Source organism: Ictidomys tridecemlineatus, chromosome 1 (assembly GCF_052094955.1).
Source record: "Ictidomys tridecemlineatus isolate mIctTri1 chromosome 1, mIctTri1.hap1, whole genome shotgun sequence".
NCBI lineage: Eukaryota > Metazoa > Chordata > Mammalia > Rodentia > Sciuridae > Ictidomys > Ictidomys tridecemlineatus.
In genome coordinates, this window is record NC_135477.1 from 245921571 (window position 1) to 246154487 (window position 232917).

General features: G+C 35.8%; 2 protein-coding genes across 6 annotated transcripts; one reads left to right on the top strand and one right to left on the bottom strand.

The window, feature by feature from the left end:
- Positions 1-22744: 22744 nt before the first annotated feature.
- Osmr (oncostatin M receptor) lies at positions 22745-89677 on the top strand. Of its 2 annotated transcripts, none has more exons than XM_040272705.2 (18): positions 22745-22878; positions 37369-37454; positions 44155-44327; positions 49327-49498; positions 50197-50472; positions 51706-51841; positions 52507-52658; positions 66646-66788; positions 67101-67254; positions 70111-70187; positions 71334-71556; positions 74540-74725; positions 75753-75857; positions 77548-77721; positions 78230-78397; positions 81276-81357; positions 82071-82143; positions 82575-89677. In XM_040272705.2, exons 2-18 carry the CDS (start codon positions 37382-37384, stop codon positions 83088-83090), a joined length of 2883 nt encoding a protein of 960 aa, XP_040128639.2. In that variant the 5' UTR covers positions 22745-22878; positions 37369-37381; the 3' UTR covers positions 83091-89677. The 2 variants fall into 2 exon arrangements, with proteins under 2 accessions (XP_040128639.2, XP_005325677.3); XM_005325620.5 differs by having other exon boundaries at positions 67104-67254.
- Position 89678: 1 nt separating this feature from the next.
- On the bottom strand, positions 89679-205708 carry Rictor (RPTOR independent companion of MTOR complex 2). Of its 4 annotated transcripts, XM_078017782.1 has the most exons (39): positions 205588-205708; positions 205368-205415; positions 164404-164501; positions 150724-150788; positions 149533-149664; positions 143549-143612; positions 138704-138830; positions 135226-135395; positions 130869-130936; positions 129808-129875; positions 125670-125752; positions 124430-124517; positions 123814-123904; positions 123646-123712; positions 123428-123508; positions 121586-121686; positions 119184-119349; positions 118809-118910; positions 118648-118694; positions 117492-117627; positions 116905-117104; positions 116087-116213; positions 115615-115779; positions 115374-115450; positions 114855-114933; positions 110604-110713; positions 110186-110273; positions 108920-109012; positions 108449-108555; positions 107724-107953; positions 106007-107015; positions 105659-105730; positions 103391-103568; positions 102534-102618; positions 101018-101251; positions 96405-96560; positions 96016-96139; positions 94259-94397; positions 89679-94141 (listed from the first exon to the last, which is right to left on the bottom strand). In XM_078017782.1, exons 1-39 carry the CDS (start codon positions 205634-205636, stop codon positions 94067-94069), a joined length of 5199 nt encoding a protein of 1732 aa, XP_077873908.1. In that variant the 5' UTR covers positions 205637-205708; the 3' UTR covers positions 89679-94066. The 4 variants fall into 4 exon arrangements, with proteins under 4 accessions (XP_077873908.1, XP_077873914.1, XP_077873911.1 ...); XM_078017788.1 differs by lacking the exon at positions 105659-105730; XM_078017785.1 differs by lacking the exon at positions 205368-205415 and having other exon boundaries at positions 205588-205656.
- Between the last annotated feature and the right edge of the window lie 27209 nt (positions 205709-232917).

The following is a 232917-nucleotide window of genomic DNA, read 5'->3' on the forward strand; positions in this document are numbered from 1 at the left end:
AATATGCATCTCTGAGAAATGGAGAAACTCCTAGAAAAATACAACCTACCAGGACTGATTCATGAAGAAAGAGAAAAAAATCTGACAGACCAATAATGATTAAGAAGATTGAATTTGTAGTCATAAGCCTCTCAACAAAGATAAACCAGGGGCAGATGGCTTCACCGTTGAATTCTACCAAACATTTGAAGAAGGATTAATATCAACCCACACTCCTCCCAAAATTTGAAGAGGAGGAAATACTTCCAAACTTATTTTAAGAGGTCACTAGTGCCTGATGTCAAAGCCAGCCAAAGACATTACCAAAAAAAAAAAAAAAAAATAGAGAGAGAGAGAGAGAGAGAGAGAGAGAGAGAGAGAGAGAGAGACCAATATTCCTGGTGAACACAGATGTAAAAATCCTCAATGAAGCACACAAGCAAACTGTATTCAACAGCACGTTAAAATGATCTGACACCACAACCAAGGAGGAGCAAAAATAGTTCCATGTATGAAAATTTATAATTGTGATATACTACAGTAACATGATGAAGGATAAAAATCATATAATCATCTCAATCAATGCAGAAAAGCATTCAATAAAATTCAAAATTCTTTCTTTTTCATAATGAAAAAAATTTCAAACTCAACAAATTAGGTACAGATGGAAGGTACCTCGGCTTACTAAAGGCCACGGATGACTAGCTCACAGTGGTGAAGGGCTGAACCCTTTCCTCTAAGATCACAAACAAGACAAGGATTTCTACTCTCGCCACTTGTATTTAACAGAGTACTAAAAGTCCTAGCGGGGCAATTAAGCAAGAGGGGGAAAAAAGGAAGAAATGAAATGTCCTATGTGCATACTTGAAATTGGGTATACTTAAAATTTACTAAGAGAATAGCTCACAAAAAAAGAAAAGTAAACATGAGATGACAGGTAAGTTAATTAGCTTTATTTGGGTAGTAATTTTACAATATGTATCAAAACACTACAATGTATATCTTAAATATATACAATGTTTGTCAATTGTATATATTTAAGATATAAATTTAAACCTCAATTTAAAATGAACAGATAAATATTGACTAGTTAATAAATAAAAACCAAAATAAAAAGGGGCAAATAATAGAGGAAAAGCAAGAAAGAAATATCATGTGTCAGGGAAAATGATGATTTCACAGTGATGATTTTTTCAAATAGTAGGCAAGCCACCAACGCTCAGAGTTAAAATGGGAATGGCATTCATTACACAGGAACACTGGAACCACCACCACCTCACTATCAATAAGCTACTTGGGAAATACTGATGATATCACTATTAAATGCCTCAGAATTTAAACATTTGAACTTGGTGCAGAGGCAATGATAGAAAGCAGCAGCCCTTGATTTTTGGCAATGAGCTAATCAACCTGTGAAAAATGTAGGTTTTCACAAGTAAAACAGAAAGTCAGTTTGCAGGAAAAGGCAAAGGTTAAGGTCCTGGGAACATTTTAAACAAGTAATTGGATACAATTTTGTAAAAATTCCTCAAGAGCAGTATTAGGAGTAATTTGACAAACTGGTAGCTAAGCAGAATGTGGAAACCTCTTGTTTTGAATTTATTTAAAATAAACTCTTCCAATTAAAGCGAGCAGTTAAAGTGACATGTTCAGCATCAAGTTTTATAAACGGATGCCTCTGTGATTTACACATTCTGATATCCATAGAAGGTGATTTGTTGTGATGATTTCAAATTGCAAATTCTCTCACCAAGAAACAGGTAAATTCTCTCTCCGTCCCCCACCCCTCTCATATTAGGTTGAACCCAGGGGCACTTAACCACTGAGCTATATCCCCAGACCTTTTTTATTTTTTATTGAGACAGGGTCTTTCTAAGTTGCTGAAGCTGCTTTTAAACTTGCAATCTTCCAGTATCAGCCTCCCAAGTTGCTGAAATTAGAGGCATGCGCCACCACACCTGGCCTAAATAGCAATTGATGTGCCACATTTATAGGCTGATATATAAGGTTGATCCTGATGATTATGTTGACTTCTTTTTAGGTGTTATTGAAATACTTTTAGTATTATAATTTTTTAATTTGTTCTAATTAGTTGTACATGACAGTAGAATGCACTTTGACACACTATACATAAATGAAGTATAACTTCTCATTTGCCTGGTTATACATGATGTAGAATCACACCAGTTGTGTAATCATTTATGAACGTAGGGTAATAATGTCCAATCTATTTTACTATCCTTCCTACTCCCATATCCCCCTCCCCTCCTTTCACTCCTTCTGCCTAATGCAGAATATCTCTAGTCTTTCCTCACCCCCCACTGTTTACTGGGAATTAGCATCCACATATTAGGGAAAATATTTGGCCTTTATTTTTTGGGGGGGAATGGATGGGGGGTTGGCTTATTTAGCTTAGCATGATATTCTCCAAGTCCATCCATTTACCAGCAAATGCCATCATGTCATTCTTCTTTAAGGCTGAATGATATTCCATTGTGTATATATACCATATTTTCTTTATCCATTCATCTGTTGAAGGACACCTAGGTTGGTTCCATAATTTAGCTATTGTGAGTTGAGCTGCTACAAACATTAATGTGTCTGCATAACTGTAGTTTGCTGATTTAAAAAAATATATATTTATTAGTTTATATAAATGTATATTTATATAAACATATATAAACATATGTTTATATCCATATCTATATATCTATATCTATATCTATCTATCTATCTATATATATATATATATATATATATATTAGTTGTTGGTAGACTGTATTTATTTATATGTGGTTCTGAGAACCAAACCCAGTGCCTCACACATGCCAGGCAAGTGCACTACCCCTGAGCCCCAGCCCCAGCCAATGTAGTATGCTGATTTTAAGTCCTTTGGTACAAACCAAGGAGTGGGATAGCTGTGTCAAATGGTGGTTTCATTCCAAGTTTTCTGAGGACTCTCCATACAGCTTTCCATAATGGTTGCACCAATTTGATTGACTTTTTAAAGGAATATTTATCTTTTAGAAAAGTAAACTGAAATATTTCTAAATAAAATGATAGGAAGCTTTGCATTTGCTTCCTAATCATGCAGAGGAATGGAAGAAAATGGATAGATATTCAGAGAGAATAAGTGTAGCCAGGAGCAAATAATTATTTAAGCTGAATGATAAGAACACGGAGTATCTTATGCTACTTTTCATTACTTATGTATATGTTTGAAATTTTCCACAATAAAATGTTTTTCAAAAATAAGACCAGGGCCAGGTGCAGTGGTGCAGGTTTGGTGGTGCACGCCTGTAATCCCAGTGGCTCAAGAGGCTGAGGCAGGAGGATAGCAAGTTCAAAACCAGCCTCAGCAACTTAGCGAGGCCTAAGCCATTCAGTGAGACCCTGTCTCTAAATACAGTATACAAAAGGGCTTAGGATGTGGCTCAGTGGGTAAGCACCCCTGAGTTCAATCCCCAGTATAATAATAATAATAATAATAATAATAATAATAATAATAATAATAATATCATCTCTGAGATAAAAAGATGGTGAAGCTGAGATGGTTTGTTTTGATTGTTGTAGTGTCAAAAGAACTGAATAAAATTCATCCTTCTGGGATGTGACACAATAAATCTCTTTAAAAAATGAAGGAATCACATTTGGGCACCGAATGAAGGGCCTTCAACCTTCCCTGCAACTTTATCCTCTGCTCCAGGTGACTCTTAGGATGGCAGGCTGCCCCAGGGACAGAGCCTGGTCGGCGCTGGCTGTGCTCACCTGAGTCAGGTGTTGTTTCACTAACTGTGATGGTGAGACCCACTTGAGAGAAGTCAACGGGGTCTAGAAGGAATCCATTCAGTGTCTTCAAAAAAGAGTTTCTCCCAGAGCATTTGTGTTTTTGTCTGAATCAGTTATGTACTTCAGCAGGAGCCTAAAGTGAGGTTGGTGGAAGGCTCCGAGACTCATTGATCTCCGCTTTACAAAATGAGCAAAATCAGATACATTTCCTGGTGAAAAATTAATGCAAATATTGGTACTTTTGACATGTAATTTGGGAAATTATTTTGAAGCTTTGTTAATATAATAAAAGTAGTCCCAGCTTGTGTATTAATTTTACGTCTTTTTAAATGGCAAAAGAATTTATCTTTTTGTGCTGGGAAATGTCAGTCTTCAAACAAGATCTTTCTTTCCTTTTTTTTTTTCCTAATAGATTTTGTGTTTGTTTATTGTTATTTGGGTAGTGAACAAGTTTTGGGGACAGAAGGGAAGGTTATCAAAGGAAAAAATCTGAAAAATTCAACAGAGATTAGACAGAAGGATTTCAATGGTAAATTTCCATCTGTATTTGAAGGAATCTTGAGTCACCCACACACGGGTGTGCCCTGTCCCTTTCTCGTGTGTCCTGTTTAGCAGAAGCCAACTCAATCTTTGTTAACTTTCCCTACCTCATTTTGTGAGGTGGTAGTTATTAAATATTGTTCACACCCCCCGCCCTGCTGTAGGAAGGTCATGAACCATCTTTGCAGACAGCCTGAGAATCAGGACCAGCATAAGAAAGGAGTCCCATAGGCAGGAAATAGCCTCATCTTGAGATTTATATTAGAAGCTGGAACTGATTTCATTGATTTGGGGACAATGTTCATTTCCCCTCTTCCCTAGAGGACAAGCACACTTCCTTACCCCACTGAATTGAATTGACCTTTGTCTCACTTTGACCTCTCAGGAGCAGGCCTCGGAGGAACAGAAGTTTTGTATGTGGTCCTGTGATCTGACTTTTCTCTTGGGCTTCCTTGATCTGCCACATTAAGAAGATGCCCTACACGACTCTCAATCCAGGGGAATATGAAGACACGTTGAGCGGATCTAAGCCCAGCCTGAAGCTTAAAGTCAGCCCCCATAACCTGCAGCCTGAAGCAATGTTGTCCTAAATGGTACTTAGAACTGTGAGGATAAAAATACAAAATCTTGCTTTGAGCTAGCGACTTTGCGATGGTATTATGGTGTGAATGTTTTTGTACCCTCCAAAATTCCTGTGTTGGAAACTTAATTCTCAATGCAACAGTGTTGAGAGGTGGGGACTTCGGCGCAGTGTTTCAGACTAATGCCCTACAAAAAGGGCCTGTGGGAGTGGGCTCACTCTCTCCCTCTTTCCGTCTTCACCATAGGACCTCACAACGTTCCTCTTCTCTGGTGGATAAAGCAATAAGGCACATCTTGGAACCAGAGACCAAACCCTACAGTGCCTTGATCCTGGACTTCCCAGCCTCCAGAGCTACAACAGCTAGAAGAAGACATACAGTAACACCCCGACACATAGATTCAGGCATCAATACCCCCAGAAAGACTCCTGCAACTCAGGAAACGAAGCATAGAGTTAACAAATGGAATGGCATTAGATGAAAAAGCTTCTGCACAGCAAAGGAAATAATTATGAGCTTGAGGAGAAAGCCCACATAATGGGAGAAATTCTTCCAACAGAAGATTAATATCCATAATATAGAAAAAAAACCCAAAAACATAATAATAATAATACCCAATCAATAAATGGGTAAATGGATTAAACTGGCATTCCCCAAAAGAAGAACTATAAATGTCCAAAAATACTTGATAAAAAAACATTTGACATCCTTAGCAATAGGGAAATGCAAATCAAAACTGATATTTCATTTTACTTCAATTAGGACAACATTGCTTCAGGCTGCAGGTTACCGGGGCTTGCTTTAAACTTACAGTGGAGTTTAACTTGGCCCAAAAGAATGAAATTATGGCATTTTTAAGAAACTGGATGGAACTGGAGAACATTATGGAGGAAATAATGCCAGACTCAGAGAGCCAAAGGCTAAATGTTTTCTCTCATCTGTAGAAGCTAGAGAGAAAAAAAAAGGGAAAACACGGAGTAGGGAAAGTGTTTATAAAAATAAAAGGAGAATCAATAGAGCAGAGATATAGAGGATGGGGTCAGGGGAAGGGGAGAGGAGGAATAGGAGTAGCACTGGGGAATGAAATCATTTTATGCGCATGTATGAACATATCACAATGAATCACAATGTCATGCATAAATGTAATGCTCTAATAAAAATCTGTTTAGTTTTTATGCATCATTATTGCATCAATAGCTGACAAACGTAGAAGACATTTGCAGACATAAAGAAACTGAAACATTGGAGCAACTGCATTTTCTAGGAAGACTGTATGATACAATGACTCACCTTTAGTCAGTTGTGGACTAAATGTTTTCTCACTTTGTATGTTGAAATCCTAACTCCCAAGGTGCTGGTGTTAGGATATGGGTCCTTAGAGGTTATTAGGTCATAAGAGTGGAGCCCTCATGAATGGGATTAGTGTCCTTATTAAGAGAAAGCTTTCTCCTCCTTCCTTCTATCATGGGAGGTCACAGCAAGAAGACCGCCTTCTATGAACCAGGAAGCTGGCCCTATCACCAAATCTGCCAGTACGTGTATCTTAGACCTTCCTGCCTCCAGAACTCTAAGAAATAAATGTTTACTGTTTAAGCCACTTAGACAGGCTGCATTTTGTTATCCTGAATGGACCAAACATGGACTTTTGTTGTTGTTGTTGTTAGTGGGGATTGAACTTAGGGGCACTTTACCACTGAGTTATATCCCCAGTCCTTTTTAGTTTTATTTTGTAACAGGGTCTCTCTAAATACCAAGGCTGGCCTTGAACTTCTGATCCTCTTGCCTCAGCCCCCTGAGTTGCTGGGATCATATGTGCGTGTCACCAGGCCTGGATGACATGGACTTAAAAGTCCAGTGAATACCTTGGTAAGTACCTCTCCAAAACGTCTTCCTTTCATCCCCCATTTCTTCCTCGGGTCTCAATGTGAATCCACCTCATCAGCAGAATATAGCTGAAGCCCTAGATGCAAGGAAATTGGGGTAGTGATTTTTTAGCTTTCCAACCTCTGATACCTTGAGTGGGCCAATCTACTCTTCCTCACAGAGTACTGTGTGAGTAGAAGTGGAGGGATTTAGGGGGATAGGAGAAAACAAAGATGGGTATAATGACAATAAAGAAGAAGCTAGTGACTAATGTTAAAATCCAAAGAAACAGAAGAATGCCAAGAATATAAATCACCTGCTGAACTGAGTACTAATGATGTCCCTGGAGACCAGAACAGGAGCTGCTTCACTGGAAAGAAGAACAGATGAGAAAGTGGAGATCATGAATCCAAAGCATTCTTTCCAGAATCTTGGTTAAGAAAGGAGGGCGAAGGACGTGGTTGCCATCCATGTGCCTCAGTGTAGTGATGAATCACTCCTCCATGAGGGGTTGGCAAGCGCTAGCTGAGGGAAACTGACTAGGACAGATTCAACTTCTCCGCTCTTTGACTTACCTTTTCATTATCCTCTCCTCATACACTGAACCAAAGTGGTTTTCTTCTTGGGTCTCCCAAATCTTTCTGTGAGTGGACAGAAATAGCTCTCAGCTTCTCTTTGCCTTTTCTCGCTGTTGGATTATCACAACCCACGGCTTGCAAAACTTCCCTGAACTGCTGTCTCACTGACTCCACTTTTCTCCTTGTCCACGCAACCTGTATCTCATTACCCACTGGCTAGATCTGATTTATTGCTTACCTTGTTGTTGTGATTGATGTTACTTCTCACATTATACTAACATTTAGCAGTTTTCACAGTTTTCTAGGTCAAACCATCCTGACATTGGTAGATACTGCAAGGAATCTCTCAATATTCATCTTTCTTTCTACCATTCGGTAAAATTTCCCCCCCAGGTTTACCTGAGTCCACCTACATATTAATAGCTTGGCTTCTGTTATTCTATTTTCTATTTCTATAACAAAATGTCTGAGGCTGGATAATTTATAAAAGAGGTTGACTCAGCTCACAATCACGGAGGGTGCAAGTCCGAGACTGGGCCTCCCCACCTGTCCAGCCTCTGGTGAAAGCCTTCTGACTACATCACAATATAGCAGATGGCATCATGGTGGAAGGTCATGCAGAAAGGAAAGAGCAGCTACATGGCAAAATAGGAAGCAAAAGAAATTCAGGGAACAAACTTGGTCTTTTTATAACAACCACCCTTCCGAGAACTACCCAAGGTTCCCTGAGATCGACATTCAACTCTTGCAAGGATCATAGCTCCATGACCTAATTTAATTACCTTGCACTTGGCTCCACCTAGTAAAGGTTCCACCAACTCCCAATACAGCCTGGGGCCTGTTTCCAGCTCTACAATTGTTGGTAGATACACTCAAACCACATCCAAACCCTAGCGGCTTCTCCTGCAGCCAGAAATGACCATATGACTAGGTTTGAACCCCAAAGACTCTCACTTCCCCATACCTCTCACCTGGCTGGAGAAAGGAGATGACTGGCTGGAGCAATCCTGAAGCCGAATGCTGAATGTATTGGAGATGCTCTACCTATGCAGGCCAGTCACCTGGAGACTATGAAAATAGGAGAGAGGCAGATTTAGATTTGGGGGAAGTTATAGTGTTTTGTTTTAAACTTGAAGAAGATTAGAATATGCCATCTCGAAATATGACAATTTTATAAGAATTTGGGTTTTTTTTCAGTCCTGGAGACCAAACCCAGGGCCTTGTACCTGCTAAGCAAAAGGATTATGTTGAACTGAAGGCAAATAAAAATCCATAGATGCAGGAAGCGTTCTCTGACTCCCTTTATCTGCTTAAAAGCAAGGCATAAATTTCCCTTTGTAAATGTGTCCCATGTCCTTCCACAGGAAGAGGAGATCCACTCTTATCACCAGACATGGAGAGTTGGCACTGGCATGAATCTACACAAATAAACCTTATAAAAATAACTCTCATCTTCCATAAGCGTCCCCCATTTATCTCCTAGTCACTTCCCATTATTTATCACTCCTGAAAGCCCAAACTTTACTTTGTTAAAATGATGTATAAACTCCTGAGTCTAACCATTTCTTTGAGTTTCACTTCTTTTCTGTGAACTCCTGCATGTGTAAATTCTAATTTAAATGTGCTTGCCTTTTCTCCCATTGATGTGTCTTTCTCTAGTTTAATTCATGGGTCTCCAAATATTGAAGCTAAGGAGGCAGAGGGAAAGTTCTTCCTCCTCAACAGACTTAAATAATACAGTGGTCCTGGGATTGTCTTTGGTAACAATGTCTGTATCGTTCAGCTGCCACACACCACCCAGGAAAGGCTTCACAGTGTCCACTTCATTCTGGCATGACATCCACAATTTGTCCTCTAGCTATTACAGTGTCCCTTGACTAGAACTTCTAAAGATGTTTCTCACCTTTGTCTTGTGACATTTGGAGACTTTAAGGCAAGAATGTCTAGAACTTGGAGGACACTCTGGGAGTCTGGTTCCTTAGAAACAATGTATATCTTCTCCATGATCTTCCAACTCTGGAGTCTGCAACAAATCCAGTAAAAGCTGCTTAGCTTTTCTGTGGCTCAGTTATGAGAACTGGGAAAGTAACTGCACATGTCTTCACAAGCTGCTATCACAGTAAATAGTTGTAAGTGAATTTACAATACAGGTTTACAGTATTATAATGACACAGTTAAATAAATATCCCACTTTTGCAATTTTTAGGATAAAATATAACCATGTGACCCAGTCCTTGGGCCTCTCCCTGGATCTTGGAAAAATCTGTGTCATTAGCTTAACAGTAAATCCACCTCTGCCTACCTGACAGAGTCCTTAGGAGATGACAACATACACTCAGGATCACTAGCACTTAAAGCGCCTTTGAGCTTCTGACACAAAGATATGTGTCATCTTCCAGACATGGGACTCTGAGGTTGGTCAAAGGAGCAAGGGCTGCATTTGGGCTTTTATGCTTCCCCCTTGCTGGTTGCCTGAGGCATCAGGAAACTCAGGGCTGCTCTACATCTGTGTGGTTGGTACATGCCATTATTTATCATTCCTGAAAGCCCGAACTTTACTTTGTTAAAATGATATATAAACTCCTGAGTCTAACCATTTCTTTGAATTTCACTTCTTTTTCTGCATACTCCTGCCAACAGGGTGGAGGCGAGTGGAAACCAGACCCAAGTCTAATTTTCTTGTCAAGTGTGTGTCTCAGCATGCAGCTACATATATGCAAGAACAGGGCTTCCAATGGAATCTCTCTGCCAAGCCCTGCACCCACTTTTGACTGACGTGCAGGGGGACTTTGGAGTTGGTGGGTGGTTGGTCCTGTACTTGATACCAGTGCATACAGCAGCTCTGGCTCCTGGCATACGATAAGCACTTTGTAAATACAAATGTTCCTTTTTGTCCACCTCCACCATTATTTCCTATCTGTGTACACTTCTTTTTTTTTTTTTTTTTAGAGAGAGAGAGAGAGAATTTTTTTTTAAATATTTATTTTTTAGTTTTCAGTGGACACAACATCTTTATTTTTATGTGGTGCTGAGGAATGAACCGAGCACCCCGCGCATGACAGGCGAGTGCGTTACCGCTTGAGCCACATCCCCAGCCCTGTGTACACTTCTTACTTGCTCAATCTGGTATAACTAGAGGCCACTTGGAAAGTTAATTTGCATACTTTCAAGGATGCTATTGGAAACCTAATTGCCATACCCAGTGTGTCCCCTGTGTTTAACAGGGAAGAGGGTATGTAGGGTTGGTTCACATAAGATACCATGTGTGAGGATTCCACCAGTTCTTCAGCTGTCTGCATTGGTACAGAGTGATGAAGATCCCTTGATTGGCCAACCCAGACAGACTCCCGACCTTCTCTCACTTCATCTTTGTACTCCCTTGTAAAGTCATTTTAGCAAAGTAACTTGCTACGTTAGTTTAGCAAAATGTCCTGCCCTTGATGTCTGATCATCCTGGATCTCTGATCAGCTTTCTCATCCTACACCATCCCCAAAGTGGTCTGATCACCTAGACCTGTGTTCAGCAAGAATCTGGTCAGGTCCCTTTCTCCATAATCCTCCTTGTCACGCATGTTGCCTCTTGGTAGGTTTTCCATCCACTGACCCTCACCCTGAATCTTGGCTATAAATTTCCACTTTCCCATGTTGTCTGTATTTGGAGTTGACCCCAGTCACTCTCCCCTACTTGTAAAACACATGGCCCTGGTCCCTTTACCTTTTTCTCAGGGGTCGTGAATAAAACCTTTACCATGCCTTAGCAAATATTTATTTAAATAATGGATGGGAAGGAATTTGGGATTGCACGACCGTGAGAATGTACATTTTAGGCAAAGTCTGTGCCTGGCCTGTCTCAGACCCTGGAGGTGGAAGTGGGTGGCCCTCTAATGTCAGGTTTGTAGCTAATTCCTTAAATGGCTTATTTTCTAAAAAGCAGCCACTAGAGGGCTCTTTAGAGTTCGTGGTGTGTGTGTGTGTGTGTGTATGTGTGTATGTGTCTCTCTCTCTCTTTCTCTCTCTCTTCCTCTACCGTCTATAAACCCAGACAGAGTATTCCTGAGCTACTTTACACTTTCCTAGGCCAGATGAGTAAGCACTGTTATGTTCTGCAGACAAGGTATGCAGCTGGACAGCAGAAACCACCGCCCCCACTCCAGCATTAGCTCTGCTTAGTGGGTTGCCTCAGGGCAAAGAATGCATACTTTCTCCATCAAAGTAGATACACCTGGAAATTGATAATACAAAGGCTGATTAATTTATACTTCCACCAACAGCATTTGAAACTTGACTGTTGACCCACACCCTCATCAGCTTTTGACATGATCAATTTTGTAAATTTTTCCAGCATAATGAATTAAAAATACAACTTAAACCCATTTTTTCTGTTTTTAATTAGCTGGTTATATTTTGTCAGTTCACATTCTCTTGATATTCTTTGCCCTGTATGGGCTTTCAAAATGATATTTTTTAATCCATGAAGTTTTTCTCTGCAAAGGAAACAAGGTTTCTGGGTAACCGTTTCCCACCAGAATATCCAGCCACCTTGGCTTGGTCCTCAGTTCTCTTCCAAACAAAATGTAGTTGCTTCTTGTTCGGAGAATGTCCATGTGTTGTGTGACAGCTCAGCGTTTTCATAGTTTTGTGGCTGAACCTGAAGATATGTTAGTTCTGTCTGTTTTCAATTAAAACCTCCTGAATGGGCAGACCTGGTTTGCTAATTTGCTTTGTTCAGCAAAACATACACTGTTCAATAAGTCTTCCACTGACAAGGACATATTTTGAACTTTCCCAAGGAATAAATTTCATACGTTATTCTGACCACAGCTAATGTGTAAAACAGGGAGTCTGGCTAAGGGTTATGTTATGCAGAAAAATAAGCACTAAAACCACGAGCTTGCCCTCCACTGATTAAAAAAGCTTACTAGCATAACTTCAGATTCATAGTCTGTAGCAACTTTTATCTTCCACTTAAGGAATTTTAAGTATCAGCTGTGGTTTCAGATGAGCTGAGGATTTCACTTTAAAAAACTTGTTTTTCAGGTTAAGCATAATTATTTTCAAAGAAATATGTGATTACTTATGAAAATTTAGCAATTTCTTATCAAATATAAAAAATGGCTTATTACCTTACCCTTAAGAGATAACCTAAATAACACATTTTGTCTCCTTCTAATCTGTTTTCATAAGCATTTTTACACATGTATGATAGTTCTTTTTCCAAAAATTAACATCATCACATCCTATAGCTTGCACTTATCACTGGCATTTTCCTATCATTAAATTGCTCTACTTAAAAATTTTTAAGACTAAATGGTGTTCCATCATAAAGGCATGTCATAACTTATTAGCAGTGTTTCTGTGTGTCTGGACAATGCCTTAACTCATGCTACCTGCTGTTTCCCTTTCTTAAGCACATAGGAAGCTCACCTTTCCCAGCCTGCCTAGCAGCTCAGTCAAGGTCACGTGACTGGGTTTTAGCCAATGGAATATAAGTAATGGTGACAGATCATCAGGTCATGACCCCAGAGAGAAACAAATCTCTGTCCTGCCCAGTGGTGCCTCCAGTTAATCCACCTCCTGCAAGTTGTTTCCAATCTTCCATTATTGTAAGTAAAGGCAAGATTTTGGTACTTTCCAGTTATAATAAATCAGAAGTGTTTGGATAACCTTTTCCTATGTCAAATAAACAAAAGTGATATTTACTATTTTCTTCTTATACCACTTTGTTGTTTTCTACCAAGAGCTCTTCTTTAATAAGAAAAGAAGAAAATGGAGGAGAAGAGAAAGCAGTAGCACTAAGATAACTGTCTGTGGAATGGCCTCTGATATTTCCAGCAATAGGTTGACTTGCAACAAAGGTTCTCTCTTCCCCATGGCAGCGTCTGTGGCCCTCCTTTGGGTGCAGGGCTCTCTTTCTTCCCACTCTGTGAATTTAATTTCCTAAACTGTGTTAAGGATCAGCATTGTCAGACAACTGCATCTGCATCCACGCTGTGGCACGTATCTGTCTGTCACATGAAACTTACTTGATGATATATCAGCCCATTCAACCAATGGTTTAAATCAGACTCTCTCTGTTTGCTAATCATCATTTTTTAAATTATAATTTTAAAATAAATAATACATTTTAATAAAAGAGGTTGTCACTTAGTCATCCAAGGACTTCTCTAGAAGAAATTAAGTTTGTTTCTTCTATGCCCTTGGACAGATGTTTTAATCTTTTCTACCCTCTTTTTTTTTTTCTTCAAAATGGTACCATGCATGAACTGCCATACTTCTGTATGCTGCCTATAAAATTTAATGCAAAATCATCAGGCAGCATTCAATATCTGTCATTATATCTGGCTCCAACCCTTCCTTATGAAGAATGTCCTATTTCCTTGCAACAGGCACTTCTTCATCTATTCTATCAGGCTTAAGAACTGCCTCTCCAGTAACCTCTGTATTTTCCTTCATGCAGATCTCTCCCCTAGCCTAGAACACCCGCTTTTCTACCTAGTAACTAACTGGTCCTGCTTGGCTCCTATCTTCAATATAGCACGCACGCTCTTGAACTAGGAAGTACCACCTTCCTTCAGCCTCTGACAAGATTTTGCTGTGTGCATCATGAATCTCCCTTCAGTTCCTCTGCAGCTCAGACACCCACTCAGAGGTTAATCACACCAGTACTCTTCCCAGAGACACGCAGAGTTGGATGATACTGACCAAGGATTGGCTGTGTCCAGCAAGGCCTTCTAGCAAAGGAGATTTCTGTTCCCTTGAGAGAAATCAGCCCCTTGCCCACCCCACCCCCTGAAATACCATCAGGGGTCCTTTGTGAGGTATATCCTCTTGCTGAGTTTATATAACTTTTAGCTACCTCTATTATCTCTTTAATGTGCTTACTTTTTTCTTTCCCACAGCTCTTAACCCTACCCCTACAGCCGGAAGCCACCCCTCCTCTGAACTCCTATAAAGCCTATTGCCTGTGCTCCTCATGTGGCACTTACTATACATGCCGTTTACTGTCACCATTGACAGCTGGACAGTAAACTCCTTCAGGAGGGAGGCCAAGGTTCAAGTTGTTCCCTGAATTTCCCCAAGGACCTGGCCTATTGCCTTATATATAAGGGTTCATAATATTTATTAACAATAAATCAGTCATATCATCCAAACTCAAAAACAAATGAGGCCACCTCTCTAGCAGGACATTCTTGGATTTCCAAAATTATTGTTTTACAAGGTAAATATGCCCATGTTAAAAGCCAATCTGCACAGAGAGATCTTAAATGAAAAGTTCAAATCCCTCTCTCCTTATTCTTAGCTACTCCACAAGAATAACCCTGGTTACCAATTTCTCCTCATCTACTCAGGATAGATATCTCATAAAGAAAGATGAAAAAGATATGCTATATATGCAGTTCTAACTCTTACTTTTCTTCATTAAATTGTTTTCAGTTTTTTGCTATTACCACATTTCTTCTAATGAGCCTCTGTGGACAGAAGTGTGTTATAATTTTTCAAGTATGAATATTATGACACCTAAATTCCCAGCTAGGTGAAATATCAATATCCCTCACCTTTCTTTTTAAAAACAAAGCAGTTTTCAGAAGAAAATGCCTAACATTTCTTTTTCAAAACATTTACATCTTCAAGTATCCTATTGCAATAATTTAGGAAGACAAATACTTATTGCTTTTGCTACAAGAGCTAAGAAAATTGATCTCATAATGTTCCTTTCTTTCCTGGGTGTGCCATCTTTTTCTCCCTTAGTTCAGTAGTTTCACACTGAATGGAATCAACATTTCTCCCTGGTCTGGTCCCATTGTAGTTCCCTGGGGAGTATGGAAGTTACCTACTATTCCAAAGTGACTAAGCATCATGTAACAATATTTTAGGATAGACAAAACAATTGCTGTTGAGTTAGGACTGGATAACAGAGGCTACTCTTAGGAAGCTGATAAGACTGACTAGTATGAGTGACTTTTCATTTCAATCTAAATGGAGCTAATTTAAGCATCAATGGAATCAGGAAGATAGATATGTAGCTTACAGTAACTCCCTCAAATGAATCTTGTGTTTAGCATTGGAATAAAGTTCAGAGGAAATTCAAGTTTAACCACTCCTTTTTACTGTTAACAATTTCTTCCCTTGTAGTATAGTGTTATTAAAGCCTGTAAGCAGTCTTCATTCTAAAGTGATATTTACTCTTAATAGCTTAGCCTTACATAACTTCAACAGGTTTTTTTGTTCTTATTAATTTCTACAGTAAGGTATAAGGCAATCTTTCAAAGCAGTGGGTTGTATCCTGCTATAATTTGGATCTTAAATGTTCCCGTCTGATCTGTGTAGTGAAAGTTTAATTCCCAGAGTGTCACATATTGGAAAGTGGTGGAAACTCCACGAGACAGGACCTGGTGGGACGTCTTTGGGTCATTGGGCCGTGGTGTCTTTGGAGGACATAGTGAGTGGGACCGTAACCCCTTCCTCTCTTTTTCTTTTGCTTCCTAGTCATGATGTGAGCAGGTTTTCTGACACATATTCCTGCCATGTTATGGCTTCGACAAGGCCCCCAAAACAATCACATCAACCAGCCAAGGAGCAGAATCTCCAAAACAAAGCTGAGAGCCAAAATAAATCTTTTCTCTTTATAAGTTAATTATCTCAAGTTATTATTATAATAACACTTAACACATGTCCAAAAGAATGTTCTGTTGGAGAGGAATCTAACCTAGCAGAGGAAAGAGTTCACACTATTTCCTCCTGATAACATATTTACTTAGTAGATCTGATGTAGGCAGTGCCACTTCCAGTCACAGCTGAGTACTTCTAAACTTACCTTCCTGCATATAACAATATAAAAAGCTAGAGAAATATTTGAAGAAGAGAAAGATTTAAAGTGACCTGCATCAGGAAGTCTGGAGGGGAGTCAGCACTTGGCATGCAGTGAGCTGCCCACTTTTTATAACCCTTTGTCTGACACTAGTTTGAGTTTGTACAGGGGTAATTAAAATTGTTAGAAAATACACAGCATTTCTGGCTTAAAAAAGCAGAGGTCAGAGTTTGGGGCAACCACAGACTCTGGAATGTGAGGGGGAATCACAGAAAGGAGAGAGCTAGTGAGGAAGAAGTTGAATTCTGTGTTTAAAGTCTATACCAATTACTGGCAAATGTCTGAACCATGCTCATGCGAGCCAATTCAAAGTAGTTCTGTTGAGGCTAGAAATCTGAACTCAGATTTAGCTGCTACTTACTATAAGCAGTTTGACTCTGACCACACCAATTACCCACTTAAAAAGGACATCAGTGTCCTTGCAGGAATAGAACAGAATCAGCAGGATGTGATGACACCTGACACTTATAATTCCAGTCACTTGGGAAGCTAAGGCAGGAGGATCACAAGTTCAAGGCTGGCCTTAGAAACTTAGCAAGACTCTGTCTCATAAAAATAAATAAATAAAATGGCTGAATATGAAGCTCAGTGGGAAAATACCCCTTGGTTCAATCCAAGTACTCCCTCCCCAAATATAAGAAAACAAAAAGGAACAGAACAGAAAGAATCCACAATCTTCATTGCATTATATTTATCCTGTCCAGGTTGCACTGCAAAATTTCTTGAAAATCCAAAGGCAGATAAATAAATAACCAGGAAAAATGTAATCCATCACATTATCTCTCATAAGAAAAGCAATCAATGGAGACTAACCCCCAAATGATCTAAATACTGGAATAATAGCTATTCTCAATGTTTTAAAGGAAAACTTGCCCATAATGATTGAAAAAAGAGGGACTATCAGTAGAGAAATAAACAATATATTTTTAAAAAACTGAATCTCTAGAACCAAAATACACTACCTATGACACAAAATTCAGTACATGTTTTTAATTACAAAACGAAGATGACGGGAAGAATCAGTGAACTTTAATCGTTTTATAGAAATTATCTAATCCTGAAGAGCATAGAGAAATGATGGAACACAACAAAGTTTCATGGACACTGAGGACATTGGAACATAGACTGGCTGAAATTTTCTCAAAATTGGTAAAAAGACATAAATTTACGGATTTAAGAAGATCAGCAAATGTCAGTATAATTAATAGTAATATATTGAAATCTCTAAGCATAACACTGATAAACTATTGACAAACAAAGGTAAAGAGAAAATACTGAAAGGTATCAGAGAAAACATGACACATTTTATGAACAGGGAAAGTAGATTCAAATCATGGCTAACTTCTCTTCAGAACCAATAGAAGCCAGAAAACAACATCTTTATATAGTTGAAAGAAAAACAAACAAACTGTCAACTTAGAATTTTATATCCAGCAAATATATCACTCAAAGATGAAATAAAAACACTTTCAAGTTGAAGAATATTAAAAGTACGTGTCTGCAATAGACCTTCACTACACAAAAGCTAAGGTAAATTCTTGAAGCTTAGGTAAAGGACACCAGAATAAAACTAGGATCTTTGGGAAGAATTAAAAAACATTGGGAAAGATAAATATGTGGATTTAAAATATAAGTTTTTCTCTTAATTTCTTTAATTTGTGGGTTTTATCCTGTCTATTGATGTAACACATTTTACAACTGGGATGGATGTGTGGTTTAAATGGACATATTAGGTAAAAAGATATATATCAAATAAAAAGTAAAAATTAAGAATGTATAACATAATCCACAGAGGAAACACTAAAACATTGTGCAAAGAGAAATAACACAAATTAGAATGGAATTCTTAAAAAAATATTCAAAATAATCCAAAGAAGGAAAAATAGAAAAAAACCAAACCAGAAAGAACAGAAAAAGGAAATATAAAGTAAAATCATAGGCTAGGCACAAGTGTATCAGTTGCCTTAAAGTGTACTAAACACCCCTTATCAGATTAAATTAGAGATCATCAGAATGGGTTTTCTTTTCAGCCCCAACTATCCTCTGAAACATATGCAACTTATAAATACAGTTATAAATCTTTTTTGGATCAACTTTAAGCAAACAGTTTTCCAAAGTCTCCAAGGTTCCCATCTAATTCTTCCCAAAGTACTTCCTCCTTCATTATATTAATGTTCCATCCTTTAGCATCTACTGCTGCACTCAGATTTATTAAGTTCCATAACCAGAGGCCCAGCGAATAAGAGCAGCCATCTAAACAAAAGCACATTCCACATTTTCCTAAAATCCCATGGGGGGAAAAAAGATGCAAAGGGTTCTCCTCATTGTCTGGTTTCTGATTTCTATAACAAGATGTGAGCCCCATTACAACATCCAGGAAAGGATGGAACACACAAAAGCAATTAGCCAACTTTTAAAACAATATCCACTTCTGAGGAGACAAACCATGCAGGAAACAAAGTAGTTTTGATCACTCCATCTGGATTTCGATTAGTCCCGTGTTTACGATAGATCTGCTTTAACATTTTACTGTATTGATAAGTGAGCGCTTTGTTTTGCAGGAAAAAATAATCCACTTCAGAATTTTGAAATGATGTTATTCCTCAATTAAATTCACTTTATAAATGCTGAAAGAAAAAGCAAGAAAGTTCCAGGTGGCCCTGTTACACTCAACATGTTGCCTTGTCATTGCTGAGTTTCTGTTTTCGATGTATAGAAGTGATAGGTGACTCTTAACTTTAAGTTTTATGATATATTTCAGATTAGAAAATTTGCAGAAGACCTATTTAGTTTTTCACCATAGAAGGACACATTTGCAAAAATAGAATCTTTGTTTCCATTAAGTTTTATTAATATGATATCAAGATTACCACCAATTATGATCACAGAAGCAGCCTTTAAGGATTTAAAGTGAAAATATGATGTAATAAGCCAGATAAATAGGGAATTCTTAAAGTGGTGTGCAGTGGTATAGCCTTAATACCAGGGCCAGCCTCAGAAATTTAGCAAGATCCTGTCTCAAGATAAAAATGAAAGTGGCAGAGAGGTGGCCTCTGGGATTGTAACTCAGGAGTAGATCACCCCTGGATTAAACATACATAAACACACACACACACACACACACACACATTGATAAAATTCTTATAGATTAGGGTGATTTTCAACAATCATTCATTGCTTAGTTGATAAAGTCATTTTCTTCACAAAACTCCCAATTTCTTCAAATTTCATCAGTTTGGTAACTAAATACTGCCTGATACGTAATTATGGATACTTGCAGTCATTAAACAAATAGAATCATTTGTATTTCATAATTTAGATAGCTGATTTCATATGATGTGCATATCTTTATGTTGCATATAAGAGATATATAATAAATGATGTTTTTGACAGTTATGAAGCTAATTTTCCTCTGACAAATTGGTTGAGGATTCCACTCATGACTCCCCTACAATAGCTATACATATGAAATTTTCTTAGCCAATCCCCAAAAAACAAATGCTGAATGTTTTCTTTGATATAAGGAGGACGATTCATAGTGGGATAGGGAGAGGGATCATGAGAGAAATAGATGAACTCTAGATAGGGCAGATGGGTGGGAACAGAAGCGGGACATGGGGTAATTAATGATGGTGGAATGTGGTGATCATTATTATCCAAAGTACATGTATGAAGACACAGATTGGTGTGAATATACTATGTATACAACCAGAGATATGAAAAATTATACTCTATATATGTAATAAGAATTGTAATGCATTTTGTTGTTATATATAAAAATAAATAAAAGAAAAATAAAAGAAAAAAGTAAATGATGATGGAAGATGGATGAAGGATCATTCTCAGGGTTTTGGATTTGAATAAATCCCAGGTTTGGGACTCCATTGTCCATCAAATACATATTTAAGGTTGGACCATTCACTTAATATAAGAGAATCAAGTGAAGAAAACTGAGGAATGGACATGCTGAATTTGAAGTACAAATAAATTGTTTTGAAACTGGGATGAAATAATTGCAATGAAAAGGACAATTTGAGGGCCATTAAAGTGCAATGATCATTGAAACCATGGATATGGATGGGTTCATTCAGGAGATTCTGAAATCACAGAAGAATGTTGAGGATGGAACCCCAGGACACATCAACCTCTTAAAGGCAAGGAGAACAAGAAGTCCTAAGTGATGGCGAAGAAAGTCAGGGACATGGTGAGTGAAGAGAGTTTTGCTATTGAAATCAAAAGGCGAAGAGAGTGTCAGGGAGGAGGGCAAATTATGCAGAATATGTGACTTTGCAACATCTTATTAATGCTATGCAAGAATGAGTGTTTCAACTCCTAGCTAAATAAGCCATTGGAATTTTTCATTTTATCTGTTTTCAGGAAAACTTTTTAATTTAACCTTTGGAACATAACCTATGTATCAGTTTCCTAGGGTAGTTGTAACAAACTACCACAAATTTGGTGGCTTAAAACACTCATTTTCTCACAGTTCTGGAGGCTAGAAGTCTGAAATCAGCTTTGTCAGAACTGGTTCCTTCTTAGAGGGTCAGAAGAAGACTCTGTTCTACCTTTATCCCAGCTTCTGTTGGTTGTGTAATCTTTGCCACTCCTTGGATTCAGGCAGAATAACTCCAGTCTGTGTTTCTACTATTACATGGTGTGTACCAGGGTGTCTATGACCAAATTTCCCTCTTCTTATAAACACAGCAGTCACTGGACTTACCCAGTATGAACTCATCTTAGTTTAATTAAATCTGTAAAAATACTATTTCCAAATAAGGTCATGTTCTGAGGCTTGGAGGGATATGAATTTGGGGAGGACACTACTCAACTCCATACACCCACCTTAGAGATAAGATCACAAATATACAGGTGCTATAGCAAGAGAACTCTAGAACAAAGGGAAACGTAAGAAATTGGAAGAGTACAAAAATGGATAAATTTTATGTGAGGATCAAATTTTTACAGTTTAGTCTCAATTGTAAGAGAAGCCCAATTTGAGTCATTTTGTAGAAATTCCACATATTTATTAGCCATAAGAAACACCTATGTCACTGTTTATTTAAAAAAAAAGTCAGCACATCATTCATTCTTTCCTCTTTCCCCTCTCTCTCTCTCTCTCTCTCTCTCTCTCTCTCTCTCTCTCTCTCTCTCTCTCTCTCTCTCTCTCTCTCTCTCTCTCTCTCTCTCTCTCCCCTCATTGAAATAACAAAATCAGAAAGCCTTCCTAGTCCTTAAGGACCTAAGGACCTGTGTTGACAGAATTTCCATAGCCAGGCAGGTGGCTAAACTAATGGACTCTCACACTCTTTAAGTAATGAAAGGTGTGGCCAGGGACCATACATTGACTCACTAAGCAAAAGTTACCTTTTCTTCATTATCATCAAATATTTATTATGCACCATGGTCTGTGGTATCATTAAGTATTAAATATATTAGAGTCTAAAAATCTCCTTTCCTAGGATGACATCAGGGAGGAGGGAAAAAATGGGCACAAACATTAAAAGTAGATTTTGTAATAATTTATAATTCTGAGGTTCCTTTGAGCCATACTGTCAATTCAAGAAGTGATTCTAAGACATGATTCAGGGTTAATCCTTCCGGATCACACTTTTCTCTCCATCTTCTTTCCACATACGACACTTTTTCAGGGTCCCCAAATCTGAACCAAATCAGATTTAGTTCAGATTTAGTTGTGAGCTGACCAAGAGCGAGGTCCCCTGAGAGCAAGCCTGCAGAGCCATCAGGCAGAGGAAGAGCAAGACTTCCGTTCTGAGGCTGCCACAGAAGAGACAGGCTGTTATTAAGGATGGTTTTCGTACCAGTTCTGAAGGTCGACTGGCTTTCAGTTGTTCTCTCATGTAACAATAAAGAATCAGTCTAATAGGTCTTTCAAAGGCCTGGACGGTAAAGATTGGGTGGTATTTTTAAAAAGGAAAAGTAAACTACCCTATTGTGGCACCCGGGAGCTTTCAGAAATCAAACGTGGGGCCAGCGCAGCAGGAGAAACCGCCAGGGAGTTGGTGGACAGGCCCTGGTCACGGAGCAATGCGGATCCTAGAAACATGCTCCCACACGTTTTTATTGCTCCGAACTCCAGAGGGAAGCGAGATCACTAGTTTGGACGGAGAACTTGTCTTTTCTCGGAAGATTTTCTGCCGGGGAGCCCAGAACTTGGGTCTCGGGCTTGGGATAACTAGTGGCCCATGGCGCACTCTGGGCCCAGACCCCACCAGTCCCCGGTTCTCGGCGGGAGGAGCGGCGCGCGCGGGGCTGGAAGCCTTGGCCGCGGAGTTTTCGGTTTCCCCTTGTCCTTCCCAAGCCTCTCCCACTTCCTTTTCCCACCGGTCCCCTCCCGCCCGCTCAGTCCCGGTCCCGGGGACGCGCCTCCCGCAGGGTCCCGTCCGCCTTCCCCCGGGACCAGAAGGAGGCGAATTCCTGCGGGTCCCAGGAGTGCCAAGAGTGAGGCGCAAGACGGGAAATTGCAAAACTCCTCGCCCCTCTGCCCTCCCCCGCGCCTTTCCCGTAACTCCCGCCCCTCGGCGCTCGCCCCGCAGCTGATTCATAGCCCGGGTGCGGGGGTGTCCCAGCGCGTCCGTCCCGCGTCCACTCTGGCGTCCGCGCGGGCGCCCCCGGCGCCTCTGAGGACTCGGCCCGGCTCGCGGAGCCCGTTGCCCGCGGGGTGAGTACCCCCGATCCGCCCACTCAGCTCCGCTCCGCGCCCCCACGGAGAGCTCAGCTCCGGGTCTGCGCGCCCCGCCTCCCTCCGTGACTTGTTCGAAGGGCGAACCCCGCGCGGTGCTGGGAAGAATCCACATCTCGGTAGCCTTTCCCGCTGGACGTGCTACGGCACGGTCTCCTGGCTCTGGGCTCCGCGCTGCCTGGGACCCGGGTTTGCTTGGGCTTGAGCTTCAACCTTTGCGCTAATGGTGCTCCAAGGGGTCTGAGTCTCTGGTGCGTCAACCGGGCAGGTAACACTAAAAAAAAAGACGGTGTCCTTAGTGCAGATGGCCAGGGCACCACATTTCCCAGCCTGGTTTTGAGTTCATCTCCCATCGACTCTTTCTAAAGTGGAAGGGAAATGTTTGAGTTAAAATTCCCTTTTGCCTCTCTTCTAACATAACTTGTGGAGTTAATTTCTGTCTCCAGCTCCTCCTGACCTTACCTCCCACCTGACAGGGCCCTATCTCTGGGAATCCCTGTCTCTCTCGCCACCAGGTCTCTGTTGAGATAGACAAGTGGGAAGCAGGGCGGTCACTCACTCACGTACAGGTGGAGAAAGGAAATCCCAGTGACTAAGGTGGTGGCAGGGGCAGGCAGTAATTTACCTCTTCTCCAGCCACGTGAATGGAAGCAGTACCTTTTTTATAGACTAGGAACCTTAGGCGTAGGGTCAGTAACTTGTGAGGGTGCTGATATCAGAACCCAGGTCTCACAAGCCAGAGCTCTTCGCCAACACTTTGTTTCCCTTCTTGATAGTTCTTCTCCTGACATTCATCCACCCACCCCGCCATCCATCCATCCATCCATCCATCCATCCGTCCATCCATCCATCCATCCATCCATCCATCCATCCATCCTCCTGTTGCATGGCACGCACAATACTAGAAACTGCCGAGAACTGCCACTTGTTATTGGACCTGCCTTGAACAACTTGTGGAAAACTTTGAGAACAAGCTTATTACCGATTCAGGAGGACTAAAGGTGAGCTTAGACGTAGGCAGGGGAAAGATGGACTTGAATTTGAACTAGGAGGAACTCTGGTGGAGAAAAGTTCTCCCCAGTCTAAACTGACTTTGGAACTTGAGTCAAGTTACTTTTCCCCTACTGGTTTTAGTTTCCTTGTTGGTTAAATAAATAATGGTTCATTCTGTAGACCAGGTATTATATTAAATATGCGTTTTACGTGTGTTTGCTCATTTAAACTTCACCAGTAAATAAATAAGGTATTAATATTATTATCCTCATTTTATCAATGAGGAAAATGAAAACCAGAGAGGTTGAGTAACTGGATTATGGCCACACAACTAGCAGGTGACTGTGTCAGGACTGGCCTTGGAGTTTTCTCAAAACCACTATGCTGACCCTCAAACTCTAGAAGATTTGGAGTGGGCCTGCGGTGTTTGGTTTTTTGTTTGTTTGTTTGTTTTGGGTTTTGTTTAGTATCCTGCTTTGTCTCTGTTCTGTACTACTTTAAAGTATATTCCAAGACCCTGGACATTGAAATCCTCAAACAGTGGCCAGGCATTCCCAAACTGAACTGTGTCTGAGAATCATTCCTGAAAATTTTCAATCACTGCTACTTATTCAGAATCTTCAGGGGATGCACAGTTGAATATCTCTGGCAGCATTTCAGTACTGCTAGAATGCCTCTAGGGGCAGAAAGCTCACCACCTAGCATTTCATTGTTGGACAGGGCTTATTCTCAGTAGCCATTTGTCTCATTGGGACTACAACCTAGCCCCTGTTCTGCCTCCTGTTGTCTGAGCTTTTTAGATCAAAAGCAGCTTTGAGACAACAGAGCTGGTGCTGGGTGTCCAGAAGGGACCTGAGCCTCTGGGGGAGGACGCTTGAGCTCTGGGTCACCTTTCCTCTTCACATGTCTTTATCTGGATAGAAACATCTACAGCAGAATACAGAGGGGGCAGGTCTCTGTAACCCTTTGTCCTGAGAAAGGAACCAAGTCAGGAAAACTATTGTGGTTTTCAAAGAGGAACCAGTGATATTGTATTTGACAAGAGGAAGGAGCATGTTTTCCTTGTGGGAACTGGGTTGGGGCGGGTGTTGGCTCTAGTAGAAAGACTCCTGGTGAATTTCATCTCGATCACTTACAATAACAGGGAGCCTTGGCCTCCTTTCCCTGGGAGAGGACGTCTTTCTTAGTTTTAAAATAATATGTGAAATGGAAAAAAAAGTAGGGTATTACAAGAGAAAGCCTCTCTAAGGAAGGCAAGCTTCCTCAGAGCTACAGAAGGAGAGTTTCTTTTCCAAGGGCTTTGTCCTGGGCTTCATCTCTTCTACCCCTCCTCATTTTCGTTCTACTGGTTTCTCAGCATCTGCTCTAGATTATATTTGGTTTGTATGTTTGTAAAGTAACACAAGAATGACAATACATTATCAAATAATGTGGAAGTATATGCTATGATATCTAGGCATATCATCATCATCATCATCATCATCATCATCATCATCATCATCATCATCTAGGGATACCTGGCTCCACTTGGAAGAGCAGAGGTTAAGTTTGTCATTCTTTTTCCTTTCTAAAGACTTGCAGAATGTGGATAGATACACACACTTTTTAGTTTGTTTAAGCATGCAAATTTACTATTCTTAGTTTTCAGCTTCCTTTTTCACTTACCAACTCTTAAGAGAGCTTTCCAGATCTATACATTATACCTTTGGTTAATGGCTCCACGTACTTCAAAGAAGAAATACTATATAATTTACCCATCCCCTTTATCAATGCACATATGTGTTCTTTAAAATAATTTGGCATTATTGACTGCTTTAGGGAAGATTGTGCATCTGTCTTTGGGCTCTAGTGTTAGTACTTCTATGGACTAGAATCCCAGGAGAGTTTTAATTAATTAATTAATTAATAATTAATGTTCTTTTTAGATATACATGACCGTAGAGTGTATTTTGACATACATACAAAATACAATTAGAGTATAACGTATTTTAATTAGGACCCCATTCTTGTGGTTGTACATGATGTGGAATTAGACTGGTCACGAGAGCTTTCCTTGAGCCCATGTTTCTACTTGGCAAACACAATCCTTCAAATTGCGCGTCCTCCTGTTGTACTAATTTAAACTCAGCACATGATAATCTGTTACCCCTCATCCCTTCTAACACCAGCTGTTATCTTTTCTTTTCTATTTTTAAATCTGGTAAGAGAATGGAATCCAATACAGTACTTTAATTTGCATTTTGCTAATTATTACTATGATTTAATTACCTGTATATATTATGGATCACTTATGAACTATAAATTAACTGTTCATGTCCTTTGACAGTTTCTGTTGAGTTGGGTTTTCTCATCCCTATTTATTGCCCAAACTCTGTACCTATCTGTTTATTAACTGCGTCTCTTGTAGATGATGCAAATATTTTTTGTAGCATAATGATCTCTTTTATCATTTTTTTACTATGGCCAACTACATATAATATTTAACATCTTAACAATTTTAAGGATATAGTTCAGTGCTGTTAAATATATTCACATTGTTGTTCACTATCCCTACCATCTATCTCTAGAACACTTTTTAGCTAGCATAACTGAAATTCTGAACCCACTAAATAATAACTCACCATTTCTCTCTTTCCTTAACCCTTGGCAAACTCCACTCTACTTTTATATAAATGAAATAGTTATTCTTCCTTTCATGATTACTTCACTTAATATCATGTCCTCCAACTTCATGTCGTACCAAGTGCCATATTTTTTTTCATTTTTAAGACTGATTTCTATTCCATCATATGTATCTTTCACATTTTGCTTATTAATTCATACTATTTTTGTCTTTAACTATCTTTGTTGCACAGAAATTTTAAACACAGCAATCTCTTGATTTATGTGCTTTGTCTCGCTTAGGAAAGTCTTTTTCACTTAAAAATTAAATGATCTTATTTTCTTGTAATATCTTTATTTTTTAGTTTTTACATTAGATCTTTAAAACATCAGATTTTTTTTAAATAAAATGAAAGGTAAGAATGTGATTTATTTTTTCTTTAATTTTTAGACAGTCAATCCAACACCATTTTCTTTAATAGTCCATCTTTTAACTCATTTGAAATTTGATTTTATTATAAAATAAATTCCTGTTTATACAATGGTCTGTTTCAGGACTCTATTCTGTTTCTCATATCAATATCACCCTGCTAATACTAGAGCTTTAATAATGATTTTATGTCTAATAGTATATATTTCACACAATCTTTAAGTGGTTCTCATACATGTTCTTTGTTATATAAACTTTATAGCTAGTTTGTCAAGTTTAATAAATTTCTCTTGGACTTCCTTGGAATTTTGTTGAGTTCATAATCATTAGCAGTCTTTTCTTCCTTATTGCTCATTTTAATATAACTCCAGGCATTGAGGAAGCGATGCTTTACAGTAAAGGGTTGGGCTTTGGTAAGCGACTCACCTGGCTTCAAGTTCTGTCTTCACAGTAGATTAACTGTGTCAACATGGACAAGTTACTGTTCACCTGTTTTACCCTTGATTTCCTCATTTATATATGGGGATAATAAAAGAATCTCTTCCATGGAACAGTTGTGAAGATTCAACTAATAATGCCTATAAGTAGCTTAGGGAAGTACCATCTGGAGAATTAATCTCTGCTACATGGTAGCTGTGATCATTTATTTTTTTGTTTTTATATCCTTTTATTTATTTTTATATGATTCTCTGTCATTTTTGGAGAATTGTTGAGAGTAGGAACTAGCCAATTATTTATTGTTAGTATCCTAGGAGAAAAAATATGTAATAAATCTCCAATGTAGTAGTGCTTCTCAAATTTCAGTGTACACACGGATCACTTGGGGACCTTGCTTGAATGAAGACTTTTTTGTTCAATAAGTCTGAAATGTGGCCTGGGAGGTTGCATTCTTGCAAGCTACCAGATGATATCAAAGCTACTTGTCCTTTGTCCACAATTTGTGTGTATAGTCTTTTACTACCATTTAAAATTATGCTGCTGGTGACAATATTTCCTGTTTGTAACACATGTGATTACTAGGACTTAGAAATTGCTTTCTCTAAATACCCTGTGCTAAAGAACTAAGTTATACTTGTTTTCCTTTCTTCTTTGTCTTTTTCTCCCTCCTTTCCTTGTTTAAGTCCTTTTTAAAATAACAGCATTTAATGAAAGCACTAAATTATAATACTTAGTCCTATTCTTAGATATGAAATAATTAAGACACTTGACTATCTTTTTTTAATATTTTCTTTAGTTGTTAATTTAGTTGTCAAGCCTTTATCTTTATTTTTTTATGTATGTGATGTGCGGTGCTGAGAATCAAATCCAGGGCCTCACACATGCTAGGCAAGGGCGCTACCACTGAGCCACAACCCCAGCCCCTGACTATCTTGATTATTTGAAAATGTCGATTAAAATGAAAAAAATCATATAACATATATCCAATCTGAGTATAAAACCTAAAGTCATGGAAAGAAAAGCCACAATTGCAAGTGGTTTTGCAAGCAGAAAAAATTAAGTAAGTTGTACAGAACACTTGGAAAAATGTAAACCAGAAATAGTACTTGGCAAACACAGAATGAAGTTTCACTATTTGTATGGGCACCAACTTTTTGAGAAGTAAATCAACAGAAACTGCTTGTGAGTAAACCTTTCCACTATTGTTGTCTTGGTCACCTCTCTTTACTTCCAATCTTCCTATTACTTTCTTAGGAAAGTATTTCACACACACACACACACACACACACACCAATTTAAAGAATGTTTTGTGTTACAGAATCACATAATTTGAAAGAGTTATTTGTAATTTCCCTCATCCTGTCCACCTGCCCTTTCCTATCCCAGCTCTATGTTTATAACTATGAGTAAATGTGTATGTGTTTGGGGGCCAGTTGGGATCCCTCAGGTAGAGGACAGCAAGACAGAAAAAGGTACACAGAGATGTATTGAGGGAAGCACTTGGGAGGGAGGGAGAGAGGGAGGAAAAGGATGAAGGTATGGGCAGAGGGAGCCTCCAGACCAGTGTGGGTCTGAGACCTGGGAAAGTGGTCCAGGAGATGAAGGTGGGAAGGAGTTGCTTCCGGCTGTGGTATAGTTCTAGGAGAGTTGTGGCCAAGCAAGACGCACAGCCTGAACAGAGTTGCTCATTGGAGGAGTCTGAGTCTTGTGATCCCTGGCTGGGAGCAGCATCAGGGTGTGAGTGTGTGGAGGGTGGCTATCAGCTGTGCCCTTGTGAGTGCACACTCCAGCGAGGAGGTTCTTCTGGAGCCAGCTGCATAGTTGCCACACTTCGATTCCAGAGATGTTCCTGTGCACACGCTATTCTGCAACTTGCCTTTTCACTTTATTTTTGGGACATTTTTCCATGCCCACATGGATGTAGTTCATTCTTTTCAAAAATTGCATCGTTTTCCTTTGTAGAAAAGTACCATTATTATATTTTCCTTTTCCAGTTCCTTTTGAGGGACTTTTGCACTGTTTTTATTTTTTTTCTCTTAAATATACACAAAGTTTTGGTGTTATCAGTGACTTCATGATAGCTATACATATATACACATATGAATCTATACTATCTGTAGGACAAAATTCCAGTGACAGAATTATTTCTGAATCAGAAGGAAATGCACACTAAAATTTTCATAGATATGTTCATATAGACCTCTATAAAGTTGTCCTCTTTGTTCACTAATGAAGATGCTTATTTCTCAAAACTCTTGCCAATGAGAGGCATTAGTATTTTTTAGCTTAGCCAAATGGATACTACATAGACATTCATATTCATACAGACACACGATTGCTGTTTTAACTTTCATTTCTTTCTTAGTGATCTTGCCTTGTTTTTCACTGTTCTTTTGGATATTGTATTTTCTTCTTTTCATGAAATACATAATCATGTATTTTACATAGTTGTTCCCCCCGCTTTTTTTAACTTATCTTAAGCACTCTTTGTATATTAGTGATAGTAGCTCTTTGCTAAATATAGAGAAGTTATCATTTCCAGTTATAGCACTGAAATTTTTAAATGTTTATGTAATCAGCATAGTGCTCTTTATCTTTATGCTTCTGAGTTTCATGTCATGTCTGCCAGATTATAAAAGTGTTCATCCATGTTTTATTCTAGTACCTTTAATGTTTTTATTTCTTGCATGTATATCTTTATCTGGAATTTATCTTGCTGAAGAGAGTGAAGCAACAGCAATACTGGTTTAAATTGACATTAACTGGATATTGAATGTGGAGGGTCTCTTAATGTTATCTAATCCTCATGCCCATACTATGAAGTAGGTTCTTTTATTCTCATTTACAGAAAATAAAATTTAAATCCTAGAGAAGTTAAATAACATGGATTCAGGAATACATATATTAAGTGCCAGAGTTTTTTGACCCTAGTTTTTGACCCTAGTTAGCGTGACCCATGTACTTAACTATATTACACCTTCATTTCTTCCATAAATGTCCAGGTTATTGTTCCCATGTCATTTGGGAGAATAATATATCTTTCTCGAATTATTTGAAATATCACCTTTAGTAAATACTAAATTCCTACATATTTGTTTCATCAAGACTGCTCCATAGATTTGGGTTTTCTGTTTCTTTATTCGGCTTCACTCACCACTTAGAGACTCAGCTTTAAACCTAGCTGATGTCACAAATTCCAGAAATCTTTAACTCAACATTGTTTTAAAAACAACCATTTGTGGGGGCTGGGGTTGTGGCTCAGTTATAGAGCACTTGCTTCACATGTGTGAGGCACTGGGTTCAATTCTCAGCACTACATATAAATAATGAATAAAATAAAGTCCATCAACAACTAAAGAATTTTTTTTTAAAAATTCAGTTGTGTATGAGGTAACTCAATCCCATAAATCAGGATATACTTTATAAACCTGGTAGAAGCACTTAACATTTATCCACTGGATGGGTTCAAGGTGGAGAGGGGAGAAGCACTTGAACTCTGTGGGTGGAAGTCCTGGTGGTGGAGCTTGGAAGAGGAAGGAATTGGAGTGAAACTTTGTAGCTAGTTAAACCTGTGCTGTAATGATGGAGGCCGCTTCAAAGGGATTCCCTGGTGCAAATGTAGTGCTATTTAAAAATAAATGAAGGTAACTGAATGTGAGAATGATAGGCAACCGCCAAGATATGGCAAGCAGCTCTTTGTACAGAGCTCTTGTTATTGATTCCAAGAAAAATTGGAAAATCTCTTAATATGATTTTGGTTTTTAACAATTTGTTGAGGCTTTTTTCCATGGCCTACAATATGATCTCTCCTGGAGAGTGTTCAGTGTGCCATGGAGAAAAGAGAACGCTTTCACATGTGCACACACCCAGGCACGTGCCCTCCATGAACAGTTTCTTTTTTAAAATAGCATTTGCATGTGACGCCATCAGGTCACCCAGCCAGTTTTGAAGAATTTGGCAACACACCCAAGTTCTTGGGAAGCAACTGACTGTTAATCACACTGCACCACATGGGGATTATTTGTGATGGGGCAATGCCCCGGGATTAAATGTCTCAGTTGTGGCAGGACAAGAAGTGCTGGTGAGGAAGTCACTTGGAGAATTCACACGGAGGGACATTCATGGGCATCTTCCCTTAGAACGAGATTTGGCAAAGAGACAAAATTTGAGTAGGAAGTTCTACCAAAAGAATAGGCTGCGTTTCTTATCTTTCCTTCCTGTTTTGCCTCCCTGACCCCAGAAAAGGAATGTCTGTGAAATACTATGAATTAAGCAATATTTGGCAAGAGGAGAAGTGGAGAGGCCTGAAAAGCAATCTGTTTTCGTGACAATAGGGTTGAAACCATGCAAGAGAGAAGATGAGAAAATGGAAATCAATTTGCATTCATTTTCCAGCTATTTCCTGGTTGGCACCTGTGTTCTGAGACTGACAGATGGTGGGGCAGAAGATCCAGGCCTGTCCACCACTGGCTCATCATCTTTTGGGGAACGATGGAGAGCTTAGAACAGGGAGAGACAAAGATTTAGGGAAGGGACCAAGTAGCACCATTGAGGCAGGAAATAGTTTGGACTTGCTTCTGAAGTCTGCTGCTTCTCACTTCCCTGACTTGGTTTGTTTCACTGGAAATTGGAAGTGGTGGTGTTCTCACTGATAGTTGCAGACGGAGCAAGCCTACTGGATGGATGAGAGGGCTGGGTGGCCTTTTCTGTGTTAGCCGCAGGGCTGTGGAGGAAAACCAGCCTGAGTTTGGTGTGCCCTGAGTAGCAATGAGAACAGGAGACGGTGGGCAGCAGCCAGTGGCATCTGGCAGCCCCACAGGTTGGTACTTGCCCACCAGCCCATTCAAACACACAGCCCTCATCCTTAAAAAAAAAAAAAATTATGATTATTTTTTGCAGTGCTGAGGATAGAACCCAAGGCCTCACATGTGCTGGGCAGGAGCTCTACCATTGAGTCACAGCCCCAGCCATAAACCCTCATCCTTGACTTTGCAGAAAAGCCTGGCTTAAGCTTAGATTTTTATTTTGATGGACATGGTGTGTGGGTAGGCGTGTGCACGCGCGAGTGCATGTGCATTTGCACATGTGTGGGTTAGTGTGAGTTGTGAAGAGGCCCAGAGTATTGATCTGAACTTTTTTTCTATGTTTATCCCATCTTGATAATCTAGTCTTATGGCTTTAAAAACAATACATATGCCCCAAGAATATCTGAATTATACCCTGGCCAGGAACTCTTCAGAGTATATATCAGACTGGCTACTTGCTGTCTTCCCTTGGCAATAAGAAAATCATGTCAAACTCATGTCATAAATTGATTTCTCACTGTAGACCACCCAGCCTGTTCCTCCCACAGCCTTCTGCCTCTACACCAATGGTGATTCCGTTCTTCAAGGGCTCGGGCTGAAATAGCCATTCATGGTGTCTCATTGCTCGCCATCTCATGTCTTGTCAGCTCTGTTGTTGAACCTCGTCCAAATCCCACAACCCCCACTGACCCCACCCAGCCCAGGCTCTCCCGTTCTCACCTGGGCTCTATCTGTGACGACCCAGCTTCTCTTCCTCCTTCCACTCTTGCTCCTTCTCTTTTCTCTTTTCAGGATTTTCTTCTGTGTCAGCCCAGGTTACATTTCTGCTGAAAATCCTGCAGTGGTTCCCATGTTCCTGAGTTAAAGCCCAAGGTGTGCCCGTGCTGAGCCTGCCCCCTCTCCTCTCTACTTGCCCTAGCCACACTGACTCTGAGCTGTTCTTTGAATCTGTCACGCACTGTCCCACCTTGGGGTCTCTGCACAATTGCTTCATCACCTGCCGGTTTTCACTGCATTTATTCAGGGTCCCGTATGGACGCTGGTGGCACACTGAGAACAGGATGGCTTGAGCAGGATTTACTATAAACTATTTACAGTTGGGCTGTTCCCTAACTTGGAAGCAACTGGCTGGAGCCATTAGTGTCTCACATAGCCTCAGCCCCTGGGCTATCCAGACAACTGTCCCTGTGGTAATTCCAAAAGAGGGCTTCATGGTATCTCTAGGGTGTTCTTCCAGTTGTCACCTCCACATTCTGCAAGTTTTGAGGGACTTGATAGATCTTGCCAGGTTTTCAGAGAGCAGCTACGACTCGTATTCCTGCTACCTGTGGTCCTTAGGTGCTCTGGGGCCTGAAACATGGAAAATGGCGGTTGACCAGTCAAATTGATGGAAATAATACAGTTTTCCTGGTTATCTGCAGGGAACACATTCCAGGACTCCCAGGGATACCCCTGAACAACCAGTGATAGTACCAAACTCTGTATCTACAGTGTTTTCATGTACTGTGTATACATATCTGTTATTGCAGGGTGACTAGCACCCCACCAGGGTAAGTTCCTTCTCAGAAGATGTGAACCGCCTGAGAAATGAAAAGTCTGAAATAATTAGTAAGAAATAGAGACAGAGCCAGAAATCAGATAGAAAGGGGAGCACCTGATAGGTCCTCCAGTCCTGATAGGAGATGGAAATGGACAACTTAAAAATGGCCCTGATTCTTTATTTAATGGGGAGTAAGTACATCAAAGGCAGGGGTAAGGTTTCAGTGGGAGGAGTCTTGGCTTGGTGCTTGCTTGGTGCTTGCTTCTCCACGTGGCAGAGGTCTTGCAGTAAACAGGTTGATTGGCATTTTGGCAAGCCAGATCCATCTCCAAGAGGCTGTGTGGCTCCAGCAGGTCACCCCATCTCCCTTGCTGTGTTGAACTTGCGATGGAGCTTGGTCAGAAGCCACATGAACCAAGTGTTCTGCTGGGATTTCCCCATACCAGACTTTCCTGCCTAATGGCTTTAATAGTGTTTTAGTTCACACGCAGTTCACATATGGGTCATGGGTGGCCTCTGGCAACCCACGAGAAACTTTAATTTGTATATTAAAACTTGTAAGACATTAACACCAGCAATAATGGAACAGAACAACTGTAACACAAACCATAATCAAAGGCAAAGAATAGAGTTACCTTAGATTAGGTATAGAGGGAAGTGAAGGGAGGGGAGGGGAAGAGACATGGGCATAGGAAGGATAGTACAATGAAACAGATATCATTACTGTATGTATACATGTGACTACATGACCAATGTGATTCTACAACATGTACACTCAGAAAAATGAGAAATTATATCTCATCTATGTATGATATATCAAAGTGCATAAATGCATTCTACTGTCATGTATAACTAATTAAAACATATAAAAATTTTTAAAAGGTATTTAAAACATAAATTATTTATTTCTGGGATTTTCCCTTTCATGTCTTCATACCGTGGTTGACTGTGGGTGACTAAAACTCAGGGACGAGAAACTGCACATAAGGGGGACTACTGTGGGCACTTTGCTCATGGGCAGTGTCTACTGCATCACAGGTGCCACCTGCCCAGTGCATGTCAGGATGGATGATAGAGAGAGCAGGGAATGTGAGTGGCTGCTGCAGCCAGCCTGGATTCACAGCCCAAAGAGTATGAGAGAGAGTGGGCATGGTGCAATGGACAAGACTACCCCGAAGATTCCTAGACTCTCCTGTGACACCCAAACCACAGTCATCCATGAATACTCATATTATGCAGGTCTTACATGACAACTTTTATTCATTAATATCTGCTTACCTTTAAATGGTAGGTGGCTGAATTGTACTGTTGAGCATTTCTGCTCCTATAACTGGTTTAATTTTTGTGACATGTGAGATATTTGATTTAATGGGGAAAGTTCAAGCTTTGGGAAATATTTAAAATAATACTTTCCAAAAGAGAACATCTGTCAATGTGCACCTCACCCTCCGAATCATTTGATTTGAAAAGCATGAGCTGCGATTTCCTCCCACGGTGGCCCCTGTGCTCCTCAGATGGTGTGTATGTGAGGAGGATGGGACGGTGGGATGGGGGAGAGGTGAAAATGAACTGCTCAGTGGGTTCCAGGGTCTTTACTCTGAGCATTTACCTTTGCTTTCCCCTTGATTTTGAGCAGAAATTATGTCCTCCTGAATTGATCTGGACTCTGACTTTGATATTTGTTTATACCATGAACTATTCAAAATTTTAAGTAGAGATTTGGGGGAGGTAGGAATTGATGTGTTTGCCAAAATTAAAAGGTAGCAGGAGGTAGTGCTAAAGGAACATGAGCAAGTCCTGTGCTTTACAGGCCTTTGCTACTGTGTCAGATGGACTCACCCCTAAGAAGTTTGATCACTTTGGGGTAATTTATTGGGGTGGTTTACCCTATTTCCTGCCATTATTTTTTGCATTTACCTCTAAAATACTAATTTAAAGAAAGAGAGAGAGTGGGCAGTAAAAATTGATGCTCTAGCTCACTGTGTTTCTAGCTTTTGATGAAATCCAGGTGGCTGGACAGAGGTAAAGATTGGATTACAATGATTTGTTTCATGCTACTCTGCTGAGTCAGTTTGCAGAAGAAAAGTGAAATTTAGTGCTTCCCCTGACTAATACATTTATTATAAAATTAAGACCAGATTAGCCTTTTTGAGGTCATCCAGGCTCATTCTTCATGCCCTCAGTTTGTCCTGTGATCAAAGTGCCTGATGAATCAGTGAAGCTCAGTGGCCTGTAATTTACAGCCCTCTTCTAAGGCAGGAAGAACCGGAAATTATGTTGAACAATGAAACACTGACTGTCTCCTGATAGAATGTGCTAACTTTTCCTGGGTTGAATTTTAACAAGGGGGATAGGGAAGAATGGAAATGCTCGTCTGCAGAGAAATAATTTAAATTCAGCTCCTTTGAAACTGTGGTGTTTGTTCTCTTCCTAATCAGAGGCTGTTATTCATATTTAACTCCTGTTTTTTCTTCTTTACCCTTCTTTTAAAAATTATTTATTGGTCTTTTAAAAAATTTATTGGCTATTTTTAGTTATACAAAACATTAGGATTCGTTCTGAAACATGGAATATAATTTGTTCTAATTCAGTCTCTGAGACTTCTCCTTTCCCTCCTGTCTTCCCCCCTCCTGTTCCCTTCCCTTGAGTCTACTGATCTTTCTGCTATTTACTTAGAGTGTGTTTTTAAAATTAGTGCCTAAAGGTGAGATTCACTGTGGTGTAGTCATATATGTACATAGGAAAATTAGGTCAGATTCATTCCACTGTATCCAAAAATCTAAAATCAGCATACTACAATAATGCAGCCACATCAATGTTTACAGCAGCACAATTCACAATAGCCAAGCTATGTAACCAATTGAGGTGTCCTTCAACAAATGATAGATAAAGAAAATGTTTATACACACACACACACACACACACACACACACACACAGTGGTGTATTACACACACACACACACACACACACACACACAGTGGAGTATTACTCACCATAAGAAGGATGAATCATGGCATTTGCTGATAAATGGATAGAACTGGAAACCATCGTGCTAAGAGAAATAAGCCAGACCTAGGATATCAAAGGTTGAATGCTTTATCCTTTTTATCAACCTTTGCTTGATTTGAGTGAATTGAAGAAACTGACTGATCAGTTATCCATTGCCACTAAGCCTCAGTGGCACACAACAATAAGTTTTCATGGCTGTTACACCTGGGGTCACTGGCTCTGGGCTGGGAATGACCAGCTTCAGGCTGTGTAGGCTGGCCTTCGCTGGAGCAGCTGGGAGGACTCTGCTCCGCTTCCGTCATCGCTCATTCTCCTGGCTTCATTAGAGCACAGAAATGCTCTCTTCGTGTCAAAGTAGAAACACGGAGCAAGCAGAAACACACCAGGGCTCTGGAGGCCCAGCCGCCTAAGAGGCACGCTATCAATTGTGCCTTATGTACAGGCAAAAAAAAAAAAAAAGTTTAATGAGATGGGGGCATGTGTGTTCTTCCTCTGTTGAGGGGGCTCCAACGTCATCTGACAAGAAATGTGGATCCAAGGTGGGGGAAAAATGGGAGCCTTTAATGCCACCATCTACCACAATGGGCTCTAAGAGACCTCTTGTTGTTAAAGTAACTAAAATCTCCCTTCTTGGTAATTTATCTTTTTCAGGATACCTGGACCTATGGCTCTCTTTGCCATCTTTCAGAAAACATTCCTCTTGGCATTGCTGTCCTGGAGAACTTACCAGAGTGAAGGTAAGAAGTGGAAAGAACAGTAAGGAAACAGGTCACTTAGAAAAGATGAGGTCACTGGTGTTTTGGAGAAAAGCAGTTCCCCCCCCTCACACACACACCTTTAGGAATTACCTGCAGATGATGTGTAGTTCACAAGAAGTGATGCGTCGGTATCTCACAGCAACAGTTGCCTTGGTCTTCCTTCCTCTTCCTGTGGCTCATTGCAATGCCTTAATCCTGACTTCCTGATCAATGCCTTGGTCACTAGCACAGTTGTGACCAGACCCAATCTGGGTGAAGTTCATGATCAATGTATTTAACCAAGGCCATTGCCAAAGTAGTTCCTTCTCACCTTACTGGGCACGGAAATGGAGTACTGCCTGCTGAGTCAGAACATGCTGTGGTCCTTCAGCTATATTTATTCAGAAGCTGTCAGCTTTGAAAAATATAGGTGAAAGCAACAAAATCTCATGAATCAAAGGAACCCAGTCAAATCTCTGGAAGATATTAAACTTAGTGCTGAAAAGCTGTTTATAGATAAAGAAATAAAATTTGTCCATTTGCTACTTGCCAATAGAGGGTATTTTGAGATAAATCGATTTTGTAAATCAGGTCAAGAAGAATTCAACAGTTCTCAAAAGTTTATGGACTTTGAACTTGTTTAAAAGGAGATCGACTTGAGTTTCTGTTGGTTCCTAAGTTTCCACTGCCTTCATCCCTATTTTACGAGACTTTACATTTCCTCTTCCTCTGTTTATTCTGTGCTGGCTTTGTAACAGACAGTACAGCTCTCTCCTTTTAGGAATTACCCACCCAATTCCTATCTGTGGATCCTGGAAAATGATACTTTTAAGGAATGTGCACAGAATTTCTCATCATTTCTTAAAACTTCCAAATTAAAAGCTGTTTGGGGAAAGCAGATTTTGTTCTGATAATAAATAGCTCAGTTCTCTGCCTGATATGCTTCAGATCTCATTTGTGTTCAGTCCACGACACAAGGGGAGATACTACTTCATATGACTTCCTAAAAATGATTATCTGTTGATTTCTCCTGTGATCTGGGCTATGAGGTGGCAAGAGGATTTCTCATTTGGAGCACCTTGACCTCTCTCTCGAGAGCAGGCTGAGATTTGCCAGCTGAGTGGGGAGCCTGCCCAGTGAGAATGCTTTGTCCTCCGTGCTCCTGATTCTGAGACAGTCCCACCACCCCAATTCCAGGCTTTCCAGGCCACTCACGCCATCAGCCCCAGGTTTTTGGCACAGCTTTTTTCTCTAGAGAAGTCTCCCTACCTGATTCACTATTGACGCTGGGCCTTCCGCTCAGACCCTGCTGCCCACTCTTCCAGCTTCTTTTGTTAGATCAGTCCTGCATTTCCCTATATTCCTACTGGTCAGGCTTTGCTTTGACTGCCCGCTCTGTCTGCCAAGCAGGACTTCTGTGGTCAGCTGGTCTTGTCTTTGTCCTCACCTGTATGGTTTGGATTTCTTGTTTTGATTTCTGCGACATTTGCCCAAGTACCTACTAAACCTTCCCACAAATGAGTGGGGTTCCCACTCAACCATCCAGATGCAGGTCTGAGAATCTCCTTCAGATAACCTGGCCAAGCTACTCCCAGTGAGACAGCACAGAGACTCTCTTCAGTTAAGCCTGGGCACATGTTTCCATCCACCAGAGATTAGGACTGCAGCATTTTGGTGTATTTTCCTCCACTTCTGTGTCTATATTCCGTAGAGATGCACATATGTAGTTTATAAAATAAAAGTTACATAGATTAACATGTTTGTATATATATGTGTACACACACACACACACACACACACACACACACACACATATATATACACATATATATCTTGGGGGTGTTTTGGTTAGTTACACAATGAATACAGGTTGGGTGAGTGCTTCACTCTGATACTAAATTGCCATCTAGAAATAACACTCTATTTCAGTGCTACGTGGCATCCCACCTTGTGAATGGATCGCAGCTTCTTTCCTCAAGCAGTTTCAGGCCAGCCAGGGAAGTAGTGGGAAAGCAGGAGGAGAATCAAGTCCAGGTCTGAGTCACAAGTCTGGCCACATTCCAGTATGATGCAATGAGAGCTGGAGCTGGGAACCAGGAGCCCTGGGTCTGGCCTGGTGTTTGACCTTGGCAAAGTCACTTCCTGATTTTTAACCTCACCTCCCTCATCTGAAAAACCAGTAGGATTGGATTTAATAATTTTTATGATTCTTTTAGCTCTCAGACTTTAACCTGGCATTTTATTTCTTTTGACCAAATTATTTCTGATTGACGTTACTGAACAATCTGAGTACTGCTGGTTGCATAATTTAAATTATGAAGCTTCCCGTATGTCAAAAGCAACATGTCAGAATTTTCTAGAGCCTTTGGAAATAAAGTCTGTAATGGTAATTGACCCACTTATTCTGCAGCCAATCACAGAATGTCTATACTAGTATGGTATTAGTCTCTGTTTCCCTGAGCTGATTAAGCCTTAGTCACACCCTTATTTATGTCACAGCCTACTGAAGACAAACACAGAGGGTAGCCTATTATGGCATGCTGGTTATCAGTGCTCCAAACAAGGCGTGAGAAAAACCATGGCAGAATGATGTATTCTGAAGTACCATTATAACAGAGCAAACCTGGTGTTTTAAAACAATATTTATTTTCAAATATAACATATTATTGTGATTCTTAAACTAATACATATTTCCAAACAACATTTGCTAAAACATTTGAAGAAATGTGTAAAGAAGAAAATTAAAATCACTCAACCTCATCATTTAGAAATAATGACTGTTAACATTTTAGTTTTACTTTCCTTTTTAAGTTAAAAAATAACTTATCTATTTTTTTAAAAATTCAAGATGGGATGCCTAATCCAATTTTTTTAGAAGTATATGTGTATTAGTCCATTTCTGTTGATAAAAGAAAATACCTGAGACCGGGTACTTTTTTTAAGAAAAGAGGTTTAATTAGTTTACAGTTTGGAAGCTAAAAAGTCCAAGATCAGGAAGACCCATGATGTGGATGTGGAGAGAGAGAGAGATTATATAGTATGACAGAAAACCAAAGAGATTCAGGGAAAAGGCTCACTCTTTTATAGTGAACCACTCTAACTAGGGTCCCAATGAACTACATTAAAGCCCTCCAAGAGTAGGGCCCCCAATTACCTAACCTCCTCCCACAAGGCCACACCTCTTCAAGGTTTCACCACTTCTTAACATTACCAACCTGGATATCAAGCTTTCAATACAAGACCCTTTGCTAGACATCCTCAAACCATAGCAGTATAGAAAAGTTTGAGAAAAACATATGATTTAAACTTGGCGACAGAGTGAGAATGGAGTTGGTGGGATTATAGGGAAGGGGCTCAACTTCTATAGCGTCTCAACATTTTTATCATGATTATGTGTATTTAACATTTTTGAGGTTATATCATATAACATAAAATTAACCATTTAATAATTAAAGTGAGTAAATTATTGACATTTAATATATTCACAATATTATATAAACATAACATTTAGTTTCAACACAAATCCGTTACCTGAAAAGGAAACCCTATGAAACAGTTACTGACTCCTCTCTCCCCAGCCCTTGGAAACTACCAGTTTTCTTTCTTCTCTGTGGATTTACATATTCTGGATATTGCATATAAGTGGAATCATACAATCTGTAACCTTTTGTGACTGGCTTCCTACACTTAGCATGTTTTTGAATTCCATCTAATTTGAATTCCATCTAATTTATTCCTTTTCCTTCTTATGAATGAGAGTCCTTTGTATGGACATGACCCAGTTTATTCATTCATCCATCCACTGATGCACCTTTGATTGATTTCTACCTTTTGGCTGTTATTAATGATGCTACTACAAACATCCACAGACAAGTATTTGTTTGAATCCTTACTTTTAATTCTTTGGAATATAGTCCTAAGATTGGAATTGCTGAATCATACTATAATTCTCTTTTAATTTTCTGAAGAGCTGGCAAAAAGCTTTCCCATAATGATGAGCCATTTTACATTCCCATCAGCAATGTACAAGGGTTGCAAGTTTCTCCATATTTTCTGCCAACAATTGTTATTTCCACTTTCTTCTTCTTCAAACCATTCTGTGGGTGTGAAATGGTATTTCCCTGTGGTTTTGATCTACATTGCCTTCATGACTAATGATGCTGAGCATATTTTCATGAGCTTGTTGGCAATTTGTGTATCTTCTTTGGAGAACTGACCATTCATGTCTTATGCCCATTTTTGAACTGAATTCTTAATCTTTTTGTTGCTGATTTCTAAGGGTTGTTTATATTATATAGATGCTAGAACCTAAGCAAATATGTTATTTGCAATTATTTTCTCCCATGTGTAAGTCACCCCTTTACTTTCTTGATAATGCCCTTCGATGCACAATTTTTTTTTTAAATTTGAAGGTAGGTCAATTTATATGCTTTTCTTCTGTTGTTCGTGCTTTTAATATCACTTCTAGGACTCACTGCCAAATCCAGGATTGCGGAGTCCACCTTGAGCACTCCCACCCTCCCCATCTCCTCACCTTTACAAAATGTCGCAAGGGATGGGTTACTTTCTGTGAAAGTAGCTGTTGATGGCTAGTGTCCTTCGTTTTATGGTTATTCTTATTAATTTTACTTCCCTAGAATCTCTTGTCTGGAGTTTTCTTCCACATTCTGGTGGTAATTCCTTGTCTGGATCTGAAGCTTTGTGCCAAGTGGACCAGTCGATGAAGGAGCTTCCTTCTTGTCTCAGCTCCTCAGCTTATCTGGCTCCATCCAGAGCCCTATCCTGTCATCTGTTTCCTGAGTGTGGGAGTGTGGCAGGACATTGGTGGAGCCATGAAGTGTCCCTCTCAGACATCCCAAGCCCTGAGACCTTTGATTGGACAAATTTTTCCTGTCTTGACTGTTGGGGGACAGTAGAGCAAAGGGCAGCACAGTTTTCGGCATTAAACTGACCACGGTTTAAATTCCATATAATTTTTTTAAAGTTGTTCAACCTCATGGAGCTTCAGTTTTCTTAGTATTGTCAGCTGGGTGCAGGGGCACATGCCAGTAATCCGAGTGACTTGGGAGGCTGAGGCAAGAGGATCACAAGTTCAAGGCCAGCCTGCATGACTTAGCAAAACCCTGTCTCAAAAAAAAAATAAATAAATAAATAAAAAGTGCTGGAGGTGTAATTCAATTACCAGTACCTCAAAACAAAAACAAAATTTTAAAAAAGTTCCTGCCTTACAGTTTTACAGTATTACATGAGACCACATAATATAAAGCAGTAGCGCTCTGCCTGGCAAATAGTACATGTTCAATCGTGTTGTTATGTTTGCTTTCCAGTTTTTTTTTTTTAAAAAGCATATCACAAAAATTTGGGGACTCTCTTCAGTATTGGAGATAGTGTCCATTTTTGTTGTACAAAGAGACACTCTCCTCAGTTTTTTTTTTTAAGGGAGCGGATGCTGAGAATTAAACCCAGAGCCTTCCTCATGCTGAGCACATACTCAGCCTCTGAGCTATCCCCTCCCAGTCCCTCTCTTGCCTTTTAAACTATATGCCAGAGGCGTTTCATTCCACTAGAGCAAATTCTTAAGGTTCTAGAAAAATGAATGCCTAGCAGGTGGTACCTGTTATACATCGGTGATTAGACACCAGCTGATTTTGATCTTTTCAATTCCTTCCCACCATTCCCAGCTTACCTCAGATCCTTTCAGTCCAACAATGGAAATAGTTGAACCAGCAACACACAATTCTTTCCAAATCTATATGGCATGCCCTCCTCCTGAGTGGAAAGCCATGTTTTGCTGCTCTAAGAATGAGCAGCAACTTAACTCACTCAGGGCACATCTTCTCTCTGCTACCAGAGTGGTCACTGGCAGTGGTGCCAATAATGGTTTAAAGACAGTCAGTTTGAGAACTATTGGGCCGCTTCCCAAGATTAATGACCTCCAAAAATCCATTCAAATTTGATTTTTTTTTTAAATTCTATGCTGGGGATCAAACCCAGGGCCTCACAAATAGTAGGCAAGCACTATACCACTAGGTTATATCCCCAGGCCTAAATTTCCTACTTTTTTTTTTTTTACAAACTCTATCATACCACCAACTACCCTAAACTATAGTGTCTAATCTTTCATGTGAATTTGTCTTTTCTTTCCACCTAAGTTCTTCCTGTAAGCTAGGAACCATATCATAAGTATTTTGTTTCATACCAAGTGCCTCATATACTGCTGGTCTCATCCAAAGAGTTCAGTAAATTCTTTCTAGAGGGCTTTTAAGTTCAATACACCAAAATGCAAGGGTCCATGTCTAGAGATAGGCTATGCATCCACTTTATAGCTTTTTTGTAAACATTTTAATTCTGGAAATATGAAGTTTATAGCAACATATTCTCTTTCTTTATTTAGCCCTGTTATGAATTTCAAACCAATTTGATTGTCCAATTTAGATTCTCTTGTTTTGTCTGTTTACTAGTTTATTAACTTGCTGTGTACAGCTAAGCAAGTAATTTCATTCGTCGAAATCTTAATTTCTTCCTCTGCTAAGTGGTTTCTAAATTTCTTCCCAACTTTCCAAGGTACTTGATTCTAGGATGCGCAAGTGAGGAATATTTTTCAAGACCAAACAATGGTGATATGGAACAGTTTAACTATCTATGATTATTCACCATGCTGCTGTTAAATGTCATTTTGTACCTTTCTTTGTACTTTCAGTCTTGGCTGAATATTTATCATTGACTCCTGAATCACTTAAAGTCTTCACCAATTCTGCATGTCAGTGTTTGCAGTTACAATGGAATGTCCACGGACTTCCTTATCATCAGGAATTGAAAATGGTATTTCAGATGGAGATCAGTAGAATTAGACCATCCAATGTCATCTGGGTGGTAAGTATTTTTCTTGGGGGCTCAATATTTTTAATATCCTTCCATGATTTATCCTTATAACATCTACAAAGTCTGCAAACACAATAACAGCTCCAAACAGTTTTTCTAAACAGTTGCATTTCTGTGTTTTTGGTTCAGAGAATATCCAGGACGAAGTAACAATGGCCACTTTGGTTTGATGGGATGTTTTATGAAAACAGATTATTTTCCCAGTTCTGTTCTTTCCTGTAAGAAGGCTATTAGGCCCATTCTTGTGAGTACTAGATTCCTAAGATCCACGAAGATCATTCATCTCTCTTCCATTTTTTCTTCTCTGTCCACCACAGATTTTCATGAATGTTTTATTTTGGTAACATTTTTCTTGCCAGCGTGGCTTCCTGTCACTTTCGTTGCTTATACCATGTTGAAATGCAAGGAAAAGTAAGTAGCAGTGCTTCATGTTCGAGCCAGCAAAGAGGTTCTCCATGGGCCCAGTTGGAAAATAACTTAGTGTTCTTTGTCTCCTTCCGTGTGGATTTTCTACCAAAAAATTAAGTTAAGAAAATCTTAATTTCACTCCTTTTCTCTTTGGATTATTTGGAGTAGATTTTCACTCATCGTGGTTCAAATTAGGGTCATGTCTGTTGTGCCTGACACTTCTAGTGCCTTGAGACACATGGGTGGTTTCTTCCCACTCCCATTTCTGCACTGGGAAACCTTAATAACAGAAGGGTCTGCTATTATCATGGGAGGTTTAAGGACAGTGGGATGTTCTCTTGTTGAAGCAACCTGAGATCTTCCCTGGAAGCACAAGACTGCTTGGGACCTTCCTTAGTCCAGTAGAGGTCCACCTTCTCTCAGGCAGAGGAAACCTTGGGTGCAGGGATCCAGGATGTTAGTTCCTTTAATATAAGCCCAGAGGTTACCACTGCTTCAGCTGCTTTCTTTCTCCATTATTGTATTTGACATCCAAGCAAGTAGCTTATGATCAGTAAAATCCACAAGGGACTCATACCACGTCTATAACCGACCACTCCAAAGTCAATTACCTCCAATGAGAGTTGTGTAGTGTGCTGATTTAAACAATGGTAATGCTGTGTAGCTGTCCACTTCCACCATCAGCAAGGGTCTTATTTAGGCTAAAAATGGTCCAAGAAAAAGAAATCTAGGGGGAGTCCTGGAGGAATTTTTAAAAACTAGCCCTTATTGCTATTAACAATAATAACATTAACCCTAAAGCAAGCGTATCTTATGCTGTACTTTTCTAAAGGACAGTTCCTATCTGTTGTCATGTCAGTTGTAGTGTCAGCCAACTGGATCCCCCCCTTTTCCCCCACAGCAGTTTTTCATGTCTGTTTTCACATTAGATTCATGCCGTAGTCTCTTTGCAAGGTAGGAGCAGCTTGTGGAACCAACTTCTCTAACTTATTAGGGTTCAAGATCTTTAAGAGTCAAGATTTTCCTGGTCTGTTGTGTGGTTCTCACAACACCCAGCCCAGCCTGATGACCACAGAGGAGAAAGTCACAGTCCAGAGAGATTTGCTGTGTTCCTCAAGGTGACAGAGACAGGGTGGTATCCTCCTGTGTCTACCCAACAGGGAGCGCAGCCACATCCCGGGGCCATCAGTGGATAACAGAATAGATGTGGCCATGAGAAGCTTTTGTCTGACTCTCTCATGCCTCAAGTTGAGGTAAGACATAGGATCCTTCCTCAGTTACAGAAGAGGAAGAAAGCCAACCGAGCGAGAGAGGCTGCCTCCGTGTGGACAGTATTCTCCTCCCCTTACGGCAGATTCCACAACGCGGGCCTGACAGAGCACCCTCACTCATGCTGAGAGGAGCACTGTTTCAGATCACGGTGTTCCCAGATGAGACAGAAGAAAGGCCTCTTGATCCAGGTGCTAGAGCAGGACCAGGGCCACCTCCTGGACAGTGCTGGCCATGCAGAGCCCTGCTGGCAGACTCACACATCACCCTGCCCTGGGCCAATGTTCTGCCCTTCCCTTGCAGCCAGTTGCCATGTGATTTTGTCAACAGCAGGAATAGGCAGAGTGACAGCTTACGCTTGGAAGGAGGCCCAGAGTGTGAGTCAGGGATAGAGCTCATGCTTCAGCAATGAATCAGGGACCTCAGTTAGACTTCTGTGTCAATGTGTGTCTACCCATTACTAATGGTACCCAGTGCCAAATTCAACTTGCCCCCTTCAATGAATAAAAGTGGCCCAAAGGCAGGTCATTATACCCAGTCTGCCCAGTTGTCCAGTCTGGTCTTCAACTTGTGATCCTCCTGCCTCAGCCTCTCAAGTCACTGGGAATTCACACATGCATCACCACATCCAGCCATCATATTTTTTACAAATCACTGCGTTGGGGCTGGGGATATAGGTCAGTGGTGGAACGCTTGCCTGGCATGTGTTTGATTCTCGGAACTGTGTTTGATTCCCAGCACTGCATATAAATAAATCAAATAAAGGTTCTTGACAATTTAAAAAAAAATCACTGAATTTCCATATCCAAGGATTGTTTTATCCTTTACTTACAAGTCTATAAAGACCACAAAGCACAAGTTGAGATGACAAACAATCCACACAAAGTCTCTTGGAGAAACACAACACTGAAAATTAATGATGTAACTAAATCACTCATTACACCGTATTTATAAACTCTGGGTCCAGGTAGAGCATTGTGCAAGGTGGAGCATATCGGTGCTGAGCATGCCAGCAGAGAAAAGGGGATGCACATACAAATAGGCTGTTGTAAATGTGGGGTGTGCATGCAGGTCATTGACAGGCACCATGGGATTGGGGTTGACCTCCTGCAACTTGGATGTAGCGTTGTTTGAGCCAAAATATGAAATAGATCTGGAAGTCATTTAGTGGGGAATGTGGAGAAAGACTCTCTGGGAAAAGCTGATGGGTGGGATCAGGGGCCTTAAAGTGGGATGGTGGCTGGAGAACTGCCAGGCCTGGGTTCAGGGTGCTGTGTGGGAGCTCTGACCATGTGGGGACAGGCCGGGGCAGGTGGGACTGGGGCCTCACTGCACAGAACCATGGGAGACACTCAGGTTTTGCTTCTTATCCAAGAGCAATAAAAATAAGGGCAGTGGCAGATCTGATTTGAGTTTTTTAAAAGCCCACTCAACCGCACAGTGGAGAACAACTAGGAGAACAGGAGAAGCAGGGGAAGTAGCTGGGAGGAGTGGGCTTCAGGGCTGGGCCAGAGACAAGAGAAGGGGCTGAATTTGAGGGAGTTGCAAGAGGTAAAATCCAGTCTGTGACTTGTTGACACTTAAAGGACTATTGTTATCATTAACATAATTCTTTAAAGTTCTTTTCTTTCTTCCTTTTTCTCTCTCTCTCTTTCTTCCTGTATTTGCTTGTATATTAAAAATGTGTCTTATGATCTAAGAATAAAATCATTCAATAAGGTGAAATAAGCATTTAAAAAATTACAGTTTGTTACAGAGTAAAAAAGGAAGAATACAATTCAGTGCCACTGAGTGGGCCAGGGTGTTTTGATTCCAGATAAAGTCCCAGAGAAAGATTCCAGAGAAAGTCCCAGCTGCTGCCTCCAGGTGGTTGTGAAATGCAGGTCACCCAGCCTGTCCATTGAGACTTATTTTCCTTTAGATATGTGGGTGTAGATGCAGATTCAGGTTCCTCAAGGAAGTGCAAAGTATGTATTGCTTCTATTCCCAGCTGTGGGAGCAGAAAGCAGAAGTCATGAGAGAGGTACACTGAGAAGAACGAGTGCTTAACGCTATGGGGGACACAAACAATAAGGAAGCATAGTCCCTGCTGTTTCAGGACCATCCTAGAGTCACCAATCAATACCAAGACCTAAACATCATATTCTTGAGAGCTTCAAGGAGGTGGAGGTTGGAGGAATTAAGAAGAAAAAGCAATAAAGGCTTCATGGGGGATCGGGGGTGTAACCCAGTAGTAGAGTGCTTGCTTAGCATGAGCAAGGCTCTGGGTTCCATGCCCAGCACCATTGGATAAAGAAAATCTCATCAAGGAGATAGGGCATGACCTGGAAGTCAAGAATGATACTGGTTCCTAATGCAGAGGGAAGTAGGGTAAACTAATCCAGAAACACTGCATGAACAAAGAGCAAGCAACGAAGTGTCAAGGAACAAAGCATATCCCAGATATGTTGGAATATGGTTCCAGAGAGAAGATTCTTGAGAGAGAGAGAGAGAGAGAGAGAGAGAGAGAGAGAGAGAGAGAGATTGGTGGATCCTGTTTGTAGACGACCTTGAATGACAGGATAAGATATAATGGAGCCATTGGAGCTCTTGAACTTGAGAATAGAGACGCCAATGTCTTGGAAAGATTAAGATCAGAGGCTGTGTGCCAAAAGGCCAAGTTAGAGTTCAACCTGGACAAGCTTCTCAAAGAACAGTGTAAGACATTCTATGTGATTGACATCTCTAGGAACAAAGATTCTGACAGATGAAGTTCATCTTGGGGTTATTGGTCCACACATCCACCATATCTGAAAAGACAGAGAAAATCAAGGGTGACATGGAGAGCTATCTGTTGACTTCTGGAGACAATGAAACTTCCAGCGTGCCATGAAGGACTGTTCTTTCTACTGAGATTTGGCCAATATAATCTAATCCTGGCTAAAAATGGATACTTAAAAACAACTCAATGACAAAAAATGACTCAATTCTCTAGTTTTCAGGAATCTTCTTTGCAGGTTCTCTAACTGGCTCTAAGAACCTTCTGTCACTGATCTTCTCCCCAAGACTTGAATGACTTCTCTTTCCTCTCCCCTGGTCCCCTGGAGTTGGAAAGCCATAGGAACTGAGAGCTGAGTTTTCAAGAGGCAGGAGGCCAGTTTCCCACTGCTGAAGTGTCAGAGTCAGGGAGATTGACGGATTGGGGATAGACTTTATTTGCACATGTGGTGGAGTTGTAATGGGGTATAAGTTTGTGCTTTGGGGTAAGTCAAGTTGAGCTCTTTTTTTCAGAACAGGATGGCTGTATGATTCCAAATATTTCCTTTACTTTCAGGGGAATTATAGCACCACAGTGAAGCGGGACCAAGTTCTGCACTGGAGCTGGGAATCCGAACTCCCTTTGGAATGTGCAACACATTTTGTAAGAATACAGAGTATGGTGGACGATGCCAAGTTCCCCAAACTGAGTATCTGGAGCAACTGGAGCTCATGGGAGGAAGTTCATGGTAAGAAGTGAGGTGGTTTCTGAGCTGGGCATAGTGGCGCATGCCTGTAATCCCAGAGGCTTGGGAGGCTCAGGCCATAGGATCATGAGTTCAAAGTCAGCTTCAGCAATGGTAGTCAGTAAGCAACTCAGTGAGACCCAAAATACAAAATAGGGCTAGGGAAATGGCTCAGTTGTCAAGTGCCCCTGATTCAATCCCTGGAACCAAAAAAATAAAAATAAAAAATAAAGCTAAAGCAACATCAACAAAAATCTCAGATATCTGTCTCTCCACAGCAAACTTTATAACCTTACTTTTAGTTCTAATATAAGCCAATCTTCCCACCCCGTTGTTTTAAGGTAGCAAGAATAGCATGAGGTAAGATGCAGATACACTCGACTCTGGGCCTCCCACATGGCTGCTCTCTATAGAGCTATTACGTTCACTTAAAAATGGCAATAATACAGGAGTTGGCAGTGGCACTGGTAATGGTGCCATCTTTGGCAATAAAGGGAACAATGGTGGTTTTAGTGTGACAATAGGAGCCATGGTGAAAGCATTGCCTTATATGAACCAAAGGATATTGGTTTGGTGTAGAAATTTAGACTTCTGTTTTCCCCAGGAAATGAAAATAGCTCAAGGCGTCTTCTGAAGGTGAGGTAGGAGGGGTTTGTCTCAAGTTCTAAATGAGATTCTAACCAAGCTTTTTTGTCTTGCAGTTCAAGATTATCCTGGACCAAGTACATTGTTAGTATTTCCTAAAAATAAACTGGTAGAAGAAGGCTCCAGTATCACGATCTGTTATATTTCTGGGATTAATCACAATAACATAACCTGCTACTTGCATAATGAACTGATTCATGGAGAACAACTTGACCCAAAGGCTTCTGCATTCAAGTTGAATAATGTTTCTTTTTTTAAGAGATCAGGGACAAATTTCTTTTGTAAAGTGAACCAAACAGACATTCAAAATGGCACCACTTTCTTTGTGTCAAGTAAGTGTACAAATTTTGTTTCCCCCTCTTCTCATTTTCTGTGGAGTGCACTGACTCTCCTTTACCAGAAGACAAGTAAACATTTCCGTAAATGATCTTAGTTTCCTTTTGTTTCCCAAGACTTCTAGGAGAGATTCTGAATATGGAATTCCAAAGCAATGTTTCCAGGATTTCCTGTTGTTTCCTTGCCCATATAAACAACTTTATTCCTAGAAACTGACAGGCCTAAAAGAGAGAAAGCTCAGGTCATGACCTGGGCTACTAAGGAAATAGCCGACTCTGCCTCAGCTGGAGTGGAACCACTTATCTCAGGACCATGCAGGGAGGAGGGGGCTGCAGATCATCTGACCACAACAACACAGTCAGGGTGGTGGCCCGGAAGACGTGTGTCCAAATCGTGCCCTGGCTGGGCCTGTGCTCTTGGCCAAGTTTTCTAGCCTTTCTGAGCCAGTATGGGGATGATGGTGGTTGGGGGTTTATGACCATGGGCAGTGCCAGGCCTCAACACACTTGTGGCATATACCAAAATTTTAACAAATGGTGGCCATTCTTGTTCTAAATTGTGGGGAAAGTTGATTCTGTGGGCTATATCAGTAGAGTGGGGACATGTTGACATTTCTGCAGGTCTCTGTGTGCCCACTCAGTGGCCTCCTGTGCTTGGTCTTAAGTGCCTCATTTCCTTGGACTGTAGGACAATATCTGTGACAGCTCTCTTCCTCCCTCTATTGTCAAAGTGGATAATTCCAGTCTCTTGGGATTATCTGTGTGCCTTAATGTGGACACTGCGGACAGCAGTGGCTCCAGCATCCAAGAGGTGCTTTGCCATTTCTTGGGACTCTCAGCTCCCAGCTGTTGAGTTTATCCAGGTCACAGAGTCTGACTTACTAGCATCTTCTGGGCTTTCTGTAAGTCACATCACCCAAAATGAAACACCAAACAGGCACTGGGAACACATCCTCTCAAATGGACATGGTGCCGACCTCTTGCATAACACTGACCACCCATTCCCATGATACTCCAGAAAAATCACCGAAGAGGGGGCTTCGGAATGATGAGGTGCCTGTGATGTGACTTTATTGGGCTATTGATATGTGGACTTCCACTCTGAGTTTTCTTCATTGTTCTGGGTAACCCTATGGCTTCAGATCCCGACCAGAGCTTTCCGTTTAATCTGTCTTTCAATAAAAGTGTTTCATTCGGTCTTTCATCTGTTTATTTTCTTTGTTCGGGTAGAAGTACTTGAGGAACCCAAGAACTTTTCTTGTGAAACTCAGGACTTCGAGACCTTGAAATGCACTTGGTATCCTGGGGTGGACACTGGCTTGGATTGGAATATACAACATTCCCAAAGCTACACTTTATTTGAATCGTAAGTTAGCTCTAGTTGTATTGACAGATTCTTCCTTGTTTGTGATGTAGGTGGCAACAAGCTACACTTAGATGTTATATACAAAATGTTAGAAAATTGATACAAATGTTTCCAAATTACCTGCCAGGGTCAGGAGAAAAATCTTTAAGTGATCACAGGTGTATTGTACTCTCTACCTGAGGGGTTTCTTTTTCTTCAAAAATATGTACCATAGAAATAAGAAAAATAGTTCATACTATATCATTATGTGAAAGTAATCTCATCTGATGATCTGTCTCTATCTCATTTTCCAACTTTTTAAGACTACTTAAATTTAATTGAGTTGTGCACGGTAGTGCACACCTATAACCCCAGCTACTCTGGAAGCCAAGGCAAGAGGATAAAAAAATGTAGCTCAGTGGCAGAGCATCTCTGGCTTAAATCACCAGTAGCACACACACAAAGCTGATTGATGTTCTCCCCTCTGAATGAATCAGCAATTCATTAATACATTTAATCAAATATAGCAAATACATAGAAACGGTGTTTTCATTACTGGTATCTTAGTGATGGATCAATGCCAATATGTGGAATATTGTTTGAAAGTCACTCCCAAGGGACAGGGAGAGACATCTGCTTTGACAAAGGAGTAAACCCTTTAATTGTTGTTTTGTTTTGTTTTGAAGATTTTCTGGGAAAAAACAAAGTTGCAAACACAAAGACTCGTGCGATTGGAAAATAACTCAAGATTCACAAGAAATGTATAATTTCACGCTCACAGCAGCAAATAACTTAAGGAAGAGAAGTGTTAATATTATTTTTAACCTGAGTCATCGAGGTGAGAACAGATTTGTTACAGCAACTGTGGTCACCAATATACCTGATATACTGTATGATCGAGTAAATGTGATGTAGGATTTTTGCCTAATTCACAGTCTAAGTGAAAGTCATAATTTTCTACCTGCTGCTCATGCCACACTTACCCTTGAAGATGCATGCAGCCCTATTAATTGTTTATTTGGATAATGTTTTAAGCACCTAGTAGCTTACTAACCAACTTAAAAACCAGGACTCTGACATGAACTTATTTCGTGATCTATTTCACTGCCTCCCTAGCGGTCTCCTTCCACCAAGATTATTTTTTGTTTAAATTGTGTATAAGTGTGTTTGTGTGTATTCTTATTTTTTATTTAATTCTAAAAATAATTCAATTTTGTTTGGTTTTAATGTTTATAAAGGATGTCAATCTGTGTGTAAGAATCTAGTAACTGCTTTTTATAGAATATTAAATGGCTAAGATTTGCTCATATTGTTGAGTGTTGCTAGTCCATCCGTTTACTACAATATAGCATTTCATGTAAATATACAATATTTTATTCACTTATTTCTTTGGACAGATTTCAAGTTGTCTCCAGGTTTTTACTTTTGAGTACCATTTTAGTTAATGAGCATTTAACACACACGTGTTTTAGTATACATATGCAATTGTTTTTCTTGAGTAATGTACCTAAGGATAGAATTGGCAGAGGTATAGAGTATCTGAATGTTCACCTTATATGAGATAATATCAAATTATTTCCAAAGAAATTGTCCCAGTGGAACCGTCTTAGGGATGCACATATCTCTTCACATTGGTTATTCTTGCTTTTCATTTTTGCCAACTGAATGGGTATAAAATAGTAGTGATGATGGTTTCAATCTACACATTCTTAGGGCTGAGTATCTCTTCCTATGTTTTGAACACATCTGCTTTCTCTTTTATAAAAATATTTATTCATGCTGTTTGTTACTTTTCTATACATTGTTTATGCTTTAATTGGCAAGTTAATCTGTATATTCTTGATGCTGATGCTTTTTGTTCCTATATATTACTAATATCTTCTCCAGTTTGTACCTTTTCAATATCTTATACATGCCTATTGATAGATAAAAGCTCTCAATTTTCACATAATTATCTCAAAATATTTTAAAGAAATCCTTTCCTGTCCTTTGATCAGAAGTCTAGTCACCTATAATGCTTTACTAAGAATTTTAAAATTGTTTTTTAAATTAAATCCCTGATTTTTTTCAATTAAATCCATGTGGAACTGATTTTTGTATATTAAATAAGGTAGAGATATAACATTGAATTTCTTAAGTTTCAGATGAGTCTCAACTTAAGGTAAATTCCTTCCCTCTTCTTGGCCAAATATATCCTCATGATTCTTGGTGCTGTATTCTTCTATATAAATCTGAGAATTGATACATCAAAGTCTATAAAAACCCTGTTGATTTTTTTTCATTAGTTTTATGATTAACTTACAAATGTAACCTGGATCACTCTCTTTATGTTATTACATCTTCCTATGCATGGAGATGGTATAGTTTTACATTTATTTTGGCCTTTGTTAATGTCTGTACATAAGGTTTAAAAATCTTCCCCCAAATTACATCCTGCATGGTTTTTGTGCTATGACCATGAAAACAATTTCTGAAAACAATTTAAACCGTTTTAAACATTTAATCTCCTCATTTTCTTTCCTATAATTTTGATTTTTTTTAAATTGGGAAACCCCTCCATTTTTAAAAAATAGTTGTTTATTTTCTTTAAAATCCAGTAATTTTACTCTACTCTATCTCCCCCATCAAAGCATCATAGATATTACATATTAGATCCATCTCTCTTCTAACCTTTACTGAATCTTCTTGGTCTATAAGTAACTATGTATTCTTAATGTTCCACCACCAGTTCTTATGCAAATGCTCATCTATTCAGTTTGGTTATTTGAAGTTCATGCTTGTGGGAGCAAGAGTCCATTGAATTTTTGAATGTCAGTCAAAGTTTGACTCTGGTCTTTGTATGTAAAAGTCAGTTTGAGTGAAGACAAAATCCTTTAGCTTGCATTTTCTCCCTTGAGTGTCATAAACTGCACTTCTCCATTTTCTCCTGCCTTATAGCAATGCAGACAAAGGCCGCATGGTCATGGCAATCTGTCTATTTTCCATTAGAAGCAAGTGATCTTGTTACCTAAATACCCAAAGGATTTTTTTTTTCTCTTTAAAATTCAGTAATTTCATTATGGTTTGTCTTGATGTTGGCTATTCTAGGTTGATATTTTTGGTAACATGATATGTTCCTTCTGTGCGTAGCTACAAATACGTTGAAAGTATTTGAATTATAGGGTTTTGTTGTTTTTGTTGTTGTTTTGTGTTTGCTGAACTATCTACCATGTTGACAGGCAATAAACGTCAGGCAAAGGGTAAAGGACAGACCCTAGTCAGTCAGTTTCCTTCTTTTGGTTTTCTTTCTCAGAAATTGCTAGCTTCCACTTATTAGGTCTTCTTTTCAATCTTCAGTATGTGCCACTCTCTCTTGAATTATTTTTTATCTCTTCATTTAATTTAGATTATTAAAAGTTGTCTTCTTTTACCTTCTCTCTACTCAAAGGAACGATTGGTTGTGTTCATTTGCTCTTGGGCCTTCTCCCAGTTTAGTTTTCGTTTCTAATTCATTTTTAAAATTTTTGTATTTATTTCTTTTTTGAGTTGTCCCTCGGTTATGACTTTTCTAAATCTGAGTTATATTGTTCTTTAAAATATTGCATCACTTTTTCCAAGTCTTTTGGTCTGTTTTGAAATAGTCTGTTATCTCACTGGCTCTTGCATTACCCATGGTTACATCCTCTTTTCCTTACAAGGTGGGGTTTGCTCTCATTTCCCAATCTGCTAGAAGTTTAAGTATTTGGGCTTTTTTCCCCAAAAAACAAACAAACAAATTTGGCTTTAAAATATTCTTTTAATTGTATCTTTCTTTGCTAATTGAATTTCTTTTTTCTTTTTTCTTTTTTTTTTAGAGAGAGAGAGAATTTTTTTAATATTTATTTTTTAGTTTTCGGTGGGCACAACATCTTTATTTTATTTTTATGTGGTACTGAGGATCAAACCCAGCGCCCTGCACCTGCGAGGTGAGCACGCTACCGCTTGAGCCACATTCCCAGCCCAGCTAATTGAATTTCTGCTTTTATTTTCATTATCTGTTTTATTTTGCTTCCTTGGATTTATTCTGATGTTCTTTTTATTTTCGTAAGTTGGATACTGGTTCACAAATACAATGCTTAAAGACATAAATCTCCATTGAAATATAAATTTTATCGTCTAAAATAATCCAGTAAATGTTGGCACTGAAATTCCTTTATTATAATGAGCTATATTTGATACGGTCTATAATCCATGAATTATGTGTTTTAAATTTTACTAATAGAAGAATGTTTGTCTCTTCATTATTAATTTCTAACAGATTTCACTGTAGTCAGTAAAGCTGTCTATGTAATGCAGGTTCATTGAACTGTTGAGCCTTGTTTTGTGGTCTTATACCTTGCCGTCAGCATTTGGTCTGTGGATTGAAGTGTCTGTCACCTGGGATCTTTGTGGAAGTGCAGAATTTCAGGCATCAATCTAGCATGCATGAATTGTAATTATTCTGTGGATCTATGAGATGTGTTAGTTGGGTTGTTCAGATCTTTTATATCCTTGAGTTTTGCTAATCAGTCTACCAATGATTGGGAAGTATTTACTAAAATTACCCACTGTTTATAGAATCATTTCTCCTTATAATAACGGTAAATTTTGTCTTAAGAATTTTGAGGATATTATCAAACTTATATTTTAAAATTGCTATACCATTTATATGAGACTTCCTATATCTTTAAAAAATATTTATGTTGCTTATTTAAAGTTCTCAGTCTATTTGTTCTAATGCCACTTGTCATGGTTTAGATCTGGAATGTCCCTAAAAGTCTCATATTTTGAAGGTATGGTCCCCAAAGAAGCAATGATCAGAGGTGAGGCTTTTAGGAATAGATCATGAGGGTTTTAACCTCCCTCAGTGGATTAATCCACTTGATGGATTAATAATTTGAATGGACCTCTGGGAGGTGGTGGAAACTATAGACAGGTAGAGCGTGTCTGGAGGAAAGAAGTCACTAGGGTCATGACCTTGGGGACTCTATCATCTCTCTGGATGCTCACCAACCCCTTCCCTTGGGGACTATCTTCCCTCTGGATGCTCACCAACCCTCTCCTTCCTAGCTGTCATGATTTGAACCACTTTTCTCTGCCATGTCCTTCTGCCACCATGTTCTGCCTCACTTCAGGTTCAAAGCAATGGAGCCAGCCCACGATGGACTAAAGCCTCTGTAACCAGGAGCCAAAATGGACTTTCATCCCTTACGTTTTTTATATCAAGTATTTTAATCACAGTGATGAAAAGCTGACTAACACTGTTGACTGTAGATCAGTTGGTTGTATTCCTGTTGCACAGATCTCTCGTTATTTTGGCATGTGAGCCTGACTTCTCCTACAAGTGGTGTCCAACAACTTGGACTTCTCCTACAAGTGGATGCCATGTTGTCAGGGCATACTTATCAGGGGAAGATGTAATAGCCTGGGCCAAGTCTTGTGGGCAGGTGATGAGCTGAGGATCAGGAGATAGAGGCCCTAGGAAACCAGAATTAAGCATTCCTCCCTGCACCAGACAGCCCTTCAGCTCAGGGTTTCATGCTCATCCCTCGAGTAGCAGCATCAGGAGGTTAGATGGCAATCCACCAGCCTGGGGGTTCAGGGAAGAGGAGGGGGGAAGAGACTCCGCAGATCCCTTGGCTCCATGGGTTTCCCTGGGCTGCTTTCAGTGTTCCTGCCTCCCCTAACCTTACTCCTAGGGATTCCTGCTCCAGTGGTCTGAGTTTCTGCCAGTGTGTGTGGGGGGGAGGGTGTACAGAATTCCTTAGTTTTCTCTGAATCTTCATCCAGTGTTTGGGGGAGGGAGCCATCATCCTGTCCTGGTTCAGTAATTCATTAGTAGGTCTTCTTTCCTTATCTCCCTTGTCATCTTCTGTCCAACTATTATAGGTTGGCATTTGTAGTGGCCAGACAGGATCTCTATTTGATATCATACCTGAAGGCTTTCAACTAAGGCAGAATCATCATAGCAACAATTTTGCTATGCTCTCTTAACTAGAATAAAAAACTGACTTTTTATTGAAGATCCCAAATCAGGTTGTCTTTTTAGGTAGAGATGCCCAAATCCTGTTTTTTTTTTTTTCTTTCCTCTCTAGTTCCCGCTTCTCTTCAGAGGCTTAGCCTTCTCTGCCAGACACCAATATCTGCAGTACCTCAAGTCTTGCCCATATGCTTTTTCTCTTACCTAGTGGATGATCTAACATGCTTGTGGCTTTAGTAACTTCTTGTACACAGATGAAGTTCTCTGTCATGATCTGAACCAATGTAATTCTGCATATCTGAGTATATTCCTGACACTTCAAACATGCCTTATACCCTAAGTTTAAAAACTGAACTCATGCTATTGCTTCCTTCTCATACTTGGTTCTATTCTAGCATGTTCTATCTCTGTGAATGACGTGGCCTATAATCTGATTTTCTGGAAGTCAATTATGGGAATCATCTTTGAACTTTTCTTTCTTTGACCACTCACATTTACTCCACCTACAATTACTATTTATTTTTTGCCTAAATATGTTTTACACCTACTCGCTTTTTTCCATCTGTACCATTACTCTTCATCCAGTCCACTACCCTGCTCACTTGAACCACAGCTACGGCTTCCTCCCAGGTCTAGAAGTATCTTAATGTTCTTCACACCTTGGCAAACTGGTCACCTCAAAACCGGATTTGATCATGTCACCCCTGCTGCCCCGCTTCAAACTCAATGAGGAATTTTTCTGATGATGAAGACGACATCACTTACTGTGACCTCGATGGCCTTACACAGAGCAGCTTCTACCTTTTCCTTTCCCTCTGCTCTCAATGTGAGGTCACGAGCCTTCTCTCTCCTGCAGGGGTCTCACAATCTCTTCTGATGTAGAATTTTTGTTTTCTTAGGATTTTTTTGGTACTGGGGATTGACCTCTGATATGCTTTACTGCTGAGCTATATCTCCAGTTCTATTTTTTTAAGGGTTTTGCTAAGTTGTTGAGGGTCTCACCAAGTTACTGAGGCTGGCCTCAAAGCTATCTGCCTCAGCCACCCAAGTCACTGGGATTGTAGGCGTTTGCCACTACTCCCAGCCTCATTTTACCTTCTGATCTCTTGCACATCTTGTAGCTCAGCTTATTCACCAGGCCACCTTGCAGTACCAAGGTGACCAAAACTGAGTAAGCTTCCCTAATAAGCTCAAATGCTAATGTATGTTAAGTGGACTGGTGGTCAGAGTGCGTTTGCTTATATAGGAAACCTATAAAAAAGAGAAATACTTTTAAGTATTGATAATTCCTATTGAGAAGATAAAATGCAAATAATGGTGTACAGAAGGCCCAAGATGCTGCTTCTTCAGGATAGTTGGGGGAAACTTCTCTGAAGGAGTGGAGTCCTGAAGGATGAGCAGGAGGGAGCTGTCCAAGGTAAAAGCATTTTATGCGAAATAGAACAGGATTTGAAAAGGTTGTGGAATGGAAAAAGCTTGGGGGTGTTTTGAGGAGCAGTGAGGATGTCCTTATGTCTTTACTCTAAGGGAAAAAGCAAGGAGACTGGAGTGGCAGGCAGTTATGGAACAACAGTTATGGAACTGCATGAGAACTTTGGATTGGAAGGTTTTCATCAGGAGAAAGACATGATGGCATTTATGTGTAGAAAAAAAAAATCCCTCCCACTGGACCATAAGGGTAGGGTGGTGGAAGGAGATGGTTAGGGGCTGTTGCAGTAATGGAGTTGGTGGAAAGAGAGCATCTTTTGAGTACAGTTTAGAATGGAATTGATAGGCTTCTGGAGGGAAATCATGTGGATTGAAAGGGAAAGAGAATTTAGGATGGACTCCTAGGATTTGGGCTTCAACAACCCGGCAAACAAGTTTTGGAAAACACCAGCCCACCACGGTTTTGTTGTGGTGGTTGTGATATCTTGCCACAGAGTCCTTGAGTTTAAACAGAGCACCTCCAGCTTCCTTCCAGGTAGTGGGAGCCAGATCCTCACCTGGTAAGGCACGGTTCCTGTTCTTTGGACAAACATTGTGCCATCAGGAATACTGCTGTAGTTTACCATGGGCAGGATGAGAGGGTGGCTCTGCTCTGAGACACACAAGGAGGAGGGTGGCAGATCCAGTGCTTCCTGGTTACCCACAGTGGCCATAGCTGTGGAGAGCCTGATGAAGTCATTGTTCTTCCAGGCCTCTGCTGCCATGTCCTTGTGGGGAAAGCGGATGGCAGGCTTGCGTCCTATTCCCCTCCCTCCTGGGGTCTTAGGTATTTCTTATCTGGGATTGGACCTGGTTGGTATAGTTGCCCAGTCTGTCTGTCCCTACTACCTCTGGGCAGCCATAGCCCTTGTTGCCTGACCCAGATCTCCTGGCCTCAACCAGTCCAGGGAGAAAGACGGTGTCCTATACAAACCTAGAATGTATGATAATGTCCATACAACTGGAAGGACTCTAACTCCTTAGTACTCCTTGGTCCTATTCTCCACCTGCTTGGGATTCCATGGGAATGGCATATTGGGGAAGTATCACCTCCACATTAGAGTTGGAGGGAAATTGTGGTAGTACTCTGGTGCCTGAACCACAGACCACTCCAGGACATGTGTACTAATGGGATAAAGGAGAAATAATGACTGGGAACTCTGAGATTAGGATTTTGTAGATGTAGCCTAATAGCAGCTGCCTGGTCCACCTCCACCCCTCCATGCTCAGTGTTTCCCAGCATGCACTGCAGAGCCATATTCCCCCCTTTTACTAGAGTGCTTTGTGCCCATATTGCCCTACTCAGATGAAGATGTCATCCAGTAGTAACTGTCTTGATGGATATTTTTTCTTCAGTGTTGTGTGAGTTGGCTTAATGGCTCAATCAGCCTATGGATAACAAATGGAAAGTCTGATGAGGTTGTTTCTTGGTCAGAGTAAAGTCTCAGGGTATCCTAAAAGATGCCATGAGTTCCTCTTAAGGGTCGCGTTGGTACTACCAGGTCCACATAAGCAACACACATTTCTCCCTTCTAGGCAGAAGGTGATTGCCATAGGTTTTGTCCCCACACAGTGGATTCTTTCATCACTCCATTGTATTTTATGGAGCAGATGGTGAGTCTCTTGGCAATGGCCCATGAGGTTGGTGCAAAGGTATCAAGATATGGTGGTGGGGGTGGCCAGTATGGCCATTGCCACTGTGTGAAGGTTGGCTTCTTGGGAAGAACATCCATATCCAGATTCAATCAAAAGATTGCCATTCACTGGCCAAATGGCAGCTACAGCTCACATACGGTTGCTTTTAGATTACAGAGTTATCGGTATACTATGCATAGGCATGGTTTTTGACTTTGGGTTCCACATAGTTATGGGAAGAGCCAAAACAGACCTTACAGGTCACTTGGTCCTGAAAGTTAGTTGTTTACCGCACCCACAGGTCTCTTGAGTTCCCAGTGGGGCTGGATCTTAAATGTTCCAGTTTTACTCTGTTGAACCTGCTCAATGTTATTGGTGGGATTTGCATGTACCCACATGAGAATGCACAGTTTGTGTTTTAGCTCCACAAGTAGCAACTCTGGCTATAAAATGCTAAGTCTCCCAAGAGGATTATCCAACAGCAAGTGAGGTTGGCTCACTCTGCTTGCAGTTTTCTCTTGCTACATTCTATAATCAGGAAGTCTGGAAGTTTGGGACATCTGTGATTCCATCCGACTAGTAGACTCCAAAGGTTTGAAAAGCAATGGCCAGATCCCACCTCACTGAATGGCTTTCCAAACTTCCTATTGCAAAGATCCTATTTGAAGACAATGGCCTTGTTGGTCACCTTGAATAAAGGGAGCAAAAGGACACCCAGGTTGGGTACATGCTGTGTCCATTACTCAAAGAAACCTATTAGCAGCTATTGGGCTTCCTTTTTATTAGTGGGTACAGTCAGGGCTAGCTATTTTTTGCTTGACTGTATCAGATATTTCTTTGGCTGTCAGCCCAGATGGCTTTGGCAATTAACCTCCAATAATCCCTGGTTAGTCTCTAAGCCCAGGAGATCTTTTTGTTCAATGAGACGAGGCTGTTACATGGCGACATTTCTGTTAGGTCCTACATTAACAAAGTACCTACCTCTCTTCTGCTGAGTACCAGTTTCAGAGAGCCACTTGATGGACAACTCCCTTGCCCTGAGCCCAAGGTAAGGCAGAGAGCCTCATGGCAGAAGAGCATGGCAGAGGAGCACAGCTCTGCTCTTGGGGCCAGGAAGCAGAGAGAGAGGGATGGGAAGGGGCTGTGGGGAAGATATACCCTTCCAGGACATACCCCAGTGATCCACCTTCTGTAATCACAGCCCACCAGGCTACAGTTACCACCCACTTATTCCACTCACAATCCAATCTTTTCACCTCTAAATGTTCTTTTATTAATGTAGGAGCTTTGGGGGGATATTTTATATCCAAACCATAACAGATGCCTGAGAGTCCATCTAAATATTTACTACCCAGGCTTTCCAGGGATGAAAGATCACATAAGTGCCTGATAGTCAGGGAATTGTGAATGGGCTTATCTATTCCCATTTTTTTTTCTGTCTCAATCCATGCAACACATGCTTGTGTGTGTGTGTGTGTGTGTGTGTGTGTGTGTGTGTGTGTGCATGTGCGTGTGCTAGAGAGAGAAACTTATGTCCCCCTCAGTATCCTTCTTCTTTCCTCATAAATCATTCAGCTGCCTGACCATCCCTTGCACCACCAGGCTGACATTTCTACCTGGGCCAGGTATGAGAGGGAATGTGGCTCCTCCCACTTAGCCAATAAACCATGTTTCTGACAGACTGTATCCTGCTCACTCTTTGGTTATATACTAGTTATGTGAAGTAGATTTGTTACTTAAAGACAAGCAGAAAAAAAGATAATGAGAGCCTTGGAATTCATGGCTAGTTAGTCCCCGCAGGGCTCAGGAAAGCTGCCTGGGGCAGCTGGAATATCATCTTTTGAGTTTTCTCACTTGCCTTACTGCCTGCAGGACCTCAGAAAGTAGCCCGCCCTGGGTTTTATACCCTGGGGACATATGAACTCACTTATCAGGACATCTTGTTTTTAGAAGGGACTGGAAAAGAGCCCACACTGTTCCAACCAGCACTCCCCCCCCCAGCTTCCTTATCTCAGAATTTTATATTCCCAGAATATTCTTCCCAGAATATTCTAGTTATTCTTGATAATTATAAACAAGAACCGGCAGCATAGGAGGTGGAGTATATGTCAGTCTATGTCTTCTAGAGAACTGATCTTCAACTTACTATTCCACTGTTTCGTGTGAAAATGTAGGACTTCTTATTAATTCCCTCTCAGATGCTGTGTTAGTCAGTTTTTCGTCACTCTGACAAAAATACCTTACAATAACAACTTAGAGGAGGAAAACTTTATTTTGGCTCATGGTTTCAGAGCTATCTATCTACTCCTTCATGCTCTTCTACTATGGCAGGGTATAGTTATCATATGTGTTACACTTACATACAGCGGAAACCCTACCAGACAGTGTTTCACTTTTTGCTTTAACATTCATACATACTTCAAAAAACTTAAGAGAAGAAAATAGTCTTCTATTGTATTTACCCAAATAGCTACAATTTCTGTTGTTATTCCTTCCTATCTGAAGGTGCACGTTTCCCTCTCATACCTTTACCATTCAACCTGAAGCTCTCCATTTAGCATTTCTGCATTCCATTTAGGGCAGTTCTGCTAGGAAAACATTCTTGGTCTTGCTTCTCTGAATCATGTCTATTTGCCTTCTTTCCTGAAGCTGACTGTTTCTGGGTATTGAATTCTAGGCCGAGACTTTTCTTCTGCAATTTAAAGATGTTCCACCATCTTCTGCCCTTCATGGTTTCTCATATAAAATGTGAAATCCCTTGAATGATTCTGTACATAATGTATGTTGTTTATCCAGATGCTTAATTTTTTTCTGTATCTTTGGTTTTCAAGAAAATTATTTTAGTTCTATAAAATTATTATTGGTCTAGGTGTAATTTTCCTTGAATATATCACTCTCCAAACTTCTTGAATAGGTAACTTTATGCAACTCACCAACCAACTTTGGGAGTTTTCCACCATTATTTATTCAATTATTACTTTGGACTTATCTCTTTGTTCTGTACTTCTGGTACTTTTGACATTGTTGTAACATTTCTTTTTTTAATTGGGCTGGGGATGTAGCTCAGTGGTAGAGTATATGCTTAGCATGTGTAGGGTCCTGAATTCAATCCCCAATGTGCACACATGCACACAAAAATCACTTAATTGTTTAAGGACATTGAGACCCTTCATTTTGTTTTTTCAGTCTTTTTTTCTGGCCTTTGAGTTGAATAATTTCTGTTGATATATCCTCAAAACTTTCTTGAGTCTAATGTGTTTAGGATAGACTTTAGTTTTACTCCATTTGTGGTTTTAATCCTGAACTTCTTGAATCTGTAGATTTATGTCTTGCACCAAATTTAGGGAGTTTTTAGCCATTATTTACTCAACATTGCATTTTTCTTTCTCCTCCCACTCTGAGTACTCTAATATTGGAGACTTGCTATTATAATCCCACATCTCCTGAGGCCTGGTTTACTTCTCCACAACTCTTTTTCTTTCCACTTGTTTGGTTGGGTCATTTCTACTGATCTACTTTCAGGTTCATGGACTTATCCATGTCTTCTCTCTTTGGCTACTGTTCCTCTAAAATGAGTTTTTTTTGTTTCTATGAATCTATTTTTCAGGTCTAAAATTTCCCTTTTATCTTTTACAGTTTTACTCAGGCTTTCTGTTTTTCTACTTGTTTTGAGAATGTTCATGATTGCTTGATGAACAGATTATAATTGTTTACAAGTGTTTAAACATTCCTGGCACATGCCTGGAACCCCAGTGGCTCAGAGAGGCTGAGGCAGAAGAATTATGACTTCAAGCCAGCCTCGGCAACGGTGAGGCCCTGAGCAATTCAGTGAGACTTGTCTCTAAATAAGATGCAAAATAAGGATGTGGCTCAGTGGTTGAGTGCCCGGAGTTCAATCCCTGGTAAATTCCACCCCCCCCCCCAAAAAAAAGTGTTTAGTAGAAAATTCCAACTCCTGGGTCACCTTTTTACTAGCATTGTTCAGCTGTATTTTCTCCTATGAGCTGAAATTTTCTTGGTTCTTTGCATACTGGATTATTTTGGATTTTATACTGGGCATTTTGACTATTATAAGACCCCAGATGTTTAGATCCTCTGGGGATTATTGGTAGTTTTTAGTTAACAGTTGACCTGGATGGGTTTGGGCTGCGTTTTTAACCAGCCCAATGTCAGTTCAGTTTTCAAGGGCTTTGCAGTGACTTAAAAATCTATTCCACCCATGTGTCTGTCTCCCAGTGACATCCGGGACCTAGACAGCGGTATGTTAACTAACACTCAGATCCTTTGGTATGCTGCATACGGTTAAAGCTAGGCATGTACATTAGAGGTAAGCATGGGAGCTCCTCAGCAATTTCATGAAATCACATTCTCCAGCACCTTCCCTTCCATGATTTCTCTGTGCTTTCTGGTTTCCTGGAACTCTCTGTTTTGATTCTCCAGTCAGAAATCTGGGACTTTAATTAGCCCACTCTGGTACTTCCTCTTCTGTGCCTTCATCTAAGGCCAAATATTATGAGGACTGATGGAAAAAAAAAAAGTGGAAAATAAAAAGAGGAAGCAGCCGATGAACCCCCTGCCAGTTCAAGCAGTACTTCCAATTCTGGTTTCCAGGATCTTTGCTGCTATTTGCCTTTCAAATTTCTCAGAGAGGACTGCGTGAATTATGCCCACTGCATTCAGTGGGATAGACAGGACAAAGATGCTTCCTTCCTTTTTTTCACAACTGAATTTCATCCAGTCTGTATTTTTATTTTAGATATTCTATTTTTCAGTCCTCTTTCTCCTCCTTCTCCTTCCTTCCTCCTCTTCTCCTGCAGTCCTCCTCCTTCTCCTCTTCCTCCTTTTCCTCCTCCTCATCCTCCTCCTCCTTCTCCCCTTCCTCCTTCTCCTCCTCCTCTTCCTTTTCCTTCTCCTTCTAGCTTCTCCTCCTCCTCCTCCTCCTTTTCTTCTTCTTCTCTCCCTCTCTCCTCCCTCTCATTTTCCTTTTCTTGGGTACTGGGGATTGAACTCAAGGGCACTCAACCACTGAGCCCCAGCCCCAGCCCTGTTTTGTGTTTTATTTAGAGACAGGTCTCACTGAGTTACTTAGCACCTTGCTGTTGCTGAGGCTGGCTTTGAGCTAGAGTTCCCTCCTGCCCCAGCCTCCCAAGCCACTGGGATTACAGCCCTGTGCCACCACACCCAGCCCCCACCGCTCATTTTAATATTTGCCATTATTTCCCAAGGGTTCTCACCTTTACCTCATGGAGCTCTTTTGAAATCTTTGTCTAACAGTTCCTCATATGGGTCATCTGGAAGTTGTCACCTCTTGCTTATCTTTTCTCTTGGGAATCGGTGACATTTTTCCAGAATATTGTTATACATTGACTGTTTGGGATTATATTCCTGACGTTGTTAATATTGTTTTTATTAGACTCTGAGTTCTGTTATAAAATTCTTCCATGGGCTTTCTTCTTTAAGTTTTAACTCCCCTCCACAATCTGCCTGATTATGTTTAATTTTAAGAATACTTAGTTTATTTCTTTTTATGTTTTTCAAGTGTCTAATACAGTCAATAAAAGAGAAAAGCTGTGTAGTTGGCAGACTATATTTTGTCAGTGAGTCCGGTTTTGTTGACCATGTTCTTAAACAAAAAAATGCTCTTTAAATGGAAAGATGAACTGCCAGTTTACTAAAGTTCTTTTGGATCTGTGCTTAAATTATTTTCTTTGTTTATTTTAAAAATTTTTTTTTCATTTTTTGGCAGTTCATCCAATGGCTCCCCATAGTGTCCACTTTGAAAACAGAGGTGCCACAACCGTCCTGATGAGCTGGAAGGTGCACGTCCTTGGGAACTACTTGACCCTTCAGTGTCAGGTTGAACTGGAAGGCAATGGGAAAGTGATACAAGTAAGAATCCTGCTTACCCTCCTGTTCTGCATATTTCTCTATGTTCTGAACAGAAGGTGGCTGAATAAAATCACTTCAAACTCTGATTCATCTGTGAGTTCAGTGATGTGGATCATCTGTTTAAAAAGGAACTTGACATTAATTGTAAATTTTTATTGGAGGGAAGGAAACTTTAGGGATTCTGTTTTTCCCCTGAAGAAGAGCTGGTCTTACTCCAAACCAGGACTGACTGTGTTCTGGTTTGGCTCTGCAGTCTGAGCTCACCAACACTTCTGCCTTGTCTCTTTTCCTTTCTTCTCTTTTTTGATCAAGCAGCACAGGGTTGACATGAAGGTGAATGGGGAGCACCTCTTTGGGGAGCTGGTGCCTGACACACAGTACGTGGCCCGCGTACGCTGTGCTAATGCCAAACACTTCTGGAAGTGGAGTGAATGGACGGTTGAAAACTTCACCACCCCTGAAGCTGGTATGTTCAGCTCCCTGGCATCTAACCCATGAAACTAAACCCCAGAGATGGGCTGGCTTCTCTAAGAGCTTTTAGTTGTAAAAGAGGCAAGTATGAAAACAGGATACCATCTTTTAAAATTGGGTCAATGCCTGATGAGAGGGAGATATCGATCTCAAACATGAGACATCAGTATTATTTCTAGTATACATTTTCTTTCTTACCTTTCATTTTTCTAAAATAGTTTCTAAGCCACTGCTGTTGCTGAATGCACATTGGATCCAGGCCTGCGTAAATTAGTATAGATCTTTAAATCAGGACTAGCATCAAGTAAAAGTATTAATGCCACGGAGAGCACTGGTCTCATACTGAACAGCTTCAGTTTGTTTTTGGAAATGTACTCTTGATATTTGGGACCTTAATATTTATTAGTAAGTCATTTGCTCCAGTGGTGGTACTCTGGGAGCCTCTGCATGCTCTAAGTGGCATGCAGAGGCTTTCTCCCCAGATAATTATGTCCCAGAGCTCAAATGGACCTGAAGAGATGAGCTGGCCTGGCCTTGCATCCAGCTCTTTCCAATTTATCACCATAAAGTATTACCTCAGCCCATTTTCCAGATGAGGGAACTTGCACCCATGGATTCAAGAGGCTTACCCAGTTTGCAACATTCGTGAATGGCAGACACAAGAATAACACAGCAGTTCACATCTATCCTGTGCCAGACCCTGCTCTGTGTGCCCACAGTTGTTCTCTTTTAATCCCCACTACATGTGCAAGTGCTATTAATGGGTAAGGACACTGAGGCACAGAGTGGTGAAGTGATCTCACTAGCCCAGCCAGTGAGTGACTGAGCTGTGACTCACACCCGGGCAGTCTGGCTGCAGAGCTCCACCCTGACCAGAACCAGGTTTCCTGTGTCCTCTCTTGGCATCGTGATCACAGCTTTGTGATCATGTCTATTCAAGCCCTGGCTGTTTACAGCCAAGGGAAGGATTACACTATGTGTTTCATCCCATCTTCTTGTTTGTGAGTAGCTTGGCAGAGATGTGCTGCTGCATTCTACAAGAGCCGTTTTAGAGCAGGGCTCTCATTTGGGCACAGTGAGGGCAGCTGGTCAGAATCTACCGATGGAGATGACCATTAGTGAGTTGCGCATCCTTCCCAACCCCTCCAGGGTTCTCGACCACCAAGACTCCAGTAATTCTTCCAAGGAGGCAAACTCTCCGTGAATCCTCCTGCTGTGGGAAGGCCTGTTCCTGACTGGATGGGGTGTATTTCTCAGCTGTGTTTCATTAAGGAATTTTTACTTCAGTGATACTGTTTTGCTTTTGGGGTTTTTATTTGCTGCAAATTGATTCTAACATTATAATTATAATTTTGCACAAAAGGAAAATGACAAAAGGGGAGAGGGTCTTTAGATTATGGTATAATAAACCGGAAAATACTTTGCTTTTGATAATGATAAACTGAGATGAATCTGTGACTCTGAATTCATCCAGAGTGACTCTATGGATATTTGCTTCTGATAGCACTTTGCTTAATCCTGGAAAGCTCAATGTTTGGTGGATTGCAAGCATAAGAAAAAACACAGTGATTACACACAGAGTTAATGACATTGCAGTGGAAACTGTCTTGCATATAAATGTATAGTGCTATCAACCATGTTACAGCACTTTTTGATTTTTGAGTAGTAATTTACAAGCCAGCTAAAGATTGTGCATTGAGCTTGGAGTCCAATATTATAAATATTAGCTGGAGTCCAATATTATATATATTTCCTTTTTCTGTAAGAATGAGATTCCCCTCAAATAACTTTATTCAGAGGTATCAGGCGTTGGTGTGGATTACAAGACTGATTCCTTCTCATGCTAAGTTGAATAAGCAATGATAAAGTCAATACAAAATGAACAACTAGTCAATCAACCAATTAGATGAGGGAGGGATGAGGACAAAAAAAAATATTGGGACATTAAGCAGGCTGTTTTCTGTGTTTCTTCTTAGTTTGTTTTTTTATTCATTCAAACTGTGCACGTAAAACTTTCATTAAGTACCAGGCCCTGATCCTGATACTAGGGTCTTTTTTTTTTTTAATTTTTAAATTTTGCAATGCCTTTATTTAAATTGTTTATTTTTTATGTGGTGCTGAGGATTAAACCCAGTGCCTCACACATGCTAGGCAAGTGCTCTAGGGTCTTAAAGTCAAATGAGCTAAGGCCCCTGGCCCCAAGGATCTCACAGTTTATTGATAGAGAGACAAGGAATCAAAGTATTCCCAAACAGTGTGGCAAGTCACGATAGAGGGACCAGGGCGGCAGGTGCCCTGCATGTCCTTAGGCAGCTGAATGGTGCTGGGGCTGCAGAGGGGAACAAGGAGGCATTTCCAGGCTGTGACTCCTCTGGTGAGGGCCCAGCCAGGTGGAATCAGGAAGGCAAAGAAGAGCTCTGAGCTTCCTGCCTCTAGGGGGCCGTCTGTGAGTGCTCCTCAACTGCAGCCTTTGCAAAAGGCACAAGGAAGTGGCCAGGATCCCTACCTGGAAAGTCAAAAACTGGCAAAATTTACCCAACCCACCTCCTAGAATTGATCTAGAAATGATTGCAGAAATCTTTGGCAGTTTCCAAAAAGCTTTGAGGCTTGATGTTTAAAAAGGCGTCTAGTTTGGTGTCACATTCAAGGCCAGCTGATGTTTTTTTAAAAGTCCCTACTGTGTGCACCTAGTGAGGAGTGAGCAGCGGGGTTGTGGATAATTGGGTAGAGGTCACAGGGACTGAAGAAGTGAGAGGCAGGCCTCAGGAGGGCGGGCGCTCATTATGGACTTAGAAAGCAGTTGGTCTACACACACATTATGACCTGGGAACTTTCCTTTGGTTAATTTCAGCTCCCTCTGAGGCTCCTGATGTCTGGAGAATAGTGAAGTCAGAGAAAGGAAGTCATATTGTGAGCTTATTCTGGAAGGTAAGATGTGCACCTTCAAAAAAGCCAGATTTGCTTGTACTGTGTCCTTCACCGTGAAATTGGTGCAGCCTCCCAACAGGGAGCCATCTCAGTACTGGTCCTAGGGAACTCTGTCCCCAGCCAAGGAATCCCGCTCTTCTTTCACTTCCTGACACTGGTACTAGTACTTTCCTGGCAGCCCATGCTACTGATGGCCCATCTTGATTGCTAGAACCTTCTTCTCTATAAGTTCCACTCAGGCCAACCCCTAACTTTGCAAAGCCCAGGGCAAGGGAACATGTGGAAAACCACACACCATATTTTTAAATTATGAATACTGAAATATTAATATTATCTGTGTTTAAAATTTATAAACAGGCTATAAAACTGTTATGTAAAATAGCATGGTAATGCTGAGAGGGTCGGCCCCGAGCCATGGCCCAGCCTGCCTTTCTTCTCACCTCTAGTTTCCATGTTCTGCAAGGACCTCTGTGTTCACACACATGGACCTGCCAGTCCTACCTCCAGGTGCTGCCCATATCCCAAGCAGAAAGCCACTTTCTTGTCTCAGGTCTAGGGATGCGCACACCCCCAGTCTGTCCTGGGGAGGATGAGCCCAAGGAACAGACCCTGGACCTTGGCCTGGGGCTGTGTTGGCCGATTCTCTGTAACCCGAAGGATCTTTTAGAAGCATGAATGCAGGCTCTGAGTAAGGGGACTGTGAACTGGACAAGGGATGGGACCAGAGCCCAGGCTCCTCTGCACAGGCTGCAGGGTACTACTATTTCTATTTATGGATCTTCTCCTCTCCACTGCTTTCCCACATCTCTCCCGCACCCAAGCTAAAGAATCTTCCTTTTCTCTTGATTGCTGACTTAGGACCTCCTCTCTGGACATATTACGTCTTGAGGATCAGATGCAAATGACTGCCTTCTCTGCTCATGTTATAGATTAGAACGTCTGATTCTAAGTTGGTGAAGACAATATTTTCTCTATTAAGCTGTTGGAATTTGCTGTGTGTGTGTGTGCATATGCATGTGTGTATGTGTGTGTTTTCTTGCACACATATGTGTCAGGCTATTGAGGGACCAGAAGAGAGGAAGAAAAATTATACAAAGTCCTTTCAAAATAAAGTTCATTTTAAAATAATCATCATTTTTTTTTCAGCCACTCTCAAAATTTCATGCCAATGGCAAGATCCTATTCTATAATGTGGTTGTAGAAAATCTAGACAAACCATCCACATCAGAGCTCTACCCCATTCCTGCATCCACCAGAGACGCAAATTTAACCCTTGACCTGTGTTCTTACCAAATCCACATCACAGCCAACAACAGTGTGGGCACTTCCCCAGCATCTGTGATTGTCATCTCTGGAGACTCTGGAAAAAGTGAGTTGTTTTTTGGTTGGTTTCATTTTCATTCCCTAGGAAAATATTGGTGATTTGATTAAGTATCATTGGATAGATTGAGAAGATATGAACTTGGAAAGACAAAACATCTAGTGGCAAGCTCTGTGAGTCATTTCCTTTGGGGCCAGTGTCTTCACATGCTTCAGTGGGGCACAGCCTCACACTAGCAAGTTCTCAGCCAAGGCCAGAGAAGCACATTCAGGAACTTATCCCAGATTTGTTCTAGTAGGTACCACCCCACAGACAGTCTTCCCCCAGAAGTGGGGTCGGCACTTCTGTGCCTTGTGACTTGTGAAATATGAGTTGCATTTATGGTGTTATTAAAAAAATGTGGTCAGTCTTTGTCACCTACCAAAAGCCCAGGAACATCTCAAGAGGTCATAAGGAGAATTAGCATCTTCTTTCCTAAGGCGCCTTGCCAGTTGCATAGAGTAAACGATGATAACTGGCCACTCCCTCAACCTGTGAAAGAGCAAACAAGGTAGAAATGACCTTGCATGCAGAGTCAATAGTGATATGAATCTCCTTCTTGGGACAGCTGCAGAAAAGGTTGGAAATAGTAAGCCATGGTGACGCAGCATGGCTCAATGCACATGGGGGTATAAGGCAATGGGTAGTTGACATCCTAAGGTCATTCATGAGCCTTGTAATAATAACATCCTTCAGTTCTTGCTGTTAAACTCTCCAGGCTGTGCTTATGAGGGTGTGGCAGTTTGTGTTGTACCAAAGATTCAAGTTTGTTGTAAATTTGGGTTAAGTGGACTGGATTACAGCGTGGTGTTGTTTCATTTTTTGACTTTTAAAGAACTATGCAGTATGTGTCAGATAAGAAAAAGAAACTAGTATTGGGCTCCAGAAGAGAAACTCTAGGAGCGTTCAGGGTAACTTTGCTTTGTGAAGAGCTTTGGAGAGGAGATGAATAGTTGCCTTCTGAGCTCATTAAGGCCAGAAGAGAAAAGTGGGCATTGGATGCAGCTGGTGGGAGCTGGTAGATAAAAGACTGTCTCACTTGCAGCCAGTTCAGGGGTCTTCTCTGTCTGGGGGTTCCTACCACAGCTTCCATTCCCATGCCCTGCCTTCAGGCTCTGGGACCCTCCATGTTAGGCTCCAACTAGCCTTCCTTAACTGGCCCATGCTCTTTCGTCACTAGAGTGTGTAAAGTCACGCATGTGCTTTGAGAAAACCCATCAATGTTAATCCAATTCACACCAGGGTGCGAGTGATTAAGAAAAGATTTCCTTTACCTCCTTCTCAAAACGTATTTGCAATTTTCAAGAAACACCTTGCTTAAGAGTTACAGCCCTAAGTTTGGATTCAGCTTCAGTCAGTATGAATAAGCAAAGTGAAAACTGTCAGCCTCGGGGTGAGAGCGATTTGCTTCTTTGGCGGAGAAGGGAAGGAAGCACTTGGGTAGGGTATTTAAAGCCACCTGGGGGAGGGGGTCTTACCTTATACCTATTCGTTCCTTTGGGTGAACTTACCGTTTGGTGGCCCAGAAGTCAATAGCACCATGCCTCCACACCACTGTTCAGTAATCAGGACTGCCCGATGACAGGCAGCAGGCCTAGTGAAATTTGAATTGTACATAGACAAATTCGATTTTAGAGGAAGTCAGTGGAAATAGGTGAAACCTTATGCCTCAAGGTCAAAGTGTGGCCTGCTTGAAATCTGTAGAACTGGTAGTTCCTTGAGGCCACATTACTCTTTCTCCAATTATCAGATGTTGGGAAAACTGACTGGATGTATAAAACATGTGGAGATGGCAGCCTTTGTCAGAAATGGAATGTTGATCCTTGCTTGGCCCAAGTCAGTACCTTATCTACCTGAGGGTTTTTTCTTTTTTATTTCTTTTCTCTTTTTTTCTTTCTTTCTTTTCTTTTTTTTTTTTGTCCTTTCCTCCATTTCTTCCACTAACAGCTCAGAAGCAGGAGTTTGTACAAGGATAGCTAAGATTTTTTTCAGTGGGTGGGGGGATCTGGGGGCAGGGATAAAGCTGCATTGCTTATTCATTCAACAGGTAGTTTTTGAAAACAGATTGAGTACCGGCTATGGGTGTAGGTCAAGGATCAGCAACCATTTTTAATTAATACTGGAATGGAACACAGGGCCTAGCTCGTGTTGACAATTGTTCTACCACTAAGCTACATCCTCAGCTCTCAGCAACTTTTTGTGGCTAAAGGAGAAGATAATAAGTATTTTAGACTTTGAAGGTCATACAGTGTCTGTCATACATTTTATACTCTTCTTTGTTGGTTTATTTGTCTTTAACTGAACCCTTCTTATCTCAAGGGTCATGGTAAAAATTGGCCTCAGAAGCCAGAATCATCCTCTTGGCAATAGTTTGCCAACCCCTGTTCTAGGTGCCAAAGGCTGGTTGGATCTGAGGGGGTCAAGTGTATGTGAGATACAGACGTATTTTCTGGGAAGTGAGAAGCCCCTGTGGACATTAAAGACCTAGGCTCCTACCTGTCATTTATTGTGTTAATCAGTTTTCTGCTACTGTGACAAAATACATGAGATAAGCAACTTATAAGGAGGGAAGTTTTATATTGGCTCACAGAGATTTTACTTTGTGGTCACTTGGCCCATTGTTTCGGGGCTATAGTGAGGCAGCATACCATGGTGGACAGTGTATGGTGGAGCAAAGTTGATCCCTCATGGTGGCCAGGAAGGAGGGAGAGAGAAAGGAGAGAGGAAAGGGCCAGGGTCCTAACAGCTCCTTCAAGGGGGCACCCTCCTAATGACTTAACTTCTTCCAGCTGTGACCCACCTTTTAAAGGTTCATCAGCTCTCAAGAGCAGCATGCTCTGGGGACCAAAAGCTTCAGAACACAGCCCTTTGGGGGATATTTTGGATCCAAATTATAGCAGATACATTTCACATGCATATTTATTTTCTTCTTTACTAACTTTTTAAACACTATAATTAATTAAATCAAAAGCACTGCTGTTTTTCTACACAGAAACCGAAGAGATTGAAGAAGAAAAAATTAACAGCACAGAGGATGGATTCTTCATGTCTTGGAAACCCCTCTCTGGAGATGTCGTAGGCTATGTTGTGGACTGGTGTGAGCATCGTCAGGACCTGTTTTGTAATTTGCAGTGGAAGAAACTGGGTCCTAATACCACAAGTACGCTCATCAGCTCAGGTGAGGAGAACTTCCACATTACCATCCTGTGTATCCACCTCGCAGCGAGTGCACCAGGATTTCTGGTCTACCACACAGATGCTTTGACTCTGCTAGGCTAATAGTTTTGAAATCACAAATCCAGCATGGGTGCTGGGAGTTCAGATTTTACAAGAGTATAATCTAAGCTTTGAGCTTTAAACCTGTTTTTGCAAAGTGTGGAGAGCTAAGGTTTGGATCAATTTTAGATTTGATGACCTGGTTCCTCTACATTAGCCCTCTCAAATGAGTGGAAGAGGGACAGAATGACAGTTGTCTGGACAGCATTTACAAAAGCAGAGAAGTATGTGGATTGGGGAGATGATGAAGATAGAGTTGATTTGGAGTCAATTATCAACTTTCAATATAAGTAAATGGGTTGAGGTGGAACTCTCATCTCCACATTGGATTTATAACTTGACAATTGCTACTTTATCAAAGTCAAAGGAGGAGCCCATTTATGGCTTCTGCAGGAGGGTGGGTGCACCATCTAGTAGGCTAAGGGACAATGTGGAAGTTGTCTGGGTTCCCTGCAAGTTTCAGTGCCGTAGCAGGTCTGGAAGCAGACTGCAGCGGTGCAGGTGTGAGGAGAAAGAAAGAAGTGGAAGCAAGCTTTCTAGGCATTGGGCATTCATGGGAAGAATGAAGGCAATAACTACAAGGAGATTCAAAGTTGAAGGAGAGTTTGAACTGGCTTTATATGTCTGGCTTGATCATCACCCAGTTTTATGCAGATGGATAAGGACATGTTTGAGAGTTGTTACTCAAGAGGACACCGTCCATGTCAATCCCTGCAGGCTTTGTGAGAGACAACACCATGGGGTCAAGGGTTGGCCATGCAGGGGACTCCAAGACTCAACAGAAGGAGGGAAGATGGTGGAGAAAAATGCAGAACTCCTGAGAAGAAAACTATTAGGAGAATACAAATTCATTTTTTATCCTTTTCCTTTTCAGAGTAAAAGAGATTGTCATTCTGTGTTATTGAAAGTTATTGGCTTTTCTTCTCTAGATACTTTTAGACCTGGGGTACGATATAACTTCAGAATTCATGGAATTTCTATGAAAAATATTGCATATTTACTAGAGAATAAAACAGGATACTTCCAGGAACTGGGTAAGTTTAAAGGATTTAATATGCCTTCTGTAAAGATTGGTTCAGAACCATACATAGATTCTTAGCTTTGGATTTAGGAAGTTTTTATCTCCTTAATTATCATGGTTCTATTTGTTCTGGAAATTGGATTTTTTAAATTATTTTTTAATCAAAGAAATGTAAGACATTTTCATTAAAGGTGATTTACAAATTATTTTACAAAATAAGATGAAATCATTGGTGATTTTAACACCCAGAGGCATAAAGCCAGAGTGAGTATTTTATGTATATCCTGGTACCCCTTTGTTTCTACAGATAGACACTTTTAAATACAAATGAGATCTTAATCTGCACAATTTGTAAATTACTTTATTGGGGGTGAGGTACCAGAGATTGAACTCAGGGGCACTCATACACTGAGCCATATCCCCAGCCCTATTTTGAATTCTTATTTAGAGACAGAGTCTCACTGAGTTACTTAGTGCCTCGCTTTTATTGAGGCTGGCTTTGAACTCGCCATTCTCCTGCCTCAACCTCCTGGGCTGCTGGGATTACAGGTATGCACTACTGCACCCAGCTGTAAATTACTTTTTTGAGTCATGTCACTCAACATTATTGAACCGCATCATTTTCATGACTGGAATGTGCCCCACTATATATATGACAATTTAGAAAGACTACAGTAATTTTCACAATAAACTGTAAAAATTCAATTTCAGTATCTTATAGCCCAAGTGCCAAGTCTTAACTCTCTTTCTTCCTTGGCACAGTCTCTTGTGCCCTTTCTGAATTAACATGATTTTGGCAAACCTCATTGGCCCATATCCAAGATAATGGTTTTAATGTGAAGCCCCAGAGGTGAAATACTTACATCTAAGGGTTTGAACTTCACAAATATTTTTTTCATCTTTTTTTATAATTTTTGAGACTTTTCAGACATTTTGTGAAATCACCACTGTCCCCCAGCACAGCAGGAAGTTGCTGTCCCCTGAGAGTGCTTATTCACCTCCTCTGGATCCAAGGTCTCACTCAGGCGGCCTGAAAGCTGCACAGGTGGTCCTCATGAGCATCAGACAGAGTCTCAGGCTCCTTCACTGGGGGTAGATGATCCACAGATCACATCTGGCTCTGAGGCCGCAGGTGTGCCCTCTGCCTGTGTGACCACATGTGTGGCTAAGTGTGCATAGACCCACGAAGGCTTCAGAATAAATGAGCCCAGGTTTTTTTGTTTTTCATTTTCCCTGTGACACTTGGGTAGTTTTTCATTGCCTCAAGCTGGGAGCCAGAGTTCTGCAGATTCCCGCTCTCTTTGAGCATAACCCTGCCTCTTCCTCCCGCTCCTCTTCCCTTCAGTCAGTTCTCTGGTTGGGTCTTCTCTCAAACACTACTTAGAATTCAAGGACAGAATCAAGTCTAAGAAAGAGATTTCATCTTTTTTGTTTTGTTTTGTTTTGTTCTTCTTGTGCAAGTTACTTGGTCTGTCTTCTCTCTTAGTCTTTTTGGGTATTTATTTCTCCATCTCTGAAAGGCAAAGCTTAAACAAGAATATTGCTCAACTCCTCATCCCTCACAAAGTGATATCCATGCATAAATCCTCTAGGGTAACAGGTAGAACTGTATAAGTTTTTACAGCCGCCACTGGCTGTAGTTTCTTTATGCTGAGACTATTTCCAAATCATGACTCCTTTCGTACTCCAACTTCCCTTCCTAGCTCCTTTGGATAGCCCTCAAGTGAACATTACTAACTTGACCTCCCGCTCCTTTGCTATGACTTGGAAGGATTATGCCACCGAGTCCCAGCCTGGTTTTATACAAGGGTACCGTGTCTATCTGAAAGCCAGGAACAGACAGTGCCACCCAGGATTTGAAAAGGAGGTCCTTTCAGGTAACATTTATTTTTATTCATTCTCTTAGACTTTTAAGATCTCATTATTCAAAAGCATTACAAAGGCTACCATCCCTGTGGCCAGCCTGAGTGCCTTTCCTTCAGGATTTAATGATCCAAAGGAGTATTTAGACCAATGAGTGGGCTGAACAAGAGGTTGGGGGCCTGGTCTTCAGCTCTTTAAGGAATTCTGCCACTCAGGAAACTTATTCACCCTTTTTCCTTCGTCAAACATTATTCCAACTTATTTTTAAGTCTTTGCGAGCTTCACTGTCTTGTCTGATTTGTATGCTCTACCTGGGTCACCAGTGAGGCCTGTTTAGTGATTGTTTTGCTTATTGTGCCATCTCTTAAAGATCTCGCACAGGGTGTGACTTTGGTTGATTTAAGAATGTCGACAGTGCAGAGGCAACAGGAGTCTATGTCCATCTCTGTTATGAGATCTCTACCCTGCTCATTAAAAAAAAATTAATTCTTATTTCTTGAAAAAAATTTCTGACAACCACAGATGATTTAATACGTTGCAAATTTGACATTGATGACCCAAGGAAAAAGACATTCATTATGGAAAACCTACAGCCGGAATCCTCCTATGAGTTTTTCGTCACTTCGTACACAGGAGTTGGTGAGGGCCCGAATGGTACTTTCACGGAGGTCACGACGTCAGATGAGCCCTGTGAGTTGTTTTCCAGATCAAAAGTCCCTCCTTGGGAGTTTCTGGGAAATTGCAAGTTACAGCCATGTTACCTTAGACTTCTAAATCAGGAATTTTCAGATTTTCTTCTCCAACCCTTTTTCTCTTCCTCTTTCTTCTTTTTTGTTTCACACCCACCCCCTTCCCCCCCCCACAAATTATTACACAGAATCCCACCCCAAAAATCAGGAAAGAGTTGGAGTTATTCTGACCAATTTTTGCTTGGAATCTTCCTCTTTCCCCTCTCAGTCAACGCTGAGGTCCTTCTCTGAATCAGTCTCAGAATCCATTGAAAATCACAGTATTTTAGTGTTGCTAGCCAGAGAGCCACCGGGAGCAGGCAGATACTGGTAGTTGGGGCAGAAATGCCAGTCTTCCTTCTGGCTGTTTTCCTGGTGGCAAACTGATTGCTTCCTGCTTCGCTAGGCCTCCATGGGCAATTAGACATCAGTGGGGCAGAGGCCAAGCAGGAGCACGTTCACTAGCTCTACATTTGTGTACTTTGGGTTGGGAAAGGGTGAGTTGAAGAGCTGGGCCTCTTCAAGATGCATTTGGCTAGAAGGATGGAGAAAGCAAGAAAGAGGAATGCAAAGAACTGGTTGATAGAAAAACGTATCCTTATGGGCAACCTAGATATCCCATGATCCAGTAGGGAGAGAAGACAGACACTGATAGAGGGAGGGGAGAAAAGAATGAACTTTCAATGAACTCAGAGGAAGTTCATCATTGGAAGGGACCTTGTAAAACAGACAGGCTCAAAAGTTTGGCCAGAAATCACCAACTCCTTGATGCTTGCAAGGTCTCTTTATTGAAAGCCAAACTGAAAGGAACTGCTGACCCCAGAGTGCTGACAGGTGATAAGGGCACACACAGCTGCAGTGGGAAGAAAGTGACTGGGAAATGAATTTTAAATGAACTTCAACATGACGAAAGTGCTCATATAATGTGAATCATTGGCTCAAATCTTAAACTGATTTGAATTCTGAACTTGGGTTTGGAGACAGAAGATTATGCGATGGTCTAGGAGTGAACCGGCAGGAACCACCACCTGCTTCTCTGTGGCTGTGTGTATCCCCGTGACCAGGCATGGCCCTCTAGGATCAGCAGTTCTATCTGACATGACATCCATCCTACAGCCTCGCCTCAGTGAAGTAACCTTGAGTCAAAGTACAAGTGCACTAAGAATATCGTGTAACATTACCTTCAGGCTACCAGGTGCACAGGAAACACAAATATCTCATTATGTGTATGCAGTATATAAAGAAATGCAAAAAAATAAAATAAAATTACACTTGAAATACAAAAAAAAAATCTGGTGCCAAGTATTTTAAGGAAGAGGTATTCTACCTATATTATGCCTCACTAAAAGATTTAGCAAACTAGTAGAGAATTTGGAAGCATTGTTAGGTCCAAGGTTTGCTCTAAACTATATTCATAATTTAACCAAATTTTAAATTAATTATAGTAGTTAAAAGGGCTGACCCAGAGAGCAAGGTGTTCTTAGTGAAAGAGTCAGGAAGAGAGCACCCCCGCTCCCCACCCTGGGGCCAGGTTAATTTGAGACCAGGTGTTGAGGTGCTTGCTTAGGCCTGTTATCTTTCTGGGTCCTTTTCTCCAGAACCCTGTGTTGCCTCATTGCTCTGTCTTGGGCATCTGCCCAGGCCAGCTCTTCTTTCCCAACTGCAACATCACCCACAATACTGCTGCCCTCAAACCAAGCTCCGCTTTTTCCAGGATAGCCTGGTATAGGGATAGAGTGGGAGTACAGAGGAAGTGAATGGATTGAACAGAATCCTAAGTACATGGAATAACTGTTAGATTCCAAACTCCTTGAGCTATTTGAATTATGAGTATTATTTACCAAGAATGGGAACAGGAAGATGGATTTTAGAAAAAAAAAAAAGCACACAGCTAGGCACTATGGCACCATGCCTACAATCCCAGCTACGTGGGAGACTGAGGCAGGAGGATCACAAGTTCAAGGCCAGCCTGGACAACTTAGTGAGCACCTGTCTCAAAATACAATAAAAAAGGATTGTGGATGTACCTCAGTGGTAGAGATCTTGCTTAGTATGTGTGAGGTCCTGGGTCTTATCCCCAGTACAAAAAAAAAAAAAAAAGGAAATGGAAATGGAATGATTCTCCGAGGTTAAGACATTTTCTGCTAATTTTATCTGAGACTAACTAGAAGAGTCGTACATCAGTTTTGGAACTGTATGGAACAGGTCTCGGTGGCAATACCACAACTATTTCTGTTCTGCTCATGGGTTACAGATCAGTTGTGGCCTGGCTGATCTAGGCTGGGCCAAGCTGGACTGCAGCTTCAGTTGGTTTCAAGTTTGTTTCACAGTAGGTCAACTCAGGCTCAGGCTGAATGGGCAGCAGCTGCCTGGGGTGGTTTCAGGAGCACAAGAAGACCAGGCAGACTCACTCTGTCAGCACGTCTTAAGCTTCTACTTCCTCACATCACAATTACCAACATCTCATTGGCCAAGTCAAGGCACATGTCTGAGTCCCCAGTCAAGGGGCAGAAAGGTACTCTCCACCTGCCAGGAAGCTTGGGGAAGAATGGGAAAAGTATAATTCTAACTCTGGGAGCAACTGAAGAAGTGGGAATCATGGTCCACTTTATCAGAGAGGTAATGAGTCTGCATCACAAAGTGTTGACTGATGGCAAAGGGCTCCCTGTGTGGGTTGATTGGTCAGTTACCCCCACCATCAGGTAAAACTCACATTGAAACATGCATAAATGAACATTTGAGGAATAATAAATGTGTAAACTATTCTGGCTCACAAATTTATTTTTATTCTTTTGAGGAGGTAGAAGTTCCCATTACAAATGTCTTTTTTCCTTCTCCAGACCATAAGCTGATCCGCATCATACTGCCCATGATTCTCTTTGTCTCGATCATCATAGTAGCATGCTACTGGAAAAGTGAGTGGTAAGTGTGTGAGGAAGCTTTATCTAGGAAAGTGAGAGAAAGCCTTAGGAGTTTAGTAAGATGGAAATAGCAGGGAATAATATGAGCAGAAGTTCTGAAAAGGAACCAGGCGTGGTAGCACACGCTTGTAATCCCAGAAGATCTGGAGGCTGAGACAGGAGGATCGCAAGTTCAAAGCCATCCTTGGCAGAAGCAGGGTGCTAAGCAATTCAGTGAGGCCCCATCTCTAAATAAAATACAAAAAAAAATTAGAGATGGGGATGTGGCTCAGTGGACAAGTGCCCCTGAGTTCAATTCTCGGTACCTTCCTATCAAAAAAAAAAAAAAAAAAAAACAGTTCTGAAAAGGGAAAGGATGAAGGAGGTGTATGTGAGAATATGTAATTTTTGAAGAGTTTTGCTTTCCAAGCCAATACACGAGGAAAATAATGACCACTTAAAATTAAGAGATTGCAAATGTTTTTATCAATAGCCATATTTATCCCTATGTGCTTGGTGGTGTTCCAAGTGCTTTATATAGATAACCCACTTCATCCTCACAACAGCCCTGTGAGCACTGCTATTACCTCCACTTACCCAACCAGGAGGAGCTAAGCAATTTGCTTAATAAGGGACAGGACAAGGATCAGAACCTAGGAATCTGACTTCAGAGTTCTCGATCATAATGGTTCCACTAAATCGTGAAATTCCATCTCTTTATCACTATTTTTCTAGGGTGAAGGAGAAGTGTTATCCTGACATCCCAGACCCTTACAAGAGCAGCATCCTGTCATTAATAAAATCCAAGGTAAGAACTTGTTGTGGATTGGGGCCATAACAATTACACTTTCCTAGACCTCTTCAGGAAAATATGACAAATTAGAGGCACCTAATAACCATTAAATAGGTGATTGAAGAGGTTGGGAGTGGAGCTCAATGTTAGAGCACTTGCCTAGAATATGTGCAGCCTCTGGTTCCATCCTAGCATTAGAAGAGAGTAGGGACTTAGGAATAATTATTGAGAAAGGGAAAGAAGAAGAAAGATAGAAGTGATTAGAGGTTTGATTTCTTCTGTTGAGGGAAATCCTTGGGTTTTTCAATACCACCTCCAGGTTAATTTGTGACCAGCAAGAGATGTAACAAAATTGAAGCTCAAAGTGCATTTCACATGCTTAATATACTTTGGTACACATCCCCTGACACACATTTATATTTACATATATTTTGCTTCCTTTCTAGGAGAACCCTCACTTAACAATAATGAATGTCAAAGACTGTATTCCAGATGCTATAGAAGTTATAAATAAACCAGAAGGGACCAAGACACAACTCCTGGAGTCTAGGAAGCCAGTCAGAGAAAGTCCATTAATTGAGCCTGTCTACCTTTACCTCCAAGATGAAAAGAAGTCCTCTCACCCTGGCTCTTTCATCTGTTTTGAGAACTTAACCTATAATCAGTCAGCTTCTGACTCTGGTTCCTGTGGCCATGTCCCAGTACCTCCTGAAGACTCGCCACGTCAGCTGGGATTATTGACCTCACCTGATAATTTACTAAAGACACTAGAAAAAAACTACATGAACTCCCTGGGAGAAATACCAGCTGAAGAAACCAGTTTGAATTATGTGTCCCAATTGGCTTCACCCATGACTGGAGACAAGGACAGTCTTCCAACAAATCCACCAGTGCCAGCACACTGTTCAGAGTATAAAATGCAAATAGCAGTGCCCCCCATGCCTTGCCTCCCCTCCCCTTAATGAGAATAGCAGCCACTCCTCAACAACCCTTTGAGGTCAAGGTGAACACTACCATTAACCAGCCCAGACCCAGTCCATACACTACACAAATGCTATAGGGAGCAGAGCTGGAACTATTCCTTAATCATCTGTCCTGGCCCTTAGTCCCAATGAACTGTCATTATTTACAGGCTTATTTTCATAAGACCACTACAGTATGGCTAAAGGCCAGAAGCTCTTTAACTTAGCAGGCTTATTTTTTTTTTTTTTTTTTTTTTTTTTTTTTACGTTTTTACTCCTTTCAGGCATAGTCTAGAAATGGCAGAATCACAGGGACATGCTGACCTTGTTGCTTTTTCTTCCAGGCTCACCTCTCTCACAGTAGACCTGAACTTGACATAGGGATAGGCGTTAACCACTCACTCCACAACCCCCTGCCCCCCGCCAGTATTTTACAGGGTGGCTATGGGCCTAGAAGTTCAGTGTTTAGTGAGAAAACATTTCATTAGTGTTTACCTCCATGTTTAATATCTTAAGGGTAAAGCGAATAGATTGAAGGCTTTGATAAAGGCCACAAAAAGGTTTAGCATTACAGCATAAATTGGGAATGTTAAGTTGCTGTGTTTAATAAAAGACTTTAGAGAAGTTTGAGATCAAATCACCTTTTAGATTTGACTTGAAATTGTAAGAATTTAGTTCACTGACCCAGTGAAATTAACTCTTTTGGGGACATAGACCTAACTTAATAGGTAAGATGTTTGAAGATCTTTACAACTCTTCCTCTGTCAAGTTTACTTAATACAGTGAAGGAATAGGATTAGTAAAGAACCCCTGACAAGGAAATAGTATTCCTGTTCACTAGACATCAGTCTTCTTCCTTAATTTTTGACTACCTCAAAATATAAAAATATCATTGAGTAATTTCACTCACATTATGGCTCCTCCTTTTCTTCTTCATTTTTCCCCCCAATTATTTGTAAATGATCTGTTTCTACTTAGCATCTTTTGGGCTTTATGATAGGTTCTCTGGGTCAAGAGAATTCTGTCTCATTTTAATTCCTATTATGCTAAAATATTAAATAAAAAGGAACTTCAATGTTGGCTATGAAAACATAACTGCAAAAAGTTCTACAAGGAGGAAATCTGGGTTGGCATCAGAGCAACTTTTTCACCTTTGAACCAATACAGTTGGCCCTCCATATCTCTGGGTTCTTCAAACAACCATGGATAGAAAATAGTCAGAAAAAAATTGCATCTATTCTGAACATATTACAGACATTTTCCTTGTCACTATTCCTTAAACAATATAGTTTAACAATTATTTACCTTGCGTTTACATCAAATTAGGCATTAGAGATGACAAAGTCTGTGGGAGGATACGTACAAATTATATGCAAATACTATAACCATTTTATATAAGGAACTTGTCATCCACTATTTGTCATCCCCAGGGATCCAGGAACCAATCCCACCAAGAACACCTCAGGATAAATGTATATGCAAAGCACCTCGTACCTAACAGGGGTTCAATACCTGGTAGTTCTTTTCTCTTTCCCCTGCCTGCCAACCAGCCCCATTTGTCATATTTCTAAACAAGTATAAAGAGGGGTTGCTTTAGTATTGTATTTAGTACTGCTGTCAGGTGGAAATGACTGCCAATGCACGACTCTGCCACTGAATGTCAACACTATAGGAAATATCCACATCTCATGTGGCTTTAAAATATACCTATACCAGTGCTGGGTCTGTAGCTCAGTGGCAGAGTGCTTGCCTAGCATGTGAAGCACTGAGTTCAATTCTTAGCACCATAAAAAAATAAAAATAAATAAATAAATACACACAAACACAAACCTATACCAGCCAGTTCTCTTGTGTTCAAGGGTTCCAACCTTTTCCTTACATATAACAAAGACTTTTGCTGGAAAAGTTGGTTATGTCCTAACAGAACAAAACAGTATTTTGATGAGTCTAACAGTTGTGAGAAGAATTTGGGGCCAGTATTGTCATCACTTACTCTATTTATGCTCCTTTGTTAATTATGCTTTTCATTTGAATCTTGTATACAGATTTGTCAACACTGGTTGAGTTGTAAATGTTACATTTTATTTACATTGTTTAAAACACAATCCATAAACCTTGAAGTTGCTTTTGCTGTTGCAAAAAGCTTTAATTAAAACATTTCATCATTTTTTTTTGTGTTTATATCCATGAAATAAGTCTGGAGGTTAGTATAGTCAATAAGCCACCTCATGAACTTACTAAAAGCATATATTTCTGATTACCACTTCAAACCTCCTAATCTGTCTCTTCAGCAAAAGACCTAGAGTCCATATTTCTCATCATTTCCCAGACATTCAGACTCACACTAAACTTTGACAATCACAGGCCTACGCTGAATGAAGTTTTTCTGAAGTATAGCAACAACCAATAGGAAATGCCTAGAAACATAACTTTGATTATAATACCACTATGACTTATAGTTACATCTGTAAACATTTCTTTTCAATGTTCATAACAACCAAATACATTGGTTTCTAAAAGCTTAGTTTTCAATACTATGTGCCATCTTAGCATTGGCTTAAGAAGTACTATTCAGAAACTTTGAAGTTTATATTTCATGTGTCAGTAGAAGTATCAGGATTAAATAAACACAATAGAGAATTTAAAATATAAACAAGGATAGAATAATGAACCTTATAAAGCATCATTAGCTCCAATAGGCACTGTCCATGGCTGTTCTAGCCTCATCCACACCCCACTTTACCCTCTTACATTATTTTTTAAAATTAATTTATTTGTTCTCATCAGTTATACATGACAGCAGAATACTCTTCAATTCATTATACACAAATGGAGCACAATTTTGGCCAATCCAAAGTTCCTCCACTCATCCCATGCCCTCCCCGTACATTGTGGATTAGCATTCAATTATCAGAGAAAACATTTGGCCTTTGGTTTTTGGGGACTGGCTAAATTCACTTAGCATGATATTCTTCAACTCCATCCATTTACCTGCAAATGCCATGATCTTATATATTGCTGAGTAATATTCCATTGTGTGTATACACCATAGTTTTTTTTATTCATTAGTCTATTGAAGGGCATCTAGGTTGCTTCCAGTTTGGCTATTGTGAATTGTGCTGCTATAAACATTGATGTGGCTGTGTCACTGCTGTTTTTAAGTCCTTTGGGCATAGATGGGATAGCTGGGTCAAACGGTGGTTCCATTCCAAGTTTTTTAAGGAATCTGCATACTACTTTCCAGATTGGATACACCAATTTGCAGTCTCACCAGCAATGTATAAGTGTGCCCTTTTCCCACTTCCTCACCAACACTTATGGTTCCTGTATTCTTGGTAACTGTCACTCTGACTGGAGATGAAATCTTAAGAGTAGTTTTGATTTACATTTCTCAAATTACTAGAGATGTTGAACATCTTTTCATATATTTGTTGATTGATTGTATACCTTCTTCTGAGAAGTGTCTGTTCAGTTCCTTAGTCCATTTATTGATGGGGTGTTTTTTTTTTTTTTTTTTTTTGGTGTTAAGTTTTTTGAGTTCTTTATATATTCTGGAGATTAATGCTCAAAATTTGCTCCCATACTGTAGGTTTTCTCTTCACCTTACTGATTGTTTCTTTTTCTGAGAGGCTTTTTAGTTTGAATCTATCCCATTTATTGATTCTTAATTTTACTTTTTGTGCTTTAGGAGTCTGTTAAGCAAGTCGGGGCCTAATCCAATATTATGAAGATTTGTGCCTGCTTTTTCTTTTATTAGGTGAAGGGTCTCTGGTCTAATTCCTAGGCCCTGGATCCACTTTGAGTTTTGTGCATGGAGAGAGACAGGGGCTTAATTTCCTCTAAACCTAAGGTCAATATCATTTTACATGGAGAAAATTTGAAAACATTCCCTCTAAAAACTGGAACAAGATAGGGATGCCCTCGTTCACCACTTCTTTTTAACACTGACCTTAAAACTCTAGACAGAGCAATTAGACAAAGAAATTAAAGGAAAAATAGAAAAGGAATAGGAAAATAGCTCAAATTATCACTATTTGCTGATGACATGACTCTATACTTAGAGGATCTGAAAAATTCCATTAGAAAACTTCTAGATTTAATAAATGAATTCAGCAAAGTAGCAGGATATAAAATCAATACCCATAAATCAAATGCAAATATCATTGAGGAATCCTCTGAAGAGAAATTAGGAAAAAAAAAAACCCTTGGGAATCAATTTAACAAAAAAGATGAGAGACATCTTCAAGGAAAACTACAAAACACTAAAGAAAGAAACTGAAGAAGATGGAAAGATCTCCCATGCTCTTGGATAGGCAGAATTAATATTGTTAAAATGGACATACTACCAAAAGTGCTATACAGATTCAATGCAATTCCTATTAAAATCCCAAAGTCATATTTATAGAAGTAGAAAAAGCAATCATGAAATTCATTTGGAAAAATAAGAGACCCAGAATAGCCAAAGCAATCCTTAGCAAAAAGAGTGAAGCAGGAGTCATCACAATACCAGACCTTTCACTACGGCTCTGTAGTATAGTTTAAGGTCTGTTCACAGATGCAGAACAATGGTACAGAATAAAAGACAAAGAGACAAACCAACATAAATACAGTTATCTCATACTAGTCAAAGGCACCCAAAACACATACTGGAGAAAAGATAGCCTTTTTAACAAATGGTGCTGGGAAAACTGCAAATCCTTCTTACTGTTTCACCCATAAATGTTTTTGTTTCTCTAAATACAGCTCTCTCTCCTAACATAGCCATAAAACCTTTTTATAAATTTGCAACTATAACCAAATGAGTAGTAATTCACTGAAAGTATCAGGATATTTTGGTTGTAGGCTAGACTGGCATTCATGACCTATAAATGCTGCATCAGCCTGGACAGCAAAAATCAATTGTGTGCAGGGAAACACAATGTACCTGACTGGGAGCAAGGACCTGTTCACACAATAGTCACACACGTGGTGAAATGCTTATATTAATCACAGTCAATCTGATTATACTGTAGAATGTATTTAAGAAAATCAAGTTGAATTAGATTAGGCAACATTGCTTCTAAGGGCTCTGTTGAAAGATACATTGGCTTCATCTCAAGTAATTTAGAAAACATGTTAATAACATCACATATGAAGTAGAACTTTTAAAATATGTAATAAGTATAACAGAAGACAAAATCTTCAGAATTAGCAGTTGAACAGTTACAAAAAAAAGTTGAACTTACAAAAAAAAAAACCTTATATTCAATTTGAAAGTCTAAGCACAGGTTGTTGGCTCAATTCTTTTAAGATAAGTATTTTAAGAAGCAAAGTTTTGAAAGAATTTTTTTTTAACAATACTGAAGTAGTATTTTACTTTTATATACAACTATTTTTTTTTTCAGAGAGAGAGAGAGAGAGAGAGAGAGAGAGAGAGAGAGAGAGAGAGAGAATTTTTAATATTTATTTTTTAGTTATTGGCGGACACAACAACTTTGTTTTTGTATGTGGTGCTGAGGATCGAACCCGGGCCGCACGCATGCCAGGCGCTACCGCTTGAGCCACATCCCCAGCCCTACAACTATTTTTTAAATAAAACTTTTTTCCTTTTTAGCATTTGGAATTGAAGCCAGAACTTTGTACATGCTAAGCATGTGCTCTACTACTGTACTACATTCCCAGCCTCGTGAACCAACATTTAAAATGTTCAGCTGTACTGTGACTATTCCTAAAGATCAGCAGAATGATGACAACATTGATTATTCTTTTAAAAGTGTGTTTTGGGACCAATTACATTTATGATACTCAGTGGAGGGCAAAGGGAAAATAATATGCAGAAACCTGCTTAAAAGCCAAACTACCTGGAATCTGTTTCTTAAAGATATGTTTTACTACACACACACACACACACACAATAAATATATATACAATAAAACTTTAAAAATATGTATATATATATATATACACATATATTTATATTTTATTGGTTCTTTCTAGTTATACATGACAGTAGAGTCCATTTTAATATAACAGCATGGCATATACTTATTCTAATTAGGACCCCAGTCTTGTGGATGTCCATGATGGTGAGCTTCACTGTGGTGTATTAATATATGTACATAGGAAAGTTATGCCAGATTCATTCCACTGTATTTTTCCATATATTAACAACTATAATAGACCTTAACTTTGACACTGAATTTTTGTTCTCCAGAATAATAAGAAGTTAGGCTATTTGATGATTCCAGTTAATGTGTGAGAGGTTTTCATACATACAAGTCAATATGTTCACATTATCATTATTTATATATAACTTCCTCAAAAAATTCAGAGCAGTTTCTAAAAATATTTGTTTCCCAACCCTTTATATTTACTTAAAACATAAAAAATTGCAAAGGTGCTTGTTTAAATTATGAAGGAAGTTTTAAAAAATGTAAACAGTTACTTTTAATTGTTTGGAAGAGACACTCTACCTGTTACCTGTTACACTCTACCAGCCTCCTGCCTGTGGTACAGAAAAGTCACTTTTACTGGGAATTCCATGTTTAAATCAAAGTTGTATGACCACAGATTGTTTTAAATTTTCAAATAAAACAATACAACCTCAAGTTTAAGAATTTTAAGTACATTTTATTAACAATGTATCCCTTTGATAAGATTATGCTTCAGGTGGCTTGTAATGCCCTTGACATAAACTGTACACATTATACAAAAACAAGAAAACCAGAACAACAAAAAAAATCAAGGTGAGCAAAACCATTTGGTGACAAATCTTATTTAAATTATACACAACTCAATGAAATATTCTTACGGAAAATATATAAATACTTTTCTTTCTATGTTACAGTTATACAATATAAATCAGATTTCAATGTCTGTTCAGTGACCTACAAACACCAGAACCTCCAAATATGTAGCAGCGTATTACTAAATTAAAAAAAAAAAAAGAAAGAAAATCATGTGGTTAGAGAGCATTAAGTCTGAAATTTTTTTTCACAATCCCTTACCACTTTTCAAAACATCATTTGTTTTATAATGCATCTTTAGGGTTTCTGAGAGAACAGTAATGAAACATTTTTCAACAATCATCTATAATTTTCACTTCCCTTCTCCTCCCCAAGACTTTGCATTTTGTGCTAAATCAACCTAGTTAAGTGGAAAAATTGTAAGATATACTTTTTTGGCATAAATTATATTTTTCAAATTAAGTATTTTATAAAGAAAGTCAAACAAAATGTGCAATTTATGCATGCTGTGGCATAGTTATTCACCTATATTACAAAAATACTCCAAAGGGGGTAAAATTCAACATTCTGGGAGTCATATAAATCTATAATGAATGAAAACTACCATGGGAACCTGGAACTTGAAACAAAAAAGAAAGAAAGAAAATGTTTCTAGAAAGATTCTTACAGATTTACCTGTTTCAATGTTCTATGACAAGCACTGCTATTGATTTCACTAAGTATGCTTTTAAGTGAAACTCTCTCTGTAGAGAAACTCTAGATGGTAACAAAGTATTTCATAAATGTAGAGAAAATGGATACCTTTCCCAACTTACGTTTTAGAAACTCTGAAATGTTCATTCATTCTAAGCAGTTCTTATTAAAGTCTCTCAATTAATTTTACCTTTTCTTTCTTCCCAAGTTTTAATGAATTGTGAGTTTGAGATGAAAGAGAAAGCAAAACACTATAGGGGGGAAAAATCTAACTTTCAAAGAACGTTTCCCAAAGTAGTTTACAAGTTCTTCTCACACAATAGCACCTCACTCTTACCATGCAAAAAATAACTGTAGTTATAATTTGAATGACAGACAATTTGGTTTTTATTGCTTAATGATCTGTGCTTTAATATGGGGATAAAAGGCATTCTCTGAATGGAATGAAATAAAATTTTATATAAATAGCAATAGACAAATCTAAATAAGCACTGACATCTCATTGTTGTACACTCTTGCCACTGTGACATGCCTTGAAACATTCAGCTTTAATGATCTCAAGCTCTAGACAAAAGAGCTGAAAACTACTAAAGCCACCATTTCTACAGGATTTGTATACATTATAATAATAATGTATGTACTTCTGAAAAGCCTCTTTTAATGTCACTGTCTTACAGAATGTCCTTATGTTTATAATCTTAGAAAAAAAATTAATTAGGGAGAACACAATTATCCTCCCTTCAAATAAACCTAAGCACAAATAGGAAACAAGAGTGTAAGAAATTTTAGAGCACATTTAATTATGAACACTAAATTTCTAATTTCTTTATTTATCCATATTTACTTAGTGAAGCAGAAATCTGTTCTTGAAAAAAAGTCAATTAGAAATGACAATTCACTTTACATAAGAAATTCACAGTTTACAACCAGTCTAACTGTTCAAATTCTTCCAAGTTATTCAATAATTACCAAGAATACAAATTTATGTGGACTAAGATTAATTCTAAAATCTTGAAAAACTACAGTGTTGATATTATTTTGGTATTCTATACTCTGGTAATATCTATTATTTATAGATGAATTTCTCATTTCTATTACCACTGACACCATTCCTAATCTTTTCTGCTATAATTTAATATTAACACCTATGTTAATCACTTGGCACTGCATGTATTTTTCATCATAAAAGTCTATTTTTATACAAACAAATACTCAAAAAAAATGTATTAGACCTGCCTGTCAGTAAAACCATGGATAAACCAAATAGCAATATAAATTTAAGTATAGACTTTTTTCTTAGTATACTGATAATCACAAAGCTCTGAGTGTCTTCCCAAAGTAAGTGCGATAGGCTGACATGATAATATACACAAACATGTCTTTCAAAGTAACAGTCAAAAAATCTGCTCAGGCTAATAGAAACAGCCTTAATTTCAGGATGGATGACTTAGATGGGCAAAGGGATGGTCTTGTGTATGTGACAAAAAAAAAAAAATTACTGTTAATTTTTTGAGGGATTAAACCACAGAGTTTATAGTCTAAATTAACTGAGGTAGTATTTAAAATGAATGTCTAAAATCTTATTCCCATTTTTAACAAGATTACTACACTATTTCCTTTGGAGTTTTTAACCATTATTTGGTTAAGTATCTCTGACATCTGGTTCTCTGGAAAGGCAGTTTAATAATCCAGGACCAAAGACCAAGGTGACAGGCAACTCTCTTAGAAGTACTATTGACATTTAAATAAACATTTGGGTTCAGTGAAGTTAAATTTTTTTTTTTGTTGTTTTACCTTCATAGAATTTTATGAGAGAAAATTTGAAGAACCACTTTTTAATACAAGCAGCAGCTTACAGCCCTTATCTGCTTTGTTATAATGTAAAGTTGCTACACAGTGCACATAAGAACAATTCACTGAAGTGCAGTTGAAGAGGTTTAGGAAGGAAGTGAGATGAAATGCTTCATCCCAATGGGAACTTTCAGTGCCAGTAAATTAAAAAAAACAAAAAAACAAAAAAACAAATCCAAACAAACAAACAAACAATCTGTGAATTATGTCTTCTAGTTCACAGGAATCTTTAACAGAGATCTCAAAGAATAGACACATTACAAAAAGGATCTGCAACTTGGGAAAATATTAACCAATGTTCTATGACTGTGTCAAAGCTGATGTGTAATTGTAAAAATGGTCTACACAAAAAAGGGTCCTAATCAGTCCAGCTGGATTTTTTTTTCTATTTCCATTTATATACAGATTTCAAAAAAGATAATCCTTTCATTTACAAGCATTCTAACGATGATGGCCATGCTATTTTTATATACAAATTTGCATATATGTTTAATTCCTGTAAAGATTTCCAAATATCTTTATACATATAGAAATTAGACAAACAAATACAACCTTGCCCTCATCAACTTAACAACTTCACAAATGTGATAAAGGCAAAATCACTGCATTTATTTAGTTTGTGCAAAACAAGAACACTGATATAAAAATTAAGTTACTGCTGCTTTAAAATTTAGGACTTAAGGCTTTTCACTACAAGTTTTAATCTTAATAATGAGTTTTGTTAACAATTTTTTTAAAAAGGAAATATGGCTCTTCTTTTCCCATGGAATGTGTAAATTGCAGGCAAACTTAACTTCTACAGGAGATCCAAAGTATTATTTAATGCTTTCCTTTGCTCTGGGTCTAAAGTAATAGTGCTTGCTCATGTTCCTGTTTAAAATGATGATACAGAAGTTGATGAAAATGGGAGTCCACTGGAAATATATGCATTCTATACATGGGAAATATTTTCAATTGACCTATCAAATGATTTTTAAATTTTAATCAGGAACTGTAGTGAAAAACCTTAACGGGTTCAAATAGCCTATAATAACACATTGCAACAAAAGAGGTGGAAAACAAATAAGAATCTTTATGTAGTCTAATAACATAAAAATAACTTACAAGTCCTGGGTTGTTGAGGCTCTTCATTTGCTTTGAGGATATAAACCTCTGAAGTAGTGTTACAAATATTAAGAAAATGTGGAAGGGCTAAAGTTCCCCTCTAATACCAGCAGTTACAGCACACCCCATTGTGGTAACAGGATGCAGACTTAGAGACACTGATTCCTGGTTTCCACGAATTAGTTAACAAACAAGGCATCTTTATATTTACTCTAAAAACAAAAAAATTCAGAAATAACATGTGAAGGGTGCTTCTGCATATCCTATTATTATTCCACTGTCATTATGCTTTTAAAATGAAAAAATAGAAAACCTATGTAGGTATTCAGTGCTTGGCTCTTGCATATGATGGTAACTGAAATTTTCAAAATTGTGTAATGAATCAAGAACCCTTCAAAGGGCTCAACAGGGGAGAGAAGGAAGTTGTTTTGGTTAAGGAAGTCAGCAGTTCCAACTGTTCATGTACCAGTAATTGCTGGAACAGTGTGCAGAAGATACTCCTGTCTTTGCTGCCCAGTCAGTCAGTATTTTCTGAGGCTTTCAGGAAATCCACAAATATGAATATATATAGTATATAAATCTATATACATCATAAATATGAGGTCAGGATTCAGCAGATGTATCAATTATAGGTTGCTTTGGTGGTATTGCCAACACAGCCTCTGCTTCTTCATGCATCTAGAGAAACATGATAAATTGTTAATGACTTTCACACAAATTGTCCATAATGTAGCTATATTAATTCAACAGAATTATTCTTGGAAGACAAATTTCAACAGTACAGATATTACTTACTTGTAAAAACTGTACATCTTGAAATAATTCTTGTATAAATCTCCGACAAGGAAGTCTAAATGTGCAGTGTGACAGCAAATGAGAAACCTCAGAGTAAAGGCATATGTCATCAAACGTTTGAGGATATTTCTCCTTGATTCTGAAAAAAAAGAAAAGACTGTGGTGTGATAAAAACTATAATCAATATTTAACTCTTTACCTCCAAAGTATCATTGACTTTTAAAATAGTTTTTTCTCCCGATATTGATTAGATGTCATATTTGGGGTGACAGTTTGAAGACTAGTCAATATTCCTTTCTAACACTTACATTAGATACTCTGAATTTTAGATTTGTTTTGAAGCTAGGTTTATTTATTTGTGTTTTCAGTCAGGTCTATGTTGCCTAGGCTGGCCTGCAACTTGCCATTCTCCTGCTTCAGCCTCTGAGTAGCTGATTTTTGTTTTAGTTTTTAAGATTATCAAAACCTGAAAGGATCCTGTAAAATTAGAAATAGTTTTTTTCACTAACATGAGAAATTGCAGTATTCATTTATCAGCCTAGGATGACTTAAATATTTTAAAAATCAAATTTTAAAATAGAGATTTGGGGCTGGGGCTCAGTAGTAGAGCGCTCGCCTAGCATGTGTGAGGCCCTTGGTTTGATCCTCAGCACCACATAAAAATAAAAAAACAAATAAAATAAAGGCATTTCTGTCCATCTAAAACTACAAAAAAAAATTTAAAAAAATATATATAGCTTTATAAAAAAGAAATTTTATTAGATTCAAGTTTATTAACATCTTTGACTGGGTTGTTTATATCTTCTAACACTTCAAACAGTGGCTTTTAGCTGGAACACTCAGAATCAGCTGAGGGATGGGGCAGGAGATACATACTCCTAGAGTGCTCAGTTCAGGGATCCATAGGGGACACTGGAACCTGTATTGACTTTTTAAAAGCCCTGGAAGAAACCCTGAGATACATTTCTTTTGAGAACCACTATTTAAAATAGTTCAAATAAAGATGCTGAAGAGTTTCAATTTGAATTTTCTTTTACTGTGCTGTTGTAATTGTAATTTAGAAAAACAACAAAACCCTGTAACTTTTTATTAAGAGAAAAAGTAGAAAAAAATTAAATCAAGAATATAGGTTTTTTTTTTTTTTAAACTTTCTGATCATAAGACTTCCTCATCTTCTTAAAAATTACTGAGGACCCACAAAAGCTTATCTATTTTTTTGTGGGGTATAGCTATCAATAACTACCACATCAGAGGTTCAAAAATATTAACTCATTTAGAAAAACCTTTACATGGTATCATAAATATATTTCAATAGAAAATCTAAGTTTTTCTACAATTAAAAAAAAAGAAGAATAGCATTGTTTTCTATAAATATTTTTTTTAAATAGTTGATATTTGTCTGGATATTTATTTATTTATGGTGCTGAGAATCAAACACAGTTCCTCACACAGACCAGGCAAGTGTTTTATCACTGAGCCACAATTCCAGCATTGTTTTTATGGTTTTACATTTTTGCAGATCTTTTATAAAGTATGGCTTAACAAAACAGTGCAATTCTCATGCTGCCTTTTGCATTCTCTGCTACAATACATTGTTGTGAGGAGCACATAAAGAAATAAGTATAAGAAAATCCACCGTTGGATATGCAATGTAGTTTATAACTTATTAATGTTAATCTGTCTAACTTATGAAGTACTTCAAGCGTCTTTTCTGACCTTAAAAAGCAGAATAACATTCATGAACATAATTTACTCACGTTAAAAGTCCAGTTTCATGACATTTAGTTGAAACTGAACTACTCAAATTAACGACTAGTCTTAGAACCTCTTTTCGAAGGAGTATGCGGCACATTGGTGTATCATCTGGAATTGTTTTGACACCTGAAAAGATAATTTCAGTGTGAAGTTATTTTATCATAATATAAAATGATTACAATACTGTTTTTGAACTTAATACTTGAAATCTAAAACTGAAATTAATTGCACTTGATCTGCAGACATGTAAGTGGTAGATACAGGAACAATATTTAAGTCTGTTAAATTACATAACTACAACTGACTCCCTACAGTTTTGAAACAAAGTATTTACAAAAGACAAAATCAAAAGTTTTATTAATAATGCTTGGAAGCGAATCTAAAAACTTACCTAGTAATAATTCTGTGCTTTTGGTGCTGCTAGCTGAGCCTTCTTGAGACACCCCATCACTGCACCCAGAAATCCCTGAAAACTTAGAGGGAACCACTTCTAAAGGATTGTGGATAGTTTGCTCACACCAATCAGAATATGGAATATCTTGAAGGTCTGAAGAAAAAAATGGTTTCAATGAAAGCATCATGGTGGCTTAATTCCTGTGTTTATACCGTACATTCTAAAAGAGAGGAATCTTTGTAATTTCTTTTGTTTTCAATAATTATTCTTCATAGTATTTTCAGTGAATCTATATTGCTCAGAATAGTGATTACACAGGGAACTCTGTTGAAGTCTAGAGAGATTTATAAATAAGGATTTATTTTCCCAAAATAAATACTGGAGCAATATGTGATTATTTAAAAAATTCAAGTAAAGATGTATATAGACTTAAAACTCAAAGTACCTTCTGGACCTTCCACACTCTTCCACCCTTCCTACCCTTATCTAAAAGCCCTTCTCTACAGTAAATGCCATTAAAAGTTTTGATGTATATAATTCCAGATCTTTTTATTCTTAGGTTATATTAGTAGGCTAATACTAACACATTAGTATTCTATGGCTTTCTCCCTCAACATTTATTATTCGATGGCTTGATCCTGCTACATCTTAATAATATAATTATCACACTTTTCTCGCTTATCTAAAATTCAGTTTATACTTGAGGTTTACATTTACTGTACTACCCATCCATAGTGAAGGTACGCTAACAAGGGATTTTTAAAGTCAACCACACATCCTAGTTCAAATGCTTTTATTTTAAAATTTTCTTGGGGGAATTACACTAAATGATTAGAGCAAACAGAAATCAGGACATCTTTAGTTATTCTTTTACAAAGTAATACTGGGCAATAAACAATTACACAACCTTAGTGCTATAAGAAATGTTGAGGCTATTATGAATGGGGTAGTTTTCTTAATTTCTCTTTCAGTAGATTCATCACTGATGTATAGGAATGCACTTGATTTATAAGTGTTGATTTTATATCCTGCTACTTTGCTGAATTCATTTATTAAATCTAGAAGCTGTCTGGTGAAATTTCTTGGATCCTCTAAATACAGAATCCTGCGTCAGCAAATAGTGATAGTTTTGAGTTCTGTTCCTATTTGTATCCCTTTAATTTCTTTCTCCTGTATAATCGTTCTGGCTAGAGTTTCAAGGACAATGTTGAATAGAAGTGGTAAAACAACATCCTTGTCTTTTTTAGAAATGCTTTCAATTTTTCTCAGTTTAGAATGTTGGGCTTGGGTTTAGCATATGTAGCTTTCACAATGTTGAGGTAATGTTCCACTATCCCTAGTTTTTCTAGTGTTTTGAACATGAAGGGGTACTGTATTTTGTCAAATGCTTTTTGTGCATCTATTGAGATGATCATATGATTCTTGTATTTAAGTCTACTGATGTGATGAATTATGTTCATTGATTTCTGTATGTTGAATCAACTTTGCATCCCTGGGATGAATCCCACTTGATCATGGTCTCTTTTTAATGTTTTTGAATGTAATTTGCAGAATTTTATTGAGAATTTTTGCATCTATATTCATCAGGTATATTGGTCTGAAGTTTTCTTTCTTTGATGTGTTTTTGGTTTTCCTATCAGCCGCATAGAATGAATTTGGAAGGGGGTTCCCTTCTTTTCTATTTATGAAATAATCTGGCGGACACAACATCTTTGTTTTGTATGTGGTGCTGAGGATCGAACCCTGTCCGAACGCACGCCAGGCGAGCGCGCTACCACTTGAGCCACATCCCCAGCTTATTTATGAAATAATCTGAAAAGTACTGGTGTTAATTCTTTTTTAAAGGTCTTACAGGCTGAGAATCCATCTGGTCCTGGGCTTTTCTCAGTTGATAGGCTTTTGATGTTTTCTATTTCATTGTTTGAAATCCATCTGTTTAAATCATATACGTCCTCCTGACTCAGTCTGAGTAGTTGTCTCTAGAAATTTGTTGATGTCTTCAAGACTGCCTATTTTATTGGAGTATAAATTTTCAAAATAGTTTCTAATTATCTCCTGTATTTCAGCAGTGTCTGTTGTGATACTATACTATTGTTTATTTTCATCAGCATGTGTTTTAGTGATTTTTCATCATGTATTTTAGTAATTTGAGTTTTCTTTCTTTTCATTAGTGTGGCTAGGGTTTTATCAAGTTTATTTATTTTTTCAAAGAAACAACTTTTTGTTTTGTCAATTTTTTGAATTGTTTCTTTAGTTTCAATTTCACTGATTTCAGCTCTGATTTTAATTATTTCCTGTCTTCTACTGCTATTACTGCTGTTTTGTTCTTCTTTTTATAGGGCTTTGAGATGTAATGTTATGTCATTTGTTTGTTGACTTTTATTTTTTTAATGAATGAGTTCAATTCAATGAACTTTCCTTAGTACTGCCTTCATAGTGTCCCAGAGATTTTGATATGTTGTATCAGTATTCTCATTTACTTCTAAGTATTTTTTTTACTTCATCCTTGATTTAGTCTGCTGTCCATTCATCACTCAATAGTGTATTATTTAATCTCCAGGTGTTACAGTAGCTTCTATTTTTTATTTTATTGTTGGTTTCTGATTTCTAGTTTCCTTCCATTATGATCTGATATAATGCAAGGTATTATTTCCATTTTCTTTGTATTTAGTAAGAGTAGCTTTGTAGCATAAGATAGGATCTGTGTGCTGCTGAGAAGAAAGCATATTACTTGATGGATGAAATATTTAATAAAAAAATTAAATCAAGAATATAGCACTTGTTTAATATAAGCCTTTTTTTTCTTAAACTTTCTGGTCTTAGGACTTCCTCACCTTCTTAAAAATTATTGAGGACCTACACAAGCTTATCTATTTATTTATTTATTTTTTTTGTGGAGTATAGCCCTCAATAACTACCACTTCAGAGGTTCAAAAAATTAACTCATTTAGAAACCCTTTATCTGTTATTATCAATATACTTCATTAAAAAAACCTAAATTTTTCTAAAACTCAAAAAACTGAGAAGAATAGCATGTCTTTTGATTGTAGCAAGGCTTTTGCCAGATCTAAACTTTAGAACATTCTGCTTATTTCCTCTACCTGTTTATCACAATCACAACAGATTAGAATTAGCTGTGACTGCCCTGTGGACTGGGCAATCAGGGGGCTAGTCCTTCTATTCAGTGAGTAAAACAGTATAGCAAAGCTCCATATAGTAAGAGTTTTATATGTATTTGTTGAACAAGTATGTGAAAAGAGAATTTGCATGAATAAAATCATAAACAATACAGCTAAATGATTATAGCCTTTTCTATTGTGCATTACAACTGACAAAGTTTCCCAAACTTATGGAAAATAATTACAAATAAGTAATAACAAAATAATTATAGCATATTAGGAAGTTGGACAGGGCTGTTCATATTGTGAAGGCCAAAGTCCAGGAATCTGTAAAATGCGGGCCCCACTGGGACATGAAACCAATTGAGGGTATCAATAACCCAGCACAATCTTATCCTTTTGTGCCACATTGGTGTGTCACCCTTAATCAGTTGGGAAGCTCTAAATTAGAGGAGAAATTTGGAAGACAACGACAGAGAACTATAGTCATCACTTGGTTTCTCTAAGGTTGGTTAAAGTAATATTCACTTAAAAAAGACATATATAGGTCATAATTTAAACGCATATATACTAATTTGAAATTGCTAATATATATCACCTGTTGATTCACATTAAAAATGTTCAATATGGGTCTATTTTATTTAAATACACATCAAGGGTGTCCAGTTACACAAAGCTAGGTATTAGAAATATATAAATGAGGGGCTGGGGCTAAAGTTCAGTGGTAGAGCATCTGCCTCACACTGGGCTCAATGCTCAGCACCACATTAAAAACAAATAAATAAATGAAGATATTGTGTCCATCTGAAACTAAAAAAATATATATAAAAAAAGAAATATAAAAATGAAAAAACATATAAAAATGAAAAGACATAACAGATTGTGTGCCTGGATGGAACTTACTGAGTAGAAGAGAAATAAATACCAAGTAACAATTACCAGAAGAGATCTGTGTGCAAAGGGCAATAAGAGCAAAAGTGGAGTGCAACACCTGACTTCAGAGAGTCAGAGAACAATTTGTAGACATGGTACTGCTCACAAGCAGGATGAGGACCTGCCAGATAGACCAAGTGTGACTGTGTGTGCTTGCATCTGTGTGGGAAGGGGAAGACGAAGAGACAAAGAGAAGACAACAGGGAAAACATGTTTTAAAGGCCCAGGAGTTGTTCAGAACTTCAAGTCAGTCAGTAATGGCATGTCAACTTTAAGAGACAATGATGAAAACCACTAGACAGATCAGAATCCTGTGTGTAGGGCATGAGTAGCCAGTAAAGTATTATAAACAAATTAATCATAGGCAATAGCATGAGTGATGAATGGGAGGGGATCAAAATTAGCATGTCCTAAGGAACAGGCTGAGCGAATGGCCTAAGTTTGTAGCAGTAAGAATGGAGTAAGAGGAGGTGATTGACAAGGTTGGTAAATGACTTCTGACTGGAACAGATTCAAATTCAGGTGGATTCACCTCAAAAGACATAATTACTCACTCACCTGAATGACTACATATTGCACTTAGTTGGTTACTGGGCTGGAAACCCAGAATTTCAATACAGACACAATAAAGGCAATTATCATCTGTATGCTCCTGTAGTCCAGTATCTTCTGTACTTTCTAAAAACAAAGAAGCATCTGAATGGATTGAATTCATTATTTCCGTAAGACTCATCTGCTGTCGTAGCAAGTGAAAAGAGTTTTTTACAAGACCTCCAGTTCCAGATGGAAGACCTGTATATAAGTAAATATAAAACAATCTTATAAAGATAGTATTAACAAGGTACCTTTTTTCAAGGTTCCTTAAACCATGTGAAATTTTCAAAGAAAGGAATCTAGGGATGACAACCAGAACTCTTTTATGACTCAACATTTAATTTTAACTGGGGAGAAAAAAGAACGTTTTGCTAAAAATTATGAAAATAACGATTGCACAACATATATTATTTTTAACATGGGGTTTTAAATACAAAATGGAAAACTGAGATACTAATTAATGTATCATATCAAATATCATCAAAATTTGCCCAAGTAAAAGTAATAATTCTAAGTTGTTAAAAAAAGTCAAGATTATGAAGCTAGTGGGATTCTATATCATGTACAATGAGAATGAGAAATTATACTCCATTTATATACAATGTATCAAAGTGCTTTCTACTGTTATATATAACTAATTAGAACAAATGCAAAAACAACAACAACAAAAAAAAAAACCGAAAAAAACAAACAAAACCTGTGGCTTGCCAGGCAGGGTGGCTTATACCTGTAATCCCAGTGGCTTAGAAGGCTGAGGCAGGAGGATCAGGAGTTCAAAGCCAGCCTCAGCAACATAGCAAGGCCCTAAGCAACTCAGTGAGATCCTACCACCAAATAAAATATAAAAAAAGGCTGAACACATAGCTCAGTGGTTAAGCACCTCTGGGTTCAATTCCTGGCACCCCCCCCAAAAAAAAACAACACCTGTGTTTTATATGCAATGTGTTTATAACACATAATTGTTCGTAACAAAGAAAGATTATGTAATTAATGAGAACATTTTCATATATCTCTGCATGCCAAAACATTTCTTTAACCTATGAGAATTACTGTTATATAAGTTTTATATGTACCACTTTTTTGTTGTTGTAGGTGGACACAACACCTTTATTATTTTAGTATTTTTATGTGGTGCTGAGGATCGAACCCAGGACCTCTTTTCTGTTAGCAAGTGCACTACCACTGAGCCACAACCCCAGCCTCCCATGTACCACTTTTTAAAAACAGAAAAAACAAATTTAGTTTTTTCTTTTTGACAGGCTTAGTATTTAGTTGGAAAACCACTTTAAGTCTTTCAAAAAACCAAACCAAACCAATGGTTTAATTTTAGGGTGACTCAGAACAGTTAATTTCGGTGTAATTTTAAAGTGACCCAAAGGTGGATAAACCAGAAGTTTTAATGTCACCCTACAAAAAAAAATTAAGAATTTTATTTTTCACATAAAAAGGGAGCCTTATGAGAACTAAGATTAAGTATTACCTCCTGCATCATGGGCAAATACTCTCGCACCTCGATCATCATGTGGAGGTATATTTTTTGTCTGAAAATAAGGAATATCCTTTACCTACAACAGATACAAATCATGTTAAATCCTGTTATTAAAAAAAGCCCACCTTATGAACATTAAGAAAATTAAGTGAAATACAACTATAATTATTATAGTATGTAAACCTGCAATGAAAAGTTTATTAAAAATGTTAAATTGTCAAAACTTGACAGAACAATCCTTAAAGGCTTTTTATTATATTCTTGATAAACTAAATAGATATTCAAATAATTATTTTAGCATTTATTTAAAATGTCTTTAGACTTTTCAGCAAATGTGTATTCTTTAATACTACTATATAACATCTAGAGATTTGTAGGTATCTCATGGGATTGGGGTAACTTTCTATGGCTGGACAGCACATGTGTCTTCTTTAGATGGCAAAAATAGGATCAAAGATGAAAAAAAAGAATAAGTAAAATGAAACTACAAAACAAGGTTAGTAATTTATTAAATTTCTACCGGTAACATACAGATAAACAAATGAAACAAGATGCCAATTTAATTTGAGAAGAAAGAGAATAATCTCCTAGAAACCTGGAGGTATGAATAAAAGAGTGTGGTGTGAATAAAAGAGTATGAGATAGTTGATCAAAGTGAATTTTCATCTTAAAATTTCTTTAGAAGAAACTACTTCCAAAAAAAATAAAAATCATCTTTCCCATAATTAGTGTCTACTCTAAATTATAATTTCTAGGAAACAACTTTTACATAAAATATGAAAATATAGGAAGCCAACTCATAGACTGGAAGCGAACTCATAGGGAAATAAGAAAAATCATAATGATACCTGGAATATATCATTAATATCTACTGGAAGAGCAAGACCAATGTAGTCATCTGAGCCGCCATATGTAGCACTGGACACCATGGACCTAACTGAGGAGGATCGCTGCAGGGTATTTTGATTAATGGGACTTAATAAATCTTCTTTATCTAATGATGCATAACTTAAAGCTTTCATGAACCTATAATACAAACAAAAAAAACCTTACATTAGTTTCTTTTTTTAAATATTAAAAAAGTAGCTGGTCAAATACTAAGCAGTACCATCTTGTTTACTAAAAATGTATAAACACTTAAAAATATCATCTGTTGTAGGCTGATGTACAAATGGTCACCAGCAATATTTTCTATTACCAAAAGGTAAGTTACTGGAATAAATTAAACATCTAGAAGTTAAAAAGAAACTTACCTAGAGATAGAGGTATAGTTCATGTATGATTTTTGCAATCACTAGGGACTGCTGAATTTGTTATTATATCGTTAATCATATATTTATTAACATTCAATATTATATTTAGAAAAAATAAGATCAATTACTTATCATTCTTTGTGAGGTTATTACTTTAGTGGTTTCATTATCAATCTAAGATTTATGTAACACAGAAGGTACATCCAATACAGTGAAGTGGAACCATTCATAAATATTACAAGGGAGAGCCTATAAGGCTCTATTATATAACAAAGCACTGATATTTCTACAATGCACTCCTTACTAGTAATTCCATAACAAATATGGCATACTGGCTATAAGATGTGCCTTTGTAATACAGATTCAGATTCTTTTTTTAAAAAAATTATTTTTTAGTTGTAGAAAGACACAATACCTTTATTTTATTTATTTTTATGTGGTGCTAAGGATTGAACCCAGTGTCTCACACATGCTAGGCAAGTGCTCTACCACTGAGCTACAACCTAGCCCCCAGATTCTTACTCATGCAACAGACATGTAAAAATATTTACTTGGTATCTGCTTTATATACACAAGTTTTTATCCACAAATAAAAATGTGTGTGTGTATGTGTGTGTATATATGTATATGTGTGTGTGTGTGTGTGTGGGTGTGGGTGTGTATATGTTTTTTTAATTTGGAAATCAAGTCTTTAAATAATGCTCATGCCATCTCATAGTAAATCAAAGAATTATTTCACAAAACACAAAAAATGCTTCATAAAACGGGGCTATTAAGATTATCAAAACAGAAACCACCTAAAACGACTCTTAAATCTATGATTTTCATAAAAGAGATCAGTGGTTTCCAAATTGTACTGTTATACCTTTCCCAAAAACTCTTCAAAGAATACTGGAGCAGGGGGAAACAATTACTGAATTATTCTTCTTTCCAATACCTATTTCAACTAGCATAGCTCCATTTTTTAATCTTTTCTATGTATTAGGTCTCCATAGGAAACTTTTTTTGTGGGGAGAAAAAAAAAAGCTTATCTGCTTAAAAAGCAACACTAAAAAAGCTTAAAACCACTGATCTAGTCCAATCTCTACCAGATGAGGTAACTGAGGCCTAGACATTCCAAACTCATGAGCTATACAGCATATATTTGTAATCATGAGCTGTTGACAAGCATGCCTGCCATTTTTATAAATTGTGAGAGGGCCAAAGCCAGTGAGTTTCAGTTATATCAGACATTACTGTGTAATCTTTATATTCGACACTGGGAACAACATTCAATACCTACTACCAGGAATCCCCTCCTCTATTAAATGTGTAATTACTGAAAGAAGACTGAGAATATACTTAATGTTATTAATAATTTAATGTAAGAGACAGATGGATTTCATAAAGTCACTGCCAAAGATGATAATAATACTAGCTAACTTTTATTAAAGGCTTACTATGTGTCAGACACTATTTTAAGTATGGACATATAAAAATCCATTTAAATCAGTATAAATCAATGATTTAAAGCTGAAGAAAAAGTTGTTTAGAAGCAGCTGGCTCAACAACAAAAATCAGTTATGGAAACATTAAATATTAAAATTAATATTGCATTCTTTTAAAGATAAAAGCTAAACTGTTCATTGTGAACAGTTTATATATGGTAGAAAAATCCTTGCTGAGTCCTAAGGAGCAAATAATTCATTTAGTGTTTATTAGGTGTCCACTTAATAATTATAAATATTGAAAATAATTTAACTGAAATATTCAGTTACTTAAAAACAAACAAAGAAACAATAACAAAAAATACCCCAAAAAAACCAAAAACCAAAACCCCCCCCAAAAAAAGAGGTCAACTTTTGGAGCCTTAAATTGACCTACCTGAAAAGGTTGTTTGTTATTGTAGGTCTTAAGCTCCTGATTCCCCCGACATGCTTCTTTTTAAAATCGATCCTTGCAGAAGCGAGAAATAAATAAAAAAAAGCTCGTGACTTGTGTGTTCTTACAAAGCATGTATGTTTATTTTCAGGGCCTAATGGAATTTTGTATTCCCCCCTCGCAGCTGCAAGAATCCATTTCAAATCATATCGGGTAACAAGGAGCTTATAGCCTACCATAGTAAACAAGTTCTGAGGATTATGTCGTAGTATTAACCTGAATAATGTTTTACATTTAAATCTGTTGAAATACAACCACTATTTCTTCATTTTTAAATATATATTTGCTTACCTGCTTGGCGTTAGTCTGGACTCAAAACTGTTGGCCTTCATGGTGATGGTATCAGTAAACAGCACATCTTTTGCTGGAGATGCCAAAGCTTCAGAGTGAGATAAGGATGGATGCATTCTTTGCTGCTGTAATCTTTTCAATGTAGCATAGCCAAAAGCATCTCTAGAACTTGTGTAACTGAAGTTACAATCTGCTAAACTTTTAATTGTAGCAATAGAAGGTGCTTTGAGGGACTGTGCTCTTCTAGGAAGTGTGTGAGAAGAACCAGGAGGCACCAGGGACACCGAATTTGACTTGGAAAGAGACAGATGGTTAGACTGTGGTGTCAAATAGTGGCTTGTTTTAACAGTTTTCGTACTTACCACAGTACTCATACTTCCACAGTCTGTGTCCATAGTTGTAGCATCTACGCCTACTGTCTCTCGTGAAGGACTTGAGCTCATTGAACTTATGCCACTTGTTGTGGTATCTGTATTAAAACTTTGGCTACGAATCTTCATATGTGAACTTGTTGAACTTTCTACAACTAACCTTTCTCGGCTAGTGTTTTCTTTGTGATTCTCTGTACCAAAACTCTTGGTGAATTTTAAGTCATTCTCTCCAATACTTGGAGTACTACCAGTGTCATCAATGTGCTTATTCCCAACAAATGAAGTTTCTAATTGTAATGTTTTCTGAACTGTGGCCATAGGTGTGAAATCATCACTATGATTAAAGTCAACGCTGGGTTCCGTAAGTGTTCTGATTCGTCTGTTGCTTGTCTTATTTTCAGATGACATTTTTCCTCCTTTTGGATCACTGCTACTACGATGTTTTTTATTAGGCAAAGTAAGCGAATTTAAAATACGATTCTTCACAAGTTTACTAGAAGCAAAGAAAGGAAATGAATTTTTATCCTTGATGGGTCCAGGTCTATCATAAAATGCTGGCTCTGAATCTTCATTGATGTCAAGGAAAAAGGTACTAGTAGAGCTGCTGCCAAACCGGTCATCCTCCATTATGAACATACCTAGGATTGAAGGGTCAATTAATTAAAGCACATAAAAATAAAAATTTCATTTCACTATTAGTGATACCACATTTCAAGAAAATTTAAAAATCTGTTTTAAATTGTACTAGTTATTTGGGGGGAAAATTAAGATTGTGTTAAACCATTATGCCACATGGAAAGTGCTTCCTTAAAACTCATTTAGATTTGAATAAAATGTAAAATTACGTCATTATGAGAAACTCCTATTATTCCAAAGAAAAGCTATAAGACTCAGTATGGCACAGCTTACATAAAGTTTCCTTTGACTTTCCAAATACTCAAGATGTAATTAAAGGGAAAAAGGATACTTGAGCATGGATGTTTGGTCAGCTGGTATAGACTCCATATGCTAGGTAAGCACTGTATCATGGAGGTGTCTTATATAAGACACTCCATAATTTAAAATGCACTGTTTTGCTAAAAAATGAAGATGTAGGGCTGAGGTTGCAGCTCAGGGGTAGAGCGCTTGCCTAGCATATGTGAGGCACTGGGTTTGATTCTCAGCATCGCATACAAATAAAGTTTCATTAAAATTTAAAAAAAAATTAAAAAATAAAGATGTTTAAACAGTAAGTAAGTAGCTTAGAAAAAAAATAAATTAGGCATAAAACAAATACAGTTAAGTTTTGAAATTACACACAAATATTAGTATTGGCTAACTTTATGTGAACCTATCACAATACTCACTTGATGGTGCAGATTCACTTTCACTATTATGTCTAGAGCTGGTTGACTCTGAGTTCAAGCTCAAGGTACTTGGGATAGATGAGAGTTCATTACAGAGTTGTTCCACATCATCTGGAACAACTGGCCACAGATGTTTGCGACTATGCCTCACAGCATCCCAGTTGTGACATTTTAGAATATCACAGCCTTGTTTGGTTTTAGCTATTAGCCCAAGTACATATACACAGGTCCTGTATGTAAAAAATGTAATAATGAGAGTTTTCAATTTCTGGTTGAGTGTTCTTGGAGCAACCACAGAACAACCAATTTGCTATATATACATCTGAATTTTCCTTAAAAATATTAAAAATTGTTTAATTTCTGCAGAATTTATATTAAAACTAGTTAGGAATGAATTAGCAACAAAATCATGCAAATCTTTCTAATGAAAGTAATGATTACAACAAAATTTTAAAAACAACATGTTCTTAGTACAAATATGGAATATCTGGGCATTGAATTACTGGACTTCCTGAAGAGTATTACATATTGCATTTTTCTTGTTTACTTACAAGGTAAACTTTAATATTAAAATAAAAATGGAATAAAGATATTACAGAGTTCATTAAACTCTTTGTTAGAATTTATAGTAAACTAACAGTTATGAACTACAAAATACTTTGCTTTATATCTTATTTATGAATAATAATATATGATTAAAAAGATTTCTGGGTTAAATGACATACCCTCTGATGGAAAGAACTTCACACTGTTTTGCAAGTTTTAGTATATCAGGAATCACATTTTCTTCCTGTAGCAAATTGAGACCCCAATTTGATGAGCCAATATTTCCCTGAAAAAAAAGAAAAATACTTAAAGAAAATACAAGGTTGATTATTTTAAGAGATGTGACAAGCTACTAAGAAACAAATTTAAAGCCATGAGAGAGAAAAATCTGAAAAAACTCTCATATAAGAAATGTTAGAAATAAATTAATATTCTATTTATCTTAGCAAGAGAACCAGAGCCATAAAAACTAAAAGTTTAATCATTTATTCTGTCAGTGTAAAAATAATATTTAAACTGGCAGAAAATGTTAGTTTTGGAATATTTAAAAGCAAGTTCTAAAAAAATAATTTTAATATTTTACTATTAATGGGAAAAATGAAAAAAAATCTAAAAATTGCGAAGATCTTACAGAAGTTTTTATTACAAACCAAGGCCCAAAGAGATGCTTTCAGTTTTTTAATTTCTTCCCATTTATCCAAATCTGGTGTGCGAACATTGTGACACAGTTCTGTAATAATATTCTGGAAAAAAAAAATCACATAAATGTACTCCTAAGTATACTTCCTTATTGCATTGTTAAATCTAAGATTTGCTTTTACTCATTTCTGCACATTTAAAATTCTGAAGTAATTTTATGTAAAATATCTTATTAGAAAACATTAGTGCATAGGTTCTGAGTTCATATTCTTATTAGATTGTGTGACTCTGAAAGTCAATTAACCTCTGCCCTCCATGCCTTGATGTCCTAATTTCCAAATTAGGGATTATAACAGTATGTATTTCATAAGGTTTCATGATTTAATAATCACATATAAAGTGCTCCACAAAGTACATATTGCCTAGTATTGTAAAAAGTCATATAATTATTATTTCTTTTAAAAATAGAAACTAATGCTTAGGTTTTATCATATTTTATAAATAATAACATTGAACAATTCATTTAAATTTTTAATAAATTTATTTTCAAATATTAATATAAGGTTATCTTCCTAACAGTCTTCATAGACATATATAAAAACACATGAAACTATAGAGTATATTTATGCAAAAGTTTGGCCTCCTGAGATTTAACACTGATACAAAAAAAGAACTAAACTGCTAGATCACTATCATTCTCACACATACACATAAATATTTCTACAACTATTTCTTGAAAAAATGAAAAGTTATATTTATTGAAAATACCTAGTTACAAGACATACTATAAACACAGTGAATATACAAACTACACAAAGAACAAATGCTTGTCCAAACCCATTATATTCCATGAAGTATATAAGAATAGGGATGTTCACAAACAGCGATTTTTCAATTTGTTGCTAACTGGCAATAACTGAATCTGTTCAGTTTAAATTCCCAATGAGAGCAAGAAAGAAACTTATTTTTTTAATATGTTTTTAAGGAGATTTTAATTTTTCCAATAAATGACAAAGGAAAGCATTTCAGCTCTTTACTGGGTTGCTTATTCTCCATAACAAGTTAGCTTTTCCAAAGGTCACACACAAAACAGAGAAATGCATGCAAGCCAGCAATATTCTTAGGGATTACAAACACAGAATACTTAAGTCAATTATAAGACAGATAACTATAAAAGCAATTAGGCCACTGCCTTTATGGCTTCTGAAAAATTTTTTCAAAGATAATATTTAGCAACATTAAGATTTTTTTTTAATATGATAATCATTTAAAATTACCTGTACTTCCAATAAATGACAGCCTGTTTTGTGGTGTACCAGTTGTCCATAAAGGTGTACAGGCAGGTAAACATGAGGACGCTGTAATCTAATATAATAAAGATCTTTAAGATAGCCACTGCTTTATTTAAATATGCTAATTAAAACATTAATAATTTACTGGATAAAATACAATTCCCCAACATATATAAAAATATGGAAGTGTAATAGCATAAAGATTTCTCTGGAAAAATAAGAATTTACTAGGTCTCACAATACTGGTGAGAGCTGGGACTAGAAAAAAGTGACTCCTATGAAACATGAGTATGTAGAAAACTAAAAAAAAAAAAAAAGATTCATTACATTTGATTTTACAATTTGGTTTTAACTTTGACAATAAGGACTAATAATAAATTATTCCACAGACTGGACTACATACCTTTGGTTACTCCGCCGAACATAGTTATCACCATCAATAGGCTTCCGATAAGTAGTAAGTGCTTCATTAAGTTGCTCTTCAATCAAGTCAACATATTTTGAATTATATTCCTAGAAGACAATACTTCTTAAATTGCATACAGTTTCATAATAACATTCACAAAACTTCTGTCAGGTACTTAACAAATTTTAAAAGCATGTTTATGAGAAAAATAAAAAATCTGTTTAGAAATTTAAAAATTTTGGAAAGAGGAGAAATGACCACACAGAACAAATTTCAAGTACAATGGTGAAAAAGAAGAGTACTTCTTTCATATCTGAGGCCAGCTTATTTAAAAAACAGACAGTAAAAACATAAAAGACATAAAAAGTAACTATAAGATAAAATGCTTTCAAAAACAATACCACTATAGACATAATTAGCAAGAGTCAAAAACACAGAAGATCCAAAGAATGGTAATACCCAATTACTATCATAATTATGTGATGGTGTCAACAATGATTTATTTATAAGGTTTTGAGTCATGAACTATTTGTCTATATATTTATTGTAAGTCTATTTTTTTTAGTAGTGGGCAAATCTTTTCCTATAGAAAGTCAGATAGTGAATATTTTTTGTAGGCCATATATCTGTTAACCCTACCAACTGTCATTTTAGAGAGAAAGAAGCTATAGGCAATACAGAAATAAGAATATATGCATTTTAAATAAACTTTATGAACACTGAAATATAAATTTCATAAATTTTCACTTGTCACAAAATATTATTATTCTTTTGATTTTTTTCAATCATTTAAAGATAGAAAAACTATGCTCAGAAGGTCACACTAAAACAGGCACTGGACTCTATTTGGCTGGGAGGTGGGTCAAAATTTGCCAACATCTGACTAAATAATGATCTCAGATAAAAACTGTCTCAATAAAATAGGAGTAAACTAAGGGAAGAAAGTCATGTTTAACCAAATTTCTGAAACCAATCAATCTCTAATTGGTACCATGAATGATAGTGTTTCTCTTAATTTTAGAAAAAAATTTCATCTTAGATACTTTGTTACTGTGATTACACAAGTATCTATAGGACACTTACATGTGGCTGAATGCACTAAAATCACCATAGTCCATTAAGTAACCAACCTAAAGAGTTGACAGCTACCCTAAAAGTCAGCTCTCTGAGTTGGTTGACAGACGGAATGCAAAAGTGACTTCCTCCCTCCTATCTTCAAATTTACTTTCACAGTCCTCTACACAATCTTCAAACTTTCTCACAGGAAGAGTTTTCTCTACTTTTTACAGACAACTCTCTTCACATCTGTGCTTTTGTTACATTCTATTCTTTGCCAAGAATCCATTTCATCAACTATGTCTCTCCTCTCACTAGGTCAAAAAAATTCTGACTTCCTCACTCCTTAAAACAAAAATTAAGATTTAAACAGTCTGCCTACTTTATGACCTGCTCTAATCTACTGAAGGAAATCAAAAGTAGAAAGAGTATAATGTTCAAGCTTGGGGATCTATAATTAGCATATTCTTGTCAGCCTCAACATTTTCATTCACAAATCAGAAATGACAGAATGTATTTCATAGAACTGTTGTGAGGACTGCATAAAATACTTAAAAAGTGCTCAGTCCAATGGTAAACAATGTTTTCTTTCCTTTCTCTAATTAGAGAGTAAATTACATTAAACTATGGTTTTATACTTTCCATTACTGCTTAAACTAAATGTTTCTACAATGCAGCCCATTTACAATTTTTACTAAAACTGCTATAATAAAATTCACCAATGATCTAATAATCTAATTTAACATCTTGCTTTACAGTTTTGATCTAATGTGACTTCACTGGCCTCTCCTTCCTGAATCATCCTTTACTGATACCATTCTTTTTTTGAGGAGATGGGGTACCAAGGATTGAACCCAGGGGCACTCAGCCACTGAGCCATATACTCAGAACTAATTTGTATTTTATTTAAATACAGGGTCTCACTGAGTTACTTAGCTCCTTGTTTTCGCTGGGACTGGCTTTGAACTCGTTATGCTCCTGCCTCAGTCTCGGGAGCCACTGGGATTACAAGTATGCACCACGCTATAACCCTTCTTCCTAATAATTTCTTCCCTTTGTCCCTTTCTTTCCCTATTAAGCCAGGGTGTTCTCTAGGAGAAAATGTTGTCTTCTTTGTGCTCTGATGTTTTCTCTAGTGACCTCATTCATTTCATGTTTTAACTACTACTATATACTGTCATCTTCTATTCATATCTAAATTCCAGACCCATATTTTCGAATGTATCCTGGATACCATCACTAGGTCATCCCACAGAAAACAATTCAACATATTCAAAATTCACTATCCTTATGCTACAAACCACTTTTTGTAATCATGATCTCTTAATGATGATCCATTATAATTCTGTCATTAAATTAGAAACCTTGTAAGTCAAACTGGAATCCTCACTCACTTATATACAATCAATCCACAAATCCAGTCTACCTTATTTTTAAAATGCCTAGAAAATGTATCCTTGCCTATCAACCTCACTATGAAGTTTAGACCCTCATCAATTCTTGCTTATATACTAGTGTCAGTATTCCTAGACCTTTCCTTTGATAATCAGACTTCCATTTCTATGCTGCAACCCATCATGTTTACAAAGCACAGTTCTGACCATGGTAACTATTTAAAGACTTACATGATTCCCCACTAGTAGAAAACTGAATCCCTTAGTATGATTTAATGTAGCTTGAAAAATTCTACAAACTAGTTCTAATTTACCATTCTAGCCTCATCTTACCATTACCCACTGGTTCTAGCCCCAACTACACTGGAATATGGTTTTCTTCACAAGTTTATGAAGTTTCAATAACCTATACGGATTTATTCTGTCTCCTCTTCTTGAGTACTCTTTTTACAATTTGTTTGCCTACTTACTCCTCAAGACTATTTAAAATATCACATTCTCCATTGAGCCTGTCCAAGTTTTGTTTTGCTGGTCCCTAGTGCAGAATTGCCAAGGTCAATGCTTGTAATGGCCCTCAGCACAGAATCATTAATCTCTTCTTTGTGTTCCCTTGTACACTTGCATGTGCCTTTATTATGCCCCTGTTACCTGAAAGCATCACACCAAATTTGCTAAATAATTTCCTAATTTGTCTAATATGGCAATCAATTTCATCATGTTAATAGGTTTAAATGTCTTCTATTTAAAACATAAAATTATCACGTGTTATTTCAGCTCCTTAATTCATCAATTATTGAGACTTCACACCTGAAACTGAATGCTTTAAAGTTTTAGGACTTTTCATTTCCTTTTTTTTCTTTTTTACTCATACTAGGGATTGAACCCAAAGGAACTCTCCCATTGAGCTACATTCCAAGCTCTTTTAATTTTTTCTTTTGAAAAAGGGTCTCACTTAGTTGCCCAAGTTGGCTTTAAACTTGAGATCCTCCTGCCTCCAGCCTCTGGAGTCTCTGGGAACACAGGCATGCACCATCATGCCTGTCTACTTTAGTACTCTTAATAAATAAAAATCTATGAAATATGGATCAATACAGACAATGTAATAAACTAAAACTATTTAAACAAAGGATAGGAAAGAAATGATAAATGGTTTTAAATGATGAAAATCTAAAAATATTTACAATGGTTTAGATTGTTTTGTTCATGGGTTTTCTAAGATGCTTTAACAATTTATAATGCTACAAACAAAATAATGAAGCCACAGGGATAACCAGCTAAAGAAAAGCTAGGAAGTTGTCTTATACCTTCAAGGTACCCCGTTCTTATGTAGTTTCCCTACTACCTATGACAACAAGAACTTTGTTCTGATTCATGTAAAGTAACATCCTAAAATAAAGCTTAATTAGATGATTACATTTGCTTAACTAGAATAGTTTTCAATCTTCCTTCATTTGGAAAATTGTTTTAGCATGAAAGCACACATGCAAAGTTGTAGTCTGTATAAAGGACCCAAGGAATAAAAGAAATAATGGTAAAATAGTGTTGACAAATTACAAGTAATACATAAAATCAAATGAATTTAAAGCAAAATTTCAATAAGATACATAAAGTCAACATTTCACTATAAAAGAAATAACTACACTTAAAAATGGCTAAATACATAGGACTAGAACTTGACTTCATATGAATATTTAAATATTTAATCTCATTAATTTTAAAACATTGATGATATTTTAAAAACTCTCTAAATTTACAAATGCATTTCTCAGGATGAAAACTTTATTCAATAAGAAGTTACCTTATGCCACTTTTCCAACTGTTTTGCTACATAACCTCTTTCATTCAAGTAGGAAAACCCTTTTGGAATGGAGAGAAATCTGTAAATTAAAACAAGTCATAATTTAATAAAGGGTCCAGTAAAATATTTTTAAAGAGCTAAAATAACTCAAACAAAAAATGTGATTAAAGAGATAAAGGATTTTAGGAAAAGCTACCCTTTAAAGTGAAAAGGTCAACTATAATTTACCAAAATATCAATTACAAATGTTTTTTCAATCTTTGAAATACATATAAACCTAATCACAAAGACGATGCCATGAAAAGCATGAGAAAAACAGAAAACAAAACATCAAGAATAAAAACGAACAGAGTTTCAATATTAAAGAATGGGTACAATTAAAATAGGCATATTTCAGAAGATAAAAGGTAAACTCTTTCAGAGTACTGTTCCTATTCAGATTTGAATCCAACTTTAACATACACTACCAAAGAGAAGACAACAGAAAATATAACCTCAAAAGATTTACTTAAAATTTACCTTAGGAGGAGAAGCAAACCCTTGTCCCCAAGGTGAGATAAAGCTGGCTTCATCTGAATAAGAGCATGAAGATTAGCCTAAAAGAGAATATTATGTGACAAATTAACATTTATATAAAGATAGCCCATTCTTTTTTCCAAAATGTATGTATTATATATTTTCATAAAACTGTCAATTAAAATCAAATATTTTAATAGAAATTCATGTCCAAGTATATCATTATTTAAAAATGAACCTTCACCTTGTCTTCACAAGCTTCGTCAAGGATATCCAGGGCTTCAGAAGAAATTGTTTTGTTTTTATCATGTAGCTGAGTTACTAGTAACTCAATCCCCCAATTATTGAAGAATTCCACATTAGCTCTCAATAATACCCTCAAGTGTTTTGTTGCATATAACCTGCAGGCCTGTAAAGATAAAAGGTTAGAAAGAATGAAATTGATAGTCTAATCCTTAACATCAATATTTATTTATTACTAGTAAAATAACATACTTTTCTTTCCATCTAAGAGCTTCATACTATTTGATTTAAAAAATATATAATGTGTGTACACACACACACACACACACACACACAGTGTGGAGTTCTTCAGAGGAACTAAAATTTTAAAGTACACTGAATTCATATCCCGTATTCTTAGAATCTATAATTTTAGTTAGTCTAAAATTTACAAAGTATCTGTTAAAATACAGTTTTATTGCCTATGTACTCACATCAGTAGCTGCTGTTAGGATTTTCGATAGAATGACTCTAGCCAATCCATCTCTGCTATAGTCCAAGCTAGAAACAGTCAGTTTTAGCAAGTGATCTTGGTTTTTCAAGGAGCAAAGATTTAAGAGGCTAAAAAATGGAAGAAAATAATGAAGGTTACTAGAAATTACTATACTGACTCACTAATTTAACAAATTTTCACAGCTTTATTGAAATGTAGTTGAAAAATAAAGTATATATAATTCATATATTCAGGTATACAATGTGATGATGTGATATTATATATTCCTTGTGAAATGATTACTACAATGAAATTAATTAATACATGCATCATTATAATTCCACTTTTTTATGTGTGGGTAAAGAGGTATAAATGCAAGTCAACAAGTATTTTTAAATTCCTAATATCAATAAGCATTTGTAAAAGAAAACATTTAATGTCAAATACCATATAAAGCTAATTTACAATTTTTTAAAACAATTAAAACATTTTGATTTTTAAAAATAAAACCAAACACATGTCTACAGACTAAAAAGAATAACATATATCCAAATTAAAAATAAAGTTTAGGTCAGGCTTGGTGGCGTAAGCACACAATTCCAGCAGCTCGGAAGGCTGCAGAAGGAGGATCAGGAGTTCAAAGCCAATCTCAGCAAAAGCAAGGCATTAAACAACTCAGTGAGACCCGTCTTTGAATAAGAATACAAAAACACGCTGGGGATATGGCTCAGTGGTTAAATGCCCCTGAGTTCAATCCCTGGTACTCAAAAATAAATAAAAGTTTAGGTACACGCTATAACAAAATCTAGGGATGCTCACCACTGAAATACACTGCATTTTTCTAGCATTTTGACTCCATGAGGGTGACAAGAAAGTGTTCCAATAAATAAAAAGTAGTGTTGACTAAGAGTAGTCAATAAACCATTATTTTGAAGACTTCTTTCAGGTTTCATTCCAGATGAGGCATTGAGCCACTGAACGATATCCTTTACAAGATCTTCTAAATATCCTTGTCCATCCTACAACCAAAAAAATAAAAAATAATCAAGTACAAAATTTAATAACAACCATGAGCTTCTAATAACAGATAATAATCACTGGGCACTTGTTGTTTTCAATCCCATTTGACACAACATTACCTATAAATGGATATATTCTCCATTTTACAAAAGAGTAAATTAAACAAATCTCATAGAGGGCAGATAACTTGTTCAAAGTCTCATTTCCAGCTAGTTATTAAGTTGGAATTCAAATCTAGGTCTGATCTGGACTAATTTCTTATGTTTCTAAATATATCCTTATGTCTACCAAGAAATAAAGCCAAAACAGAGGGTGGTAATAGTGAGAGAAGAGGGACAAATTCAATTAAAAAAAAAAATTGCTCTGAGAATATTCAGAGTGCTTACCTCTTCAGATTCAAGAAGAAATTCTGTAAACTGGCAACCAACAACTGTGAGCTGCTTGGACTTGGCAAAATCCAAATCCAGGTTGGCATACAATTTACTACTGGGCTTATAAAAATAAAGAAGTCTTCTTACAAACCTAAAGATCAAAATAAAATTAGCAAGAAAGTGAGAAACCAAAATAAATTTTAAAATTTTCACCAAAGGTCATGCAGAATATATTTTGTCTCAACTACTGGGGCAAATGGTTTAAAAACTTAATAAACACATTTGGTACATTTATTTCATCAAAAAAATTTTCAAAGTAAAGAATGTCTTTAGGAATAAAAATTTTACAGGCAACTGAACTTATGGACATAATTTGTAAATGTTTCAATAACTTCCAATACTGGGTTGGTTGGTTGTACTCTCCCTTCTAGTTTAGCTCATTTTAATTTCATGCACTACAATCTAATCCAATAGTGGCAGCCAGGTCCAGGAGTTAGGAAAACAAATTTCAAAAAGACATCATATCTGTTCTCAAGGAGTATGAAAAGTTAGTACTGAGCTTCTCAATTTCAGCGTAATTTTTATGTTCTGTGTATTCCTAAGAACTTGATATAGATATTAAGTTACATGAGAATGTGAACACACTGAAAAAAATGCTAATGACAACTTCTTAAATACAAAGTAAGACCCTCTTATCCAATGATATTAGTATTGGATCAGTTGGTTAGCTGAAATTCTGAAGTAAAAACACATCGAGAGAACAGCACAGTAGTCTGAAGTGTTCTATATGCTATGACCATTAGCATGTTTTACAAATGGTATGGGTTAAAGAGAGTGTTAAGACCAAGAATATATAACTCTTCAAAGTCTGACATGAGTAAAAGTAGATATTGTATATTATATTGCCCTCATTTGATACCCAGTTAAGACCACTACATGGTTGGTATTAATCCAAGTTAGGAAAATTATCTCAACAAATTCCTTTGATCTAAAACTAAGAGAATATACATAACTAGAAAAAGAATTAGCTGATGTGTTTTGATTAATTAAAATAAGACTACACATAAAATGCATGTATATATCTATTAAAAACAAATTATTAAAATGTATGTATCTTTAAAACACTAATTAGTACTTTATCCAAGTTCTTTATATAATAGTTTTTACATACCTGTGCAACTGTTCATCTTTATAGTTCCTTAGATTTACATTTGGCCACTAGAAAAAAATAACATGTTACATGTATTTATCAACTCCTAAACACATAACTGTAATAAATTATAATTAATAATAAAGACAATCAATACTTCACCATGAAGTTTCTTGTCATACCTTAAGAATGGTCCCTATAAGATTCCAATTCCATTCAAGATTCTCTTTATGTTGAAGGACTTGGCTATCTCTAAGGTTCATTAAAAGAGCTTCCTCTGTGTCCTAAAAATCACCACAAAGGAATAGGGATAATTAAGGCCAACTGTCCTCACATCAGAAAACTAAGTTCAAATTTAAAAATAAAAAGAATTTTTTTTTCACTGAAGAAGAGATCCTCAAAGTTTTTAATCTTAAAAAGTTATGAATATCCAGTTCTAAACTGTCTAGTTATTGTAAAACTAGAAATCTGAAATCCATTTTTACAAATGAAATAGCAAAACTAAAACAAGTAAGTACAGGTATACTAAACTTCAGGGGTTAAGAATTAGCCAGTACCTTAAGAACAAATATATCTTTCTGAACTCGAAGATACTGATCCCGTTTCTGATGTGTTGCCATGGCTTTTTGAATTATGTGATCTAAATGAAGGCTGTAGGGCTTAGGTCCTCGTTTCTTCATTTCATGGAAGCGTTTTAAACAGTTCAGTGCTGCACTGGCTCGCCTAACAAGAAAAATCAATTAATGCTGCAGGAAGATAGGCATCTTTTTAAAGCAATCATTTTGATAACTTTATAGTTTGGATATCCACTTGAAAGTGATTTTAGAGTTACCTAAAAGCCTCACGAAGGCTTGCTCCCCAATGCACTAATAGTTGGAGGTGAGGCTTTTAAGAAATGACTGGATCACAAGAGCTCCAAACTGATCACTGGATTTATTCATGTGATGGACTAATACTTTGAATGAACTATTGAGAGGCCATGGAAACTACAGGCGGTGGGACCTATTTGGAGGAAATAGGTCACTGAGAGCATGTTCTGAAAGGGTATTTCCTGTGCACGGCTCCCAGAGACTCTATTTGTGTTTCCCTGCTGCCAGGAGCTTAGTAGCTTTCCTCTGCCATGCCCTTCCATCATGATGTTCTGTCTCATCTCAGCCCAAAGCAATGGAGGAAGCAGACAATGGACAGAAACCTCTATTAACTGGGCGCACAAAATCCTCTTCAAGTTGTCTTTCTCATGTATTTTTCACAGTAACAAGAAACGGACTCATTAAAACTTGCATAATTCAGGGATAGGTTATTGGTGAAAGTGTGAAATACTAGGTCAAATTTGAAATACAAAAGATTGACTTATATAAAGAAACACTGATTACTTAGACTCAAACATGTACTTATTAATCTCTTCTTCTAAGGTGATAGGCCCCTCTTACATAATGGTTTTAAGACTTCCTTTTGCAAAGTCAAAAATTTAGTTTTCTATATTTTCTTATAAAAGTTTTAAAACTTTGTTTTTTATTTTTAAGTCCTTAATCCACTTGACAGTGATTTTTTTGCTTATCAGGTGAGGATGCAATATAATTTCACTGTATTTAATATAACAAATGATCCAGATTCAAGTGAACATTCTCTATTTTCTGTATTTATTTGTAATTATACATAGTATCTTTGTAACCATAATTTGATCTGTAATATAGGTCTACCAAATTTTAAGAAAGCACATTTTTCCATAATGAAACTACATTGTGTACAACCAGAGAAATGAAAAGTTGTGCTCCATTTATGTACAATGAATCAAAATGCATTCTGTTGTTGTGGATAACTAATTTGAACAACAACAACAAAAAGACAGCTATATTTTCAGATTGCTGCTATCTCTTACGAATGTAATCTTCAGTCCCTAAGGAGTTTTCTATTCTGATTGGTTATTTTACTTAATAATATGTTCCCCTGATAACATCTAAATTGGCACAGCATCTTCAGAAAAACATATAAATGCAAATGAGTTTTCTATATAAAGTCAAAAGAACACCATGAAAGGTACCATTACTGACATTAGCCTAAAGTCAGAGCCGAGATCATCCTTAATGTTTACAATACAGTTTATAAAATAACTTCAGTTTATTAAGTAATAGTATTTTCATTGACAAAATTAATAATTTATTATTTATTTATAGAAAGGTCCATATGTGTACTTTTATATTAATACAGCTAAACTAATTAAACTTCTGAAGAATGTATTATAACTATTAATACAAATCTATAGTCTGACTAGCTAATGAACTACATTTCACTATTATCAAGAAAAAATATCTACATTTAATAACAAAACACATAAAGATATACCTATTAGACATATCTTCACCAAAAATTTACAGTAAAAATCCTATTAGCACTTCCCATTTAGATCTTGTACCTTTTATACTATTACTAGCACTAAAATTCCAATAAAGCTGTAGTTATATCACCATTCTTTTGTTTATAAATTCTCTATTTGCAATATCTCTTTCTATATTAAGAGGTCAATTGACTGCTATGACTGTAATAGGGGATACTACATTTCAACATTTTTAACCACACAAGTAAAAGAGTATACTGGTAGACTTTGTGATTTAAAAATTTGAAATAATTCATATACATTTTAAAAAGAGCTTAAATTGCTGCTTGAAACATAAAATAACTGAAAAAATTCTCAAATAACATCATGTGGTAATAAGTTCCATATCTAGAAATATAAGGGAAAAAAGGTGATTTACTACACTATTAACACTTTGTATTTTAAAATACAAATTATTAAATATTTGAGAACTATTAATTTTACCCCATATTTATAAAGCTTCTCTAAAGAAATCCAAACATAACCTACCTATACCACATTTTTTTTTTAACAAAAGAACAGAAGGTAACCTAAGTGAAGATTAAATACACTAAACATAAGCTTTGCAGGAGCTCTGATACTTACAGTCTCTTTTCCTTGGGGATGTCAAAGGATGCAGCCATATTCATCAGAGTTGGCAAGCAGTGCAAATGATGGCTATGTGAATGAGGAAGAATTGTGTTTGCCTGAAATAAAACATGAGGTTTTTGGAAAAAGAAATAGTTTACATTATAAGTTACTTGCAGATACTATATTCAAAACCATTGAAAACTATAAGGTTTTTAACTAAATTAACATAATTATTTTCGCAATACTTATCATTTTATCTTATCTACTTTTATTCACAATGAAATACAAAAAATATACAGAAAAATATTAATAAAACCACTGATTTTCATTGATTCTTTATTAAATTATGGCTTTTAAGTGTTAGTCAATTAAACTCCATTCTTAAGTCATCTGAAAGGACTATATATCAAAAAATTATAGAACTGTACTTAATTTATGTTAAAAATAACATTTAAAATGCTACATGCAATATCAAAATTTATGAGTTGACTTAAGTTTTAAATAACACTTCTCAGAATAGGTTTGTCTCAATAGTTAAATAAGAAACTTACTAACTTCTGCTTTCCAAACAAAATCTCACACCCAACCTGCTTTCTAGCAATGAGGATAGGGAAGTTAATTAAATATGAAAGAGAAAAGATGTAAGAATGATACAGAATGAACTAATACTGCTATATTTAAAATTAGCCAGCTTTTATGTTTCAAGAGAATCACAGAATTCTGGAATATGACCAAAAGGAAAGAGATAAAATTTATAAAAGCAAATAATTCTGGATATTGATTCCTTACAGGAAATGATTTCATAAGAAACAGTATTTAATTCTTTCATAGTTTGAAGGAGAAGAAAACAAGTAGCTAAATAATTCACTGATCAAAAAAGAAAAAAAAAAGACAACATTAACCTCTGTTTAACTCTCTTTTGTTTTACTCACATACATAGGCTAGTTGCTATGGGGAAAAAATGTGGCAGCAGAGAGAAAACAAGGGAACACAAGCCAAAACAAAACAAATTTCTGCCAATAAAAGCAAGTTATAACAAAATTTTTAAAAGATTTGTCACTGGATCACTTTTGTGATGAATTTGAAGTGATTCTTTTTAATTACTATTTTACTAAGTGGTAGGTGACCTAGAAATACAAATTAATATTATATATAGCATGCAAATGAGCAGAGTTCCCTCCTTGCTTAATCTGTTGAAAGAATAATCACATTATTTTTCTAGCTTCTAATAATACATAGCAGTAGTGGTAGTAGTACTAGGGGTAGATAGTATCAGAAAATCATAGTGCCTCCCAGCCCTAACTAAAAGGATTTTCTGAATCTCAGATTATAAATTTACCAGAAACACTGATGTCCAAACAAGGAAATTATAGAATATTTTTGCAAAAAGGATTCTAAAATTCAGGCATTGGCTATAATGTACTGATTACATTTCTACATGACTGAAATAATATTTCTAGATTTTTAATTTCAATTTCTTGCTTTTTGGGTAGGAAATCTTTCTGAAAGCAACCTAGTTTTTTAAAGGACTAAAATATCCATATCAAAAATGAGTATAAAAATCTTAACATTCAGTACTTGGTATTTTCTATATTTGTTCTATTTATAAAATCAGGTAATATACTTTATTTTTTGAGTTAATATAAAGCAAATGATTGATTTTATAAATTATAATATTAAAAGTTTCGAAACATCGAGCTAGGGTTGTGGCTCAGTGGTACAGTCCTTGCCTAGCAAGTATGAGGCCCTGGGTTCGATTTTCAGAACCACATATAAAAAAAGGCCCATTAACAACTAAAACAAAATTATATTAAAAAAAAAAGAATGAACTATATAATCAGAAGTTGCTAAACTTACCATATGTAAAAGCTCTCCTAGAAGGATGGTAGCTCTAACTGAGATATGATCATCACTGTTTGTTATCACTTCGACCAAACCCTATGAAAATTAAAATACTTTTGTAAATTAATATACATGACCATATTCATGCATCAGATGTGATTTTCACTCGGAAAGAATTCTGGTACAAAAAATAAAATAAACAAAATAGAATAAAATAAGTGTGTAAGTCTTACTTCTAAAAGTCCATTACGAATAAATGCAGAGAGTATCAACGCCAAATAATTATCCATGAGATCTGGCCTGGACAAAAAACAGCATAGAATTAATTTAAAGAATGTTTCATATACTACACAGTCTTATATAAAAACAGTAGCAGTAATAAGTTTATATTTAAATTCTACCTGGATCTGGCACGATGAGGAAGAATGGTTTTTGCCTCAGCTGCTACAAAGCCATCTGAAAGCCTCCAACTGTCTTGGAATCTTCCTGGATCTAAAGTTTTTAAAATGACATAGTTAAAGAAGATTAGATAACACTGAAGCACTTCAGGTAACTGTAAGAATCATCAGTCAATCAGACTATATCAAGTATTTCAAGGAGTTCTCTGGTTAAGAAATAATACACTCAAAAAGATATACCAAAAAAACTTTATGTAAAGTGTGAACACCTAACTTCCTTTATTTTGGAACTTAGTTGTCATTTGGCTAAAATAATATAAAAATTAGATAATCTAAGATTACATAGGTTTCTGTCTTTTTAAAAAAAAATTTCTTGGCCTATCTTTCTATTAAGTTCATTTTCACTTATAAGAGATAGGATGGTAAAGAAGAAATTAAAAATTTCGTGGTTTTAGGAATCTGAAGTTTCATTTTTATGTTATTTTCAAGCCACAATTATGCACTAACAAAAAAAAATGATGTTCAATATTAGTATTTCACCTTTTAGGTATTTCGTCTCCATTAGATAAGTCACTTTAAAGATTACAATAAATAGGTACAAATGCTCTTTAATACTTACCTACACTGAGAAGTGCTTCTATGAACTCCTCTGTTACAGTAGGTAGAGGAAGACGAAATATATCATAAAGCACTTCAAGTAGACCTCGCTATAAGAGCAAACAAATATGGTTACTTATTTTTATGAAATAAATCTTTATTTAAAGACTTAAAAAAATTCTGTTCACAGAATTAAAAATAAAAAATAAAAACAGAACTATTGTTATTTTGGAAAATTAGTGTATCAAGCCTATATTAGAGACGTGATAACTACTAAATTCTTACTACATACATCATTTAAACTTTTCAAAAAACATCTTTCCCTATTGTACAATGAAAACAGATTCCATGTTCTTTCCCACCTATAAGGCAAGAAGTTAACTGATGGGCTGGTGTGTGGTTCAGTGGTGAGCACTTGCTTAGCCCTGGGTTTGAGTTATGATGACGACAACAACAACAAAGAAAAAAAAAAAGAAAGAAAAGAAAAAGAAAAAAAGTTAACCAAATAACCCCACTTTTTGGTTCTTTGCTCAGAGATTTCTCCATTTACAATCATATCTTTTCATTTTTATTATCTAAATGCTTTTTATTTCATAGTTTAAACAAGGCACAATTGAACAAAATTTTCTAATATTTTCCAATTCCAGGTTTGGTTCATACAGAGAAAAAAATAAAAGAAAGAGGCAAAAAGAAGGAATAAAGTAAAAAAATCAAAACAAAAACATTTTAAGAGGAAATAAAAGGAATCATTTGAGTTAATTATGTTCTCTTCTAAATTCAATGTGCTTTTAGCTGTTTAATACAAATTCCCTACAAGTCAATAATTTACAGATATGTCAAATAAATCAATATATAAACAACTCAATTTCAATCGAAATCACCATCTTCAAAATAAAAACTCATAGTATAAATACCTAATATAAATTTCAAGGAAGATAAATATACATTTGCTTTTGGCTAAATGTATTTCTGTAGTATTTGAACATTTTATAATAAGAATACCTTTTTATTTGCTTTCATTATTAATGAATGAAGCATAATTAAATATCAATTTTTAATGTAATCATCATTCCTAACAGTAGTATTTTCAGTGATTGCTGTGGTACTTAGGGTTTAACTAAGTATTAAATATTCATGTATTTTTAAAATGCTCTATGATACAAATTAACAATGAGGAAAAAACATCACCTGAAATAAAAAAAATAATCAATTTCCTCTATTAAAGGTCCAGGAATAAAACAATCACAATAACTTTTACCAACCCTTATTTCCATATTTGGTATGCAAAGTACTCCAATTAGAGACTGGATTCCAGAGTTTCCAGGTTTACATAAATTAATAATACCTAAGGATGATAAAAAGAAAAAATCAGACATAAATTTCAAAAATAATCCTATAGTAATGTGTCTTAACAAAATATGCAACATTTTTCCAAGCTAAATTATACTATTATAATTAAAATCATGTAAGTGAAATCCACTATAATCATTCTGTTATTTCCCTACTAATTAGAGACTACCAATAACTTTGTACACTTAAATTCCTTCTTCAATTTCTTTTTCATATCCAGAAATTGATAAAAGCCCCGTTGGCTGAGGACTCCTTCTTTGAGAGTAAGACCTTAGGAAAGAATAAGACAATATTGTCTGTCTCTATTAATATGCCCCAGTCTAAAGTCAAAAACTGTATGACATTTGTTAAAGTTTAATTCTAAAATCTATTGAATAAACAGAAGAGTATAAGCAACAGTTTAAATAATATGAATAAAAAGTTTTAAGTTACAGAACTAAAACAATTTTGAACAAATTAAAATTATTTATCACAAAAGATATGTAGGAGCCAGCATGCTGGCACAGGCCTGAAATCCCAGCAAATTGGGAGGCTGAGGCAGGAGGACTGTAAATTTGAGGCCAGCCTCAGCAACTCAGCAAGGCCCTAGGCAATTAAGGGTAATTCTATCGCAAAATAAAAAAATAAAAAGGGCTGGGTGTGGCTCAGGGTTTGAGCACCACTGTGTTCAATTCCTGGTACCACAAAAAAAAAATTAAAAAGTGACCAGCCAACAAATGCCGATCATTAGTCATAGAGAAATTCAAGTAAGATAGTACTTATTATGGTTTAAATACGAGGTGTTTCCTCAAAAGCTTACATTGATGACAAAGTAGGAAGAAATAAATGGCTTGTAAGTGTCTTGTCCCAATCAGTGAATTAATCCCCTCAGGGATTAAGTAGGAGGTAATTGAAGTGGTAGGGTGTGGCTGGAGGAGGCTGGAGTAGGGGCATGGGTTTGGGGTATATATTTTATCTGGCAAGTGGAGACCTCTCCCTCTCTGCTTTCTGATCATCATGTGAACTGCTTCCCTCTGCCACATTCTCCTGCCATGATGTTCTGCCTTACCTCAAGCCCCAAGGAATGGAACCTGCTGTCTGTAGATTGAGACATCTGAAATCATGAGCCTCCAAATAAACTTTTCTTCCTCTATGATTGTTCTAGTCTGATCCTTTGGTCATACCAGTGAAAAAGCTGACTGAAACAGTACTACACACCTACTTACTAAACTTGCTAAAATTAAAGATAATACCAAATGATAATGAGGATGCCAAGCAACTGCAACTCATAAATATCACTAATGGGAATATAAAGCAGTATTTTATACTGAAGAGCTAATAGTGTACATGCTGAAATATTTAGAAGTGAAAAGTATTGAAGATGGACTGATGAAGGCACAAAGGAATGAAAACAGACATGTAATAAAACAAATACATGGAATGCATACATGTGTGATCACTGTAAAATTTAAAAAAATTTTTTTTGTAATAAAATAAAACATGTTTTGGAAAAAGTCATATAGGATTGTAAAGTTCCCTGTATATGTTAAGCATATACACATTGAGTATCTTTTATCTGAAATGCTTAGAATCAGAAGGGTTTCAGATTTTAGAAATATTTGGACTTCTGAATATTTGCATATATTTAATGAAGTATCTTAGATATGAGACTCAAGTCTAATCATGAAATTCATTTGTTTTATTCACATAGCTTAAAGGTCATTTAATATGGTATTCTTAGTATACTATTGTTTTGACTATGACTCATCACATGAGGACAGTTATGAAATGTTTCACTTGTGGTGTCATGTAGGTACTCAAAATCTTTGGATTGTGGGGCACTTCCGACTTTGTGTTAAGGATGTTCAATCTTCATGTACATGTTTATGAATAATCTATATGTTCTCTTTGGATTCAGAATTAAAATCCAAATCAAAACATAATATGTAAAATTATTTGTTTAAATAATCAACATGGTATTTCTCAAACTCTAATAAGAGATGATAAAGGATAATGATTTAACTACAAAAAAACAAAGTTACACTGAGTTTTGGAGTAAGACAAAGTTAAGCTTGGCAGGATGACTGAGTTGGTTTCTATGTTGAATGTGTCTGCCAAAGGTTCATGTGTCAGAAACCTAATCCCCAACTTTATATTGAGTATCTGGAGGCAGGGTCTTTGTGAAGTAATTAGGATTACTATGAGGTCACAATGGTGAAGTCCCACAATGACTTTACGAGAAGAGGAAGAGAGACCCATGTTAGAACACTCACTGTCTCACAATGTGATGGCAATACCATGCTCTTGGACTTCTCAGTCTTCAGAACTAGTGAACTAAATAAACCTCAACTTTTTTACATATTACTCAGTTTCAGTATTTTGTTATAGCAACAGAAAACAGGTTAAAATAAATATAAAAATATATATAACTATTAGATCCTTATAAAATCCTTTATCTATAAACATAAAGGCAATGAAAATAGGCAGCTTTGAAAAATAGCAAGGCACAGCTTTTTACCAATGTATTTAGAGGACAGAAGTCCCTGGAAATATACTGGTAAGGGGCTTAATCTATGGCTGGAATAAACATTTGGATGGAAAAAATATTTTTGTCAGGTACAGTTACTGAAGTACATAGAAATGTTTAGGTAAATTGCTTAATTCCTTTCTAGGCTATTACATCAATTATTCTAGGAAACCAAGAAGGAAGAGGTAATTGTTAATAGAAAATAATGCAATGGTGGTATTATTTCATGAAAAAACATTTGCCTTTTATTCCACAGAAATTGATAAAATTGGTAAAATGCCTATTCTCAAACTTCTTAAAGAACTTATCTGGATATTTATGACAAATCATATTTATTATTATTTTTAAATATATGGCAGCAGAATGCATTACAATTCTTATTACATATACAGAACACAATTTTTCATGTCTCTGATTGTATACATAGTATATTCACACCAATTTGTGTCTTCATATCTGTACTTTGGATAATAATGATCATTACATTCCACCGTCATTAATTACCCCATGCTCCCTCTCTCCCCCTCCAATACCTCTGCCCTATCTAGAGTTCATCTATTTCTCCCATGCTCCCTATCCCTATCCCACTATGAATCAGCCTCCTTATACCAAAGAAAACATTCGGCATTTGGTTTTTTGGGATTGGCTAACTTCACTTGGCATTATCTTCTCTAATTCCATCCATTTACCTGCAAATGCCATGATTGTATTCTCTTTTATTGCTAAGTAATATTCCATTTTGTATATATGCCACATTTTTTTTATCCATTCATCCATTGATGGGCATCTAAGTTGGTTCCACAGTTTAGCTATTATAAATTGTCTCAGAAGATGATGTACAATCAATCAACAAATACATGAAAAAATGTTCATCATCACTACCAATTAGAGAAATGCAAACCAAAACCATTCTAAGATTTCATCTCACTCCAGTCAGAATGGCAGCTATTATGCATACAAATAACAATAAGTGTTGGGGAGGATGTGTGTGGGGGGGATGGTACTCATACACTGCTGGTGGGACTGCAAATTGGTGCAGCCAATATGGAAAGCAGTATTGAGATTTCTGGGAAAATTGGGAATGGGACCACCATTTGACCCAGCTGTCCCTCTCCTGGGTCTATACCCAAATTACTACATTATTTTTAAGTAACAAATTTTAGTTACATATCTAGCTAACAAGAAAGTTTTGCTTTTTTGAGGGGTGTGTGTTTTGATGAGTGGGTAATACACCATGCTTAATTTTTCTTGAATTGCCTCTTAATTTTTCTTGAACTAGCACAGTGACTTAAATTTTTAAATAAAAAAAATAAAAAGTTAATATACATGTATACTGAATAAAAACTAGTTGTTTCCTATTCACTATTACAAATTTTCCCCACTATATTTTAATTATTTTGTATGAATTCTTTGGTTCTAATAACAGTGTAAAGTAAAACAACATTAAAATTTAAATCAGATGCAGCAATAATAACTTAACTTTTGAAAAACCAGTCAAGTTTCTCTTCTTGGATGTTATGGACTAGTAATGTAGAGTAACATACCTGCCCATGACCGGAATGTTGCAATGATTCCCATTTTACTGGCTAGAAACCGTGCTTCTCTGTCTTCTCTGTTTAAAAGTGGGGAAGAGTATCAAAGGCATACAATGTTAAGATAAAATGAGTTTTTGATGCTTCTTTATCAGAATAAGAGCTATCACTGATGTTTAGATATTTACATATGAAATTTAAAAAGATGTTAAGAGAAAAGTTATCTACCCCAAAGCCAATTACCCAACTATAAACTGTACTTCTATTTAAAATTCAGTACATAGTTTAAAATAAACTAAAAATTTTGCTGTTCCTATTCAGGTCTATATTCCCTGCCTTTCTGAAAATTATTTTTAGATGAACTTTATTTTAGTGTTAGAAAAGAAATCTACTTAATAAGCATCTGTCTTGCAAGGTTGCCCCTTAACAAAGAAAACTACTTAGGAAATCTCTTTTATTGCATTCTCTTATTCAAAATTCAAAGTTCTTGCCCCAAACTTATTTGAGTATTTCCAATGAGCAAGATGAATAATCTATATAGTCATTACAATGTTATTAAATAACTAGATGATATTATTACCAACCACTTCCTACAATTATGTAACCAACTGTCTAACAATAGTTAAGACAATTAAGCAACAGATCTATTTATATTTGTTAAACATTTTTCATGGTAGACTTATGGTCTGGTCGGTTTCAATGATTTACAACAATCTGATAACTCTTAATTTATGCTCCTCCAAATATCCAGATAGACATTGGCCTACTATTATTTCATTCTCGAAGGGATGATAAAGTAATTATGCTAAAAATACATACAATACAAAAACAAAGATCTAGGTTTTACATTGAATTATATCTTATTTTTTTTTAAATAAGAAATTAATCTTTAAATTTCCAAAGATTTCTTTTACTTTTTATAGTAATCATGAGAAAAAAGCCGTATAATTCAATGAAATAGGAAATTCATTTAAATTCACACTTCTCTAGTTCTATATGAAATCAGGCAAATATAAAAGCTTTAATATTAACACATAACATTTCATAAATTATTAGGAACCAGTGGTACTTACTTGAGCTGTCCTTCAGCAGTATCTGGACTATGTCTGTAGTGAAAATCAGTATAGGGTGCTAAAATTCGCTAATTAAAAAAAAAAAGAAAGAAAGAAAGAAAGAGAAAAAGGTAACAAAAGAGCATGAAGTCTTTTATTATAAACAGCATTCAACCTATAAAAAGCCTAAATTAATTTTTCTATCTCTTTAATTGGGTTTATCATTTAAACTTCCTTCTTAAAATTCATCAAGATATGATAGGTGACTTTTCTAAGTAAAAACTGAATTTCTGAACATTTAAATTGAGGTATAATGTAGTTCAAAAACAGTACACAAAAAGTTGAATAAAAACAGTATTTTCTCTAGGTTGACTTGGTAATTACCTTGTTTCAGCACTGTAAAGATGCCATTCAACTACAGCTAGTTGACTTTCTCCTTTGAAGAAAATTACTTTTTTTTCCCCTCCAGTGATTTTTCACTGTCTTGAGTTTCAACAGTCTTACATGATGTACCTACATCTTTTTCCATTTTGTATCTCTCTCTTTTTTTTTGAGCTTTATAATCATGAAGCAATGCTAGTTTTACAAAATGGGTCTAGGCCATTGTTGCTTTGGTTATTTGCTTCTATCAATTTACTCTCTTTTCCAAAGATGATTATTATTATTTTTTTACATACAGCAATAATAATGTCTATTTTATTCTGTTGTCCTTCTTTTCCCCCCATCCCCTCCCCTCCCCTCCCATCACTTCTCTCTACCCAATCTAATGAGACACACTTTTATTTTTTTCCCTCACATCGTCATACATGTATTCTATATAACGATGAGGGTCTCGTCTCCTTCCATCTTCCGTGCAATTCCCTTCTCCCTTCTTTTCCCTCCCACCTCTCTTCCCTATTTAGTGGTAATCTTCTTCTCATGCTTTTCCTCCCTACCCCATTTTGAGTCACTCCGCTTATATCAGAGAAGACATTTGGCATTTGTTTTTTAGGGATTGGCTAATTTCATTTAGCATAATCTGCTCTAATGCCATCCATTTCCCCGAAAATGCCATGATCTTGATATTTTTTAGTGCTGAGTAGTGTATAAATTTCATTGTATATAAATGCCACAGTTTTTTATCCATTCATCTATTGAAGGGCATCTAGGTTGGTTCCACAGTCTAGCTATTATGAATTGTGCTGCTATAAACATTGATGTGGCTGTGTCCCTGTAGTATGCTGTTTTTAGGTCTTTTGGGTATAGTCCGAGAAGAGGAATAGCTGGGTCAAATGGTGGTTCTATTCCCAGCCTTCCAAGAAACCTCCATACTGCTTTCCAAATTGGCTGCACCAATTTGCAGTCCTACCAACAATGTATGAGTGTTCCTTTTTCCCTGCATCCTCACCAAAAACTATTTTTATTCCTTTCACTGTTTATTTACTTTCCTTTTTTCTGTTTTACTCTAGATATTTACTCATCTTTCTTTCAGTTTACTATCCAAATATCCTTGTTCAAAATGAGTGTTCAATTTCACTGAATTTTGAATTCTAGGTATTATAATTTTCACGACTAGAATTTCATTTGATTATTTTTATAGATACAATTATATCATGAAGTTCTTCATTATTTCACCTTTTTCTTCTTCCTAAACAAATTGCCATAGTTGTCTTAAAGTCCTTCTTCTAACCTGAATTACCTTTTTCTTCTAACTTGAATTATGTATTGTCTATGGAAAAGACAGGACCATAGAGATTGAAAACCCCAAAGAGAAAACATTCCATAGACAATACATAATCCTCCTTAGTGATGTTATACTCCACCAAAAAGGATTTATCCTTTCCTGCCAGATAATAGATTAAAACAGCTGATCACTTTATACTAATGACCAACTGAGTTAAAATTAAGCTATGCTCTCTATGGCAATTTTGTTAAAATTAAGTATTAACTTTGGCCTTCCTGTATTTCTAATTATGTCCCTTCAGTGCTTTCGATAGAGCTTATTGAGTACTTTTCTCCTCAGAAGTAAGAGATTGGGATTTTTTAAAACATATTTCAAAAATTATAAACTGAAGTCTTCATCTAATCATTCAGACAGCATCAAGAATCTGGTAAATATCAAGAACAGAAAATTAGCCATGAAATATCCAGTTTTGTCATTTTAGCACCATACTTTGCTTTCTCTGATTCCACCAAGAGCCTATCTGGATTTTCAGTGTCCAACTACACCCTAAACAACAAGTAACTCTAGGGAAAAAAAAGCTCTTGAATATTAGTGTAAATTCACTAGAAACAGAATAAACTTAAAAAGGGATATTAAAAAATATTTAAGTTAATTAACATCTATTTTTAACAGGAAGACCATCAGGGTCTACCAAGAGAGGCAACATTACTGCAAAATGGTTATTCCGCCATTAGTAAAATTTTATTAATTTAAAATGAAAATAAAACTGATAAAATTCAAATGATATTAAAAATAGGATCATATTATCTCAATAGCAAATGCAATGACAAAGATAATAAAAGTGGAAGATGATGATAAATAATATCCAAAGTAACCACCCTTTACTGAATATTTATGATGCTCCAGTACTATGTAAGGCATTTTAGACAAATTAGAATTAATATAGGTAAAGTACCTAGATTACACTCTTACTAATTAGAAACTTTACATGAGTTCTACCTGCTGTTACTACTATTATTATTATTTATAGCATTTAATTATTATTACTTATAGTATTTAATCATCACAACAATTTTTTAAGGTTGAAAACCTTAACTTTCATTTTACCTATGAAGAAAGCAGGTCCAAGACAAGCTAAGTAATTTGCCTAAGGTCATAAAGCTAGTAGGGCACAGAGCAAAAAAATAAAACCTGATATGTATATCCTAAAATCTGTCCTCTTGGTTTTAGTTGGGTCATGTTAAGGAGAAAAAAATGATATTTGTGGTTTTACACAAGAAGATATAAGCAAAGACAGTAATGTATTTAAAAATCAACAAAATATTTAAAGTTTATTTCATTTATATAAGGGCTTTGCTAATTTGTTATGTAATACATAGGACTAAAAACAGCCTATACATATATCATCTTTTATTACAGTCATCTTCAATTTTAATAATACAACTTTTCTACAGGATAAAGAGAAAAGATTAAACACACTACAAAATATCAACAATACCAGTGTATTCTTATGGAACTATAAATAATGTGTTTGAAATCACTTATTGAGGAGACTATTTTGCTTACATGTTAGTTAATGACATGGGCTAATATCAATTTTATACTATAAAGTGTTTCTAAAAATAGATTTTAAAGCTGGGCACAGCAAATGCTTGTATTCCCAGCTACTTGAGAAGCAGAGGCAGGAAGATTACTTGAGCCAGGCTGGGTAACATAGTAAGACCCCCATCTCAAAAAAAAAAAAAAAAAAAAAGACATACAAAAAAAGGAAGAAAGCAAGGAAGGAAAGCAGGTCCTAATAAGACCATAACATTTAAGATAAGTTTCCTAAAATGATTTATAAAGACTAGGTAGGGTATAACAAATCTTTTATACCTTACATACTTTCATACCCAAATACAAATAAATCATGATTTAAATTTACTGTGAATACTACCTATAATGGGCAATGTAGTACATTCAGATGAATAAACTAAAAATATAGTGATAATTCTTATTCCAATCTCCACTATAAATTTTTAAGAGTACACAGTAGTCTTATTAGACTAATTGTTAAAAATACTATGTGAATTAGTAAAAACTTAAAAATAGAGTACTATGAAAAAAAATATATGAACATACTTTCTTTCAAGTTGTATGAAAGTTGCTAAAAACATGCTTCCAAATTCTGAGAATTTTAGTATGGTTTAATAAATAAATAGTACATACTCAAACACTGTCAACATACTAAAATTCTTAAAAACAAATGGTACTCCTGAATAGGTAAATGTCTTAATGTAACCTTATTTATTCTTTTTTTAATTAACTTTTTAAATTTATATATAACAGTGGAATGCATTACAATTCTTATTACACATATAGAGCACTATTTTTCATATCTCTGGTTGTATACAAAGTACATTCACACCAATTCGTATCTTCATACATGTAGTTTGGATAATAATGTCCTTACTTATTCTTAATTTCCTCAGCAAACTTTTCATGGATAAAACAAAAATAAAATTTGTTTTGCATGTCAATGAAATATTCCCTAGAATAATATATTCAATTCATTCCAAATAAAGAAGTTATAAAATAAGGGCAGGAATCAATCAGTTTTGGTTAACACTGGTTGGAAGAGTAATGTTGTTCTTACTATTAACTTCAGATTTTCAAAGTAGAAGTACGCATTTAAAATCATTTTTTAAAACTAGAAAGGAATATTGAAGTTCCTACCTCTAATTCTACATCAGCTCGCACATATTGTCGGGTCTTTGGATGATTAAGGAGGTGCAGAATTGTAGTAATGAGTGCCTCATTAATTCGACTTAATTGACAATCAATCACATTTTTTAAGATGGTATTTAATCCACCACGAAGGGCCACCACCTCTGGATTCTGAAGTGCTAAAATAAAAGAGAAAAACTTACCAAATTATATTGGGGGTAATAATAAAAAGTTACTTTCAAATCTAAGCTTTTACTTTAAAATTTAATTTTGAATCTGAAAAATTTTCTAATTCACCATATTTAACAAAATACACACACACACACACACATACACATGAATTCAAGCATTCAATACAGTTTAATACACACACTTTTTAATAACGAGGGATGCCCAGAATTCTTATTCAAAAGACTAGGGACGGGGCTGGGGATGTGGCTCAAGCGGTAGCGCACTCGCCTGGCATGTGTGCGGCCCGGGTTCGATTCTCAGCACCACATACAAACAAAGATGTTGTGTCCGCTGAAAACTAGAAAATAAATATTAAAATTCTCTCTCTCTCTCTCTTTAAAAAAAAAAAAGAATAGGGACTTTGTTTTCATGTGCATACACAAATGTGTGTTTTAAATACATTCAGGACTTACATTTTCATTTCAATCTGTCGAAAGTTGAGTTTCATTAAGAGGATAAACTCAATTTTTCTCCACAAGTTTAATCAATTATCCTAACATGTTTCTCAAATGGTTTTTTATACTTAACTATATATTAAGGGTTTTTTCCCCCACTATATCAGGGTCTGTAACTCTTACTCTTTTTCAGTTTTTCTCTCTTAAAAACTTAGGTTAATGATTTTTTAAAGACATGGAATAACTTTCCCTTCTTCTTTAAAAACGTTTTTCATGGTTTGTGGTGAATTTTAGAAATATATTTTCTCCTATATTTTCCAAAAGGAGGTATAATTGCCTACAATTAAAATACACAAATATTAATAATACAGTTCAATACACAATGTCTATACCTTTGAAACCAATACCCCATTCTAGGATCAGAATTTTCTTATATATATATATATATATATATATACACTTAGTTGTTGATAGACCTTTATTTTATTAATTTATATGCAGTGCTGAGAATCGAACCCAGTGCCCCACACATGTCAGGCAAGTGTGCTACCACTGAGCCCCAGCTCTAGGATCAGAATTTTCATCATCCTATAAAGGTTTCTTTGCACCATTTCTCCCTCTACTGCAGACAACCATTGCTCTCATTCCTAGACTTAGATTAGCTGTGACTTCGTGACAATCAATTTGACAAACTCAAAAGAACCACCTAAACACACACAAAAATCATACAAATTTGATATTTCTTAATTTCTTTGTTTTCTACTTTGAAAATAGTACCATTTTCCTATCCCATTTACTTCCAAAATAAATCTATCAAATCTATATTTTTCATGATTCCATTGTATTAAAATTACTTTAAAAAGTTCTGTTTTTCAGTGGATTCAGTGTTTTCTAGGTATATATACAGTAACACTATCTTCTTTCTAACATACTTTTAATTTATTATTTTGCCTTGCAAATAACTAAAACTTTTTAAACAATGCTAATTAAGAGTAATAAGGATGTAGTATCTCAAGAGATCTACTACTGAGAACAGCATCAAGTGTTGGTTAGAGATAAATATTCTAGAATGTTCACAACGTAGGCATCTAATTATTTTACTTAAATATATGTATGGATATATGTATATCTGTGTGTATATAAGAATTACTTCTTGTTTTTTTAAAAACAAAGCTATACTGATAAATCTCTTTGGAGGCAATCATTTTATCAGTTTCCAACTACTTCTATAATTTTTGAGGTAGCCTTTTTTTCTACTTTTGAATAACTGGAAATCAATATTTATCCTGAAAACTCATTTATCTCAACAAGTTTTCAAATACACATATATTTAAAAGTATTTTGTAATTAAAAAACTCATAAATACCATCTTTCTCGTTTCTTTTTAATCTTCTGTTTTTCTGATCTTTGAGTTTTTCAAACAAAATATAAATGTGTATTTCACTATTTTCTTCTTTCAACTATTATAGGTTAGGTTGAATAATCTATTATTACCTAATCAGAGTTATTTATTTTTTGTTGCTTTCCTTCTGTTTTCTAAGGAAGTATTTTTTTTCTTCTTTTTCCTGTTCCTTGGCTTTTAGTGATTTACTATTTACTTAATTATAAAAAAAGCATTTTATATGATGACACATTAATCCTGAGTATAGCTTTCCAGGGATCCCATATAGTCAGATTTTTATTATGTTGTAAACTTTCTTAATCAAATTTCTAAATTTGTTGCTAAACCAAAAGATACTGTGGAAAGTACTTTAAAATATAGAATGGTAGGATTTGGCTCTTTCTTTAGCTTAAACTTTTTTAAAATTAATTTATTTATTGTCCCAAGAGGAATGTGACCTACACCATTCCTATTTTAAGTAGCAGAAAACATGTCATCTCTTATTGCCATTAAAAATTACACTTATTTTGGCTGGGATTGTAGCTCAGTGGTTGAGTGCTTGCCTAGCACTTGTGAGATGCTGGTTCAATCCTCAGCATCATATAAAAATAAATAAATAAATAAATAAAGGTGTTGTGTCCATCTATAATTTTTTAAAAATTAAAAATTATTTTAAATTACATTTATTTTCAATAAGTAAGACCGAACTTATATGCTAATTAGCCAGATATTTCTCTAAGGATTATCTGGCTTTCCTATTGATTTGTATTTAATGTTAATTTGTTACATTTACTGTTTGTTTTACTTGCTTATTCTGGCACCACATGTTTTCTTGACTCCTTAGACTAAAAATTTATAGATACTAAAATCCCTGGGGTTTTTAAAAATATTTATATTAGTTATTGATGGACATTCGCTCGTTCGTTCATTCGTTCATTCATTCATTCATTCGTATGTGGTGCTGAGAATCGAACCCAGGGCCTCACACATGCTAGGCAAGCGCTCTACCACTGAGCCACAGCCACAGCCCCTCCCTGCAATTTCTTTTGATTCAAAATTCATCTTCAAAATTCATTTTCTTCACAATGATAAGATAAATATTTACATATGTCTTACCCTCAGGTTCCCTTTGCATTTAGAATTCATTTCTGATACTTGGTGGATTATTTATTATTTTAATCCATATCAGCAAATAGTGTAATTTATGTCAGAATTTCAGACTTTAAGGAATTTTATTGTAATTACTAGATTTTAGACAACTCCTATACTAAACTTCATAATGAGTAAAACTTTTAAGATTCATACAATTTCAATGTCATTTAGAAATTGCCTGTTAAATAACAACTCTACTTTCCGACCAGAAATGTACTTTTTCATATTTTGTGCCAATAAGTAAAGGACTTATATATTAAAGACATTAGGAAATGTTACATATTCCTTATAAAAAACTGTATTTTTATTACTTGAAGAAAATTCTGACCTAGTTCACAGATAATGGCAATGCATGCTCGGACCATTCTGTCTCTTTCCTGAAGTCCATCATTTCCAACTGCAATTAATGAGTTGGCCACAGAACTAGGAAACAAGGAAGCATTCACAGTAATCATCTGAAACAGAGAGGAATTGGAAAAAGAAATTACTTCTGCATAATACATACTTTAAACTTATTTTGTTAAAACTCAGGTAAAGACCATAAAATCTTTATAAATCCAGCTAGTGATTTCACCCTTCTGTTGCATACGAATATTTCAAAGGATTCCTATAACTAATAATTGATGTAACAAATGTTAGTCATCCTTTCTATGAAAAACGTTTTTTATTTTTTTTAACGGTCCAGACTATAAATTAGTTTCCGAACAAAAATTTAATGTTTTCGAGTGTCCAGGTTACTCTAGAATAGAAACTATTATCTTATATAGCTTTTCAGTTCCCAAAGTAAATCAGTGGTGACAACAGTAGTTAACAAATTACATCCCTGATTTCTTTCTTTATATATGATTATCACCAAGTCCTGCCAATTTACCTCATGAACATCTTTGACCCTAACTCTCCTTTTCCATCAAATTAATTCTGGGGAGCCCTCAATCCTCCTCATTTTGCTGCAAGAAACATCTCTAATCTCCCTAATCTCTAGGCACACTGTTATATCACAAATATATTGTTACTATGCCAGAAGGAAGATAAAAATAATAAAAAAATTTTTAACATTTCAAAAATTCTGATGGAAATAGTACATATTTGGTGATAAAACTCTAGATGAATCTCATTAAATGAAGAATATAATTGGCAATAACATGTGGGATATAGAAAACAGGTAACATTTTGATTTGGAAAAGAGAAACAAATGGTTAATTATTATTTAGTAAAGACTATTTGGTAGACAGAGTATTTCAAAATAACAGGTCCCTAAACTGAGAATAGAGGAGAATGCTTTCTTTGCCTGGTAAGAAAATTCACCTATCCTGCAGATCAGTGGACTCAGAAGCCTGCTGGAAAAATAAAAATGTGCTTTGAAACAATTAGAGAATATAATTAAATGAACATCATACAATTAAAGACTACAGAGGATCAAAGGAAAGATGTATATGAATAGAGTTGCTGTAGACAGTTATCTTCCTTAAGCAGTATTCAGTTCAATTGGAATTATAGACAACATAAAATATTTTTAATCACTATAGGACCTAAAAAAGTTTTCATATCCATTTCAAAATCATTATCTTGCCTTAATCAAAAATTTTAAAAATGTGAGAAGGAAAGCCAGGAGAAAGTGGAAAGGGATATGAGAAACTGATCTCCCTGGGGGGAAAAATTCTAACCTCTTATATCAATTTGTACTTTAATATGGAGCAGTCTATTACTATGTTCATAAGAACTTATAATAAAATTTGTCCAACCAGTGAAATGCATATGATATATCTGAAAAGAATTGGATAAAGTCAGACAATTTGACTTTAAGAGAAAATATGCTATTAATAAACAACAGTACCTCTACTAAATTAATCCTTTCCTTTTGTGCCTTAGTTTGCTCATTTGGAAAATAAAGATGTGTATAACCAGATGGTTTATAGAATTTCAAGTACAGAATAAAATTTTACCCTATGAATCTCACATGTCTACTAAACATATACTTACTTAATTCAATAAATTCTGCAATGGTACAAATATATAAAATTTAAATTTTTTTACAAATGAATCATTCCTCTTATTTTCCAGGGAAATATATGCAAAGAAACTTACATTCTTTATAAAGCAGAGAATGCATTCCTCATAAATCAGTGAATATTAATTAAGGGAAAAGCCACAGAATGTATTCATTATTTAAGTTTAATCATCTTTTTGGCATGATATGACAAACATATATATAATAAATTAAATAAGGACTAGGTAATAAATTTGTAGAACTGATATGAAATTACAGAAGCACTTAAGTTCTCTCAGGGTAACATCTGAAATTTGAGTTTAGTCAGGAAAATGAATACAGTGTGAAAGGGGTGAAAATGAAATGACAGGAGTAGGAAAGAAACAACAACTGAGGTAGTAGTGACAGTCTGCCTACACACATGGAGACATAATAAGACAGAAATAGGTGGTTAAACCAAAAATGAGCTCTAAATGTCAGTGTAGGCAGGTTCTACTTAATACTCACTAGCCTATGTCACTTTGAAAATTTGGATACTGGGCTCTTGTTCTGGTGTTGTCACTATCTGGCTGTAAATCATGCAATAAGAAATTACATATGAAGAAAATGATGGCTTAAATTAATTGGATAGAAAAAAGTGTAGAAATAACTGACTAGTAGGAAAAGTACACAGAAAATGTGTAAGACTAAAATATAAAGGACTGCCTGGATAGAAGGGGGAAAGGGAAAGAAAAAAATTAAGAGACACTGAAAGAAACTATCAGATAATCTCCAATTGAATGAGATAAGTGAAAGCTGAGGATAAGTGACATGAATATTCCTTAATTACTCCGAGTAAGTTAACTGAAAGCCCTCCCCGCAAAATTTCTGCTTTTCGTTTAAAATGTATCAATTATTTTATAGAAAAAAATCAATTTTTTCATACATACATACAAAAAAAAGTGACCTAGCAATTATAACACTAAACATTGATTCCTAGTAGTTTAACTGCCAAGATGGTATTGGAAAAAATAAACATGTAATATTAGACGCTAAAATTACAAATAAATTTAGTTGGGCTGGGGTTGTGGCTCAGTGTAGAGCACATGCCTAGCACGCATGAGGCCCTGGTTTCAATCCTCAGCATCACATAAAAATAAACAAATAAAATAAAGGTATTGTGTTCAACTATAACTAAAAAAATAAATATTTAAAAAAATGAATTTAGTATCTCTGGCCAATAATGGTCACTATTTATTAGCAAATTTGCTTTATCTTTAACCCTTTTGGCTAAACCAAAGAAAAACCCTTGGTCACAACTCTTCCTCTGAGCCGGTTATCTACCGGGAGAGCATGCAATTTTTCTACTCTTGGATTCACAAATAATATCTAACTCAAATTTCTCTATTAGAAGACAAATGATACTTTTATTATGGTACTATTGTTTTTAAGAATGTTTACTTTTATTGAGTGTGCGCAAGAAAATTTTGAGGGTCCCTAGGATATTTTCAGAAGTTCTACAAAATTAAAAACTTAGGCAAGGCACAGTGGCACACACCTATGATCCTAGTGGCTCAGAAGGCTGAGGCAAGAGAATCCTGAGTTTCAAGCCAGCCTCAGCAAAACCAAGGTGCTGAGCAACGCAGTGAGACTGTGTCTCTAAATAAAATACAAAATAGGGCTGGGGATGCGGCTCAGCAGCTGAGTGCCCAAGTTCAATCCCTAGTAACCACCCCCCCACCCCCCCACCCCGGCCAAAAAAAAAAAAAAACTTTCCATAGCAACACAAATCAAAGATATTGTCGTTTAAACTCTTATTATCTTATAAGTATATACTGAAATTTTCTCTAGAGGTTCCAGTGCATATGTTAGTACAAAAGACTGAATATAGAAGCAATTATAATAACCTTGATAGAAGGTATCTTCTATCAAGTTTCATTTTAAAAGACTGGCAAAAATCTAAAACAATGAAACTCTTAATTTTCTTTTTCTGGAAAACAATTATTTCCTAAAATTAATATCTACATGTAATGATTTTATTGTTATTTTAACATTAATATTTTAGCTCCTAATATTATAAATATGGAGATATATAACCTCCAAGCCCAAAGAGTTGTTCTGTGTTCTTCAGAAAGAAATTCTGTTTTCTTGACTTGAATATTCATATTAGGAGGGATTATATAAATAGGCAAAATTTAGAATTCATTTTTAAATTTAAAATATGAAAAGCCAAACCACAGTCCTGAGATAACAGTTTATCTATAACAAAAAGTTTCAGAATCTATCTCCAATATCACTCTTACTTTTCAAACTTCTTTTAAGACTCAACTTTTCCATTTATTTGTTTCTTACTATGGTCAACTGTGGATACTATTACTAAGCATAAGGTTCACAACTGGAAGAAAAAGGAAAAGGATGGAATGCAGTTAATAAACTAACTCAACAACCCATAATTTTGGAGCATTCACTAAATTCAAAGTAGAAAAATGGTAAAGAACTATAAATTTCAACTGTTAAATAATTTTAGACATTTTTACATAATGAACATAAACTACACAATTTTTATTAAGGAGGAAATACCATACTTTTCTCAGGCTGTGTCCCAACAAAATTTACCTTCACTCTATTCCTTGGTCATTAGGGCATAACATTCAATAACAACAAAAAGAATTCTCATGAGCATCTTTATGGATTTAGCACATTCCTAAGAAGTTCAAACTATAACCTTTTATCCTACACAGTAGCTTGAGTTGTTTTTGCACTTGCCCATGGACTATATTCAAATTCACCTTCAAAAACAACAAACTTGTAATACTTGTGACAACTACTTTGTAATATTAACTACAAGCATGCAATTAAGAGAAAACCAGGAAGGAGAGCAAGTAATTCTTTCTCTAATAACTTATGAAATATATAATTACATTTACACTTATAATGTGGGAAAGAAATACTCTTCACAATGAAGATTTTGTAAGAAATATTCTAACTACCCCCCCAATCACACAGAATAATTACATAAAATACTTACGCTTACCTCAAAAATTAACACATCTATTTAATTTATATTACTTTAACAAAATTAAAATGTTTAAAGAAAATTTAAGATATGGATATTAATAGAAAGATTTCACAACCATCTAATCTAAAAACGTAAACAGTTAACACAAAAACCATAAACTTGCCTTTACTCTCACACATAGAGCATACCTTTCTGACTAATCGAAGTGCTTGTGTCCTCTCTACCTCGTTGCTCTGCTGTATGTCAATGCACCTAAATAATACACAAAATATTAATCATTGATAAAATCCTATTACACAACTTTTTTTTCTGATAAATCAAAATAATCTTCATAATGTCAATATATATTAAAACTTGAAAACATATTTTTCGAGTACCAGCAAATACTTTAGTTACCCTATGTAGCTCTAGCAATAAAATGTTATTTTAAAAAACAATCATTTCCTTGAAAACTTTAGGGAAAAAAATGTAGTAAGTACTTTATAGGACTACCTCTATTTAAAGAAAGGCTCAGACACATATCTACACCTATAGAATAAACTAACAGAAACCAACTGAAAAAATATTAATGCACCTGATAAAATTCATTTTAGAAAAATTATAATGGGGAAATATTTTAATCCTGCTTTATTTGTGATTTTAACCAAGGCTTAAATATGTGTCATAATTGTCTTATACAGTATCTATAAAAATTGTATTTTAAAAAAGTATAATTTGAATTGTGATTTCTCCTCAAAACCTAATGTTTGATCAAATATCACTTAGCTGACATTTACTTGTAAAATTTATTAAATTATCCAATTTGAGAGAGTCTTTGTTTAGCATAACAGTATAATTCATTTTTTGAATTTAGGTTTAGGTAGTAATTCAGTATTCTAATACTTTATATGTAGATAGTTTACTATTTAAAAATTGCTGCTTTTATAGTTCAAGTGAAATTAATCTAAGGTAAATCTATTTTAAAGTAGGAGATGGGTATAGCTGGGGTGTAGCTCAAGGTAGAGAGCTTAGCTCCCAGGTTAGAGCCCCAGCATACGAAACACAATAAAACTAAATAGATATAGAATTCCATTTTTGGCCATTACAGAGAGGCTTAAATAAGACTAATCCTCCAGCTAAAAACAATTGTGAAGGTTGGAAAAAAAAAAAAAAACTTGAAAAACCAATTATTAAAAGAGCAATGGAGGCTGGGTCTCATGACACATGCTTGTAATCCCAGCAGCTTGGGAGGCTGTGGCAAGAGGATCACAAGTTCAAAGCCAGCCCCAGCAACTAAGCAAGGCCCTAAGCAACTCAGTGAGATCTTGCCTCAAAATAAAAAACATAAAGGGATAGAGACGTCACTCAGTGGTTAAGCACTATGGGTTCAAGCTCTAGTACCAAAAAACAAAAACAAACAAATAAAAAGGATAATGGAGAATAATGCCTGAAAAGAAAGCAAAGAAAACTCTATGTTATATATGTGTATGTGTGCATGGTTGTGTGTTTGTTTTACTGGGGATTTAATACAGGAACACATTAACAAGCCTTTTTAAATTTTTTAAATTTTGAGACAAGGTCTCTTAAGTTGCTGGCCTTTTATATGTAGATTTTTTTATATGTAGATATAAATGCTCTTGCCTCAACGAGTTACTGGGATTACAGAGTACACCACAGCAACTTGCAGGAGCTCTACATTCAACCAATCTTTTCTCTTGGAGTAAATCTCCAGTCTAAGGGACATAGAGTCCTAAGAGAAAGCAAAAGTCTGACTGAACTAGAAAGACAGAGGCTTAATTTTGTAGCACCTAAAGTGGCTAGGAGTTGAGGGGCAAAATCCCAAACAGAAGAAAGCACAGGGAAGTAAGTTAAAATATGTATGCAATGTTTTCTTCAAGCCAGTTGCCAGATTCTGTGTTGTACAAAAGCAGGATTAAGACTTGAAGAAACCACACAAGATGCTACTCTCAAAAGTAAAGGTACAGGGCTGGGGATGTGGCTCAAGTGGTAGTGCGCTCCCCCGGCATGCGTGCGGTCCGGGTTCGATCCTCAGCACCACATATAAACAAAGATGTTGTGTCTGCTGAAAACTAAAAAATAAATATTAAAAAAATTCTCTCTCTCTCTCTCTCCCCCTCTCTTAAAAAAAAAAAAAGAAGTAAAGGTACAGAGCAGAAATGTCAGTAGGTACATAATACTGGAGATCAAATACATAATAAAAAATAAAAAGGCTGGGAATGTATCTTAGTGATAAACCATCCCTGAGTTCAATCCCTGGTACCAAAAAGAAAACCCAATTATGGTTAGCAGGATGTAATGGCACAAATAGGCTGGGATTATGAGGCAGGAGGATCTCTTAATTTGAGGCCAGGCGGTCAACTAAGGAAGACCCTGTCCCAAAATAAAATAAGAAGAGCTGAGGAGAACTCGTGTTCAATCTCCAGTACTGCCAAAAACAGAACAAAACAACAAAAAGCCCATGACTGATATATTCAAGAAAGTAAAAGGCAGAGAAATAAAGCAGAGCCTAAACATTTTAAAGGATAAAGAAAATAAAACTTAGTAACTAAAATTAAGTATTCAAGAGACTGACTGTCTACTAGCAGGATAGAATGGAATACATTAAGTAGTAAGCAAGCACCCTGAAGTACAAAAATTAATAACTACCACCAAAAAGGGTTGAAAAATATAAGGGCATCAGACACAGAGGGGAACGTGAAAAGATCCAACATGTGCATAGATGGAGTATCAAAAAGTCAAACAACAATAATTCATAAGCACTAACAAATAATAACTGGTAGCCAAAACAGCTTCAAATAAGAAGGCAAAATAGAGGTATTTATACACAAATTAAACATGAAAATTCACCTCTGGTATAGTCCTTCATTACAAAAAGTGGTAAAAGAAGTTCATCAAATAGAAAGCAATTCAAGACGAAAGCACAAAAATGAAAGAAGGAAGACTACTGGAACAGGTGAATAATATGTATATATACTTGAAATGTAAAACAATGTGTGGATTATCTTTTTGGGTTAAGATTCAAAATTAAAATGTAACAACAGATAAAAATCATAAAAGAGAAGACATAAATAGCAATAGATTTTTTTGCACTGTTCTGGTAGTAACAAAGGGGTCAGACCTCAATGTATGAAAGATATACGGCAATCTCTAGGGCAATTATTAAAAGCAAAGACTAAAAACAAGACACTAACACAAGAGGGGGAAAATTATTGATTATTCAAAAATGACAACAAAAGAAATATAAAATACAAGAAAATTTTGACCAAAAGACTATAAATAGCAAGATAACAAACATATATATTCAAAAACTAATAGCAAGATGACAAACTCACAAATAAGTAATTACATTAGATACAGTTCATAAATTATACACATACTAAGCCACCCATACTCTGAATACTTTAATTAGAAGATAGAGATGGTTGAATTAAATATTAAAGTAGAAAAATCTATGATATTTACAGGGCAAAAACTTAGATGTAAGGAGATAAAGCACGATGGAAAAAAGATACCACACAAACAATAAATAAAAGAAAGGCATCATTATAAAACATGAACATTTCTTCCTACTAGGAATAAAGAGGGACATTTCATAATTATAAAGGTATTAACCTTTTGAAGACTTAATGAATGCAACATGAAATTTCAAGAAAAACAAAGTCTCAATAGCATTACATCTATTAAACAAATCAGAATTTTTTAAATACCTAAAAACAGAAAATCAGCAAGTGAGATTTAATAGTGAATTCTGTTCATCATGTAGGGAGAAAAATCAACATACATATTACACAAATTCTTCCAGAGAATAAAAAGAAGGTAATACTTCTCTAGTTATTTCATGAAACATATTCCTAATACCAAAACCAGACAAGTTATTAGTGGAATTAAAAAAATAAAAGCCTATGCCTCTCATTAAAATAGTTGTCAAAAGTATTATACAAAATATCAGCAAACCAAATTCAGTTATAAAAAAAGTAGAAGACAGCTGAGCACAGTGGCACAAATCTGTAATTCTACTGGCTTGGCAGTAAGTTTGAGGCAAATGGTTCCACTGTTCAAAGCCAGCCTCAGCAACTTAGTAAAGCCTTAAGCAACTTAAGGATACTCTGTCTCAAAACTTAAAAATAAAAAAGGAAAAGAAAAAGAAAAAAGCAGGGCCTACAGATGTGGCTCAATGAGGGCCTTTGGGTTCAATCCCTGGGTATTAAAAAAAAAAAAGAAGACATAAAAACAAATAGTGTTCACTTCAAGAATACAGACGAGGAATATAAAGAAAATTTACTAAAAGCCTATTGTAAGTACAAACAAAGGCTAAATATTAAATACTTTCTACCTGAGTTCACGAGTAAAACACTAGTATCATTCTAATAAGTGTTATATTCAAACAACTGCAGTAAAGCAAAAACAAACAAACAAACAAACAAAACAAGGCTAAAAGGCTAAAAAAATTTGAAAGAAAAAAATAAAATAGACATCATTTGCAACTAATGCTTATGTGCATAGGAAATCCAATATAACCTATAAACAAGTAGAATTGCATAATGAATTTGGTGTGGTTGCTAGATAACAAGTCAATTCCCTTTGCCAATGTTTTTCTATATAGTAATAGCTATAAACAGTAAAGAAAAATATTTTAATTACATTAGTACTATTATTCTTTAAAAACCTAATGCATATGAATAAACTTTACCAACAGTTCAAGACCTCTGCAGAGAAAACAACAAAATTTATTGAAAGAAATCAAAATTTCCAAGAAATTAATATTTGGATGATTCAATTAAAATGTCAATTCATCCCCAATTAAACTACAACTTCAATGCAATCCTTACTAAATTCCCACAAGTTATGCAGAAATGAACAGATGATTCTAAAATTTATATGTAAATGCAAAACCCAAAATAGCCAAAATAGTATTTAAGAAGATGGAGGACTCACATGAACAGATATCAAGATGAATTATAAAGCTAAAGTAGTGAAAACAGTGAGAAACTAGTGTGAGAATAGACAAAATGATCAACTATAGAGAACAGAGAAAAACATACTTAGTGCCCTGATTTATAACACAGGTGAATTTAATCTAGACACAAAATAAAATTTTTGCAATAAATGGATACTCATAAAGATAAAAATGAATCATAACTTGATATCTACCTCATACTTTACCCAAAAATCAAATTTGATCAAGTCAAAACAGATGATTCATAGACTTACATGCATAAAGAAAAAAAAAAAACAGAAAACACAGAGACAAAAAGCACTTTGAATTTCATTAATTATAAACTTTTGTTCATCAAAGAGTGAAATGGCAAGACAAACTCAATATAGAATATATTCTAACATATATTCTATAAAAGACTCATGTCTAAAAAAACTGAAGAATTCCTATATAACCCAAAGGACAATCCAATTTATAAATGGGAAAAAGTTAGGATAACCAAATAGGCAACAAGCAAACAAAAGTTCTCACTTACCAAGGACCTGCAAATTAATACTAAAATAAGAAGCCATAATGAAATCCATTCCCAAAAGCCAGATTTGAAGACGGAAAACATCAAATGTTGATGTGGGGAAACTGAAATTCTCATATATTGGTCAAGTAGTATTAAGTCAGAGCAAACATTTGGAAAAGTATTTAGCAGTATCTACTAAAGTTAAACAAGTATATGTCCTCGTAATTCCAGTTCTACATATAACTAAGAGATATAAGAGCATATATGTCCACACAAAGATTTGCACAAGAATATTTAAAGCAGCGTTATTCAAAACAGTTAAGAGCTGAAAATTATTCTGTTGATTTTTCTGGGTTATTTTCTGTGGTCTAATCATAAAATGAAATACTACACAGTACTAAAAAACAAAAATGAATTAACATGGATAAATCTCAGGTACCCATCAAAGAAAAAAGTAACTACTGTATACTTTCAACTGATACTTAGGAACAGGAAAAATTAGTGTATGATGAGAAAAACGAGAAAATTCAGAATAATATTTACTACTGGTTGAATATATAACGGAGCTCTAATGTCATGCTGAAAATATTCAAAGTCTTCTTACTTCCTGTATATGAATGTAAAAATTGTCAAGCTTTACATAAAAATAAATGTACACTTTACACAAGAATGTTAAAACCTGATATAAAAATTTAAAAACATATAAATTCTAAGAAAATTACCTAGCTATTAAATAGTCCACTTTCAATTTTAGCACCTTCTGCAGAATACTGGAGTCTTGTATAAGATACCGAAGTGCCCGTAGCCCTGCTGCTCGCACTTCTTTTGCTTCATTTAATAAAGCTAAGCGCAAACTGTGTGAAAATAAACAAAAGAATTTTGTTGCATGAGTTTCAAATGCACATAAAATTATACTACAGGCTAAGAAGTATCCTTTATCCAAAAACACTTGGGATGAGGAAAGTTTTGGATTCTGCAACTTGGGGGATTTTAGAATTATTTGCATAGACCATACTAAGTGAGAATTCCTAATCTACAAATCCAAAGCTTTTGAACACTTATATGACACTAAGAAACTTTCAAATTTTGGAGTATATTGGATTTCAGACTTTAGGATTAGGTACGCTCAACCTGTATCAAATTCTTCCTCAGTGGAGCTATGTAAAACTTCTAACTATGCATGATTAATTCTACCTGAATTTTGCTTATATAAAAACCATTCACTCCAAACCACAAATTTCACTTAGTGATGGTGGTGTTTTTAATCTTTCCTTCTTGGTACATTCTTATAATCAAACAAATGTTACTGAGTTTTATTCTATCTTCTATGTCTACATTATATAAACAATAGGAAATTAAGTATATCTTTTTCAAGCTATATCATATATGCCTCACAATCTATTCTCCTTCATTTGTCTTATTTGATTCTAACTGTATAAAAGAATCATTTGTTTAAACCAGAAATAAAAATGCTTTATAATGACAGCACAGACCATTTCTTTCAATTTTAATTCCTAAGAGAACCATAAGGATGAAAATGAAAGTATATTAAATATTATGCCTATTAAATATTATGCCCTAAGTATACATTCTCTTAGAGATCTAAAGTTATAGATTTCTTTATTCCTGGGCCGAATATGAGAAAAATTCAACCTGGAAATTTTAGATTTAATTTGGAAATTTAAATTATAAAAATCAAGGTGCTTTTGACCATTAGCTTTGGTTCTTCATGTTTAAAAATTACAAAGTATCAACAAAGATTTACAAGATAACAAAACCACTGAAGATCCTGAATGTTTCTAATGTTGAAGTAGCTTACTTCAAAATAAACTATTAGGGGCTATATTATCTTATTTCTAGTTTAAAATGACTAAAATCCGGAAGAGATGGGGAGGTAAGTGAACAATACTTACCAAATTATGATATCTTCATAGTTAAAGCCCAGTCTTTCTTCACTGTGTCCAATATCACAAAGAAGCTGTTAGAGAAACAAAACAAAGTATGTATACATGAGTTGTGAATTTTTATACATTATATTTTTAAGTTTGAAAATAGACATTTTAATAAATGATTTTTATGATTTTACCACAAAACTATGCAGCTTTATTTCTTTTAAAAATTTTTTATTTGTTCTTTTTAGTTATACATGACAGTAGACTGTATTTTGACACATTATGCATACATGGAGTATAACTTCCCATTCTTGTGGTTGTCCATGATGTGGAGCTTCACTGGCTGTGTATTCACATATGAATACAGGAAAGTTATGTCTGATTCATTCTACCGTCTTTCCCATTTCCATCTCCCCTCCCTTCTCTTCATTCTCCTTTGTCTAATCCAATAAACTTCTATCCTCCCCCTATTATTGTGTATTAGCATCCACATATCAGAGAGGAAAATTTTGCCTTAGGTTTTTTGGGATTGGCTTATTTCAGTTAGCATGATAGTCTCTAGTTCCATTCATTTACCAGCAAATACCGTAATTTCATTCCTCTTTATCACTGAGTAATATTCTACTTTGTGTGTCTATACGCACGTGTGGGAATATATCACATTGTCTTTATCCATTCATCTGTTGAAGGGCTCCAAGATTGGTTCCATAGCTTAGCTGTTGTGGATTGAGTTGCTATAAACATTATGTGGCTGCATCACTATAGTATGTTGATTTTAGGTCCTTGTGTATATGCTGAGGAGTGGGACTAACTGGGTCCAATGGTGGTTCCATTTCAAGTTTTCTGAGGAATCACCATACTACTTTCCAGAGTGGTTTATGCAAATTTATTTCTATCATCTGTTTTTTATTTGACCTATCAAATTTAAATTTCTTTAACCCACCTATCCTATTTTCAGTAAATCATTTCTATTATTCTATTTCCCCACAGTAATTTTATTGTTTAAAAACTACTTTTTAAGTGTTTACTTTAAAGTTTATAGCATATGTTCCTAGCTTATAAGTCTAACAGAAATTATTTCTATACCATGTTCTCAATAATGTTAAGTCTTAAAATATTCTAACTACATTTATTGTCCTCATATTCCATTTCACTGTTATTTCTTTTTCTATTTCTAAACACCATAAGGCATTATTGTTATTGTTTTAGTTTTTGTAGTCAGTATTTAATCAATATCAATTTATATTTATGCCCCATTAATCAATTATCAATTTATATTTATCATATATTTAACATCTTCATTCCTTTCTTCATTTTAGTAGTTCCTCCTAACTTGAAAATTGTGTTTGTTGTTGCTACTGACAAATTTTGTTGGTGTTTTGATTTAATGTTAGCCCAGCTTCCTAGTTACAATTCCCTTAATTTTAGTTTGAGAATAATTTTTCATTTTAGCTTTCATTTTTGAAGACTATTTTGCTGGATATATAGACTATTAGGTTAACTGCTATTTTATCCCAACAGTTTCAAGCCATTCTTTCTCTTGAGAAATTCACTGTCAGTGTTACTATTGGCTGTTCTGAAAGTTATAATCTTTTTTCTCAGTTACTATTAAAGACTTTTTTCCTAATTTTTTTAGTTTTTTGTTCTTTTCTTTTTTATTAGTACATTATAATTATACCTTAACAGTGGGATTCATTGTTACATATTTGTACATGCAGACAATATAACAATATTGGTAATTTTTTTTCCCCAGTACCTCTCTTGTTCCTCTTATCCCTCACCCTGGCCTTCTTCATTTGTTCTCCTGATCCCCCTTCTATTTTCATGTGATCTCCCCCACATTTTTTCCTTTCTAGATTCCTCAGATGAGAGAAAATATTTGTATGTTTTCTGTGACTTTCTGAGCTTGGTTTATTTTGCTTATCAAAGTGCTCTCAAAATTCTTCAAAAGAATAAAAGTGGAACCATCATATGACCCAGGTATCTCACTCCTTAAGATTTTTCTAAAAGAACTAAATCAGCATATTGTAGTAATACAGGCAAATAAATGTTTATAGCAGCACATATTTACATAATTATTATTTACATAATTCACTATAGTCAAATTATGTAAACAGCTCAGGTGCCTGTTAATACATGAATGACACCATGAAGTTTTACTTAGTAGCCATAAAGAGAAATGGAATTTAGGCATTTGCTGATAAATGGATGAATCTGGAGACCACTATGCTAAATGAAACAAGCCAGACTCAGAAAGTTAAGGGTCCTATGTTTTCTCTCTTTCATGGAAGCTAGAGCAAAATAAGGGGATAAAAACAGGGTTGGGAAATCCCATGAAAATATAAGAAAGATGAAGGAGGAGAGAAGGGAGATGAGCAAAGGGAGGAAATGCAGAACAAAATCAACAAAATGATATCATGTACATATACGAATATACCACAGTGAATTCCCCATTTATGTATATCTATAAAGCACCAATTCAAATAAGTAAATAAATAAATAGAAGGAAGATAAGTAGAGGAAGAGGAACCAGGGGAGAAAAGAGAGGAAAGAAAGAGGAAGTACTAGAGACCAAAATGAAGCAAATTATATTCCATTCATGTTTGATTATGTCCAAATAAAACCCTGCTAGTATGTGTAACTAAAATGCACTAATAAAAATTGGAAAGGGGTATATATCCCCCCAAAATAAACTTAAAATAACCCTTTTTACTCTAAACTTTTTAAATTTGGATTCATCAGGGCTTAGTGCTGCGAAAAGGCATATGTGTCCAAAAAATGTACATAAGCTTAAGGTACTTTGGAAGGATATTCTAACAGGAAAATGGAAAGGTCCTGACGCAGTGATTGTCAGGAGTCAGAGGTCTGTTTGTGTGTGTCCACAGGGAGAACAGCAGCCGATTTAGATTCCAGAGAGATTAACTAAAGCGATTTCTACAGACCAAAAAGATGATGATTTGGCTCAAATCTATAACAGCTGATATTCAGAACTCCAGTTTGGCTATTCTTACATCTGCGACAGTGATTCTCCCACACCTGGAGGCTAATGAAAAATGAACACCATTAAGGCCTATTTCAAATGTAAGAAACCTTGGGGCTTACTTGTGGGAATACCTTCAGACTCATATGCAAGTTACAGGAAGAAGGATGGGATATCCAAAGAAGAGTCAAACCCAGGTGGTAACCAGGATGCCTTTTTTCAATATCTATTTTATTATTGCCTTTTCCCACATCATGAAGTTTTATTTTATTTTTTGAGCTCATACAGACCTAGGTTAATGTTTTTCTGATCAGTTCCAGTTTTTGATTGTGGAGTTTTTAAACATTGCAATGGAGATTTCACCTGTGAAAAGCTACAAGGCCTTTACTATTATGTTATATGTTATATGTATTGTGTTATGTGTGCACACTTCTGTTTTGTTTGTATGTCTGTATGTGCGTATGTCCATATATCATATATGAGGAGAGCTCATGCAGGGAATAGTATGGCTCCAGGATTAGGGTGGATCCTGCTGCCTCAGGCGCCTGCTACTATGGAGTTCTTGTTGAGTTCTCCTGGGGTTCCGGGAGACCTGGCTCAAGCCCAGGGAAGGGAGTGTGTTCCCGGGAAGTGTGTGTAGAGTGCTGGTGAGAATTCGGGAATAAAGAGTTGCTGTTTGAACCTACAAGGCTTTGTGGCGGCTCGGTTATTTTGTGCCCAGCCAGACTTCGGCAAAAAATATTTAAATAAAAATAATTCTCTCAAGTTCTCCATTTTCCTACAAATAACATAATTTCATTCTTTTTTTAAGGCTGAATAAAACCCCATTGTATATTTATTCGACATTTTCTGAATGCATTCATGTATTAAGGCTTTTTTCTTTGTCTTTGGTTTTTAGCAATCTTACTATGATGGGTCCAGGTGTGGTTTCCTTTGTACCCAATGCTGCTGAGGGTAAACAAGAATTACTAAATCTGAATTGATATATTTTATTAGTTTTAGAACATTCTGTACGTTATCTCTTCAAACTTTTGTCAGCCTAAATCTATTTATTCTTTTACAGTAATTCAATTATAATGTACGTCAGATCTTTTCATATATACCACAAATCTCTAAATTCTCTATTTTATTCTTTTTTCTCTTATCTCAATACTTCGGCTGAATATTTCTACTGACCTGAATTTTGATGTGTTTAATCTTATATTATCCTTATCTAATAAGTTTTTTCTTAATGAGATTTTAATTCTAGAAAATATATTATTCTCTTCTTGAATTTTCATTTAATCTTAGATTGTCCAATATTCTTAGGAAAATATTAGACTTTTGTCTATTTTCTCCATAGTTTCCTTGATTTACTTGACATATTAATTACAGTTTTTGAAAATGTTATTCTTATTAGCTATTTTCTCTTTTGCTCTAGTCAGGTAATCAGCCCTGTCCTTTGGTGGCTTCTTTGACATCTGCTCATATACCAAACTTGCAGATTCCCGACAATGTTATCTTTCACTAAACACAGTCAGCCTTCTCTCTGTTAGGCCACTGTACAGCGCTGAGTCAAAGTTAGGTGGTTATTCTGGTCAGACTTAGTTGAAGTGCTTTTTCCTTGCCCTCTAAGGTTTCAACTGAAAGCTTGTTGGTAAGAGACTTTGTCTTACCAAGAAATTTAATTTTTGTCTTACAAAAATACTAAAAGCTCTACCCTTGATTTTCAAAAATTTTTCTGCTTAGGTTTTCAGTTTCCCTTTCTAGGCAGCCAGTATTCATGTAAAAAATATAGTGCAGGGAGAATTTTCTTATGCTTGATGCATCCTATGTCTTCACCAAAAGCTCTGGGCTTTTTTTGTTTGTTTTCAGCAATAATAATCCTATGTTAATGCTATTAAGCCTCAGTTTCCTGCCCTTACTCCATATCAGGAAGTATTCCCTGAGTACAAACTGTTGGAGAATGAAAGTCACTTTTGAAGATTCTCTCTTTTCTGAAATTTTGACTCCTGTACTTCTTGTCCCCTTCCTGTGCAGTTCTCTGATGCTTTCAAATAGGTTTTCATAGTAGTTTTCATTGAGAGCGCTGGTCTAAAGCTAGCTATCTAGATTCTCACTTGTATATATAGGGTTTTAGCATAGGTAAGAGTTTTAAACTTTGATTTTAAAAGTTACATAAAACTTTCTCAAGTTATATACTGGGGCTAAATGAAACAGATTAAAGAGTAGTTAAACCATTTGTTTAACACTGTAGATGTAGAGAAATCTCCAAAATGGTATTAATTCTGCCTCAGTATGAAGTTCGAAAAATCATAACCATATAAAAAAGTGGTCATCAAATCTAATAATATAAGTTCATAACACTTAGAAAATTTCCTAACTTCTTTAGAGGGCAAAACAAAAACAACAAAACAACAACAAAAGAAAAAAAGGAAGGAAGGAAGGAAGGAAGAAAGGGAGGGAGGGAGGGAGGGAGGGAACGAAAAATATTCCAAGTAGAATAGAGCTGAGAGCAGGAATAGAATACCTGCTCTCATGTATGGCAATATTGCAGATATTGCTTACCTTATATATTCCTATAAAATCTTTAAAATTTTAAAATACAAACAAAGTATATTCACTTTCTAAAAGGCATGACTTTTTTTTGGTCTCATTTTTATTGTTTGATGTATCATATTGCAAGTACTTAAAAACTGAAAAGAATAAGAAATTTTTATATATACATGTTGACTTAAAACAATAAAACAAAATTTTCTAAGTTGTAAAACCAGAATAAAAAATTTCTATTATTTTTATACCACTAAAAACCCATTTTCACACCTAAAATTGTAAGTAATGTAATAATCAAAAATATTTGCAAGAAGCATGATAGTCAAAAAGTTAAGGCGTATATATATGTTTTCTAAGGCTATAGACTGGGTGGCTTAAAAAACATAAATTTACTTCCTTGTGATTCTGGAGGCCAGAAGTCCAAGATCAAAGTGATGGCAGGGCTTTTTTCTTTGGTAAGACTCTCCTTGACTTGTAACTGGCCATTTTTTAAAATGTATCTTCCCATGGTCTTTTTTTTGTGTTTGTCTGTGTCCTAATCTCATCTTGGAAGAACACCTGATATACTGGATAAGGCCTACCTATATTCCCTCATTTTTCCTTAATTATCTTTCTTAAGGGCCCTATCTCCAAATATAATCACATTCTGAGGTAATGGGAGTTAGGACTTCAAGCATTTGGGGGAGATACAATTCAGTCCACAGCACTTCATCCTCTCCTGGAAATTAATACAAATAACTTACAATGTAAAGGGTTCAAACAAACCATGGAAGAAGGAAGAATTCTAAGTACCCAAAAGAAGATCAGGCAAAGAAAATATGCAAGAAATTTACTGAGGAAATTAAATGGACAAATAAACAAAATACATTCATGTTTCCTAAATCCTGAATTGAATAAATAAAAAATTCCATTCAGAATAAAACTATTATTCTAAATTCCAAAGAGGAAAAAAAGCTTATCAAAATAGGAAAAAATCATTTTAAAATGATTGTACCAGATAAAATACATTGCTAATGTGATTATAAACAAAAACTATTTTGTAAAATACATTAGAAAAATGCACCAGGATTAGAACACACTTTTGGAGATTTATTTTAGCAAAATAATATAAAATACATAAATTCAAACACAAGATGCTTATGCCATTATTTACAAATAGTAAAGAACTGGAAATGAATATTCATAAAGGAGGAAACATACACAATCTATTAATGTTATATAATTTATAATAATGAGGGAAACTGTAATATTCTGCTTAGTGAGAAAAAGTTTCTAAAAATAAATTTTTTAAAAACACCTAAAAAATTCTATACATAAAAATTACTTAAAAACAAAAAGGAAAGTGAAATAATATAGATGCTTATATGGTTTAGATATAAGGCATCATCCAAAAGCTCAATGATAGAATTTAGCAGTGATATGATTGGGTTGTGAAAACCTAAATCCAATCAGTGCATTAATTCACTGTATGGATTGACTGGGAAGAAACTAAAGTCAGGTAAGGTGTACCTAGAGGAGGTAGGTCACTGGGGGCAGAGTACCCACTTTCTCTACTTCCTGATTGCTCTTCACACCCTTCCACCATGATGTTCTACCTTACCTCTGACCCAGAGCTATGGATTTGGCCATCTATGGATTGAGACCTCTGAAACTATAAGCCAAACAAACTTTTCCTCCTGTTTCATCAGGAGGAAAATTAATCACCAGGTCTTTTGGTCACAGCAACAAAAAAATCTGATTAAAATAATGCTATCATTTGGAGGTTAAATATTGACCCCAAACTCGTGTCAAAGTCTTGGTTCCTTGTAGGAACTACTGGGAAATAATGGAATCTTTAGGAGTCAGGGCCTAATGAGCAAGTCCCTAAGGAGATTCTGGGATCCTCTTCCCTTTTGGTCCCTGGTTCATGATTTAAGTGGTTTATGCTCAACCATGTACTCCCACTATTATGTACAGCCTTGCCAAAAATAGGGCCAATAATAATCAAAACTCTGCACCAAAATCAACATTTTCTCTTTATAAGTAATTGTGTCTGGTACTTTTTTATAGCAAAGAAAAGCTAACACAATAGGTAATTTATTTACATCATTTTTCTCTTTCTTCCTTTTTTTTTTTTTTTTGGTAGTAGGGATAGAATCCAGAGGCACTTTACCACTGAGCAACATCCCAACCCTTTATGTTTCATTTTTTAAAAATTTGAGACAGGATCTCATAAGTTGCTGAGGCTAATACTGAACTTGCTATTCTCCTGCCTCAGCCTCCCAAGTTGCTGGAATTACAGGCATGTGCCACCACGCCCAACTAGGTAATTTGTTTTCCTCTTTGCACTATTCTGGATTTTATACATGTTCAAAATGAAGACATATTACTACACAATCTAGGTAAAGTGAGATATATGTGGTATTCATAAATAATAACATAAGTCACTGTTAATCTCAAACCTCAGAAAGCAGGTAGCATTTTTATAAGCGAAGCCAACTGAGGCATAGATATTAATATAACTTCCCAAGGCCATAAAGCTAATTCAGTAGCGGAATCAGGAACCAGACCAAACCAATCGAGGCCCAGAGCTCACTGTAAAAAGTATTAGTATAATTTTGTATTGAAATTCTTTGCACAGAGGGCAGGGAGAGTAGAAATAAAACAAACTGAATATAATCATCTCATCACAAAAAATGGAAGAGTCTAGAGAACTGCACTCTACCTATACATACATAAATAAGTGAAGTTAAGCAATATTTTCTCCTGAATAACTAGTTTAAAAATGCCATACAAGATAGCTTATTTCAAAGAATTAAAACAAAAAATACTACACTTTTACTGAAAAATAATTTAATATTTATCCATTTGATAGTTCCCTGGTATTACAGATTATTGGTATTCTAATATTGTCACTATGTAGTAGCAAATAGAAATAGAAAAAGAAAATAAAGGTTTCTTTTCATGGTGCAATGATTACTTTAACTTAATTCTTCTCCCCTGTGGGACAAGGAATCAAACCAAGGGATACTTTACCACTGAGCTACCTCCCCAGAACTTTTTATTTTTTGAGACAGGGTTTTACTAAGTTGCTGAGACTGTCCTTGAACTGGTGATGTTCCTGCCTAATGGTTAGGACTACAGGCATATGACACCATACCTGGCTAAACTGTAGATATATCGTAATTTTAATAGAAAAATTAATGATGCCTAGAATTTCTTTATAGCAACATGAAATTTTGTGCTTTTAAAGTGGGGAAGATGTTTCATTATCTATGATTTACACCTATCAACTCAATTTCTGAAGAAGCAATATATCCATTCTTCTGCTCCAGTGGGAATAAATGAAAATATTGCTTTTAAATTAAATGAGCTTATTAGGTATAAACTAAATGTTCTATGTAAATAAATTCACATATATCAAGAAAAAGAAATTAGAGAAGTGTTAGCATTTTAAATTCTGGATTATTAAAAGAAATATACTTGCAGTATTAGAGTCATCAAGAGTTCTCATACAAGTTTCAAAATATGAGGAATAATTGTTTTACTACAAAATTTTTGTGGCAACTTACTCACAAACTTGTAATCTCCTAATTTATATAACCAAGCCCTAAAATACCAATCAAACCCCTTAGGTGTTTTCCTCAATGTAAAGAAATAGTAGAAGAACACTGAGTTGGAGAATTTAAACTATGAGCATCTATCTCATCCATCCTGCCTCTAAAACTGACTAAATTAGTAATTAATCTTCAACCATCAGCAGTTTCTTCATTACTGTCTTAGCCATTACTAGTAATATTCTGTCTCCTGTGTTAATGTCATTAAACTATAACTGCCTCCCAATCACACAAGTTATTATATACAATAAATGAATGATTAACTACATTTAGATATTATTAAAGACCTTAGCAAATGTAAGAATTAGCATTAGAGTTGGCACATGAAATGCTACATTACTATTTATCACATTCTCACTGAGGCAGGGACCCAGCATGTCATGCGCTTTTTAAATTGGTTTTATAGGATCAGAGTACATATACAAGATGCTATAAGAGATACACTCTCCTTTTTAAGACTAAAAATGGTAAAGATGATATATCTCAGTCATATGGAAAGTATTTATGAGAATTACGACAACAAAAAAGCAGAAATGAGAATTGAAAAGACAGTATAATTGATGATGACAATTGTAATATAGCTTAAACGTAGAGCACTTATCTAGTATGCACAAGGTCCCACATTAAATCCCCAGCACCACAAAAAACAAATGAGAATATAATTGATGCTTTCCAGCGCCTGGGTTATTTTGCTTGAAACTGGGACCCAACATTTGGTTTTCCTAATTATATGGGAAAATAACTTCATTTTACTCCAATTAAGATGAATTAGGTTTACTGAATTTGTTATTTGTGAAATTAAGCATTCAATATCATCAGAAATTCAAAATTATTTTATGAAGGTAGCATTTTAAATTTAAATATAAGCAAAACAAGTACTATATCACAAATATTATTTTTAAATGGGGCAAAAGGCTAAGAATATGGCTCTGTGGTAGAGTACTTGCCTACTATATGCAAGGCTATGGGCTTATCCCTACTACCACAAAAAATAAAATAAAATGGAGTAAAGGTTTTGATAACATGTCATTGGTTTGCCAAAAAGAAATCCATGCCCATCATCAGTGAATAAATTTGTTTTTGTTATAATTAATCTACATGGTGCTATTATACAAACACTAAAATATTCGTAAGAGGTTCTCAACAGTATTATATTCTGAAAAAGTTAGAACTGTAAATCATTTCTAGATAACAGAATTTTTCCTGCAGTACTTATTAAAATGACCAACTTTTAAAAGGTATTGAGTAGTTTTAAATGTTTTTTCAATTTTACTGATATTGCTCCAAAAGTGAAATAAAAAGTTCCCTAAAATAAGCAACAGAGAATAAGCCAAACAAAAAAAGTATTATCACATATATTAAAATTCCATGGCATATTTTTAGAAAGCAATTTAAATACATAAAAGCCAATTTTAAAAAGTAGATTGATATGTACAGAAAAGGAAAGCATTATATGGTATACTGAGAAAAGCAAGCTACAAATCAATATGCATATATACTTATATATAACACATATACCTTTATATATAAATACTTATCAGATAGCATGTTCTTGTCTATAAAAATGGTGAATACATGAGTAAACAGTAAATAAAGTGAGCACTACAAAAAACACTTCATTTTGTTTATTTCACTTAATTCTCACAAACCAGTGAAACACAAACACATCTACACCTCTATCAATATGTATCCATCTACACATACACATACACACAAACACACACAATCTATCTATCCACATTCACTCCTATTTATGTGTATTTATATCAGAAAAGGATAAGTACCTACTAATAGTTACCTCTGGAAAATGGTATTTTTTGGAGTGGGAAAGAGGGTGGAAAAAGATGTGAGGGAGAACTTTCACTTTTAGTATAAATTCTGCTGTAGCACTTTTTTATGTTTAGCTTCTACTTCACTTAAAAAAAAACAAACAGCAAAATAAACATTCCTTTGGAGCTTTTACCACAAAAACAGGAAAAAACAACTTTTATAATATAAACAAGATAAAACATTTTCATCTTTAAAAATTAAGATTTTAGATTATGAGCATGCTGTCAGTTTTAAAAACAGAATTCTAAAATTATATTCATCAGCAGTCTGCTATACACATTACTTTATCTAGTGAAATGATGTCAGAAAGCAAGCATGGTGTGTGACATTCACATGATTAAAGGATCACATCACTAGCTGCCTCTCCTCATACCTTAAAAGGAAGTTTTAGAAATAAAGTTCACCCTATACAACATTTTAGCATCACTGGTCTTCTTAAGTAACTTAACATAACAGCTAAGGTTATACTTAATAACAAAATAAATAATAGTGAACACAAAAGCTCATATTTAAAGGCCGGGGACATAGCTCAGTTGGTAGAGTGCTTGCCTCGAATACGCAAGGCCCTGAGTCAATCCCCACACCAAAAAAAATAAAAAAGTGTAAAGTCTTCTCAATCTAAGAGTCTTCTCAATCTGATACAATTAAACAGCTATTATATGACAAGCTTTGGGGTATAAAGTAATGTAACTAGAAAAGTATAACATATTTCTTGTGTTTGAGAAACTAAGTTTAAAGCGATAGTAACCTATAACAAATATCATAGGGGACAGTGACCAAATAATCCCACTAGCCTCCTGGAATCATTATTATTTTTTTCTTATTCTATAAAGCTATTTTTGGATTTCTGAGAACTTCTAAATTTTACTCAATGATGGAATGTACTTACAGATTTTATAGGAATAACAACTCAATAAATATTATAAACCTAGGTCTCTAAGAAAATAAAATTTAGAGACATAATTAAATCCAATAAATGTTTTGTGCTAAATCAGTGAATAATTTTTATAATAAAATCTATAGACATTTATTTACAGCATGGTTCTTAACTATCGGAAATTCTGTACCCTAAGGAACATTTGACAACACCTAGAGGTGTTTTTGTTTACCACAACTGGTATGTATGTGTTGAGGAAGGAACTACTGGTATATAGAATATATATATATATATATATAATAGCAGGATATCAGGCCAGGGATACTGCTAAACACCCTACAATGCAAGAACAACTTCCCCAAACAAATAATTATCTGGCCAAATATGTCAAAAGTACTGACATTAAAGATAACCCTGATTTACTTTAACATCTTATCAATCTGCAACTTTAACTATTAAACAGCCTTACTTTCTTTGAGTTCACTAAAAAAAAACAAGAGAAGTGGCAAAAAGTACAAAACAAAAAAACAAACTGCAGGTTGAAATACATTGCTATGAAGCATATCTTGCATGTCAGGCACTACACAAAGACTTCAACTCTAAGGACAAAACATCTGTAAGTAAAGAAATCATCCCATGATTTGCCTTGCTAGTTAGTCAGAGATGGGCTGCAAGACTCCATCTGTTTGATCTAATGCTCATGCTTTTCCCATTACATCATTAAGCAGCCCAAAGAAATTTTAATCTAGTCTAAAGTTCACAAATGTTATTCATGGGACAGCCTCTCTGACCTCATCTCAGAGTACAATCCCTTTTAGTGTAGACAATTACTAATAAGGTTGGCTATCTGGTTGTTAAATCCATAGATGATTTAAGATTATAAATAAAAAAGCTGCTACTAACTGGCATCACAGCCAAAGGAAAATATGAAAATTATTTTGTTTAAAAAAAATACAAAATACACAAATGTGTAGTGCCTTCATTATAGAAATCACTGTATTCTCTACAGTGGCTCAGTGATAGAGAACTTGCCTAGCATGTGCAAGACCCTGGGTTGAATCCCCAACACTGCAAACAACCAAACAAAACATAAAGTGGCACAATGCACTAAGGTAAAAAGAAAAAAAACTGAGAAAGGAGGGTGCAGTCAGAGAAGAAAGAGAAATGGGATAGAGAATGGTGAAGAAGGGGAGACAGAAAATGAAATGAGTTAGAGAAGAAAGAGAAATGGGATAGAGAATGGTGAAGAAGGGCAGAGAGAAAATGAAATGAGTTAAAAAGAAATTGAGAGAATAAAAAGGAAAAAGGGAGCTGCGTATAGGGGCGAACACCTGTAATCCCAGCTACTTAGGAGGCTGAGGCAGGAGAATCAGCATCACAAATTTGAGGCCCAGTCTGGGCCTGTCTCAAAATAAAAAAATTAAAAGGACTGGGGAGTGTAGCTCAGTGGTAAAGTGTCCCTGCAATCCCCAATACTGGGTGCAAGATTGGGGCGGGGACTGGATTGTAGACTTAGTAGTCATTTTTTTTTTCTGAACAATATTTTTTATATCAAGCATAAATTTTTATTATTAAAATACATTTTATAATTTAAAAATACATGACATCCAGGTGTGGTGAGGTGTACTTAAGAGTCCCAGCAACTCAGGAGCCTGAGGTAGGAGATCACTTGAGCCCTGGAGCTCAACACCAATTTAAACAACATAGTGAAACTCCATCTCAAAACAAAAACCACACGAAAAAAATCCATGAGAAGAAATGGAGAAAAACACTAACATTAAGTGAATATACAAGAACTTTTTAATGATGATTAGGAAACATCTAGTGCTAGGATGGTAAGGAACAAACAATTTTATATGGTAATAATAAAGATTCAAATTACTTACCTTAGTAAAGTTATTCAGATGGCCTAGCTTTCTCATATTTGATACTCCTTGCAATTTGGCCACATTTTGGAGTATTTCCCTTAAGTTATCAGAAGGTTCTAGAAAAAAAGGACAATTTAACATAATTTTATAAATATTTTTCTCATCAAACATCAAGACACGCAGTATTAAAACTTCACAAAGTTTGCTCAAAATAAATTCACTTAGTAGACTTGAAATACCATAGCATGTGCAAGACCCTTCTTTGAATCCCCCAAATAACATCAATTACCTTCACATTTCTATTCTGTTCTTACCTAATATCCAATTCTGTACATCACCTGGAATTATGCAGCCAAAAAATCATAAATCTCAACACAGTAGTCTTTCTTGCTACTATGTGGCAAAAGGGACCAAATATGCTGTTCTGTTTGGATCAATCAAAAGATATTAGCCATCAAGCAGCCCAGAACAATGATTTCCAAAAAAAAAATGACAGAAACATATGTGTGCCCTACAACTACATCAGCTCACTGCCTTAAGAGAGTTTCCAGGCCCTTGTACCAAGAGGAAAAACCTAAGTTAAGTCTCTTGAGTTAAATAAACAGAGCTAAGAGTTTCAGAACAAGAATTACTGGAGGAAAAAAGCACTGTCTATAAAGAAAACTCTGGCGATCTAGCAAGGAGCCCTGTGAGTATTCAGTAGAATGATCACTGATACTTGTGAGGAAATTATCCAAGGCTAGGGAAAGAATAACTCAAAAGAATTAAAAGGGAAAAAAACTGAGTAATCACTTAGGTCAAGAAATAATAACTCTTACAGCCAGATTGAAAACCTCATGGGTCATTAAATGAGTATTTAGCGAAGACTTGACTCAGTGCAGAACAATTAGACTAAATATTTCTTTGATCCCATCTACCAAATCTTAAAAAATAAAACAGTAAGGAATCCAACTGCTTCCAAATAACTAAACTGTGTTTAGGACCAAAGCTTAAGATTTTTAAGAAAAATAAGAACAAAAAAATGTTAAAGACTACCTTTATAATGTTTTGCCTTCACCTGAAAATTACCAGGTATGTTAAGAAGCAAAAAGTAGAATGAAAGCCTATCATTGAATGAGAACAGATTCCATTAAATACAATTATAAGAGATCATGAACAGGTAAATGTTAGTATTCTGTAATACCATTTTGATATAAGTTTTATCTGTTTGAAAAATTGAGGGAGAAAATTATAAGTAAGCCAATGATGTTAAATAATTCAATTATATTTGAGAAGTTGATAATATTTTAAAACAACGCTTAAGGTAATTTAAGACCTATGGTAGTTTGCAAAGGCAAGATTAAGAATCATTAAAGAGCCAGGCACGGTGGCACATGTCTGTAATCCCAGAGGCTTTGGAGGCTGAGGCAAGAGGATCACAACTTCAAATCTAGCCTTAGCTAGGCCCTAAGCAACTTATAAGACCCCATTTCAAAATAAAAAATAAAAAATGGCTGGGCATGTGACTCAGTGGTTTAATCCCTGGTACCAACAAAAAGAGTTATTAAAGGCAGTGTGCAACTCATCTAGTAGACATATATAACCTAAACATTTCACATCAATTTAACACAACACTGTCAAGCACCAAACAAAACCTTTTACTAAAGTGATAATATGGTTACTCATTTCTAATGATCTCACAGAACTAATAGTTAAGAGGAGATACATTCCTTACAAATGTTTTTTTTTTTTTTATCTTTCAACTACTGCCTATTTTCTGGATACAAAATGATCACAGACCCTTTTATAAAACCATAAACTTGTTACAAAAATGAAATATTATATCTGAGTCCATTCATTCCACAAGTATTAACTAAATGCCTGTTATGACAAGGTACTACTTAGGTACTAAGAATACATCAATGAATAAGACAGATCTCTCTTTAATGTATTTCACATAAAACAAAGAAAACTGACAACAATATAAAACCTATGCACACTATTTCAAAACTGACGGGTCTTGACAAACCAACATCAGGTCAAATGTTTGTCAAATTAAGATGTTATCATTGTCAACACCAATCAAAATGAAACAACTCTTCTACTTTCCTCACCACCTTCTTCTTTAAATAATTAATTACTAAGAAACCCAAATAATGGATGTCAAAGCTTCTTCATAACATAGTTTCTGAAAGATAGAACATGTTTCCCCCTAAATGCTATGTTACTTCCCAAACCAATGTAAAACATCATTAAATACATTTTAGATGTATGAAATACTAACATTCATGTTCTACAATGTTGCTATGAGGAATTTTAACATGAAATAGCATGTTAAAGTGCTACTATAATGAAATGAGAAATTTCTAGTTTCTCTTTTACTTGTTAAATCGTGAGTTGGCAAACTTTTCCTGTAAAGGGCCAGATCAAAAATATTTCAAATACTGCAGGTCATAAGGTCTCTGCTGCAACTATCTGACTGCTGTTGCACCAAAAAGCAAGTGTAGAAAACACATAAATGAATGAATGTAGCTATTAGTTCCAGATGCTATAAAGAAAGTACCACAGACTGAATGTCTTATAAACAACTGAAATTTATTTCTCTCTGTTTTGGAAACTTCAAGTCTAGATCAGGGAATCAGGTTGGTGAAGTTCTGGTGATGCCATCTAGGTTGGAGACTTGTCAATGTGTCAAGTGCTCACAGTAGTGAGAGAGCTCTCTAAAGTCCCAAATTTTTATAGAGGCAGTACTCTATTTGTGAGGGTTCCATTTTCATGATATAATTATCTCCCAAAGGCACAATCTCCTAATATCAACACACTGGAGGATTAGGATTTCAAGTATGAATTTTGTAGGGATACAACTGGTCCATTGCAGTCTTTCAACAAAACAGACATAGAGCAGAAGTTTGCCAATCCTAATCTAAATAGTCAAAAACTTATATCAGAAAGTGATTAAGCTAAAATCAGTGAGACTATTATATGGGAAATAGGAAAAACAGATGGTGGAGTAGCAAAAAGAAATGTAAGGAGAGATTTACCTGTCTTTATTTCTTCATATACGCACTTCGTGTTTCCAACTCAGCTTCTACAAAACTGCCTACTGATAATAGTGCTATATGAGAAGCATAAAGCCTATGGGAGGTAACCTATTTGGATGACAGTCTCTGAAGCTTTTAAACTGAGAAACCCATGGTTGAAGGAGGGAGAAAAGGGAAAATGAAAAGACTTGTAGGGAGTTGGCTAAGATAGCCAGCCACTCAAATGCAAGGAAGCAAAATATAAATGAACTTCTAAAATTAGAGTGGTTCTTTTCCTCTCATCATGTAGCTCATAAATCCTATGTGTGTTGCTGATTAATTTCTCTGGAGATAATGAAATAACTGCAGTCAACTCTAAATATCCAGAGACTTCATATCTGGAATGGTAGAGTTAAATACAATCAATTTAAATCATCTTTGATGTGATTCTTACCTTTCTATCTAGGAGTTGTCTACTGATTGTGACACTGAACATTTTGGTGTTTTTTAGTAGAACAGTTAAAAAAATAGTGTTGTATCATTACTTTCACATATTAACTACTGTATATGGTTTAAAAATGCAGATTTTGAAGAGAAACCATAATGTCAAGAAATATATTTTCTTGACAGTATTTTGTCTTGTTTTTTGAACTGAGCACAGTTATAACCATAAGCAGTGCTGAATAGTGACACAGTTAATTTCCTCTGAGCAATTGAAAGGTTTAGATATAAACAAGAATATTTACAAAGAAGTTAATTCTAGGCGGTTAAAAATTAGTGATATATTTTCATTCCTTAGATGGTTATATTTTCTAGGCTCTCTAAATGATCATTAGAAATACACTGAAAAAATGACTAAAAAAAACTTAATTCAGGGCTGGGGATGTGGCTCAAGCAGTAGCGCGCTTGCCTGGCATGCGTGCGGCCCGGGTTCGATCCTCAGCACCACATACAAACAAAAATGTTGTGTCCGCCGAAAACTAAAAAATAAATATTAAAAAATTCTCTCTCTCACTCTCTCTTAAAAAAAAGAAAAAACTTAATTCAGATTCCATGGCCATGAATAGATTGAAATTAACTGCACATCTACACTGCTTTAGTAAGTAAAAGGGGAAGAAGCAATTTAAAATAATTCAAATATATATTTATATACTTTATAGTATGTACTACACACAAATCATGTTCTGCATAGCATGTATACAGTACGGAACAGAATATTATATATTAGCATCACCAAAAGTCTTATATATTTATGTTGAAGTTTATATTTTAGAATGCTTCTAAATATAAGAGTAATTCTTTGGTAAAAAAGAGTTTGGAAAAAAAAATTAAAATATTATGTGTCCATTTGACTGGATTAAGAAATGCCTAAAGAACTGGTAAATGATTATTTTGGAATGTGGATGTGAAGATGTTTCCATAGGAGACTGGCAGGTGAGCTAGAGTGTACTAAGTAGGGAAGATTTGCCCTTCAGTGTGGGCTACAATATCCAGTTGGACAGGGACAGAACAAAAACAGAGGAAAGGTGAATTGATCTCTTTCCTGGAGCTGGGATACACTCTTTTCCTGCTGCAGAACATTAAAAAAACCAGGCTCTTCAGCTTTTGGACTCCAGAACATATATCAGCGCCAGCCCCACTCACCCCGGGAGCCATGCTATCCCTGCACCGCCAGCTTATATACATCCTGCATGGGTCTTCTTCCATAATTATGTGAGACAATTACCCTAATAAATCTCAGCTCAAATCTCTCTACATATATCCTATTGGTTTTGTGTCTTTGAAGAACCCTGACTAGTACAATTACAATTCTTAGTTCTTTTACTAAATACGTATCAAAAATAACTACATCTAAAGTTAACTATATTAGAAGGTTATCTAATCCTCTCCATAAACTTCTGACTAATATGTGCAAACACTTGTTACACATCTACTCTAAAACTCACATGCTCAAGCTCCCACTATCAAGTGGTACATGTACCAAAAGTCATTTATGGTTGTTTCTATGTCTACTTATGCCAGGTGTATTTCTATTGAGATTACATGTTCAACTTACCAAAAGTCATTTATGGTTGTTTCTATGTCTACTTATGCCAGGTATATTTCTATTGAGATTACATGTTCAACTTACAACTTTTCAACTTTATCATGGTGTGAAAGCTACACATACTCAGTAGAAACCACACTTCAAATTTTAATCTTTCTCTGGGCTAGTGATATACACTATGATAACAATACTGGGCAGCAGTGATAGGAAGCCACAGCTTCTAGTCAGCTACTCAAACAGAATAAATAGCTCATTCTCATAGAGTATTACTTGCTAAGTTATAATGTTTGGTAAGTTAGGTGTATTAAATGCTTCTTTACTGTTGTTCTTTTTTTAAATTGTTCCCTCTTTTGCTGTTGTTCTTGTTTACTTGGTTTTTTTTTTTGGGGGGTGGGGGGAGTACTAGGAATTGACCTCAGGGGACTTGACCACTGAGCCACATCCCCAGCCCTATTCTGTATTTTACTTAGAAACAGGGTCTCACTGAGTTGCTTAGTGCCTTGCTTTTGCTGAGGCTGGCTTTGAACTCGCCAGCCTCCTGCTTCAGCCTCCTGGTCTGCTGGAATTATAGGAGTATACCACCATGCCCGGCTCTTCCTTCCTTCTTTTACTAGGGATCAAAACTGGGATGTGAGCATCGTAGGCAAGAATGCTACCAATGAGCAAGCTGTATCTCCAGACTTAAGTGCACACTGACATATGACATTTTCATCTTATGACAGGTTCATCAGGACATAATCTCAGCATAAATCAAGGAACATCTGTATTTGGTATAATCAAAGTGAAATTTTTTGCTATTTAAAACTATTAAGAAAATGAATCTAAGCCAGGAGTAGTGGCACATGCCTGTAATTCTAGCAACTCAGAAAGTTGAGGCAAGAAGATCACAAGTGTTCGAGGTCAGCCTCAGGAACTTCCCAAGACCCTGTCTCAAATATAGATAGATAGTTAGACAGATAGATAGATAAATGAATTAGGGATATAGTTCAGTGGTAGAGTATCTCTGGGTTCAAACCCTAGTACAAAACAAAACTAAAAAAGAAAGAGAATACAAATCCACAAAATTGGGAGGAAACCATTAGCAGTACATATATCTGACAAGACTTTAATAAAGAATATATATAAGTTGTCTATACATCAACATTACAATTTTAACTTAGTTAAAAATGGTCAAAATATTTGAACAGAAAAGATACAAATACAAAATTAGATAAATGTGCCCAGGATATGTTATGAGAAAATATGCCTAATATCATTAATAAAAACTAATCGAAAATATAATGGGAAGTGTAAATTAATACCACCAAGGTACCATTAGATATCTGTAAGAATGATTAATATCAAAAATACAAACACCTCCAAATGTTAAAGAGGATGTGGGGCAACTAGAAGTTGTCCACATTATTGGAGGTGTATAAAATATTAGAATCACTGTACAGAGCTGTTGGCAACACACAGGCTATCTAAATTATGGTCCAGCTATTTAACTATCAGAAATATATGCCCACAAATACACTCATACAAGAATATTTATAATAGCTTAATTCATAATAGCCTCAAACATGAAAAAACTGAAATATCCATTAACAGAAGTGTGGATATACAATGTATAGTACACATACATATCAAAGTACCAATCAATAAGAAAAAACATACTGATACAATATGGATCAATCTCCAAAAATGTCAAAAAAAAAAGAAGCCAGACAAAAGGGGTACATATTTTTTCATTTAATTTACATGTAATTCTAATACAGGCAAAACTAATCTATGATAATAGAAATCAGATACTGATTGCTGGGTGATCAATAATCAATTATAAATAGGTAGAAGGTTTTAGAGAAAGGGATGAAAATATTATTTTGTTTAGAGGTAGTGTTGACATGGTATATTTAAGTATCAAATGCATACTTAAATATAAACTTAAAACATGTACTTTTTATTTTAATTATAGCTCAACAAAAAGTTAGCATTATAACCATAAAGCTCTTCCTATATCCATAAATACTACAGGTTGAGAATTCCTTATTCAAAATGCTTGGTACCAAATTGTAATGTATTCTGCGATCGTATATAACAACTTAGAATAAAAAGATAAATTTTTAAAAGAGCTTGGTACATAAATGCTTTGATTTTCAGATTTTGGTGGTGGGGGTGTGTGGAATATTTGCATACATTTAAAGAGATATCTTGGAGATGGGATACAAGTGTAAATGTGAAATTCACTTATGTTTTATATAGACCTTATTCCCATAGCCTGAAGATAATTTTATACATTTTTAATGCAATTGCATTTTGACAAGGACCTATAACATGAGGTCAGATGTGTAATTTCCACTTGTGGTATGATGATAATTGAAAATTTCAGATTTTGGAATGTTTCAGATTTTTGGATTAGAAATACTCAACCTGTACAAGCAACACCAAAAGTAAATGAATTTTTTTATTTTTAATAATATATATGCATACATACAGAGATACAGAAATACATACAGAAAACTATAAGGCTAAAACTATCATAAATAAACCATATTAATTCATTTGTACATTCATTTCCTGTTCAAGTTCCTGTGTATGTGTACATATTCTTTCTCTCTCTCTCTCTCTCTCTCTCTCTCTCTCTCTCTCTCTCTCTTTCACACACACACACACACAAACAGACACACATACACACACGTATGTATATAAACATTTAATTTTAATATGACTTCCATGTCATACATTATAACTTGCAATTAACTACACTGTTAGTATCTTTACCTATCCATCAATATACAATGAAAATTTATTTTTAAATAAACTTGAGTTCAAATACAGTAAATTAGTAATAAAAAACTGTTGGCATACAGATGCTATGTAGGAGTAATAGAAAGAAGAAGAATTTTAGAATAAAAAAGAACTGCATAAATCTAGTTTCTTCATTTGCAAACCACATAGTCTCAACTAAATCACTTAACTTCACAGGCATTCATTTTCTCATATCTATACATTAAAAGTATGTAGCTCCCTTAAAAATACTATAGCAAAATATAAAATGTAATTTACCCAGTGCCTAATCTATAACAGCTACTCAATAAATAGTAACTATAATTGAAAGTATTTGTTTAGCAAGAAAAATATTTATGGATCAATCATGTGAAAGTTATATGTTCAGCCCAAGCAAATGCTTAACTCACTTTTGTTTAAATTAATGACTTTTTTATTATGGGATGATTTTTATGCACTACTTTCTTAATCCAAGATTTTCTCATTTTTAAAGGAGAAACAATAATTATCTCAAGAGATATATTAATGATCAAACTAGCTATTCCATATAGAATGAGTCTAACCATAAAGTATTACATAATCATTAAGAAATTATGACCCTCTCTTATATATGACATAAAATCATGTGAATGACATAAAATCTTTTAATAGGTAGTTAGACTTTATTTTGCTTAAATAAAACAATGATATACACAATTCTAAAATTGTTATTAAATAATAAAGTCTCAAACATAGCCCTAAGTAAACTTATTTTTTAGGTCATGCTCTTACAGATATGATACTTCGAAAAAGAAGTATATAAATAATTTATATACATTTAATGATGCCAAACATGGTTAGTGAACAAGCTATGATGTTGTCCTAAGTATTCTTAGAACATATTCCCCAAAACCTCATGGTCACTTCTGAGACCTCTCAATTCTTAATCCTTTATTCTACCATTTATCTACCCTTTACTTACTTGTTTTTACTGATATGTATTAATTGTATGAATTAATGGAGTTCACTGTTAACATGCCCAATATATTCATATATTATGCATGTATTGATCATGTCCATCCTACCTTCTACTTTCTTGTCCTCTCCTCTCTTCCCCTTTTCTGTTCCTAATAGTCCCTCCTCTACTTTCAGATCATTGTTATATTTTTTTTAAGTTTCCACATTAGAACAAACATGTGATACTTGTCTTTCTGTATCTGACGTATTCTGTTAGCATGATGACCTCCAGCTCCATTCATTTTCCTACAAATGACAAGAAATCATTCCTTTTTTATGGGTGAATAATAATCCAATATGTGTATCTATCAAATTTTATTTATTACATTCATCAGTCAACAGGCATCTGGGCTGATTTTATATTTTGGTTTTTGTAAAACATGTCACAATAAACATAGTTATGCAGGTGTCTCTTCTGTATGATGACTTCATTACCTTCAGATATATACCCAGAAGTGATACAGTTCTATTTTTATTCTTTGAGGAACTTCCATACTGTTTTCCATAGTGACTATACTAATTTGCATTCCTACCAATAGTGTATAAGGGTTCCTTTTTCTCCGTGTCCTTGACAGAATGTTATTTTTTGGTAAAAGCCATTCTATCTGGGATGAGGTGGAATCTCAATGTAGTTTTGACTAGATATTGGGGTTTTTTCATATATTTTCTGGCCATGTTCACTTCTTTTTCTAAGTATCTGTCCATTTTTAAAAATTGTATTTCTTGTTTTTGTGTTGAGGTTTTTGAGTTCTTAAGTTCATAAGTAGTTGGCACAGATTTCCTCCTGTTCTATAGGTTGTCTCTTCACTTCCCTGTTTCTTTGGCTTTGAAGCTTTTTAATATGACATAATCCCATTTATCAATTATGGGTTTTGTTTCCTGAGTTAGTAGAGTCCTGTCCAATAACTGGGCCAATATTTTAAAGTTTCAAAGTTTCAGGTCTTACATTAGGTCTTTGATCCATTTTGAGTTGATTTTTGTATAGGGTAAGAAAGGATTTAGTTTCAGTTGTCTACATGTGGATATCCAGTTTTCCCAGAACCATCTGTTGAAGAACTTTCTTTTCTCCAATGTATGTTTTTGGCAATTTTGTCAAAAATCAATTGGTTGCAGATGTGTGATTTTATACTTGAATCATCTATTCTGCTCCACTGGTTTACATGCCTATTGTTTTGGCCAATGCTTTTAGTTTTTGTTACCATGGTTCTGTGGTGTTTTAAAATAAGATGTTGTGATCCGATCAGCATTTTTTCTCAGGATTGCACTGTTTATTCACATTCAGAGTCTGTTGTCATTCAATGTGAATTTTAGGATTTCTTTTTTTTTTTTTTTTTTTGAGTTCTGTAAAGAATGTTTTTGGTATAATGATGGGTATTGCATTGAATCTGTAGATTGCTTTGGGGAGTATAGCCATTTTACTTATTTTTTCCGTATTTTTTATTGGTGCATTATAACTATACATAATGATGGGACTTGTTGCATATCCATACATAGTATGGCCATTTTAGCAATATTGATCTGCCCAATCTATGATGAAGGGAAGTAACTTTCCACCTTTTAGTGTCTTCATTTTCTTTCTTCAGCATTTTGTAGCTTTCATTGTAGAGATCTCTCATACTCTTAGCAGTTTATCCCTGGATACTGCATTATTTATTTATTTATATTTATTTATGTGGTTGCTATTTTGAACGATATTACTTTCCAGATTTCTTTTTCAGAAATTTCATTATAGGTCTATAGAAAAAATACAATTATGTAAATTTTGTATCCTGCTACTTTACTGAATTTGCTTATGAGTTCTAAAAGTCTTCTGGTAGAATCTTTAGGATTTTCTATGTATAGAATTAGCAGCAAACAGGAATAATGTAACTTCTTTCCTATTTGTATACCTTTTATTCTTTCTCTTCCTATTTTCGCTAGCTAAAATACCTAGTACCATATTGAATGAGAGTGGTCAGAGTGGACACCCTTGTCTTCTTCCTGATCTTATAGGAAATATTTTAAGTTTCTCCCTATTAAATGTGATATTGGCTTTGAGTTTATCATATACAGCCTTTATGATGTTGAGATATGATTCTTCTATATCAAATTTATTCAGGACTTTTATCATGAAAAGATGTAGAATCACATCAAAGGCTTTTTCTGCATCTACTAAGATAATTATGTGATTTTCATCCTTGATTCTATTAGGGTACTGTGTTATGATTATTGATTTATATATGTTGAAACATCCTTGCTTGCATCCCTGGAATAAAAACAAACAAGTCATGATGTATAATTCTTTAAAATGTGCTGATAAATTTGATTTGCAAGTATTTTATTGAGAATTTCTGCATCATATTCATCAGGGATATCTCTAAGTTCTTTTATTGTTGTGTCTTATCTGGATTTTTCTTACCTAAATTCTCATGATTTTGAGACATGTGGTATACAGTAGAGCATTATCTGTATATGTCTGTTTATCCCTATATATCCAATGTTTTCACTCCAAAATGATAAAGTAGAAAATTAAGTGAACCTTTATAACATAAACCAAATGAGACAGTTAGAAATTAGGTGAGCATTTACAATATATAAACCAAGATTTATTAAGGGTTTTAAGTTCCATGAAGGCAAGAACAACATTTTGTTTATAACTATACCCCAAGAGCCTAGTACTCTCTACCACATAATAGGCTTTCAAGAATTATTTTTCTATGTTAAAGAATAAAATATGTAAGTGAATAAATTGTTTTTAAGAAAGACTAGGTTGTGGGCTGGGGATGTGGCTCAAGCGGTAGCATGCTCGCCTGGCATGCGTGCGGCCCCGGTTCCATCCTCAGCACCATATACAAACAAAGATGTTGTGTCAGCCGAAAACTGGAAAATAAATATTTAAAAAATTCTCTCTCTCTCTCTCTCTCTCTCTCTCTTTCTCTGTCTTTCTAATAAATAAATAAAAACATAAAATCAAAAAAAAAAAAAGAAAGACTAGGTTGTTCCTGCTAAAAATATTCTAGAAGAAAGAAGCCTAACTATTTTTTACTGAGCAGGAACTATTATGTCTGGTTACGTACTAATTCTACAAAAGATGGCTTACTGCTTCCAGTAAGCTTATGAAACAAAGTAGCAAGAGGACAGGAAGAAGAAAAAAATTTATGAAAGGAATGTATGGAGAAGGGGTGACATACAGCATACCAGGCAGCAGGGACCTAAGTAAAAGTAAGTTTTAGTTTCTTCCATTATCTCCATTCCTCAAAGTTTCATATACTCATGAGCTCTTTCTCATTAAAATCTAATGTTTTTTTGAAGGACTAGAGACTGACCAGAATCATAAAGCAAGTCTTTAATTCTATCTCCACTTATTGTCTCTATCAATAACTGTTCAAAAACAGTTTTACAGTAAATCACTTACCAAGTTTCTCAATAGTGGCCTTAATGTGGCAGGAAAAAAAACGGTAATTGTAAACTCTTAGTGGATGTCTTTTAAGACATTTTCTACCTATGGGAAAACTTCTCCTTAAAAGTTATGTGAGTTTTTTTTTCTTCCTAATATTCCATCTTCTGTTTTCCAAAGAGTTGAGTTGTTTACCCCTTTCCAAATTCCCTGATTTCTCTTCCTTCGTTTTACCACATTTCAATTTCTCTTTTATCTCACATATAAATTATGGCAAAAGTGGCGAAATGAATCCCAAGTGATTACAGTGTCTTTCCTTCATTTCACCCAGTCTCCAAGCCATTGCGAGATTAACTTTTATCACTCTGCCTTCCTTAAAATTTTCTATGAAATAGTCTGAGAAATCTGGAATAGAAGTAGAATGATTTGTGAGTACACATGAACAAATGCTACATAACATGCTAGAAAAGTTGAATATGTACAATAATTTATTATAGCAAAATTAAACAACCACATAAGTCTGAAATGTAATTATGTCTTTTAATATTATCTATGATTACAGAGACATAAATGACTAAAGACATATGGATATTAATATAGTTGGGATTACCTTTATAAAAGCCAGGGGCAAAATCATCTCCTCCACCAGCAGACAATGAGAGTACATATCTTATCCTTATCCATAGGAGCAAAGGCTGAGGAGACATTGCTTTAAACTAGCATTTCCAGAATTCTAATAATTATTATTTCAAAGAGTTATATACTTTAGTAGGGAAAGAATCTATCCCAATGATAGCATCTTGAAGGCCTTCTAGATTATGATAAAATATCTCTAATAAAAGTAAAAACTTTCCAGGAAAGTCTAATCCATTTTTGGATAGAGTAATAAAACACTTTTTCTTTTGCAGATGTCAAAATTTACCCCCTTTGTAATTTGTATGTACTTATTCATGTGTAACCATCATGTACAGCAATTCACATACAAAAAATTTTTTTTCCTTTCAACCACTGTAGTAGCAATAACCCTTTAATTATTCACATTTTAAATGTAAATATAATAATGAGAATTACAAGAAAATCTATAAATCAATGATAACTGCAAGTAAACCAGTTTAATTGGGTTATATTTCTGATTATGAGGAAACTGAACATGGAAATGGTTCCTGATTTCATATGTAGAGAGCCTGCAAGTCATCACATTGTTCTAAGAACAAGTAAAAATCCCAAAAGACTGAAAAATCAATAACTTTTCTTGGATTCATAACAGAAATACAGGCACAGGACAAAATATCATCCCTCAAGATCAGATGCCCAAACTATCACCTATCAAGATCAGAAAGTCATACAAAGAATTACATCTTAAATAAAGCAAAAGACGCATGAATGAAAACCATTGTGGGAATAATTGAAGTTGAATGAAAACATCAACTGATGGGCTGCTGGAACAACAGTGTAGACAACAGAATTAAAAATGCCAGGGGACCCAGGTTTGGGGGGGTTGGGCTGTCACACTTTTAAGAGTTTTACCTCTAGCAGCTTGACCAATTCTCAGAGTAAATACTAAAGACAATCCTCTTTTGCTTCCAGCAGAGAGAGTAGAAAACCAACCATTTTCAAATAGGTCAAAGTGTTCTTCTTAGCAAGGCCAGACCTCAGGAGAAACTGCTTAATAACAGCCTAATCTGCCAGGGTTTTATTACAACCCATGTGACATGGGAGAAGGGAAATCCCCAAACTCTAGCCAGTTCTAGACTCTCATGAGAAAAAGGAAACATCTAACTCCATCCTACTATAGCCATCCTGTCTCACCAAAGGGTAAAATAAAAGAAAACAACAACAACAAAAAATCCCTAAGAAATGTTTGAAGTTCATAATCCAAAGGTACAATCTTACTAAAAGACGGACACCTAATTACAGGACCATAGGATACTGCCTCTTTTCCAGCCCCTTACCATTGCATTACTAAAGGCCTATTCACGGCAATTCCTTTTACCAGATACATCATGCCTATGTGTCAAAAAACAAGCAAGCAAACAAACAAAAACCCTTAGGCCTAATAGGGCACACCTGTAATCTCAGCTGCTTAAGAGGCTAATCAAGAGAAGAGCCGAGTTTGAAGTCAGCATTGGCAACTTAGAGGGAGCCTGTCTCAAATTACAATAATTTTTTTTAAAAAGGGCTGGAGATACAGCTCAGTGGTAGAGCACTTGCCTGTGATGCACAAGGCCCCAAGTTCAAGAAAGAGATGGGGGAGAGGATGTGAAAGGGAGGAAGAAAGGAAGAAATAAATAAATTCAAGGCATACTAAAAAGAAAAAAAAAAAACATGGTTTGAAAAGAGCACGTAAGAAAACAAACAGCAGAACCAGACAGGCAAAACTGCTGGAAATATCAAACTGGGAATGTAAAACAACTATGATTAATATACTAAGGGCACACTAATGGAAAAGGCATGTAGCATGCAAGTACAGATGGACAATGTAAGCCAATGAAAATTCTAAGAATTCACTAAAAAGAAATGCTAGAGGGCTATGTAGAGCTCAGTGGCAGAGTGCCTGCCTAGAATGTATGGGCCCAAGTTCAATCCCCAATACATCCACAAAGAAAAAAGAAATATTAGAGATCAAAAGTAGTGTAACATAGACAGGTGTGGTGGCTCATGCCTGTAATCCCAGCAGCTCAGGAAGCTGAGGCAGGAGGATGGCGAGTTCAAAGTCAGCCTCTGCAAAAGCAAGGCACTAAGCAACTCAGTGAGACCCTGTCTCTAAATAAAATACAAAATAGAACTGATGTGGCCCAGTGGTCAAGTGCCCCTAAATTCAATCCTAGTACCCCCACAAAACAAATAAAAATAAATAAACCAAAAATACTGTAACATAATAATGTCTTTGATATTAGTAGACTAGACACAGCTGCTCCCAAATTGAAAGGCAGAACAAAGACTGACTGAAGCAGAAAAGAATATCCAAAGTCTATGTGACAATCACATAAAGTATAATAAACTGAGCATGGTGAGGCATACCTGTAATCTCAGCTACTTGGTAAGTTGGAGCAGAAAAAATTTCAAGATCAGAATTACTAACTTAGCAAAACTCTGTCTCAAAAGAAAAAATCTAAAAAGGGCTGGGGATGTAACTCAGTGGTAGAAAGCACTCCTAGGCTCAATCCTCAGGTTCACAAAACAAAACAAAAAGTGTAACATATATCTAATTACTACACCAGGAAAAGAAAGGAACAAAAGCAACACTTGAAACAGCAGTGGCTAACAATTTCCTCAAAATTAATGTCAAGTATAAACCATGGATCCAGCTCAGGGAACACCAAGTGAACAAATGCCCAAAAAACTACAGCTAGTTGTATAATTTCCAAAACACAGTAAATCCAAGGTGAGGGGGAAAAAATCCAAAAAGTAGTCAGAGGAAAGAACACGTTATCTAGAGGAAAAAAAGGGCAAGAATCATATCTTTCTTATCCTAAAAAAAGCATGCAAACAGGAAGAAAATGCAGTGAATATTTAAAAGTGTTAAGAGGAAAAACTGCTGACCCAGAATTCTTTTTTTTTAATTTATGTAAATTTTTAATTTATATATGACAACAGAATGCATTAAAATTCTTATTACATATATAGAGCACAATTTTTCTTATCTCTGGTTTTATACATGGTATATTCACACCAACTCATGTCTTCATACAAGTACTTTGAATAATAATGATCATCACATTCCACCATCATTAATTACCCCATGCCCCCTCCCTTCTCCTCCCACTCCTCTGCCCTATCTGGAGTTTATCTATTCCTCCCATGCTCCCTCTCCCTATCCCACTATGAATCAGCCTCTTTATATCAAAGAAAACATTCAGCATTTGTTTTTTTGGGATTGGCTAACTTCACTTAACATTATCTTCTCTAACTCCATCCATTTACCTGCAAATGCCATGATTTTATTCTCTTTTATTGCTGAGTAATATTCCATTGTATATATATGCCACATTTTTTTTATCCATTCATCCATTGAAGGGCATCTAGGTTGGTTCCAGTTTAGCTACTGTGAACTGTGCTGCTATAAACACTGATGTGGCTGTGTCCCTGTAGTGTGCTGTTTTTAAGTCCTTTGGGTATAGACCAAGGAGAGGGACAGCTGACCTAGAATTCTTTACCCTGTAAAATTATCCTTCAACAATAAAGCAGAAATAAAGACATACATCAGCAAAAACTGAAGTTGTTGCCAGTAGACTGGCCTTGCAAGAAATGTTAAAAGAAGATCTTTAAAAGAGGATAATAATATAGGTCAGAAACAGATTTTGATAAGGAAAAGAAGGGCATCAAAGAAGAAATGATGAAGGTAAAATAAAAACAATGTTTTCAGAGGGCTATTTTAGAATAAGGAAATGATTTAGATATAGGCAGGGCAAAATGAGCAGCAAGATGAACTTGATCCCTTTAACCTAGCATAGCCTTTGTTTATCTACCCAACTTGGGCAAAAATCCTTAGAAGGATTTTATAAGTGCTCAAACTAGATGTGTTCTGATCTACAAGTTCCCATGACACATACTTCATACTACTATATAGCACTTATGATATGGGACATACAACTGATTTATCAGGGTTTGAATCTGCATCTATTATACCACTGCAGTAGTAGGAAGAGCTTCTCAGGAACTGTAACATTAAGATTGTCATTCAAGTGACCCACGGGTTCAAACCTCTTTTCCTCCCAATCAATTTTGGAGTATGTATTTTACATTTTTCTCTTTCTGTTTACATGAGAATATATTTTCCTTTCTATGATCCCAAAGGATTGCTCATTTTGAATGATTTTAAGGGGGAAAGCATATGTATCAATGGAATAAAAAAAGAACCTGTTGAAAGTTTATCATTTGTACATTTGGATAAATTAAATAATATTTCAAAGCTCACTATTATAACTGTTTTAAATTCTATCAACAAAAAACACATCTTTAATTGTTTTATTATGAGCATGTTATTACAGATTGTTAGCTGTCAAAGAATTATCTAGATATAGAATACTAAAAATTAAGAAAGTGAGCTAAAATTAATGATTCATTTTAACAAAACACCTACTAAAAGCTGTATGAATATATAATCTTAATAAGAGTCTATATATTTTAATTAATTCAACTATTTTGAACATATTATAAATTAAACTAATACAAATAACTTAAAATTAAACTTTAAATGATGGACTATTACTTCCCCAAGTTTATAAAGAAAATTGTTACAGTCACATTATCAATACAGGAAAAAACAAGGGTCTTTTTTTTTTTCCCTGCCAATTTTATTACTCATCCAATTCTTTTGAGGGAGTGGTAGTACTGGGGATTAAACCCAGGTCTTCACAGATGCTAGAAATGTGCTCTACTATGAGTTACACACAGCCACTTATGTAATTTTTTTTAAATAAATATACTCTATAAAGGACAGTTATTATCTATCATACTAACCCTAGAAATAGATTTGCATACTTACATGTATATTTGATTTCTGTTTTATTGAGTCATACATTTTAGGACTCATCATGTGCAATATACTATTCTGTTAGGTGAGGAACTATTAAATATAGGAGATGGTTTCAGCCCTGGATATCAACATTAATTGGGGAAATATGAGGGACATAAACAATATATAATAACAATATAATATTACTATAGTAATAATACTAATATAAAGTAACAAAATAAAAATAGCATATTGATGATGCCTCACCAGACTATAAGACAACTGATGACAGGAAACCTGTCTGTTCACAGATACATCCAGAACCTCTGACACAATGCCAGGCACATAGTGGGTTCTCAATAAACAATAGTTTAAAAGAAAGATTGAAAAAAATAGTTGAGAAAAAACATTATTTGGACATACTTAGTGCTGAATGTTATTCTTGACAAATAAGTCTTGTGGCATATAAAATATGAGGAGTAGTACACACATTGACATGGATATAAGAAAAAACATGGTACTTTTCTCAACTCAATGAACAGCAAGAAATTCTATATTTCCTCAAAACGGTAAAACAAAGCCATATGCTAAGGGTCTTCTAAAATATGCTCAGAAACTTCACCATCTTTGGGCAATGTGCAATTATTAAGGAAGAAATTTATACATATGAATAACAAAAGCAATTCTGTCTTTTATAAACAACTTTCAAGAAAGAAGCATGGGAAAAGAGAAAGGCAAGTTTAAATAAAAGCTATAAAAATCTCTAAAGCAAGAAACTTCATCAATAATGGATTGGAAAATGGATAAAAAAAAACAGTAGAATCAAGAATAAATCCAAAATTTCTGGATTGGATAAAATGATTCTGTGTACTGACAGAAAATCACAGACCAGGTACATATAGATTTTAAGGAAATTCCTACTTTAGTAGTAAGCATACACATCCAAAACAAATAACAAAACCTTGCATACACAACAAAAACAAATAACAAACCCTTGTTGTATGTTAAAATGATGGGACAAAATAGTTATTTTGATTATGCATCAAAACATACATACCATCAGTTTTCAAACTTATGTTCTTAAAAATATATAGATTATGACAAAAAATATCAATCTCTGAGTTAAGTATCCTAGAAAATGGTCTAGTAATGTGTATTTAAAGGAAGCACCCCAGTGATTCTTGTGCATACTCAAATTTGAAACATGTTTAAAAGACTACCAAAATGTCATGCAACTGTATTGTGATATCCCTTTGGATCATTTGAGCTGAACTCTAGAAGTGAGAACCTATTCTAAGAAATATCATTCCACATCATCTTCAAATGTTACAATGCAAACAAACAAAACCCACTGATACAAAAATTGTAATTACTAATACAAATAGAAACCCTACGATATTGCGCTAGTATTTTTATATAAATAACCTCTTTAAACCTGATTATCCACTGTAAAATTAAGAACGATTAATATTGTTCCCACCTTGAGAATGAAGTTTAGTCACATTAGTTCACTGCCTAAAGTCATACAAATATCAGGAGTAACAATGAGATTTTTATCTGAGCAGTATGACTCCAAATCATACCAGTTTGTAATTATGCACTCATTTATATGATTGTTGGACATTTGTGATGGTTAATCTGAATTAACCACTTGAGTGGATTAAGAGATACCTAGGTATCTCAATAAGGGTGTTTCTAGGAATGACTGGCATGTGAGACAGCAAACAGAAGTGGAGACCCATCCTAAAAGCACAGTGCACCAGACTGGGGGCTTGAATGAGAGAACAAAGTTGGAAGAATAAGGAAACAGCAGCAAGCAGATGGTACTGTGATTGCAAGAGGATATCAGATGCTAGCTCCTTCACTTTTCTAAAGCAAACTGACCAGTGACTCTCCAGGAGGTTACCAAGCCTTCCATCAGAACTGGGGTGACAGCATTGATCCTTCTTGCTCTGAGGCTCTAGTTTCTCGGACTGAGCTGGTTCCTCCAGCTCTCTAACCTCCAATGGCCACTGTGGGACTATCCAGCTTCTGGTTGTGTAAGACAATCTAATAAATTCCCTTTTTATAAACACACACACACACACACACACACACACACACACACACACACACACACACACCACCCTGTTATTTCTGTTTCTTTAGAAAACCCTGACTACAACATTTTATCTTGTTACATTAAAAATCTACTTTAGTTTACCACTTTGTTGTCCTACTAATACCTAAACAGCAGAGTGTGGTTCATGCCTGCCTATTGTCTTAGATACTCAAGAAACCAAGACACAGGAAATCTTGAACCCAACAGTTTGAGACCAGCCTAGGCAACATAGGCAACAATCTCATCTTAAAAACAAAACAAACTAGGCTGGCAATGTGGCTCAGTGGTTGACCATTTGTGTAAGCATGCCTAACTCCCTGGGTTTGATCCCCAGCATCACAGAAACAAAACTATTACTTAAGAAGCAATTATTAGTAAACACTAACCGTGCAAAAAGTATTTACTGAATAAATTAATGTTTTATATTCACACAAAATACATAAAAACTTTGAAATGTATCAAGCTCTGTTTTATAAAGTCACTCAATCTGTTAACTCTTTCCATTCTCTTAAAAACAAAAATGTGTACAATTTTGAAGTTTAAGTTTAGATCTCCTTATTTAAGTTGAAAAAGTTCAATAAGAAATTAACCACATGACACTATTTATTAGCACAAAGAACTTAACCTTAATAAAGAATTTTTCTACCCAATTCAAAATTTAAAACTCTTTGACTATTTAGGGTAAAAGTACAATGGAAAGGTCTTCTGGCCCTCAGCACACCTACCTGATTACCAAAGAATATTTGTGGACAACCAACATGGACACCACTTAAGAACATATTACAAATGCAGGATCTTGGGCCCTACCATACCTACTCAACCTGACTATTACCAAAATCTAAGTGATTCATTTATACAGAAAAAAGTAAACTCAGCAGGCATAAGTGTTTATCCTTAAGAAGGCCTGGCTATAAGGTTGACCCTTGCTGTCTTAAGGGAATTCAAAGTAGGAGAAGTTCCACAGATAAGAGGGGATCCTGGGCCTAAATAGTTAATATACAAATAATACAATTTATGTTGAATGCTTGCTTTCCTTCTGTGAGTTTGGAATTTTGCTGCCTACCAAGCAGAGGTTGCTTACTTGGAAAGTGTTCAATAAAAATTCTGCCACCAAGTCTCTTAGATTCTCTGGTGGACAACAAACATTTCACCTGCTGTAATAACTCACTGCTGGAAGGAATTAAACATGTATAACTCCACTAGGAACATGTGCCTGGTTTCCCCAAGACTTTGTCACATGCATATTTTCTCTTTGCTGGATTTGCTTTGTATTTCTTAGAGAATCCTCAAACATGGGATTGGTCTTGAGGACCTCAATGAAACAACAATGAAGCTCTATTCTGAAGGCCCACACAGAATTCTATTTCCAGAGCTTAAATGCAATACAGGACTGAGCTAACCCTTGGGACACTATAAGAAAAAATCCACTGAAAAAAGAAATCCATTGTACATAAGGTGAAGACTTTAGGAAAGACTATATCCTAAGAAAAAAGATGAATTAGAAGAATACTCATCTACCAGAAGCATACAGTAAAGTAATATGGGGTAATTTGGGTTAACAAAACAAAAAAGAAGAGCCTTCCCTAAGATTCTGAAGCCAATGCATGTGGTTTTGGAACATGACTGCACTCTTATATAGTAAAGATAGATAGATAGATAGATAGATAGATAGATAGATAGATAGATAGATAGATAGATAGATAGATAGACAGACAGACAGATAGATAGATAGATTAGATAGATAGATAGCCAGCCAGCCTGCCTGGGGGTAGCTCTGTGTTAGAGTTCTTGCCTACCAAGCAAAAGGCCCTGGGTTTGATCCCCAGGCCCTGACCAAAAGAAAAAACAAGGGTGGGGGGGCGGAAGACAAGAATTTTAATTTAAAGTAGTTCCTGTTCTAAACTGCTCCCAAGCAGCTGACAGAAGCAATTTCAACCAACAACCACCCACTACAAACCACCCACCCAACCAGGTAACCACCTTAACCCTAAGTAACCTTACAAACATAAGTGCACAACCAAAATAGAAAACACACAAGGAAACCATAAAATAAGTCATTATAAGCAGAAACAATAAAAAATATAAAAAGATTTTAAGTGTTACAACTGTCATACAAACAATGAAATAATAATTATGTTTGTATACATGTAAATCAAGCAGGGGAGTTAGCAAACTTGTTCTATTAAAGGATCACAGAGTAAACATTTTAAGCTCTGGAGGCTGCACAATCTCTAATTCAACACTTAGCTCCACAACTGTAACACTAAAGCAGCCACAGACAATACTTAAGCAACAAATAAGCATAACCATGTCTCAATAAAACATTATCTAAAAATGCAGTGACTCAGATCTCCAAGTAGTAATTTGCAAACCTGGTTTAAAAGAAAAATAACTGAAAGGATAAGATTTGAGAGAACATGAAAAAAATAAAGATTTTCAAAGGAAAATCTTTGCAAAATAAAAATGATATAATTAAAATAACTCAATAAAAGGGCATAAAAAAGAATAAACACAATTAAAGGAAGAATTGATGAGATGAACTGAACAATACACATAAAGATATTCTACAGAATGTAGCCTTCCAGAAAAGAGAAACAGAGAGAGAGACAGAGAGAGAGGGAGAGAGAGAGACAGACAGACAATACATGAGTTTAAAATGCAAGAATAGATGAGAATGTCCAACATACATTTAATTTAATAAGAATTCCTACAGGAATAACAAGAGAAATTGGGGGAGACACAATACTTAAAAAGACAAGTGTTGAGAATTTTCTGGAATAATTCAAAGACTTAAAATAGAATCAGGATGCCCAATTAATCCCAAAGCAAGACAAATAACCATCATAACACATTTTATTCAAAATATTTAAGACTAAAGCATAAAAAAATGTTAACATGGACAAAGAAAACAGATTATCTAAGAGAAAAGAAATTTGAGACAGACTATATATATATATATATATATATATATATGTAAAAATATATTCATAAAATATAAAAATATATATGATCTTGTACAAATCATAACTCAAAATATCAGTAAGAAAATCAGGAAAATTTGAAAAGTGACTATATATTAGGTAACATAAAGAATTTACTATTAATTTACTTAGTTGTGTTAATGGCATTACTGTTATATATTTTAAAAGTCCTTATCCCTTACAGATAGATACCAATGTATTTGCAGTGAAATGTTAAATGACTGAGGGGCTGGGGTACTGGGTTCGATCCTCGGCACCAAATAAATACATAAATAGTTATGAAAATTTAGAATTATAGTTTATGAAAATTTGGAATTTAAGCAGAATGGCTTGTAAGTAAAGTTTTGGGGCAAAGCCATTCTGCTTAAATTCCAAGAAAAATACTATTTCCAAAGCACTCATACTTAACATCCTGGTGCAGAATAAGAGGAAGGACAGTGGCAGCTACAATTGAATGAAAAGAAAGATTTGTTCAGGGCTTTCTTTCAAAATAAAACTAAAAAGAATAATGGCAACACTAACTTAACCTATTCTTCTATTTTCCCTTGTTTACCATATTCCCAAAGCTGGTTTCAACATCTAAATGAAAGCACCTAGCAGCAGCAGCAGCAGCAAAGTAGATTAAATAAACAGAATCACTTTTTTTCCCTAGATTATATAACGCTAACAACTTCCTGAGCCTCTTGATATGTCAGTGTAGCTTAACTATCCATTCATAATACATTTTTCAATGACATACAACTAAATGAAGCTTCTATAAGAATAAGCTTATCTTGTAATCATAACCTTGAAATTTAAGAAGACCTAGAAGAATACTCTACAGTATATACTCATTAATTAACTGAATGAACAAATGGAGCATTTCCATCCATAGTGAAAAAGAATTTTCATTAAAATTAATGATAGTTCAGGCATTCTTTGATAATTCAAAAAATTCTAATGTAATAAGGTTACAGACACAGCTTAAAATTGAAATATTAGTACAACTATCATTTTTATAATGTTGATTTTGCTGCTTTCTCGTCTTGAAAGACAAAACTTAAGTCTCAAATGATTCAAAATGAGTAATTCTTCCTGTCTTGTGACTAAAATGAAAGGATTAATTCACTAATTTATCCTTTCAATTAATATTCATTTAGTAACTCATGCCATGCAGAGCCTGCTCCAAGGGCTATAGTGTATTCTCCACAGATCAATCTTGCTCAATCAGATCATATGACTTCCCTCTACAATTGTACCATTTTCTACAAACTATTACTTGTCTACCTCTCTTATAATCTCATATTCTTACCATTCTCCCTCTGATTTATCATGTACCAGCCTTACTGATTCTGTCCTATTTATTTGTACTAGCTATTCCTTCGACTTGGAAAACTTGTCCCCCATTGTCTTCACATAATCCTCCCCATTAGTTCAGTATCAACTAAATACTAAGCCTCAAAGAAGTTTTCTCTGAAACCCCCATACACAACCATCAGTAAATTCTCCTTCACTGTACTTAATTTTATATTTAGTATATCTATTATTAGTACCTAAATTCTGTGTTCACATGTTACAGTCTCTGTTCTCCTACTAGAATATAAGCTTCTCAAGGGCAAAGATACAATCTTTTCCACCACAGAATCATCAGTACATAAAACTATCAGAGGTCAATATCTGTCAACTATGATTGAGAAAGGCAGACATGTCAACAAATTACAGCATATTATAAAAAAGGTAACATATAATGTTCCAAAAGAAGATGTTCAACCCAGCTGGAAAAGGTATGATTGACTGATCTTTTGGAAACCTATTGGGTACAGAAGAAAGAGTAGAATGGGAAAGGACAGAACTCGAACAGGGAGAGTAGTTATGAAGGCCATGCAATCATTCAGCAAAGTAATGAGGGCCTGGACAAAGGTATGCCAATGGAAGTGGAAAAGCAGATTTTTACAAGAATTTCAAAGATAAAATCATTACCATCTGGTTGCAAATTTGATGTGTGGAATAAGGACAAGGAAAGAGGTTAAGATGTCTCATGGGTGTCTGATTTGACCTAATTAAAGAATTGTTCTTAACCTAGATGGGAAATAGGGAAAGGTTTTTAGAATAAGATAATTAGAAAGTTTGAAACATTAAGTTTGATATACTTACCTATATCCTTAAAATGTTGAATAGCAATGCAAAATTGGTCGGAAGCTCTCAAGCTAAATGCGAATTTGATAGTCTATTCCGTCAAAAAAGATTTATTCAGCACATACAGTGTGCCAGAGCTATTCTAGCCACTGACAGAATAATGAACAAAACAAAGTATTTACGTTCACAAAACCTCTAGGGAGACAATAACTATATACTATAATGTCAGTAACAACAAGGGCTGTGAAACAAATAGCAATATAAGGGTTGTGTGTATAGCCCAGTTGGGAGAGCATTTGCCTATATGTGCATGGCCCTGGGTTCAATCTCCAATACCATCAAAAAAAAATCAAAGACAGCAATATAAAAGAATGGAAAGTGATGGAGATGGGGACTCCTTTGAACAGAATGACTGGAGAAAGTTCACTTTATAAGATGACATTTGAACAAAGTTAAATGAAATGAGGGAAAAAGAATCATACAAATACTCCAGGAAGAATATTCCAGATAGACTATAACAGAGGTAAAAAGACTCTGCAAAGAAAATATGATTAGGAATAATCAGCATGGAATTTATTTCTCCAAACAGTAAGAAAGGAAAGAGTCAAGAAATGAAAACAGTTGTAGAGGAAGCCAGCGACTGGGCCACAATGAAACTTATTACATAGAGTGATAGTTTGCTTAAAATAAAAATTATTGGTCTTGCACACACAACATTCCAATATTTTATACACTGCTAAGAACAGAATAGGTGTTCCATGTATTCTTTTTAAATTAATGATATATTAGTAAATTAGTGATTTCCCAGATTTGAGCCCAATTTATATTTAACCATTCTCTAAACTTCATCTTCAAAGAACAATCCAACCAGTAATTTAAATAAAAATAAGTATTAGTAATCTTCAGAAGACTTTTTAAAATGTTGTAAACAATATTTGCTTAGAAGTATAAGCATGTAATTTAAGGAATATCTGCTAAAAAAAACACATCAATTGATAAATAGTCCATATTTTGTTAATGTGTTGTTTTCAAAATATCATTTTAAACCAAGTTATGCCTGTGGTGACAGTTGGCTCTCTTACGAAGTCACTTAAAACTGTTGGGGGAAAAAATGATGTTCTAATATATACAAAAGTGGTAAGTAATATAATCTCAAAATAATATAATCCTGGTTAAAAATATTTACTGAACTGTGTCATTCTTAATAGAAACAAACAGTCACTTAGCATTTATCACCAAGAGCAATTATTGTCTTGATAGCTAATAATCCATAGTCTATTTAATAAATCTGCTCAATGAACTAGTCCAGACCAGAAACAGCAAGGATCTTTCAAGGTTATAAAATGTTCCCCTTTTCAAGAAATTCTGAACTCCATCATTTTCCATACTTCTAAAAAGTGTATGCATAAAATTTTCAAACATTTTAAATACTTAAAATTAATACTTGTGTCGTAATTATTAGCATTTAGAAAATGTACTCCATCAGAAACTTTTACCTGCAATATAGCTATTTGTTTCATTTTCACATTTACTCTATTGCTTTTGCACAATGAAATAAGTAAATTTTTCTTTATTCTAGAAGTCTATGCTAAATGTGTTGCTGAATTGTTTTCAATTCATTCAATTTCCTATTACATACTCAATTCTAATTCTTGGGGACAGGCCTACCAAGGGATAGGCAGTGGAATCTTTTATTGCCAACTCTCACATCACCAACTTTCCAGGAAAAAAAAGAAAAAAACAATAAAGGATTTATTATATAAACAACTGAAATTTATTTTATATTAGGAATATCAAGCATAGCAAAAGAAAACAATTCATCTCTATAGCATTTTCTGTTAGAATCACCAGAAAATTAGAAAAGAGCAAAAGAGAAACAGAAACCAGTGAGAGAAACTGAGAGAAACAAGATCAAAAAAAAGAAACAATCTCACAGAAGAGTTTATAACTATCAACAAGATTTGAGACACTCAGTCTCATAAAGGTCTATTGGAAAAATCAGTGACATTATGATTTCCTCATGATGTGAGATTAGACAGTTAAAATGGTTCTTTTTGAGTTCTTAAAAAAGAGACTCAGGGCTGGGGTTGTGACTCAGAGGTAGAGTGCTTGCCTAGCACACATCAGGAACTGGGTTCAATACTCAGCACCACATAACAATTAGAAAATAAAAGTATTGTGTCCACCTACAACTAAAAAATAAATGTTTTAAAAAAAGAATCAGATAAGACATTTAACCATATGTATGTATGTGCTTTCAAGGAGAAGCATCTTTATTTTACAATTACAACTATATGTTATTAAACTACCATATTAACACATACTGATATATCCACAAGAGCGTACTGTTGAACTCAGGACCAAATAATGTTTATTATATTTCCTTTTTCTAAATACTAAATCAACTTTGTAATCATTCTACCAATAATTTAATCGGGATATCACAAAACTTACTGGATTAGAATTCTAATTTTTTCTGCTTTCTAGATAATCTGATCCTGTACTTTTCTTTAAGCAGTTATTTGGGGAGGGGGTAAGGGATGGAAACCCTCACCCATCAAGATGTGTTAACTAGCTAAAACCTATTTAATCAAAAGCCCAGGCAGAAGAGGCAAAAGATAAACAGAGAACACTTTTTTTCCCCCAAAATTTATCCACTGGCCTAGCGAAAGGGAAAAAAAAAATCCATCCACATCATGCCATCCCTGACACATAAAAAGACTAGGATTAACTTTAATTATATATACAAAATAACACTGGGTGAATGAAACCAGACACACAGGAGTGTACATTATATGAGTACAAACATGAAGTTCAAAAATAGGCTAGTCTTCCACATTAAAGTCAGTGTCTTCGTTGGTGGGAGAAAACAGTGACTAGGAGGAGACACAGAATAGAAATTTCTACGGTATTGCAGTATTATGTTTCTTGATATGAATTCGGATTATTCATGTGTTCAATTTGCCAAAGTTCACAGAACTGTTCCTAGGACGAACACTTTTGGGCAAGTTATTTTTCAACAAAAATTTTAATATAACATTTATTCTTCGGTTTCAATAATAGCCCTATCCTATAAATCCAATAAATACTAAAATTCTGTATCCTTATTGTTCTTCTCTCAATAAATGATTCATGTCTTTATTCATGCCCTAGTTCCTCTTGATTATTTCTACCCATTCAAAACTTATACAATGCCCCAGTTCCTATTATTTTTTCCCAGGCACATTAATCTCTCTTTTCTCTCATCTCTTGCTTTTACTGACAATACAAATAAGAACACTAGTATCTATTTATTCATAGCTATGTGTCAAAACTAAAATATATCTATTTTACAAACATCTTTCACTCCTAAATCTTATCTCCAATAGAGATGAAAGGATCTGGAGAGTAGCAAATACAAGGAAGAACTTTCTCTGAAATTCTCTTACCTTAAAGGACTGATTTTCCAGAATATATGCAAATGCTGAAAATCCCTCCTTCAGATCTCATCAAGAAGATGGGGATGCACAGGACTGATATATATATTATAAGGCAGGAAGGAAGAATATCACTGACACCACACCAAAAGCCCAAACTATGTCCCAGGCTAGTGTCTATTCTTTTAGGCCCATTTAGCTCCCCTAAAAATTATTTACTCTTCCTCTAAAACTGTTTACATCCCCCACTTCTCTCTTCCAAGAAGTATATAAGCTTCTATATCTCATTGGGTAATCACTGTCTTTTGATGCCCCTGTACATGTATTAAATTTGTATGCCTTTTATTCCGTTAATCTGTCTAAACATAGAAACAATAATCATAACATAGAGTGACTGTCGAAAGCAATGCAGCAGCACATAAAAATCAAAAAATTAACTAACTGTATGTTACAGAAGATAGTAATATGTTATCCTTCCCCCACTCCCAACACAAAAATTGATATTTATAATTGATATTTATAATAAGCAGAAGAGGAAAAGTTAAAATAGAGCTGGTATATTTCTTTTAAGAGGGAAATATGCAATAAGTCTAGAAATAATTTCATCCAAAATAGTTAAAATGTACACTTTTGAGTTCACTTAATAATTTGCTTCCTCAGAGTTTGAAATTATATTCTTCCAGTAGTGTGATTTATCTTCTGTTTGGAGAAAGACCTTAAAAGGTTAAGTACATTGGTTTTAGCATCAAAAACAATAAAAGGCATCTGAATGTCACCTTTCTCTACTTTAATACCTATATTTCCTTTGGAGTAAGGAATATAGGTATTAAAAGTTAGGCATTGCCCCATTTTCTTCACCAATTACACAGATATGTTAATACATATCTTCTAGATAAGCAGAAAGATTAAATCAGATAATTTAAGTAATGCTTTTTAACAGAGTTCCCGGCACACAATATGGTCCACTGCTGCTTTTTCTCATAATAAAAGACCATGTCTTCAACATTTAGCAACTTGAACAATGCCAGATGCATACCCAGTATTCAATAAATATTTAGTGACTAACCTGGAGAATGTTTAAAGATACAGCCAGGCATGGTGGTACATGCTGGTAATTCCAGCGACTCAGATGGCTAAGGTAAGAGGGATCACAACTTCAAGGCTAGCCTCAGTAATTTTTGAGAGGCTCTAAGCAACTTTGTGAGACACTGTCTCCAACTAAAATATAAAAAGGACTAAGGGCACAATAGTAAAGTGACCCTGCGTTCAATCCTTAGTACCTCAAAAAAATAAAATTAGTAAATAAATAAAAACAGCAGATTTTTTTTTAAATCACACTATTTCTCTGTAGAACTCTTACAATATAGAAACAATTACTGATATTCGTGAAAAATGCTTTGTAGGACTAAAAAGTCAAGTCTAATAAAAAAATAACTATTAGAAGAAACAATAACACAGGCAGTTTACCCCAATCTCTTATTCATCTCCTTTTTATTTCTCTTTGAAAAACTACCAATATTTTTTAAAATAACTTCTTCCATTTTGCTATGGAAAATAAGAGAATTTGTATGTTTACTGAATTCTGCTATGAAAAAGGAAAAAGACAATGTTAGAGTTCTTTTTAAAGCATCTGAAATGATGTAAACTTTTAATGTTATTGTAATCTGAAATTCATTAAAAACAGCTATAGAATTTTATGTAATAATTATAGGACATATGAAATCTTATATTACATAAGAATTAATGTGATTTGCATTACACCAAGTTATGTTACTAAAAATAACACTGGAAACTGTAGTATAGGTAATAAAATCATGTGATTCTAAATAAGGAAGGAAATAGTACTCAAACATCCCACCATCATTATTTTATACAACTATGAGATGGATATGATTACAAACTTCTTATCTATAACTAAAAGTTCCACAACATTCCACTTCTCATTTGGTGACAAACACAAAAAATACCATAGAGGCTAATGTTAAGATTTCACAGCATCTGAAAATGTGTTTCCAACCACATTTTTACAGTCTTTCTCCCTGTAACACTATTCTTAAAGCGTTTTACCTTCTCTGTTTTCTTCTTTTCTCCCTCCTTTCCCCTCCAGCCCCTCCATCCACCTTTCTCCCTCCTTTCCCCTCCAGCCCCTCCATCCACCTCTAACTCTCTAAGTTCTTCTCACTCTCCCTTTTCTCTTTCTCTTCCTTCCTACTTTTCCTCTCTCTTTTTTGCTTTCTCTCCCCCATGGGGAGGGAGGTGGTAAACAGTAGTGTGGTGAGTATTAGGGAGTGCATTATAGAATTATGAGTGGGAAAAAAACAGGGCAATCAAAAAGTTTTAGTATATGAGGGATGAGCATGGAAATAATTAGCACTACTATTTTAAGATGTGATTTCCAGAAATATGAAACTACTGATAAAAATATGTATGTGCACACATCTAAAACAGTTAAATACACTTATTATCTGGCAAGCTGTTTCTTCTTAGTACATAAATTACTTGGCAATCTTCTTTGTTTACAATTTCTGTTTCTCTTCACCTTCTTCATTATGAGAAACTTGTGAAATTATACTAGATTCAGAGCAAGATTATTAAAACTCCTGCAAGTGGCAATTCAAGTATTTTTTGTTTTCCTAATATAGAAATAATTACCCCAAACATTACTTATCATTTACTCAAATCACTAGAGGGCTTGGTAGGGTGTCTGGATTTGGCAATGAAATATTCTCCATATTTTATGATCTTCATTTCAAATATTCTATCTCACTGTGTGGCCACACTTAAATTTTGAGATCAGAAAATAAGTCATTTTAGTGTAGAAAATAACAAAAACACTACCCATCCCATTATAGTCTCTATTTACAGACTATACATTTAGAAAGAAGTTTGATAAATTTATAGAGCCTCTTGAACATGAATAATGCCCTATATTAGCAATATTAATGAAGGGGAAAGATATGTACTACAAAATTATAGAATAAAAAATAATTTATTCTATGGTTTGAAATATAAGCATTTCTCAATTTCTCAATCCAGTCCAGCAACTATCTTCAAAGGTCAGAAAAGCTTAAATTTAAAATATCAATCTTTAATAGTTAAGAGATAAAAGGAAAAAACTACCAACGTTTCTCAACATTATCAAGATATACTCAATAATATGCCAGGAAATTTTGCTTTCAAAGTTAACATGTGATTTTTAAAACCCCAGCCTAGAGCTCTACCTATTTAAATGTTACCTTTCTATGCAAAGGTGTTACAGGTGTCCTTATTTCATCATTTTTATGAGGTTTTCCCTCTTGGTCCATTGTTGACCTATCTCCCGTTTTTTTCTTCCCTGAATTCTCCAAGCTCTTTGACACCTTTAGAGAGATAATTGTCAAGATACTTCAAATACTACTGTCCTACACTGTGCATTGATAGGGGTATATCACAACTACAATAAAAGCTCCTTGATAGCAGAGTCATACCTTCCATAACACAACAGCACTATCCAGTGTGATAATATACTCAATATACTCATTAAAGATATATAGTGCCAGCATGATGGCACACACCTGTAATCCCAGAGGCTCTGGAGGCTGAGGCAGGAGGATCATGAGTTCAAAACCAGCTTCAGCAAAAGCAAGGCACTAAGCAACTTAGTGAGATCCTGTGTCTAAATAAAATACACAAATGGGGCTGAGGATGTGGCTCAGTGGCTGAGTGCCCCTGAGTTCAATTCTTGGTACACTCTCCCCTGTAAAAAATATTGGTTGGCCAAGCATGGTGACATACACCTATAATGCCAGCTACTTGGGAGGCTGAGGCAGGAGGATTACAAGATCAAACTTGGACAACCTAGAAAAACCCTATCTTAAAATAAGATTTTAAAAAGGGCAAAGGTGTAGCTCAGTAGAAAAGCACTTGCCTAGTATGCTTGAGGCCCTGGGTTCAATCCCCAGTACTGAAGGGGAGGGAAAAAACTGGATGACATTAAGAAAATCACTACAAATCCAAATTCTTCAATAATACAGGGTTTACAAAAAAAAAAAAAAAAGGAATACTTCTGAGAGTGATTTAACAAAGCCATAAATAATAAATGCTTTCTTTTTCATCTTCCAATATCCCATTATAACACTGAGAATCACAAAGATTGAAAATGAAAAGTACTTTAAGTATGCATTTTGAAAATGTATGCCTTTTGAAGTGGGAAAACTGAAGCCCAGAATTAATGAAGAATAGAACTGAATTCTCCAGACACCAACTTCAACACTACAGTCTTAGCCCCTTCAACTTAAAAAGTTTTTTTCTTGTCTTCAGAAATTATAATCATCATCATTTTCTTTTCTTCTGTTGGTCTCTTTCTTGTTGATACCTACCTCTAACATAAACCTTCATTATCTTACCCTTAAACACTGGAATTTTAAACTCTTTCTCCAATTAGGAGGGTTCAGCTCAAAAGCAGAATACCTACTTAGCATTTATAAGGCCCTAGAGTCAAACTCCAGCACCAAAAAAAAAAAAAGTTTCCATTTACATTTCACAACACATTATACAGACAATACTCAGATCACAAATCAGAAAAACTACTACTAAGCCCCTAGTCCAGCATTTGCTGCTACCTCTTACACATCTCTGTCAACATTAATCACCTAAAGTACAAAACTGGACTCATTATCATCCCTCCCAAAATGACTTCTCTATAGTATGGAATTATCCATTTCCATTATTCCTCAGGACTACAAACTTTAATAAGTGCTCTCTTACTCTATTCTCCTACTTAAAACTATATTTATTATTCCTTTTCTCATCTCTGTTTCCATTCAAAAAATACTTCAGAGGCTGGGGGTGTAGCTCAGTCAAAGAATATCTATCCGTGAAGGTCCTGGGTTCAATATCCAGCACTGGGAGGAAAAAACAAACTCAAAACTTGAGTGATTGTTATATAATAGAGGCTAGTGGGGGCAGTGGGTAATGTTAAAACTTAGCAAAACAGAATTGCTGCCCTCAAGAAGCTTAAGATCTAGAGAAGGGCAAAAAAAATTGGACAAAAAACTAAAACAATGGTAAGTGCTATTCTGGAGGGATAATGATATGGAAAAGTAGAAGAGGAAGCAGTAAATTCCCACAAAAAGATTCCCACAAGTGACATGTGACCTTACCCTTAAAGAATTACACTGTCCTGGAAATGCAAAACAAAACCTATGCAAATTCACGTAAATATGAAACTGCATGTTATATTTAAGGAATAGCAGTCTTCTTTGACTAAAGCAATTGTTCTCTAGGGGCAGTTTCCAAGGGGAAAGATCAGGAATGTCAGGTTGGTGCTTAACCTCGCAAACTTATCCAAAGTACATGTATGAAGATATGAATTGGTATGAATGTACTTTGTATACAATCAGAAATTTGAAAAATTGTGCTCTACATGTGTAATAAGAATTGTAATACTTTCCGCTGTCATATATAAATAAAAAAATTAATATAAAAAAAACTAGCAAACTTGGGCTGGGGTTGTGGCCCACTGGCACAGCGCTTGCTTCATCTGTGAGGCACTGGGATTGATTCTCAGAATCACATATAAAGGTCCATCAATAACTAAAAAAACAAACAAACAAACAAAAGCTAGCAAACTCTCCCCAATTCCCTTTGAGAAGCACTGTGTGTAATGAAGGGAGGCAGAGTGTTTATACACATGAACAATCCAGAGACAGATATATTTGACTAATATGGTTAAGGTAGTATAGAAGAAAATAATATAGGAATAAATCCTAAAAGGCCTCGAATGCTGAGCTAAGGAATTTGGACTTTATTCTGGGAGCACAAATGAACCTGTACCATGTATGTATGGGTAGTTTTTATTATTGTTTTGCTTTTAATATAAAAGAATGAAAAATTAAATCTGATTTACAGGGAAATAATCCAGCAAATGAAGTAAAGAGCTACTCTATCAGCTATAAGACTTTACTGTTGCTCAAATGAGATAATAAGATGTGATAATAAGATGCTGGATCAAATGAGATATCAAATGAGATAGTAAGATGCTACTTCAGAGGCAAACTGGAGGAACATAACTAAGAGATTGAGCAGTCTCTACCTTGAACCTAGATGTTGGTGGTACCTAAAAAGTGAAAGATAGGTACTCTTTGGGGTACAAAGTTTTACTCATCATGACTTTGAGATGATTACCAGACACACAGAGGTCACTAACTAGCCTTGTGACCCTGGCTAAATTATAGCTTTCTATGTTTCAATCCTTCAATATTTCAAAGCTTATATTCTCAAAATATAAGCTTTTGAGAAACTTATAAAATATAAGCTTTTGAGAGCCTTATAAAAATAAGGATCAGAGTTTCCTCAAATAGTTGTTGAAGATTAGGTGAAATAACATTTTAATGCCTGGCACAAAATATTCATGCAAAGTAGTACCAACAGTTGAAATAGAAATTTTAATGCCAATGAATTTTGCAAGATATTATTAGCATCAGTTTAGAAAGTATTTTCAGTATAGGGAGGGACCTGTGCTTATGAAACTGTAGTGGTTTGTACTAAAATCTGTAGGAAAGACTGTCTTCTGAAAATTGGCAAAGGCCTAGAAATTAGACCAGAAACTATGCAACTCCTAGAAGAAAACACAGGGTCAACACTCCAACATATAGGCATAGGCAATCACTTTCTCAGTATGATCCCTAAAGCTCAGGAAATAATGCCAGAAGTTGATAAATGGGATAGCATCAAATTAAAACCTTCTGTACAGCAAAGGAAACATTAGGAATGTGAAGAGAGAATCTACACAATGTGAAAAAATCTTTGATACTCTTTTGACAGAATATTAATATCTAGAATATATAAAGAATCCAAAAAACTTTACACCAAAAAACCCAATAGCCCAATTAATAAATGGGCAAATGAATTAAATAGATGCTTCTAAAAAGAAGAAATACAAATGGCCATGCTGATTTCCATGGAGATTGTACTTATTTACAATCCCAACAGAGTAAAAAAATGTTCCTTTTTCTTCATATCCTCTCCCAAGCATTTATTATTATTTGTATTCTTTTTAAAATATTCTTTTTTAATTGCAGATGGACACAATATCTTTATTTATTTTTTATGTGGTGCTGAGGATAGAACCCCATGCATCACATGAGCTAGGCAAGCACTCTACCACTGAGCTACAACCCTAGCCCTATTATTTGTATTCTCTTGATGATTGCCAAAAGACTAGGCATGGAACTACTATATGATCCAGCCATCCTACTCCTTGGTATTTATCCTGAAGAAGTAAAGTCATCATACTACAGTGACACGTGCACATCCATGTTTATAGCAGCACAATTCACAGTAGCCAAACTATGGAACCTAGGTATCTATCAGTGGATAACTAGAGAAAGAAAATGTGGTATATACATACAATGGAGTTTTATTCAGCCATGAAGAAAAATGAAATTATGTCATTTGTAGGAAAATGTATGGACTAGAGTACATTAAGTAAAAATAAGCTGACATAAGAAGGTCAAGAGTTGTATATTTTCTCTCCTATGTATAAGCTAGAGAGGAAAAAGGGAAAGAAAGGTGTGGTGAGGGCATAGGAATTTCATGAAAATCAAAGGGAGATCGGTAGAGGAAAGGGGAAGGAGGGGAGAAGTATTGGGGAGTGATAATGGCCAAATTCCCATTATACTGTGTACACACACATATAAATATATAACAACGAATCCCATTATGCACAATTATAATGTACCAATAAAAAAAGTGGAAAGTGGAAAGAAAAGCAGTATGGAACTTAAAAAAATAAAACTTCTGTGTAAAAAGAAATTATACTGGTTAAGATATAAAGTTGTGGAATAAAAATAAACTATTCTGTCTATAGTGTCTACAAAACAAAAAAATTATTTCATAATCTTTATTGCTTCTTATTTCCCACCCTCAGCCCATGCCCAATGAAGGATATAATAAATGCTTACTGAACATGAAAAAAACCAAACCAACAGAAAGGAAGAAATGAAATAAAAGAAAATCTTAGTTCTATAAAGAATCTTAGAGGAAACAGTATCAAGAGCATAAAATTACTCTTGGACAAAAATAGACATGCTTTATTATCTGACTTAGGAGAAGAGAAGGTAAACATAGGAGAAGAAAAGAGTATGGAATTCATACTGAACAGCCTCTATCTTCTTAATAAAGAATAGCCAGGTGTGGTGGTATACACCTGTATTTCCAGCTACTCAAGAGACTGAAATGAAGAGGGAGCAGGAAGACTGCAAGTTCACAGCCACCTGAGAAACTTAATGAAGCTAGTTCAAAATTTAAAAAAGGTCTGGGGATAAAGATCAAAGGAAGAGCATCCCTGTATTCAATCTCCAGTACTGGGGAGGAAAAGAAAGAAAACCACTACACAGCACAGAGGGAAAACAAAAATCAGTTTGGAATCCACTCTAACACATATTCTACTTAATTTCTGTAGCCAGCAGCCTGGTCCAGTTCTCCAGTATCTCTTAATATTAAATTAGTAGCCCTCTAACCAGCTTCTCCATCTACTGACTTTCCCTTTCCAAAGGTGTGGTATATTGCTTAGAGAGCCAATTTGTCCATCTCTTCTTACGCAGTCATCTCCTCAAGATTTCTCTGATCCTTTACCCACCAGATTGTCAATCATTCTCTCTGGCTACTACTGGGCTACTTCTATTCCTTATACAGTTTGATTACTAAATATTGTTCCATAACCCAATCACTTCTTTATGTCTGTTCCAATAAACTCTTCACAAGGGGGTAAAACTTTCCTCATTCTTATTTCTCCAACACTAAATTCAGCATCTGGTATATAATAGGCATTCAGTCAATATCTATTAGTGAGCAATTAAAAAATGAAATTACAAGAAATCAAAAAACAAAGTATCCAAAAATACACAATTTCAAAGGACTTTCCTGTTCTTCTAGGTACTGAACAACCAAGTCAGTAAACATTTTTTTTTTATTCACAATGGAGGAAAACATAAAGGGATTAGATAGTTAAAACTATAAAACTCAACAGTACTTTTAATAAATTTTATTACAATAATTATATTTGAATACAGATGTGTTTGTGTTCTGGGAATTCACTTTGAACACTACAATAAAAGGGGCTTACCCAGGAATAACACTGTGTCTTTTCAAGTGAGAGTTCAATGTCAAGAAAAGATGTGCTACTGAAGGAATTGGGGGCAGGAGGTGGGGGCTGTCTGTGGAAGTGGCTAACAGAAGCATTTGGGTTTCAAAATATATTTTGGCATGAAATATACAGAGAATAATACTGGGGATTTTTTACAAATTAAATAGAGTAGGTGTCTGAACAAAACTGAAAGCAACAATTACCAGAAAGTTGACTGTAAAATCCACTACAAGGAGTTCCTAAACTGGGTCAAAATTAAATCTATCAATAATTTTTCACTGAGGTACTCTATAATAAGTACAGCAATAACACCAGTACCACACCCCCAAAAACCCTTAGAACTTTCCTAGGCCTCAAGAAATCTGAAAGGCTAGTCATTATTACTAAGAAATTTTCTGAAGTCAGGAAGAGAAATTCTAAGGTCCTGTAAAATAACACTTCATACTGTATCTTAAGTGCATATAAAGGAATGTGCTTTATTTAGACTTCATTCATTGGCAATCTCTATTTTTTGGTAGTCTCTTTTAACGTAAAAGTTTTGATTTCTGTTGTTATATTCAAAACTCTACTTCAGATATCAATACAATAGAATGTCTCAAAAAATAAGCTTGAATTCTATGATTCCTTGTTAAATAAACTTATAATAATCAAAACAAACATTTGATATATTTTAATGTGATTTAAAGAATTCTGATTTTACAATGTAGGAAGGCAACAAATATTAAACGTCACAGAGCATAAAATCCTACACTGAAAACTTTAATTAAGAACTACTTCATTTATGTCTAACATTCTTACTAACTCTTTGAAGTAATGGGTTTTTTTCAAGATAAAGAAACCGGAGGTTAAGCAAGGTCAAGTAACTTGTCCCAAATCACTCTCAAACTGAACTCTAACTTGAATAGACACAGTGTCATTTCTGGGTAAGCCCCTCTTACGGTGTTTCAAAGTGAATTCCCAGAACACAAACAAATCTATATTCAAATATAATTATTGGAATAAAATTTATTAGAAGTACTATTGAGTTTTATAGTTTCGATAATCTAATCCTTTTACTTTTCCTTTAATAAGAATAAAAATGTTTACTGTCTTGGTTATTGTTAAGAGACACAGCTGAGATCACAACCCAGAGTTATTTGACTTTATAGTTAGCTCTCTTTTCACTATACATTGATAGCTTCTTTGGGGATTATAATGACCCTAACCTCTATAATGAACTCTGTTGAATTATTTACATAATTAATTTCTCAAAAAATACAGAAAAATAATTAGGATGAGAGCAAACACTAACCTTAGTATCAAACAAAAATTTTCATTACCCAAACTTTATATTTTTACATACTGTAATCCAATACACAAACAGCTGCCCTTCAGCTGCAACCCAGACTGCCTCACAGTTCTAAATGATTACTACAGTTAAATTCCTCATGAACTTTCACATTAGATCCACAAGCCTTCTTTGAACAATGAAATGTTTGTCAGAATAACAGTTTCTCTAAACAATAGTGTCACTATAATGAACCTAACTCAGATTACTTTCTTATTCTAAACTTCCTTATAATTTAGAATACAGTTCTCATGTAACCTCTCACTCTTGGTTGTGTCCTGCTTTTGCAATCAGTTTCAGTTGGCTGTGTATATTTTGTTCAAAACTGAAGTACATTTTGTTAGGACAAGCAGAAATAGAATTTTCTGCAGTCTTTATATAATCCTGGAAACACCTATGGTCATAATCAGGTGTTTACTGTCACAGAATGTAGCCATTTTAAGCAATGAACATTTGGTGTTATCTGTATTCTTGAGTAAAATAGGAATAAACCATAAGCATCAAATCAATCTTGTTTTGACACAACTCAAAATTTTGACACTAACCAGAGAAATCACTATATATATAGGAGCTCAATAAACAACTCCATGTACAACTATACTTTACTTCCAACACCATATCCAAACAGGTTTTTAAGGAAGAAACTAGTCTCAAGTTTACTTAATAAGTGGGTTTTTTTTGGGTTTTTTTGGTCGCCATCTGAAACACATGCTTGCATATAAAAATTGGATCGCTAATACACTATATTTGTTAGAGAACTGAAATGCTAAATTTTCAAGTCTGTAAGAAATTATTGCTATTTTATAAGAAAGTTTACTACAAAATCAATTTTATATAATTTTTATACACGTTATATAGTTTTCAAATTGTTGCTCAAAAATCAAAAACTTTGCATTTTTCTATACTAATTCTCAAAATCTGCTGGAAAGAAGTTCAAATTAATGCACTGGTGATCTACTTAGTTGCCATTTCCAGTACTTAACGCACTACTATACTGCATTTTTAAAAATTCTTCTGCCTTTAAAAGGATCTGGTTCAGCTAAAGCTAAGTCTCCAAACTTTCAGAATAAAGTATTAAGTTACAAAAATGTACTCTTTTAGCTAAATGAAAATTGGCCTGTTTATATTCCAGTAAGCTTACATTACGATATACAAAATAAAACAAATTAGAGAATGCATTATGCTTTCAATACAGAGGTGAGCCTCAACAATTGAACCCATGTATGAAAACACTGTAATAACAGTCATTGCATTGAGTACAACACGGGGTATAAATTGATCTCATGGAATGTTTACAACGACTTCTTAAAGAAAACTTCCTAAGGTGTTTCACAGATCACAAGAAGAAGCTGACTCTGTACAATGAACCAGATTACTCTCCAAGCTATAGCCGGTGTGAAACATGACCGTTGGAATCAGTAGACCAAATCCTGCTTATCATGGAAGAGAAAAGAATTTTGTATGCAACCACAAATTCTTCATCAAGACACTGTCGGATAAACTCCAATACGGTGACTGACAGAAAAAGGAGTAGTTGGATTCGGGCCTTAAAAATATAACCCGGTTTTACCCTGCTCCGAAGGTGTAAACAAACCCAATCTCCACTGCAGAAGGTAAACAATGAACCTGCATCAGGGCGAGTGGGCGGTCTTTTGCCAACTACAAACCCGGCGGCCCAGGAAAGGGAAGCCGGAGGGAAATACAGCTTAAAACATACACTTCGCAGTAAAGAACGGCTCCAGTTTTCACTACTGAGTTATCCATGCTGCGGGCCCCCACAGGACGGTGAGCAGAGAGAAGTCACGCAGTCAGTAAGAACCAAGCAGGTCCAGCAAGCATCTCCTCCGGGGGACGGGGAAGGCAGGATGTGGTCGCTGTTCCCTCAAACACCCTTCGGCAACCCAAACAACAACCTCTACCTCCCTCCGGCCGCTCCAGGGTTGGGTGCACGAGCTCCGAGATAGGTGTAAACGCTCCCTGGGGTCCGCGGAACCCAAAGGGGTCGCTGGCTCGCCGAGTTCCGCTACATGCTCCCCCACACCCGAGGCCCGGACCAGGGCTCCAGCTAGCGAAGGGGGCACCGGGAAGGGGGATGGGTCTGGCGAGGCAGCCCGGGCTGGGCTCCCGCGGGCCGACAGGCGGGGCTCGGGCTCTGCCCCCCGCTCCCTCGCGGGTCCCGTGCGGGGCCCGCCCCTGCCTCCAGCTCTCGGCCCCCGGCCCCGGCTCCTCCCCAGGAACGCGCCCTCGCCGCCGCCCGCGGCGCCCAGCGTTACCTCGGGTCAGATCCAGCGGGACGTTCTCCTCGCCGCTGTCATTCCGCCCTGCGCGAAACAGACACACAGCCCCAATTAGGATTCGCTCGCAGGCCAGCGGCGGCTGCCCTGGCTCCGGCCAGCGCCCCGGCTCGCTTCCCCCACCCAGGGCCAGGGGAAGGCAAGTGCCAAGGGTGGCGGGCGCGGGGTTGGTGGGGCGTGAGGGCTGCAGCGGGCTTACCTCGTATTCGGAGGTTCTTCAGAGAGCGGCCGCGGCCGATCGCCGCCATATTGACGGGTTTCAGTCACAACACCGGAAACCTCGCCCAATCGCGCGAGAACCCCTTCCCCTCCCTGCGCGCCGCGCCCGCCCCCGCGGCATCTCCCCCGCCCCTCAGCGGCGGCGGCGGGCGGTGGCGGCGGTGCCCGCGGGACTGGGGTGGAGAAGGGAGTGCGATGCCCACTCTGAACCTAGAAGCGGCTCGCGGCACCAGCGCGGTCATCCCGGCACACACGCCTACGGGCAGGGGACATTTCCCACGATGGAAATCCCATTGATGCCTGTGTGCCTCGTGGAAGATGCTTCCCCTTCAGCCGCCTCGGAACCGCCAGTCCAGACGGAGCTGGAGCCGAGGAGTCCGGGACTCGGGAGGGCGGGCGGGCGGGCGGCTGGCCACCTGCTGAAACCGTCCTGCCAGAGCCCTGGAAGAGACGGCGGCTCTTCATTTTTCATCAATGAAAACGATGTGTATAGAAATCACTGCGCACGGTTCGGGTCTCACTTAAATCCCTTCCCAGAATCGTTTTGCTCCGACCAAGTTAACACGTAACAAAGTTTGTTTTCCACCCACGCTCTGACCATTGTGCTAAGCAGCCTTGCGCCAGAGGCTTCTCCGAGTGCAAGTGGTTGGGTGGAGGTTTTGCATTTGACCGCCTGGCATCCGAGGCGAGCTGTGGGTGAGGCAGCCGCGAGAGCGGCGCGGCGGTCCCAGGGGCCGAGGGCTCCCCGCGTGCGCCAGCGCCAGGAGGCCCCGGGAGAGGGTTTCCTCTCCGCCCGGACCGAGAGGTAGCCGCGGCCGTGTCCGGGCGTCCTGCTCCTACGGAGGTGGCCACCATAGATGTGGTGGATGAGCATTTTCTATACGGAAAACTAACACTTACCAACGGTAGGGATTTTCATTCTAGAGCCTGTTTAATTGGTAGATGGACACCTGGGTCCCAACCTGGCAACTTTCTCTTAAAACTAGATTTACTTTAAGGAGAGGGTGAGCATTTTTTTTTTCGCCGCCTGTTCTTCAATTCTTTCTACTCCAGGACACTGAAAGTTTATTGAAAATGGACAGCTTGCCTTAACCACTTCTTCCCTACTCCGAGTTAATGCCAAGACCAGCACAAATAATTGTTCAGTAAATAGCTGCTGGATGAGTAAAAGCCTTGAATTCCTTCTCTGTTTTACTGCTCTTCGTGTTTAGGAAAGAAAGAGACAAAGAAGCAAACAATATTAAAGACACACACTGCAGTGGTTAATAGTAGTGAACAATTAGAAACATATGACCAAAGGTAGGAATTATGTAAATTATGGCAGCCATTTAAAATGATGCTATAGATCTAGTGTATTGATAGTTCATGATATTAAATCACGCAAGAGATTACAAATTTATTGTTTTCATAAACTTTAAAATACATGTAAAACAAAGTATACATTATAAAATGTTTTATATGTACATAAGTAGAAAAGAGTAGGCAAAGACATGCATCAGAATGTTAATTTATTTTTCCCTTTAGTTGTGACTGCATTTTGCATTTTTTGCTCTCTTGCTTTTCTATACCTTTTAAATGTCCTGCTATTTATGTATGTTTTTGTAAAATAAATAAAAGTTTAAAAAAGAAAAGAAAAGGAGCATCTTCAAGAAGATAAATAGGAACATTGCTTCCTTAGGATTCAACCTACTGTCTGTATATGCTAAGCCCTCTGATCAGGTCTACATTCAAATATCCAATGGTGATATTATATTTATATTTAAGGATGTAACACAACTAGAGTATTTTTTTTTAAGCCTCTTGACTTTATCAGTAATGGCTTCAATAACAACAAACTTACTTCTCTTTGTCTTGGTGAAAATTATTTATCCCAATTACTGGAAGTCCGATCAAGACATTAAAAATTTCACATTTCATGCCTCCATGTAGATGCACATTTCACCATTAAAGAAAAGTAGAAATTTGGGGGCTGGGATTGTGGCTCAGCGGTAGAGTGCTCACCTGGCATGCATGAGGAACTGGGTTCCACCCTCAGCACCACATAAATGTAAAATAAAGATATTGTGTCCACCTAAAAAACTTAAAAAATAAATATTTTTTTAAAAAAAGAAAAGTAGAAATTTTTCAATGGAAATCCTATCAAATGCTTAAAATTATTCTAATTTTCAACGAAAATCATGCCCCACAATTCTAAATTAACTACTTTCTAACACAGTTTAACTTCATTTTCTAATTCAGTCTCTCAAAAAAGTTGAGTATAATTGCCTATTTTACTTGATGTACTTTAAATCAATAGATGTACTTGAAATCAATAGACTTTTATTTTCATAATTGTATGTTCTTATTTAATGACCATTAATCAATTACTTCATCTCTTCCAGGAGGGAGGAAAAAACTGTCTTCAATCTTAAATGAAATTACCTTTTTCTCTGTTATTATTTCATTCATTTGTGTGATTAGGTTCTTCACATTTGCTCTCAAGTGAATGGCATATCTGGTTTAAAAAAAAAAGTTCTTAATGTATACCAATGTCAACTAGGAAGCAATAGTTATGTTATGGTAAGGAATAAATTTCACAATGTTGTGTTTGCTTTTTTAAAACATTAGTACTATGTTATTGATCCTTGTCAGCTAGTTGCTTGTTAAAACCCCAGAGTTAACATCTGTGATACTTGGTAATAGCTAGCCACCATCCTTTCGAAACTTATTTTTTTGACCTTGCTTATTTTAACCCACCCAAGTGACTTACTCATTTTGTTTACTTCTTACTACTTCTTCAATTTTATTTTGTTTCCAATCTTGCCATTGAAAATGTGACTTCCTCTTCTTAGTTTTCATTTCCCAGCTAGGTTTCGTTTGTTGTGTCAATGAATGTTCCTTCTAATGGTATTAGTCATTGATAAAAAAAAAAAAAAAAAAAAAAATTATGAGATTGAGTCCAAGACCACACCTTTAAATAACAACTGCTTGATTCTGAAGATATAACAATTTCATTAATAGTCACTGTCTCTGTTCAGTTCTCTCTCCTATTGCATACAGTTAATTCTAGATTGTAAACCATATTTTATCAGCTATGGACACAGTTATAATGTTGAACAGAAATAAAAACCTTGCCAAAGTCTTAGTTCCCTTTAAGGTACTTGGCTTGTTACATAGGCCACATGTAGATAAAAAAAGTTGAAAACCACAAAATTTGGTCAGGCTATTTCTTGGTAACTTCTCTTTGTAGTTAAACCACATTTAATATCAAGATAAAGTACATTAAGATGACAAGCAATGGACTTAAACAAATATTGTATCTTACACAGGGTTGCTTATAAAGATCTATCCTAGGTCTGCAGAATATAGTCTCTTATAATAATTTCTTTAAATTTTAATCTGTCCCAAAAATCTCACTTAAATAATTCTGTAAAGTTTAAAATTTCTCCATAAATACAGTTGTAAATGAAGAATAAACCTATGTTTGTAAAAGGGGAAGCTATGTATTTTCATAAAATCTAGAAGGATATGCACTAAAATTTTGACAATGTTTATGCCTGGATGATAGAAATTTGAGTGATTTTTTTTCTTTTTTCTTTTTCTTCATTTTTGTGTTTCAACAATTTTTTTATGCTTGTAGCATTTTTAAAGGAAAACTATTTTAGAGAAGTTTTGTTGACTAGTTTAAACCCTAGTTATAAACATTTGTTTATAATTACTTGTTACCAACCAATCTAGCAGAATTGTGCATTTCTTTATTAGAAAAAGAACTTTTGCACATGTACACTAGTGCAAATATGCTTTTTAAATTAAAGCATAAGACATAAAGATAAATTAAAAACCATTAAAAGTTATTACTTTACTAATGGCATGAATAAAAGCAGCAGGAATATATTTCATTATATATGTATATTTCTTGTTAAACATTTTTTCATACAGCAATTCAAAAGGTCTAGTTCTAAAAGGTTTATTTGGATATTGGGATTTAAGAGCTAAAACTTCACAAAGATTAAACCTAATAATGGAGACTTATTCTATTGGCTGCAGTTTCTAAAGTATAACACTGGTTTTTGGATTCCACATATCAGTTATACCAACCTTTATAAAATATGATTTTGCTAATAAGTATTCATCTTCCCTAACATCAACCAGCAAACTAGAAAACACAGCATTGAGACATTTTCAGCAACTGGTTACAAAATTAGTTCAAAAACCATTAATCCAAAGGATTTCAGCAGGTTAGAATACTCTTATTTTCATGATTTTTAGGTTTATATATAAAAATGTGAAAGTTTTATATATGTGATATATATTTTTTTTGATTGGTTTCAAAAAAAATCACAAAACTAAAACATTTCCAACTGTTTTTTAAAAGTTCTTGTCCTGACACAGTTTCTTTGGAATATAATAATGTTCTTAGTTATTGGTATTATAATTACCTTAAAAGGAAAGTAGTTTTCATTTTTTATAAAATATAAAAAATGACTGATAGGTAGCATGCTACTGGGTGAAAACAAAAAAGCATGCTATAGTGCAAAAAATTTTTATAGTCACCCCTTCTCATTTCAAAATTTGTGAAAAAAGCTTTTTACAGGTCTCATTTATATAAAATTAGCACACGTGGAGCTATTTCTGAACTTCTGTTGAATCTCTTTAAATTTCATTTATAGGAAATGCTTCATTGATGTTCATGAAGCATTGCTCTTAGTAAGGAAGTTATTTACTGATAAGGATATATGTTCTTTAGTACTGTTTTAGTTTGGAGACAGAGTAAAAATTATTAGTATATTTCAGTACAGAACATAAGTTAGCAAACACCATAAGTTTAGATAAGTTTGAAAACATCTATGATTCCATCCAAGTACACTGCAGAACTTGTATGTTCAAATATCTTTTTATTCAAATCTTTAGCTTTTTTTTTCCTACCTTGGTTTATCAATGGTACTGAATTTTAATTTTGCCAACAAATTTTGTTGGTGTTTTCTTCCATTTCTCACCATAGCAGGAATTACCACTATATTCCTCACTGATATGTGCCTTTTTGTCTATTACTAAAAGGTTTATTTGCAAAGTAACAGGTTTGATATTGTGTGACTTCTGACATCACGGAAAATATCTAGAAAATTATCTTCGTGTTGTATTTTAAAAATATGTTAATCTGATAGCTTTATACTTTCACCAACTAATATTTCGAAGAACATACATACTTAGAATTATAAGTACATAGTAAAACATGCATGTAACTTCATATTTCACATAATGCTAATAATTTTAGTAAAAAAAATCAGCTAGTATTATGACATCTAATTACATGACCATTGCTTTTTTTTTCTTGTAATGAAGCAAATAAAGTGCTAAAATCAAGGGTAGAAGGATCATATCTGTCATATTTTAAAATCTTACGTTTGCACTTTCATGATTTATGTTACATCTACACAGTTTCTTTGGAAGATTCTTTTAAGCCATGTATATATTTTCTGAATTATAATTTATAATAATATATTCCTTAAATCCACTTAACTGGACATAGTATATAACCATATTCAAAAATGGAAAGAATTACTGTAGGAGTGTTGGGAACTCTTCTGAGCTATAGAATTCCTAATCTTCCCTCAAGATTCCACCTTAGAGAAATCATGCCATCCACATTGCCTACCAACTCCATTGTTGCGATGCATAATAAATAACAATAGTTTATTTTTATTTTCTTTTTCTTTGGGAGAGAGAGGGTAAAAACCTCCGAAAGCATCTCCACCAGAAAATCATAAAAACAAAATCAGAGGCTCAGGATGTAGCTCAATGGAAGAGTGCTTGTCTGTCGTACCCAAGACCCTATGCAATACCCAGCCATGGGGAGGAAAATAGAATACTGAAATCACAGCGAGGAAAAGTGAACAAGTAGGTGGGGCATATTTGAGATAGGAAGATAGATACCTCCTACCTAGCATACTTGAGACAGGAAGCCTAAGCTATAACCACAGGCAGAAAGGTAGAACCTCAAACTATTGCAGTTAGCTTAGGATCAGGAGGTAACCAAAGTGGATCTAGTTTGGGAGCGCCCCCTGGCATCTGTCAGTAGCAATACAAATCCTTTCTGGAGAAAAGCTAGCCACTACTCTATTAACTCCTAAGAGCTTCACCAATCAAGATCCAAAAACAGCTACATCCAGAGTTTATCAAACTTGTAGGGAAAAGTCACCATGAACAAGAATCAGAAGACATAAAAACAGACAGAATTGTATCCCCAGGCCTTCGGATATTGATGATCAGAAAGAAAATGTAAAGTAGCTATTATGCGTAAAATGATTTTTTTTTCAAATGAAGAATTTATGATTTTATCCATAACTGAGAAGTGAAAATTGGATTTACCTTCCTATAAAACACAAATTTTAATCTAGATAAATATCAAATAGTTTTTAGTTTTGGACAATGAATCATGTGACACTGTGACCTTGAGATGAAAGAAACAAAGTGAGCTTGACATTCTCTCTGGCTTTCTGCCTGGGGACCCTTTTCAAAATATACCACAAGGTTGTGGAAAACAAACAGAACAGTAGTCTCACTGGATGGAGGATAGGATAATTTTAATTCAGGGATAATGAGGCAACTGAAATTTTAAAAGAGAATACCAGAGATGAGGGAGCTGCATCTGTGCAAGAGCTCCAGATTTCTGCACGTGGATCCTCTTGCTTATTTAGCTAAATTTTGAGATGAATAAGCATTAGGTGAGACTCTGCTGAAGTCTGGCAGAAAACAGCCCCCACGAGCTGGAACGATGATTCCAGACATTACAGATTACTAAAGCACATTGGAGTTCCAGCAAGCAGAGAAACTGGTGAACTCTGCGCATTCAGTAAGACCCTCCAAAAAGTTACAATTTAGAAAAAGTATTGCACCAAGACCCCAAAAGATAACTTAGGGAGAAGGATGCAGTAGCTCTAGAATAGAGACTACTTTCAACATATCTAAAAGAAAATTTAAAATCAAGCCTCAAAAAGATTATACTGATCTGCCAATTAATTAACTAATGGATAGGGGAAAAAACTCAGAAAAAAAGCAATAGCGAGGCGTGATGGTGCATGCCTGTAATCCCAGCAATTTGGGAAACTGGGGCAGGAGGACTGTAAGTTCAAAACTAGCCTTAGCAACTTTGCAAAGCTGTAGGTAACTTAGGGAGAACCTGTTTCAAAAAGAAAAAGGGAAAAAAGGAAAAAAAAACTTTCCCCAAAACTCTCATAGCATTTATAATAGCCAGCATACAATAAAAATATTACTAGATATTACTCATTCTATTGAAAAAAAAATAGAAAAAAAAACAGATCCACATAAACACAGGCATTGGAATCAGCAGAATTTCACAAATATTATCAAAGAATTAAAAGAAGTGTTGGACATAATGAGTGAGCAGATACGGGCTTTCACAAGAGATATGTTCTACAAAGAATCAAGTGAACATTTTAGAAATGAAAAACACAATATAGGAAATGTTGATATTTCTGATATTAATGAGAAATTCACTGTATGATAATAGATCTTAGACTAAAAAATAAAAGATCTGTGCATTTGAGAACAGACCAATATAAAGCATAAAGAAGAAAATGACTGATTTTTTTAAAAAAAGAAACAGTAAGACCCTCCAAAAGGTTACAATTTAGAAAAAGTATTGCACCAAGACCCCAAAAGATAACTTAGGGAGAAGGATACACTAGCTCTAGAATAGAGGCCTCAATGTCCCATATTTTTTTAATTAAGCAATCTGAAATATTTATAATTGTAGTTCCAGGAGAAAGCAGAGAGAATGGGGGGGGGACATTTGTTTGAATTTTTTCAAATTTGATGTTAATCTTAGGCATTAATATGCTGATCCAAAAAACTGAATGAATCACATGCAGGATAAATAAAGAAAACCAATCCCAAGCACATAATAAGAAAACTGTCAAATAACAAAAATAAAAAGAAACAAAGAGAAAATCTTAAAACTAATTATAAAAGAAAACCAAAAGCAAAGCAACTATTGGGCTACAACAAAGATCACTGAGGACTTCTAATCAGAAACAGTACAACCCAGAATTCAATGAAATGACATCTTTAAAATGTAAAAGGAAAGCAAGCTGCAACCTAGAATTCTATATCTAGTAAAAACAATTTTTAAAAATGAAAGCAAAATAAAGATATTTTCAGATTTAAAAAAGTGAAGAGAATTTGTCATGAACAGATGCATTCTAAATTGAATGCTAAAGGAAGTTTTGCAGACCAAAGGGAAATAATACCAGATGGAAATTCAGATCTACATGAAAGAACAGAGAAAATGGCTAATATATCAATAAACAAAAAACATGTTTTTTTTTCTCATTTCTTTATAACTTTAAAGAGTAATTTCTCATTTAAAGTCAAGGCAATGACAGACTGCGCTTGTAGCTCAGTGGTAGAGCACTTACCTATCATGTGTGAGGCACTGGGTTCAAACCCTGGCAACACATAAAAAAAATAAACAAATAAAATAAAGGTATTGTATCAATCTACAACTAGAATAAATAAATAAATAAGCAAAGGCAATTATAATGAATTGTATATTTAAATTATAGAAGTAAAATGTACAACAAAATAAGACTGTTGTAAGACTCTCACATTACATGTGAATTGATACAATATTAGTTTAAGGTATACAATGATCAGTTAAGAAGGTATACTACACAAATAACTACATGGAAAATTTCTGCCCTCTCACACCAATTATTACATTGAGAGTAAATGAACTATATACTTCCTGATTTCAAAACTTACCACAAAGCTACAATAATTAAGACAACATGATATTGTCATAGGGACAGACATTTAAGTCAGTGGAATATAATTCGAGTCCATAAATAAACTCTAACACTTATGGTCAATGATTTTCTTAAGTGCCAATACAATTCAATGGGGAAAAGAATGGTCTGAGAAAACTGGATGTCTACATGTGAGAAGAATGAAGTCAGACACCTACCTCAGACCATCTACAACATTAATTTGAAATGAACCATGGACCTAAACATAAGAGCTAAAACTACAAAACATAAGAATAAATGGGGGAAATAACTGCAGATCACATATCTGATAAAGAACTCTTATCCAGAATATATTTTTTTAAAGAGAGAGAGAGAGAGAGAGAGAGAGAGAGAGAGAGAGAGAGAGACTTATTTTTTAGTTTTCGGTAGGCACAACATCTTTGTTTGTATGTGGTGCTGAGGCCACACGCATGCCAGGCAAGCGCTCTACTGCTTGAGCCACATCCCTAGCCCCAGAATATATTTTTAAAATAAATGTGACAATGATAAAAAAAAGACAACTTAGTTACAAAGTGAGCAAAGTAACTGAATAGATACTCTTCCAAGGAAGACATGTAAATGGTCAACAAGCATCTGAAAAGATATTCATTAAGAAAACACAAAACAAAACACAATAAGATGCCACTTCATAATCTGCTATGAAAGCTAAAGAAAAAAGAAAATGACACAGGTCAATGATGATGTAGAAAAAGTGACCCCTCATACATTTCTGGTAGGATTGTAAAATGGTGCAACTTCTGTGGAGTTCCTCAAAAAGTAAATGGAGAATTTACATATAAAGCAGCAATTTTGCTCCTAGGTATATGTCCAAAAATAGAAAAAAGTAAACAAATATCTACACAAAGATGTGTGCACAAGGTTAATAGAAGGATTATCCCTAATAGAGCAAAATTGAAAAAATAAAAGTGTTAATAAGTGAGCAGATTAAAAAATACAATATTTTTATACAATGGAATAGCATTCAGCTTTAGAAAGGAGTGGATTACTGATACATGCTATTAGAAGTATGAACCTGAAAAATATTGTGCTAAGTGAAAGAAGCCAGGCACAAAAGGACAAATATTGTATAATTCCATTTACATAAAATGTCTAGAATTAGCAAATCTATAGAGGTGAAAAATATTTGTGATTTCCAGGAACAAGGAGAATGGGAAAATTGGAATAGAGCTTATTTTGGGAGTGATGAAAATTTTCTAAAATTTTATTATTATGATGATAGTTGTACAACTCTGTGAATATACTAGAACCACTGCATTATGTGTCTAAAAGGGTGGAATTCTGGTATGTGCATAATAGATCTCAGTAAAGTTGTTATTCAAAAACAAAGGTAATAAATACTCTAAACTTATCACAATTATTTTACTACAGTTTACAATTATCTTGAGGTTATTTATGTCCAAATGTCTTGATATGCTGGGGAAAAAAATAAATTCCCATATTAAAAGCAGAAATATTTTAAGATAGCAAGATTCAACAGTTACTATCTACCTGAAGCTTACTTTACATATAATATAATGACAGGTTTTTTAAAAGTTGATTTGAATGTAGAATAGTGATTACTAGAGGTTGCAACAGGATGAAGGGGAGGGTGAATTAAGGGAGACTGGATTTGATCAGTGCATGCTGTATGTAAGTATTGAAATACCACACCAAACACCATTCAAATGTATAACTAATACATGTTAATAAAAATGTAAACAGAAATAATATTCTGTGCATAAACAATAAGCAAAGGAAAGCTGATGTGCCTAAATTAATATCAGATAAAGTATAATTCAGGACTATGATAAAGGGTGAAAAGAGAAATTGCATTGTAATATGGTACTCAATTCACCAAGAGATGTATTCATTCTAAATGTGTGTGCAAGAACAAAAATAATTTCAAAAACATGAAGAAAGTCAGTCACCACGTGTCATACCCATAATCCCACTAACCTGGGAGGCTTGAGGCAGGACGATCACAAGTTTGAGCCAGCCTGGGCAACCTAGTGAGCCACTATCTCAAAATAAAAAAGTAAAGACAAGGCAAGGGATGTAACTGTGTAACTGAGGATGTGGTAAAGCACCCCTAGGTCTAATCCCCAGTACCAAAAAGAAAAAAAAAAAAAGAACAAAAGAAACAAAGAACGAAAAATAGAATCAGCAAAAACAGACAAAACAAGTAACAATACAGATAAATACAGTTGAAAACCCCAATTCTCGGGCTGGGGGTGTGGCTCAAGCGGTAGCGTGCTCACCTGGCATGCGTGTGACCCGGGTTGGATCCTCAGCACCACATACAAACAAAGATGCTGTGTCCACCGAAAACTAAAAAATTAAATAAATAAATAAATAAATAAATAAATAAATAAATATTAAAATTCTCTCTCTCTCTAAAAAAAAAAAAAAAGAAAGAAAGAAAAGAAAACCCCAATTCTCCTCTCTTAATAATCAATAGAACAAATAGAAAATTCACTAAGGGTACAGAAGATCTAAACAATATTATCAACCACTTTACCTAACTGACAAAGTAAAGTACCCCAGGTTCAATTCCTCAACGTGGGGGTGGGGGGAGTTGGGGAGGTGGGGGGGGTTGGGGGGGTGGGGGGGAGATGGAGAGGGAGAAAGAGAGAGGAGCTATAAATTTACACATATCAGAAATGAAAGATGGGACAATATAATCAACAAATACTATTTAAAACTTATTTTTAAAACCATAGTGAAGACAGGACAATATTAGACAAAGGATGAACATAAATTAATGTAATAGAAGTCATAAGCTTAGAAAAATATACATAAAGTTAATTTCTGACAAAATTACAATGGCAATTAATTGTAGAAAGAACAATCTTTATGGTGTTGGCTTAATGGTATTTTCACAAACTGAAACTATGAAAAGTCTAGAGGAAGATACAAGAGAAAATAGTGGCTTTGGATGAGGGAAAATTTCTTAAATATTATACCAAAAGCATAGCCACTATGAGAAAAAATTGACAGATTAGATTTCATTGACAGGAAGAATTTCTACTCTTTCAGGAGAATAAAAGGACAAGCCACAGACTATGAAAAAAATGTTTTCAATCACATAACTGATAAAGCACTTGTATACAAACTATATAAAGAGCATTCAACATTCAAAAATTTTTTAAATGAATAAAAAAGACTTGAACAGATACTTCACACACACACACACACACACACACACACACACACACACAAACCCACAGAAAATAAGCACTTGAAAAGCTGCTCAATATGATTAGTTAATTTTAAAAAATGCTCATTGAAACCACAATAACCTGCCACTACATACCTATTAGAATGGCTTTTAAAAATAAATAAAAAGAAAATACCAAATCTGGTGAGGATGTGGAACAAGGGCAGCTCTCTGACCTGATGTTGGGGTGGGGACACAAAATGATTTAGTGGCTTTGGGAAGTGGTTGGCCAGTTTCTTTTGAAGTTACATGTGCTTTATATACAACCTAGCAAACTCCCCTGGATGTTTACAAAAGTGAAATCATAACTTACATTTCCACAAAGACCTGGATGTAAATGTTTATAGTGGCTTTATTAGTAATTGCCCCAAACTAGAAACCACCCAATTGTCTTTTGACTGGGGAATGAATAGAAAAATTTGCAATATTTACTCTATTGAAAATCATGGAGCATTAAAAAGGAACATGTGAATAAATCATAAAACAATATATATGCATCTCAAATGCATTATGCTAGGCGAAAGAAGTCAGACTTAAGAGAAAGGTTATCTACTTACCAACCTACTTTTTGACGTTCTGGAAAGAGAGCAACTACAATGACAGAAAAGTCATCAGTGTTTTTCAGGATGTGGAGTTGGTCAGTGGAGTCAGCTAAGCATGACACAGGATCATTTTAGGAGTGATAGAAGGCTCTATTCCTTGTTCACAGAGGTGGTCATGTGACTATGTTTATTAAACTTACAGAACTATTTATTAAACAGCATGAATTTACCTGTATGGAATGTATATCTAAATTTAACAGTGAAACTTTTAAGAATTCCTTATTGCAGGGGGTAAAAATATATGAAGAATAGCATAAGAAAATTGAGCAAACTTTAATAGGATTCTCAGAAAAATAATTGAGAATTAAAGAATATGCAATATTTAAAGAGTTTATACCTTGTGTTTTCTGGGGCTTATAAAAACATAAATTAACAAATATTTGAGAGATAATGCAGGTCAATCAGAATAAATAAAGTGAAATATGCACCCAGAAATTATGTAGTGAAAGTACAGAACATCAAAGGAAAAGTGATGTTAAAAGCAGATAGAGAAAAAAGACAGATAACCCACAGAAACTACAATTAGAATAATTATATTCTCCTCAGCAGAAATGAGAGATGCCAGGAGACAGAGGAAAAGCATCTTTAAAGTGCTGAACAAAAGTGTCAATCAAAAATTTTCACTTGAAAAATCCTTATTTAACAAATATAGAAAAATAAAGATATTTCTAGATAATCAAAATATAGGAATGTTTACAACCACAAGATTCTACTAGAGGAACTTTAAGATGTGCATTTCAAAACAAAAAGAAAATGGCCTTGGAAGGATAGTCTGAGGTGGAAGGAAGAATGGTGAATAAAGACATTGGTAAAATGTATAGGCAAATTTAAACAAAATCAGTCTGCATTTACTAATAATAACTTTTTTTTTTTGTTTTAGGAATTAAAAAGGAAACAAAAATACTAGACAATAATAGCTTCATTTTTAGGAGTAGGTGATCTTAGTTGAACTGTTCTAAAACTCTTCTACTGTTTTGAGGGAAGGATTAAATAGTTGATCAACTTTTGACCTTGTGAGGTTTGCAGGAAAAAAAAATACAAGGATAGTCGTTAGAGGAGTCACAGCATGTAGAACTTGAATGTGAATGGCAGTGTAGGAGCATAAATAAGAAAACCAACAAAGAAATAAATCAATCTCCACAAAAGAGGAGGGTCGAGAGGAAAAAAAAAAAAACACACAACAAAACCTGACCAACTGAAGTATGATGTAAGATAGGAAGTGAGTTCAAATATGTTTGCATGTAAAGAATACTTAATTATAAATTACCTGTGAAGAAAACAGAAATTGTTAGGTTAATTTACTAAACACTAAAAGAGTTAGAAATGAAACATGAACGGTGTATGTTAGACAAAATAGGTCAAGTGAGAAAGCATTATTAGGGTTTTAAAAAGGTCTCAACATAATGAAACGAGGCTCCACTATAAGGAAGACTTAAAATTATAAATGCATATGTACTCAATAAAATAGTCTCAATGTACAAAAGAGAAAGTAATAGAGAAATTGACTAGCTTGTCATCACAGTGGGAGGTTCCAATGTACTATTTGAATTATTAGTTTAGGCAGACTTCCCTTCTGGTGAATGTTGTTAAAACTTGATGTTCTTATAGAGAGAGACACCAGGAAACAAGGAAGAGAAAGTAATCTAGGATTCCCTAGCAAAAGGATTCCAAAGAGGGATTTGCTCAGGTCTTTGCTGACCTTCAGAGCAGGCATACCACCTGTATGTGTATCAGAAGAGTTCCAGGATCATGGCTCAGTTTTAAAAACAAATGTCACATTAAGATTCTGTGCACAATTTAGTAGAAAAAATCATGACATGATTGGTGCCAATCTTATTTTAGAGATTCCCTGAAGATTCCGTATCACATGGTCTCATAAGAGTCTTTTGCATTCAAAAGCACACTGTAAATAGGATAAATTCCAGTGCATTCTTCGTCAGCACCCTTTCCAATGAAATGGTCAATACGGAATCAGAGAAATGGTTCTCTTTGTTTGTTTTTCTAAGAATATTTTGCTTCTTTGTGTTTTCACAAGTTGTGTCTAACATTCTGCATTAACTTTTATGACTTTGCTTTGTAAATTTCTAATTCCAGCGTTTACCTATAACTCCTTCCTACAGAATTTTGCAGATGGTAATAATTATTTAAATTACTGTCACACTTGAGAGATTTAAAAATTATTATTGATTTTCTTAATTATTTAATTAATTTATTTGTATCTATTGAATTCTTTAAATTTTCTATAAAAAGTGATCAGAGACTTGAAATTATCTGGTCAAATAACAAGTAATGCTCAGCATAAACGGAGTGGAAATAAACTTGGTTGTGACATTCAAGGAATTACATATTTTCTGCTTCAAATTTTTTTTTATGCTTTTATTTCATTTATTTATTTTTATATGGTGCTGAGGATGGAACCCAGGGCCTCGCACGTTCTAGGTGAGTACTCTACCACTGAGCCACAACCCCAGCCCCTCAAATTTTAATGAGTATAAAATTCTAATCAGATTTATTGAAACTTCATTTTAAAAAAAAACTTCAATTGTTTTTTCTTTTTATATTAGTTATGCCACAGCTTTAGATATCCTTTGCTTTTTTATTTTTCTAAATATGTTGCTTTTATTTCTTTTTTTATTACTTATTATTTACTTTTTTAACATTTATTTTTTAGGTGTAGATGGACACAACACAATGCCTTTATTTTTATGTGGTGCTGAGGATCGAACCCGGGTCCTGCCCGTGCTAGGGGAGCACTCTACCACTGAGCCACAATCCCACCCCTGCTTTCATTTATTTATTGGTATTGAGGATGATTGAATTCAGGGCCTCAGATATTCTAGGTAAGTGCTCTACCACTGGGCTACATCCCCATCCCTTTTAAAAATATATTTGGAAACAGGGACGTGCTAAGTTGCCCAGTCTGGTCTTGAACTTATTATCCTGCTCTCTCAGCATCCCAAGTAGCTGGGAATACAGGTGTGTGTTTTGTTTTGAATGAAGCAATCTATGCACAGGGTTTCTTGTCATTCTCCTGTTGTGCAAAGTATCATATTAGTGAATTGTACTTTATGACTTTAGACATGATCCCTGTATCATCTTAGACTAATGAGATGTATAGTAGTTTCTGATACAGGAATTGTTAATTATCTCCATTGCCAAATTATCCATCTTCCAGTAACAGATTTTTACCTTTTAGCTGCGTTTATGCCATCTAAAATAAAGACTCACTTTACTAGCCTCTCTTGAAACTTGGGTGATCATTGACAAAATTCTGAACACTAGGATGTGTAGGATGAATGGCTGGATAAAACTTATAGGAAATGTCCTCCAAGGGAGGGGCATGTCCAATCACTTCTATCGTTCTTCTCTCTGGATGGAATGTGTGCCTCGAAGTAAATTTGGAGATGTAGCCTTGCTTCATTACCCCAGCAACAGTCTGTGACAACATGTGTGATGTTGTTTACCAGGGAAACTTAACTTAGGTTTTTATTGGAGGTTGGTCACATAGTATATTCTGTCTAGCATGTACCCAAATTCCAGAGTAAAGCAAATGTTCACTATGAATCATACTGTGTGTACCAACAGTCTGGGCATATTGAGCCACTCTTGTCAGTTCTGAGAAAGGTGGAAAGCCTCCCTGAATCCAAGTGTCCAAACTCCAGCCCAAAGCCTACTTTCCAAACAGGACTTTATAAAGCCTACAGTCTTAGACCTATATTAACCTTTTCCTTTGTAAAGCTTTAGAATGGTGCTTTACTGCCAAGTTGACAGACCAATCCAGCACATGATGCAAAGAAAAGCAGAGACTGGATGCTTATAATTCAAAAATATCAAATATTCACTATAGAAGTGATTATTATGTCCACTACAGTTTGAGTGCATTGGCTCGATGCCATAGATTTTCTCCTGAATGTTAGGAGGGATACATCACTTTTAGGAGAAAATGTCTCTACTCTTATAAGGGTACCTCTGCCTGCCTGATAGGCTGGAAAACAAAATTTAGAGATGTTGCTGCAAAAACTTATGCCACAAAACCTACAGCAGTCATGCAAAACTCAGATAACACCATGCAGAGTTTGTTGTGATTGAGCCAATTCTTCGCACTGCAGAGAATGATACTGTATTGGTAGTCCACGTGTATATATGATTTTAATATACTTTCAGTCAAAGCAAGATGTTGGGGCTTAGATTTTATGAAAATCTAACTCTATGTTGACTTAGCAATGTTATGAGAAATTATGGCTCAACTTTTTTTAAATTCCAATTATTCAAACATAAATTCTACAACACAATGGGTTTCATTGTGATATTTTCATCCACTCATATATCATACTTTGATTGTATCCATCTTTCCTATTAGCCTCCCTTGCCCTCCTCTCTCAGCACCCCAACTCCCTTCTCATTCCCTAGAAATCTTCTATTTTTTCCCCAGCTTCTACAACTGAGAGAAAATATGTGATACGTATCTTTTTGTGTTTGGTTAATTTTGCTTAACATAAAGTCCTCCAGTTCTATCCATTTTCCTGCAGATGACATGATTTTGTTCTTCTTTATGACTGAATAAAATGGTATCGTGTATGTTTGTGTGTGTGTGTGTGTGTGTGTGTGTGTGTGAGAGAGAGAGAGAGAGAAAGAGAGAGAGAGAGAGAGAGAGAGAGAATCTAATACTTTATTTTTCTTCATTGTTTTAAATTTACACATCTGTTAGTGAGCACCTGGGCTGATTTCTTACCCTGGTTACTGTGAAAAGTACTGCAATAAATAGGGGATGCAAGTATCTCTTTTGTATACTGACTTCATTTCCTTATGGCATATAACCAGCAGTGGCACACCAGATTCTATGGTAGATGTACATTAGATATTTTGAAGCAATCCCCTCATATTGTATTGATTTTTATTCTTGACAACAGTTCAACTTTTTTTCTTTGCAGTACCGGGTCTCAGACATTCCAGGCAAGTACTCTACCAATGAGTTACATCCACAGCCCTTTTTAAAAATTTTGTTTTGAGACTAAATTGCCCAGACTGGACTCGAACTTATGATCCTCCTCCCTCAGCTTCCTGAGTAGGTGGGATTACAGGCATGCCATCATGCTCAGCTAGACTTTTTTTTCTTAATTTTTATTTTTTAGTTGTTGATAGACCTTTATCTATCTATCTATCTATCTATCTATCTATCTATCTATCTATCTATCTATCTATTTATATGTGGTGCTGAGAGTCGAACCCAGTGCCTCACACATGCTAGGCAACTTCACTACCACTGAGCCCCAGCCCCAGCCCCTCAGCTCGACTTTTTAAAATACTTCAATGATAAAACTAGTGCAGTTAAGCAGAAATACCTTCTAAAAAGGGAATACTATTTTTTTCCACTTTTGAATATAACCCATTTTGAAGTAAATAAAGAAATAACAAATTCTTTGATGAACAGAAAACTCACAAATGGCAATTTATTATGTCCTTCTGTTGGAGCCCTGCCTTCATAATGTTTCTGATAATAATTGGGATTTTTTTTATATTTCTGACAGGGTATAATTTAATTGGAAATTTCCTTTCTTTCTTTTTTTGAAACAATGGAAATCATTCTCTAAGATATTGTTGAAGCAACATTGATACATTTAAAAAGAATTTAAAAATTAGAGAAAAGAGATCTAGACACATCAAAATAATATATCCAAAAAGGCTGGACTGAAATCTGATTTTTTAAAAATTTGAATGATCATTTGGACAATGACTGATTTCATAAGATAAAGTGGACTATAATAATAATTTGTAAACTTTTAGTCTGAGTCACAACGTCAAATGCTGTTTCAAACGCATCTGAAAAGGTCAAGAGATGTTGGGACTATCAAATCAAACACTTTGGTGGAGAGATTACCCTGAAGACTCTTCTAATATATAAAGTATCTAGTAATACAGAAAAAGAGATACTATAATAAATGTTTCCTTGCATGTATAATTGATGTCATTTAAAAGGAAGGAAAACCCCCAGGGATCAAAGATGAAGCTGAAAGCCAAATAGCTAGCTTCAGCTAACACAGTGGTTTCTTTCTTTTTTTTTGGTACTGGGGATTGAACTCACGGGCACTCAACCAGTGAGCCATATCCCCAGCCCTATTTTGTATTTTATTAAGAGACAGGGACTCACTGAATTGCTTAGCACCTCACAGTTGCTGAGGCTGGTTTTGAACTCCTGATCCTCCTGCCTTAGACTCCTGAGCCTCTGGGATTATGGGCGTGTGCCACCGTGCCCAGCTGACACATGATTTCTAAGTCTTTTGACAATATTGACAAACAATGTTGTGTTTTAAAGGTAGTTGGGGGAATACAAGGTTTTGGGTCTGTATGAAGGATAGGAGTTGCAATGACTGTCACTTAACCAATCCACTGTAAATTTTGTTACTTGGGTGATGTTGAGGCTGAAATGATTCAGAATGTTGATAGGAACCCAACAGGTCAGAACAACTTCTAAATGACGTGGGGAGGCTGAGAATATACATTTTTTTTCTTTTGATATTTGTTTGGTTTTGGTTTGGTACTGGGGATTGAACCCAGAGGCATTCTATCACTAAGATACATCCCCAGAACTTTATATATTTTTTTAATTTTGAGACAAGATCTTGTTAAGTTACCCGGGCACATCTAAAAAATGTGATCCTCCTGCTTCAGCCTTGCAAGTAGCTGAGGTTACAGAATCGTACCACAACACACTATCCCAACATAATATTTTTACTTTTAACTTATCTCTGATAACTTTTCATTGTAGGGACACCTACCCTTCAGTTACTCTAAGAGTAGATTGCTCTCCTTTGCTAAGAACCTGGCCACAAAAAGCCTACGTTAGCTATTGAACATCATTCTCAGTTGGGTAAGACTTTAGACTTCTCTTTGTTTTCAGGCCACAGTATTTGTAACATCCTAGATGCTCAAGGATGTGTGTGCAATATTACTTTTTTCATGATTGTGTTTCTATAAGGTTTTTCAATGCCTTTGGTGTTACTAAGAGCTATTTAATCTGGTTATCGTACACACTAAATACATTTTGTCCATCACTTACCCAAACTAAAAGCTTCCTTGGTACTGGTGAAGTTGGATAGCTGGAGTGATGTGTGCTTTGTCTGATTTATTTCTCATCATAAATGACAGAGGTTGCAGACTAATCACATGTGCCAAATCTGTCCTACAGGGATATTTTATTTAATCTGAGGAGTGTATTAAAAAAAATTAAACCTTCGGTAAGAAAAATTTGGGAATTTTATACATAAACCTTGATATATAGCTTTTTGTATTAGTGAGTTTTTCATCACTATGATTAAAATATCCAACAAGAATAATTTAGAGAAGGGAAAGTTTTGGTTCACAGTTTGAGAGGTTTGGTCCATGGTCAGCCAAGTTCATTACTCTAGGCTCAAGGTGAGGCAGAATATCATGATAGAAGAGCACTGCTCCACTCATGGTGGCTAGAAAGCAGAGAGAGAGAAGAGGATCAGGACTTCAGTGAAGAAGATCCTTTCCTGGGCATGCCCCCAGTGACCTACCTCTTTCAGCCATCCCCCTCCTGCCCACAGTTATCATTAAAACTAGGATGAACTGCTTAATTTTTACAGCTCTCACAATCCAACATTTCACCTCCAAACGTTCCTGCATTAAGGCCGAAACATTGGGGCATACCTCATATCCAAATCATAGCACTTCTGTTGAAAAACTGGAGAATCTTTGCAACATTTTGCATCAAAGTTGAATCATGTATCTGTAGGACCTAGAGAAACAATTGGCAAACCCAAATAAAGAAATTTTTGGGAAATTGAATAAAGAAATTGTTTACAAACATATGGACAGTTTTCAGGAATACCTCAAGGAAAAGAGTTACACTCTAGGAGTGGATGTGTAAAACAGGGATCGAGGTGAGGGAGAAGCATCCAAATATACCAAAAAGCCAATAAAATGTGAGGACTATTTGACAGAGCTGTGATCTTTGGCTGAAGAACACAGGCAGCTTGTGGGAATCCCTCTGGAAAAAATATTGAAAAGAAATACATATCCAGACTTTACTCTCTCTCCCTCTGTTGAATACTAATGCTCCCCATGGGCCTAATGAATACAGAACCTAGAAGTCAAGGGACCTTCATATGTCAGTCCATAAAAGTTGGTGCCAAAGGCACAAAACAGGATTGAGAAGGACCAAACAGAAAATATCTGTCAAATTTTGTAACTCACTCCTGTAGACAGAGTGGATGTTCAGTAGTTAGTCACAGTCTCCATCATTATCTATTGTCTATACCAAAGCTATCAGTTGCCATTTTATTATTATCAGAAACACTAGAGTGTTTCTTATAGGAGGAAATAATTTCTCTAGCAGTTTTTATCAAAAGTGCCCAAGGAAGTGATAGAGGACTAATTTTTTTTTAAGAAAACAGGAAAATATGTGAGAAATATTACTATGTGCTTAATATTTAAGCACATAGTAATACATCTTGGTATTCTTCAAAAAAATTATGTACCCTGCTTGTTTTACTCATGAGATCAAATTCCCTTTCTTTGTTTTACTCATGAGATCAAATTCCCTTTCTTTGATAGCACTTTGAATTTTGTATTGAGAAATTCTTTTCACCATTGAGTGCCATCTTATTTTTTTTTTTTTTTTTTTTTTTTTACTGTGGAAACCAAAGTGTTGGGATCTTTCCTCCCACTACCATGTGGGCAGACTTGTGACTTAAGTTGATGGAGTTCTATGCAGACTTTGATTAATGAGCTACTCAGGGGAAGTTGTTAATTTCTGTTGCTTGCAGTCAAGAACTCTGAATCAATATTCTGACTGAATCATTAATAGGTTGTTGCTGGAAGAAAACAGGGTGAATACTCCAACTTATAGGAATAGACAATGACTTTCTCAATAGGATTACTAAAGCTCAAGAAATAATATCAAGAATAAGTAAAAGGGATGACATCAAATTAAAAGGCTTCTGCACAGCCAAGGAAATAAGAATGTGAAGAGAGATAACCTACAAAATAGGAGAACATCTTTGCCAACTATACTTCTGATAGAGGATTAATATTCATAATATATTAAAAAACTCAAAAAACTTATCAAAAAAACCAAATAACTCAATTAATAAATGGGCAAGTGACCTAAACACTTTTCAAAAGAAGAAATACAAATGGCCAACAAATATATGAAAACATGTTCAAGATCTTTAGCAATCAGGAAAATGTAAATCAAAACTATACTGAGATTTCATTTCACACTTCAGTGAGAATGGCAATCACCAAGAATACAAAAATAAAAAAAATGCATAGATGTAGGGGGAAAAGAACATTTATACACTGTTGAAAGGATTATAAATTAGTGTGACCACTATGGAAATCAGTATGGATATTCCTCAAAAGGCAAGGAATGGAACCATTATTTGATTCAGCTACACCACTCCTTGGTATTTATCCAAAAATATTAAAGTCAGCATACTTTAGCATTACTTGCAATATCCATGTTTATAGCAGCATAATTCACAGTAGCCAAGTTACAAAACCAGCCTAGGTTCTATCAACAAAAGGATAAAGAACATGTGGAATATATAATCAAGGGATTTTATTCAGTCATAAAAAGAATGAAATTATGTTATTTGCAGGAAAATTGATGGAACTTGAGAGCATGTCCTAAGCAGAATAAACAAAACTCAGAAAGTCAGGGATTGTGTGCTTTCTCTCATATATTGAAGCTAGAGAGAAAAAGGTAGCAGGGAGGAGAATCTTATGAAATTAGAATAAAAATCAGTAAAACAGAGGAAGGTAACCAAAGGGGAGGAAGAGAAGGCAAAAAGAGGAGTTACTGGAGGATGAAATTGAAAAAATTATGTTGTGTGCATGTATGAATACATCACAATGAGCCCCACTATTAGGTATAAATATATGCACCAAGAATTAATTTAAAAAATAAGTTGGTTAAACATGCTGTCTGGAGTTTGGAAAATCCTTCTAACCCAGACTGTAGAGAGAATTGTAGAAGGATCACTGAATGCAGATGAATCCCAAAGAGGACAGGTATCGGTTGAGTTATTTTGCCACATTTGTAGAAAAAGATGAAGACTGTGACTATGCTTCTATCTACTTTAGAAAAACAGACATATAGCCTACTATTTTCCCAAAGGAAACAGAATGAAAATTGTCATTAAATTAAAACATAGATGTCTGTGTTAGGAAAGCCAGGATGACTTTCTAACTATAGTCTTGTTGCAAGAAATACCCAATAAAAAAAGATGGACCACGGTGAAAACTTAATAGTCATAGGTAGGAACTAGACCCAGTTAGTTTATTTACTTTACTGTTTTTAGTATTGTGTGTTTTTATATTACTTCTCAGATATCAGTAGGCAAATAAATGGAATCTCAACAAGATTTCATTGAGTTGATAAATTCAGAATGTGTATTAGCAAACTACCAAGCAGAGGGATAATAACAATAGTTAACATGTATTAGACACTATATCAAATGCTTAAGTACATTGTTTCAATTAATTTTACAACAAATCTATAAATTAAATATATCTATATTTTATGAAGGAAAATTCTGATTCTTAGCAAAGATTAGAATCTTGATTATGTGGCTTATCTAATAATCTCAAACATGAGGCAAAAAAAAAACTAACTAGTAGTCACTAAAATAATTATTTATATAACATGATAGTGACAATGTGGGTAACATCAGCAAGAATTTCCAAATTAGTCATAAAAAGAATAGGTAATATTTGAGCCTTTCTAATATATCCAGAATAATGCTTAGTATTTCACAATACAGTATGAATTAATTTATTAGAAAAAATTGTAATTCATAGTGTATTTCTTCCAAACTCATGCTTTCTCAAGAAAATTTGATCCTTGATTATTTTGTGCCTCTTCTGATTTTTTATTATTCCTTTTAATTCCTTTCTTCTCATTAGCTTTTGAATAAGATTAGGCCTTTATGAATTTAGAAAAGGATTTCCCCAAACAGTGTAAATAAGACCTTCCTTCACGTTATTTTCCCGTTCAACTATCACTTATCTCATGCTCCTCATTTTTATTATAAAATTTCTAGAAATAAGTGCCCATGTGTGTCTCAGTTTTCTAACCTCCCATTCACCTCTCCAACCATATGGAGATGGGCTGCCAGACCCCCATCAAAGAACAGTTTGCTGCCACTGAGAAGATGATGCTCTGCAGACAGCCTCCATTTGTCTGTCTGCTCCTTCAGGGTGTGCCACAGTTGCAGCCAACTTGTACAAAGTCATGAACTTCCCATGGTGTCCCCCATGTGGATAGGAAGGGGAGAAAAAGGCCCCACATTTTGGTCTGAAGGAAGATAACTGACAGGCAGTATTTACTCTACAGGCCCCCTCTGATTGGCTGAAGATTTTGTCAGGCCTGCCATGCAATTCAACTTCTTTCTCTTCCTCAGTCTTGCTTCCTTCAATTCCTTTCACAAGTATGGATATTTAATAAACATCTTGTACCACAAATTCTATCGCAGCCTCTGATTTCAGAAAGTCTAACTGGGGACACCATTGTGATCAGCTTGTTTTTAATTTTATTTTTATTTTTAAGGAAAAAAGAAAAGGAAGAATTATTACTTTGCTAGCAAAGGAGAAACACAGGGGACTCCTGTCCCAAAGGCTGTGATTCTGCTCACTATCAGGAATAGGGGGCTTTTAAAGAGGTGACTCAGGGGCTGCATTCCAGTGTTCTCTGCTGGAGTTGAAATTTGCTTGTTAATTTGGGAGATTGTCATTTCTGAGATCTTCTGGCACCATCCCCAAATTCTGGATTACTTTGTTCCTGTGGCGGGTATGTGCTCAAGAAGAGATAAATCTGCCTAAAATGGAGAAGAAAGGTAATCCTGTTTTCCCTGAGATTAGGGAGGGGGAGAAATTAGGGAGAAGCAGGAAGAGGGAAGAGAAAGAAACATGCCCATTTTAAAAATAAATTGCAGTGGCAGAGCAACAATGGCTATTCAAAGCATAAAGTGGACCACTGTGACATTCCCCCACTGTCCATCTCTATATTCTATTTCTATAGAAAAATGGATTATGACATCTCCAAGTTGCTTCCTGCGGAAAGAGGGCAAAATTGGGGAAAGTAACCCAGAGTCCTTGTTCTCTGTCAGGTAGGGCATGGACAGTTAAGGGTATTCAGCATCAGAGTAATCTAGAGGTCCAAAGTGCCAAATGACATGTGACTGGACAAGGCATACATAGGGTAGGGATCGTGCTCATGCTAAGACAGCAACAAACAAGACAGCAAAGCATTACTTTTTTTGTAAAAAATTAACCCAAAAGTACAATAGTGATCCACTTTATGCTTTGAAAATACCCCTTGGTGCTCTGCCACTGCAACTTATTTTTATAATGGACACATTTCTTTCTCTTCCTCTCTCCCTGCTCCTCCCTAAATTCCCTCCACCCTCTCAATCTCGGGGGAAACAGGATTATTTTTCTTCCCCATTTTAGGGAGATTTATCTGTTCTTGAGTGCAAGTCCACCAAAGGAATGAAGTAATCCAGATTTTGGGAATCCAGAAGATCTTAGAAATGATTTTCTCTCAAATTAACAAGTGAATTAATTACAACTCCAACAGTGGACACTGGAATATAGCCTTCGAGTCACCTCTTTAAAAGCCACATTATCCTTCCAATGGGCAGAATCACAGCCTTTGGGATAGAAGTCCCCTATATTTCTCCTTTGCTAGCAAAGCAATAAATCTTCTTTTTCCTTTTTCTGAAAACCATGTCCTCATTATTGGATTGGCATCAGGGATAAGGACCGAGCTTTCAGCAGCAAATACAATTAGTATTTCAGCCAGTCCCTGGAAACCATAAAGACAGTAACTCATAATCAACTAGCTTGGTTTCAATTGCCTCAGAGAATCTTTCTAAGGACAGCAGTGACTTGTATGTTGATAAATCTAATAGGCAGAGCTCAGTCATCAATCTACTATAATTCATATGGCATTTGGAAGAGTAATTAAGAAAAAATTAGTGTCAGTCTGCTGGATTAACATGCTCCTTGTGGAAACATTATTCATTTGTTCTTTTCTTATCAATATATAATAATTGGTGTTATGGTTTAGATATGAGTATCCCCTCAAACTCATTTGTGAGACAGTGGAAGAACATTCAAAGGTAAAGTGACTAGGTAAATAAGAACAACAACATTGTCAGTGGATTTTTACTGACAGGATTAACTGGGTAGTAACTGGAGGCAGGTAGAGTGTGTGGCTAGAGGCAGTAGGTCACTGGGAGAGTGCTTTGAGGGCCTATATTTTGTCCCTGGTAAGTGGAGCTCTCTGCTTTTCAGCTGTTATGACCTGAACTGCTTTCCTCTGCCACACCCTTTTGTCACGATATTCTTTCTGCCTTCATCTTCAGCCCAGAGGTATGGAGTTGGCCAACCATGGAACGAACCTCTGAAACTGTGATCCAAAATAATCTTGTTCTAAGTTGTTCTTGTTAGGTATTTTGGTCACAGTGACACAAGCTGACTAAAACAACAGGCTTCAAATAGCATGCAAATTATAAGAATATAAAACAAACAAGACAGAATTCGTATTTTCTGAGAGCTCTGTTTAATGTTTTGTTGGACAGGGAGGAGGAGACAGCAGAAATAGAGCAACTTCCAGGCTTGGGCATGGGTGACTAGATGACAGAGATGTCGCTGAAAGAGAATCAATAGGAGGGGTAGTTTAAGGCAGAAAGTGGAAGATTTCAGTGTTGAGTGTTATGAGTTACAATTATTTGCAGGACATCACATAGAAATGCCTTCAGAGTAATTATAACAGAATCCAAACTGCAGGAAGCTAAAAATTGAATATTACATAAGAATGTGACAAAGGAATAAACATTGGTGGAGGATTCCCACGTCTGGTTTGCATCAAAGTAGTATTTACAACTAATTAAAAATGAATTACAGGACTTGGGCTGTAGCTCAGAGGCAGCGCACTTGCTTAGCATGTGTGAGGCACTGGGTTCAATCCTTAGGATTAAATAAAATAAAGGCATTCTGTCCATCTACCACTACAAAAAAAAAAAGAATTATAAAGTTCCTCTCCACATTCAGATTCAGTTGAAAAGACGTGCATTTCTATAAACTTTATAGCTGTACTGTATTCAATTTGCCTTCTCTGGAAATCAGACATCAAGATGGGGTAAAAATGCAAAGATTTTCTTCTGATGGCCAAGGAGGAATACCTGTGTGAAAAGAAGTTGGGAAAGAGCCAGGGAAGACTCAGGATTCATTAGATGGCATGCAAGTCAGCTCCAGGGAACGCAAGACAGTTGGGAAGAGTCTCAAAGTGCTATGCAGGTAAGGAAGGTTTAGCAAGGATTCCAGGGAGTCCTCAAACTAAAGCATGCACACGAGGGAATCTGTGTCATGACTTAGTTCTCCTGCCAAACTCAACCATTGGCTGGACCAGCCTATGGGAAGCCTGGTTAGGGCACAAGGTGATGATGGATTTCAGAACACAGCCGTTGAGGCCTTTGGTCCATTATATCCCCCATTGCTAGAGGTCTTGGAGTCGTGTTCTTCAGACTGTCACATGTATTTCACCATTTTAAGACAATAAGGTAAGAAAAGGAAGCTTGAAATGGGCTGCAGTTGGAGAGGTATTTGGATTTGAGGCAAGTTTTCTTTCCCTCCTACCCCTAGAGAGATTTTAATATATTTGTAAGTCTGGTGGG

Coding starts and splice junctions, on each gene's coding strand:
- Osmr (XM_040272705.2), top strand. CDS start 37,382: ATGGCTCTCTTTGCCATCTTTCAGAAAACATTCCTCTTGGCATTGCTG. Junction 51,842..52,506: donor AGCTACACTTTATTTGAATC/GTAAGTTAGCTC, acceptor TTTGTTTTGAAG/ATTTTCTGGGAAAAAACAAA. Junction 74,726..75,752: donor AAGTACGCTCATCAGCTCAG/GTGAGGAGAACT, acceptor TTTCTTCTCTAG/ATACTTTTAGACCTGGGGTA.
- Rictor (XM_078017782.1), bottom strand. CDS start 205,636: ATGGCGGCGATCGGCCGCGGCCGCTCTCTGAAGAACCTCCGAATACGA. Junction 105,731..106,006: donor TCCAGACTAACGCCAAGCAG/GTAAGCAAATAT, acceptor CGCTTCTGCAAG/GATCGATTTTAAAAAGAAGC. Junction 103,569..105,658: donor ATAACAAACAACCTTTTCAG/GTAGGTCAATTT, acceptor TTTGTATTATAG/GTTCATGAAAGCTTTAAGTT.